At 46.0% G+C, this 288,358-nt stretch overlaps 1 long non-coding RNA gene and 1 other non-coding gene across 2 annotated transcripts; both read right to left on the minus strand.

The window, feature by feature from the left end:
* Positions 1-17,340: 17,340 nt before the first annotated feature.
* Positions 17,341-163,842, minus strand: LOC100847628 (uncharacterized). The gene is made up of 4 exons (XR_009493657.1): positions 163,659-163,842; positions 117,027-117,231; positions 110,899-111,043; positions 17,341-17,701 (listed from the first exon to the last, which is right to left on the minus strand). It is a non-coding gene; the product is annotated as an uncharacterized lncRNA (long non-coding RNA).
* Positions 24,969-25,041, minus strand: TRNAV-CAC (transfer RNA valine (anticodon CAC)). Its single transcript has one exon. It is a non-coding gene; the product is annotated as a tRNA-Gly (tRNA).
* Positions 163,843-288,358: the final 124,516 nt, after the last annotated feature.

Consider the following 288,358-nt stretch of genomic DNA (forward strand, 5'->3'; position numbering starts at 1 on the left):
TGAGATGGCTGGATAGCATCACTGACTCGATGGATGTGGGTCTGGGTGAACTCCGGAAGTTGATGATGGACAGGGAGGCCTGGTGTGCTGTGATTCATGGGGTCGCAAAGAGTCGGACACGACTGAGTGACTGAACTGAACTGAACTGAACTGAATACACTATCCAAAAGGAAAAGAGATTTAGGAAAACAGTTTCATTTAACAACAGGCCACTTCTGTGGTGTTCCAATGGTCAGGAATCTACCTTGCAATGCAGGGAACCAGGGTTTGATCCCTTCCTGGGGAATTAAGATCCCAGGTGCCTTGGGGCAACTGAGCATGAGCACCTCAACTACTGAGCTCACGCACCACTGGTAGAGTCTGTGCTCCCCAAAGAAAGATGACGCATAACGCAGTGAAGATCCTGCATGCTGCAACTAAGACTCAATTCAGCTAAATAAAAAAATAAATAGCAACAAAAACAACAAAATACTCGGGAAGAGATGAACCAAAGAGATGAAAGGTCTGTACACTGGAAATTATACACCACTGAAAGTTATGACCACCCTAGATAGCATATTCAAAAGTAGAGACATTACTTTGCCAGCAAAGGTTCGTCTAGTCAAGGCTATGGTTTTTCCAGTGATCATGTATGGATGTGAGAGTTGGACTTTGAAGAAGGCTGAGTGCCGAAGAACTGATGCTTTTGAACTGTGATGTTGGAGAAGACTCTTAAGAGTCCCTTGGACTGCAAGGAGATCCAACCAGTCCATTCTGAAGGAGATCAGCCTTGGGATTTCTTTGGAAGGAATGATGCTGAAGCTGAAACTCCAGTACTTTGGCCACCTCATGCGAAGAGTTGACTCATTGGAAAAGACTCTGATGCTGGGAGGGATTGGGGGCAGGAGGAGAAGGGGACGCCAGAGGATGAGATGGCTGGATGGCATCACTGACTTGATGGACGTGGGTCTGGGTTAACTCCGGCAGTTGGTGGTGGACAGGGAGGCCTGGTGTGCTGCAATTCATGGGGTCTCAAAGAGTCGGACACGACTGAGCGACTGAACTGAACTGAACTGACGAAGAGAATGTAAGAAGACACAGGTAAATGGAAAGATATTTATGTGCATAAATAGGAAGACGTAACATTGCTAAAACGCCCATACTACCCTCAGTGACCTATCGATTCAATGCAATCTCCATCAAAATTCCAATGCCATTCTTCATACAAAAAAAAAAAAAAAAAATCCTGAAATTCGTATGAAACCACAAAGACCCTATGGGACCAGAGCAATCCTTCTCTCAGGAAAGTGAGAAGGGAGGATACATGCAAATTATGAAGCCCCCTCATCTTTCTAGATACACTCTGAAAACTGGTACAACTTAAATCCTCCCAAAAAGCCCGTTCATGCAATATGTTCTGTTTTCTGATAGTGTGGAGTTATCCTTTAAAAGCCAGGATTTCAAATTTTAAGTAGCTATATCATTTTAGGTAACGTGCGTGCATGCCTGTGTGCTCAGCTGATTGTTTGTGTCCAACTCTCTGCGATCCCACAGATTGTAGCCCGCCGGGCTCCTCTGTCCATGGGATCCTCCTGGCAAGAATACTAGAGTGGGTTGCCATTTCCTCCTCCAGAGGATCTTCCCAAACTCACGTTTTGAACTCACGTCCCCTGTATCTCCTGCATTGGCAGGTGGATTCTTGCCCACTGAGCCACTTGGGAAGCCTCACTCTAGGAAAAATCTAGCAAAAAATACTCATGGACAATAGAAATAATTTCCTTAAAGAAGAAAATAAAGAAATTCAAGCCTTCTTTGAAAATAGAATTTGTTCTCATCCTGCAATAAAGGAGATTACTGGTAGGAATACTGAATTATAATAAATTTTGGCTTCCAAGTATACTGATGGCTTGCAGATGGAAGTATTTCAGATGCTTAGTTTTTTTGTTTTTGCCTGACATTTTCAAATAAATAGTTCTGAATATTTCATAAAATTTCTACAAGATATCATCATGCCTATTATTTCTTCAGATTCACTTGTAATATTTAATGATGTTGGCACATAAACGCCCATTAGTTCAAAATAGACTTGCTGAGTACAAGTGGAGAGAGAATAACATTTTGTGATAATTTTTTCTCATCCCACAAATGGGTAATAATGAGGATTTTGGAATTTTGTTAGGCAGATTTACATTAGTCCCACTTTTTAGTTTAAAAATATGTGTGGAATTAGCACATTGGATTTATTGCCAAGGAACTTGTATAAAACCTTTTCAATGTCAACGATTTCACTTTACACAGATTTACAAAGGGAGTCAGAGAAAAGGGGATTTTACTATTATTTTTGAGTGCTTGCAAAGGTATCATTAACTAGAAAGATAATCAAAGAATATAGTGGTGCAAAAATTTTATGACTATTGCCACAGAAAAATCATATACCTCATTCATCTCCATACTGTATATCCATAAATAGTTACATATTATGTACATATATGACATCATACACTTCTATACATATGATACATGTATGATGTCATATCTATGTATCTATATACTTCTTTATATATTCTCTATACATACATAGTGGAGAAGGCAATGGCACCCCACTCCAGTACTCTTGCCTGGAAAATCCCATGGACGGAGGAGCCTGGTAGGCTGCAGTCCACAGGGTCGCTAAGAGTTGGACACGACTGAGCGACTTCCCTGTCACTTTTCACTTTCATGCATTGGAGAAGGCAATGGCAACCCACTCCAGTGTTCTTGCCTGGAGAATCCCAGGGACGGGGGAGCCTGGTGGGCTGCCGTCTATGGGGTCACGCAGAGTCTGACACGACTGAAGCAACTTAGCAAACAAATATATACATAGAGAGAAAAATAGATGACAGATATAGAAAAGATAGATGGTAGATAAGACAAATGGATCTGTATTTATTAGGGATGATAGATAATTATATTTGTAGATGATAGACATAATGGATAGATGGATGCATGAATAGACAAGATACATGATAGATGTATATACCGTTGTTTACTTACCAACTGGATAGATGGATAGATAGGCAGATAAATAATAGATAAGGTACATGGATACATAAATACATAGATCAGAAAACTAGGTAGGTGGGTAGCAGATCAAAATAGTCAATTCTAAAGGAAATCAACGCTGACTATTCAATGGAAGGACGGATGCTGAAGCTCCAATACTTTGCCCACGTGATACAGAAGGCCTGGAAAAGAGTCTGATGCTGGAAACGATTGAAGGCTGGAGGAGAAGGGGACGACAGAGGATGAGATGGTTGGATGGCATCACCGACTCAATGGACATGAGTTTGAGCAAGCTGTGGGTGATGGTGAAGGACAAGGAAGCCTGGCATGCTGCAGTCCATGGAGTCACAAAGAACTGGACACGACTTACAAACTGAACAATAACAAGGTAGAGAGATAGATGGACAGATGTGACACACAGACAGAGGGTGAGATGGTTGGATGGCATCATCGAATCAATGGACATGAACTTGGGCAAACTCGGGGAGATGGTTAGGGACAGGGAGGCTGGGTCTTTTCCAATGAGTCAGGTCTTTGCATGAGGTGGCCAAAGTATTGGAGTTTCAGCTTCAGCATCAGTCCTTCCAGTGAAGACTCAGGGTTGATTTCCTTTAGGATGGACTGGTTTGATCTCCTTGGAGTCCAAGGGAGATGTGGCTTGAAATAAAGATACTCTACACATCCTGTGTGTGTCGTGCCCGACTCTTTGCGACCCCATGGACTGCAGCCCATCAGGCTCCTCTGTCCGTGGTATTTTCCAGGCAAGGATACTGGAATGGGGTGCCATGTCCTACTTCAACTCTACACGTTACTGTGCAGTAAAGCACACAAGAGCGCTATTACCTGTACGAGGAGGCACACGCAGGACAGTGCATAGCAGACACGGGAACTAACTTCCGCAACTGGACATGTGAGCAAACGCACATTCACCTCCTCTGAAGGTTTGCATATAGGGGGCTCAGCTGGTAAAGAATCTGCCTGCAATGCTGGAGACCTGGGTTCCATCCCTGGGTTGGGAAGATCCCCCTGGAGAAGGGAAAGGCTACCCACTCCAGTATTCTGGCCTGGAGAATCCAATGGACTGTGTAGTCCATATAGGGGACTTACTGTGTAAGGAAATATATTGGGAAATCATTCCCAATAATTACTTTATCCCCTCAAATGAAATAATACTCACTACAGCAATCAGATTTTCTTCCACATATTTATAAGCTGTTGGCACTGAACAGACAACAAGAACAAACAAACAGAAAAAATTTTTTTCTGCCTGTTTAGTTCACAGGAATGATAAATCCATACCAAATGCAACATACTTGAGATAAATTCCGATAATGGATGATAGACTTCCCTGGTGGCTAAGACAGTAAAGAATCTACCTGCAAGGCAGGAGACCTGAGTTCCCTCCCTGGGTCGGGAAGATCCCCTGGAGAAGGGAATGGCAACCCACTCCATTATTTTTGCCTGGAGAATCCCATGGACAGAGGAGTCTGGTGGCTACATTCCATGGGGTCACAAAGAGTAAGACACCACTGAGCGACTAACAGCTTCAAATTTCAGTTTCATAGAGAGACAGATACATAAGAGATACATAGATAGAAATAGATGATAGATAATAAAGAAATCAATCTTAGATAATAGATAGATACAGTTGAGAGATAGACACATTGAAAGGTGGATAGATAGACAGACACAGATGATACACAGAAAATAGGTAAATAAATGATAGGTAGATAATAGATAAACAGATCATGGATAGATAGGTGATGGAACAGATGACAAATGATAGACGATAGACTTAGAGATGTAGATAGAAGATGGACTGCATGATGGACAGATGAAAGATCATAGACACATAGAAGAGAGGAAAGGTAGATAGATGGCCTGGATAGCTCAGTGGGGAAGGAATTCGCTTTTAATGCAGTAGACACAGGAGACACAGGCTTGATCCTTGCATCGGGAAGATCCCCTGGAAGAGGGCATGGCAATCCACTCTAGTAGTCTTGCCTGGGAAATCCCATGGACAGAGGAGCCTGGCGGGCTATAGTTCACATGGTTGAAATGAGTCAGACATGACTGAGCACACACATAAATACAGATAGATGATAGATTATAGACATGAAAGATGGAGAGAGAAACAGATTGGATGGATAGATGGATGGATACACAGACTGGATGGATAGCCAGGCAGACTGGATGAATGGATGGATGAGTAGATACATAGGCTGGATGATAGACGGACTGGAGATAGAATAGACGGATAGATAGACAGGATACAAAGATAGAATGGACGGATAGATAGAATGGACGGATAGATAGAATGGACTGGGTGGATAGACTGAATGGGTGGATAGACTGAATGGGTGGATAGACAGACAGACTGGATATAGAACGGATGGATAGGCCAGATGGATAGGCAGACAGATAGAATGGATGGACAGATAGCCTGGCCGGATAGACAGAAGATAAAACAGACAGATGACAGATAGAGCCTTATTCTCAGTGGAACGGTGATGTGATGGTTCAGTGACCCTAGAGCAAAAACGTACCATCAAAGGAAACATAAAGATGAGCTATAGGATAACATTAGGAAGCGATGCTGGCATTAGCATTCTTTCAGAAGACACTCCTTTTACATTTTTAATCCCGATTTAAGCGCGTCTCAGGCACCACGATACCTGACAGGCGTGACAGCAAGTTTGAGGCCCTGCACACTCCTGACATATCTCCTGCGACGTCAAAGACATAATAAATTATGGATGCACTCTCGATGAAAGGGAGAGGAATTGTCGCTTATAGCCCAGCGCCTCATCAGTATTTATTTGGGAAAAGATCCCGGGGGCTGTCAGCTTTCGTTTGGCTTGGAAAAAGAGAGAGAGGTATCGGGTAACGCGGTGAGAAAAAGAACAATAAACGAGGGAAGGTGATTTGGCTGACTCTTATTTCATCTTTCTGCTTTCGCTTGTTTTTAATTGTAACTGGATTTTTAATTTTAACTTGATTTTTAATTTAAAAGTTATGCACATCCCTGGCAGAAAATGCCTCAGAGGAAAAAAGCAGTAGGCAATGAATAAAACATGGTCATCACTCGGACCAACAATCTGTGTAAAAGTGTGTGTGTTTGTATGCTTATGTATGCATATATGGGCTTACCTGGTACCTCAGCTGGCAAAGAATCTGCCTGCAATGCAGAAGACTCCCGTTCAGTTCCTGGCTCAGGAAGATCCCCTGGAGAAGGGATAGGCTACCCACTCCAGTATTCTTGAGCTTCTCTGGTGGCTCAGCTGGTAAAGAATCTGCTCGCAATTCTCCATTAGTGAAGGATATGATACACAGGCCTCTGTACTTCATTTTCTCTTTTAAGACTGCATCTGGGGAAACTCTCCACTCATCGTATATACATGTACACTGGATCAAAATCATCTCTTTTTGTGACGATAGCATACTTTAGTTTGTGTTGGTGTTGGTGATTTAATCCCTGAGTTGTGTCCAACTCTTTGCAACCCCATAGACTGTGGCCTTCCAGGCTCTTCTGTCCGTGTGATTTCCTAGGCAAAAATACTGGAGTGGGTTGCCATTTCCTTCTCCAGGGGATCTTCCTGACCCGGGGATTGACCATGTCTCCTGCATTGCAGATGGATTCTTTTCCAACAAACCATCAGGGAAGACTGAATTCACTAAATCTCAATTATATCCACCTAGGTGGTTTCAAGTCCTGTGATTGATACATTCTGCCAACATGAGTCTTTTTGCCTGTTGAGCGCTGCTCATATGTGAATATATGGGTTATGTAAACATCTACAGTTGGAATTGCTAGATCACATTTCTTTCCAAAGATATCACACAGTTTTCTGTTCCTACCAATAGCTTCTGTTTCCCCCAACCTCTGCCAATACTATATATAGGTATCTGTATATTTTCAAATATTTTGAGCTTTCTCAAAACTACAAAATCTATCCGTATACCTAAATCTAATTGTTTTCATTTTCCTGTCAATATTATGAATACAGTTGGGCAATTTTTTCCCATGTTGATAAGCAAGGAGTATTTGTCCTTCCATGAAGTATCTGTTCACATTCTTGGTCTGCTCTTTCTGCTGGGATCTTGATCTCTCATTGAACTGTAAAAGCTGCTTTAAAAGCAGGAAGATTTTGGCTGACAGAATTGTGCAGTCATTTCACGACAATGTTAAATCATAACAAATTGGACATCTTTACCTTGCATCCACCGTAACAGGAATTTCTTTGCTGTCTCCGTATGAATTCAAGTGCTGGTTCACAGCTGAAAATACTATTTTGTCATAATAAAATCATCAGTCTCTTCTCATTACCTCTTTTAGCTGGAAACCGTACTGAGTTTTAGCCCATTCCTTCTGGCACGTGCCTATCCCATGACTTATGAGTTTTGTGCTGTATTATCATGATGCAGACATTCATAGACATGGAGCCACTTCTGCATTTTATGAAAAGAACTAGTTTTGAGACTCATGAAACTTTTGAAATTCAACAGTATTCAGTTCAGTCTCTCAGTCGTGTCTCACTCTTTGTGACCCCATGGACCGCAGCACACCAGGCCTCCTTGTCCATCACCAACTCCTGGAGCTTGCTCAAACTCATGTCCATCAAGTCTGTGATGCCATCCAACCATCTCATCCTCTGTTGTCCCCTTCTCCTGCCACCTTTAATCTTTCCCAGCATCAGGGTCTTTTCAAATCAGTCAGCTCTTTGCATTGGATGGCCAAAGTATTGGAGTTTTAGCTTTAGCATCCATCCTTCCAATGAATACTCAGGACTGACCTCCTTTAGGATGGACTGGTTGGATCTCCTTGCAGTCCAAGGGATTCTCAAGAGTCTTCTCCAGCACCACAGTTCAAAAGCATCAATTCTCCAGCACTCAGCTTTCTTTATAGTCCAACTCTCACACCCATACATGACCACTGGAAAAACCCTAGCCTTGACTAGACGGACCTTTGTTGGCAAACTAATCTGAACAGTATTACAAGGCATTTATTCTTTGGTGTAAAGAATATCCCTGTCAGTGTTGGGTAGACACCCAGATGAGAGGATCCAGAGGTTTAGAATGAATGGAATCCCCATCGTATCTGCTAAGTTTATTTATAATCCAGGGCCTCCCTGGTGACTCAGTGGTAAAGAACCTGCTGGGCCATGTAGGAGACATGGGTTCAATTCCTGGGTAGGGAAGATTCCCTGGAGAAGGGAATGGGCACCCACTTCAGGATTCTTGCCTGCACAGTCCCCACGGACAAAAGAGCCTTGGAAGGCTATAGCCCATGAGATCACAAAGAGTTAGATGATGACCTAGTGACTAAACAAAACAACAGTGACATTTATAATCCAACCATCTCTTCGCCTGAATGGCAAGTAGTGGGGAGAAGATGAATGGGATGAAGCCTGTTCCTCACTCTTCTCAGAGTCCAGAGCTTACCTTTAATCTCGCCTTGTTCCTTAATAAAGGCAATGGTTCTTGTTCCTCGTCCTCGAAAACTTTTTTTATTGAGGGCTTTCAAACACCTGGAATTAATTATACCTCATCTGAACGAAAAGGGTGGGGAACCCCCAAACATGCGTTCACCAAATTTATGTGAGCACTTTGAAAATTTCCCATATGCATGTTTGGAGACAAAAGCCTAACTTGTAATCAATCAGAAGTCAACCAAATCGAATCACTGCAGTGATGAGAGTAGGAATTCCATCTGCACATTCCTGCCATGCTCCCTCTCCAACCCCAGAAATGTTTAATCGCATTTCCCTTTAAATATTTTTTGATTAGGCAGACTCTGAAATGTTAAACTGAGCTCATCCTTCAGGAAATGACAAAGAATAGTGATTAATCCCAACAGTCAGCTCGCTTTAACACACTGTAAGAAAAATAGTGAAGAAACATAAAGAATGAATCAAATATAAATAATTGGGAACACATAGTATCGACAAATATGTTTAAGCAATCATAAACAGCACTACCATAGTGCCACGTTATCACTTTTTAACAACATATTAAATTCAGAATTTTTGTTGTTAATATTATTTTTAACATTGAGAAATTTAAAAAAAAGAAAAAAACCTTTATGGAAGTCTCTGATATGAAATACAAACCAATCATAGTGCTTCCGCATTCCACATATGTCTTCCTGGGTTGGCCAGGAAGTTCGTTCTGGTTTTTCTGCACCATCTTAGATAAGGAACACGCCTGAAACAGTCACTGAACTTCTAACCCAGTTGGGAGCCAGCAGTCTTTAAAGACACAGCCACACAAATCAAATAAAACATAATAATGCAGGCAAATATGGTTCAGCAGAATATTTTAAGGGATCACTGCAACTAAGACCCAGAGACCGTTCTTCCTGGGCAGTTGTTTGAATGGCAAAATTTCTGTGATAGTCTTAGAACAGTGGTCTGGAAAACGAGCAACTACAAGTAACTGCAATAAAGCAGAAGTACGGTTGTTTCCAAACAGCTCATTGGCAAAAGAATCCACCTGCCAATGCAGGAGATGCATGTTCCATCCATGGGTCGGGAAGATCCCCTGGAGAAGGAAATGGCAACCCACCCCAGTATTCTTGCCTGGAGAATCCCATGGACAGAGGAGCCTGGCGGGCTACAGTCCACGGGGTCACTAAGAGTCGGACATGCCGGAGCACACAAAGCAGAAATGTGTGTTCTCCCCCAAACTCTACAGTTTTGGTGCTGTATTCTTATGAAATGTACAGAGTTTTTTTCATCCTTTCTTTGCATTTGATCATGCACCATTTTCTCATGAACCTTTCATCTGCTCACAGGTGCAGGGAGAATGAGGAACACTGTCTACTGCCAGGAATACAAGGAACCACATCAGCATTTTCTCTGAGCGCCTAGTCTGAGAACTGGAGTGATAGATTAATCTACTGTTATTCCATGGAACAGAAGAACAGAATGGGCATGTGTAGAAAACACTACGAGAGAAAGAGGGTCCAATCAAGTGTGGGGCCACTGAGGCTTGGCGAATGCATCACAGTGCACCCTCCACGCTCACTCACTGCTGTTTTATTTCGTTTCAACAGCTCCCCAAGGACTTGGCAGTCTTTTGAAGCCACAGAATCGGTGTGTGGAGAAGGTCAAGGACTGGACTCCACACATCCTGATAGGCCCATCCTCCCCTATCAGAGCCATCTGCTTGTGGTTATATGACCTCACATTGATTCAGTCATTCAGTCGTGTCCGACTCCTTGCAAGCCCATGAACAGCAGCATGCCAGGCCTTCCTGTCCATCACCAACTCCCAGAGTTTACCCAAAGTCTTGTCCACTGAGTTGGTGATGCCATCCAACCATCTCATCCTCTGTTGTCTCCTCCTCCTGCCCTCAATCTTTCCCAGCATCAGGGTCTTTTCAAATGAGTCAGCTCTTCGCATCCGGTGGCCAAAGTATTGGACTTTCAGCTTCAGCATCAGTCCTTCCAATGAACACCCAGAACTGATCTCCTTTAGGATGGACTGGTTGGATCTCCTTGCAGTCCAAGGGACTCTCAAGAGTCTTCACCAACACCACAGTTCAAAAGCATCAATTCTTCGGTGCTCAGCTTTCCTCACAGTCCAACTCTCACATCCATACATGACCACAGGAAAAACCATAGCCTTGAATAGACGGACCTTTGTTGGCAAAGTAATGTCTCTGCTTTTTAATATGCTGCCTAGGTTGGTCATAACTTTCCTTCCAAGTAGTAAGTGTCTTTTAATTTTGTGGCTGCAATCACCATCTGCAGTGATTTTGGAGTTCAAAAAAGTAAAGTCAGCCACTGTTTCCCCGTCTATTTGCCATGAAGTGATGGGACCAGATGCCATGATCTTAGTTTTATGAATGTTGAGCTTTAAGCCAACTTTTTCACTCTTCTCTTTCACTTTCATCAAGAGGGTCTTTAGTTCTTCACTTTCTGCCATAAGGGTTGTGTCATCTGCATATCTGAGGTTATTGATATTTCTCCCAGCAATCTTGATTTCAGCTTGTGCTTCTTCTAGCCCAGAGTTCCTCATGACGTACTCTGCATATAAGTTGAATAAGCAGGGTGACAATATACAGCCTTGATGTACTCCTTTTCCTTTTTGGAACCAGTCTGTTGTTCCATGTCCAGTTCTAACTGATTATGCAAATCTAATAAACATGACTCTGGCAAGCCAGTACTGAGAAGTCCATAACGTGTCCTCTAAATGCATTTTCTCCTTTATCTATTACATTAGGGGACCATCTTTGCTCCAGTATGGAATGGATGAGGTTATTAAAGATCTGATAATGTCTCACAATTTTGTGGAGTCAGCCCACAAACGCACGTTTGCATATGGTGTCACTTTATGAAAGAAAAGTCTGAAGACTGCTTCTATCATCATCGGGTTAACTGTAGTCTTGGCTTCTTTCTGAAAACAAAACCAGACAAAGCCAATGGATGATGGTTCTGAACTGGCAGTTACGTGTTTTCTCTAGACTCCAAGTTTGCTGACAGTCACTGATTCCTCATAATAAATGGCAATAACCAATTTTGATAGGAGAATCACACAGCAACAACAGGTAAAGGACACGGAGAGTGAAAAAGTGAAAGTGTTAGTGGCTCAGGCGTGTCCGACTCTTTGCGACCCCATGGACTGTAGCCCACCAGGCTCCTCTGTCCGTGGGGATTGTCTAGGCAAGAATACTGGAGTGGGTTGCCATTCCCTTCTCCAGGGGATCTTCCCCACCCAGGGATGGAACCCATGTCTCCTGCATTGCAGGCGGATTCTTTACCATCTGAGCCACAGACAAGCTCCGAGGACATGGAAACCTTGGATCAATGATGTGGATACTGTGTCCGACACCGTATAGGTCTGGGGTTGTGATCTAGTTTAGCCCTTAACACACCCGAGAATGTCTTCAGTTAAAAATTAAAATGCTCTTCACATTCCTGCGAAAACAGAAATAAACGCTGGGCTACATCCCAAAAGGGTACTATTATGCATTATTCAAGTTTAATCAGGCAATTGTCTGCTTTACATAACTCCGGCTTTAGCTTTTAAAGGTAATTTTGGAAGAGAGATTGTGGTATATTTGTACCTACAAAAGAGTTTACTTTCATGAGAGCAAACAGGTTTCTGGTGTAAAAATTTTGTTTGAAAATAGCTGAAAGAAGATCAAGGGGGGAAAAGAAAACCAATGCGGCTATGCTGTGTACCAACGCCTGTGCTGTTTCTTACTCTATTCTTTGGAAAACATTTTTGAGATTGATCTATATCTTTGGGGATCAGCTCTTCCAAGGATCTCTCTATTGCTATGGCTGTTACTTACCACCAAATTGAGTGATGACCTTCAAGGCTTGAGAGTGAGATGGATGGGTCTTTGGAAAGATTCCTTCCACTGAGTCCCCGAAGTGTTTCTGATCCTTGGGTTTCTAACCTTGGACAGTTCCACGTACTGGCTCCTCCCGTGCACCTACAAGAAAACAGCCAGTCGAGAAACCAAGAGCATCTTCTCAAAATTCACATCAAGACGATCAGAAGGTGCCACCGTAAACCCAACAGAAGGGCCATCATTAACATATCTACAAACAATAAACGCCAGAGAGGGTGTGGAGAAAAGGGAACCCTCTGCTGACCAGGGTGTGAACTGACGCAGCCACTGTGGAAGACGGTATGCTGCTGCTGCTGCTAAGTTGCTTCAGTCGTGTCTGACTCTGTGCGACCCCATAGATGGCAGCCCACCAGGCTCCCTTGTCCCTGGGATTCTCCAGGCAAGAACACTGGAGTGGGTTGCCATTTCCTTCTCCAATGCATGAAAGTGGAAAGTGAAAGTGAAGTCGCTCAGTCGTGTCCGACTCTTCGACCCCATGGACTGCAGCCTATCAGGCTCCTGCATCCATGGGATTTTCCAGGCAAGAGTACTGGAGTGGGGTGCCATCGCCTTCTCCGCTTTCAAAGCTAGGTGGTACTTATTCAAATCTTTCTTCTTGTAATGTACCCAACCACATTTCAACTGGACTAAGTAACAGATTGATGAAAGAAAGAGATATAATGTTCTGCTAATGAGCAATATTATTACCAGTTTTCATTCTAACACTCTGGGGGATCAGACCAAACAGATGATTCTAATGATCACTTTCAACTTACACAGAAATATCTCTGTCTATATTCTGAAGAATTCTCTGTTTTCAGTGACTCAAAGCACATTGCCAGCTTGCCTGGGGTCATTTATCGCTTCTTTCCCCAGTTTCAGGTCCCGTGAAGGAAGTACTAACACAGCGATCAAGGCATCATGACTAATTGGCTAGTATTATTTACCTAAACAGGGAATAGGGTTAGGGTTAGGGTTAGGGTTAGGGTTAGGGCAATGGCACCCCACTCCAGTACTCTTGCCTGGAAGATCCCATGGACGGAGGAGCCTGGTAGGTTGCAGTCCATGGGGTTGCTGGGACTCGGACACGACTGAGTGGCTTCACTTTCACTTTTCACTTTCAGGCATTGGAGAAGGAAATGGCAACCCACTCCAGTGTTCTTGCCTGGAGAATCCCAGGGAAGGCGGAGCCTGGTGGGCTGCCGTCTCTGGGGTCGCACACAGTCAGACACGACTGAAGCGACTTAGCAGCAGCAGCAGCAGCAAACAGGGAATGTCTAACTTCAAGATTGGAGAAATCTATAAAATTCAAGTAACTACTGAAAAAGAATGCATTGATGGAAGTTTTTGATTTCTTATTTTACTCTATTGTTTTACTTGCTAAATCATGTCAGACTCTGTGACCCCATGGACTGTAGCCCGCCAGGCTCCTCTGTCCATGGGATTTCCCAGGCAAGAATCCTGGAGTGGGTTGCCACCTGTTGATGAGACTTTAGAGAAATCTCAGGTCTCCTGCGTTGCAGGCAGACGCTTTACCCTCTGAGCCACCAGGGAAGGCCATCTATGTCTATATCTATATGTCCAGCTTAAAGAAACTCATGTACACGTCCAGATAGCTATAGACAGGATGTAGTAGAACCTCGACTTTTTTGAGATTGTATTAGGTAAATAATTATACAAGTTACAAGAAACACAGACTCTGCTTCCTTCAATCCTCTAATGACTGTTTGGTTCACTTTATAAGTAAGGAAAGCAAGGAGTGAAGAGTCTCGGTAACACCCCCAGAGGAGCAGGGTATAATAAGTCAGGCCAAGACAGGACCTTCATTTCCAAAACTGGGCTGAAGCACAGCCACCCTGGTCGTGTACGATCCTCTTCCCGCTCAGTCTCAGGTTCACACAGGTCTGCTCGGCGTGTTAGCAGCGAGAAAATTCCAAGAGAGCTCGAACCACTGCATCGTCAGGGAACTCCCAGCATTTTCCTAGCTTAAAAACCTAAAACAGCTACTACCAAAATGCAAAAAAAGAAGAATATCTAAATGGCAAAATACACACACACAGATATAAACTTTAAAATATATTTCTATATTACAAATATGTTGATTTATATTTTTATATATATTATATAAGTGTCTGTCAAAATACAAATATTCCTATTATATATATATCTATGTTGCTCACTGTGACTTTCATATTGTATGTCTCGAGCATATAGTTTGTACTACAAAAAAAAATAATAAAGAATATCTGAATGGCCAAATACACATACACACAGACACAGATATTAAAATTTTAAATATATATATTTCTATATTAAAATATGTTGATTTTTATTTATATATATATTATGTAAGTATCCGTTAAGATACAAATGTTCCTATTTTTTATATATATATATATATGTTTATCACTGTGACTCACGTTGTATGTCTCGAATACATATAATACATACTACAAAAAAAAAGGATATCTAAATGGCCAAACACACACAGACACAGATATAAAATTTTAAATATAAATATTTCTATATTAAAAATATGTTGATTTATATTTTTATATATACTATGTAAGTATCTGTTAAGATACAAATGTTTCTATTATATATATATCTTGCTAAGTCACTTCAGTCGTGTCCGACTCTGTGCAACCCCATAGACGGCAGCCCACCAGGCTCCCCCGTCCCTGGGATTCTCCAGGCAAGAACACTGGAGTGGGTTGCCATTGCCTTCTCCATTCTGTAGTATGTATTATATGTATTGAAGACGTACAACCTGAAAGTCACAATGATATCGGAGAAGGCAATGGCAACCCACTCCAGTACTCTTGCCTGGAAAATCCCATGGACCGAGGAGCCTGGTGGGCTGCAGTCCATGGGGTCACTAAGAGTCGGATACGACTGAGCGACTTCACTTTGACTTTTCACTTTCATGCATTGGAGAAGGAAATGGCAACCCACTCCAGTGTTCTTGCCTGGAGAATCCCAGGGACGGGGGAGCCTGGTGGGCTGCCGTCTATGGGGTCGCACAGAGTCTGACACGACTGAAGTGACTTAGCAGCAGCCTAGCATACTGCAGAAAGAAAAAAATCATATCCAAATGGCCAAATACACATATACACACATATACAGATATACAAAATTTTAAACATAAATGTTTATATATGACAAATGTTTATTTATATTTATATATTATATAAATGCCTGTTAAAATACAAATGTTCGTATGCTATATATGTATGCTGCTCACTGTGACTTTTCATGTTTTATGTCTTGAATACATACTATATATACTACGAAAGGAAAGAATACTTAAATGATCAACCACACACATAGACAGACATCCACACATATGTAAAATTTTATATATAAATGCTTATATATTATAAATATATTGATTTATATTTACATATATATTATGTAAATGTTATGGGGCTTCCCAGGTGGCTCAGCTGGTAAAGAATCTGCCTGCAGTGCAGGAGACCTGGGTTTAATCCCTGGGTTGGGAAGATCCCCAGGAGAGGGGAAAGGCTACCCACTAAATGTCATATATTGGCTTATATTTATATATATTATATAGATGTCTGTTAAGATACCACTAAATGTCATACGTTGATTTATATTTTTACATATTATATAAACGTCTGTTAAGATACAATTGTTCATATATATATATATATATCTATGTTGCTCACTGTGACTTTCACGTTGTATGTCTCAAACACATACAATATATCACATATATTATATATATATATATTTAAAGGTACTCAGTCTCAGGGAAATGAAAAGCAAAACAACTTCATATAAGAATGACTAAGTTACTGAAATTTGGGAAGACTGGCCATATCAAATGTGGAGAAAATGTCGAGTAGGTAGACGCCCCCCAATGTCTGCTGACCCTAAAGAGAATTTCTCAAAACGGAGCAGGGCCCACCATCAGGGCCGTGAAAGAATGCAGCTCCCCACCTCTTTACGGAACCGGCTAGGAGAAGCGTCTGAGCAAATATGACATTTCCTGCTTCACGAAAGTAACGGCAGAGCTCAGACCCCGAACTGCGTTTGGATTTAATCACCCCTATCTAAACCCAATCACGGGCTGCAATTTAAACCAATTTGCTCAGCATTAAAGCTTCACGGGGAAGAGAAATTCCCTCCTGATTACCTGTGTCAAGAGATAGTAAGCTAAGCCCGGGGATAAAAGGCGGACACCGTCCATACTGGGCAGGCTCTATCACGCGGGTTCTATTTAATTATATCTGGTAGCTGAGGAGGAAAGAAGGCCTCAGGCCATGTTGGAAATGACCCTCCACCAGCCCCGGTCATCCAGACTCACACATGCAGACAAGAAAAGAGTGGTTACCAGTGGAGACACTGAGGTTGGGGAAAAATAGAGGGGACTGGGAGAAGGCAATGGCAACCCACTTCAGTACTCTTGCCTGGAAAATCCCATGGACGGAGAAGCCTGGTGGGCTGCAGTCCATGGGGTCGCTGACGGTCGGACACGATTGAGCGACTTTACTTTCACTTTTCACTTTGATGCATTGGAGAAGGAAATGGCAACCCACTCCAGTGTTCTTGCCTGGAGAATCCCAGGGACGGAGGAGCCTAGTGGGCTGCCGTCTATGGGGTCGCACAGAGTCGGACACGGCTGAAGTGACTTAGCAGCAGCAGGGAGGTATAAACTTCTGTGTGTAAGACAGGCTACCAGGATGTCTTGTACAACACAGGGAATGAGTCAGCCCTTTTTTTATTTTATTTTAATTGGAGGCTAATTACAGTATTGTAGTGGTTTTTGGCATCCACTGACATGAATCCGCCACGGGTGTACATGTGTTCCCCATCCTGGATCCCCCTCCCACCTCCCTCCCCATCCCATCCCTCTGGGTCATCCCAGTGCACCAGCCCCAAGCACCCTGTCTCATGCATGGAACCTGGACTGGCGATCTGTTTCACATATGGTAATACACATCTTTTAATGCTATTCTCCCAAATCATCCCACCCTCCCCTTCTCCCACAGAGTCCAAAAGTCTGTTCTATACATCTGTGTCTCTTTTGCTGTCTCGCATATAGGGTCATCGTTACCATCTTTCTGAATTCCATATATATGCGTTAGTATACTGTATTGGTGTTTTTCTTTCTGACTTGCTTCACTCTGTATAATTGGCTCCAGTTTAATCCACCTCATTAGAACTGATTCAAATGCATTCTTTTTAATGGCTGAGTAATATTCCATTGTGTATACGCACCACAGCTTTCTCATCCATTCATCTGCCGATGGACATCTAGGTTGCTTCCATGTCCTGAGCCAGCCTTTTGTAATCACCATAAATCCAGTGCAACCTACAAAAATTATATAAAAACTAAAAAATCAGTAAAAAGAAAAACCAAAGAGACAAGAAAACCCATTGAGTCTGATACATAACTATGTTACCATGAATTATCACATAGGTCATGAAATAGAAGTGTTGGATATTATATTAAAAAAAAAAACAGCCATGTGAGAGAGTCCCATTCACCAACACTGGCCGTTGTATACTTTACATTTTTACCAGTTTTCTAGGCAAATATTATGTAGAATTATAGCTCTACTTTATCTACCTTTGACTTCTGAAAGTGAAAGTTGCTCAGTTGTGTCCGACTCTTTGCAACCCCATGGACTATATGGCCCACGGGATTCCCCAGGCCAGAAAATTGGAGTGGGTAGCCTTTACTTTCTCCAGGGGATCTTCCCACCCAGGGATCGAACCCAGGTCTCCTGCACTGCAGGTGGATTTTTTAACCAGCTGAGCCACCAGGGAAGCCATAATGAGGTTAAATATTTTGTACATTCTTAAACTTAGTTTCCTTACTAAACAAACTTCACATATTTAATCTTCTTTGTATTTGAGCATTTTTGTTGCTGCTATTTATCGACTTACTGGAGCAATTGATACATTAAGAATTTTAACCTTTCCTCTCCCATAAATGTTGTGATAATCTCGTTTCTTTGCTTTCTCTGAACAGTTTTATACTCAAAATTCTCTCAAGCACATACTAACTTTATCATAAGTGTAAAAGCATTCTCTAACAGAGGTCAAACTAAGCCTTGATTTACATTCTCTTATAATTCTTTTCTTGTTGTTGTTCAGTCGCTCAGTCGTGTCCGACTCTTTGTGACCCCACGGACTGCAGCACACCAGGCCTCCCTGTCCATCACCAACTCCCGGAGCTTCCTCAAACTCCTGTCCATCGAGTTAGTGATGCCATCCAACCATCTCATCCTCTGTTGTCCCCTTCTCCTCCTGCCCTCCATGTTTCCCAGCATCGGGGTCTTTTCCAGCGAGTCAGCTCTTTGCATCCGGTGGCCAAAGTATTGGAGCTTCAGCTTCACCATCAGTTGTATGATAAACTTCTTACATAAGGCTTGTGCCCTGCCTGGATCATTTGCTGTAAAGTGATGATCCATGTTTTTCCTCTCTTCCTTCCCTCAGCGACTCGAGATGTTGCCTTTATATTTCAAACCTCCACAAACACAGGCACACACCTACACACACCCGGTGGCTCTGAGAAGGCAATGGCAGCCCACTCCAGTATTCCTGCCTGGAGAATCCCCATGGACAGAGGAGCGTGGCGGGCTACAATCCAAGGGGTCGCAAAGAGTCAGACACGACTGAGCCACTCACTACATATAAGCATATTTACAGCAATTCTGATTCACACACTTGCCTTCAGCCCTTTTCCACCCCAATTTCCTTTCCCAGTTCCCTGTCTAAGTTACGATCTTGGCTGTTGGCATTACATCTCTAAGTACATTATCAGTTGGAGAGCGTGGCTTTTCCCTCGAGAAGCTTGTGTTTGGTGCCTCTCTTGTGAGACCACCTGTCCTCGGGGAACCCTGAGGTCCTGAGCTGGCTGCTTCCCCTCAGATTCTAGGAGGCTGTCTCCCCTTTGGTTAGAGTTCTGGGGTGCCCAGCACAGTTAACACTCTTCCTGCCGTGGGACAGGTTTGCAGGATGTTATTTGGCCCGGGGTGGATCTCTTTGATGGGGACCCTAAGGTTCCTTCTTTGATCAAAAGTTTTCTTCTCCTTATCCTTCTTTGGCTTCCGGTTTACAGGGTCTCCTTACATAGGAATGCTCTGTTTCCCATCTCTATTTTTTACTCATCTTTCTGTTTCTTGCTCTGCTCAATTTCCCCACTTTCTGGGCTTGGTGTTACCTCCTCGTAATTGCTTTTTATTTCAACAATTTGGTTTTCTTTAAAAATCACCTGTGGTTGTCTCCACTGTTCTTTTTTATGGGTTTTTTTTTTTTTGGTCTTCATTCTTTAATCTCTAATTTCAATTTGTTTCTCCATGACTTTCATTTCTACTCTATAGATACATGTCCTCTTGAATAGTGCGTGTGTACATTGGTGTGTGTGTGTGTATGGGTTAATGAATGTGAACTTTTCAAAAAATTGCCCTTGAATCGTTCAATCCTTTCTGGCCTAGAGATCACCCTTTGAGTGAGGCAAGTTGTTCCATTTCAATCTTCAGCTGATTATATAGGACAAATCTGAGTGGGCTCATAAGGTGAGATGTTCAAACTCATATTGATACTCTAACCTGAAATCTCCAAATACGTATTTAATGTACTGTGGACCAACGTATGGACAGTCTTTATCCTGCATTTTTACATCATGTTAAATCACAAGCGTTGCTTCCTTTTGTGGCTATACTACGTATATCAGAGCATGATCATATTTTTTAGACAATTTACATTTCCCCTGGAGAAGGGAAAGGCTACCCACTCCAGTCTTCTGGCCTGGAGAATTCCATGGACTGTATTGTCCATGGGGTCACAAAGAGTCGGACACAACTGAGAGACGTCCACTTTCTTGTATTTCTTTGGTATAATAGACAATATGATGAGGACTATGTCATTGTTGAGTTGCTCGGTCAGTCATGTGTGACTCTGTGCAATCCCACAGAGTGCAGCCCTCGTATATCCTCTGTCCGTTGGATTCTCCAGGCAAGAATACTAGAGTGGGATGTCATTTCCTGCTCCAGGGGATCTTCCCGACCCAGGGATCCAACCACCATCTCCTGCATGGGCAAGTGGGTTGTTGGTTTTTATTTATTTATTTTTTACCGCTGAGCCTCCGGGTGCATACAAATCTCTTAACTGCGTTTCTGACGGTTTCTTTAGGAAATACTCCTAAAACTGAAACTAGTTGGTCAAACGTTATGGACACTGTAAACAATGCAGGTGCCTAAGTGGCTTTTCAGGAATATTCTAAAATGTTCCCAGTTCTACTACGAGGTGATGAGAAGTCAGCTTGTTAGGTAAAATGCTTTTCATGTTTTTTTTCTTGCTATAGCGCAGAAAGTTGTTTTTCACGCTAACAACCAACAGCCATCTGCTTTTTTTCCCCTTCCCTTTTCATTTACAATCTGTGTCACTCATGCATTGTTTTATTCTGGCATTAGATAATTCCTACTTTTAAGTGCTCCTGTAAGATAAGAAACTACAGTATCTATTTTTATATCCATTGCAATTGATGTTCATTGTGTGAAATGTTTTTCCTGATAAACTGGGTTGAAAAAAATGTTTGTCATCTGGGGATACTCAAATCAGTTATGCTTGAACTATCATGAGCTGCATGCGTGCTCAGTCGCTCAGTCGTGTCTGACTCCCGGTGACCCCGTGGACTGTAACCCACCAGACTGCTCTGTCAGTGGGATTTCCCAAGCAGGACTACTGGAGTGGGTTGCCATTTCCTCTTCCAGGGGATCTTCCTGACCCAAGGATCGAAACTGTCTCTCTCACATTGGCTCAGAGGATTCTTACTGAGCCACCAGGGAAGCTGGGGTATGTGAGTGTATGCGTGCAAAACACTAACTGATATCATGAAGGGTTATCAGCACCCATGCAACGGTTGGGGAATAATTCTGTACATTGTAGCCAACCAACACCATCAAAATTCCCCTCTACTTTAATGATATATATCCCCCACCCTCCTGAAAACAAGATATGGAAAATATAGATGTTGCAATATATTTTTGCTGCAGTGTCAAAAGCACATCACACTCAGTTCACATGTACTGCTTGGGTGGTTTTTTTTTTTTTTAGACACATATTGCTTCCCTAACATGGCCTGAATTAGAGATTGTTCCCAACTTGTAAAAGACCAGCAAAGAAGGTGATTTTTTTTCCGAGGAATGGTTGGGTCATCTTGCTGCTGCTAAGTTGCTTCAGTCATGTCCAACTCTGTGCGACCCCAGAAACGGCAGCCCACCAGGCTCCCCCATCCCTGGGATTCTCCAGGCAAGAACACTGGAGTGGGTTGCCATTTCCTTCTCTCATGCATGAAAGTGAAAAGTGAAAGTGAAGTCGCTCAGTCGTGTCCGACTCAGCGACCCCATGGACTGCAGCCTACCTTAAGGCTCCTCCACCCATGGGATTTTCCAGGCAAGAGTACTGGAGTGGGGTGCCATTGCCTTCTCCATGGGTCATCTTAACAGGCACTAGCAGTCTGAGGAGATCAGGCTAAGCTTTCTATGGGCTTTTTAGGGGTGGATCATTTCAGCTCATATTCGGCTCAAGTCCATGGGAATTTGGGGCATTTCTGGAGATTTACCTGAATTCAGAGAAAGAGACACTGGCATTGTTCTTGTAGAAACTTCATTCATGTCCAAACCTGCCTGTAGCCAAGTACTATATCATTATATGATGTTTGTTGGGAGTTTCTGGAACAAAAAGCAATTTTCCCTATTTGACATGGTTTGTGTTGATTAATTTTCCACCTGTATGCTTTGCTGTGATTGCATTATTTTATCTTCCACCGGTCATATGGTATTTATATATGTGTGTGTTTGCATGTACATGCTAAGTCACTTCAGTCATGACCAACTCTTTGTGACCCTGTGGACTGTAGCCCACCAGGCTCCTCTATTCGTGGGATTCTCCAGGCCAGAAGACTGGAATGAGATGCGGCTTCATCCTCCAGGTCATCTTCCTGGCCCAGGGACTTGAATCCGTTGTCTCTTATATTTCCTGCAATGGCAGTCAGGTTCTTTACTGTTAGCGCCACCTGGAAAGCCTGTGACCTAATATTAAATATCATCCCTTTGTTGGAATAAACTCCATTTGGAAATGGTGTGTATTTCCTGACCAGTGCATCAAAGTTGCTAATGTTTTATTTTTCTTGTTACCTATGTATGCTTGATGGAAGTTTCAATTTAATTATTCTGTATTTCATTTTTCTTTGCATTTAAAAATATCTGTGTTATAGAAGTCTGGTATTGAGAAAGCATTCTTTACACTCACAGAGAATTCATAACATGGGAGTAATATGTAACTTGGAATTTTCATAGAATGTGTCTTTTGAATGAATCACACATCATGAAATTTGGGGTATGTATTTCTTCACTCCCTTGTAATTTGCACTGTGAAATTGATGAGTTTTCCTCTTTTTTATTGAGCTAATATTAGTAACATATTTTCTAGGAAATAAGTACTTAGTCTAGATAAACAATTTGTGGTAATAAAGCTGATCAGTATTTCCTTTTGTCATTTAGTATCTGTTGTTATTTTTCTGTATCTTAACAAGGAATGATTTCATCAAAAATCCTGTGGTTTCTGGGACTTCCCTGGTGATCCAGTGGCTAAGACTCTGCACACCCAGTGTAGGAGGTCTGGGTTCTATTTCAGGTCAGGAAACTATAACTCACATGCCACAACACAGACCTGGTACAGCCAAAAATTAAAAATGAATATCCTCCAGTTCTTGACAGAAGAGAAAGGCTTCTGTGAGGAGCAGATTTTCTCCCTTCTATCAGGATGCCATCTCTTTGCACCTGAAAATTGACTAATAATGGAACACTACCATGGTTGTCTTTAATATTTCTAGTTTTTGAATATAAATTTAATAGGAAAAATTAGATGGAAGGCTTTTAACTCATGCAGTTGTTACTCATGCTTTTTTTTTTTTTTTTTTGGTAACCTCAAGGCAATTTTCTTAGCAATTTTGTTTCCAGGGCCTCATTAGGGAAATGATCTTATCATAGCTCCGTTCCACTGTGCCTTTACTTCTAGTGACAGATAAGTGTCAGCTGGTGTGCCCGGCAGGGGCATAGATGACCCCAAACTGGTAAACAAAAACTTACAGGAAGACCCAAGGGTTAACAACAGACTCATTCCATCCTAACACTCAGAGTCTGACTCTGCATAGGTACATCAAGGAAGATATTTCATATACGTTTATCTGTAACTGAATCGGGCTCCCAGGTGGCTCAGTGGTAAAGAATCTGCCTGCCAGTGCAGGAGATGTGGCTTTTCCGGTAGTTATATACAGATTTGGGTCACGTGTGGGTTTGGAAGGACTGATGCTGAAGCTGAAGCTCCAGTGCTTTGGCCACCTGATGCAAAGAGCCAACTCACTGGAAAAGAACCCTGATGCTGGGAAAGACTGAAGTCAGGAGGAGAAGGGGATGACAGAGGATGAGATGGTTGGATGAACATGAGTCCGAGCAAACTCTGGGAGATGTTGAAGGACAGGGAGGCCTGGCGTGCTGCGGTCCATGGGGTTGCAAAGAGTCGAACACGACTCGGCATCTGAACAAACCAACAATCCCTCTACAATATGGGGTTGGCTTCCGCCATACAACCACGTGAATCAGCTACAAGTACACACACGTCCCCTCCCTCCTGAACCTTCCCCCCACCCCATCCCACCCCTCTAGGTTGTCACAGAGCACCAGGCTGAGCTCCCTGGGCCCACAGAGCAGCCTCCCACCGACCCACCACCCCACACATGGCAGTGTACACACGTCAGTGCTACCCCCTCGACTCTCCCCACCCTCTCCCTTCCCCACTCTGTCCACAAGTCTGTCCTATATGTCTACATCTCTATTTCTTCCCTGCAAATAGGTTCCTCAGAACCATTTTTCTAGATTCCGTATATATTTCATAGATTCCGTATATATTTCACGAGTTAATATGTGAAATTTGTTTTCCTCTGTCTGACTTACTTCACTCTATATAACATGCTCTAGGTTCATCTACCGCATTAGAATGGACTCAGATGCATTCCTTTTAATGGCTGAGTGATATTCCATGGGACACATCATTACGTACCACTTCTTTATCCATTCATCTGCAGATGGACAGCTAGGTTGCTTCCATATCCTAGCTGTTGTAAACAGTGCTGCTGGCTCATGAATTCTCGGTCACTACCTCTTGGAATAACCCAGCAGGCTGAGTCACTGCTCTTTAGATGCTGATATTTCTATCTTGCAGAAGGAACACTGTATTCTGCTTTTAGGTAATCTGTGTTCTGATAACTGTCTGTCATTAGGCTTGACAGGTCACCTCTGCTGTTGAAATATACAAAATCCTCACAAGGATGGTGAAGAACCCTCTTCCCTGCAACTCTCTCCCTTTCCAGGGCTTTCTGTATGCTTGTAACCAAATGTCAGGCTGTCTCCATTCTGTTTAATGTCCTGATTGCTGAATCATTTTTGTCTTTACCAGTTTGCTGATTCTGGGCTGGCCTCCCTTCATATGAACCTGTCTCTTTGAATATTTTATTTGTTTCTTTAGTTTTTCAGCTGTGCCAGGTTTTACTTGCAGCCTGTGGGATCTAGCTCCCTGACCAGGGATTGAACCTGGGCCCTCTGCATTGGGGGTGCAGAGTCTTAGCCACTGGGCCACCAGGGAAGTCTCTGAACCTGTCTCTTTGAGCAATTGCATTTGAAGATCCCCTTGTAGAGATTCTTATGCATGGTTTACATTTCGGGTCTTTGCTTTTATTTCTTCTCTTTAATGTACCTTAAAGAGATGGGAATATCAGGCCACCTGACCTGCCTCCTGAGAAATCTGTATGCAGGTCAAGAAGCAACAGTTAGAACTGGACATGGAACAACAGACTGGTTCCAAATCAGGAAAAGGAGTACATCAAGGCTGTATATTGTCACGATTATTTAACTTATATGCAGAGTACATCATCAGAAACACTGGGCTGGATGAAGCACAAGCTGGAATCAAGATTGGCAGGAGAAATATCAATAACCTCAGATATGCAGATGATACCACCCTTATGGCAGAAAGTGAAGAGGAACTAAAGAGCCTCTTGATGAAAGTGAAAGTGAAAACCTGGTTTAATACTCAACATTCAGGAAACTAAGATCATGGCATCACTTCATGGCAAGTAGATGGGGAAACAGTGGAAACAGTGGCTGACTTTATTTTTCTGGGCTCAAAAACCACTGCAGATGGTGACTGCAGCCATGAAATTGAAAGATGCTTGCTCCTTGAAGAAAAGTTATGACCAACCTAGACAGCATATTAAAAAGCAGAGACATTACTTTGCCAACAAAGGTCATCTAGTCAAGGCAATGGTTTTTCCAGTAGTCTTGTGTGGATTTGAGAGTTGGACTATAAAGAAAGCTGAGTGCCAAAGAATTGATGCTTTTGAACTGTGGTGTTGGAGAAGACTCCTGAGAGCCCCTTGGACTGCAAGGAGATCCAACCAGTCCATCCTAAAGAAAATCAGTCCTGAGTATTCATTGGAAGGACTGATGCTGAAGCTGAAACTCCAATCCTTTGGCCACCTGGTGCTAAGAAATGAGTAATTTGAAAAGACCCTGATGCTGGGAAAGATTAAAGGCAGGAGGAGAAGGGGACAACAGAAGATAAGATGGTTGGATGGCATCACCAACTCAATGGACATGAGTTTGAGTAAGCTCTGGGAGTTGGTGATGGACAGGGAAGCCCGTGTGCTGCAGTCCATGAGGTTGCAAAGAGTCAGACACAACTGAGCAACTGAAGTCAACTCAATGTACCTTTGGGGCTTCCCTGATAGCTCAGTTGGTAAAGGATCCTCCTGCAAGGCAGGAGAGCCCGGTTCGATTCCTGGGTTGGGAAGATCTGCTGGAGAAGGGATTGGCTACCCACTCCAGTATTCCTGGTTTTCCCTTGTGTCTCAGCTGGTAAAGTATCTGTCTGCAGTGCAACAGATGTGGGTTCAACCCCTGGTTTGGGAAGATCCCCCGGAGAAGGCAAAGGCTACCCACTCCAGTATTCTGGCCTGGAGAATTCCATGGACTGTATAGTCCTTGGGGTCACAAAGAGTCAGACACAACTGAATGACTCACTTTACTTCAGTGTACCTTCACTTTCCAAGCAAGAAAAGCTCATGAACAGCATTGAATCTGAGGCAGTTCAGAACCCACATAAGAGCTCTTCGATTCCCCTTCCAAGAGGCATCAAAACACAAGCTTCCTTTTGATAAGCCTCTACAAACATTAATAATATAGTATAAATCCTTCCATTAATGCGGAAGTTAATAGTTGTGAAGTGTTATTCAGTATTCTTCTCTTAGAACAATGTCAGGAAATCTAGAGTCGATTCGTAATTGACCTTTCTTTTAAATATGAAGCTGATTAAACACCATCATTTTCATGTAATTCAGTGCTTTTATGAAGGGCTTTGTTTTTCCAAGTGGGTTTAGGTTAAATGATTTTGAGTCAAACATAATGACTATTCAAGTAGAAGTCTTCATAAAGAGATCTCTTTGGACGTTTTCATGAGAAACGCCACGAACAACATAATTTCATTAAATTTCCTGGGAACTGTTGGTTCTTTTAGTTGATATCCTAATTGTTTTGTTTTTTAGCACTCTCAGTTTGGCCTGGTTTTCCTTCATATTTCATATTCCATGAAGCCATTCTCTGCTGTACACCAGAAAGCCCTGCCTATTGGAGATCAAGTCCATTCATTTAAGGTTTAATAACCTAGGATAAAAGAGAAAGGGCTTATAGAGCGTGAGATGGTTGGATGGCATCCCTGACTCGATGGACATGAGTTTGAGTAAGCTCCAGGAGTTGGTGATGGACAGGGAAGCCTGGTGTGCTGCAGTCCATGGGGTCACAAAGAGTCAGACACCTGAGTGACTGAACTGAACTGAAGCTATGACCAACCTAGACAGTGTATTAAAAAGCAGAGACATCACTTTGCCAACAAAGGTCCGTATAATCAAAGCTAAGGTTTTTCTAGTAGCTCAGATGGTAAAGCATTCGCCTGGATTGCAGGAGACCTGGGTTCAATCCCTGGGTGGGGAAGAGCTTCTGGACAAGGAAATGGCAACCCACTCCAGTGCTCTTGTCTGGAGAATTTCATGGACAGAGGAGCCTGGCAGGCTACAGTCCATGGGGTCAGACAGAGCCAGACACGACTGAGCAACTAACACAAACATATGGTTTTTCTAGTAGTCATATATGGATGTGAGAGTTGGACCATAAAAAAGGCTGAGCACTGAAGAATTGACGCTTCTGAACTGTGGTGCTGGAGAAGACTCTTGAGAGTCCCTTGGACTGTAAGGAGATCCAACCAGTCCATCCTAAAGGAAATCAGTCTTGAATATTCACCAGAAGGTCTAATGCTGAAGCGGAAGCTCCGATACTTTGGCCACCTGATGTGAAGAGCTGACTCATTAGAAAAGACCCTGATGCTGAGAAAGTTTGAGGACAAGAGGAGAAAGGGATGACAGAGGATGAGATGGTTGGATGCCATCATCAACTCAATGGACATGAGTTTGAGCAAACTCCAGGAGATAGTAGAGGACAGGGAAGCCTGGCGTGCTGCGGTCCATGGGATCACAAAGAGTCGGACATGACTGAGGACTTAATTACAATGACAGAGGATGAGATGGCCGGATGGCATCACTGACTCGATGGACGTGAGTCTGAGTGAACTCCGGGAGTTGGTGATGGACAGGGAGGCCTGGCCTGCTGCGATTCATGGGGTCGCAAAGAGTCGGACACGACTGAGCGACTGAACTGATCTGAACTGAGAATGATATTTAGTGAACTCTCCTGCTCTGCAAAGTGGAGAGGAAATGAGATTATAGAAGACTGTATACCATAAGTTCCCAGATGGGAAGCCCTATACCAAGGTCACGGGACAAAAACCTCCAGAGTTAACCAAGCCCCGTAGCAACTGTTGCTATGAGCCCTCTTGACCTAAACCAGCCTTTCTTCAACTCCATATTGGGTAGGATACCCACCCTATAGCACACTAAGGGTTTCCCAGGCAGTACTAGTGGATTAAGAATCCGCCTGCCAATGCAGGAGACATAAGAGTCAAGGGCCTGATCCCTGGGTCAAGAAGGTCCCCTGGAGAAGGACATGGCAACCCACTCCAGTGTTCTGGCCTGGAGAACCCCATGGACGGAGGAGCCTGGTGGGCTACAGTCCACGAGGTCGCAAAGAGTCAGACACGACTGATCCACATACACACAGCAGCCTAACCAATCATCCAGTACCACCCTTCCAGCACAAATTTTGTTTTTGTCTTGAGGGTCAAAAAATCGGTTATTAACCCACGCAAGGGGATAATGGCTCTCCCTGGTCTGTGAGGAGTTTGACCTTCTGCGCTCACAGTGCCCACATTATCTCTGCTCTTTGCTCTTAATAAAGTCACTCCCTTCTGAAAAAGCTCTGTATTTGGAAAATGTTTCCCAACCCACCCGCGGACCATGACACTTGATTCTGATCATGGCCTTGATGTTGGCTGGCCATAGAAACTTGCGGGCAAAAGGCCAACGAGCTTCACATCCAGTTTCTTCTGCTATCAAATAGCGACAGGAAGACTATTTTCTTGGTCTGCCTAATGATTTTTTTTCCCCCTCTGTAAGGAAGAAATAAGACCATAGCTCTGCAAGAATTCAGTAGACACTAAAATGTCATATTATCACAAGCTGGGTTGTGCAGTTTGCCTGAGGCATGTTCTTATCTATCACAGCTAACACCCTGCTTCTAGTCAGGTCGGAAGAAGAATACAGCAGTGAGGAGACCCACTCATGAATCTCTCTGATGCGTGTGATTTTCATTTCAGTCTCTGTTGGTATTAGGAAATGTTTCTGCTTTTTCCATATGCGTCCACACACACAAAATAAACAACATTTTAAAAACTGCCTTCTTTTGTACTACATGATGAACTCCAAGTGTTGGGACAAACAAGCATTCGTGTAGATATCCAAATGGACTCGTTTATTTACGGGCTTAGGGATGTTCACGGTTATCCTTACGTCCCCAAATAACTGTTTGGGGAAAGCCCATTAAACATTTCAGTACAATCCCAAAACACCCTCCTTGTTTTTTCTAATGACAAATGGAGTATTTCCTGCCATATCAATGATAAGGCAGACACAGCCATCACAGCCAAGCTGGCCCTTCAATTGTGAATTTCTAACCCCAGAGGAGCCTAGCAAGAACAATGCGTGCTATCAGGCCACCCATTGAGCTGCAGCCACTGCTCACAGCAAGCATTGAAGAACTGGGGTGGGGTGGGGGGGTTGGGGTTGGGGTTGAAGGGACAGAGGGAGATGTGAAAAAAAAAAACAAAAACAAAACAGGATACCGGCCCCAGAGAGCTGAGATTCATGCAAAAGGACGGGTTTCAGTGAGCCTAGACTCTTGCATCTTCCTCTACATAGCAAAGCACAAAATTTCTTCATTTGACATACCTGGTTTCCTATAATTAATAATTTTCTGAAGTTCAGGCTACCTGCCTCTTGTTGCAAACTTCTACATAACCTGACTCCTCCCCCGCTCCCTTACACACATACCTCCTCCGACAACTTTTCTCAAGGTCACTTGAGATGCTATCTCCTGGGCTTGACACCCCAAACACTCCCGCCGAATAAAATATAACTCTCATCACCTTCAGCGTTGGGACTATCTTTTTAAGTCGACGCTAAGGCCGACTTGGAGACACAGGATGGGCAGAACAAGTGATGGAATGGGGACGGTTAGGAGCACAGAAAACTCCAGGGATGAGTCGCTGCCAACCTTGTAGTAGCCAGAGATGAAGGAAGGCAAAAATCCATGTGCGCTTACAAGTGATAGAGAGTGTCTGAAGCACTCAGGTGTGCAGACTCAATTATTCTGCAGCTCGGTGATTAATTAGAGATTTAGAAGGGAAAAAAAAAAAAAAAATGAAAGCCCTGAAATCTATCTACGCTGCTTACATGATGTATGAACATATTCACCTGCTTGGTTCTATTAAGAATTTTTGTGTGAAAAATCTTACATTTTCCTCCCATGATAGAGCAATTTCGCAGTCTTGAATTCTCAAAGTCAAACACCTCATTCCTCTTCACTGGCTCATTAAGGCCCCCCTCCCACCCCCAACAGGCCTTGATAAAATATGGTGTTGCCTTACGGTCCTCTCTCATAATGAGTCATTAGAAATGATTTGAGTAGTTCTGCATATGCAAAGTCAACACAGAATGCAGTAAGTCTATTGTGAAGAAAACCAGAATGTATGGGGGCTTCCCTGGTGGCTCAGACAGTAAAGAATCCGCCTGCAATGCGAGAGACCTGGGTTTGATCCCTGGGTCGGGAAGATGCCCTGGAGGAGGACATGGCAACCCACTCCAGTGTTCTTGCCTGGAGAGTCCCATGGACAGAGGAGCCTGGTGGGCTGCAGTCCATGGGGTCACCAAGAGCTGGACATGACTGAGCGACTAACTCTTTCATTTTCAGGGGAGCTGAGATCTTACCCGCCTCGTGGTCAAAAGCCCAGAACATAAACAATAGGAGCAATATTGTAAGAAATTCAGTAAGGACTTTTCAAATGATTCACACACAGACACACACACAAAAATCTGTAAAAAAATTGAAAAAGAAAAGACTCTAATGCAAATCACCCTCTTGGTGGTGGAGGTTTAGTCACTCAGTCATGCCCAAGGCTTGTGACCCCACGGACTGTAGCCCACGAGGCTCCTCTGTCCACGGGATTTCTCAGGAAAGAATACTGGAGTGGGTTGCTATTTTCTTCTCCAGGGGATCTTCCCCATCCAGGGATTGAACCCTAGTCTCCTGCATTGCAGACAGATTCTTTACTGAGTGAGCCACCAAGGAAGTCCTCTGAGAGTTGCATTTAAGCTGAATCGTTAATTATACCGTACTCTGTGCTTCAAAGCCACGATTATACGAACTGTGGTCAGGTTACAAATACGTACTGTATTGCTTTTTTCTTGGTCGCTCTGTACATTCAGTCTCTATATTAAGATTTGTTTTGTCAGCTCATGTGCACTGTTGATTATTATTATTATTTCAACCAGAGAGTGGAGTGAGTCATGATTAACTTCAGAACGCTGGGAATAAAAACGTAATTGTCAGTTGATGCATATGAGCAGTGTACGACGGATCCTATTGGGAATAATTTTTACTCTAATGCAAAAAAAACCACTCAAATAGCTCATGCTTTTCAAGTAAATTCTGTGGCATAATAAAAGGAGCCAAATATGGCTGCTGGCATTGCATTAATATTATGAATATACCCTTAAATGAAAATTGCCCATGGAAGCACAAATGGGTACATTTTGGAAATCTGAGTGTAGGATGCAATTTCAAAAACTGTAATAGACACGCCATTACCGACATATAGACAGGTTTCAATTTACTCATAGTTCAGGCCAGCAAGTATTAGGTTTAGAGAAAGTGCAGTTTGCACTGGAACCCAGGAATTGGAATAATCTGTGGAATTGAACTAAGGGGCTGTTTAACCAGGTAAAACTGTTTCTAATACGGCAGGAATTTCAGAATCAGTTCATAATGGCTCACTTGTGTTCACAGCAGAAAATCAGACCAGTTTTCACTTACTGGTCTACAGAGAGACGGGATCTATACAGTGAAGTAGTGATAAATGATATATCTATTCCTACATGCACCAACTTGAGAATTGGCAGACCTCAACCTGAATAAATTTACTAACACAACATTGTAAATCCATTATACTCCAGTTAAAAAAAATACAATGTACATGGAAGTTTTTCTAAAAAAGAAGAATTTACTGACCATAATGGTGAATTGAAAAGAAAAGAAATTCCTCTTTTGATGGACATCTAGGCTGTGTCCATGTCCTTGCTATTGCGAACAGTACTGCTGTGAGCATTGGGGTGGATGTGTCTTTTTTCATCGTGGTTTTCTCTGGGCATATACCCAGGAGTAGAATAGCTAACTAGTGAGAAGATACTGCATAGCAAAGGAAACTCTACTTTGTGCACTGTGCTGACCTGAAAGGCACGTCCACAAGGGAGGGGTTTTATGTATAAGTATGCAGGTCAGGAAGCAACAGTTAGAACTGGACATGGAACAACAGACTGGTTCCAAATAGGAAAAGGAGTCCATCAAGGCTGTATATTGTCACCCTGCTTATTTAACTTATATGCAGAGGACATCATGAGAAACGCTGGACTGGAAGAAACAGAAGCTGGAATCAAGACTGCCGGGAGAAATATCAATAACCTCAGATATGCAGATGACACCACCCTTATGGCAGAAAGTGAAGAGGAACTAAAGAGCCTCTTGATGAAAGTGAAAGAGGAGAGTGAAAAAGTTGGCTTAAAGCTCAACATTCAGAAAATGAAGATCATGGCATCCGGTCCCATCACTTCATGGGAAATAGATGGGGAAACAGTGGAAACAGTGTCAGACTTTATTTTGGGGGGCTCCAAAATCAATGCAGATGGTGACTGCAGCCATGAAATTAAAAGACGCTTTACTCCTTGGAAGGAAAGTTATGACCAACCTAGATAGCATATTGAAAAGCAGAGACATTACTTTGCCAACAAAAGTCCGTCTAGTCAAGGCTATGGTTTTTCCAGTGGTCATGTATGGATGTGAGAGTTGGACTGTGAAGAAGGCTGAGCGCCGAAGAATTGATGCTTTTGAACTGTGGTGTTGGAGAAGACTCTTGAGAGTCCCTTGGACTGCAAGGAGATCCAACCAGTCCATTCTGAAGGAGATCAGCCCTGGGATTTCTTTGGAAGGAATGATGCTAAAGCTGAAACTCCAGTACTTTGGCCACCTCATGTGAAGAGTTGACTCATTGGAAAAGACTCTGATGCTGGGAGGGATTGGGGGCAGGAGGAGAAGGGGACGACAGAGGATGAAATGGCTGGATGGCATCACTGACTCGATGGACGTGAGTCTCAGTGAACTCCGGGAGCTGGTGATGGACAGGGAGGCCTGGCGTGCTGCGATTCATGGGTGGAAAAGAGTTGGACACGACTGAGCGACTGAACTGAACTGAAGACTGAAGCAACCATCCTCCAATAAAAATTAAGAAAAAGAAATCAGACTCAAAGGAATACATGCTAAAGGATTCCATTTACAGTACTTCATTTCTTGACCTCCATGCTGGTTTTTGGGGATTTTGTTTGCTAGACTCATTTTTTATGTCTTTCTCTTTTTAATATCATCTTTCATGTTTGTGTTACATCTTATAATTGAAAGCTTTTAGAAATGGAATTATTCAGAAGAAAAAAAAGAGCGCGTGCCCAGCTTCAGTCTTTGTGTGTGCAGGTATTAGTCACTCCGGTGTGTCCGACTCTCTGTGACCCCGTGGACTGTAGCCCTCCAGGCTCCTCTGTCCATGGGATTTTGCAGGCACGAATACTGGAGTGGGTTGCTATGTCCTTCTCAAACGATCTACCCAACTCAGGGATCAAACCCAGGTCTCCTGCATTGCAGACAGATTCTTTACCCCTGAGTCCCCTGGGAAGCTACAGAATTACCCTAGGACCCAGCAGTTCCACTTCCTGGAAGATACTCCAGTAAAATAAAGACACACTTCCATGCATAAATGCGTCTGTGCACGTTCACAGCAGCATTTTTATACACCATCCCCAGAAGGTGAAAACATCCCAAATCTCCATTAACAGATGCATGGATAAATAGACGACGGTATATCCACACAATGAAATAGCACTCAGTCTTCAAAAGGAACTCGACGGTGACGCTTGCTACAGTGTCCGCGATTCTTGAAGACATGATGGTCAGTGACGGAAGGACACATGTCTGACCCCATTTACCTGTGGAATGTGCACGTCTGCCTGTGAAATCCACAGAATGGAAAGCTGATTAGAGGTTACCAAGGGCTGGAGGGAAGAGCACAGAAATGAGACATGACTGGTAAACAGGTGTCTTTCGGCGCGTGATTAATATTCTTTGTAACCAGATCCTGGGGATAGTTGCACATGACTATGGACATACTAAATGTCACCAAATTTCACATTTTAAAGTGGTTCATCTACAAAAAAAATTTAATTTATTTGGCTGCATGGGGTCTAAGTTGCAGCATGTGGGATCCAGTTCCCTGAGCAGAGATAAAACCCGGGACTTCTGCAGAGAGAGCTCAGAGTCTTAGCCACTGGACCACCAGAGAAGTCCCACACCGTAAAAAGGTTCTTTTCATTTATGTGAATTTTATCTTCATCTCCTTAAAAAGAAGCTCTTCTGCGCGTGATAGAAATAACATGAACCAAAACCTAATAATGTGAGTAGCATCTAAGGAATAGAGACAAAAAGCTTATACAGTCTTTAAAAAAAAAAAAAAAAAAAGACTTTAAGACAAAGGAAAAATAATACAGATCCTACTTTTAAAATGCTAGAGAATGAGTTCCGGGATTTTTTTTTTCCTTTTAATTTCAGCTTTATGTACATTGTAACTTTTTATTTTGAGATAATTATAGGCTTCTTAGAAATTGCCAGAGTAGTCATGGAAGTCACATACACCCTCAACACTACCTTTACTAATGTGAACGTTATGTCATCCTAAAGGACAGCGGTGAAGCCAGGAAATTATTGATGGGATGCTATTAACTACATCAGAGATCTTACTACGAGTTCTCCAGTTTTCCTGCTGGTGTTCATTTATGGACCAGGATTCCACATTACTATATTTAGTTCTCCACTGCAACCTTTGACAGCTCTTCATTTTTTCTCTGTATATGACTGATTTTGTATGCTGCCTGTGGGGGTGTGTTTATAAGCTGTAAAGATCGCCAAAGAAGACATCAAGTGTGTTAATACCCAGGGATGCATCTGAGAAATGGTTGGCTAGGAAACAGGTCCAAAGAAATAGCAAAAAAAAAAAAAAATGAGACCCACAAACATGGGGGAAAAATACTTGATGTGGTACCAGGTGGAGCTGCAGAAAGGAAAGTGGTCTCCACAACACAGTGGAAGGGTTGAGAAGGTCGGTGAAGGCCGACAGGCAGAGTGGGGAAAATAAAGGTCTGACAGATGGCATCGGTCTAGCAGAGGACTGTGGTACAGGGTTTTCAAGCGTAGTTATGACCCATTGCGGCTTCTCAAGGACAGTTCTGGTACATCTCAGCATCTCATTGTTGCATCATTATGTTGGCATAACAAGACCGCTCATGGGATGACCCCTCTCTGCTCCTTCCCATGTCAAGTGTTGAGCTGTGGGACAAGCTTCTCCGAGCAGTCATGGCCGATCTCAGCATCTCGGCATGTCATCAAGTGGCCGTGACAGAGACCATTCACGATAGAACCCCTCTCCTCTCCTTCCCATGTCAAGTGTTGAGCGGTGGTAAAAAGTTCTCAAGAGGAGTCACGGTCCACCTTAGCATCTCAGCATCTCATCATGATGGCGTGGGACCATTTGTGACAGGACCTCTGTCTGCTCCATCTCAGGTCAACAGTTGAGCCGTGGCACCGCAGTTTTCAGAGCAGGGATGGTCCACCTTAGCATCTCAGCATCTAGCATCTCATCGCACTGGCATGGGAAGGCCATTCATGATGGGACATCTCTCTTCTTCCTCTGCCAGATGTCCAGTTGTGGAATAAGTTTCTCACGAGTGACTCCAGTCCACTTCAGCATCTCAGCATCTCATCACGTTGGCATGACAACATCATTGGTGATACGGCCCCTCTCTGCCTCTTCCCGTGTCAAACACTGAGTTGCGTCACAAGCAGCTGTGGTCCACCTTGCCGTCTCAGCATCTCCGCACGTCATCACGCGGGCATGACAAGACCATGTGAGGTATGGCCCCTCTCGGCGTCTTCCTCTGTCAAGCTGTGGTACAAAGTTTTCAAGAGCATTTTGTCCATCTGAGCATGATCCACTTAGCATCTCAGTGTTTCCGCGTGTCATCACATTGGCCTGACGGGACCGGTCATGATATGGCTCCCCTCTGCTTCTTACTATGTCAGGTATCCCCTAAACTCTGCGGCTTCACAGAGCCCTGCAGGGCTGCCCTCCCAGACCCTGGCTCTCCAACTGCTTCCACTCAGCCAGTTCTTGCCTGTGGATTCCATGTTTCCATCTCTTCCTCCACGACTATCTTTCTTCCATAGATTGTAAGCTTACTGCAGTCTCTAAGGTCTGTAGTGTCATACTCATTATCAATGCTACTTTATCATGGAACTGCATTTCCAGTTCTTCTATGGATATTCTTCATACCTTCTGTATTTTTCTCATAAATCCAATTTATTTCGAAGGAGAGGACTATGTTTTGTTAAAAATAATGAGATCATTCCCTCTTATTTCATTAGATGAGGTGTACCACATCTACACATTCTAAGGCCACATTAAATTAAATCCTAATAGACTGTGGTCCATGCCCAATTACTACACCGTCTAACTGCTGCCTCTATTCTTGACATACTTACTCATGACCAGTTCTTTTCTGAATAAGATATTTGCAGGCAGGGTTTTTTTTTTTTTTTTTCTGCTGCATACTTTTCAGTAGCAAATTCTAGTACCACCTATTGTTAGATAAGGGTGTCTTGAATAGTACCTTCTCTGAAGGATTATCAGTTAAAGACTCATTTTTCTAATTTTTCTAATTTATCCTTTGTGTTGGATAAATCCTTTATCCTGAGTATTCAGTTGCTAAGTCGTGTCCAACTCTCTGTGACCCCATGGATTGCAGCATGTCAGGCTCTTCTGTCCATGGAATTTTCCCAGCAACACTACCGGACTCGGTTGCCATTTCCTTGTCCAATTTATCCTTTGAGCCTTTGGTATAAATTATTCAACCCATTTCAGGAAAGCTTAGAGATCCACGAGATGAAGGTATTTTCTCAGAAGGTCCACGTGTTACCTTGTCCTGGTTACAATCCACTCTTGGGCAGATTCCTAGTAAAGTAAGTGCAAGCAGGAAGTTGAGCCAGGTTTGAGAATCTCCCATGGTCTTCATGTGCATACACTGGGCGCCCCATCCATAACAACTGAAAGATGAATACTAACGTGGCTATGGCTGGTCTGGATGAAGTCTGCCAAGAGAATACATGACCAAATGGTCCACAAGGCTGAGATGTTGCTCTGATGCACCTTTCTGACACCCTGGTATTCTACCTTTGTGCTCTGCCCCCATAGTCAAGGATGCTCCACGATTCTTGCAGCCCAACACAACATGCTCAGCCTCACCAAAGACAGAAGAAATTGTTCCTTAAAAAGTCTTGTGTAAGTGTGTATTTTTATGGCACACAGGGCTCAAATAAGGTAGAACACACTCACTGTGTGTTCATAAAAATATATAATATGAAGAGCTCACCGTCCACTTGAACTTTCTACAGCTTCAAGTGTTTCTACTTGAATCATAAAGAATGTATGAGGCAGAGGGGCAATTGCTTCCCTCCCCTTCCCTGTACACAGCTGAGATTATGTGCCCAACAAGGAAAAGAAATCCAGAGGAGGAAATGGAAACCCACTCCAGTATCCTTGTCTGAAAAAATCCATGGATAGAGGAGCCCATGGGCTACAGTCTACGGGTCGCAAAGGGTAAGACACAAGTGAGCTACTAACACACACACACACACACACACACACACACACACACACACACAGAGGGAAGACAAATTTTAGCACTCCATTGGTGGTCATGTGGTTAAGACCACACTTCCACTGTAAGGGCCGTGAGTACAATTCCTGGTTGCGGAACTAGGATCCCTCATGCAAAGCGGTCAAATAAATAACACACAAAAGTCATTTAAAAAAAAAATCTTTTTTTAATGGAAAGAGAAATCTCACCATATAAAATAAAATCTTTCATCTTCTCCCCCTACTTGGAAAAGAAATTGTTTATATCGTGAGGAAAATCCTTAGGCTTCCCTGGTGGCTCAGAGAGTAAAGCGTCTGCCTGCAATGTGGGAAACCCAGGTTCAATCCCTGGGTTGGGAAGGTCCCCTGGAGAAGGAAACGGCAACCCACTCTCCAGTCCTCTTGCCTGGAAAATCCCATGGACGGAGGAGACTGGTAGGCTAAAGTTCATGGGGTCACAAAGAGTCGGACACGACTGAAAGACTTCACTTTTAAGGAAAACCCTTATGTTTGAATGATTAATAATAGTTAGTTGCCCAATGCTAATTTTTTTTCCATATATCTCTTAGCCCAGAATATTAAAACATTCACACCTGAAATACCAATACCTCATCCATTTAAAGGGAAATAAAACCTTTGGGAGAATATTATAATCTTCCAAGTGTCTGTATGAAGCCGAAAACTCTTTGCCTATGAAGCTGTTCATCATTGGCAGAAATACGATTGAAAATACTGGTCTAGAAATGCAATTACAGAGCACACAGCTTTGGGGTGTAGGATAATGGAAATATACAGATATTGAGGTGAAAAATAGTGTTGCCACGTCTACTGTAAGCACTGAAATATCGCTGGTTCTTTAGTAACAGAAAGAGATCCATTAGAAAAGCATATTGTGGGACTTCCCTGAGGGGTCCAGTGGTTTAGAATTCACCTTATGATGCGTGTGATGTGGGTTCAATCCCTGGCTGGGGAACTAAGATCCCATGTGCCTTGTGGCCAAAAAACCAAAATTTAAAACAGAAGCGATACTGTAACAAATGCAAAAAAAAAAACTTAAAAAAAATGGTCCACATTAAAAAAAAATTTTTTTTAAATAAAAGCAAACAATTAATGCAATTTAGGAAGAAGATAGTTGACAAATAAGGGAATCAAACATCCCTAGCTTGCTGAAGGATATACGCGTGAGGAACCGCCATGGAGTAGCTTCTCAATTGAGCAGATCTTTCAAAATGAGACACTTGCGTGTATAAATGAGAACTTGTCCAGTTTTATTTTTTTTAATTTTTTCTAATTTTATTTTATTTTTAAACTTTACATAATTGTATTAGTTTTGCCAAATATCAAAATGAATCCGCCTACCAACAGTATTCTTCACAGAGCTAGAACAAATAATTTCACAATTTGTATGGAAATACAAAAAACCTCAAATAGCCAAAGCGATCTTGAGAAAGAAGAATGGAACTGGAGGAATCAACCTACCTGACTTCAGGCTCTACTACAAAGCCACAGTTATCAAGACAGTATGGTACTGGCACAAAGACAGAAATATTGATCAATGGAATAAAATAGAAAGCCCAGAGATAAATCCACGCACATATGGACACCTTATCTTTGACAAAGGAGGCAAGAATATACAATGGATTAAAGACAATCTCTTTAACAAGTGGTGCTGGGAAATCTGGTCAACCACTTGTAAAAGAATGAAACTAGACCACTTTCTAACACCATACACAAAAATAAACTCAAAATGGATTAAAGATCTAAACGTAAGACCAGAAACTATAAAACTCCTAGAGGAGAACATAGGCAAAACACTCTCCGACATACATCACAGCAGGATCCTCTATGACCCACCTCCCAGAATATTGGAAATAAAAGCAAAAATAAACAAATGGGACCTAATTAACCTTAAAAGCTTCTGCACATCAAAGGAAACTATTAGCAAGGTGAAAAGACAGTTTTAGAATCTCGTGTGAATATTTTCGTATCCCTGAGACCTATTAGTCATGGATAAGACTACTCATTCACCTCATCACTACTGAGATCCACTAGTCACATACGGGTGTGAGAGCTGGACTATAAAGAAAGCTGAGCGCCAAAGAATTGATGCTTTTGAACTGTGGTGATAGAGAAGACTCTTGAGAGCCCCTTGGACTGCAAAGAGATCCAACCAGTCCATCCTACAGGAAATCAGTCCTGAATGTTCATTGGAACGACTGATGCTGAAGCTGAAACTCCAGTACTTTGGCCACCTGATGCGAAGAACTGACTCACTGGAAAAGACCCTGATGCTGGGAAAGATTGAAGGCAGGAGGAGAAGGGGACAACAGAAGATGAGATGATTGGATGGCATCACCAACTCGATGGACACGAGTTCCAGTAAGGTCTGGGAGTTGATGATGGAAAGGGACGCCTGGTGTGACACAGTCCATGGGCTTGCAAAGAGTCTGACACGACTGAGCGACTGAACTGAACTGAGATCTATTGCGCTTTGAAAGGGTTGGTTAATTTTTCCACCCCATCACAACTTTGGAGAGGGGGGGAAATACTGTTACTTTAAATTTGATACCTTACTTCTCTCACATTGAGAAAGAAATATTTACATGCATTGTAATGCTTTGACATGATTAATTAGGACTGTTGCAGAAAAACGGAGTGCCTGGGTTCCAGCCACGGAGCAGACGGATTACCCTTATGCTGCCTGAGTAACACTTTATAAACCCATTTGTCACACAGAAGACGTGTCACGTGTAATCTGATGCATTGCGGGTAATGGATTGGGTGAAATTTACTTGGATTCTCAGCAAGGCGCGTGAAATAACTACCTTCACCCACGGGCAGACTGTATTTTATCTCTTAAATCTTATTAGGGCTCCCTCGGCCGACAGAGAACAGGTAGCTGTATTTCAGCTGGCATCAGGAGGGGACAATGTCTGATTACCTCTCACAAATCTTCGTCAAGCCAGCTCCATCGAGGCTGTTTGCTTGACAGGAGGAGGCTTGTACGACCACATTCACGGTACAATTATCTACATGTATACTTGTGGTCTTGTGTCAAAGCAAAGCTTCCTTACTTGAGACAGAGATTTTAAGTAGGAAAAAAAATATATCTACACAGGTTGGTCTAAGTGCTTACCCAACATGTATTAATGCTTCTTTCTTTTAAAGCTTAGTTTTTTTTTTTTTTTTTTTTTTTAATAAGGATCATTTTTCTTTAAGTCTTTATGGAATTAGTTACAATATTATTTCTGCTTTATGTCTTGGGTTTTTTTTGAGCCATGAAACTTGGGTCCCAGCTTCCCAACCGGGGATCAAAGCCACTGGAAGAGGCAAAGTCTTTTTTATTATTGTTGTTATTTTGAAAAGACCCTGATGGTGGGAAAGATTGAAGGCAGGAAGAGAAGGGGACGACAGAGTATGAGATGGTTGGATGGCATCACTGACTTGATGGACATGAGTTTGAGCAAACTCCAGGCATTGGTGATGGACAGGGAGGCCTGGCATGCTGCTGTCCATGGGGTCGTGTGTGTATTTCGGTGCTCTTCTCTCTATTCCTCCCACCCTCTTCTTCTCCACTGTGTCCAAAAGTCTGTTCTCTATGTCTGCATCTCCCTTGCTGCCCTGTAGATTGGTACCCTCTTTCTAGATGGAAGGTGGAGTCTCAACCAGTGGACGGCCAGGGTCTCTCTTGATGCTCCCACATGGGTACCACACCATGCAGGGGACGGCTGCCGTGTTCTATTTCCTGGGATCGACTGATCCTGGAGGCTGGAGACCCCGAGGTCAGCGGGTCAGCACGGTTCAGTTCCAGGGTCTGATAATCCTCACACAGCAGACACAGAGAGAGAGAGAGACCAAGTTCTCTCATTGACTTCTCCTCTGAAAGTGAAAGTGAAGTCGCTTGTCATGTCCGACTCTTTGCGACCCCATGGACTGTAGCCCACCAGGCTCTTCCATCCGTGGGATTTTCCAGGCAAGAATACTGGCGTGGGTTGCCATTTCGTTCTCCAGGGGATCTTCCCAACCCAGGGATTGAACTTGAATCTCCTGCACTGTAGGCAGACACTTTACCATCTAAGCCACCCCTCTGAGATGGGTGCTAATTCCATCATGCAAGCTCTTGCCGCCCTGTGACCTAATTACCTCCTAAAGGCGTGCCGTCCAAACCCACCACACTGGGGACCAGGGTCTCAACGGATGACTCTGAGGTGGGGAGACAGACCTTCAGTCCACAGCAGCATCTGAATACCCTTTTGGGGGAGCTTCCTTGCTCCCACTGTGTGTGAGCTGGCTGTGAAGGTGTATTAAGTGGTGGATCATGTCCCTTTTAGGAAACCACATGGGGCAGAAGTACTTGCTCCCTGGTACGGTTTCAGGTCATGAGCTTTGGAGCACATAACAGAGGTGAGATGATGGATGGAAGCACAGTGATGCACAGAATGAGAACCGCAGAGCAGTCTGCCGACCAGAGGCTTCTAGGGGCCTCCAGAGATCTATCAGTCCCCCCTATCCAAGTGTTGACCTCCAACCTCACACGGATTTCATGAACCTTCCCTTGATAATCTTACTGCTGTTGTTCAGTCCCCTAGTCGTGTCCGATCCTTCACGACCCCACGGACTGCAGCACGCCAGGCCTCCCTGTGCCCCCACCATCTCCAGGAGTTTGCCCAACTTGATGGCCATCACCTTGGTAATGCCATCCAGCCATCTCATCCTCCTTGGTAGATTTATCTTTCTACCGAGTTCCACAATGAGCTTCATTTGCTTTTAGTCAAAACCCAAACGGATACAGACTCAGCCAGTTGGAAAAGGTCAAACCCCAGAAACTCTTGCATACAATTCACCTGGTGGATATAAGTCTCATTCGTAAAGCCTGAGTGTAAAGGCAGGGTTGGCAAGGAATTAAGTGTCTCCGTGTCATTTTTAAAATTGGGCACGTTCAATACCAGACTGGATGAAATGCTAAAACTTTTTAAAAGGGCAACTTTGAAGTTGACCCCAAGTAAGTTTCAGTGTGAAGACAGCTGTTGGACGATTTGGATTAAAATTCAGAATCGAGGTGGCGAGTCAATGTGAGTGCTGGTTTTGGCCATCAAATGGATATCGTGTTTCAGTCCTGAAAAACAAGGGATTAAACAGAGGATCTGCTGCTGCTGCTGCTAAGTCAATTCAGTCGTGTCCGACTCCTAGCAACCCCATGTACTGCAGCCTACGAGGCTCCTCTGTCCATGGGATTTTCCAGGCAACAGTACTAGAGTGGATTGCCATTGCCTTCTCTGAAACAGAGAATCTAACCAAGGATTAAAACCATGACAGGAGATGGTACTTGAGGAATAGAATCAGACGCCTGTTCTCTTTGCCAAGTAAGAATACTATGTGTCAGATAACAGCAGGCTTCTCCAATGATTCTTCACTTGAGCCTCCCGTTCCTACGGAGTTTCATGTATCCTCAATCTTAAGCTTTTCCCTTCTGTCCTCCAAAAACGCAGTCAGAGAAATCCTGACAAAGAGAATCTGATCACGACACTCTTGGACGCTGATCGTGACTTCAACAGCGTCCCGAATCGTTTCACATGATCTCTGAAGCTCATACCATGACTTGAAGAATCTGGTCCCTGCGACTGCCCAGCCTCCCTCCCAGGGCCTGTCCAGCCACACAGAATTTATTTCTGGGTCCTGAATGTCCCGTGGCCTCTGAGATTACTGGGCTCCTGCCTGGAGGCTCATGTAGCCTGGAATACACTCAGCGTCATCCCAGTCTCACACACACCTCCAACGCCCACGTTTTGCAAAATTTCTGCTCATTCTTCCTGCCATCAGCATATCCTTTTCTTCTTCCATTTTCCTTCTGGGTCCAGCCCCATCACCGAACACCCAACTGTTTCACTTTCTCAGTTCTCTTCCAGACCATTGAGTCCACTCCGCTGCGTCCCGCAGTGGGAAATACCAGGGCTCTCTCACTGACCACGATATTCCTAGGACCTGGAGTCGCGTCCAGTTTCTAGCAGGAGTCGAGAGATGTGTCAGTGCCCCACCCTTCAGCAGAAAATTGGATTAAAAGATTTGCTGAGCATTGGCCTGCCCACCAGAGCAAGACCTAGCTGTCTCCATAGCCAGTCCTTCCCATCAGGAAGCTTGCACAAGCCTCTTACTCTCATCCATCAGAGGGCAGATGGAAGAAGCAAGAGCTACAATCCCATGGCCTCCAGAACGAACATCACAGTTACAGTAAAGCTAACCAAAATGATCACAGGGATCACAGCATCGTCTAACTCAATTAAACTATAATCGATGCCATGCAGAGCCTCCCAAGATAGACGGGTCATGGTGCAGAGTTCTAACAAAATGTGGTCCATTGGAGAAGGCAATGGCAACCCACTTCACTATTCCTGCGTTGAGAACCCCGTGAACAGCATGCAATCAGACTATTACTCAGCCATAAAACATGAAATGATGCAGTAACATAGATGGATCTAGAGACTGTCACACTGTGTGAAGTTAGGTCTGACAAAGACAAATACCATATGATGTCACTTCTATGGGAAATCTGAACAAAAAAAAAAAAAAAAGGTGCAAATGAACTTATCTACAAAGCAGAAATAGAGCCACAGGTGTAGAAAATAAACTTATGGTTACCAAGGAGTAAGCGAGAAGGAGGGATAAACTGGAAGATTGTGATTGACATATATACACCAGTATGTGGTGGCTCAGATTATAAAGAATCTGCCTGCAATGCAGGAGATCTGGGTTCGATTCTGGGGTTTGCACGATCCCCTGGAGGAGGGCATGGCAACCCACTCCAGTAGTCTTGCCTGGAGAATCCCATGGGCAGAGGAGTCTGGCGGGCTACAGTCCACGGGGTTGCAGAGAGTTGGACACGACTGAACGACTAACACTTTCATCTTACTTTCATATATAAAATAGAAGCTAACAAGGACCTACTGTAAGCACGGGGAACTCTGCTCAGCACTCTGTAATGAAAAGAATCAGAAAGGGGATAGATATATGTATATGTATAATTGAATCACTTTGCCGTACGCCTGAAACTAACACCCCCATTGTAAATCAGCGCTGCTCCAATTAAAAACTTTAAAAAAGAAGACACGTGTTTGTTTTCAGCATCTTGTTGATGGGACACCAAAGGCTGATGTAGTGACCAGCTGCCAGGCAGAGGACCAACCGCTCTCTTCCACCCCCGAATCCTCCATCCCATCCAACTTCCAAGAAGATGACCACTGTTTACCAGACTCTGGAGGGTAGTTCCTCAGGCCAGACGGGCTGTCGGTCGTCACCACAGAAACACTATCCTCACCCGGCATTACAGTGGTGTTGGGTTGGGTACTCCCCACCTCCCCACCTTGCACAAATCCTTCCACAGAAGTGTGAAAATGAGAAACGCTCGCTGCCTGTGAGTCAGCCTAGCAGAGGATGCTGAGAACGTAAACACAAGCAGCTGTAACATGGAGAGAGGTACCGAGGCGGGAGACAGAGATGACAAGCCCTCTCAGTCCCTGGGAGACGGATCCATGTTCTATAGCGATGCTGTTACCTCGAACCTTCCCATAATTGCACGCTGGGAACCACGATCCTCTCTGCACAGTTGTGCTACGGAAACATTTAAAAATCTCTGCTCAAAAAAAAAAGAAAAGAAAAATGGGACCAGACTGACATGTTTTACATGAAATAATTAGGAGAATCTGACAAGTGGTAATTTTGGTAATTGCCAAATAGCGTGATTCTCTCCCAATAAAGTATACGTCAAATTATATATAAAAAAAAAACACCATTAGGTCGTTCTCGCTTGTAAAGATTTTTACACATGTAGCACACAAGTTTAAATACGCTCATGCTTTTTCCCACATTGTACTTAAGCAATTTAAAAAAAATGAGTTTTAGTGCTTCTCAGTTTCGCTCCTTCCTGTGAAATTTCAAGCTCTGAAGGTTTCTTTGGATTTCTCCCTGTGATTTTTCTCAGACAAGAGGTACTTTTTTTTTTTTTTTTTGCAAACAAGTAGTATGGGAGAGGGTACAGGGATTTTTTGCTTTCCCGAGAAAGAAAAGATTTCTCTGCACCTCATGCCACTAGATCAGGGGTTCCCCAACCTATAGGTTCTGGGTTCTGTCCCAAGATTAAACCATCAAGGTCCATGCCAAACACTTTCTTCTCTGTGAGAGCTCAAGGAAGAAGTTTACAGCAAGTGTTTATGGCCCTCCAGCCGAGTCACCAGGCAACCTGTCTTAACAGCTTAGGTTGACTGCAAACCATGGGTGAAAACACCAGCTATGGGGGTCTCCAGAGGACTTCTGGACTGCAGGAGGGTGTCCTAAACCCCACAGCCCTCACCTTGACCAAGGATTTGGAACCACACTGCCAGTTGCCCCCAGCGATCGAGACGGAGTGTTTGCATCCCAGCGGTAAATCCACTCCAAGAGACAGGCCGCCAGCCTCAATACAGGGGACCATGATGCTGGGAAAGACTGAGGGTAGGAGGAGAAGGGGGCGACAGAGGATGAGATGGCTGGATGGTATCACTGACTCGATGGACATGAGTTTGAGCAAAATCTGGGAGATGGGGAAGGACAGGGAAGCCTGGCATGCTGCAGACCTTGGGGTCGCAGAGTCGGATGCAACCGAGTGGCTGAACAACTCTGCATGAAGGGCAGAGGGTTGGAGCTAGGCTGGGGGAATGCTTGCTCTGCAAACCCGGAAAGCAGATACCCTAGACCCCATCCTCACTGGCTGAGGAGATTCAGTCAGCTTCCTCTCCCCTGAAAAGGATGGGAGGGGGCCCCCACGTGGCTACCACAGAGTCTCCTGGGGACTCTGCAGTCCCGCTGAGATCCTGTGGACCCCCAGGGGTAGCCCCTCATGAACACACACACTGGTGTGGGAGGGCTGAGGTCTAAGGTGTACCCCCTGAGATCGCTGTCTCTGGGTTCAGAGTCCTGGCCTCTGGAGAACGGGAGGGACCTGTGAACATGGTCAACGCCACCGTCTTGACTGGGCTCTTCACCGCTTGACGTTTGAGTCGGTCAACAAACCTGGGTGGGCCTGACCTAATCAGAAGAAGGTGGGGTCAGAAAGACAGGCCTGGAAGAGACCAAACAGCCACGAGAAACCCACGCAGCACAACTAAAGAGTCGCCCGTTTAACGAAACCAGAGAAAGCCTGTGACGAACAATAAAGACCCAGCACAGCCAAAAGAAAAAAAAATTTAAAAAACAGCAACAAAAGAAAAAGAAATGTCTGGGGTCATAGGGCAAGGACTGCAGCAGCCTCTGGGAGCTAAGAGTGCTCCCTGGGCAAATTGTTTCTGGTTTTTTAACCTTCTGATGTGTCAGTCTATTCAGTCGTGTCCAACTCTTTGCGACTCCCTGGACTGTAGCCCGACAGGCTCTTCAGTTCATGGGGATTCCTCCAGGCAAGAATAGTTGAGTTGGTTGCCATTCCCTTCTCCAGGGGATCTTGCTGACTCAGGGATGGAACCTAATCTTGACCGTCTGAGCCACCAGGGAAGTGCCTGGTTTTAACCTTGGTTGCGCAATTTACAGGGCTTCCCTGGCGGCTCAGACGGTAAATAATCTGCCTGCAGTGCGGGAGACCTAGGTTGGATGCCCTGGGTCGGGGAGATCCCCCGGAGAAGAGAATGTTCATGCTTTGCAGAAAACGGTTGCCCTGAATGATAGGGAGCTTCTCAGACATCTCTACATGTACGATTGTTGTCTACATTGCTATGGATGGTGTGACTGGGACTGTCAGATACTAGAGGTCATAATCGCCCTCCCCACTGACTGCTGCAATTACCAACTCATCCCCAGGGAGGCTGGTGGTGCAGAAGGCTCCTACTTAGAACCAGGGTCTCCCCAGTCACCACACCCCACACTAAGCGTCAGGCGAGCCCCCTGGCGTGGACAAGTGTGGACCCTGGGAAGGTGAAAGGAAAGAGCAACACAGAGCTGCACCTGTTTCCTCCACAGCGTGCCCTGTGTCCTGGCCCACGCCCCGTGTGCCTGGACCACCTTAATAACAAGAACCTTGATAACCTCACCTCCTAAGAGCATCGATATCAGTAGCAGGAACACTAGAGAGCTTCAGTTGTGTCCGACTCTTTGCAACCCCCATGGACTGTATCGGGTCAGGCTCCTCTGTCCATGGGATTTCTCCAGGCAAAAATACTGGAGTGGTTTGCCACTTCCTTCTCCAAGAACATCAATGCCACTTTGTAAAAAAGCAAGCAGCAAATCCAGGGTGTGGGGCATGGCTGATTTTCGATATATATATATTTTTACCCCCTAAAGCCATCACGTACCTTGAGGTGCAGGGTGTGAAGTCATTAAGCTTGTTTTTGTCAGAATGTGGTTATATGCCAAAAGAATAAATTTGGGAGGGCGGTGTGAGACACGGGCTTATTTTCGACTCTGTGCTGTGAATCACCTGCTCGCACCCCCGGGGTCCCGCCTGGGATCACTTGATTTCTTTCCCGGGTACAGAGAAAAAAGACAAGGAGCAGTTCAGCCTCCCCGGGTTTGCCGCCCCCTAATTCTGTTTCCCCGTCCTTGTGCCGATGGTTGAAGGTTTCAAGGGCCCCGTCTGTGGGGTCCTGGTTATATATGTGATTTTGTAGGAAAAGCGAGTTCGGCAAGGCAGGAAACTGCCTCTGGGGCTCTTGGCGAACCTTGAGTTTGGAAGCCAGCCTGTGGCCAGGACCTGGCAAAGACGTGTTGGCGTCACCTGAGAAGGCAGCATGGAGGTTTTGGGTGCGTTTACTGTGGCTGCCCGTATCTGATTACCACCACCTGGGGGTCTGGACACAAGACGACTGTATCTTCTCCCAGTTCTGGAGGCCAGAAGTTCCAAAACCAAGCTGTCAGGGGGGTTGCTCTCCCTGTGAAGTCTCTAGGGGAGGGTCCCTTTCTTATTTCTGGTGGAGGCTGCAGTTCCCAGGGCTGGCGGGCTGGTGGGCAAGTCCCTCTAACCTCCACTTCCATCTTTTCTTGGCCTTCTTCTCTGCATGTCTCTCTGGCCGAATCTCCCTCTCCTTCCTCGTCATCGATGGAGAGTGTGTGTGTGTTTGTGAGTGTGATGTGCTTACTTGCTGAGTCGTGTCCGACTCTTTGCAACCCCAAGGACGCTAGCTCACCAGGCTCCTCTGTCCATGGTACTTTTCCAGGCGAGGCAGCTGGAGTGGGTTGCCATGGCCTCGCTGGAGGCGGAGCGCACCCTAAACCAAGGATGATTTCCAACGGAGATCCATACCTAAACATCTGCAGACACCCTCTTGGCGACTCAGGTCCCGTTCTGAGATTTCTGGGAGTGATCCATTTGGAGATGGAGAGATTTGTCTTCCATCCAGGACACGAGGCTTCCTTCCATCTGTCACCTCTGCCATGCCACTCACCTTCTTGTCCTGACCTGCAAGGAGCTCCGGGAAGCCATCTCCTCCGGCAGGGGCTGGGTAATGAGGGGACTCTGCTATTCTGGGCTCAGCCTGTTATTTATAGAGTGATGCTGCCCTGGGGGGGATCGCAGGCCCGCCCAGCCGAGCTCCAGGATCCACAATCAGAGCTGGCCAGCTCCAGGATCCACAATCAGAGCTGGCCGGGGTGCTGCAGAAGAGAGGACAGAAATGGAAACCCCTCGGCAAAGGGGACCGGGTGGGGGGGTGGAGCCACCACCACCGTAGGGGCTGGTCCTCCTCTGATTAATTAGGCGACTGCAAGATAGCAGGTCTTTAGTCCCCATCACTGGGCATGGCTCTGCCCTTGCACACTTCAGCAGCTCTGCCGGGAGCTCTGACCCAGTTCCTTCCCTTCTCATTTGTGTTTTTCACCCTCCAGGTTTGGAAGGATCTTCAGCAGCCCCCCTCCCGCCTCCCCCGCCGAGTTCCTTTTTGGGAATGCAGAGCTTGTCCATCACAGGGATGCGGGAGGGCGTGGCTGCCGGCCAAGCCAAAAGCGGGTGCCGTTCTGGTGCTGGGCTCACATTCAGGCTGGATTATCTGCACTTTGGGGGATACTGCTATGCCCCCAAAGAAACGTGTCAAGGATGTCATGAGATCTCACGGCCGGTGGGGAAGGAGGTGACATGCTGGTTGTAGCAAAAGGCAGAGAGGGACCCAGCGTTGGCTGGGGAGGACTGATCCAGACTGATTTGTGTAGAGCTGGGGGAACATCACTGCCTATTTCATCTCCTCACGGGGTACGGATTCCAGCCAAGCGAGACCACACTCAGGCATGCAGGCAGCCATTGCGGTGATGGAGGGAAGGAGGAAAAACACGTGGCACCCACCTGCCTTTTTGGAAATGGACAGGGCTTCCCTGATAGCTCAGCTGGTAAAGAATCCGCCTTCAATGCAGGAGACCCCGGTTGGATTCCTTGTATGGGAAGATCTGCTGGTGAAGGGTTAGGCTACCCACTCCAGTATTCTTGGGCTTCCCTGGTGGCTCAGCTGGTAAAGAATCTGCCTGCAATACGGGAGACCCTGGTTTGATCCCTGGGTTGGGAAAATCCCCTGGAGAAAGGGAAATGCTACCCACTCCAGTATTCTGGCCTGGAGAATTCCACAAACAGTATAGTCCATGGGGTCCCGAAGAGTTGGATACGGCTGAACAACTTTCAGTGAAGAAAAGGTGATAATCACAGTGGCTGTGGTAACACGGTGCTTACGAAGGGGATTTTCTTTATTGGATCAGGCTTCCCTGGTGGTTCAGAGGGTAAAGAATCTGCCTGCCAAGGCAGAGATGATGGTTCCATCCCAGAATCGGAAAGATCCCCTGGAGAAGGCAATGGCAGCCCACTCCAGTATTCTTGCCTGGAGAATCCCATGGACAGAGGAGCCTGGCGGGCCACAGTCCATGGGGTCGCAGAGTCAGACACAACTTAACAGCTACACACCAAGAGAACTAACAGAAGTTCCATGCCCCTGCCTTCTGGGAAGGCAACCTTTGATTTCTCCTCGCTGGGGCCTCCTCCTTCAGAATTCCATACCTGCAGAGGTCCTCCTGTGATCAGGATGGACAGCTGATGTGACCTGGGAGGTGCTGACTGGATGGTGCAGTCTCTAATCTCCACGCTTGGATGTGAGCTGACATGTGCATAGATCATGGAGAGAAGTGAAGTTGCTCAGTCGTATCCCGTTGACTGTAGACTACCAGCCTCTTCTCTGTTCCTCTTGTGCTTAAAGCACTCTTCATGAGGCCCCTTATTGCTTGCTTAATCACTCAGTCATGTCCAGCTCTTTGCGACCCCATGGACTGCAGCACGCCAGGCTTTCCTGTCCATCACCATCTGCTGGTGCTTGCTTAAACTCATGTCCATCAAGTCACTGATGCCATCCAACCATCTCATCCTCTGTCGTCCCCTTCTCCTTCTGTCTTCAATTTTTCCCAACATCAGGGTCTTTTCCAGTGAGTCAACTCTTTGCATCAGGTGGCTGAAGTTTTGGAGCTTCAGCTTCAATAGAAGTCCTTCCAATGAATATTTAGTGTTCCAGCACCCCCATCCACGGGATTTTCCAGGCAAGAGTATTGGAGTGGGTTGACATTTTGTTCTCCAAGGGATCTTTCTGATCACAGAGTCACCGTGTTTTAATCCTCACTCATTCCTGTATCCGTACAACCAGTATCTTCTGTATACATGCCTCTGAGAAACTGAACATTTACAAAGGCTAATTTTACCACCTGTTTCAAAATCACATCACTTCCATGAGTACCAGGGCTTGGGATTTTAACATCTCTTATTGGGTGAGACACAATTCAAACTTAACACTAACACTAAATATTCATTGGAAGGACTGGTGCTGAAGCTGAAGCTCCATAACTTTAGCCACCTGATGTGAAGAGCAGGCTCACTGGAAAAGACCCTGATGCTGGGAAAGATTGAGGGCAGGAGGAGAAGGGGACAACAGAGGATGAGATGGGTGGATGGCATCACCGACTTGATGGACATGAGTTTGAGCAAACTGTTAGTAATAGTGAAGGACACGGGATAACAGAGGATGAGATGGGCGGATGGCATCACTGACTTGATGGATATGAGTTTGAGCAAACTCTTAGTAAGGACAGGGGATAACAGAGGATGAGATGGGTGGATGGCTTCACCGACTTGATGGACATGAGTTTGAGCAAAGTCTGAGCAATAGTGAAGGACAGGGAAGCCTGGCGTGCTGCAGTCCATGGGGTTTCACAGAGTTGGACACGACTGAGTGAGTAAGCAAGCAAGCAAAGGCTATGTGAAGAGTGTTTTAAGAATAAGAGGAACAGGGAGGGGGTGTTCGGGACAGGGGCGGGAGGACACCCATACACCCATGGGTGATTCATGTCAATGTGTGGCAAAACCCACCACAATGTTGTAATCAGCCTCCAATTAAAATTATTAAAAAAAAAAAAAAAGAATAAGAAGATCAGAGAAGAGATGTATGACTTCACATCTCAGAATATGTTGCATCAGCTGAAGACACTGTCTTCATGAGAATGAACAGGTTGGGACTAGTGACCATGGTAACAGAGGAAGGTGGCTGGACTGAAGAACTTTCAGGAGATGGAGAAACGGTCCCAAGACATTGATTCTACCCTGGCGTTGAATCCTGGCGTTGAATCCTTCTCCGGTGAAGACACGAGAGTTAGGGAAACACCCTGACCTTTCTAGCTGGAGCAATCATGGCTGTGCTTTTCTACCAATGCAGGGAACGTGGGTGTGGGACAGCTCGGCTCTCAGACACCAGCCCAGGGAAGGCAGGATGCTAGTGAGAAAAACCCAACACCCAGACCATTGGCGTATCCGCCATCCTCACCGTGTCCATACTGATTGCTGAAAGAAGGGACGAAAGCGATCGTGGAGTTTGACCGAGCACGTTTCTCCACTGTGGGTTGCACTCCTGGTGAGGCTGAGAAGCAAGGAGGAAAGTGCACTCATAAATTAAGTGAATGCATGGACTTGGTATTCAGGAGCTCGTGATTCTGTCTCATTTCTTTCTCTGCTGTTAATTTCTGGTTTCGTGCAGCTGTGTCGCAGAATTTGTCTCTGCACGATACCTGAGTAACCTATTACATGGCACCCAGGCACTGTGTGAGGCTCCAGAACTTTCAAAAAAAAGTTAAAAATAAAAAGTCAGTGGACTTTCTTGGCGGTCCAGTGGTTCAGACTCCATGCTTCCAATGCAGCAGACATGGGGGTCTCCTTGGTTGGGGAGCTACGATCCCACATGCAGGGGGCAGCTAAGCCTCATGCCGTAACTACAGAGCCTGTGCACCATCAATTAGAGAAAAACCTAGGCACTTCCATGAAAAGCCTGTGCATCGCAATGAAAGATCCAACATACGGAACTAAGACTGGATAGCAACCAAAAATAAACAAATAATCAGCAACACAAAAAACAAACAAAAAAACCAGTCAAATCATAGGGCAGCCTTTCCTCGGAATGACTCTGTAGTCTAGGAGTGGAAAGGGACAAATAAATAACAAGTTATCACGTGGTCAGAGGGCTGATAAAATGACAGCAACCAAAAATAAATAAGTAAGGAAATACTAAAAGATGCGGAACAAAAACGGTCAAATCATATGACTACCTTCCCGAGTGACGTCATAGCCTAGAAGTGGAAAGCGTTAGTGGCTCAGTCGTGACCGACTCTTTGTGACCCCATGGACTATAGCCCACCAGGCTCCTCTGTCCATGGGATTCTCCAGGCAAGAATGCTGGAGCGGGTTGCCATTTCCTTCTCCACGGGGATCTTCCCGACCCAGGGCTCGAACCCAAGTCTCCCGCGTTGCAGGCGGATTCTTTATCGACTGAACCAGCAGGAAAGCCCAAGAATACTGCAGTGGGTGGCCTATCCCTCCTCCAGGGGATCTTCCCGACCCAGGAATCGAACCAGGGTCTCCTGCATCGCAGGTGTTTTCTTTACCAGCTGAGCCACCAGGGAAGCCCGAGTTCTACCGAAAAGAAGGACAGAATGCTGAGAAACAAATATTCACTTCCGTAGGGCAAATCTCCTTCCTCCCTACAACGTGTCTGCCTGGACAGCTACAAAGAGACTTCTCCTTAAGTTCAGATATGACCGGTGTGCTCAGGATTTATGTCACCATCCGGACTCCAATTTCTCTCCCCAGTATTTTTCTCAGTGATATGAAGCTAATTAAGCTTAATGCCTTTGCAGTTGTTGGAAAAGAATATTGTTTTAAGCATATCTAACAACAGCTCACGGGCCTTTCGGGCCGGGGGAAAAAAAAAAAAAAATATATATATGAATTCTCATCTGAAAACATTGATAATATATTCTCCTACAGTGTGGCGTTAATTGTCTGATTGTACAGCAGCAATTTAAAGATGTGATTTTTAAATGTGATTCCTCTAAAATGTGATTCTGTGTTTTAACCTGGCCCAGTCCAGCCTTGCGGTGAAAATGGTCTGCTACGAGGCACATGTAGCATTCTGGGGCATGTGCAGCGTGAAAAAGATTTCCATATTGATGGTGGGTCATACCTACAAAATTGGGTGAATTAACAGGCTGCTAATTCGTGAATATCCACTGAATACATTTCTGCAGCGCTTTCTAATTGATACCCATGAGAAGTATATGTTCTGTCAGTCCTGAGAGGTGAATGTCAGCTCACAGAACTTGGGTGATGTCTTTTTTTTTTTTTGCATTCTTTCAGCTCCTGCTTTCTGCATGATAATACCCTTCAATAATGTGAAACGGTACAGTAGCTCTTCTTCAGCGCCAGACTTTAACAACTGTAATCTTTAGCTCCGAATTCAGCCAGAATTACACTTTCAACATATTACAAGGTCACAGAGTTTAATCGTCACGTCCATTTTTCTTCATTTGTCTTGAACGTTCTAACTGTTGTATATTATCGGGCCATCCACATTTTCCTATTAAAATGCATATTAGAATATTTAATATTCAAAGCATAATGGGGTAAATTTTTTCTTTCTCCTATTTCTGGAAAATGGACCATTGGGATTCGTTATTCAATGCTAATGTGAGAAAAGAAAAAAAAAATCCCATTTAGTCAATGAAGAGAAGAAAGCGGTCATTGACAAACTTGCCTGAGGGCTCTGGGATTGGGGTTAAGAGGGGGAAAAGGAACTGGAAGTGTCCACGGGAGACTTCCCAGTGGTCTCCCAGAGGATAAGACTCTGAGCTCCCAACGCAAGGGGCTTGGGCTCCAGCTCTGGTCAGGAAAGTAGCTCCCCATGTTGGAACTAAGAGTTCACGTGCCACAACTAAAACTCCACATGCCACAACCAAGACTCCGCACAATCACATAAATTAACAGATATTTTTTTTAAAAAAAGATATGCTCAAGGTGCCATCAAGCTAAACAGGTTGCAGGAAATAGTTAACACAGACCAGAGATGAGTCTTTTTTAACCCTCCCTGATAGCTCAGCTGGTAAGGAACCTGCCTGAAATGCAGGAGACCCCGGTTCGATTCCTGGGTCAAGAAGATCCCTTGTAGAAGGATATGGCAACCCACTCCAGTATGCCTGGGCTTCCCCTGGTGGCTCAGAGGGTTAAGAATCCGCCTGCAATGCGGGAGACCTGGGTGGGGAAGATCCCCTGGAGGAGGGCATGCCAACCCACCCCAGTATTCTTGCCTGGGGGATCCCCATGGACAGAGGAGCCTGGCGGGCTGCAGTGCACGGGCTCACAAAGACTCAGACAAGACTCAGCGACTAACGCACAGCACAGCCTTAAGCGTATAGACGTGTCCAACCGCTTCCTCACCTAATACAGTTCTCTGCTCTCCCTTGTTCTTTCTCTCAAAAAACAAACTCTTTATGATGAAAAATACAAGATGCAATGAAGGGTGTAGGAAAGAAACTAAAATAAATGAACAAATGCAGCATGTTTCTGGACGAGATGATGCTTCAGTATTCATGTTTCTTTTCCTCCCCCCCAAAGTGAACGTATGTTAGCTACAAAGCGAATGAACATCACTAAGGAATTTTTGTGGTTTTTTGGGGTCACAAGATCATTCTTCTAGCCGTCTGGAAGAATAAAAACAGTCTCAGCGGTTTGAGGAAGAGGAATGGCGGACAAAGGGAGTGGGAGAAGGAAGGATTCCGAGTTTAAGCCTGCAATTATTAACCCAGCGTGATGTCAGAATAGCCTCGCAGAGACTGATTAGCAGAACGAGAGAGGCACAGCAACGCAGGCACACAGAGGCCCGAGTGTTTTAGACGACCTGGCGCAGAGTAATGAGTGTTTGGGTTGGCTACTTAGGGAACTAAAAATTTCATTTCCTCCACAATTAAGCACCAGAATTAAATATCGTTGTGAAGATGCCCGGGAGAAGGCAATGTCACCCCACTCCAGTACTCTTGCCTGGAAAATCCCATGGACGGAGGAGCCTGGTGGGCTGCAGTCCATGGGGTCGAGAAGAGTCGGACATGACTGAGCGACTTCACTTTCACTTTTCACTTTCATGCATTGGAGGAGGAAATGGCAACCCACTCCAGTGTTCTTTCCCGGAGAATCTTTCCCGGACGGTGGGGCCTGGTGGGCTGCCGTCTATGGGGTCACAGGGTCGGACACGACTGAAGCGTCTTAGCAGCAGTAGCAGCAGCAGTGAAGATACCCACTTTTACTGCAGGACACATCATCACTCTCATCCTCCTGATCAAAATCTATAGAAGAAGTGAAGTTGCTCAGTTGTGTACGACTCTTTGTGGTCCCATTGCCTGTAGCCTACCAGGCACCTCCATCCAGGGAATTTTTCCAGGCATCAGTACTGGAGTGGGTTGCCATTTCCTTCTCCAGGGGATCTCCCTGACCCAGGGATCAGACCCAGGTCTCCTGCATTCCAGGCAGATGCTTTACCATCTGAGCCACCAGGGAAGCCTCAAAACCTATGTTGGAAGCATATTTATTTTTTAAATCATAATTAAGGAAAAAAAAAAAGATTCCTGAAAACCGCAGGACACAGAGAAACAGAATCAACTAAATGTAAAAGAGGGGCAAGCTCCTTCTATAACCTCCCCCATACGTGGCTCCCCTCCCCCTGGCTTGAACACTTTCTTTTGTCTTTAGTTGGAGATGGTATTTCAGGTGATAATTAGGTGGTCTTTGAGCTGATGGCTTGGGCCCTTTCAGGGAATTTCTGTTTACTTGGCTATTTCCCACATATACAGAAAGTACACGTGTTACTCAACTTCTGCCTGTTTTTCTTCTCCCACTAATCTGTCTTTTGGACTTTACTCGTGGCTCACGGTAAAGAATCCACCTACCAAATGCAGGAGATGCAGGTTCCATCCCTGGGTCAGGAAGACCCCCCGGAGAAGGGAATGGCAACCCACTCCAGTATTCTTGCCTGGAGAATCCCATGCACAGAGGAGACTGGTGGGCTATACTCCGTGGGGTCACAAAGAGTGGGACATGACCAAATAACTAACCAACATCAACAATGACAGCCCATCTTTTATTACAGTGGGTCTCAACCAAGAAGGTAGAAGAGTAGAGGAAAAATTATTTTTCCTCCCCTACGTAGTGCTACAGTAAAAAAAAAAAAGTGGAGACCAGGAGGCAGTTACCTGATTCTTTAGGCAAAGGAAGATAGAACCTGAAGGAAGACAGCAACACTGTAATATGGACAGAAAGGAGCAGCAGTGTTATTTCTACGGGAAAACAAACAAACAAAAAAAAGAGTAGCAAGCTCCTTTCAGGAAGGAAAAGACTGGTGTCAACTTTGGTCTCTGTGGAAGTGGTCTGGGTGGGAGGACCCTGTTGTAGGTTTAAGGATCAGGAGGAGGACGGAGTGAACTTTTAAAACCCGGGTGGGCCGGTTTTGTTAGAAATATGAGGCAGTCCTACCTAGTCTCTGGTCCCATCACTTCATGGGAAATAGATGGGGAAACAGTGGAAACAGTGTCAGACTTTATTTTTCTGGGCTCCAAAATCACTACAGATGGTGACTGAAGCCATGAAATTAAAAGACGCTTACTCCTTGGAAGGAAAGTTATGACCAACCTAGATAGCATATTCAAAAGCAGAGACATTACTTTGCCAACAAAGGTTCAGGGCTATGGTTTTTCCTGTGGTCATGTATGGATGTGAGAGTTGGACTGTGAAGAAGGCTGAGCACTGAAGAATTGATGCTTTTGAACTGTGGTGTTGGAGAAGACTCTTGAGAGTCCCTTGGACTGCAAGGAGATCCAACCAGTTCATTCTGAAGGAGATCAGCCCTGGGATTTCTTTGGAAGGAATGATGCTGAAGCTGAAACTGCAGTACTTTGGCCACCTCATGCAAAGAGTTGACTCATTGGAAAAGAGTCTGATGCTGGGAGGGATTGGGGGCAAGAGGAGAAGGGGACGACAGAGGATGAGATGGCTGGATGGCATCACTGACTCGATGGACGTGAGTTTGAGTGAACTCCGGGAGTTGGTGATGGGCAGGGAGGCCTGGCGTGCTGCAGTCCATGGGGTCGCAGAGAGTCGGACCCGACTGAGCAACTGAACAACACATAGCTGATTTACTTTGCTGTACAGCAGAAATGAACTCAGTACGCTAAAGCAACTCTCCTCCAATAAAAGTTAGAAAAAAGAAAGAATCTTCACCAAGGAAAGAGATGGCCTGGCCCATGTCAGCAAAGGAAGAAGAGATAAACACCAGGAGCTCCTGCCCACGTTGGAGGCAGCCTCTTCCAGAAGGTAGGGATCAGAGTGGTGGATCTGATGGCAACTGTACACAGATGTCCTTGAGTTTCACGGAGACAACAGTCCTCCAGAAACAAAGGTGGTGTCCTGGGGTGAGGTGACTGCTCTGATGTGACAGACCATAGCAGACAGACACGGGGTATCCAGGTGTGAGGGGAAAGTTCTCATGCTTGAGAGAACCAGGGGCTTCACAGAAAAGGAAGAGAGAGAGAGACGAGGGGCAACTTCCCACTGCCAGGTTCCAAGCCAGGCTACAGTCCGTGGGCTTATAAGAGTCAAACTTACAGCAACTAAACCACCATGTAAATAGACAGCCAGTGGGGATTTGCTGTGTGAGGCAGGGAACTCAAACTGGTTTTCTGTGACAACCTAGAGGGGTGGGATGGAAGAAAAGGTGGCCGGTTGGTGGGGGTGTTGGTTCAAGAGGGAGGGGACATATATATGCCTATGGCTGATTCATGTGGATGTATGCAGAAACCAGCACAATATTGTAAAAGAAATTATCTTCCACCTAAAAATAAATCAATTAGAAAACATTCTGAAGTCCACAGTGATGTGAGTCACAAGGAAGCCGGCGTGGTCTCTCAAAGACCTTGGACAGTCTCTTCCCTGCTTTCCCAAGCTCTCTGCTCGCCCTACTTCAGTTTGCAGGCCTTTTATTGGAGTCAGAAGAGAAAGAACAAAAAAGTAGGGGTGGAGGGAGGATTCAGGGGAGCAAGGGAGTCATAGACTGAGTACAGAGGTTCTCCATTTTTATTTCCTCTCTAATTTTTTTTTTCTTTTCTGTCTGTACCGCACGCAGTATGCAGGACCTTGGTTCCCTGACCAGGCATGGAACCTGGGCCTTGTGCATTGGGAGCAAGCAGTCTTCACCGCTGGACTTCCAGCGAAGTCCCTAAGAGGAAGATTCAAAGGAACTTTCCAGGAACTTTCCAGAACCAATGAACCATACTGATACACAGACCGATGGTGTTCAGCAGACCGCAAACAGGAGAAACATGGAAGGAAAGGACAGCTGACAATTTCACAGATGACCCTGGACACGAAAGACAAGAGAGTGACCCTTGACAGCAGCTGGGGAGCAGAGAGACATTACACATGAGCAGATGACATTCAGAGCTACGGCTCGCGGTTCACCACAAGAAACAGAGAAGGGGTCAGGAAAAATGGAAAGATATCTCTAAGGTGATGAAAGAACAGCGTCAGCTTGGAATTAGAGGTCTACAGAAAATACCCTTCAACTAAAAGTAGAACAGAGAGACATTTTCAGGTATGATGAAAGCCGAGGCCTTCCTTGTCAGGAGACCCACTCCACAAGACACGGCTAAAAAATACAAAAATAAAAGGTCTTCAGGAAGAAGGGGGAAAAAAAATAGCACATAAGAGCCCAGTTACGCAAAAAGAATTGCAAGCAAAGCTGTAACTATCTGGATAAATACATATAAAACACCTTTTTCAAAAAAAAAAAGTATCTACATTGTCTGAGTGTCTTTTAACAGGTATTCACTGTAAAACAAAAATGACAAGAATGTGCTGTGAGATGTAAGCCTGTGAAAGTGGACCGCAAGATGATGAGAAGGAAAAGGAAAGAGAGGTGTTCACTGCAATTATTCTAGTGTAAGGTTCTTATGATGTTTGTGCAGATTTCTGAAGGCAGTATAATTTTGTAAGGTAGACTCTGCTATGTTAAGGATAAGTCTCGAGCTGCCTAGAGAACAGCTTTTCAGTAGAACTTTCTGAGATGATGGGCGTGCTTTCTGTATTATCTAAGATGGTAGCCACATACACATATTGGGTGTTTGAAATGAGACAAGTGTGAGGGAGGAAGTGAATTTTTACCTTTATTGAATTTAAATTTATTTCTGTAGCTAGAGGTAACAAATGATTACTATACAAGACAGTATAGTTCTATTAATAGGGTATCTAGGGAAGACATGGTGACCATTTCTGTCAATGATCAGATAGGATGCAATCTGGCTTTTGTAGACCAAGAGGCAAGAGGGAGGAGGTTATACAGGTGCATTTATAACTAGTATTTAACATGTGACCATTTAAAAATGAAATAACCATTCTTAACGAGTAGATCCTACAAAAACAAGTGATGGGCTAGATCTCTACCATCAGTTCATTTCAGTTGCTCAGTCGTGCCTGACTCTTTGCAACCCCATGGACTGCAGCACGCCAGGCCTCCCTGTCCATCACTAACTCCCAAAGTTCACCCAAACTCATGTCCATTGAGTTGGTGATGCCATCCAACCATCCCATCCTCTGTCACTCCCTTCTTCTCCCACCTTCAATCTTTCCCAGCATCAGGGTCTTTTCAAATGAGTCAGCTCTTCACATCAGGTGGCCAAAGTATTAGAGTTTCAGCTTCAACATCAGTCCTTCCAATGAATATTCAGGATTGATTTCCTTTAGGATGGACTGGTTGGATCTCCTTGCAGTCCAAGGGGCTCTCAAGAGTCTTCTCCAACACCACAGTTCAAGAGCATCAATTCTTAGCCTTCTTCACAGTCCAACTCTCACATCCATACATGACCACAGGAAAAACCATAGCCTTGACTAGACGGACCTTTGTTGGCAAAGTAATGTCTCTGCTTTTGAATATGCTATCTAGGTTGGTCATAACTTTCCTTCCAAGGAGTAAGCGTCTTTTAATTTCATGGCTGCAGTCACCATCTGCAGTGATTTTGGAGCCCAACAAAATAAAGTCTGACACTGTTTCCACTGTTTCCCCATCTATTTCCCATGAAGTCATGGGACCAGATGCCATGATCTTCGTTTTCTGAATGTTGAGCTTTAAGCCAACTTTTTCACTCTCCTCTTTCACTTTCATCAAGAGGCTCTTTAGTTCCTCTTCACTTTCTGCCATAAGGGTGGTGTCATCTGCATATCTGAGGTTATTGATATTTCTCCCGGCAATCTTGATTCCAGCTTGTGCATCTTCCAGCCCAGCGTTTCTCATGATGTACTCTGCATATAAGTTGAATAAACAGGGTGACAATATACAGCCTTGACGTGCTCCATTTCCTCTTTGGAACCAGTCTGTTGTTCCATGTCCAGTTCTAACTGTTGCTTCCTGACCTGCATACAGATTTCTCAAGAGGCAGGTCAGGTGGTCTGGTATTCCCATTCTCTTTCAGAATTTGATCTCTACCATAAAGCAATGAAAGAAAAAAAAAACCTATCCTGCTATTTGCAGGGCAGGAATAGAGACAGAGATGTAGAGACCAGACCTGTGGATTTAGGGAGGGAAGGAGAGGGTGGGATGAAACTGAGAGAGCAATTTTACACACACGACTGTGTGTAAAATAGACAGCGAGTGGGAAGCTACTCTACAGCACAGGGAGCTCAGCGCTGGGCTCTGTGATGACCCAGAGGGGTGGGATGTGGGGAGGAGAGGGAGGCTCAAGAGGGAGGGGATATATATATATATATATATATATATATATATATATATATCTAATTCACTTTGCTGCACTGCAAAAACTAATACAACATTGTAAAGCAATTATCCTCCAATTAAAACAGAGCCATCTGTCTATGTATCTCCCCCTTTATCATCTATCCATATCTATCTATCATCTTCCCATTTATCTTTCTTTCTTCCTGCCTACCATCTATCATCCGTATGTACCTATTTATCTACCTACCTACCTAGCTACCATCTGTAAGGTGAAGTGAAAGTCACTCAGTCACATCCGACTCTTTGTGACCCCATGGATTACATATATAAAGTGAAAGTGAAGTCGCTCAGTCGTGTCCAACTCTTTGCGACCCCATGGACTGTAGCCTGCCAGGCTCCTCCGTCCACGGGATTTTCCAGGCAAGAGTACCGGAGAGGGTTGCCATTTCCTTTTCCAGAGGATATTCCCGACCCAGGGATCGAACCTGGGTCTCCCACATTGTCGGCAGATGCTTTACCATCTGAGCTATCAGGGAGGTTGGTAAAGTCTGTGTATAGACTGTAGCCTACCAGGCTCTTCTGAGCATGGGATTCTCCAGGCAAGAATACCAGAGTGGGTTGCCACGCCCTCCCCCAGGGAATCTTCCCGACCCAGGGATCGAACCCAGGTCTCTCACATTGCAAGCAGACTCTTTACCATTTGAGCTACCAAGGAACCCCTATCTATCTATCTATTTATCATCTATGTTATCAAGACAGGAGATAAGACAGAATACCGAAAAGATCATCTATGTAAAACACAACACCAAAAGGATGCAATTAATCCAAAAGAAGGTTCAAAAAGAGGACACAGCAACCCAAAACTGCAGGGACAGAGGGAGACAACTCTGGTAGAATTCTCCCTAAGTGGAACTCACTAATACATCCCTTGAAGGACAATGACTGGAAGCCTTCCTGGGGAAACTCTGGAGTATTCTTCGCAAGGTCAAACGTACGATGCTGCTACGTGCCAGGAATTCCTCTCCAAGATACTTATGCAAGAGACATGGAAAAGAAGTGCAAATGCACACAATACTTAGGTAAAATATTTTCAGTAGGTTGATTGTCTTCCTGAAGGGCTTTTTGGACCTGATTTTTTTTTCCCCCAGAATTGAAATCCTTCACCAGCTTGCATAGGGTCCCATGTGGCACTAGCAGTAAAGAACCTACCTGCTAATGCCGGATACACAGGAAACGTGTGGGTCGGGAAGATTCCTGGAGAAGGAAATGGCAGCTCACTCCAGTATTCTTGCCTGGAGCATCTGAAGGACAGAGAAGCCTGGCAGGTTACCGTCCATAGGGTTGCAAAGATTTGGACGTGACTGAGCACGTATGCCTGAGAGGGACCAGCTTGTATATAAAATATGACACATTTCAGATAAAATGTGCTCTTTGAAATCATTATCCTGAAACTGGCATTGAAAGCAGTTCAGAATAAAAGTACTATATTCGATTTTCATAAGACGGTTCTAACTGGGCATGTGCTGGAACAAATCGATGTGTGAAAAGTATTCACACATCAATGTTTTTTCCTTACTACTGTGGTCCCCCTGGTTCACACGAATCACCCCCGTCTCCTGCCTGTTACTCGCTTAGCAGCTGACTCATTTCAGCCTGTAATGTACTCTAGTACTTATGTTCAACAAGCCCTCACTTCACATAATAATGGCCCCAAAGCAGAAGACAGCAACGCTGCCAGTTCGAATATTTTTACTGTGCCTAACTTACAACTGAAACTTTATCATAGGTGTGCACATACTGGAAAAAAACATAACGCACAGAGGGTTTGGTATTATACGTGATTTCAGGCATCCACTGCAGGGCTTCGACAATATGTCCTGTGGATAAGGGGGAACTATTTTATAATACACAGATACACTATATATATATGGATTCCTAATACGTATGCAATATATATACACCACATCCACAACGTATGAAAGTGAAAAAGTGAAACTGAAAGCCTCTTAGTTACGTCCGACTCTTTGTAACCCCATGAACTCTATATACAGTCCATGGGATTCTCCAGTCCAGAATCCTGGAGTGGGTAGCCTTTCCCTTATCCAGGGATCTTCCCAATCCAAGGATCGAACCCAGGTCTCCAGCATTGCAGGCAGATTCTTTACCAGCTGAGCCACCAGGGAAGCTCATTATATCCCCAATGTATACATATAATACATATGCTGTATTGTCAATACAGTATGCTGTATTTCTAATATATATACAACATATGTACTGTATCCCCAATGTATACATATAATATATATACTGTATTAAGAACTACTGGAAGATTCACCCAATCCTTCTTGATTTTTGCACCTCTGCAGAGCACATTGATAAGAACAGATTTTCCTGCTATTTTGTCAAAGACTTCCACCTCCCAGCGACACACTAGAAAATCTATTATACGCTAAGCTACCCAGAATGAGAACTCTCACAGAAAGGAAGCTCTCAGTCCCCCCTACCTTCACTTCACAGGAAGCTGATCAAGTACCACGGTTGCTCTTACGTGACCCACTTTTCTGGCGAAGCTCTAACGACCTAAATTCCTCAAGCCCTAGGCTTGCAAGGAACAGGGGAGGGTTTTCCTCTCCATCCTCGTAACCTCAGGCAGAAGAAGGACACCTCCGCTGTGCTGGATTCATCAGTTCTATGCTGACTGTTAACATCCGTGAGGATTGTCCACCGGTAACCTGGGCTTCTCTTTTGGGTTTGAGGAAGGTGTGTGGCTTCTTATGTTTGATAGCATAGGAAGAGTCATAGAAAGATTTATAGCATAGGAACAGTGTCATAGAAAGGAGCATGATGATTTTATCTCATAATGCAATTCGGTTATGGAATTATAGAGGCAAAGAAGGATAAAGCACAGGCAGCTTGGAATTGGAATTGTATCTGTCACACACTCCAACTCTGGGGGTGTGTCATGGTACCCACTGCTAAGCATCATTGTCACCTCGAATGCTATAAAGAAGTATCAGTTCAGTTCAGTCACTCAGTCGCTCCAGACTCTTTGCGACCCTGTGGACTGCAGCACGCCAGGGCTGCCTGTCCATCACCAACTCCCTGAGTCTACTCAAACTCATGTCCCTCAAGTCGGTGATCCCTTCCAGCCATCTCATCCTCTGTCGTCCCCTTCTCCTCCCACCTTCAATCTTTCCCAGCATCAGGGTCTTTTCCAATGAGTCAGTCCTTCACATCAGGTGGCCAAAATATTGCAGCTTCAGCTTCAACATCAGTCCTTCCAATGAATCTTCAGGATTGATTTCCTTTAGGATGGACTGGTTGGATCTCCTAGCAGTCCAAGGGATTTCTCAAGAGTCTTCTCCAACACCACAGTTCAAAAGCATCAATTCTTCGGTGCTCAGGTTTCTTCACAGTCCAACTCTCACATCCATACATGACCACTGGAAAAACCATAGCCGTGACTAGACAGACCTTTGTTGGCAAAGTAATGTCTTTTTAATATGCTGTCTAGGTTGGTCATCACTTTTCTTCCAAGGAGCAAGCATAATTTATAAAGAAGTATAAACAGCCTTTAAAAGGCTACCAGCTGATCTGGGTCATGCGCCACCCTGGAGGATACCCAGGTCCCCAGGTTGTACATCCTTTCCCAAGACGTGTGATGTCCATGTAATTCCTTCCAGTACTTAACCACCCAACTCCTGACTCCTCCCTTCCTCTCAGTCACATCCTGTCCTCAGCCTTCAACTCTCTCCTCAACCCAGATCCATGATTCTCACCTCCAGACTGGGAGGATGAGTCTCCACTCAAGACTTCAGAGAACCAGCCCTGACAACTGAGCACGTGACCTGTGTCTCGTAGGCACTGGAGATGGCTGGAGACTCTGTCATGTTCAGGATGAAAGTGTTTGCTCATCTGCCCAGCATTCCGCTCTCTTTTCATCACCTCTGAGCCACAGTCAGCAAGTTCCATTGAGTGTAATATCCACATTCACCTGTGAGTGTATGCATAGGGGTGTGTGTGTGTGTGTGTGTGTGTGTGTGTGTGTATGTGTATACTTATGCCTTTAAAGGCCCCATCTCCAAATACAGGCATATTCTAATGTTCTGGGGGGCTAAAGCTTCAACACATAAACCTGGGTGCTGCATGCATGCTAAGTCGCTTCAGTCATGCCTGACTGTTTGGGACCCTGTGGACTCTAGCCCTTCAGGCTCCTCTGTCCATGGGGATTCTCCAGGCAAGAATACTGGAGCAGATTGCCATGCCCTCCTCCAGGGGATCCTCCCGACCCAGCGATGGAGTCTGCATCTCTTATGTCTCCTGCACCGGCAGGCAGGTTCTTTAGCACCACAGGGGACAGTTCAGCCCTGAAGAGCCACTTTAAATGTAGGCAGCATTCCCTCACGCTTTCCCCTACACCCTGCCACTTAGCATGAGAGCGTCTGATAAATGACGGTGCCCATGTATTGATCTTTTGATTCATATGGCAAGCTTGGAGGACGAAAGTGAGTGACCCGAATTCCTATGAGTGCGTGGGGATGAGTAATCCTGGCTTCTGAGCGTTCTGAGAGTAACAAGCCGGGCTGGATGCGTGTGTTTTCAGGGTGTTGAATAGAATCTCAATGACTGCTGGGTAGACTGGGTTGACAGTCCTATCTCCTGGGTTGCAGAACGTTGAATGAGAACGCATTACATATGTGAAAACTAGTTTCCCCAAACCCAAGTCTCTGGTCAACATATTAAACAAAACCAAGAAAAAAAAAATCTAACCACGTTTCAAAGGAAAGGTTTTACGTGAGGATCAGAAAAAATATATTTCCTTTAGATGCCTGGACTTTCTCTTGCCCATCTAATAGCCAACCACGGGGGACCAGAGAGACGATTAGCGTGGAGTCACAAGATCAAAATGAAAATCAGGGCCGTGTTATTATTCCCAAGCAGATGACTTTGGGGAGGGCATCTACCTGTTCAGTGTGATTAGAAAAGGAGCTAAATATAGATTTAAATAATCTCTACCCCTCAGAGAAGTCTAGAGACCGTGGCCTTTGTCAGTTTAGAAAAGCCTGACAGAGAAATGCCAGTTTGGGGAATCGTAAAGCCTCTCCACCACCACTTATGAATTTTTATGAGCAAGATCTCGACAAGTCAAAATGACACTTGTTACCTGTCTCAGCAGGTTAGTTACTGCGATTCAAGTTAGTCTCTCTCTGCGAGCCCCGGGAGGACTCAGCTGATGGCTGATGAGAACCATGATAGAACGGATACTTTCAGCAGGATGTCTTTATATTTTAAAGCAAGTACTGCACTTAACCACGACAAAAAAATCTTTATTTTGGGGAAATTTATCTGCTCCACCTGTACCACCTGTTTGTTCCCACTTGATCCCCGCCGTAATCCTCAATTTGTTGAAGCACAGTTGGTTGCCGTGGAGATGATGGCAAGGTCACACACAAGATTATGACTTCAAGTGGGGAATAAACAGCCGGCACCCTCGACTCTTGACAAACAAAATCCTGTTATTATGCAAATAACCTCCAAGTAATCAAGTGCAACCCCAAATGCATAATTTTCTTTGGCGGGATCGTTTTCCCCCTTTGGCATGGAAAAAGACATCATCAAATTGTGAATCTAATTCTAGAATGAAAATCTCTTAGGGCTTCGAAAAGGTCTTTGAGAGTGGAAGACCCTGCCAAGTAACAACAACAACAGAACCCATCGTCAATATGTTGTTAAGAATGCTTAAGGAAAGATAATGATGGTTCAAATTAAGCCAGAGAGGCGTTTCAGAATCAGAAGAGTAATTGCAATCACAGGGAGTAACTGTCAAATTATAGTTTTCAAGGTAAAGAAGTTTCAGTACCTATCGCTACACCCCATGTGACTTCTGGGATGTTAACAGTGGCTGATTGTTAACATGACCTCAGACAAAGATGGATATAGACAGGACGGCTTCTAGGGTACCATGAAAGCCCTGCTCTGATGAGAAATGTCATTCAAAACAATCTGGAACAGCATCTAAATCTGCAGGATGAGTCGACATTTACGATAAACGGAAGGAGAGCGGAAGTAACATTCACTGAACGTCGACCAGCAGGTATGGTGGCACTTATCATACGTAAGTTCATTGAGTTCTCACAATCCTCTTACACACACACACACACACACACAGCAACCCATTATCTTCATTTTTCTGTGATTTTAAGGTTTAAAGAGATTAAGCATCATATTGTGTCTGTGGTTAACAAGTGTTGGAGCCGGTATTTAAATCCACACTTAACAACTCCGTTGCCTGACTCAAGCTACAGCCCAAGGACCCACATCTTTGCGTAAAGCCACAGTCATCGGTCATTATCAGCCCCGGTCCACATAGTTATGACTGTTTGCTTGGTCTTTGCTGAGGAGAGCCTCAAGCTCCTCAACAGGAGAGAAGCAGGGACTACTGAACGCTGGGCTGGACCAGGGAGAGAAGCCAAATGGAGTTATGTGGCTGGTAGACGAGATGACTGCAGGGTCGGTAGCTTTTGGCCACCCTGCTCCAAGTGTCCTGATGTAAAGTCCCAGAACTAATTATTTCAGGGAGTCACAAGTAGTCTTTTCATGGCTCTCTGAATCTTGCAGACTGACTCAGCGGGAAGGAGGAGATTTTTGCAGCAAGAATAACTCCTCTGCCATCAAAGTCCATTTATTGTAAAAATTTACCATGTTAAACACTGTTGGGTTTAACAGCTAACAGGACTTCCCTGGTTGTCCAGGGGTTAAGAGTTCACCTTCTAGTTCAGGGGGTGAGAGTTCAACCCTTTTCAGGGAACTCAGATCCCATATGCCTCACACTCAGAAAACATAAAACAGAGGCAACACATTCAATTAAGACTTTCAAAATGGTCCGCATCAAAAAAAAAAAAAAATTTCCTTATGTAAAATAGATGAACAGGGCAAGTTTGATGCAAGAAGCAGGGCACTCAAGGTTGGTTGTTCTGGGACAACCCAGAGGGATGGGGTGGGATGGGAGGTGGGATGGGGGTTCAGGAAGGGGATTCAGGGGGACACATGTACACCCATGGCTGATTCATGAAGATGTATGGCAAAAAACACCACAATATTGTAAAGTAATTAGTCTCCAATTAAAATAAACTAATTAATTTAAAAAATGGATTTAAAAACAAAAATAAAGTCAACAGCTAAGTGGCATTAGGGACATTCACAATGTTCTGCAACCATCCCCACCAACCATCTCCATAACTTATTTCATCCTGCAAAGCTGAAACTCTGAACCTACTAAATAAAAACTTTATCTTTTCCCCTTGTCACGTATGCTTTTTCAGTGACTGGGATTTTTTTGTCAAAATTCACCCATGGTGATGCATGGTGATGGATTTAAGACTTGGAGTATAAAGAAAGCTGAGCACCGAAGAATTGATGCTTTTGAACTATGGTCTTGAAGACTCTTGAGAGTCCCTTGGACTGCAAGGAGATCCAAACAGTCCATCCTGAAGGAAATCAGTCCTGAATATTCATTGGAAGGACTGATGCTAAAACTGAAACTCCAATCCTTTGGCCACCTGATGCGAAGAACTGACTCATTGGAAACGACCCTGACGCTGGGAAAGATTGAAGGCGGGAGGAGAAGGGGATGACAGAGGATGAGATGGTTGGATGGCATCACCCACTCGATGGACAGGAGTTTGAGCAAGCTCCGGGAGTTGGTGATGCACAGGGAGGCCTGGCGTGCTGCAGTCCATGGGGTCACAGAGTCAGACAGGACTGAGTGACTGAACTGAACTGAGCTAGTTACCTCCGAGGGGAACTGTTGGGTCATATAATCAACTCTGTGTTTAACATGGGGAAAAACTGCCAGCCTGTTCTATCAAAATAACTATACCATTTTACATTCCCAAAGATACATGAGAGTTTCAGTTCATCTACATTTGTTATTGACTGTGGCTTTTCCACTGTAGCCATCCCAGTGGGTGTGATCTGTGCTCTCATTACAGCTTCATTTGAAGGCTAATCAAGTTGAACATTTTAAAATATGAGTATCAGCCTTCTGTGTATCTTTTTTTTAAAGAAATGCTTGTTAAGTTCCTTTGTGTTTTTAACTCGCTTATTTGCTGTTTTGTTACAAAGTTATTTATATATTCTGAATAAAGTCCCTTACCAGATACATGACTTGGCAATATTGTCTCTCCATTTTTAAATTCTTTTCACTTTCTCGATGGTGTCTCTTGAAGAGCAAACATTTTAAATTTTGATGAATTCCAATTCTTCTCTTTATTTTTTTGTGACTGCTGCTTTTAATGTCATATCTAAGACATCATCGCCTAACCCAAGGTCATGAAGAAATATTCATGCTGCCTTCTGAGAGTTTTATAATTTAGCTCTCACATTTAGGTTTATGACCCATTTTGAGTTAAGTTTGTGTCTGGAACACGCAAGATAGGACATACATTTATCTTATATGGGGGAATTTATCTGCAGCACCTAACTCATTGCTACCATAACTAAATACTAGACACAAACTACATAATTTTGGGATAAACAGATGTTTTATATTTGTGGATTCCATAGCTCTGATGAAGAAACTAACACAACATTGTAAAGCAACTCTACTCCAATAAAATTAGAAAAATGTATATAACCTCTAAGGGTGAGTGAAGCCTAGACCATTTTAAAAAAAAGAACTAAAAATGTACCTGCGTATCTCTTTATTTTTAGCATCCTATATGAACTGCATTTCATTTTTCTTTATTAAACCTTTTCCATCAAGTAACAAGGCACATATTCAAATAACAGACTCTCAAGGATGCAAATATACCTACTCAAACACTTGGCTTGAACGGAATCAAAACAAGAGCTTGCCTCTTCAAACAACAGTGAACACGTGTGGAATTAAATCACTAAATGCCTTGTGACACGAGTCCTCCAGCTGATTCTACCCCAGCCAAGTGTGGAAACACAACACTGCTTGGATGGCGTCGAGAAGGAGCCTTGGTGAAGGTGCGCGAGCCAGTTAGGGAATCTGCACAGAAGGCTCAGTGGGTAAAGAACCTGCCTGCCAATGCAGGAGATACAGGAGATCCCTGGGTCGGGAAGATCCCCTGGAGAAGAAATGGCAACCCACTCCAGCATTCGTGCCTGGAGAATCCCATGGACAGAGGAGCCTGGTGGGCTACAGTCCATGGGCTCACAAAGAGTCGGACATGACTGAGCATCTGAGTACACACACACACACACACACACACACACACACACACACACAAATGATGCTAAAGTGATGTCTAGTCCAGGAATCAGGATATGATGAATATATTGAGCAGACATGAAAGGCAGGCATGTGGATCACACACCATCAGACCACTTCTTCATGCTACTGATCATCTAAAGCACACAACTTCTAGGGTAAATCGATAACGCATTATCTGACCTTAAATATCCAAGTGGAATTCTCCTACAGTTACATTACTTCAAACAGCCTACGCAGAGATTAATCATTATGATCTCGATCTGAAAAATATAAATAGAACGGGAATGACCTTCCTAGGAAACCTGTCACGAAGAGCGTGACTATTCTGCTTTCTAAATCTGAGCGCTGGCTTTATTCCAGCCTTCCTACCTGATCAGTTCAGTTCAGTCTCTCAGTCGTGTCCAACCCTTTGCGACGGATCAGAACTCCTTTTGTATACCAGATTGCACAGCTCTGGGCAAAGTCTCCACTGTATACCCTCGAATGCATAATCATGTAAGGGGAGGTGCCCCCTCCCACCAGACTTGTCTGATCGCAGTTCTGCTGAATCGGAATCCACCCAGGGAAGCGCGCCCAGTGCCTCCAAATGCCAACCTTGCAGGCTGACCTGCCGACTGGAAGTACTGACATAATTCTTCTAAGGGGGAGCCCCGCTTGGGACTAACACACACACACACTACTGTGTGCAACCCAGATGACCAACCAGGACCTACTGCATAACACAGGAGACTGTGGTCAGTATTGTGTCATGACTCACGTGGGAAAAGAATCTGAAACAGAATACTATGCATATGTAAAACTGAACCACTTAGCTCTCTGCATATGTATAACTCTGAGTCACTTTGCTCTATCATTGAAAGCAACACAACGGTGTAAGTCAACTCTATTCCAATAATTTATGTTTTAGAAAAAAATAAACAACGTAGTGAAATGTTGAGAAAAACAAGGCAAGGGAGAAACCAGGATCCTAGAATCTGCTGCTTCTCAAGTGTCTCAGAGGCTGGGATTCTCCAGCTCAGTGCACGCGTGCATGCTAATTCACTTCAGTCGTGTCCGTCTCTTTGTAACCCCGTGGACCGCAGCCCTCCAGGCTCCTCTGTGCATCGGATTCTCCAGGCAAGAATCCTGGAGTGGGCTGCCCTGCCCTCCTCCAGGGGATCTTCCCAACCCAGGGATGGAAACCCACATCTCTGAAGTCTCCTGCATTGGCAGGCAAGTTCTTTACCACTGTCCAGCTCAGAGCTATGGACGTTTGGGGCCAGACAACACTCTGCTGTGGGGCCGGCCTCTGAGTTGTAGGGTCTTGAGCAGCCTCCCTCACCTCCACCCTGTGGATATCAGTAGGGCACCTTTCCCACTTCTGAAAATTAAATATGTCTTCAGACACTGCCTTGGAGAGGAGAAAAAGTCAAGCCTGGCTGATAAATCGATAGTGATGCATTAGCATAAGCTCAGGTGTGGTCCAAAGCCTTTGTTATAAATAAGAAAAGACAGTCTGATCACTTGGAAATTCCAAGGGTTTTGGGAGCTCTACGCCAGCAGGAAAGGATCAAGCTTTATGATCATTATTATTATTATACCGCAGGGATACAAACAGTCATGGGATGTGAACCGAGCCCCCTTTGGACACAAACGAGAGAAGTTTCCCCGTCGGCTAATTCCTGCTCCTCCTACCCAGCTGGAAGCAGCCAGATGTGGTGCCTGTCCTGTGTCAACTACACATTGGCTCTTGCCATGGGCCCCTGCCATCCAGCTCGACAAGGATTTAATCCTGAGCTGCTGAAGCGGCTGACCTTCAACGCCCCCTGAAAGGACTTCAGGGTGAAGAGCAGAAATGAGGCCTCTGTGTGCTGAGAAAAACTGACAGGAGAGGGCTTCAGATAGATATTTTCAGGAGCTGATTTTATGAAGCTGATCCCTGTATCTCTTCATGCCTAGAAAAGCACAAACATCCTTCATGGTGATGTCTGCTCCTCGTGATCAGTGAAACCTTCTGCAAAAAATATGTGCTTGATTGCACGAACTCTCCGTTCACCAAAATCACTTATATTGACCTTAACCCTGTCTTTTTGGAGCACTTTCTTGAAGCTATCTGGAGTGTGGCTTGGCTTCCCTGGTAGCTCAGTAGGGAATGAGCTACTTCTGCAATGCAGGAGTTCTATCCCTGCATCGGGAAGATCCCACTCCAGTGTTGTTACCTGGAGCATCCCATGGACAGAGGAGCCTGGTGGGCTACAGCGCGTGGGATCGCAGACAGTCGGACAGGACTGAGCGACTAAACCACTAGTCCTGAGCTGCAGTCCTCTTTTTGCCCCCAAATAAAGTGTAACTGGAGAAGGCAATGGCACCCCACTCCTGTACTCTTGCCTGGAAAATCCCGTGGACAGAGGAGCCTGGAAGGCTGCAGTCCATGGGGTCGGTAAGAGTCAGACACGACTGAGTGACTTCACTTTCCCTTTTCACTTTCATGCATGGGAGAAGGAAATGGAAACCCACTCCAGTGCTCTTGCCTGGAGAATCCCAGGGACGGGGGAGCCTGGTGGGCTGCCATCGATGGGGTCGCACAGAGTCGGACACGACTGAAGCGACTTAGCAGCAAAGTGTAACTGGCAATGCTCACGTTGCGCATTTTTTAAGCTGACATTTGTGTCCCCTTGCCTTGGGTGTCATCATCTCAGTTTAGGGTCCTTTAGAAAACAGACTGGTGATTGCCAAGGGGGAAGGGACTGAGACGGAGGCAAGGAGGGGGAACTCGGGGTTCGTGGCTGTGAGCTCTGATCTGTAGGAGAGAGAAACAACAGGGTCCTCCCGTATGGCGCAGCGAACTATATTCAGTGTCCTATGAAAGCTGAAAATACAGCTACCACATGTCCAGCAATCCCACTCCTGGGCAGATATCCAGAGAAAACCAAACTTCAAAAGGATTCGTGCACCCCAATGTTCATTGCAGCACTGTTTACCATAGTCAAGACATGGAAGCAACCTAGATGTCCATCGATAGATGAACTGATAAAGAAGATGTGGTACGTATACACAATGGGATATTACTGGGTCCCTAAAAAGAATGCGATAATGCCATTTGGATGGGCCTAGAGATTGTCCTACTGAGTAAAGGAAGTTAGATAGAGAAGAAGCACTGTATGACATTCCTCATATGTGGAATCTACAAAGCAAAAGACACGAGGCAAGTGAATTTACTTACTGAACAGCAATAGACTTAGAGAATGAACTTATTGCTGCTGGGAGGAAGCATGGGGAAAGAGAGAGGAAGGAAGTTTGGGACGGACATGGACACACTGCTGTATTTAACGTGGGAGAACCAACAAGGACCTGCTGTCCAGCACAGCACTGGAGTTTCAGCTCAATACTCTGTAATAACCTTATGGTTCCCAGGGGGAAAGGATGGGGAAAGGGATAGTTAGGGAGTTTGGGATGGACATGGACACACTGCTGTATTTAACATGGAGAACCAGCAAGGACCTGCTGGACAGCACAGGGGACTCTGCTCAACGTCATGTGGCAGCCTGGATGGGAGGGGAGTTTAGTGGATACATGTATATGCATAACTGAGTCCCTTTGCTATCAACCTGAAACTTATCATGACCTTGTTAACTGGCTATACCCCAATACAACATAAAAACTTTAAAGAGTTTTGTCCATAAAATTACTTAAATATAACATCTGTGATGAACCAGGAACCATAAAAGGATAGACTCAAATGAGATATATTCTCTGATGCAAGTAAAAATAGATTAAAAAAATATTCTACGATAAACCATTATCAGTTCAGTTCAGTTCAGTCATTCAGTCGTGTCTGACTCTGCGACTCCATGGACCACAGCATACCAGGCCTCCCTGTTCATCACCAACTCCTAGAGTTTACTCAAACTCATGTCCATCAAGTCAGTGATGCCATCCAACCATCTCATCCTCTGTCATCCCCTTCTTCTCCCACCTTCAATCTTTCCCAGCATCAGGGTCTTTTCCAGTGAGTCAGCTCTTCGCATTAGGTGGCCAAAGTATTGGAGTTTCAGCTTCAACATCAGTCCTTCCAATGAACACCCAAGACTGATCTCCTTTAGGGTGGACTGGTTGGATCTCCTTGCAGTCCAAGGACTCTCAAGACACTCTCAAGTCTTCTCCAACACCACAGTTCAAAAGCGTCAATTATAGAACCATAATAGAAAAGAATAATTTTTAAAAGTACATATACGTATAACTTTGCTATACAGCAGAAATTATACAAAACTGTAAACCAAATATATTTGAATAAAATTAATAAGTAAAATAAATGCATCATTCTGCTCTTTTCGAGGCAGGATGAATCTTGGCCTTTGGGAAAAAAAAAAAAAACTGCAGTTCTTTGGACAATCATTTTCAGAGTTGAAGCCCTTAATGAAGTAACACACTGAGGTTTATGGTTGGTTGTGCTTTATCCAAACTTTCCTTCCTTATCATAATGACTGGTTTCAAATGAGCATTACAGACCACTGTCTCCTCCTCGGTACAGTATTAGAAGCCACATAAGATACAATCTGGCATACCATTTCTCATGTACAATAATAGAAGTACAAACAAACAAACCAAATAAATAAAAGCCCATTCAGTGGAAACACCATTCACATAAAAAAAAAAAAAAGTATGGAGGTGAAGTCACAGGAGGTGCGATAAATACAGAGTTTGTGTGGCTTCCAGGGGCTTCATGTACTCAAATAGCTGTCTGTAATCAACGCTCAGAGCTCTTTGTGTTTACAAAGCTCTGGGGAAATCAATGCACGGAAGCCTCTTATCCAGGGATCCTGATCTTATCTTTACCCAAATCTGTCTGAGTGTCAGCAATTTCATTTGCTGCAGGGCATTTTAACTCTCTGTTGCCCGTTTTCCTTTTAAAAAAAAGACAATATCCACCTTCACTTCTGAGCATATATCCACCCAGCTTGGAAGCAGGATCTCAAAGAGGTATGCCTGCACTCCTGTGTTCCCCTGAAGAATTATTCAACGTAGCTGAGAGGTGTAGGTACCTGCTAAGACGCTTCGGTCGTGTCCGACTCTTTGCGATCCTATGAACCATAGCCCGCCAGGCTCCTCTGTCCGAGGGATTCTCCAGGCAAGAATACTAGAGTGGGTTGCTGTTCCCTTCTCCAGGGGATATTCCAGACCCAGGGATCAAATCCCAGATCTCTTATGTCTCCTGCGTTGGCAGGAGGGTTCTCTACCCCCAGTGCCACCTGGAAATCCTAGCCAGGAGGTATAAGCCACGGAAATTTCTGTAAATGAATCAATGGATAATCAAAATACCATATATATACAAAGTAGAATAGTCAGTTCAGTGGCTCAGTCATGTCTGACTCTTTGCGACCCCATGAACTGCAGCACGCCAGGCTTCCCTGTCCATCACCAACTCCCGGAGTTTCCTCAAACTCATGTCCATCAAGTCGGTGATGCCATCCAACCATCTCATCCTCTGTCGTCCCCTTCTCCTCCTGCCTTCAATCTTTCTCAGCGTCAGGGTCTTTTCCAATGAGTCAGCTCTTCGCATCAGGTGGCCAAAGTTTTGGAGTTTCAGCTTCACCATCAGTGCTTGCAATGAATACTCAGGACTGATTTCCTTTAGGATGGACTGGTTGGATCTCCTTGCAGTCCAAGCCACTCTGAAGAGTCTTCTCCAAAGCCACAGTTCAAATCCCATGAGCCTCATGAACAGTATGAAAAGGCAAAAAGTAGAAGAGTGTTCATCCTTAAAAAGGAAGGAGACCATACAGGTGGGCAAGACAGATGAACTCTGAGGCTGGCACGGCCAGCGAAACAGGCCACTCACTGAAGCACAAATACGATGAGACTCCATATACTGTTTACAGCTCTCAAGATTTTCCTGAACGTGAGCTGTTCGAGATGTCCGTGCCGTCTTTTCATGCAACTGCAGTGGACGGTTGCTCTACAGATACAGCGACTGATCTCCCTGCATTGCCTCAAAACCAAAAACAACTGCTGTGTGCTTACATGGCAGTGTGTGGTCTGATGCAGTATGTACCTAACTGCATAGAACTTCCCATTTCCCCAGGCACTGATAGGAGCTGAAATGTCTTCTTGTAAGATTATACACCTGGGACTTCCCTTCTAGTGGCTGGGACTCCATTATGCCACTGCAGGATCCCTGGTCAGGGAACGAAGATCCCTAGTCCCATGGGACCAAAACATTAAACAAAATTTAAGAAATTAAAAAAATAACATCACATATCTGATATTTGAGACCATGATGCTCTGAGGGATTGAGGGCAGGAGGAGAAGCGGTCCACAGAGGATGAGATGGTGGGATGGCATTACCGACTCGATGGACATGAGTTTGAGCAAACTTGGGGAGACGGTGAAGGACAGGGAAGCCTGGCGTGCTGCAGTCCACGAGGTTGCAAAGACTCGGAGACAACTTAGCAACTAAACAACAACAATTTGGGGTAAAAGCTCCCCCTCAAATGACTTCTGTCTGTGTCTCTGTGAAGGCTTCTTCTTCTCCCTGTATCCCTCCCCTGGTAATGCTGGTCTCTGGGGATGTTTCCACATCCCCACGGGATCTACGGTCTCATCCCTTAGAGTCACAAGGTCAGGTGAGGCAGGACCCAAGGTGGGAGGGGCTTTTCTGGAAGCCAGACCACCACACAGCAGGAGAGCAAGCTGAACAGAACGTGTGACCGTGGACACAGACATCCACGTGACGTGTGTTCCTAACTCCCTTCTCCATTTTCTGGGTCCCCTAAATGATGTGCCCTCTGTGATATCTCCTGGACCCAGGTCTAGTATTAAGGCAATACAGACAGTCAAGTGCAAAGAGAAAGTGTCCTGACCACAGTGGATAAACTATCCCGCTAGGGCGACATTTCAGGCCAGTCACTAGCCTCCGCCCCCAGCCGATAAGCTTAAAGGGGAATGTGTCATTCTTCCCAACAGGAGACACTACACTAATCTCAAAACCTCAGCTAGGAAGGATATAAGGTATAAGGGGGGAACCAAAATCAGAGGGAAGTGTGGTTTAGGAGCCAAGCAGTTGAAATGGGGAAAGAAAGTTCATAAGGAACAGGAAGTGGAAGGACTTTGCTGGGAGTTCAGCAGGTTAGAGTCTGCAGACCTTGTAATGCAGGGGACCTGGTTTGCATCCCTGGCTGGCGAGCTAAGATTCCACATACTTCACAGCAACCGTGCCCTCAAGCCACAACTAGAGTTCATGGTGTATGATTCAACTAAGACCAGATGCAGCCAAATTAAAAATATATATATTTAAAAGCAGAAGAAACGGAAAGGAGAGGAGAAAATATCAACTCCCCACACCACCCTGTGGAAGATTCCTTTTCAGCCCAAGAAGGGGACCTCTGTGTTACATCCTCAGCACGTTTCAGAACTCCTGGACGCTGGGCAATTGTGTGTGTGTGTGTGTGTGTGTGTGTGTGTGTGTGTTTAGGTCAGGGTGTGGGTACTGCTTGCTGGAGGGATGACGCCTAGAAAAATATTTCCCGCTGGAGGTTAATGGGCAGCCATCGGCTCCAAACCCATCTGGAGCTCCAAACTCCAATATTGGCCATATTGATGGCCAATATCAACTATGATCTTATTAACAATCACCAATGTGGAGTCCTTGTCCAAGGAAATGACTGCACTTGAAGTAGTTAAGCTCACAGAAGGTGAAATCATCAGGCTCACGTGCAAATTTGTACAAATTAACACATTTTGGTTGCTGTTGCTGTTCAGTCACTGTGTCATGCCCAACTCTTTGCGACCACGTGGACTGCGGCACACCAGGCTTCCCTGTCCCTCACCATCTCCCAGAGTTTGCTCAAATTCATGACCACAGAGGCGGTGATGCTATCTAACCATTCCATCAACATTTGAACAATTTTGTTTAACTCAGTGACTGAGGGAAACAAAAGCTGATGTTATCACTGGTCCTGAGGAAGGATGTTAAAAAAAACCCCACAAAATTCCTAGGAAACAGACTCACAGACCTAGAGAAAAGATTTGTGGTTGTCAAGGGGGTGGGAGCGTGGGAGATACAGAGTGGGAGTCTGGGACTGGCAGATGCAAACTCTTGTTCAGAGAATGGATCAACTACAAGGTCCTACTGTAGAGCACAGGGAACTTGTATCCAGTATCCTCTGATAAAACCAGAATGGAAAAGAATACAGAAAAGAATGTACAGATATGGCTTCCCAGGTGGCTCAGGGGTAAAGAATCCACCTGCCAATGCAGGGGATTCAGGTTTCATCCCTGCGTCAGGAAGATCCCCTGGAGGAGGGCATGGCAACCCACTCCAGGATTCTTGCCTGGAGAATCCCATGGACAGAGGAGCCTGGCGGGGCTGTAGTCCATGGGGGTCACAGAATCAGGCATCACTGCGTGACTAACACAATAACATATATACGTGTGTGTATATGTCGATACATGCATATACACACAAACATGTTTACATAGTATGCATCATATGTGTATATCTAGTGGGATTGCATTAAAGAATCCACCGACAATGCAGAAGATGCAGATTTTCAATCCCTGGGTCTGGAAGATCACCTGCAGGAGAGAATGGCAACCCACTCCAGTATTCTTGTCCGGGAAATCCCATGGACGAGGAGCCTGGCGGGCTACAGTTCTTGGGGTCGCAAAGAGTCAGATGTGACTGAGCCACTGAGTAAGGTATATATTATATAGATTGCAGATGGAAAGTCACCTGGTTTGTCCTCAGGGCATAGGGCACAGCTAACCAACCTGATTAAGCCCAAAGGGCAAAAGAGAGAATTTTCCGATCTCTAAGATTTACTTTCAGTTGCTATCTGTCATCTACAATTTCACGAGTTTGTAAAATAGTTCAGGGAACTCAGGAAACTGACTCATTTGAAAAGACCCTGATGCTGGAAAAGATTGAGGGCCGGAGGAGAAGGGGATGACAGAGGGGGAGATGGTTGGATGAAATCACAGACTCCATGGACATGAGTTTGAAAACTCCAGGAGTTGGTGATGGACAGGGAGGCCTGGTGTGTTGCAGTCCATGGGGTCGCATAGAGTCAGACACAACTGAGCAACTGAACTGAACTGAACTGATTCTATATCCCTAAACAGACTTCCCTGGGAACCTCATTGCTTCAGATTTGATTTGTGTTAAGTCTCAAGCTATTTTCCATCTGAACGCCGTGTGACTCTCAAGTTAAACTCCCATATTTTTAGTAAATGACACAGACCATAAATACACAAATGTACATTATCACCTCAAAAAAAAAAAAAAAAGGCAATCGGCCTTTGCAGCTCTTAAGAGCATTGTGAACGCTCAAGATAGGTTTTAAAGTCTTTGTTCAGGAATCTCCTTAGAACTCACCCCACAAAGTACTTTGAAATAACCTCATCGACGGCAAATTCACTTCCCTCATGTTCTGTTTTATTTTCGGGAACAATCAGAAGCCATTGAAGGGTAAGTTTAAAAAAAACAGGTGGCATGGATGGAACTTGAGACCATCATAGTGAGTTAAGGAAGTGAGACACGGAAAGAAATATGTATCAGATGATATCACTTATATGTGAAATCTAAAAAAAAAAAATGATAAAAATGAACCTATTTACAAAATAGAAATAGGCTTGCAGACACAGAATACAAACTAATGGTTATCAAAGGGGAAAACCAGGCAAGGGATAAATTAGGACTTTGGGATAAAACAGATACACACACTCTCTCTCTCTCAAAGTCGCTCAGTCGTGTCCTACTCTTTGCGACTCTATGGACTGTAGCCCGCCAGGCTCCTCTGTCCGTGGTCTTCTCCAGGCAAGAATAGTGGCGTGGGTTGCCATGCCCTCCTCCAGGGCATCTTCCGGACCCAGAGATCGAACCCAGGTCTCTGCATTGCAGACGGATTGTTTACCACTGAGTGACTAGGGAAGCCCATCAGATACACACTGCTAGATATAAAATAAAGAGCAAAGACCTACTGTCTAGCACAGGGAAGTCTACTCAATAACTTGTCTATATTACATCAAATATATATATGTGTGTGTGTGTGTTTGCATAACTGAAGCACTTTGCTATATACCTGAAAGATTGTAAACCAACTAATTAAACTTTATCAACTATACTTCATTAAAAAACAGCAACGACAACAACAAAAAAAAGGAGGACTCCCAGGTGAAGAGTAACACACTGAATTTAAAAGCAAGGAAAACTGGCTGTGTACCTTACACTGGGCTGATGCCTTCTGAACCACGCCCACCAGTAATATTTCCCCTCAAACTGAAGGCTTACACAGGACTGCCAGTAAACTAAAAAAATTACACTCGCTGAAGTCTGAGCACCACAGTCTGTAAATTAAAGTATGCATGGGGCAAGACAGGGCTTCCCAGGTGGGGCTGGTGGAAAAGAACCCACCTACCAATGCAGAGATGTAAGAGATGTGGGTTGCATCCCTGGGTTGGGAAGATCCCCTGGAGGAGGAAGCAGCAACCCACTCCAGTATTCTTGCCTAGAGAACCCCATGGACAGAGGAGCCTGGCAGGTCACAGGGGGTCACAAAGAGATGAACAGGTCTGAAGTGACTTAGCATGCATGGGTCGACGTGTGTTTCCACAGTAAACGATGCCGTGTTCTGACCACGCTGTTGCTGCCAAACCATCCTGGTTCCCTTCGTTGCTTGCCTTGCCTTTGAGTGATTTTACAACTCAGGAGGTGCTTGATGCCCGAGAGGAATGCAAAACAGTTGTCAGCAACAGAGATGAATATTCTTCATCCGGAAAGTCGATTGACTTCTCTGTCCGCCAGAAAAGGAAGTCAGTCTTAGCCACGGGACCACGAGGGAAATCCCAATATCCGTATTGTTATTAATCTACACATAGAAGTCTGTTTTGTTCTAGGATGGAGCTTTCACAGCCCACCATTGTTTCATTCAGCAATGATGTGTTAAATACCATCTGGAACATTTGTTCACTTAATATCTGCCTGAGAGTCATGGTTTTACCTCTCTTTGCAAACTGTCCTTTAAAAGAGCTTTTTCATTCCCCTTCATAGAACAGACTTATTTTGGAGTGGGGGGGCGAAGAAAAAAAAAAAAAAGCAGAGCAAAACCTTCCCAAGGAAGATTTATTGACAAAGTTCCACCTACCTAGTTCCGCCTAGAGACGTATTTCAAATTTCCACTGAGAAAACAATTATGAGATAAAACTCCGTCTTATGATGCGTCCCTCTCCATCTTGGAAGAAGTTAGCCGGCTTCCTGACCTTTTCTGTCTCCTTACGATGCCAGCTCCAGATGGAGCTTCAATATTGTCAAGCTTGTGGTATATCCTTCTTTAAAAAAACGGATAATGCTTGTCAAGCCAGACGGTTTTCATTCTGTGTGGGGCTGTGAGCCCTGTCTCTCTGTTGATGGGGTTCAGGGCGTGCTACTCTGCACCAGGATAGCTTGGTGTCCTGAGAATTTGGAGATGAATGAGTCGGAAGGAAGGACAGACACAAACAGGAAGGACACACGGATGCCTCGTCCTAGCCCACCCCACGAGCTTACCCTTGGTCCTTACAATCAGTCATGAAACTGCCATGTGGGGCACACCCCCCCAGCATCAGGAGGAGATAGCATCTCTTCTTATCACCAGAGGTGGGGGTTTGGGGGGGTGCTGAGAAATCTCTAGACGATATACCTTGTTAAACTTGGCATCACTGACTCCATGGACATGAGTTTGGGTGGACTCCGGGAGTTGGTGATGGATAAGGCCTGGTGTGCTGCGGTCCATGGGGTTGCAGAGTCAGACAGGACTGAGCGACTGAACTGAAGTGAAACTTGCCCTCACCCATTCACTGCCTGAAGCCCCAAACCCTTACAGTCTTGTCATTTCTGTACAGATTCACTGTCTGTCTGAAAAGTACTAAAGTTCCCTGCTGGGGTCCCTTTCTTCGATTTCCATCCCCTTGTTAAGGATCCCAGGTGAACTTTCAATAAAATGTGTACGCTTCTTTTCCTGTTGATTTCTTGCATCTCCTTCCTTGTTAGACTCAGTTCCAGATTAAAAAAAAAAAGGTGGAGGAGAATTTTTGCCCCCCTGGCGTCATAATAGAAACATTCTGAGAAGTCAGAACTCTGGCCATCATGAGGTCATTCTCCTGTCTTGCCCTCGAAAGGATCGGTAAAAAATCTGGCCATGAATGGCCACGGACAACGGGCCAGGGGGGTGGCTGAATGCACACCCAGACTGTTTATAGGGGACCAGCTTGGAATTGATTTAAGGAGGTGCCAAGCCCTGGAGTTGGGAAGGTGTCTCCAGTCTGGAAGATCCCCTGGAGAAAGAAAAGGCATCCCACTCCTGTATCCTTGCCTGGAAAATCCCATAGACAGAGGAGACTGGCGGGCTGCAGTCCATGGGGTCACAAAGAGCCGGGCACAGCTGAACGATTAACACAAGCTCTGGAGAGGACTGTCAGATATTAACACCCGTGGGTCCTGGCTCTTGGGAGCCCTTTTCTTGCTCTAAAATTTACCAGACGAAGAGCCAGAGGCTGAGTCCTCATCTACAGAAGTGAATTGTCCTCCGAGCTCTCTGGCTGTTGGAAGCATTCATTTCTTCGGGGCTGTCAAACTCAGAATGGGTGGCTTCAGAGAGATGCTGCTGTGTTGAGAGTCTTGTCTGTGAACCTTGTTTGGAAAGGCTCATGGAGGTGGTCAGATCCGTCAACAACAATTTCTTCCTGAGTGACAGCTTAAAGTCTGCGCTTGGGTTAGGGAACCCTAATCCTGCATTAAAAAGTGTCATCTTTCCTAAAAACCCTTCAAAACTTCTGCTAGGCCTGGGTGCGTGCTCAGTCACTCAGTCGTGTCTGACTCTTTGTGACCCCATGGACTGTAGCCCACCAGGCTCCTCTGTCCGTGGGATTCTCCAGGCTAGAATACTAGAGTGGGTTGCCATTTCAGGGGATCTTCCTGGACCAGGGATGGAACCCAGGGCTCCTGCATTGGCAGCTGGATTCTTTACCACTGAGCCACCAGGGAAGCTCATCTCTGCAACCTCATCACTGGACTGACATCCATGCAATGCAAGGACCAGATGGACCTTGAAAGGCAGTAATTTTATGGGATGCACAGACCAGGGGTGGTGGGGATCTTGGGGGCATCTGTATAATTCCACTCCCTGCAGTTATAAAATAAAATCAGATCCTCTCCCACAGATATAACTGTAACAAGGCTGAGAAAACTCATTTGTCTACAACTTAGGCAATACCAATTCAGTTTTAAAGGTCATCTTTCTTTTTCCCTTCACCCCAAAGACTTAATTAAGCTGTGGATACCTCTAATGAGAGATTTTGCTGGCTACTGAGAAATGAGGAGCATGGAATAACCGTGTTCCTCGGTTCATTTTTTTTTTAATTATGCCAAGGGCCCTCTTTGCTTGATTCCCTGTATAGTTAAGTCAGGCATTCAGGGCAACAGAGAGAATGCCTGTGCCCACCCTTCAAATTCATATGTGGGGTCCTGACTCACATGAAATAGAATGAAGGGGTGGGGTCTCTAGGAGGTGATCAGGTCGTGAGCCCCTTGAATGGGATTGGACTTTATAAAGGATACTCCAGAGAGCTCTGTGGGTTTCCCAGATGATGCCAGTGGTAAAGAATATGCCTGCTAATGTAGGAGATGTAAGAGATGTGGGTTCGATCCCTGGGGCAGGAAGATCCCTTGGAGGAGGGCATAGCAACCCACTCCAGTATCCTTGCCTGGAGAATCCCCATGGACAGAGGAGCCTGGAGGGCTACAGCCCACAGGGTCACAGAGAATCGGACACGACTGAGCGACTGAGCACAACACAGATATCTGCGTCACCCCAGGACACCCCACCATTCCCGGGAGAAGATGGCCATCTATGAACCAGCAAGCCTGACCTCACGACACAGTGAGTCTGCTGGCGCCATGATCTTGGACTTCCCAGACTCCAGAAATATGAGGGAAAAAAACATCTGATGTGCAAGCCGGCCCATCTGTCGAAATTTTGTTATAGTAGTCTGAACTGAGACGTCGAATCTCAGGAGGGGACTCTTGGAGGGTGGGACACAGCACTTGTCCAAAATAGCTAAATAAAAGAGCATCATGCACTGTTTGGATTTATAGCTGAGATGTTTAGCCTTCCTTTGAGAACTTTCAAAATTTTTTTGGCTGTGACATGTGGCTTGTGGGATTTGTCCCCCCCCCCCCACCACCAGGGAGTTGAACCCCAGCCCCTCAGCAGGGACAGTGAGTAGTCCTAACCACTGGACTGCCAGAGAACTCTCTCATCTGAGATTCAGAGTGAAGCTTTGGTACTAGGGATGACTCAGGAAGGGGAACTGACAGAATAGATGGTGGGATCGGAGATCTGAAGAGGAATGTGTACATTTCAACTCCAGGGCCTGCATTCAGTGATGAAGGACTTGAAGCTCTTTTTGTTGCTGTTTAGCTGCTCAGTCATGTCTGACTCTTGGCAGCCCCATGGACTGCAGCACGCCAGTCTTCCCTGTCCATCACCAACTATGCGGAGCTTACTCAAACTCACGTCCATGAAGTGGGTGGTGCCATCGAACCATCTCATCCTCTGTCATCCCCTTCTCCTCCCGCCTTCAATCTTTCCCAGCATTGGGGTCTTTTCCAATGAGTCCTTTCTTAGCATCAGGTGGCCAAAGGATTAGAGCTTCAGCATCAGTCCTTCCAATGGATGTTCAGGGTTGATTTCCTTTAGGATGGACAGGGTGGGGATTTTCCCAGTGATCACAGAAGGAGTGGGTTTGCAACGGGTCAAGACCCTGGGTCTCAGAATCCTAGCCCCATCTGCATCTGTCCTCTGTCACTTACTGAAGATGACCCCATACAGCAGAAGGTCTGCACAGACAGGAAGCATTGGGTGTCAGTGCTGGAAACTAACAGAATCCAATCTTCCCATGAAAATACAGCACTACTGTCCTTGGAGTTCTCTGAGTGCAGTTCTAGCCCTTGGACCTCAAGAGAGACAGGCTGTCAACACCTGAACATCAACCCCAGGTCATGACAAACAACACTGATGACCGTAACAACTTTATAAGGAGATCCAAGTCAAACTATACCAGTGCAGCTAAAGCAGAAGGAAGGTGGGCAGACAGAGGTACTGAATGATGCTACCATCCCAGAAGGAAGGCGGGCAGACAGAGCCACTGAATGATGCTACCATCCCAGAAGGAAGGCGGGCAGACAGAGCCACCGAATGATGCTGCCATCCCAGAAGGAAGGTGGGCAGACAGAGCCACCGAATGATGCTACCATCCCAGAAGGAAGGCGGGCAGACAGAGGTACCGAATGATGCTACCATCCCAGAAGGAAGGCGGGCAGACAGAGCCACCGAATGATGCTACCATCTCAGTCCAGGGCATAAACCGGAAGAAAACTGTCATTTAAAAACATACACGCACCCCTCCATTCACAGCAGCACTCTCTGAAATAGCTGAGACACAGAAACATCCTAAGTGTCCTCCAAGAGAGCAATGGATAACGAAAATGTGGTACAAAGAGGCGATGGAGTATTACTCAGTCATTAAAAAGGAACAGAATTGTGCCATTTTCAGAGGATGTGGATGGACCCTGAAACTGTCAAAACAGACTGAGGTAGGTCAGAAAGAGACAAACATACATTAACACATAGATAGAGAATCTTGAAAATGGTACAGACGAACCCATGTGCAAAGCAGAAATCCAGACACAGACATACAGGACACACATATGGACATCAAGGATTGAAGGGGGTGTGGGAGGAACCGGGAGACTCAGGCTGACATATTTACAGTACAGATATTATGCATAAAATAGATAACCAAGCTGAACCTACTGTATAGCACAGGGAACTCTGCTCGATTCTCTATAATGACCTAATTGGAAAGCAAATCCAAAAAAAGAGGGGATACGTGTATATGCATGACTTATTCACTTTGCCGTACAGCAGAAACTAACGCAGCAAAGCAACTACTATCCAATACAATAATACATAAAACGAAGGTGCCTGAGGGTATCACATAAAATGAAAGTGAAAGTCACGTCCGACTCTTTGCGACCCCATGGACTATACAGTCCCTGGAATTCTCCAGGCCAGAATACTGCAGTGGGTAGCCTTTCCCTTCTCTGGGGGATCTTCCCAACCCAGGGATCGAACCCAAGTCTCCCACATTGCAGGCGGATTCTTTACCAACTGAGCCACAAGGGAAGCCCAAGAATACTGGAGTGGGTAGCCTATCCCTTCTCCAGCGGATCTTCCTGACCCAGGAATCGAACCTGGGTCTCATGCATTGCAGGTGGATTCTTTACCAACCGAGCTCCGCTGGAAGCCTGGGTCTCACATAGGGACATACTGATAAGGTTGGGTTCTTCTGGTCTAGATGGATGGAGAATGCAGACAGGGTTGTCGTGGCCATCCCAGCAGCTGGAACCACACAAGGTTCCCTCCTGTCCGTTCAGTCCAGCCCTAGCAAGGGTTCGAGGAGGAACATCAAGTCCTTTCCCTGGACCAGGGCAGCCTTCCACCCAGCTCTACTGGAAGCGTGTTTCAGAGCCGTCATGGGGACCCTGCCTTGTTTGTGAACCCAGTTCCCTGTTCTACACCATCTCACACACTTGTGTTATCAATGGTAGCTCTGTCTCCTTCCTCATGCCTCAAACACTGTCTTGCAGATCCGCTTACTCCCCAAATTCCTCCAAACTTGGCCTGTGCTTGTCTTGCTAATTGAAAAAAAAAAGATAAGAAAAATGCTCCTTCTAAGCCATGGTAATTAGACTTGACCATGTATTTATCCCCTCGGAGCACTTGTTAAGAAAACCAACCAAACTGCTTTGCAGTGGCGTGGATGGACTTGGAAGGTATTACGCTGAGTGAAATTAGACAGAGAAAGACAGTGACACTGTGATATCACTTCTACGTGGCATCTAAAAAAAGCCACAAACGTGTGAATGTGAGTTACAAGAAGCAGGCTCACAGATACGGAGAGCAAAACGGTGGTCACCAGTGGAGAGAGGAAAAGTAGAGAGGGTCAATATGGCGGAGGGAGTAAGAGTGAGAAGCTCTCGGGTATAAACTAAGCTGCAAGGAAGCATTGCCCAGCTCAAGAGGAGATGGCCGCTATTTTACAATAACTGCAAATGCAATATAACCTTGAAACACCGAGTCGCTCTGTGGAATACCTGTAACTTACATGAGGGCATCCAGATGGTGCAGTGGTAAAGAATCTGCCTGCAATGCAAGAGACACTGGTTTGATCCCTGGGTCAGGAAGATCCCCTGGAGGAGGAAATGGCGACCACACTCCAGCATCCTTGCCTGGAAAATCCCATATCTAGGCTTCGCTGGTGGCTCAGACGGTAAAGCGTCTGTCTGCAACGCAGGAGACCCAGGTTCCATCCCAAGGTCGGGAAGACCCCCTGGAGAAGGAAATGGCAACCCCACTCCAGTACTCTTGCCTGGAAAATCCCATGGAGCCTGGTGGGCTACAGTCCCATGGTGTCACAAAGAGTAGGACATGACTGAGCGACTTCACTTCACTACACGATATCAGTAGAGCAACTGCACTTCAACACAAAGACTTTTTTTTTAAATTAAAAAAATAATAATTAAAATGCTCCTCGATGAATCCGTTTCCTCCGCCCGACCTACCCCACCCCGAGTACCTGTCTGAGGACGTTCAGCTTGGTCCTGAGGGTCTGAAGGTCTAAGGGGGTCCCAGGAGGTTGGTGGGGCAGATGCTCAGGAACTTCGAGGTGGGGGGTGGACAGGAGGTGATCAGGCAACGTGACATCACAGGTTATCATTTCTGCTGTCTGATCTCTGTGGTTTCAATCTCCTGTTTTTTTTTTTTTTTTTTTTTTTTTGCCAGCATCCCCTTTGCCAGCATCAACTGAAAGAGCTAACCTCCAAGTGGTCCCAGTAGGTAAGCACATGCCTTTCCCCCGCCTCCACCCAGACCCCTGCCTCTGGTGCTGTTAATGCCAGAATTAGTTCTGTCAGCAAAGAGGAAGCCAGCCGAGTCTCTTCTACCTTCCTCTTCTACCTTCTTCCTCTGGTGGCTCAGTAAAGTGAAAGTGAAATCGCTCAGTCGTGCCCGACGCTTTGTGACCCCATGGACTCTTTGTGACCTCTTTGGGAGCCCACCAGCCTCCTCTGTTCATGGGATTTCCAATCAAGAATACTGGAGTGGGTTGCCATTTCCTTCTCCAGGGCATCTTCCCAACCCAGGGATCAAACCCAGGTCTCCCGCACTGCAGGAAGACGCTTTCCCATCTGAGCCACCAGGGAAGCGTCCTACAAGGTAAATGAATCTGCCTACAAAGCAGGAGACGCGGGTTCCACACCTGGGTCGGGAAGATTCCCCTGGAGGAGGAGGTGGCAACCCACTCTAGTATTCTTGCCTGCAGAATTCCATGGAGAGAGGAGGCTGGCGGGCTGCAGTCCATGGGGGTCTCAGAGAGTCGGACACGACAGAGTGACTAACACTTTGGTATTCTCATGCCAAACAGAGGTCAACTCTCTCAGAATCCGGCTTCTGACAACTGTCCGTTCCGTTTCTTCTTCCCATCTGTTCCCGACACTCCTAACAGCAGTGGCTCTGGGGGCGGTGCACCAGAATCGAGATCAGGACCGAGGGATCAGCAGTTTTGAAAGCACGGACTTCAGCACATCCTCATGAGACCACCTTCCATCCATCAGCCAGCGTCTGTCTGCCCTGGCGAGGTGCAGAGCCGCCATTTGGAGCAGGACCCAGTTTCTTTAGCAGCTTTCACTGATTGGCTGGAGTGGGACCCAGTCTCTTTAGCAGCTTTCACTGATTGGCTGGAGCGGGACCCAGTTTCTTTAGCAGCTTTCACTGATTGGCTGGAGTGGGACCCAGTCTCTTTAGCAGCTTTCACTGATGGGCTGGAGCGGGACCCAGTTTCTTTAGCAGCTTTCACTGATTGGCAGGTGGAGCTATGTAGAGCTTAATCACCTACCTCATCTCCCCACGTGGCCGTGGGCCTGAAAGCTGCGGGGCAGGGTGAGTCACGTGTGGTTTCCGACTGTGCTGGCTGCCAAACTGTCCTTTATGGAAGCTGTCATAACTGGGATTTTCTGGGCCACCCTTCAACTCGTGGCCATTGTATGTTAAAACGGACCCTACGCACTCATCATCGGCGTTGCTAAAAGTATTTACACAGGTAAATACAACAGGTGAAACACCTCGAGTTAATTACGTCAATGGCACTTTAGAACTTTGTGCTGAAAGCAGCATTGTTTCAGTTCAGTTGCTCAGTTGTGTTTGACTCTTTGTGACCCCATGGACTGCAGCACGCCAGGCTTCCCTGCCCCTCACCATCTCCCGGAGTTGCTCAAACTCATGCCCATTGAGTCGTGATGCCATCCAGCTGTCTCATCCTCTGTCTCTCCTTCTCTTCTTCCCTTCAGTCTTTCCCAGCATCAGGGTCTTCTCCAATGAGTTGGCTCTTTGCATCAGTTGGCCAAAGGATTGGAGTTTCAGCTTCAGCATCAGTCCTTCCAATGAATATTCAGGACTGATTTCCTTTAGGATGGACTGGTTGGATCTCCTTGCAGTCCAAGGGACTCTCAAGAGTCTTCTCCAACACCACAGTTCAAAGCATCAATTCTTCAGTGCTCAGCCCTTTTTATGGCCCAACCCTCACATCCGTACATGACTACTGGAAAAACCATAGCTTTGAGTGTACGGGCCTTTGTCAGCAAAGAAGGATACAGCAGGGAGAAAGGATGCTCCCGTCACGAGAAAGGCATTCAGTGACTGAATGAGGGAACGTGCGGGCTGGTGTGTCAACACCTATGCAATCGGCCCTCCACCCAAAGAGCAGAGACATTCGGACTGGCTGACTCTCCTCTCAAATGATACAGGAACAAGTGACGAAACAGAACCGGAAAACGCTACTTCTTAACCTAATTTTGTCCCTCTAGAAACTGGATGAAGCCATTAAAAGTCTCACAAACTGCATCTCTTACTCAGCAAAACTTCACCTTCCCAATGCCGTGCTGTGGGGTTTTCTTTCCCTTCTGCCACCCCGAATGAACCCAATAAGTCATCAGTGCAAAATGTCCTGTTTAAGGATGCGAGCACAACTGTTTCAACTTCCTACTTTTGATCTCTTTTCATAGTACCCTCATTGTGTCATAAGAGCCCACGGAGTGATCCAAGACAAATAAGGATATCACCCAACCATCTTGCATGAAAAACAAACAGACAGACTTGAAGCTATTTTTTTTAAGTTTATCATAAGTTCTCTCTGTGTATGAATATTATGATATATATATATATATAGTTGTCAGTTCAGTTCACTTCAATCACTCAATCGTGTACAACACTTTGCAACCCTGTGGACTGCAGCACACCAGGCCTCTCTGTCCATCACCAACTCCTGGAGTTTACTCAAACTCATGTCCATTGAGTCAGTGATTCCATCCAGCCATCTCATCCTCTATCGTCCTCTTCTCCTCCCGCCTTCAATCTTTCCCAGCATCAGGGTCTTTTCTAATGAGTCAGCTCTTTGCATCAGGTGGCCAAAGGATTGGAGTTTCAGCTTCAACATCAGTCCTTCCAATGAATATTCTAGACTGATTTCCTTTAGGATGGACTAGCTGGATCTCCTTGCAGTCCAAGGGACTCTCAGGAGTCTTCTCCAACACCACAGTTCAAAAGCATCAACTCTTCAGCACTCAGCTTTCTTTATAGAAAGAATATATATATACATTACATATATATGTATGATGATTATATGATATATGTTCCCTGGATCAGGAAGATCCCCTAGAGAAGGCTATGGCAACCCACTCCAGTATTTGTCTTTCTCTTCCTGACTTATTCACTTAGTATGAATATTAGTAATTGCTAAGTATTCAAGTATTCAATTACTATTGAATACTAACTTAGTAATCTCCAGTTGCATCCATGTTGCTGCAAATGTCGTGGTTTACTTCTTTTTCGTGGCTGCATAATATTCCATTGAATATAGGTATCACATCTTCTTCATCCATTCTTCTGTAGATGGACATTTAGGGTACTTCCTTGTTTTGGCCATCGTAAATAGTGCTGCAGTGAACACTGGGGTGTTCCTCTCTTTCTGAATGAGACTTTTATCTGGATATGTGACCAGGAGTTGGATGGCTAGATCATATGGTAACTCTGTTTTTTTAATTTCTTAAGGAACCTCCAGACTGTTTTCTGTGCTGGCTGTACCAGTTTACTTTCCTCACCAAGAGTGCACGAGGGTTTGCTTTTCTTCACATCCTTGCCAGCGCTTGTTATCTCTTATCTTTTTGATAAAAGGCTCTCTGATCTCTCTAAGCCTGTGATGAGAGATGTTACCATGGTTTTGACTTGCATTCTCCCGGTGATTGGTGATGCTGAACACCTTTTCAATGTATCTCTTGGGCATCTGTATGTCTTCTTTGGAAAAGTGTCTTTTCAGATTGTGCTATGATGCTCATTTTTAACTGATTCCTTAGTTCTTCAAACTATGGCACGGGAAGATGGAAGTCATTTTGTTATTGGTCTAAATGTCTCATCTTGCCGAACAAATGCTAAAAGAAGCATCTGCTGCTGCTGCTAAGTCACTTCAGTCGTGTCCGACTCTGTGCGACCCCATGGACTGCAGCCTACCAGGCTTCTCTGTCCATGGGATTCTCCAGGCAAGAACACTGGAGTGGGTTGCCATTTCCTCGTCCAATGCATGAAAGTGGAAAGTGAAAGTGAAGTCGCTCAGTCGTGTCCAACTCTTAGCGACCCCATGGACTTCAGCCCACCAGGCTCCTCCATCCATGGGATTTTCCAGGCAACAGTACTGGAGTGGGGTGCCATTGTCTTCTCCTAAAAGAAGCATCTACCAGTGACCAAAGTTTTATCCCTTAATCAGAAGAGTGCATTCCCAAACTGAACATTTTAGCTTTTTAGTGGATCTTTACTTGGCTGTTTTCCCAAGGTGAGATGGTATTTATATATCCCAGATTCATCTGAAACTACTTACTCTGCTGTCATTAAAGAAAAAAGTCCCAAATATCAGCAGAAGAATGAAAATATAGCATGCTGCAGATACTCAGCTGTTTCTTACTTACAAAAAAAAAATATCAATTTCATGTGGTCCAACCTAGAAATAATTTACTTACTGAGAACTCGCTTTTTACACTGTCCTTCCTTTTTAAGAATGGACATTGTAAGAGATGAATAATGGATATTTTGGTCTCATTGTATGAAGTGGTTTGTACTGAATTTAGGTAGTATTGATTCATTGATTTACTCATTCTTTCTAAAGAGATCTATGAATATTCATTGTGTGTCCACGAATGGGCTATACTGTGTCGGTTCAAAACTGGATACAACACAGTCTCTGCCCTAAAGAAAATTTTCAGTGTGGTCTGATTCTGGCATGTTCTAGAAGAGGTGATAGTCTTGAGAAAATGAGCACCTTTCTAGATACCAGTGCCGTGGTCTCAGAGGATTTTAAGAACCCTAGAAGACACGGTTGCTGCTGTTTAGTTTTAAAGTCATGTCCGACTCTTCATGACCCCATGGACTGTAGCCCGCCAGGCTCCTCTGTCCATGGGATTCTCCAGGACATTGCCATTTCCTTCTCCAGGGGGTCTCCCTGACTCAGGGATCAAACCCATGCCTCCTGCGATGGCAGGCAGATTCTTTACCACTGAGCCACCAGGGAAGTCCTAGAAGATATTACCCAGTTTCTAAGTTTCAGTTGAGGATACAAAAATTAGTACAGCATGAAGAAGTTGGGCTGAACAGAAAAAAAAAAAAGAACTTTCTAACAACAAAAGCAGCTCTTCTCCAAGAACACTTAAGATGTGCATTTTTCCAGGACAGGGTTAATTTCAGAGTGGGTCGTTTGTGAGCAGAGACAGGAGACAATAACATCTCAAGGTTTCTTGGCCGACTTGTGTGATTCTCCGACGCATCACGGTTTTACCTCCCCATGCCCGCGGGGAAAAATAAAGATATGGAATAAAGCACTTTTACAACTTTGATTAACTTTACACAGAAGGACGAGATCGTGTATCTGGAAGGTGAACTTGGGATTTGTAAAGTGATGAGTGTATTTAGGAGCGTCATAAAGAATAATGACCCCTCCACGGAAAATGGTAAAGGGACGACATAATGTCTCCAATTCTTCATTTTCTAGGGGAAAAAAAGGCTTAATAATGATTATGATAGTTTATAATGGGATTTTAGCGTCTGCCTAACTGTGTTTTGATTTTCCAGGGTTTGTGCTGGGCGCTGTAATTGTTAATTCCTCCTGATTGCACACTGCACTGCAGTTCCCCTGCCACTCCGTGCACTCTGAGCACCAGCCTCTGCATTCTTTTCAGGCTGATTTGAAGGTAATGAAGCAATCTATATTTAGGTATTTTGCAGAGGTGTTTTTTTTTTTTTTTTTTGGCTAAATGTTAAGTGTATTTTTTTTTTCCCCTGTAGAAAATGCTGCTAACAGCAAAGGAGTGAAATGAATTTTCAGGAGAAAGTATCTGAAACCTGACTGGATTTTAATCAGTTTCATCTCATCTCCGATCCCCAACTCACTTTAGATGCTGATGAAGGATAAATGGAGAGACGGACTGTATTTGTCAACGTCTATTCAAATGCCATCAATACTTGATGGAGACCTCAGTAAACACTTTAGGAGAGATCCCCATTTAGACTGCAGGGAAACAGAAGTTCCTGTACAGACAGGGGCCAACTTGGGAGCACGAGTAACCCAACATGTTAAGATGTGCCCTGTGAGACCCTCACGTGGCAGGTATGGTCACAGGAAGGCACGCTTGGATAAATGGAATCCCCGGTTCTACTTTATGTCCCTGTCTGAGTCCTGTCCTTTTCATTCTCAGCTGACTTCCATCTGGTTTGTTCATCATTCTCTTGCTTTGTTTGTTTTGCTTATATACTTTACGTGTCTTTCTAAGCCACCTGAAAACATATGTGGAAAATGAGAGATAATGTGGAAACAAGTGCGGAAAACATTTCTGTAAAATGAGAGATAATGAATGGATGTATGCATGGGTGGATGGTTAGATGGAGAGGAGGGGAGGATGGGTAAATAAATGGATGCATGGATTTGTGGGTGGATTTGTGAATGGATAAACAGGTGGGTGGAAGGATAAACAGATGGAGTGGATGAATGGATGGAAGATTTTTGAATGCGTGGATGGATGGATGGATGGGGAGACAGATGGGTCCATAGGTAAGTGGATGAATGGGTGAGTAGGTGAATGGGTGTATGGATGGATGTATGAACAGAAGGATGGGATGAGTGGATGGATGAATAAATGGAAAGATGGACTTCTGGATGGGTGAAGGGATGGACAGATGGATAGATGGATGGATGGATGGATTGATGTAGAGATGGATGGGTCAATAGATAAGTGGATGGATGTATGAACAGAGGTTGAGATGGATGGATGGGTGGATGAATTAATGAATAGAAATGTGGATTCGTGGATGGATATATAGATGTAGAGATGGACGGGTCAATAAAGTAGGTGGATGCATGGTGAGTACATAAATGTGTGAATGGGTAGACTTGTGGGTGGATGAAAAGGAGGGTGTGATGGATGGATGAACAAAAAGGAAAGATGGATTTTGGGATGGATGTAAAGATGAGGTGGAGGAATGCACAGATAAACAGGGGAGTAGACAGATGAATGGATAGATGGATGGAAAAAACTCAGATGCATATATCGAACAATACGTGGGTAGATGGATTCACAGTGTGTGGATAAATGGGTAGATGAAAGAATGCATGAATGAACAAAAAGAAAGCTGAAGGAACACACTTATGTCAGCGACCCTCCTGGGTAAACATCCCTCTATACCACACGGTGGTCTGTCCCATTCTTTTCTTCCTCTCCATCATTAACAGTGCCATGGCTTTAGTTTAGCTCTTCATCACCTCTCAAATCAATTCTCCTTCTTCAACTCTCTTTCCTCTGAGAGAGTCCTCCTTTGTTCCCCTCACTCTTTCAAGAAACGAGGCAGCCCTTTCTATGCCCAAATCCCCCTGAATGTAGCTTCCTCACAGCACACAGCATACCCTTTCCCGTCTTTCTGTCTCCTGTGACAGTGAGACCTCCTCGAGACTCTTGTTTCCATCTCGTCTTGGTATCCACAAGTGCTGCACGTGGTGTTCTGAGTGTGGCGATAACAGACGCTAGCATTTACTATGTCCCCCCGGCCACTCTGTCACGGGTATTTCCTATGTACATTTCACCCAAACAACAATCGCGAGGGGTCGGTATTGCTGTGATTCTCATTCACAATCAACAAAGTTCAAAGAGAGAGTTGAAGAATTATCACAAACTTAGGCCCTCTGACTCTAGAGCATGCATTCTTTCATGGTCAGTATCGTCCCAAGTGGGTGAAAATTCTTTCTTGGGACGTGAAAATAATCACGCTCATTTTATGCAGAGTTCACAAATACAGAACGGAGAAGCAGTGCATCCGTGAAAACTTCATGGAGGGGTGAATTAGGAACACGTGTGTGAAAAAGTACCTTAGTGTCCAATCATGAAAAAAGACTGGGAGCTATTCACAGCAGCTAAGACAGACATACGCAAAGACATACACCAATGTCCCAAAGAAAGGCAAAGCCAGAGAATGCTTTAACTACCACCCAGTTGCACTCATCTCACACGCTAGTAAAGGAATGCTCAAAATTCTCCAAGCCAGGCTTCAGCACTACGTGAACCATGAACTTCCAGATGTTCAAACTGGTTTTAGAAAAGGCAGAGGAACCAGAGATCAAATTGCCAACATCCGATGGATCAACAGAAAAGCAAGAGAGTTCCAGAAAAACATCTATTTCTGCTTTATTGACTATGCCAAAGCCTTTGACTGTGTGGATCACAATAAACTGTGGAAAATTCTGAAAGAGATGGGAATACCAAACCACCTGACCTGCCTCTTGAGAGACCTATATGCAGGTCAGGAAGCAACAGTTAGAACTGGACATGGAACAACAGACTGGTTCCAAATAGGAAAAGGAGTGTGTCAAGGCTGTATATTGTCACCCTGCTTATTTAACTTGTATGCAGAGTACATCATGAGAAACGCTGGGCTGGAAGAAGCACAAGCTGGAATCAAGATTGCTGGGAGAAATATCAATAACCTCAGATATGCAGATGACACCACGCTTATGGCAGAAAGTGAAGAGGAACTAAAAAGCCTCCTGATGAAAGTGAAACAGGAGAGTGAAAAAGTTGGCTTAAAGCTCAACATTTAGAAAATGAAGATCATGGCATCTTGTCCCATGACTTCATGGGAAATAGATGGGGAAACAGTGGAAACAGTGTCAGACTTTATTTTGCGGGCTCCCAAATCACTACAGATGGTGACTGCAGCCATGAAATTAAAAGATGCTCACTCCTTGGAAGGAAACTTATGACCAACCTAGACAGCATATTGAAAAGCAGAGACATTACTTTGCCAACAAAGGTCCATCTAGTCAAGGCTATGGTTTTCCCAGTGGTCATGTATGGATGTGAGAGTTGGACTGTGAAGAAAGCTGAGCACTGAAGAATTGATGCTTTTGAACTGTGGTGTTGGAGAAGACTCTTGAGAGGAGTCCCTTGAACTGCAGGGAGATCCAACCAGTCCATCCTAAAGGAGGCCAGTCCTGGGTGTTCATTGGAAGGACTGATGCTGAGGCTGAAACTCCAATACTTTGGCCACCTGATGCAAAGAGATGACTCATTGGAAAAGACCCTGATGCTGGGAGGGATTGAGGGCAGGAGGAGAAGGGGACGACAGAGGGTGAGATGGCTGGATGGCATCACCGACTCAATGGACATGAGTTTGGGTGAACTCTGGGAGTTGGTGATGGACAGGGAAGACTGGCATGCTGTGATTCAATGGGGTCTCAAAGAGTCAGACACGACTGAGTGACTGAACTGAACTCAACTGAGAAGAATGGATAAAGGAGATGTGGTACATATATATAAGTGGAATACTACTCAGCCATAAAAGAGAATGAAATGACACCATTTGGAATGACATGGATGGAACTAGAGATTATCGTAGTAAGTGAGGTCAGACAGAAAGGCAAATGTCACATGGTATCATGTACACGTGGAATCTAAAATACAACACAAGTGAACTTTTACAAAGCGGAAACAGACTAGCAGACATGGAGAACAGACTTGACAAAGGGGAAGAGGGTGGGGAAGGGATGGAATGGGACTCTGGGATTACCAGATGCAAGCTAGTGTATACAGGATGGATGAAGAACAAGGCTGTACTGCAGAGCACAGGGAACTCTATTCAACATCTTGAGATAAACCACAATAAAAAATAATATATTAAGAAGAATGCACATAGGTGTATAACGGAATCACTTTTATGTCACAGCAGAAATTAACAGCATTTTAAATCAACTGTACTTCAACAAATTAGAAGGGCTTACCTGATAGCTCAGTTGGTAAAGAATCTGCCTGCAATGCAGGAGACCCCAGTTCAATTCCTGGGTCGGGAAGATCCCCTAGAGAAGGGATAGGCTACCACTCCAGGATTCTTGGAGATTCTTGTGGAAGGTCCATCTAGTCAAAGCTATGGTTTTTCCAGTAATCATGTATGGATGTGAGAGTTGGATTATAAAGAAAGCTGAGTACCAAAGAATTGATGCTTTTGGGCTATGGTGTTGGGGAAAACTCATAAAAGTTTCTTGGATGGCAAGGTGATCCAACCAGTCCATCCTAAACGAAATCAGTCCTGAATATTCATCGGAAGGACTGATGCTGAGACTGAAACTCCGATACTTTGGATACCGGATTCGAAGAACTGACTCATTGGAAAAAACCCTGATGCTGGGAAAGATTGAAGGCAAGAGGAGAAGGGGATGACAAAGGATGAGATGGTTGGATGGATGAGATGGATCACCCACTTGATGCACATGAGTTTGATTAAGTTCTGGGAGGTGATGATGGACAGGGAGGCCTGGCATGCTGCAGTCCATGGGGTCACAAAGAGTCGGACACAACTGAGTGAGCTGAACTGTGAGTCAGACAGTAAAGAATCTGCCTGCAATTCTGGAGACCTGGGTTCGATCCCTGGATTGGAAAGATCCCCTGGAGAAAGGAAAGGCTACCCACTGCAGTATTCTGGCCTGCAGAATTCCATGGACTGTATAGTCCTTGGGGTCCCAAAGAGGCGGACAGGACTGAGTGACATTCACTTTCCTGACTTATCTCCCATCTTTAATCTGTTCTTTTGAAGGTAGGGTCCCTGATGACTTGCTTCTAACCAACAGAGTCCAGCAAAAAACGATGGGATGAGCTTTCATGATCAGGTTACATAACTTGGGTCTTTCTAGCAGATCCTTTCTCTCTTGCTGGCTTGTGATGACGTAAGCAAGGACAGGGAGATGTCAAGGCAAGACATGCAGGGACAGCTCCAGGTAGCAGCCAGCAAGGTCTCTCTCTCTGTTTTTCCCTGTCTCTGTCTCTCTCCTTCCCTGTCTAGTCACGTGCAAGGAGCTGAATCCTGCCAACAGTCACAGGAGTTCAGAAGCAAATCCTTCTCCATCCAAGCTTTCACGGGAGACTCCGGTCCTGGCTGACACATTCAGTGCAACCTTGAGAGTCTCAGCTTGGCCTCACCTGGAGCCCCGACCCTGATGGACAGGAACGCACGAGATGATGAAAGTGTGTTCTTCAAAGCTGAGAGTTGTCTGGTAGATCACTGAGACGAGGAGTTCAAACACCTTGATCTGAAACCACGAGACAGATCCAAGATATCGACACACATGAAGAGCAGAGCCTGTGGGTTTGTTCTTGCATCACTTGAAAACACTTCCATGCATCTGAAGCAGATTTGAAAGTTACATTTGCAAGTGGTTGTGTGTGACTAATTGTGTAGGGAGATCACAGGGTTTATTGGTTGGGAAGCTGCAGCTGAGTCCTTTAAAACCATCTTCCACAGCACTTGAGTGGCATTCTGTGTGCTGATCTATTTACGACTCCATGTTAAATTTCTTCAGAGAAGACAATGGCATCCCGATCTAGCACTCTTGCCTGGAAAATCCCATGGATGGAGGAGCCTGGTAGGCTGCAGTCCATGGGGTCGCTGAGTCGGACACGACTGAGAGACTTCACTTTCACTTTTCACTTTCAGGCATTGGAGAAGGAAATGGCAACCCACTCCAGTGTTCTTGCCTGGAGAATCCCAGGGATGGCGGAGCCTGGTGGGCTGCCGTCTATGGGGTCGCACAGAGTCAGACACAACTGAAGCGACTTAGCAGTAGCAGCAGCAGCACTTAAATTTCTTTTTTTAAAAAAATTGTGTCTGTTTATTTACTTTTGCCTGCGTTGGGTCTTCACTGCCGCATTTGGGTTTTCTCGAGTTCTGGTGAGTTGGGGCTACTCTCAACTGTGCAAAGGCATCTCATTGCACTTGCTTCTCTTCTTGTTGAGCATGGGCTCCAGGGTGCATGGGGTTTAGAAGTTGGGATGCACAGGCTGAGCTGCTCTGTGGGACGTGGAATCTTCCCGGACCAGGGATTGAACTTGTGTCCCACTGCATTGGCAGTCGAATTCTTAACCACTGCGCCACTCGGGAACTCTGCACACTTTCTTATTTAATGATGGTCATTTAGTGGGCTAGCTAGGATGGTTCAGGAGACCAGCAACCTCTGATAGACGCCACTCAGCCACCTGCCAAGGGATTGATGGATGGAAGGATCAATGACATGCAGGCACATGTGACTATGAAACAGTTTGTTATGCATATAGAAAACAGAGCATTTCCTGAGTAGAAAACCTCAGGTTTGATTCAGAGTGAAATGAGAAGAAGGGGGCGAGAAGGTCTGATTTTACAGTATCAGGGGCTTTGACCATATAGATGGTTTCTGCATGCTCAAGAGTTGGGATTTTCCTGGTTTGAATTTCCCTACCACCTTCTAGGCAACTAGCTCCTGACTTTTATATATATATATATAATATATGTTGATTTATTTTTTATATTTTTAGCCATGCTGCCTGGCGTGTGGGATCTTAGTTTCCCGACCAGGGATCAAATAGGTACCTCCTGCATTGGAAGCACTGAGTCTGAATCACTGGACAGGTCGAGGAGCCCCACTGCTGATCTTTTCCTGGAAAACTCCTACTCACCCTTCAAAACCCAATTCAAATATTCCCTTCTATGATGAACCAAGGTGGAGTCATTCTCTCTCCCACCCCTGAAATCTTAACAAAAATATTTTCATGTTGTTCTATATTTTTTTAATATAGAGTCAAACTTTGATTACAGTGACCACCTAGTGACAACATCTATAAAAACAGTTAAATGTGAAACATTACACATGATCTGACTGATCAGGAGAGGGTGAGGTTATCAAGTGCTAATCCAGACTCGGCAGAGGAAGCCAGGCGTCACCCACATGCAAAGACTCATACGATCACTTTCTTTGAAAGCACCCTAGTCAACCCCAGAAGTGTAAGGGGTTTGGAAGCAGTGGGTCTCTCTCTGCCATGACTGAGCTCCCCAGCTAAGGCAAAGCAGTTCAACGTTCATCGTGACTAATATCAAAGGATACTGTAGATGCCACGAGCAGGAAGAGCTGTTTTACTTGTGAGACCACCTGGGCACAAAGTCCCAGGGGTCCTCAAAAACAATATCGGCTCACTGGTGTCAGAGCTCTGCGGTTCATAAAGCACTTTCATCTACTTTTCTCCGTTACTCTGAGTACGTATGCACTTTGGTCTCTTTGTCTCCGTTAATCCAGAAAAGACTGCCTGTGAGGCAGAATGGCTATTATCATACTTAATTTAGAGGTAAGACAGTGGAGGCTCAGAGGGGCAGGCAGAAGGGTTGTTCGCCAAATGTGAATGATGGAGACTTGATTCTGGAGGGTCGGAGTTCCTACCAGATGGACGTTTCCGGGCTCACCCATCTCAGATCCACCTGCCCTTGTTGCTAGAGTGTCTTCTCTGTCTTGAGAGCAGAAGGATTCACAGTACACACGGGATTCAGGACACGCGTGCCGTGCTCGGGTTGAGAAATAGCCTGCATCGTTTAGACCTCCAAACTTTTGGAGACCTCCAGCAGTCTCCAAGCTTTTGGGCACCAGGGACCTGTGACACAGAAGAAGATTCTTCCATAGATGGTGTGGTGGAGGGAAGGTTTTGAGATGATTCTTAAAATGGGGGCAGGGGTGCACCTTAGCTCCCTCGAGTGCAACGTTCACAGTAGAGTTCGAGTCCCCATGAGAATCAAATGCCGTCACTGATCTGATGGAGGCGGAGTTGAGGTGTGAATTCGAACACTGGGGAGCAGCTGTAAATACACATGAAGTTTCTTCTTCTCCAGCTTGCCCACCACTCACATCCTGCTGTGTGACCCAGTTCCTAACAGGCCATGGAGTGGTACCGGCCCACGGCCTGGGGGTCTGGGGAACCCCCCGATTTAGACAACGCACATGAGGATTCATTACAGCTTCTAATAACAGAAACTCCACAGCTGTGATCTCTTGCTTCCGTTACCCAGAAAAGACACTCCAGGAAGAAGAAGAGATGCGTTAGTCTCTGTTTGACGGTCCTCATTCTCCATTGCCCTAAATCGTTGCTCTGCAGTGTCCCTATGACTTTCTCGAAGCACAGCAAGTTCTGGTGGTTTTCGCACAGTGATTTGAACTTGCTTCTCCAATCTCAAGGCTTGTCCATGAGAGCAGCAGCCACCGCTGCACCGTCCAAGAAGAAGACAGCCCCATCCAGGAGGAGCTCAGACGTTTCTCCCACCCCACTTGTGTGGCTTTGCATAGAAAGGGCAGGGTGCAGGGAGGTGAAACGGGTAGACCCTCCAGGGGTTCCTCATAATTCGTGGACTTATGTGGGGGACAGGAGATTTCCGAAAAGCCCTCTCTCCTGCGTGCACCTCAGAAAGGACATGGCTTGTGTTTCCGTGGCCTTTGGGTCCAACAGAGCCCTCTAAGATTCCGTCAGACAAATGGTCTTTCTTTCCACTTTATTTCCCCGTCTTGACTGTGACACCCAGATCCTGGAGAGGTCCACGACCACCGAAAGGGGGAGAGAGGCACAGATCTTTGCAAGCCACGAGCGACTTGGAGATGCTACGTCGTTGAATCGAATGATCACAGCCTCTTTTGCTTCATTTGCTTGTTTCTGGGCCGTGCTGGGTCTTTGGTGCTGTTTGCATGCTTTTCTCTAGTTGTGGACAGCGGGGGCTGCTCTTGCGTGAGGTGTGTGGGCTTCTCATTGAAGTGGCTTCTCTTGTCGCAGAACTCAAGCTCTACCCAGGAGGGCTCGGTAATTGCAGTTCCTGGGCTTCGTAGTTATGGCACACGGGCTTAGTTGGCCGAGGCATGTGGGATCATCCTGGATCAGGGATCAAACCTGTGTCTCCTGCATTGGCAGGTGGGTTCTTTACCACTGAGCTGCTGGAAAAACCCTCACTACTTCTTTTTCTCTGACCTCTTCTGACCTTGGGTGGGTATAAATAAATATTTGACCCAAGCATACTCAAAGTTGGGCTTGCCTGGTGGCTCGGTGGTAAAGAACCCACCTGCAATGTTGGAGATGTGGGTTTGATCCCTGGGTCAAGAAGATACCCTGGAGGAGGAAATGGTAACCCACTCTAGTATTCTTCTCTAGACAGTCCCATGGATGGATGAACCTGTCGGGCTACAGTCCATGGAGTTCACATGGAGTCAGACATGATTGAAGTAACTTAGCACGCATGCTCGCACACTCAAAGTTCTCCCTGGAACATGAACTCCAAGAAAAACCCAGTAGGCAACAGAGAGGAAGAAGAGAGACAAGCACGTTTATTGGAGGCTAAACGCTCGATTTACTGGAGGGCTGGCCAGCTGCAGAAGTCAGTGAGGCAGCGTTGACAGCATTTGCTGCGCTTTCATCTTGACTGAAGGAAACCCCAGGACGCCCTGGGATGCTGGCCTCTGTAAAGACTGTGACATATGTTCCATTTGCAGACATATGTCTGAGTTCTGAGCCCTCTGGCAAAACTTTCCCAAATTCTTCTGTTGCTCCTCTTTCAACGTCCAGCACACAGCAGTACACGGGAAAGCTCGTCCCCCTTTGTCCTGGGCCTCTCATGGTGGGATGTACACGCTGCTGTGCAGACTTTTCTGTCTGATCATCTGTTCCCATCCGAGAGCAGAAGGAAAGAGACTTGGTCAAGGGGCTTCACTCGTATGACCAAGGGCATTTGTTGTTGTTGTTGTTGTTGTTTTATCTGTAAAGTAAAAGAACAACTTCCGCCTTTCGCCCTAGAAACTCAACCATCTGTTGTACAAGGTCGTAAGCGTAGAGCAGAGTCAGTGTGCTTCCGGCAGAATCATGAGCTTACGTGGGCTTTGGTGAGAAAGCGACCCAGGGTCCCACGTGGCCAACTGGAACATCCAGCCCCCAGTTGGCTCCATGTCTCCCATCAAACCAGAGGAATGAGTCTCCTGGCCTCCTGCCAGGGCAGGGCATTTTTGGCTATCTCTCTTGAGCCTCCAAACCCACCAGGAGCAGAGGTTGCCTGGGAGTCATGAAGACAACTCAGAGAAGAGAGGTCTCCTGAGCCGGTGGGGTGGTGTCCTCAGAGTTTATGAACCAACAGGTCAACTGGGAGGGAGGCAAAGGTGCGTGTGGAAGCCCTGTTGGTCAACTGCCATCGGAGGAGAAGGCAGTCACCCTGAACCGCCCAAAATGTTCCACCTTCCATGACATCTTCTGCAGAGCAGGATGCCTTTCTGCTGTGTGCACGCATGCTAAGTCACTTCAGTTATGTCAAGCTCTTTGAGACACCATGGACTGTAGCACCCCAGGCTCCTCTGTTAATGGGATTCTCTGGACAAGAATACTGGAGTAGGTTGCCATGCCCTCCTCCAAGGGATCTTCCCAACCTAGGGATCAAACCCATGTCTTATGTCACCTGCATTGCCAGGCAATTCTTTACCACTAGGGCCACCTGGGAAGCCTGCCATGCTGCTTCCTCATCCTAATTAGAGGATGTCACCAATGGACATCCAAAAAGGAGCCAAGGATATACTTAAAACATCAGTTCAGTTCAGTAGCTCAGTCATATTTGACTCTTTGCAACCCCATGGACTGCAGCACGCCAGGCCTCCCTGTCCATCACCAACTCCCAGAGCTTGCTCACACTCACGTCCATCAAGTCAGTGATGCCATCAAACCATCTCATCCTCTGTTGTCCCCTTCTCCTCCTACCTTCAATCTTTCCCAGCATCAGGGTCTTTTCAAATGAATCACTTCTTCAAATCAGGTGGCCAAAGTATTGGAGTATCAGCTTCAGCATCACTCCTTCCAATGAATATTCAGGACTGATCTCCTTTAGGATGGACTGGTTGGATCTCCTTGCAGTCCAGGGGACTCTCAAGAGTCTTCTCCAACACCACAGTTCAAAAGCATCAATTCTTCAGCGCTCAGCTTTCTTTATAGTCCAACTCTCACATCCAAACATGACTACTGGAAAAACCATAACTTTGACAAGACAGACCTTTGTCGGCAGCATTATCTGAAACACATATAGCCCTGGTGGTCCAGTGGCTAAGACTCCATGCTCCCAATTCAGGGGGCCCGGCTTCAACCCCTGGTCAGGGAACTAGATCCCACATGCCACAACTAAAGATCCTAGAACTGACACATGACACAGACAGCCAAATAAAAACAAACACACACACAAAAACACATATCAGCTATCCTAGCCTTGATTTCTTGCTTGATACCGAAAATATCTATATAGCATCCACCATGAGAGTTAGATGCTAGAGAAGTGACAGCCAACAGCACAGACATGGGTCCTAGCTCAGGGTAAGAAAATGCGGATGGGCTGTATACAGAATTAGCAGCCTCACCAAAGGAAAACTAGGGGATGATACAGGGGCATGTAGAAAGGAAATGTTACCAAGGGCTTGGCTTTCAGGAGAAATGGGTCTTCTGTAGGGTGCAGCCCACTGCAAACACGTGAACCTTTTAACCCACTTCCATGCTGTGTGGGGTCCTGAAGTAGTGTTTCCATGAAACCTTACAGATGAAAGTGAATTTGTGCCCCACGCATGGCTACCTTCTGAAGGCAACCCTGAATCTCCATCTTGCTTCCTGGGGTAGAGTGAGCAGCAAAATAACCTCAGATATGAAGATACCACCCTTATGGCAGAAAGGGAAGAAGAACTAAAGAGCCTCTTGATGAAAGTGAAAGACGAGAGGAAAAAAGTTGGCTTAAAGCCCAACATTCAGAAATCTAAGATCATGGCATCTTGTCCCATCACTTCACTGCAAATAGATGGGGAAACAGTGGAAACAGTGACAGACTTTTTTTAGGGAGGGCTCCAAAATCACTGCAAATGGTGATTGCAGCCATAAAATTAAAAGACAGTTGCTCCTTGAAAGAAAAGTTACGACCAACCTAGACAGCATATTAAAAAGCAGAGACATTACTTTGTCAACAAATGTCCATCTAGTCAAAGCTATGGTTTTTCCGGTAGTCACATATGGATGTGAGAGTTGGACCATAAAGAAAGCTGAGCACTGAAGAATTGATGCTTTTGAACTGTGGTGTTGGAGAAGACTCTGTAGAGTCCCTTGGGCTACAAGGAGATGCAACCAGTCCATGTTAAGGGAAGTCAGTCCTGAATACTCATTGGGAGGACTGATGCTGAAGCTGAAGCTCCAATATTTTGGCCACCTGATGCAAAGAACCGACATTAGAAAAGACCCTGATGCTGGAAAACACTGAAGGCAGGAGGAGAAGGGGATGACAGAGGATATGATTGGTGACATCACCAACTCCATGGACATGAATTTGAGTGAACTCCAGGAGATGGTGACAGACAGGAGAGCTTGGTGTGCTACAGTCCATGGGGTCACAAAGAATCAGATACGTTGAGAGACTGAACTGATTGTCTGAGCAGCAGAAGGCAGGCTTTTGCCACAGGCTGGGTTTAAGGCAGTAAGACAGGTGAGCACAGACCCTGACAGAGAGCCCTGGGGACCCCAGGCAGGACAGGGAGCAGCACCACTGAGCCACAGACCAGACCTTCCTGCCCTTCCCAGAGCAGGGTCCTGGCTTGTGCACATGTGCAACCCATGCCTTCTGCACAAATCCCCAGCTGGAGACTAGCACAAGCCGTTCTCCTGGCTTCCTTCTTTCCATGGAATGACAGCTTCTACTTTTCAACCCGGTAAACAAGAGTCTCATGAAGACATCTATCTCACGTCAAAGCCTGTCTCATGTCAATGTCTCAATTCGTTATCTTTCACAGGAACGCCATGGCAAATCCACCCACGGACAGAATGGATGGGCACAGAGAGCAAGCAGATGGCCACAGAGAAAGAAATTAAGAGAACAAAACAGGTCACCGAGAACATGACGGCGAGGCATTGGAAATGATGTTCGAGCTAGAGTTAGAAATACTGACGTGAGGAAGTGAGCCTGGAAAGAGAATCATGTTGTATCAGAGACCTGTCTGTGTGTCTGTGAGGAAAGGGATAGTGCAGTCGCTCAGTCGTGTCCGACTCTTTGTGAGTCTGTAGCCCACCAGGCTGGAGAAGGCAATGGCATCCCACTCCAGTACTCTTGCCTGGAAAATCCCATGGACGGAGGAGCCTGGTAGGCTGCAGTCCATGGGGCCGCTAAGAGTTGGACACGACTGAGCAACTTTACTTTCACTTTTCACTTTCATGCATTGGAGAAGGAAATGGCAACCCACTCCAGTGTTCTTGCCTGGAGAATCCCAGGGACGGGATTCTCCCACCAGGCTGCCCCGTCTATGGGGTCACACAGAGTTGGACACAACTGAGGTGACTTAGCAGCAGCAGCAGCCCACCAGGCTCCTCTGTCCACGGGATTCTGCAGGCAAGAATACTGGAGTGGGTTGCCATTTCCTTCTCCAGGGGGATCTTCCCGACCCAGGGATCGAACCCTGGTCTCCTGCATTGCAGGCAGACGCTTTACCTCTGAGCCACCAGACAGAAAGGAAGTAAACAGAAATGTGAGTGTGATAGGAATGGAAAGACAGTAAACGGAGCCGTCAGTGTGAAAGACAGCCCTGCAGTCTCTTCGCAGGCCGTGGTATCTACACATTTTCTACATTGTTCTTGTCATTTTCGTGGCCACAAAGCCTTGCTTTCTAGAACAAGTTACCTCCCCTCTACTGCAATTCCCTGAGTGCAGACCTTTTTTTTTTCCCCCTGCTGGAAAACTCTCTTTTGGCAAGTTCCTTGCTTTATTCCTGTGACACCACTGCCAGCAGCAGCTGCCTACAGCTCTCGCAAATCCCTGGATAAAAATCATTTACTATGCTCAGCCTGGCCGCACTCTTGGTAACCACTCTCATTGGCTCACTTTCCTGTTTTCCCAAAGTGCCCTCTGGTGTGTAGGGAAGTGTTTGATGCCAGCGACAAGGATGCTGCTTGTCATTCTGGGTAAACGACTTCAGGTGGCAAATGATGGAGATGACAAACCATCATCGTTTTGGGGTCTCTGCCTGTTGGGGTGAAGAGGAGAAGCTATGCAGACTTCCCAAGTGGCTCAGTGGTAAAGAACCAGCCTGCCAATGCAAGAGACAAGGATTCGATCCCCGGGTAGGGAAGATCCCCTGGAGGAGGGCATGGTAACCCACTGCAGTCTTCTTGCCTGGAGAATCACATGGACAGAAGAGCCTCACAGACTACAGTCCGTGGGGTCCCAAAGAGTCAGGCATGACCAAGTGACTGTGGACAGAGTTGGGGAGACGGTGGCAGGCCTAAGAGAAAGCCCTGTCTTCTTGTAACCACTGGAGAAAGCCAAGCCACTTGAACAATAAAGATGATGCTTTCATTTATCTGTATTAATTTTGATCACAGTCTTACAGGTACAAGTACTGCAACCCCTATTTTAAAGACAAGGAAATTGAACCCGAAAAAAACGTTTGGCTTTCTCCAGAATATGTAGTTGTGTGCATTTTTATTTGTAACTGAAGTCAGAAGAGGTGTGTTATTTCCTACAGATGGCTGAGTTTCCCAGTTGAAAATGGTGACCCATTTTTTTTTTTTTTTATGATTCTCAGCACTTGGATTTAACAACACCTGTGGCTTAGACAGTTAAAGAAACTGCCTGCCAATGCAGGAGATGCAGGTTTGATCCCTGGGTCGGGAAGATCCCCTGCAGAAGGAAATGTCAACCCACTCCAGTATTCTTGCCTGGAGAATCCCATGGAGAGAGGAGCCTGGTAGGCTATAGTCCATGGAGCCACCAAGAGTCAGACATGAATGAGCAACTAATACTTATAATTGATAAACCAGTTTCAAGAGCTTTTAGAAAATACAGCCATTCAGTAGCCATGAAAACGCCATTGTCTCTCACGTCCCTGGCAACGTATCATAAGAAAAACCTCCATTTCTCAAGTCTTTGCTGGCTATTTCTAGCGGAATGGCTGTTTCTGGGGCAATCTCTATCTTTTACAAAATTATCTCTAATATCTTTCCGCTACCATTTTAGAAAGTATGCAAAGTCACTTCAGTCGTGTCCGACTCTGTGCAACCCCATAGACAGCAGCCCACCAGGCTCCCCCATCCCTGGGATTCTCCAGGCAAGAACATTGGAGTGGATTTCCATTTCCTTCTCCAATGCATGAAAGTGAAAAGTGAAAGTGAAGTCGCTCAGTCGTGTCCGACCCTCAGCGACCCCATGGACTGCAGCCTTCCAGGCTCCTCCATCCATGGGATTTTCCAGGCAAGAGTACTGGAGTGGGGTGCCATTGCCTTCTCCGTGAGAAATTATAAACACTTACTATTGATCTCCTTATTGAAAAATAACGTATGTGGCTTCAGAAGCCTGACTACCTCAGAGAAAAGCACAGACAGAGTTTAAGATGCAGAAAACCAAAGGTGGCTGGCTGATTAGATTTTTAGTCTATTTAAGAAAAATAAATATATTCATTCACATAGCTTTTCAAAGTGTTTTGTCCTACGTGGTCTCGAATCCATGCCGAAATGTGGGGTTAATTGTAAGACTCACTGGGGAAGGAATAAACAGAATGGGGTGTGTGGTGGAGTGGTTCACAAACAACCATTTCAATCAGAAATAACCTGATGAGTGAGGAGAGTAAGCGTGCAGAAGGCAGTCTCAGAGAGGCCTGAGTGAGTCCATTCAGTGGCAACTTTTCAACATCAGGACTCCCCAGAGGGAATTGATTGCATCAGACACTGTGAAAAGAGCTTAAATACTAGCCCTATTTTTTTTCCCCCTTTAGTATTCATACCAAGGAAAGAGTCAGTGAGTTTCAGACACCCTTCTTGATTAAGAGTAAAAATTTTTAAAAAGTACCGAATTATGAAAAAACATCTCCGTTACTGAAGCCAGCCAAGGGAGAACAGAGTGTATGTACACATCTCAAGTCTTCTACGCACATTAGTTGAAAATCTCTCTGCACACCAAGTGTCACCCATTTTCATGAGGACAGAAATGAGCTGAAAATCAGGTGACATGGCAAACAGCCTCTGGAAAATGGTACATTCTACCCTCGTAATGCTGGCTGCTGCTAAAAGGGAAGAGAAAACCCCAGTGGGCAGGAAAGAAAGAGATGGGGGTGGGGGTGGAAAATGAAGAGAAAATAAATCTCATAGAGATTTCGGTTTACCTTTGTTTCACGACAGACTAGAGTTGATTTAATTCAAAGCCAGTCCTTTGATCGAAGATGTAGATGTCTTCATCAAGGGGTTTTGAGAAGTCAATAAACTTCTGGCTGACGGATGATGTATTGAAGAAAGCTGCACAGATCATGACTGTGTGGGCGAATGAATGATGTCAATGTGAACACAGACATGTCATCACCATCGATGCTAAAAAACCAAACATGACCTACATCTGAGGAGCATCTTCCAAAGACCTCCCGATAATTACCACTCCCCAGGCCAAAAACAACTGCTCCCTACATTTGAATACCATAGATTCCCTTTGCCTGTTTCTAAACTCTGCATAAATGGAATCGTACAACATTTATTTCCATGGATACTCTGCCTGTTCAGTCGCTTAGTGGTGTCCGACTCTTTGTGACCCCATGAACTGTCGCCCACAAAGCTCCTCTGCCCATGGAATTTTTCAGGCAAGAATACTGGAGTAGGTTTCCATTTCCATCTCCAGAGGATATTCCCCATCCAGGGATCAAATCCATGCCTCCTGCAGCCATGAAATTAAAACACACTTGCTCCTTGAAGAAAAGCTATGATAAACCTAGACAGCATATTAAAAAGCAGAGACATTACATTGCCAATAAAGGTGAATATAGTCAAAGCTATGGTTTTTTCAGTAGTCATGTATCAATTTGAGAGTTAGACCATAAAGAAAACTGAGCACTGAAGAATTGATGCTTTTGAACTGTGGTGTTGGAGAAGACTCTTGAGAGTCCCTTGAACTGCAAAGAGATCCAACCAGTCCATCCTAAAGGAAATCAGTCCTGAATATTCACTGGAAGGACTGATGCTGAAGCTGAAACTCCAATACTTTGGCCACTGATGCGAAGAACTGACTCACTGGAAAAAACCCTGATGCTGGGGAAGATTGAAGGCGGAAGAAGGAGGCCGACAGAGGATGAGATGGTTGGATGGCATCACTGACTCAATGGACATGAGTTTGAGTAGACTCTGGGAATTGGTGATGGACAGGGAGGCCTGGCCTGCCGCAGTCCATGGGGTCACAAAGGGTCAGACATGATTGAGCAACTGAAGTGACTGATGCTTTACCTGCCACGCCATCAGGGAAGCCCATTTATTACCCCATCTAGCTTATTTCATGTAATATTATAAGATCTGTTAATGTTGTTGCATGGAGTGGCTCATTCATGGTGCAGTTCCATGCAATATTCTCTTACATGAATATATGTCAATGTATTCATTCATTCTCCTGGAGGAAGGCATGGCAACCCACTCCAGGATTCTTGCCTGGAGAATCCCATGGACAGAGGAGCCTGGCGGGCTACAGTCCATGGGATCACAAAGAGTCGGACACGACTGAACGACTAAGTACGGTTCAGAACATTCATTCATTCGACTGTTGACACTATTTGGCTTCTTTCCTCGTGTTGGCTTTAATGAACAGTGATACTATGAACATTCTGGAATCAATCTTTTAAAGTGATTAAGTACACATTGATGTCAAGAACGGGGTCACGTATATACCTACCTACAGTCAGTTTTCACAGATAAGACCAGTTTCCCCAAAGCTTGCACTGATTCAGAACTCCTCCTAAAAGTGTTACCAGTGAGTTCTACTTGCTCTGTATTTTCGCCGGCACTTTCTGACGTCAGCCTGTCTATGCTAGCCGTTGTGGTGCCTAGGTGGATGTCTCTCATTATAGCTTTAAGGTAAGTTTTCCTGATGTTGATTGAGCCTGAGTATCATTTTCATGGCTGCATTAGGCATTTGGATGTCCAAAGTGTGAGTTGCTAGTTCAAACCTCTTGTCCACTTTTCAACTGCCTTGTTAGTCCTTATTTATTGATTTTTTTAGGAATATTTTCTATATTGAGGATACAACACATTTACGACTTCAAAATGCTGTAAATATCATCTCCTAGTCCGTGGCTTGCCTTTTTACTCTCTTGATGGTGTCTTTTGTGATCAGAACACCTTACTGGTTTACCAGTCTTTTCCTTTATCAGCAGAGTTTTGCATCCCATTAAGACAGCTTTGAAAATTCTGACACTCCTGATGGTTTTCTGATGTATTTGATCTCTTTGCTTGTCTCTGTTGTCAACAGGATTGATTGTCTGAAGACAGCTAGGCAGATGTTGCTGCAAGTATAACTTCAATCACATAGTATTTTGATTAAACTACAATGACCCTCAACTCTTTTATTTTAAATTAAATCAGTCTTGCTTTTGCTTCGCATTTAAACTAAACAAATTTAATTCCTTTTTCTCAAGGCTCTGCCCTATAATAAAATTAAAATCTACTTTACAAGTGGAACCAATATCTATCCTTGTTAATTTAGTACAATCGACTTGTGAAATTCACCTCATTTTAAAATTTTATTAGGAATAAAATACTACTTCAAAGGAACAAATATTTTACTATGTACCTATTAAGGTAGGGAAAAAAAGAAGGCATCAAAAAGAGAAGTTGGAGAAAAGGAGAGATAATTTTAGGTTACTTCTAAAATGGGCAGATTGTGAAATCCTGCAACACAGTGCTATGTGGGAAGGACGGAATCATTCATCCTATAAGAGCCTGAATAATATGAATAAGAGCTATTACAGTAGTGAACACAGCTGCAACCCAATAAACTCTGTAGTTTGTTATCGCTGGCAGGCAATTCATGAATTGCTTTCCAATTCCTTGATTACTGCTTAGTAACTCTGCCTCCAAAGGTGAACAAGCCTCCCATAAAGAGTTTGACAGCAGCCCACTTTGTTCACACAAATGAAGAAAGACTTTGTAAAGAACGGCATTACAAATGTTAAATTAGTTGAATTTATTTTAAGCTGAAGATATGTCTTCTTCATAGGTTTATATCCGGCAAATGTAAAACGAATCATGATTCTACATTCTACATATTCAATTTGGGCATCTCTTGCACCACGTTCTTTTCAGAGCCTGATAATTTCCATAGGTTTTTGTTGCAATGCAATATGGCTTTTTAATGAAGACAAGACGAAGAGAAGCATTATATTCTTTATGTAATAAAAAGGGATAAAACAGGGCAAAGAAAACGTTAATTATTAATTCAAGATTACCACTGCTTTTCAACATCAGTCCTGGGTTCCATCCACGAAAGCATTAAGTCTTGCGAAATGTGTTTTTTTTAAATTGGGCAGCAAAACAATCTTCAGTTCAGTTCAGTCGTTCAGTCGTCTCCGACTCTTTGCGACCCCATGAACAATCTTAGGTTTTTGAAAATAGTTTTCCCATCATAAAGAAACTGACCGACTTTCTGCTCTGACTAATAATAAAAGTCTCTATTAAGGCTTGAGAACTGATGTGTGGTGACTCAGAAAACGATAAATGAGGAAGTGGGATAAGAGATTTTTCTTCCTTTATGTATATTCAGACCTACCCTCTAAGTGACAGTTTAACAAGGTTGGTTACTGTTATGTTTATCTGCTCTGTGCTCAGCCGCTCACTTGTACCCAACTCTTTGGAACCCCACAGACTGTAGCCCGCCAGGCTCCTCTGTCCATGAGGCTCTCCAGGCAAGAACACTGGAGTGAGTTGCCATTTCCTCCTCAGAGGGATCTTCCAGACTCAGGGATCGAACCCACAACCCCTGTGGCTCCTGAATTGGCAGGCGGATTCTTTACCACTGAGCCACCTGGAATCCTATTGTGTTTATAGATGTGCTGAACACATAGGACTGATACATGCCTCCCACGTAAGGCTGCGTTTGCACCTGCAAGCCAGACTCTTCAGAATATGACGAAAAGGTTGACAGAGAAGTGCTGGAGTGTGTCTTATCTGTCACACCCTACTCTGGAGAAATTCCTCTGGTATATGTATAGCTTTCAAAGAATCATACACATTTAAATCTCAAGGGCTTTTTGTGCATCAACCCAATTTAAAATCTGTTTCAAGGCTGCTGGCCGACAGAGGTGATTTTTCAGGCAGTTGGCTGGAATTTCCCACTTTTATCTGACGGAGAGAATAAAAAACACTTGGAATACGGGATATCCTGTTCCAGTGTGTTCTCAATGGATCCCTCAGTTACAAGGTTTTCTCTGTGGAAATTCTGGCTTTTCCAGGTTCTTTTCACTTTGGGAATTTATATAACCCACTGGATTGGAAATAGAGAAAGAAACATATGTGTTTCGGGAAGGAAGCAGTCAGGAAGTAAAGCCATTGTTTAAAAAATGGAGAGCTGGGTGTTATAAATATGAGCTTTAGCAGTATCAAGTAGAAGTGACAGATTTTCCACTTCCAGTTTTGTTGTTGTTTCCTGGCCTTATCAAATATTTCAATGCAATATTCTGTTACAATTACAAAAAAAAATATGATTCTTCTGATTTTATCTGTTTTCCCTGCCATTTAAAAACAGAAGATCCATTTTTAGTTTATGGCTGTGAAGAGGGAGACGGTGGTTCAGATCTGGCCCACTGGGCTTAGGTTATAGATTTTGACCTACAGGGTTTGTTAAAAATTTATTTTTTTGATTTATGTTTTTTTTAATATTTTGGCCGCACTGCCCAGCATGTGGCATCCTAGCTCCCTGACCAGATACTGAAGCCACACTCCCTGCATTGGCAGTGAGGTCTTCGGGTTGTTAAAAGGCCAATGCTGTGCCTCAACCCCAGGGTTCCCCGTTCCGTGGGACAAGGGGGTGTTCTGAGAAGTGCCCTTCTAACAAGCTCCGTGGTGGGTTCCACCCCCATCCGAATGGTGGAGGAAGATTAACAATCAAAACCAAGTAGCTTGTGAGCCATCTCTTGCTCAAAGGAATGGTGTTTCTGCTGCAATTCCCCGTGTGCTGGTATCACATACAAATGCTCTCCTTTAACCGAGTCAGTTGCCAACATTTGCAAATTGGGACATTTACGGAAAAAATGTGACTATGCCGAAAAATGCAGAAAACGGATGACGTGGGCCGTCATTTTCCACGTGGTGAGCCCTGATGTCAAGTCAAGATGGCCCCGTTAATCGGCCTTTAGAGTGTCTCCATGGTCTTCACCTCGTCTGTCACTCACATCCTTAACTCCTCTGGCCCCGTGACCATTTGTCCTTCCAGTTCCTAGAAGACAGAGGATGAGATGGGTGGACGGCATCACCGACTTCATGGGCCTGAGTGAGCAAGCTCCAGGAGTTGGTGATGGACAGGGAGGCCTGGCGTGCTGCCGTCCATGGGGTCGCAAAGGGTCAGACGCGATTGAGCAACTAAACTGGCTGACTAACTGCTTTACCTGCTGAGTGGATGACTCTAACTTATAGCAGAGAAACTAAATTTAAATGACACCGAATTTGTGTTGCCCACTTAGCCATACACCCACTATGTATAGTATATCACACACACACACAAAATGTACATATATATATAACATGTGTGTATTTTATATGTATGTGCATATATATATTTTCAGTCGTGTCCAACTCTTTGCAACCCCATAGACTGTAGCCTACCAGGCTCCTCTGTCCATGGGATTTTCCAGGCAATAGTACTGGAGTGGATTGCCATTTCCTTCTCCAGGGGATCTTCCCAACTCAGGGCTCGAACCCGGGTCTCCCGCATTGTAGACAGATGCTTTACTGTCTGAGCCACCAGGGAAGTTCGTATATGTATACATATAGCTAATGCATATGCAGTGCTACGTATGAAGATATACGAAGGTGGTGCCAGGAATTTGTACCTTGACCAGGAGGGTTTATATGCCTGTCTCCATTTTTGAGGTACACAAGGGGATTACAAAGGTAAATAAATCACCTAAGATCACCCAGGCAATGAGGAAGAAAGAGAACTGAATACCAAATCTGCCTGCCCCTAAGTTGTATGGCGTCTTCTCTACATACTAAACCTCTCTGTCTTCAAGCACAGAGGGGGAAAAAAGAAAAATTTCCAACAGCAACTGCTCCATACAAATATGAGGTTGGCCTTTCACCTCTTAAGCATATTCACGCGAAAAACAGAGCAGTAGATTATTTACCAGAAATAAGTATCACATTTTATAAATTCCATATCATGACAGCCTCACGGTTTTTTAAAATGCAGCGAGCACGCGTCTAGAAAAACACCATGCTTTGCAAATCTACTGTAATATATTTTATTCCCTGACACGTAATTGCATACCAATCAATTTCTGATTCTCTGTTCTTCAACAGGCAATATTTGTTTGAAGCATCTCTGATTTGGTGCTGCAGAGAACAGGTTGTGTGTTGAATAGGAGAATCAGGACTGTGTGGAGACTCTGCCACGCTATTTTGAATTGCTCCGGGAGACAGGTTCAAAGGTGAGATGTCAGAATCATTTCAGAGATTCATTCGTTTCAGCAGAACTAGCAAAAAAAAAAAAAACAAGTTACAGAAACAACTCACGAAATAGAACTATAAACCTACAGAAAAATCATGATCGGTGATGGTTTTAATCCCTATGATATTATGAAACTGTATGATATATGCTGCTGATATATGCTGCTCTGTAATACACATATAAATTACAAAGCAGTTTATGTTAGCTACACTTTATGTGTGGGGCAGGGTATGTATACATATATATAAATTCATGTATAAGAGTTACATATTTTGTTGTTGTTCAGTCCCTAACGTTTTCCCTACTCTTTTGTGACCCTATGGACTGTAGCCCACCAGGCTCCTCTGTCCATGGGATTCTCCAGGCCAGAATACTGGAGTGGGTTGCCATTTCCTCCTCCAGGGGATCTTTCTGACCCAGGGATCAAATCCACGTCCCCTGCATTGGCAGGTAGATTCTTTTTCTGCTGAGCCATCTGGGAAGCCCTATTCTCATATATATGTATAAGTAAAACGAAGAGCGTATTTTAGATGTACTTATTTATAACATATGAATTAAGCAATGGTGATGTATATATCAATGCATATGTAATGCATTATATACATATAATGTATATGTAATATACACGGGTATAATGTATATCACCATTGTTTTAATCCATATAATGTTTCAAAAGTACATCAAAAATATTCTCTTTAATAAAAACAAAAAATTATCTTTGTAATGTATATATGTAGCATATATGTACAGAGTATATATGCCATAAGCATTGCATATTTTTCATATGTATTCGGTTGGCCAAAAGGTTTGTGTTTTTCTACTAACAGTCCATGGGGTCACAAAGAGTCGGACATGACTGAGCGACTAACATGCCACGTTTCATTCCATTTCGCTGCCTTCAAGGAGACAGCATACTTAGACCCCATAGTGGGGGCTCAGTTTCTTTCTGGACTTGATAGGTCAAAAGGCACAGGGATTTTTTCCCCCCAGGAATCCTGGCATCTTGTACTGTTCACAAGACTCCGGACTGTCATGTTGGTCTGTGAAAGGACAGGCAAATGCCTTGAGGATGTTTGGAAGGAGGGGCATGTGGTTGATAGTGCTAACACTTGGAATGAAGGGAATAGCCATATTTCAGAGTCCACATGCAAAGAATATCATATGGCAGCTTTGTCTCTTTCTGACTTCCTTGACTTCAGTTCAGTCGCTCAGTCGTGTCCGACTCTTTGCGACCCCATGAATCACAGCACACCAGGCCTCCCTGTCCATCACCAACTCCCAGAGTCTACCCAAACCCATGTCCTTTGAGTTGATGATGCCATCCAGCCATTTCTTCCTCTGTCGTCACCTTCTCCTGCCCTCAATCTTTCCCAGCATCAGGGTCTTTTCCAATGAGTCAGCTCTTCACATCAGGTGGCCTAAGTATTGGAGTTTCAGCTTCAGCATCAGTCCTTCCAATGAACACCCAGGACTGGCCTCCTTTAGGATGGACTGGTTGAATGTCCTTCCAGTCCAAGGGACTCTCAAGAGTCTTCTCCAACATCACAGTTCAAAATCATGAGTTCTTCTGCACTCAGCTTTCTTCACAGTCCAACACTGACATCCATACATGACCACTGGAAAAACCATAGCCTTGACTAGATGGACCTTTGTTGGCAAAGTAATGTCTCTGTTTTTTAATATGCTGTCTAAGTTGGTCATAACTTTCCTTCTAAGGAGTAAGCGTCTTTTAATTTCATAGCTGCAATCACCATCTGCAGTGATTTTGGAGCCAAAAAAAAAATAAAGTCTGACACTGTTTCCCCATCTATTTCCCATGAAGTGATGGGACCGGATGCCATGATCTTAGTTTTCTGAATGTTGAGCTTTAAGCCAACTTTTTCACTCTCCTCTTTCACTTCCATCAAGAGGCTCTTTAGTTCTTCTTCCCTTTCTGCCATAAGGGTGGTGTCATCTGCATATCTGAGGTCCTTGACTTAGGCTGATGATTTGATTCAATATTAAAAAAAAAAAAGAAACAGGATCTACTGTATAGCACAGGGCACTCAACACTTTGTCATGACCTATATGGGAAAGCAATCTTAAAAAAGAGTGAATGTATGTATGTGTATAAACTGATTCACTTGGCCACACCCCTGAAACCAACACAGCACTATAAATCAACTGCACTCCCACCCAAAACAAAAATTTTAAGAAAGGAATGACGGGAAGACAGTGGAGACGTCACACATTTCCTTTCTCTAGCCTGCTTCAGTTAAGAACACCCTGCAAAGAGCTTCTGTGGTTTAATGCAATTTCTCTTTTATCTAATCTTGAAGGCATTTCTGGCGCGTGTATGTGTGGAAAGTATAAATTCTCTCTTTCGCTTTCAAGGCAGTAGATGTGCTTACGGTGCCCAGATAAATAACTGTAAATGGATTCTTCATCGGGAGAAAATTGTCAAAGTGATGGCCCAGAATTCTGAACAAAGATTCTGAACGCTCAAATAGGCCGTCATCAAATTCACCATGTCTAAGTGATGTATAATTAGGCTATATTTTCCCAGGACAAAAGCAATGGGTTCTGAAAAGGAAATTTTAAACTTTTGCTTTAAACACATAAACACTGAAAATGACTATGTTTTCATTTAAACCTTGGTGAGGTTTTACTGACAGACATTTTTGTGCCCTATAAGCCCAAAGACCTTCAGGGAAAATGCTATTTTTTTTTTTCTCTGCATGCTTTTAACCATTCTTGACAATTTTCACTTTGCTTGCAAATCTACCCTCAAGAATTCCACCAGCTCACTCCATCTAAGTGTTGACAGTTTGGATAAGTCTTATGAGAAAGTGAGCAAAAGTCTCAATTCAGCATACAAATCATCACCTTGCTTACTTGACCCTGAGATGCAAAGAACAAAGCCCATGGTTCAACTGAATTTGTTGCTGCTGTTCAGTCGCTCAGTTGTGTCTGACTCTTTGTGACCCCATGGACTTCAAGGTTTCCCTGTCCTTCACCATCTTCCGGAGTTTGCTCAAACTCATGTCCATTAAGTCGGTGATGCCATCCAACCATCTCATCCTCTGTTGCTGCCTTCTCCTCCTGCCCTCAATCTTTCCCAGCATCAGAGTCTTTTCCAATGAGTCAGTTCTTTGCATCAGGTGGCCAAAGGATTGGAGTTTCAGCTTCAGCATCAGTCCTTCCAATGAATATTCAGGATTGATTTCCTGCAAGACTGACTGGTTTGATATCCTTGTTGTTCAAGGAACTCTCAAGAGTCCTGAATTGATCACATTTAAATGGCTCAGATAGTAAAGAATCTTCCTGCAATGTGGGAAACCCTGGTTCAATTGCTGGGTAGGGAAGGTCCCCTGGAGAAGGGACTGGCAACCCACTCCAGTAATCTTGCATGGAGAATGATGGCAAGCAAGTTCATAGGCTTCATAAGATTCCCAAGGGCTCCCATCTGGGCTTCCCTGGTGGCTCAGCTGGTAAAGAATCTGCCTGCAATGCGGGAGACCTGGGTTTGATCACTGGGTTGGGAAGATCCCCTGGGGAAGGGAATGCCAACCCACTCTAGTATTCTTGTCTGGAGAAGCCCATGGACAGAGGAGCCTGGTGAGCTACAGTCCATGGGGTTGCAAAGAGTTGGACACGACTGAGTGACTAATACACATACGCACACCCCGAAAAAGGCTGAGTGCCTGGGGAAGTGATAACGCTTTTAAACACTTTCTGTGTCCTCTCAACACCCAGGAAATATCCTCACGGTCAGCACCACGTGCAGGCAAGGGAGGAATTCATTCCGTGGAGACAGTGTGTTCTGGGCTTCTCAAACTCTCCTGTGCCTTGAGTCCCTGGAGATGTCACTGCAAGGAGCATTTGGATTCAGCAGCTTTCGGGCAGAACCTGAGAGCATCTCCAGTGCTCTCTCTCCAGGGATGCTAGAAGCTTGTCCATGTTTGGACCATACTTTCTGTGGCAAGACTCTCCTGAATAGACTTCAACCGTGGAGTGTGGTATTCATTCATGCTCCTGCTGAGCTGCTGAGTCTTGTCTGACACTTTTCCACCTGGACAGTAGCCCACCAGGCTCCTCTGTCCATGGGATTCTTCACTGGAGTGGGTTGCCATGCCCTTCTCCAGGAGATCTTTCTGACTCTGGGATCGAAGCCGAGCCTCTCACATTGCAGTCGGATTCTTTACCAACTGAGCCACCAGGGAAACCCCTGTGGAGTGTGGCGGGATGTCTGAACAGACTGACGTTCAAACGCTAAGATGCCTGAGGGCTTTCCACTTAACCCCGCGCATCAAGTGTCAATAATATGAGTCAATGTGGTTTTGAACCATGGGAAAACGGTTTCACACCCAATGCTCTTTTCAAGCTCAAACTGTCTTTGTGAAATCAGTAAAGACGAACATTATTTCCACCTCTTCTTTTCTTTTTTTTTTTAAAACATTTATTTATGTGGCTTGTGCCAGATCTTACTTGTGGCCTGCAGAATCTTTGATCTCTGTGGTGAGGTCTTTAGTTACAGCATGGAAACTCTTAGCTGTGGCATGTGGGATCCAGTTTCCTGACCAAGGATGCAATGCAGGCCCTCTGCGCTGGCAGCATTCAAGGAACAGGAGATTATAAGGCAGTGGCCCACCAGGGAAGTCCCTACTTAGTAAAAAAAAAAATAATTCACTCAAAACCAACAAGAGGGTTTTAGCCAGAAATTTCCCTTAGCGGGGAAAAATAGTTCTTACCACAAAGAGGGATGATGACATTTGTCTCAGGACATGAGCAAGTCATGCTCACCATAAAGGAGCATCAGCACTGTGTCTCACAGAGACAGCAATAATGTGCTACGTATGTTGAGTACAAAGTTGATGTTCCACTCACGTGACCCAGGACACCACTGCTAGGTGGATGGAGAAAGAAGTGGAACATACATCTTATTGCATAAGCGTTGTCCTCTTCTCCAGAGCGCCTAGCACGCCTTTCTTCTGCATCAAATGGGGCAGAGCTATTTTCAACCTCAGGGCCGAGAAGTGGGTCAAGACAGCGGAGTTGGCAAGGCAGAAAAGGTTGGACGAGCCGCTGTGCCCTGGTGACTTGCATGATCTGCTCACAGGGAGCCGAGCAGGAGCCACAGAGTAAAAGCTGAGCTGAGAAAGTAGGTTTCCAGGAATGGGGGGTTTAAAACACAACGGGCACTCACAGCTTCTTCTTAGAGCTACACGCTATTTGTCAAGGGCATGGCTGAGCGACTCTGTGGTTCCATTGGTCCACACTTTGGTACAATATATATCATGCGTCATGCACTCCTTCTCCTTCTGAGTATCTCTGTGTTCCTCTCTCTTTGGGAGAAGGGGAAACTGTGGCCCAGGAACAAGTGAAAGATGAGAAGTTGATCTTGATGCGTTCATGTCACTGTGGGCTTCCCAGATAGCTCAGCTGGTAAAGAATCCACCTGCAGTGCAGGAGACCCCAGTCTGATTCCTGGGTCAGGGAGATCCACTGAAGAAGGGAATGGATACCCACTCCAGTATTCTTGGGCTCTCCGTGTGGCTCAGCTGGTAAAGAGTCTGCCTGCAATTTGGGAGACCTGGGTTCAATCCTTGGGTTGGGAAGATGCCCTGGAGAAGGGAAAGGCTACCCACTCCAGGATTCTGGCGGGGAGAATTCCATGGACTGTGCAGTCCATGGGGTTGCAAAGAGTCACGACTGAGCGGTTCTTGTCACCATATCCCTAAAGCCCGAGGAAGCAAACCTTTCTTAATTCTAAAAATTCAAAATAACAGGGAAAAGTGATGTACCAAAGACGCACTGCACAGGAGACAGGAAACAAGATTTACTTTTCAAGTTCTTTTACCTAATCGCTATTGGGTTAAGTTCTCAGTTCTGCAGACACTTGTGATAGAAATAAGTCTCGCTATATCCGGTGAGAGTCAGGATCCAAGCATCCCCATAGTAATTTTGCATCTGTAAGCATATACCTATTTTGTAGGAGCCAAAGCTTTTGAATTCACTGATAGATGGATACGTAAATGCACAGACAGACGATAGAGTAAAGTAGGTGAATGGACGGATAGATATATAGATATGATGGACGGACAGACAGATGGATGAGTGGATAGATGGATGGATGGATGGATGGATGGATGGATAGAGAGATATATGGATGCATGGGTAGATGGATGAATGGATGGATGGATGAATGGGCAGACAGATCAGACTATATGCACCCCCAAACGTGCTGCTTTGGCATAAGGATAAATTTGAGATGAAAGAAACAGAGCATCAAGCATCAGAAGCTGGAAGAAGTCTCTGCCTGACCCCTTTCTGCCTGAGAGCAGGGCATGAACGTGAAAGTGAAGTCGCTCAGTCATGTCCGACTCTTTGCGACCCCATGGACTGTAGCTTACCAGGCTCCTCTGTCCATGGGATTTTCCAGGCAATAGTACTAGAGTGGATTGCCATTTCCTTCTCCAGGGGGTCTTCCCAACCCGGGGATTGAACCCGGGTCTCCCGCATTGTGGACAGATGCTTTACCATCTGAGCCACCAAGAGAGCAGGGCATAAATTTCCCTTTGGGAAGGTGACATAAATTCCCATCTGTAAAGGCATTCTCCTCTCCCATACCAGAAGAGGCCAACAACTCTTAGCTTGCATAACAAGCTTCCTAAAGAGCCCTTCACTAGCACTCACTAGCACTGGCTACTAAGAACCACCACTGCAAGGTCTCTGCCTACAGTTTACCAGCCCTGGGAGGGAGCCTACAGTTCACCAGCCCTGTGAGGGAGCCCAGAGTTCTCCAGCCCTGGGAGGGAGCCCACAGTTCACCAGCCCTGGGAGGGAGCCCACAGTTCACCAGCCCTGGGAGGGAGCCCACAGTTCTCCAGCCCTGTGAGGGAGCCCACAGTTCACCAGCCCTGGGAGGGAGCCCACAGTTCTCCAGCCCTGGGAGGGAGCCTACAGTTCACCAGCCCTGGGAGGGAGCCCAAGTATCTCTTTCTTTGTCCAGTCCTGCATGCCTGCCTGGGCACTCAGTCATATCCGACTCTTTGCGACCTTGTACACTGTAGCCCGCCAGGCTCCTCTGTCCGTGGGATTCTCCAGGCAAGAATACTGGAGTGGCTTGCTATATCCTTCTCCAGAGGAATCTTCCTGACCCACTGATTGAATCCACGTCTCTTGTGTCTCGGGTTTGTTTGTTTGTTTGTTTGTTTGTTTTTTACCAGCTGAGCCACTAATTCATCATCTTCCATTAAGGTCGTATATAAATCATACCCCAGACCCCCGTATAATCACGTCTTTGGGTTTTCCCTTCTTTCTGTGACACCCTCATGCACATAAAAACATTAGCATCAGTAAAGAAACCTGCCTATCTCCTGTTAATCCATCTTCTGTCAGTTTAATTCACAAGCCTCTATAAACAGATTGTAAGACAGTGGAGGGGAAACGCGTTTTCCCTCTCACATGATTGGGAAGGGGGCGGGGGGAGGGGGCACAGAAAAAGAGAAACACATTTAGGTGGATGGATGACAGAGAGGAGCAGATGCATACGGACAGATGAATGATAAACAGAAACACGCCAAGTTCTGTTTTCTACAAAGGGTTACGTTAAGGACTAAATAAGGGGATGTATCTCAACATCCGTTATGATCTACTGCATACAATTTACTATGATTTTTCATATTATATGTATTTTCAATTCTGAATAAAGATCTCCACTTACGAAAATTTTTTATTTTTAGGCAAAAATGTTTTGAGTAAGTAATGATTAAACCACTGGGAAGTAAAGGCGTTTTTCTAGTGTTTTTAATCTTCAGCTAGAAAGGGTAATGGAGGAGAAACTCTGAATTCCTGTTAACTGTTATAAATGAAGGCTGTCTTTGGGGCTTTTAACCCCAAAGTCTGCTTCCTACATATTTTGGATTCCAGGGCCTCTCATCTTTAAGAATAGTCTCTGTTCAGTCGACTGAGCATCTCCAAGAATCTGCATTTCAAGCACAAGACCAGGAACTAAGTTTATCTGAAATGATTGACATCTGAAAGAAACTCAACAAGGACACATCTCTGGACCAGCCATGAAAACTATCTGGCCCTCTCGGTATGTACCATGAATTCAGATTCCATGTAGGTGTGTTAATACACATCCTTTGTTTTTCTCTTTTGGACTTAATTCACCCTCTTTGACACCCACATCTCTGTGAGTGACCCAATTTAACTCTTTTTTTTGTGGCTCAGAAATATTCCATCATATGTATGTACATCCTAAAGGAGATCAGTCCTGACTAGTCATTGGAAGCACTGATGCTGAAACTGGAGCTCTAATCCTTTGGCCACCTGATGCAAACAGCTGACTCATTGGAAAAGACCCTGATGCTGGGAAAGATTGAAGGTGGGAGGAGAAGGAGACGACAGAGGATGAGATGGTTGGATGGCATCACCGACTTGATGGACATGAGTTTGAGCAAGCTCCGGAAGTTGGTGACGGACAGGGAGGCCTGGCATGCTGCAGTCCATGGGGTCGCAAAGAGTCGGACACGACTGAGCGACGGAACTGAACTGGACATCTGCTTTGTGCTCTCATCTGTTGATGGACACTGAGGTTGGTTCCAGGTCCTGGCTATTAGAGATAGCACTGCAATGAACACGTGGATGCGGTGGGAGAAGGGCAGGGTGGGATGAACTGAGAAAGCAGCCCTGACATATATACAGGACCGTGTGTAAAATAGACGGCGAGTAGGAAGCTGCTCTATAGCACAGGGCTCAGTGCAGGGCTCTGTGATGACCCAGAGGGGTGGATCGGGGGTGGGAGGGAGACTCAAGAGGAAGGGGATATATGTATATGTTCAGCCAATCTACTTCATTGGACAGCAGAGACCAACACAACATTGCAAAGCAACGATCCTTAAATAAAAAATTACAATTAATTAAAAAAAAAAAAAACTGGCCCTAGTTCTCTTTTGGGACCACCATGAACGAACAGTCACTTTCAGAAAACCTCTCTACATTCTTGTATCTGCAAACTTCCTTACACCCCCGTCTGTTACACGACCACTAACCCCAAATGCTGCTGCTGCTGCTAACTTGCTTCAATTGTGTGCAACTCTGTGCGACCCCATAGACGGCAGCCCACCAGGCTCCCCGGTCCCTGGGATTCTCCAGGCAAGAACACTGGAGTCGGTTGCCATTTCCTTCTCCAATGCATGAAAGCGAAAAGGGAAAGTGAAGTCGCTCAGTCATGTCCGACTCTTTGTGACCCCATGGACTGCAGCCTACCAGGCTCCTCCATCCATGGGATTTTCTAGGCAAAAGTACTGGAGTGGGGTGCCATTGCCTTCTCCAACCCCCAAATGAGACATTGTGAATCTAACGAGTTATGTTTTTGGTTTTTTTTTTCTCCTATAAGAAAGAGCCCAGCAGAGTCAGCCTGGGGGCAAGCGGCGCGACCTCTATTCCATCCTAGAGCACCATGTCTGATCATCTCACAACCCTTGCTCCAAGGATGATAGATGCAGGTGGGGCCAGTGAGTCACAGAAAGAGATTTTCAGGATGGAATGCCATCGGCATGTGGATTGGGAAGCTCTGGTTGCCATTGGCAACTGCCTAAGGCTGTGATGAAGGAGACGCTGCAAAAGAAGCCGATAGCCTGCTGCTCCGTGGACTCAGAGGAGACAGCGATCCTGCTTCTTTACACAAGGTTGCCTCGGTATGCTTGCCCTTGGTAGCTTGCAGCTTCCGCATGGACGTTTACTATTAAAGTACCTTCACTTCCTGAGCTGACGCTTCCCGAGTGCCTACTACACGACTGGACCTCAAGGCTGGTAAGATGCCCAAGGCCAAGTCACTCCTACACGCTTACTGTGTTACTCATCCCAAGCTGGCTTGCGGGGAGGAAAACGGTTCTTTATCAGAGCTGCTCCTTGGGGCTTTCCTGGTGGTCCAGTGGTTAAGGATCCACCTCCCAAAGCAACGGACATGGGTTCCATCCCTGGTCCAGGAAGATCCCAGAGGCCAGAGAGCAGCTAAGCCTGGGAGCCACAGCTCCTGAGCCCGCAGGCTCCAGAGACCACGCTCTGCAACGAGAGAAGCCGCAACAGTGGCAAACCTGCACACCCCAATTTAGGGGGAAGTCCTCCTGCTTGCCAGAACTGGACAAAGGCCATGTGCAGCCAGGAAGGCCCAGCACCATCAAAATAAAATAAATAACTAAATGTATATATATATATATATATATATATATATATTGAACTTAAAAAAACATGCTGTTTTGCAATTCAAGCATCTTCCCAAAGACGCAAAGTATTTTCCTCATTAATTTAGCTGAAAATGTACATGTTATATTATGCCCCAAAGAGTTACTCTTCAGTTATCCAAGGTGGTCTTCTATGTATCTTTTTTTTTTTCAAAGATTTTTCACTGCTACATTCTTTCTTCCATTTCAGGATGGACTCAGAAAGAATAAGGGCTAATGTATCAGTATGTATAGATATCTGTGCTGAATTCTCAGTGAGATGTTATAATAATCTTGGGATGATCCCATCTTTTTTGACACATGTATCACATATACAAAGATGAATCTGTTATGTGTATGCTACCTGTGTGCTAAGTTACTCAGCCATGTCTGACTCTTTGCGACCCCGTGGACTGTAACCCGCCAGGCTCCTCTGTCCACGGGATTCTCTAGGCAAGAATACTGGAGTGGGTTGCCATGTCCTCTTCCATGGGATCTTCCCAACCGAGGGATCGAACCCAGGTCTCCCGCTTTGCAGGCGGATTCTTTACCATCTGAACCTCCAGGGAATCCCGTGAATACTAGAGTGGGTAGCCTATCCCTTCTCCAAAGGGTTGTGTGTGTGTGTGCATACATATACAGCTGTGCCTTTTTCCATTAGCTCTTATCTTCACAGTAACAGTTTGCAGAATAATCTGTTAATTAAATCTGGGGGCTTTAAACAAAGCTATATTACTTGAACTTTATTATTTTTTTCCCACAGAAGCATATTTAGCATGTGAAATGGTGGCCCCAAATTCTTAGGTGGTATCCTAAAAATACTTAAAGTGTATTCAAAGCACACAATTAGTTTTTATTGGACACAGTTAACCAGATACAAAACACAATTAGCCAGATAAATATCATGCCAAATTAATGGAACCCACAGAGATTGCATTTTGCCTGCTTCTTAAGAGAAGCACTCCATCATACTGAAAATAAGCTATGGTAACATAATTCTCTATCATACTGTGTATTTTTTTTTTTTTTTTACCTTGCCAATTTCTGAGGTATCCTTTAAAGCCAACCACATATCAAAAACCTTTGGTAAAGAAGCAAAGACTCATTAAAAACACATTGGTTTGCTAGCTCTGATCGTGATGCCTTTAAATCTACAGACTTTCCAAGTTCCATATAGTTATTACAGTTGAGTGGAAAGAGGTATGCCATTTTATAGATAAAGACAACTTTTATCACTGATTTATGCTGAGAACATTTCTGGAGCAACCATACCAGAATGAAGCAAATTCCATAGTCAATTGACTTTAGGTCAAGAAGTGGAAACTGTTTTTCTCACTGGTTCCACCCCCCTCCCCATTAAAAACTATTTTGTAAAACTGATCCTTTATATATCACACAGGAAGTTTCTATGAATACTTAACAAGCAGTCACATTTATAAACACATTCTTTGTTCTGTTTGGGTTCACAGATTTCCTTTAGTTTCCCCTAGCATTCATCTGGAGAAGGCAATGGCACCCCACTCCAGTACTCTTGCCTGGAAAATCCCATGGACAGAGGAGCCTGGTGGGATGCAGTCCATGGGGTCGCTAAGAGTCGGACACGACTGAGTGACTTCAGTTTCACTTTTCACTTTCATGCATTGGAGAAGGAAATGGCAACCCACTCCAGTGTTCTTGCCTGGAGAATCCCAGGGACAGGGGAGCCTGGTGGGCTGCCATCTATGGGGTCGCACAGAGTTGGACACGACTGGAGTGACTTAGCAGCAGGAGCAGCATTCATCTTTCTCTTGGCGGATGCTGAGAAATTCAATGTGGTTTTTTTTTTCTTTACCTTTTCTACAATCAGAATTCAAAAGACCTGTGTTTATAGTCTTTGTTTAGCCAGAGATTCTCGACCTAGAAGACATCAGAGTCGCAAGGGAGTTTTTAAAACGATGACCTGGATCACTCACACCATCTCTGAAAAGCTACCAGTGATGCTATGCATGTTGGGGTCATTTTTGAGTTTACTTTTCCACTTTCGATACTGTAGACATTCTGCCGGGAAATTCACTGCGTGGGCTGTGTCCGCTTGTTCACACAGCAAGGATTAACTACAGCGCTCTCATTTCTAAACATATAGAGTCAGCTCTCTTGTTTAACCAGCCCTCCAATAATTCTGTTTTCTGCTTCAATTTCCCCCAGGGTCCTTCATTGAGCAATGCATACTGAACCACTGCAAAACTATTGATAATCTCCACATGGGGACCTGCAGATATTCCCGCTGGACCTTTTCAAAGGGAAATGACTTGACCTTGTAGAGAGAGGTATACTCTAACCTACATTATGTCCACACATGTACATGTGATGATCTTTCAAACCACAAGCATACAACAGCTGAGTTATAATACTCTGAAGGTAAAAATGGAAGGCTTTTGGTTTTTTCTGTGCTGTCCTTAAATCCCATTAAATAAACTTTTGCCCCTGCAAAGGAAACATATTCCTGTAGATATCACCACTTACGAGGTTGGCAAAAAAATTTGTTTGAGTTTTTCCAAAAGATGTTACAGAAAAACCCAAATGAACCTTTTTGGCCAACCCAACGCATACCATTTGTCAGATAATTGTAACTCCATGTATCTGTATATGACAAATTTTGTGTGTGTGTCCGACTCTTTGCAACCATATGGACTGTAGACCACCAGGCTCCTATGTCCTTGGGATTCTCCAGGGAAGGGGAGTGGGTGGCTATGTCCTGATCCAGGGGATCTCCCCAACCCAGGGACTGAACCCACATCTCTTGCATCTCTTGCGTTGGCAGGTGGAATCTTTACCACTAGTACCACCTGGGAAGTCCTCTATCTCCAAACACACTGGTTAGATAGGATGTGTGTTTTTCTCATCCCATGACATTAAATGTTGGAGGCATAAAATATTGCCATTTAGAATAAACTCATAAAATGGTTCCAGATGAGTTAAGGACTCACTAATATGTGGTTTATCCATATGATGGGATCTTACTCAGCCTTAAAAAGGAATGAAACTGTAACTCATTCCACACCTGGGCTGAATCTTGAGGACACTGTAGGGAAGGAAAATGAATTTTGCCTCTATACCTCTGAATTCTTGGCTGAGATCCCTGTAATAAAAGACAGATGAACAAGAGAAAAACAAGCAAGTTTATTAATATGGGTGCCTCCTGTATATACCTGGGAGATAGCAAGGAAAAATGAGTACCTCCTAGAGATGACTTAGAACTGTGGCTCCCAAAGGTCTTCAGCAAAGAAGAAAAGCTTCAGAAGAAATAGCGGGACAAAGGAGACTGGTTTCAGGCACCCAAGGTCAAACTGTGGAAAGTTTGACTCATGGCAGATAAAGTCCAGTTGGGAAAGTGTTAGGTAGATTCCTGGCTCATGGGGTCCAAAGTTATCTCTGATGAATAACTTTTGTCTTTCCTGCTAGAGAAGGGAGGAGGAATATCGCTATTCCTCCAAGGCTATGTCCTGCTTTTAGGCAAATCAAGGCATATAGGGAGCTTTGCTTTTCTCCTATCCATTTGTTCTCAATGGCCTTCAGATCAACGGTAGTATATTTGGGAGTTGGCATATTCTGGCTACTCTTCAACACTGTGCTCAGTGAAATAAAACAGACGCCAAAGGATCCACATGGCGTGAGTCGATGTATATGTGGTTCCTGGAACAGTCTGAATCCATAGCTACAGAAAGTGTGGCTTCCAGGGGCTGGGGGAGGGGAGGGGCTGGGAGGAAGGGAGCGTGAAGAGTGACTGTTTAATGAGGAGAGAGTTTCCACAGCTTAGTAGAAAACAGACTTGTAGTCGCCAAAAGGAAGCGAGGCGGATGCATTGCAAGCCTGGAATTAGCAGATTGTAAGCTATTATATATAGGATGGATGAACAAAGTCCTTACTGTATAGCACGGGGAATTACATTCAATACCCTGGGATACAGCATAGGGGAAAAGACTTAAAAAAGAAGGTACATGTATGTATAACAGAGTCACTCTGCTGTACAGCAGAAATGAACACACGATACGTTAACTGTACTTCAATAAAATTAATTTTAAAAATCACTATGGGGTTTCAGATTGGGAAGATGAAAATAGTTCTAGACATGAGCAACAGTGATGCTTGCAAAACAATGTGAATGTATTTCATAGCACTGGCCTGGCGACATATACATAACACACATGCTAGTATATGTATATATTCATATATATATATGAATAACTGAACCACTGTGCTGGATACCAGAAACTAACACAGTACTGGAAATCTCCTATACCCCAACATAAGATAAAGGCTGTAGTCAGAAACAGAGAAGGCAATGGCACCCCACTCCAGTACTCTTGCCTGGAAAATCCCATGGATGGAGGAGCCTGGTGGGCTGCAGTCCATGGAGTCACTGAGGGTCGGATATGACTGAGCAATTTCACTTTCCCTTTTCACTTTCCTGCATTGGAGAAGGAAACGGCAACCCACTCCAGTGTTCTTGCCTGGAGAATCCCAGGGACGGGGGAGCCTGGTGGGCTGCCGTCTATGGGGTCGCACAGAGTCGGACACGACTGAAGCGACTTAGCAGCAGCAGCAGTAGTCAGAAAAATGCCACTGATCTATACACTTAAAAAAAGATTAAATTGGTAACATTCTGTCACGTATGTTGCTGCTGTTTTCTCACTAATTTGTGTCCTATTCTTTTGCGACCCCACCGTGGGATTTCCCTGGCAAGAATACTGGAGTGGGCTGCTATTTCCTTCTCCAGGAGATCTTCCCAACCCAGCACTCTGCTTCCTTAGAGACATAGATTCTCAGCCAAATGCTACACAAACAGAATGACAGCAAACAGCCCATTTCACACACACACACACACACACACACACATATGTGTGTGTGTGTCCAATTATATATATATAAATTGTGTCCAAGTCTGCAACCCCATGGACTATAGCCCACTAGGCTCCTCTGTCTATGGGATTTCCCAGGCAAGAATACTAGAGTGGGTTGCCATTTCCTCCTCCAGGGGATCTTCTCAACCCAGCAATCAAACCAGGACCTCCTGCATTGGCCGGTGAGTTCTCTGCCACTGAGTCACCTGGGAAGCCCATGTTACATGTATTTTACCATAATTTTTAAAGGATGGCCTAAATAAACGTCAGGAATAGTGTATAATGATCTTTTCGGGGAGAGGGGGGTGGAATACAGTAAGAAAGGGAAAGTGAGGTGGTAGAATCGATTCTGGAGGGTTCTGTGCCGTTGAGAAATGGAAACTTTCCTGCCATCTCAGTAAACAAAGGACGTCACAGTCACCAGCTCCTGAAGCCACCATGGATGGTGAGCCCCGAGGGAACTCAAGGAGGAAGGGACACCTGCTTTCTAGCAGCCGTCAGACTGCGGCCACTTCCCATGGTAAACCCTGAGGAAACTCAGGGTGTGTTCACATCCTGGTACCCAATCGCTAAGGTGCAGATTAAAGGAATGACTTCATTGCACCCAGACTCTTGCATTTCCCCATACACAGAGAAGTGCTAAATTCCTTAACTTGGGATATCTGATCTTATTTAATTAACAATGAGCTTCCCTGATAGCTCAGTTGGTAAAGAATGAGCCTGCAATGCAGGAGACCCTGGTTCGATTCCTGGGTTGGGAAGATCCGCCGGAGAAGGGATGGGCTACCCACTCCAGGACTCTTGGGCTTCCCATGTGGCTCAGACAGCAAAGAATCCACCTGCAATGCAGGAGACCTGGGTTAGATACCTGGATTGGGAAGATCCCTTGGAGAAGGGAAAGGCTACCCACTCCAGGATTCTGGCCTGGAGAATTCCATGGACTGTATAGTCCATGGGGTCGCAAAGAGTCGGACACGACTGAGCGACTTTCACTTCCACTTTCAATTAACAACAATTTTTCGACGTTCAGACTACGTGCTCTTTGTTGCTAAACTATATAACCCGTCTCCTCCCCCACCTCCTCAAAGCAGTTTCTCAGAGCTATCTGAGGTGCTGTCTCCCAGACTGCAGTCCTCACTTTACCTCAAATGAAACATAATTCACAACTCTTTGTGCATATCTTTCAACTCCATGCACACTCTGGAACCATGATGGGCTGAGTCTCTGTCACCCACAGGATGGACTGTAGCAGAGCAGCGAGAACCATGGTTAGACACATGGCTGATGCAAGCCTGTGAACTTGGCACTTTGCTGTATAACTGGAGAAACATTTATCACCATTTTCCTAATCTATATCATCTTCTACATTTGACTCCAACTTCACCAGTTCACTATTCATTTTTGGCCGTGTCTATTCTTTGCCGACAAAGGTCTATACAAGCAAAGTATGGTTTTCCCAGAAGTCACATACAGATGTGAGAGTTGAATGATAAAGAAGGCTGAGTGCCAAAGAACTGATGCTTTTGAATTGTGGTGTTGGAGAAGACTCTTGAGAGTCCCTTGGACTGCAAGGAGATCCAACTAGTCCATCCTTAAGGAAATCAGTCCTGACGATTCATTAGGCCTGATGCTGAAGCTGAAGCTCCAATACTTGGACCACCTCATGAGAAGAGTCGACTCAATGGAAAAGACCCTGATACTGGGAAAGACTGAAGGCAAAAGGAGAAGAGGGTGGCAGAGGATGAGATGGTTGGATGGTATCACCAACTCAATGGACATGAGTTTGAGCAAACTCGAGGAGATGGTGAAGGACAGGGAAGGAAGCCTGGCTTGCTTTGGTCCATGGGATCTCAATGAGTCAGATACAACTTAGTGACTGAACAACAAGAGGAAACCCTAAGGCAAGAGACTCCCGTGGGATTTACAGCAGTCGTGGCTGAAAGACCCAGAAAATGCATTCCTCCCACCAAAACAAGTTGAATTCCTCAAATACTTTAGCAGCTCAAACAGCTACCAAGCATGCAGAGATGCCTTGAGGAAACAAAGAGCTATCTGTTTCCACATTCCTGAATTGAGTCATCTTTTTTTCTTTTTTCTTTTTTGTCAGCCTCATAGAAAGAATTCTTCTGAAATGCCAACTGTCTATGGTAGCCTTCCGGGAGCCGTTGTCCCCCTCTCCCCCCAAGCAGTGTGAGAATGACTGTGTGGAGAGCGTTTTCCAAAATAAGACTTGTCTCTCTGCCAGGACACAAATAGACTCCGCAGCCCGAGGGAAGACCCTCTCTGTCTCCCACCCGTTTCCTTAATCTGTAAACCGCAGCTCCAAAGCTGTCAGACAGCTCCTGAAAGTGCTGAGGAAATGAGTAGGATGACCTCCGGGCAGTCCTCGGGGTTTTGAGAAAAAGTCTTGCACGTGTGGAAACGAGAGGCGTGCGGATAGCAGCCTCCATGGTACCAGGGTTCGGGCTAAATGGATGACTTAACCCGGGGCAGGAAACCGTTAAGTCCTTCTGGGATGCTTTCTCCTTCCAGGAAATGATCTTTGCAGATGAACACATCATCGGTCCTTCAGCTGCCTTTGTTCTGGTTACTCTCAGTTCGTAGCCATCGCCTCTACGACCCAGGTTCCTGTATGAGAGCCACGTGAGGATAAACAGCCGCGCCAGGAGTCAGCTGGGGTCAGGCACCCAGGGGGTTCTTAACCTGAGTCAAGGTGCCCCCTGACGGTGTTGGCTTCCTGTTCCATCATGTAAACTACTCGGGAAAGAGGGATCAGGGTCAGCGACTGCACTTCCAAAGGAGACAACACAGACCCGGAGACACAGGGTGGTTCAAATGCGGCCCGTCTTCCTCCTCCCTGCCAGGCACAGGAAAACCCTGGCAGACACGGCCCTGGACAGTAGAGTCCATTCTCCCCAGACACTGAAACAGGAGAAGGGCTCAAGGGACCTGGAGCTTGGAATAGAAGCTCATCCCCCAAAGTGTTTCCCCAGGATCATCCTCTTAAGAGATTAGGATTAGGGAATGCCACTTCCCTCCTCACATGCCCGAGGGGCCCTACAGAGCCAAGGAAATGAAACCCAAGTGCTCAGCACTCAGCCTCTCCCAGCCTCTGCCTCTCAGAGCTGTCCCTCCTCACTGGAACTGACCAAGTCCCATGGCAACTGTTGCATTGAGCCTCTGGATAGAAACCGGCCAGTTCCCAAACCCCATATTAGGTCAAATATCCACCCTGTGACCCACCCTACAGCATCCTAACCAAACACCTAATGCCACCCTTCCAGTAGGAAATTTTTTATCTTGTGCTCAGTCTTATCCGAGGCTTTGCAACTCGGTGGTGACCCACGCCATTTCCTACTCCTGGGGATCTTCCTGACCCAGGGATCGAACCTGTGTCCCTGTGTCTCCTTACACTGGCAGGTAGATCCTTTTACCACTAGCGCCAACTGGGGAGCCCTTCTCTGTCTTGAGGCTATTGAGCATGCTGTGTGCTCAGTCGTGTCCAGCTCTGTGCGACCCCATGGACTGTAGCCTGGGAAGCTCCTCTGTCCATGGGATTTCTCAGCAAGAAGACTGGAGTGGGTTGCCATTTCCTCCTCCAGGGGATCTTCCCAACCCAGGGATTGAACCTGGCTCTCCTCCACTGCAGGCAGATTCTTTATGACTGACTCACCGGGGGACACTCGAGGCTATAAGAACTGGCTATGAGCTTGCAAAAGGTGTCGTCTCTCCCCTGAGCCCACTTGCTGCCCCCCAGCACCTCCCACTCTAATAAACTCTATTCTCCACTCATTTCGTCTCATGTCTAGAACTCCTGTTCCACCTTGCTCACGGACCACTACAATCTTCTTTGGAAAGGTTCTCGATGCCCGAGACAAAAGGAACCCTTTACTCCACCGTGTTTGCTTCACTCAAGGTGAGGTATGGTGTTTCCCTCACTGGTCCAGTAGGCCACCCACTGACACCCTCTCAAATATTAGTTCCATCCAGCAGAGGTATCAGCTTCCACTCCCTGGGATCAGCACAGAGCCTGGCTTATGAGTGGCCCTCAACAAAGGCTGCTTGGGTGGAGTGGGTTATGTATGAATAGAGTCCTAAACATGATGGATTCCAGGGCTCAAATCACAGGGCAGGACTTTCCTGGCAATCCAGTGATTAAGACTCTATGCTTCTTATGCGGGGGGCACAGGTTCTATCCCATCTACCCATCTGTCTATCTACCCATATACACATCTCCATATTATCTGTCTATATCTCCCCATCAGTACATCTATTCATGTATCCATCTCCCCATTGTCCATCTGTTTATCTCCCCATCTATCCATCTCCCCATCTATCTATCTATCCATCTGCCCATCTATCCATCTCCCAATTATCCAGTCATTCATCTCCCCATCTACCCATCTCAGATCTCCCCATCTACTCATCTCCCCATCTATCCATCTATTCATTTATCCACCTCCCCACCTATCCATCTCACCATCTATTCATCTATCCATTTCCCCACCTATGCATCCCTCATCTATCCATCTCCCCTTCCCCCATCTCTCCATCTTCCCATCCCCCCATCTATCCATCTTCCCATCCCCCCTGTATCTATCTCCCCATCTATCCATCACCCCAAGTATTTACTCCCCCATCACCCCATCTATCCACAGCCCCATGTCTCCGTGGCCCACCCATTTCCCCACCCATCATCCATTTCTCCATCACCCCCATACACCCGTGGCACCATCAACGATCAGGAGTTTATAACTGCACAAAGTTCCTGTTTCCCTGTTTTTCTTACAATTCCTTTAGCGATCTGATTTCATCTCAAGCACATAAGTGTCAAGGCATGTTTGCAGCCTTTCCCCCATCCTTGTGGTCATTGCTGTGTGTTGCTCAAACACTGGAAGCCACCTTGCTCAAAAGATCTTAAGACCAGCACAGATCTTGTCATTTATATGCCAGCTCACTATAAATGACAGAGAGAAAAAGTTTGCTATGCGTGGGGCTGCCTGGTTGAAAGGAACGGATTACTTTGCTTTTTTTATGCCTCTGCTGCCTAGAAACATCACTTGTAGGCTGGAGGAAAAGAGTTAAGGCTTCTCTGTGTATTAAAGGCTGGGTCGTTTTGCAGACTGCACACAACTATTTGTCCAACCCCTCGATGTTCTACCAAGGCCAGGAAATACCCTTCCAGTTCAAGCCCTGCTTGTGGGGTCTGGCTGACTCAGACTGACCCAGCACATGTTCTGCCCACCCATCTGACCACCGGTTGTCAGAGCCCCCAGTGATTAACCCACAATGTGTGCAGCCCTGATTCAGCACTCTGGCCCTCTGGCTCATCTCTAAGCTGCTCCCAGGCTCATAAAAATAATTGTGCCCTGTCTATAAATGCAGGGTGGGCAGCCCAACTCAGGATGCTATCAAGCTAGTGAGCCAAGAGTTCTTGGTGATGATATTAGACATATTTCTTTGAGATTGTCTGAGTTTGCATTCAACTATGATGAGGAGGTCAACTCTCTCTGCCACAGGCAGTAGGCTGGACAAGGAGCGTGGTTTTCACCAGAGGAACAGGGCATGATGACCCGCAATTCCACTGTACCATACAGGGCATTAGGGATGCTTTCAGGAGGAGTCTCAGAGGGTTGGGACCCCCAAGCTTCAGAAGAGTACGATGCCCCACATTGGAAAGTCTTTATCGGATCTTTGCAAGAAACACCAAAGGGTGGTTGGGTTTTCCAAGAATGCAAGCTGTTGTTCACCAGAAATCATGCTTTTTCAGCTATGTGTTACAGGCAACGAGCACAATGGTAGTCACCGATAAGCTGAAGTTACTTGTTTAGCTTTGTCTTTTCCACTCAAGCACAGCATCCCAGAACAGGGCAGCATTTCAAATAGCTTGTCAGAGACACAGTATGAGGCAGACTCTAGCGGGATGATAGCCTTTGTGGTGCAGGAGGAAGCCAGCCGTGGGAGGCAGCCAGGTGCAGGAAGGGCTATGTGTCAGGGAGGCTGGGACCAAAGAGATGGGCATAAAGGAGCCCCCCAGAGGGGAAAGAGAAGAACAAGGTCCCACAGGGATCAACTCTTACTTCAAACCCATAAGGCAGGTGACCAGAGCCTGCAACAGCTTATCGTTTTATGGAAACCTTACTATATCTTGATTACAGAGAAATGCGAAAGTCTAGATAGTCAATAATTCAACCGTGTAGTGATAACCATGGACAAATTTATAGACAGACAAGCGACAGGCATATAGTAAACGGGCAGATACCCAGAGGCAGTGACAAAGAGACAGACACAGATGTTTAGGCAGACCGATACAGAGATAGAAACACAGACAGATGAGCTTGCTAGCTAGAGATGCTAATATAGACAGATGCTGGGAAAGAGTGAAGGCAGGAGGAGAAGGGGATGACAGAGGATGAGATGGTTGGATGACATCACTGACTCGGTGGACATGAGTTTGAGCAAGCTCCAGGAGTTGGTGATGGACAGGGAGGCCTGGTGTGCTGCAGTCCATGGGGTCGCAAAGAGTCAGACACGACTGAGCGACTGAACTGAACTGATACACAGATGCTAGAGATAGAAAGATAGGTATAGATAGATGGATAATAAATATAGGTGTATATAGATATATCCTATCTAAATATATAAATATGACTTCATATGATGTAGAAATATAAGCCAAATTTGGGATATATGTTGCTCAACCTTGCATGGAAAACCATATAAAAGTAAAGCTAAAAATCTCCAAAAAGAAAATATAACTGAGTCTTCAAAACAAACTTCATCCATTCTTCTTTTAACATATGATTGTCACATCGCCAATGTCCTAAATAGGCTACCTGTTCCAGTTACATATATACTATATTCAAAAACCAATATGTGTGTATATGTGTGTATGTGTGTGTGTGCATACAAATATAAATTTATATGTACTATATTCACATGTACATTATAATACGCATGAAAGTGAAAGTGAATTCTCCAGGCCAGAATACTGAGGTGAGTTGCCTTTCCCTTCTCCAGGGCATCTTTCCAACCCAGGGATTGAACCCCGGTCTCCTGCATTGCCGGTGGATTCTTTATCAGCCCAGGGAAGCCCAAATATGCATATAATATGCATTTAATATATATGCATACACAATTTGCTTTCCAAAAAGGAATTGATACTGATCATTTTCTTCTAATTTAACAGTGGATCGTAATCATTTTCCCATCTCAAAAAATAATTTTGCATCATTTTGATTAACCTCATAGCAATCCACTGGATGGCTATTGTAAGAGAAGAAAGCGTCTGTCCTTTTTGGTTCTGAAATGGGAGCCTGTGAATTAAACTGACATGAGGCAGATTAACAGGGCAACAGCACGTGCATGTTAATTAATATTTTGCATGCACAGAGGAGCTTTCATAGGAAAAATCAAGACGTAAAGAAGTGCTTAGGACTTACACGCATTTTTCTTAAAAGAAGGATGAATTTGTGGAGAAATGACTAAAGGAAGGTGGTGTAAATGACCAGGGGCAGTGAGCTGTGGGAAGGTGGCTACCACATACACAGGAGAACTAACACAAGGTCACGGTTGTTTCAGGGCGTTGGCACTGCCTCCCGGCTTGAATTCTGGAGGACAGAACGGACCACAAACAGACATGCCGAAACACAGATAAGTGAAGTGCTACCAGGAGATGACTTGTGAGACGTGGAAATTCAAACAGTGACGTAGTCCGGGCTGGTTTGGGCTGAGGGCCCTTGAACTTGGCCTCGATGATGCAGAACCAGAGAGGAAGACCCACCCCGGGGAAGTAGGATCTTTAGACCAGAGGGAAGGGTTTTGATGGCCAGATGGAAGCTCATTAAATTTACTAATGTGGACAAAGAAATCCAGAATGCACCTCCAGTGCAATAAAGTTATTTTGAGCTGAAGACATTCCACAATGAACAGATGCAGGAAAGAGGTCCTGTTGGAACCCTCCTTTGCTGCACCGAAAAGAGTCTCCTAAAAGATGTCAACTTTGGTAAATTCCCCTTCAAGGAAGGCTTCCTGCACCCTGGAAAATGAACTCCCATCAGCAAGGCAGCAAGAAGGGAAACCGCCTGAGCAGACATGGTCACAAATCTATCCAACCTGCGATGAATGCTCTTGAAGAGCCATTAATTCCTCCTAAATGTTATTTATACCTCCATAAATACCTTTCTCCCTGCTTCCCCTTCCCCTGCAAAGATGATCTATCAGCTCTAAATGCTAGCATCTCGAGCCGCCTGGCTGTGTGAGTTCCCAGGAGTGTATGTGTGTGAATAAACACTGTTTTTCCTCTCGTTTCTCTGTCTCTTGTTAATGAACTCTGCACCGTCTTAGTGATGGAACACACAGGGTGGAGGAAAAGCTTTTTCCTCCTTGATGTGATTAACCACAGAAGAGTATAAAGTACAATTTTTCATGCCGGGCAAGAATACTGGGATGGGGTTGCCATTTCCTACTCCAGGGCATCTTCCCGACCCAGGGATCAAACCGGAGTCTCTTGCATCTCCTGCAGTGGCAGGTGGGTTCTTCACCACTGAGACACCTGGGAAGCCCCCAGTGCGTGAGTGAACCAATTCCAAAGTCACATTGCACACAAAATATCATCTCATACAATTGAAGACACACCATCCACTCAGAATTTCATGGGAAGGGAGAGCTGGGCAATTAGGCAAAAATGTTCAAAGCAGTAAGAACGTAGAAGAGGAAAGAAATAGCACGATGTACAGAGAACGTGATCATCTCCACGGAAATTCAAGAGAATATTTGGGGAATCTACGAAGAAGAGTGTTCCGCAAAGCTGCAGAAGACAAGAATAATACACAAAACAATATGCACTCCATTACACCAGCAACACAGCATTAGAAAACACCCCTTAGCAAGCATTATATTACAAATACAAACAATTTATAATGAAGCTATCAATTCCTAAAGTACACCTATCATAAGACATGAGAGCCCATTAGAAAGAGAGACGAACAAGACCATGTTTATGAAGACCATAAAAGATGTCACAGATGACTAGATAGACTTTGAGCTCAGTTGGTAAAGAATCTGCCTGCAATGCCGGAGACCTGGGTTTGATTCCTGGGTTGTTGGGAAGATCCCCTGGGGAAGGGCAAGGATACCCACTCCAGTATTCTGGCCTGAAGAATTCCATGGACAGTCCATGGTGTCGCAAAGAGTTGGACAACTTTCACTTCCCACTAAAGGGAAGACGCAATGATCTTTAAAGATGTTTATTATCCTTGGAGTAAGCCATCAGTTCAATGCAAATCAGCTAGCATAACCACGATAGCGTATTTCTTTACACTGCAAACGATGGTGATTTTTTTCACATGGACAGTGAGTGTATAAGAACTGCCAACACTATTTGGAAGGATAATAAAAGTTGGGGGCAATTCTCCTACTAAACAGCATTACAACAGGATACATCACATTAGAAGGTTTATAGTAATTAAAACAATGCGATGTGGGCAGCCAGCTTGACTAAAGGAACAGACAAGAGGGATGAGAAGTCGATGGAGGTGTTAATAGGAACATAACGTGAGGGTTTCCTGGTTGGTGGTCCAGTGGTTAGGAATCCACATGCCAATGCAGGATATCTGAGTCTGATCCCTGCTCCATGAAGATCCCGCATGCCACAGAGCAACTAAACCCATGTCCCACAAATACTGAGCCTGTGCTCTAGAACCAGGAGCCGAAACTACAGAACCCACAGTCAGCTATGATTGAAGCCCACGGGTCTAGGGCCCCGTGCTCTGCGACAAGGGAAGCCAGCAGACCACACACCCACAGGCAGGGAGCAGTCCCCACTCTCTGCGATCAGAAAAAGCCCACGCACGTCAATGGACGTGACTTTGGGTAAACCCTGGGAGTTGGTGATGGACAGGGAGGCCTGGCGTGCTGTAGTTCATGGGGTGGCAAAGAGTCAGACATGACTGAGCTACTGAACTGAAACAATGAATACCCAGAGCAGCCCCAAATAAACAAATATTAAGAAAAAAAAAAAAAGAAACATAATATGAAAAAAATTCAGGGCCAACAACAAGAGAGAGAATCTCTAATACTGAAAAAACAAAACAAAACAAACAAACAAAAAAATTCAGGGCCAACTAATGGGGTGGGGTATAGACAGGCCGCTCAATAAATGGTGTTGGAAAACTTCCGTCAGGTAGATGGGACAGGAAGAGAGGAGAGCTTCCTGCACTGCAGTACTAAAAACAAATACGCTGAATAACTAAAATAAATAAATAAATAAAGTATATCTAACTTGAAAATAGAAGTGTCCCAACAATTAGAAGAAAGTAATGAAAATACGTGTAAGACCTTGAACTAAGAAAATCTCCCAAAGGCACTCGACATACAAACCCTATGTAAAGGAAATATTATCATTTTCCTGCTGTTTAGTTGCTAAGTTGAGTCCAACTCTTCTGTGAGCCAGTAGACTGGGGCCCACCAGGCTCCTCTGTCCATGGGATTCTCCAAGCAAGAGTACTGGAGTGGGTTGCCATTGCCTTCTCCAGGGGATCTTCCCAGCCCAGGGATGGAACCCTAGTCTCCTATCTGTCCTGCATTGGCAGGCAGATTCTTCATCACTGAACTACCTGGTAAGCTCAGATATTGGCATGTCAAGTCACATTCAATCCAGAATCTGTGCTCTGTAGAAGACATTGTAAACCAGTTTAAGAGACAAGCCATGGACTGAGGGACAGACTTTCAAGGGATGGACTGGTTGGATCTCCTTGCAGTCCAAGGGACTCTCAAGAGTCTTCTCCAACAGCACAGTTCAAAAGCATCAATTCTGCAGTGTTCAGCTTTCTTTACGGTCCAACTCTCACATCCAAACTCAAAGTGGATTACTTCCTGCCTCAGCAAAGAGGTCCTACACCTCAGAAAGAGAACACTCAAGGAGAAAGCTATCAATTAGGTGATTTATAGTCCAAGGGGCTGAATAACAAAAAGCATTATAAAAATGTGTTCAAACTCTGAAAAAACCATTCCATCCTAAAGGAGATCAGTCCTGAATATTCATTGGAAGGACTGATGCTGAAGCGGAAACTCCAATACTTTGGCCACCTGAAGTGAAGAGCTGACTCATTTGAAAAGACCCTGATGCTGGGAAAGATTGAGGGCAGAAGGAGAAGGGGACGACAGAGAATGAGACGGTTGGATGGCATCACCGACTCAATGAACATGAGTTTGGGTAAACTCCAGGAGTTGGTGATGGACAGGGAGGCCTGGTGTGCTTTGGTCCAAGGGGTCACAAAGAGTTGGACATGACTGAGCAGCTGAACTGAACTGAGCTGAATTCGGAAATATTTCACTTTTTTAAATTTATTTTTTAATTGGTGAAAAAATGGTTTACAATGTTGTGTTGGTTTTTGCAATACAATGCAAATCAGTCATAATTATATTTTATATATATATATATATATCCCCTCCCTCTTAAGCCCCCTCCTCTCCCCGTATCTCACCCCTCTGGGTTATCACAGAGCACCAGCTCCCTGTATTATATACAGCAACTTTCCACTATCCTTTTTTTTTTTTTTTTAATGTAAGAAGCCATGCTGATTGGATTTAAGAAAACACACTGATGGCAGATTTAACTCCAAATGAGAAAGAAATCTGTTGCTCCCCCCGCCTCATAGTAGCATTATTTTTTTCTTTCATTTTCATCCTTTTCCCTTATATCTTTACTTGCATTATGCCAAATGACCTAAAACATAACAGCCTCAAATAAAAGTACCTTCACATGTAATTTAATCTGTAATAACATCAAAAGTCACAGCCCATGGCAAAGACTTTTCAAAAAGGACCATTTTGGCCTTCTCGCCAAAAAGGCATTTCCTGAGTTACAATATCCTATAGAAGAAAGTGGATATATTCAAACTTTGAAAGGTCAAGGAATAATCAAACCATCTCATTATGCACTTACTACAAAGAAATGAATGTGTGTTCCAGAAAACTGAAGAGTATCAGCTGTTTGCAAACGTATGCTCCACAATTTTGTTTCCCTTTTCTATTTTTCATGACATTTTCACGATATTTGAAAAGACAAACACAAAGTCATGAATAAGAAACGATCCATCTGCAGAAAAAAATAAAACAATAACTAAAGGCTTGAATGAACGAATGCATGCGTGCTCAGTCGTGTCCGACTGTTTGCAGCTCCCTGGACTGTAGCCCCGTCAGGCTCCTCTGTCCATGGGATTCTCCAGGCAAGAATATTGGAGTGGGTTGTCCTTTTCTGCTCCAGGGGATCTTCCCGACCCAAGGCTTGAACCCACGTCTTTTGCATCTCCTGCACTGGCAGGCAGATTCTTCACCACTGGGAAGATTCCTTACCTGGGAAGCCCAGATATTGGCATAAGCCCACCTGTTAGACAAGAAATATCCTGCCAGAAAGGCGCTCATTGCAAGAGGAAGCAAAGCTGTGATTTCAGGACTTAAAGGAATTCAGTTTGATCTTCCAGTTGTTACACTGAAATAAGTCATTAATTAAACAGGGTTCAAAATGCAACAAAGAATCCGTCCATTATGCAGAAGTGGTTAACCGGATCCCCCAGTCAATTAGAGCCTGGGGAAATATTTGTAACAGTAACGATTCCAGCCTCACCCACCAGGGCAAACAGAGCTCCAAGGAACTTCAAGAAGTCTGTTTTAAACACCCGACTCTGCGATCTAACAAAAGCGGAGCATTCTGAACATGCATCAGGCACTCGAGAAGGGAAAATATTTCTTTTTAAATGAATGGATGAGGGAAGGGATGGCAGAGCTTGTCCTGGCGCCTGATCGTCACTGCTCATCATGGTCTGCAGGTATTTCTTCCTGGGTTCAGAGTGGCTGGTCCCCAGAGACCTGGCCATGGGCTGTTAGGGAAACCACACAGCACAGGTGTGTTGTCTCAAGAATAATGCCATCGAGGCTCAGCTGAGAGAATAGGGAGCTTTCTCCGGGTGTATGTGATGTGCCCCAAGTTCTGATGGTGCTCAGGTAGTTTCCATCTTCCTTTAGCTTCTGAGGCTTCCATGGTGGCTCAGCTGGTAAAGAATCCACCTGCAATGCTGGAGACCCCGGTTCGATTCCTGGGTCGGGAAGATCCCCTGGAGAAGGGAGAGGCTACCCACTCCAGCATTCTTGGGCTTCCCTGGTGGCTCAGCTGGTAAAGAATCCACCTGCGATGCAGGAGACCTGGGTTCGATCCCTGGGTTGGGAAGATGCCCTGGAGAAGGGAAAGGGTACCCACTCCAGCATTCTGGCCTGGAGAATTCCATGGACTACAGTCCATGGGGTTGCAAAGAGTGAGACACGACTGAGTGACTTTCACTGGGAGGTAAGGGCTTCCCAAGTCGCACTTGTGGGAAAGAACCCACCTGTCAATGCAGGAGAAGCGAGAGATGCAGGTTCGATCCCTGGACTGGGGAGTTCCCCTGGAGAAGGGCATGGCAATCCACTCCAGTGGTTCTGGCCTGGAGAATCGCATGGACAGAAGAGCCTGGTGGGCTACAGTCTATGTGGTCACCAAGTATCAGGCATGACTGAGTCACTGAGCACGAGCGTCTGAACCCAGCAAGCAAGCATGCCATCTTTTGCCCATTTTCTCAATACTGCAGCTGAGTCCTTCTGCCCCTCTGGCTTATCCCTGCATCCAACTTCAGAGAGGTAGGAGACATGGGCATCATCAGTGTTTGTTCCTGATCATGTTTCAGATGACAAATCTTAACAGCTCTTAGGAATCAAGATATCTATGGCCCTGTGTCACAACGTCATCTCTGGTACACATGTTAAAAAATAGATTCTAAACCAAATCCTAATGTGATTTACACGTCCCTTTCTTCTTGAGTGGAGATGGTCATAAAACACACACTCCAGGAAATGTCACCCATGTAAAAACTAGCTGAAAAGGTGTTTTTTTTTTTTTTTTAGTGTGCAAAGACTCGGAAAATATATCACCCATAAGTCTTCCTGGAAATAAATAAACATTTGCAGACGAACTCCAGTGAAAGGCGAGATCAATCAAAACTGAAATTTACAACTGACCATTATAGGCGTGGTAAGAGAGGCAGCAAACAGGAAGCTAACTATAGAATTAAGTATAAGTAATGGTGACAAATAGGACTTCCCTGGTGGTTCAGATGGTAAAGAGTTTGCCTCCCAATGCAGGAGACCTGGGTTCGATCCCTGGGTTGGGAAGATCCCCTGGAGGAGGAAATGACATCCGACTCCAGTATCCCTCCCGGGAGAATCCCATGGACAGAGGAGCCTGGTGGGCTACAGTCCATGGGCTTTGCAGAGAGTTGGACATGACTGATTGAGCACGCATACACACGGCTAAGTCGGAGCAAGCACATATGGTTTCTCAACGGATGAGGTAGTGATAGTTAGGTTGTAAAAATAAGCAGGGAATGTTCTCCAAGCCCCTCTGTCTGGCTTCCTATTTTAGTGGTGGGAAAGCATTTTGGGAATCTTCTAGAAAGGTTTCCTACATGCACAGCATGCTATTTATTCAAAATAAGGAGTTGCCTCCACAGATAATTGCTCCTGCAGTCTCAAAGTTGTCAGAAAAAAAAAAAAAGATTTATTACTCAGTATTTATGAATAAACATCATCATTTTTTGCCAGATGCCATGAAAATTTTAATTGACTCATTTTTGATAACCCGTGGCCACGAGCTAATTCATTTGCTTGCCATTTAGCTGATAATTTATTCTGGGAAGTTTAGAGACACGATTTATTGCTTGGAAATCATATTACTGTCATCCCATTATCTGGAGAGTTTTGCTAGAGCCAGGATTGTCACTGACAAAGCCTGCCTTAAGGATGTTCCAAATTATCTTGATCGGGCTTCTGCAATGAGGAAATTGTGTCGCAAAATTGCTTCTCTCTCCTGTAAAGCATCTTCGAGGGGGTGTTTTGTTTTCCTAGGTTTTTTTTGTTGTTGTTGTTGCTTTTTGATGGTAAATCATCTAGCATTCTTGTGATCTCCATCCCTGAAGATCCTGGTCTGTTCTTGCATTTAATCCACCCATTTATCCATTAAAGGATGTTACTAAACCTTGCTCCAGTCCTATCATTTTATGGCAAACAGATGGGGAAAAAGTGGGAACAGTGGCAGATTTTATTTTCTTGGGCTCTAAAATCACTGCAGACGGTGACTGCAGCCATGAAATTAAGAGACGCTTGCTCCTTGGAAGGAAAGCTATGACCAACTTAGACAGCATATTCAAAAGCAGAGACATTACTCTGCCGACAAAGGTCCATCTAGTCAAGGCTGTGGTTTTCCCAGTACTCGTGTATGGATGTGAGAGTTGGACTATAAAGAAAGCTGAGCTTTGAAGAATTGATGCTTTTAAACTGTGGTGTTGGAGAAGACTCTTGAAATCCCTTAGACTGCAAGGAGATCCAACCAGTCCGTCCTAAAGGAGATCAGTCCTGATGATTCATTGGAAGGACTGATACTGAGACTGAAAGTGCAATAATTTGGCCATATTTTTCGAAGAGCAGACTCATTTGAAAAGACCCTGATGCTGGGAAAGATTGAAGGCAGGAGGAGAAGGGGACAACAGAGGATGAGATGGTTGGATGGCATCACGGACTCAATAGACATGAATTAGAGCAAATTCCGGGAGACGGTGAAGGACAGGGGAGCCTGGCATCTTGCAGGCCATGGGGTCACAAAGAATAAGACATGACTTAGTGATTGAACAAGAACAGATCTTTACTATAAATGAATCTGAGTGTTAGGATCTAATAAACATGCCATTAAAATCACAGATACATTAGAATCACACAATCCTAATATATAAAGTAATGACATCATTCCAAAACATGTTGGGTTTTTTATCTTATAAAGTCCCAGAAACAGTTCTAAGGTCTTTAATCCCAGACACCAATGCTGGCTCTATTTTACAGATGAGAAACCTGAGCCAGAGAGAGGTTAGGTGTCTTGTGGAAGGTCACACAGCTGGTAAAATGAGCAGCTTGAGTCTTTAATTCCAACACGCGTTTTCGCCATTACAGAAAATTGGACAAGCTACCACAAAGCATCGCCACCTATCTCACTCCACTTTCCCCTAATGTTTACATCGTACACTTCCAAATGTGATAGCAACAGTCACTTGCCAAAGTGGCAAAGATTAAAACATAAAAAATACTGTTAAAATATCACGCTTGGTTGTTCCTGATTGACATTCAAAATGCATCAGTTCAGTTCAGTCGCTCAGTCGTGTCCAACTCTTTGTGACCCCATGAATCGCAGCACGCCAGGTCTCCCTGTCCATCACCAACTCCCGGAGTTCACTGAGACTCACGTCCATTGAGTCGGTGATGCCATCCAGCCATCTCATCCTCTGTCGTCCCCTTCTCCTCCTCTGTTGTCCCCTTCTCCTCCTGCCCCCAATCCCTCCTAGCATCAGAGTCTTTTCCAATGAGTCAACTCTTCACATGAGGTGGCCAAAGTACTGGAAATTTCAGCTTTAGCATTATTCCTTCCAAAGAACACCCAGGACTGATCTCCTTTAGGATGGACTGGTTGGATCTCCTTGCAATCAAAGGGACTCTCAAGAGTCTTCTCCAACACCACAGTTCAAAAGCATCAATTCTTCAGCGCTCAGCCTTCTTCACAGTCCAACTCTCACATCCATACATGACCACTGGAAAAACTATAGCCTTGACTAGACAGACCTTTGTTGGAAAAGTAATGTCTCTGCTTTTCAATATGCTCTCTAGGTTGGTCATAACTTTTCTTCCAAGGAGCAAGCATCTTTTAATTTCATGGCTGCCATCACCATCTGCAGTGATTTTGGAGCCCAGAAAAATAAAGTCTGACACTGTTTCCAGTGTTTCCCCATCTATTTGCCATGAAGTGATGGGACCAGATGCCATGATCTTAGTTTTCTGAATGTTGAGCTTTAAGCCAAGTTTTTCACTCTCCTCTTTCACTTTCATCAAGAGGTTCTGTAGTTTGAAATAATAATGTCATTATCGTAGCATAGCCTATTGAAAAAGCCACATCCATACTCACCCAAGTATTCAAAAAGATTTATACCATGGTTTTTTTATGGGGGTCCTTGCTGACAGTAGCAAAAAAACAGAAACGATGTCATGCCCATCAGTACCATTATCCAGGCAAAGCCTAGCGTGCCTGACACTCTCTGGGTTTCTGAGTGTCTCAGTGGAATGACAGTGAAAAATGCCCAAGATAGATTGCTAGATGAAAGAGACGTCGCAAAGTAACACTGAGAGATTCCCGTGTGCGTCACATCACATTTTGTGTATTTTTGAAAAGGCACAAAAACACACAATACATAAGGGAAGACACACTGCTAATTGTTGGAAGTTGTTCCTTCTGCAAAGTAGGAGGGCGTGGGTGAGTTACTCTACAGGAACTGGGGAGGATGGAGACGGGAGGATGGAGAACTTTCTAGATACAATGGCTGGGAATACAACTGAAGTCGTGAATGAATAAAGCTGCAATTTGAGCACTCTGATCAATCTGTTCCATATTGTTTGCATTAATCATATACATATATATACATATATTTATAAAACACGTCTAATTTATAAAAGGAGTCTGGTGGAGCACCATTTTTCTTTCATGCACTGCACCCTGCCTGCAAAGATGCATGAGTGGTCCAGCTCCAGGGAAGGAGGCAGATAGCAGTGGCGGGCATGACCATAAATGCCCATCTCAGGGAGGGTGATGGCCTCCGACTTTCCGACTCTATTTCAGAAGGCATGCCGAGCACGAGAGGGGAGAGACGGCCTGGGCAGAGAGGAGGGCTAGGGACTCAACTGCCTGTTGAGTGCTGGACTGTTCTCCCAGTCTCTTATTTTGATTTCTTCTTCCGCATCTCCAGTGAATCCTATACAAAGTCCTGCTTTTATCCTCTAAGGGCTCTTCCTTCCTGTCTCCTATTTGACAACTCTTTTTTTTTCCTGCTGGTGTTACACTCTGGGTCATCTTGTCAGAAGTATCATTCAATGCTCAGTGATATATAATCCCTTTGGAGGTTTCCCTTTGATTAATATCTACTCCATGAAGGTACTTTTAAGTCAGTAATACTATTTTTCACACACACACAAATCTGTTTATCCCTTCGTCTAAAAAAAAAAAAGATTTAAAAATGTATTGAATTTCTGTATTTTAGATGGGGTGTACAATGGGGTTATTACAATACTGTGTGATGCAATACGGTAGGGAAACACAGTGGAATAAGAAATTTTGAAAAGACTTTGTCCCTAATGAATTTTAAATCGTAGCAGAGGAAATCTAATATACAAATAAACATGAAAAATGAAGCAGTGGAGCAGTAGGTAGAATAACCGGAACCCTTCAAGAAATCAGCTCCAGCTGATGAAAACCTACTGGATACCAGAGGGAACTCTAGTCAGCACTCTGTAATGACTCATACAGCAAAAGAAACTAAAAAGAGCGGATGTATGTATGTGTATAAGGGATTCAGTTTGCTGTATGCCTGAAACTATCGTGACACTGTAAATCAAGTCTACCCCAATAAAATTTATTTTAAAAAAAAAAGAAAAATATTCTTAAGCCCTGGAACCTACAAATTCTATATGGAAACAGGGTCTTTGAAAATGTGATCTGGGGTCTTGAGATGGAGAGATTATTGTGGACTAAGCCGGTGGGCTCTGAACATGTCACATGCATCAAGAAGGCGGAGACCGATTTACACACACGGGCCAAGACACGGTGAAGGCAGAGGGGCCAGGGGTTTGAAGCAGCTGATCTCGAAGACTCGACAGATATGACCACAAGAACAAGGGCACCTGGAGCCTCCCAGAAGCTAGAAGAGGGAGGAAAGGAACCTCCTTTGGGGTCTCCAGTGAGAGCTCAGCCCTGGGACACCTTGATTTCTGACTTTTAGCCTTCTGAAATGTCAGAGAATAAATTTCTGTTGGTTTTAAGGCACCCACCCCAAGCTTGTGGTAATTTGACTGCATCGCCATTTAGTTACTAAGTCATGCCCGACTCTTTGAGACCACATGGACTACCCCACCAGGCTCCTCTGTCCATGGGACTCTCCAGGCAAGAAGAGTGGAGTGGGTTGCCATGCCCTCCTCCAGGGGATCTTGCCAACTCAGGGATCAAACCCGCGTCTCCTATATTTGCAGGCAGATGCTTTACCATTAAGCCACCTGGGAACCCCTGTAGTGATGCTAGTGGTAATCAAATAAGAAAAAAAGAAAGAGGAGACAGAGGAGAAGTAACTGTGTAAATATACTTTAATTGTGTACAAATAACGTATTAATATAATAATACATATAACAATGTATTATATGAAGAAAAGCTATGACCAACCTAGATAGCATATTAAAAAGCAGAGACATTACTTTGCCAACAAAGGTCTGTCTAGTCAAGGCTATGGTTTTTCCAGTAGTCATGTATGGATGCGAGAGTTGGACCATAAAGAAAGCTGAGCGCTGAAGAATTGATGCTTTTGAACTGTGGTGTTGGAGAAGACTCTTGAGAGTTCCTTGGACTTCAAGGAGATCCAACCAGTCCATCCTAAAGGAAATCAGTCCTGATTATTCACTGGAAGGACTGATGCAGAAGCTGAAACTCCAATCCTTTGGCCACCTGATGAGAAGAGCTGACTCGTTTGAAAAGACCCTGATGCTGGGAAAGATTGAAGGCAGGAGGAGAAGGGGACGGCAGAGGATGAGATGGTTGGATGGCATCACCGACTCGATGGACATGAGTATGAGCAAGCTCCAGGAGTTGGTAATGGACAGGGAGGCCTGGTGTGCTGTAGTCCATGGGGTCACAAAGAGTCGGACATGACTGAGCAACTGAGCTGAACTGAACATATAACAATTAGTAGCAATGATTTTTATTATCCTGAGGGAGATAATGGTGGAAGTTTCTAGAAGAACAGTGGAGGTCATCATGAGAAGAGGTCATCTTCTGGGTAGATTGTGAAAGTTCAATAGATGGGACATGCGATGGAGAGTGGATGAACATTCCATCATGACAGCCTGGGAAACCAGGGCAAGTTCTAGAAAGTGGACTCTCAAAGGGTGGCTGATGCATTTTCATCTGCCAGCCCACCATGTCTTCTTCAACCTGTGGACAAAACAGTACTAAGGACTGGCGTCTGTCCCCAGACTAACACGGGTTCTGTGTGTGTGCTCAGTGGTGTCCGACTCTTTGCAACCCCATGGAGTGGGGCCCACTAGGCTCCTCTGTCCATGGGATTCTCCAGGCAAGAATACTAGAGTGGGTTGCCATGCCCTCCTCCAGGGGCTCTTCCCCACCCAAGGATGGAACCCACCTCTCTTATGTCTCCTGAACTGGAAGGTGGGTTCTTTACCAACTGTACCACAAGAGTTCTACAGGTTATCAAACCATGATGCAACGTGGTCAACCATCCAGTGGGATCAGGTGGTGTACTGACTTATGAGAGCGTTGGTGAAGCTTCCTTTGAAATCAGGTCATGATTATCTTTTCCCAGATCTGGAGACTCTCAGGCCTGTCTGTGTATTACAATCAAACCAGAAGTTTTGAAAAACCCTGTACTCAAGCTTAACCCCAGACAATTATTTCCAAAGTCCCAAGGGTGAGACCCAGGCGGAAGTCTTTTTGAAAGTTCCAATCAGGTCCTTCCCCAAATGTTTCATGTCAGTGTCCTTCCTTTTCAGTAAGAATTTATCTCATAAACCAGTGATCCCCAACGTTTTTTGCACCAGGGACAAGTTTTGTGGAAGACAATTTTTCCACGGACTGGGGCAGGGTGGGGAGGGGATGGTTTCTGAATATTCAGGTGCATCCCATTCCCTCATAGTTCAGTCAGTAAAGAATCTGCCTGCAATGCAGGAGACCTGGGTTCGACTGCTGGGTCAGGAAGATCCTCTGGAGAAGGAAATGGCAACCCACTCCAGTATTCTTGCCTGGAGAATCCCATGAACAGAAGAGCCTGGCAGTCCATGGGGTCACAAGAGTCAGACACGACTTAGTGACTTAACTACTACTAACTACTACTTATTTCTATTATTATGACATCAGCTCCACCTCACGTCATCAGGCATGAGATCTGGGAGGCTGGGGACCCCTGCCACAAGCCATTATACTCAGCTGGGGGGATTCCCCTTTCCAGGGATACTATGCAATGTCAGGAGATATTCATGGTTCAGTTCAGTCACATGCGACTGTTTCCAACCCCATGGACTGCAGCACGCCAGGCTTCCCTGTCCATCACCAACTCCTGGAGCTTCGTCAAACTCATTTCGATGGAGTCAATGATGCCTTCCAACCATCTCATCCTCTGTCGTCCCCTTCACCTCCCGCCTTCAATCTTTCCCAACATCAGGGTCTTTTCAAATGAGTCAATACTTCACATCAGGTGGCTAAAGTATTGGAGCTTCAGCATCAGTCCTTCCAGTGAATATGCAGGACTGATTTCCTTTAGGATGGACTTGTTGGATCTCCTTGCCGAGATGGCAATTCATGGTTGCCATAACCTAATTAGCATCCTACTATATCCTAGAGTCTGAGCTTCCTGGGTGGCTCCTGGGTTGGGAAGATCCCCTGGAGAAGCAGACAGCAACCCACTCCAGTATTCTTGCCTGGAGAACCCCATGGACAGAGGAGCCTGGAGGGCTACAGTTCGTGGAGTCGCAAAGAGTCAGAGGCAACTGAGCACACACATACCCTAGAGTCCAGGGACGACGTTTGATGCCCTACAGACCACAGGGCGGTCCCCGGCACAGAGAACTACCCAACCCCAAGCATCAACAATGCAGAAGCTGACGTACTTTGTCCCAAACTCTGGGAATTTGGTTACTGCCTTCATGAGTCCCTGAGTAACTGCCAGACTCTCGCACATTCTTTTTTTTTTTTTTTTTTGCCACTTTGGACTGTAACTGACAGTCTGAAGGTGGTGTGTGGAAGGAAGGAAGAGAGTGCTGAGTAGTGGAAACACCTGGGCTGAATCACCACCTCTCGCACACACACAAGTGCCTTTAGGAGGTTCGTGGGGGGAGCAATTAGCAGTTTTTGAGAACAAGGGGAAGCACCTATTTGCATATTCCTTTCCTTCCTGAATTGTGTCTGTGAGAGCTGAGTTAGTGATCTGATAAGTTTTAAGGACATGCTCGGTGTTGAGGTCGGGTCCAAGGTCTTTGCTCCTTAAGGGTTTGGAACTAAACTTCATCAGTACCGAAGGGTGGGTTCGTCAGTGAAATCACGCGTGTGGGCCGACAGGGCATCTCCACGTGCCAAGATGCCACGTCATCTTCTGGAAACGGCAGACGACTGGCTGGGGGCCCAAGAGGAGGTCCTCACGTGGCTGTGCCTGTCTGACCAGGGACCTCCCGACTCAGCTTTTGTGTTTGTGGACAGTCCACTGTCTGTAGAGGTCCCAAGGGGTTGTCAGCGGGAGGCGACAGAGCCCCTCTGGGTACCTTTCTGATCCTTACAAACTGAGGGGTGGGAGTACTAGTGTTCTGCGGTGGGGGGACAGCAGGGACCCTGCCCAATGTCCCACCGCGCACAGGACAGCCCCTCAAGATGAAGACGCTGCACACGAAACTGGGTATTAGATCGTATTACGGAAGTATGGATACTAGATCACATTATGAATTATTACATGATTATCTTAGCTATAACAAGGCTATTGTCATTATGTAGGCGTGTCAAAGATACATATTAAAGTCTGATTATGTAGGAATATGTCCTTATCTGGGCTTCCCAAATGAGGGAATGATTGGATGGCATCATGGACCTGATGGACGTGAGTTTGAGCAAGCTCCGGGAGATGGTGATGGACGGGGAAGCCTGGCACGCTGGAGTCCATGGGGTGGCAAAGAGTCGGACACGACTGAGCAACTGAACTGGGCTTCCCAGACGGCGCCAGTGGTAAAGAACCTGCCTGCCAATTCAGGAGGCTTAAGAGATGCTAGTTCCATCCCTGGATGTGGAAGATCCCCTGGAGGACGGCATGGCAACCCACTCCAGTATTCTTGCCTGGAGAATCCCATGGACAGAGGGCAGTCCACAGGGTCACAAAAAGTTGGACATGACTGAAGTGACTGAGCACATACGCACGCACACGTGCATGTCGTTGTCTGTAGGAGAAACCTATTAAAGTACTGGGTGTCTATAACTTGATTGCAAATAGCAGAGCTAAAACCAAGAGCACATGGGATACCTACACCAAAGGAACGCAAACATTAACAATTTTGAATTTAAGTTGTGTGCATATGGTGTTCATTTCGGAATTCTTTCACATTGTTTTGTATTTGGCTTCTTTTCCCATAGTAAAGAGCTGTAAAACATAAAAAAATAAATAAAGAATCCAGCCTAAATGTCAGTGATGCTGAGAAACCCCAGAAAAAGCAGGTAGGATAAAGAAAAAATATGAGCAGCCCTATTAATAATCTTTATGTATACCTATGGCTGATTCATGTTGAGGTTTGGCAGAAAACAACAAAGTTCAGTAAAGCAATTCGGTTCAATTCAGTCGCTCGGTCGTGTCTGACTCTTTGTGACCCCATGGACTGCAGCACGCCAGGCCTCCCTGTCCATCACCAACTCCCGGAGTTTACTCACACTCATGTCCATCGAGTCAGTGATGCCATCCAACCATCTCATCCTTATCATTCAATAAAAATATAATAAATTTTAAAAATAATATTTAATGTGATTTATGTACATACTGACATCCTCTCTCCTCCAAATACTTGTGGCTTAGTTATCTGCTGTGCTTACAGTCATGCTCTACCAGTGGGTTTCGCAACATGTGAAGCCGGGCTGCAATGGAATACTCAGCCACCCTCTGGGGAGTGTTTTAGTGTCCGGTACTCACTAGTGGGGCGTCCGCTAGGTGGCTTGGGCAGGAAAGAATCCACCTGCAGTGCAGGAGACACAGGTTCATTCCCTGGGTGGGGAAGATCCCCTGGAGGAGGGCATGGCAACCCAGTCCAGTCTTCTTGCCTGGAGAATTCCATGAACAGAGGAGCCTGGTGGGCTACAGTCCAAGGGTTTGCAAAGAGCCGGGCACGACTGAGCGACTAAGCACAGCACAGCACAGTCTAGGTAGATATTATACATACATGCATTTTTTATTCCTGTTTAGCCACTCAGTCGCGTCCAACTCCTGCAACCCCAGGGACTGTAGCCCCCCAGGCTCCACTGCCCAAGGGATTTTCCAGGCAAGAATACTGGAGTGGGCTGCCATTTCCTCCTCCAGGGGATCTTCCCAACCCAGGGATGGAATTTGTGTCTCCTGTGTATTGACAGATGGGATTTTTTACTGCTAAGCCACCAGGGAAGCCCCACATATATACATACACACATGCATATATACATACACACATGCATATATACATACATTCCATGATACATCTTGAAGTTTTTAAAAACCAGTAGACCCCTGACATCAACTTGCTTTCATGCCTGTTTTTCCCCCTCTTCAAAATGGAATTCTGCATGCTAATAGACATATTTCTGTCTTGTATTTTTCAGGTTGATGTATGGTAGACTCTAGATAAGTATCAGGGAGATGATATAAGTGGATTTATTGAATTAACTAGCAAATCTCTCTTCTGATTCGGATATTAGGTAAGTTAATTTAAAGCAGGCTCAGCAAACTGCAGTCCCAGGCTGCACTCTCTGTTTTTTTTTTTAATAAATAAAGTTTTATTAGCATTTGATCATACCTGTTCACATAGATACTGTCTGGAACAGAAGTATATGTGACATGGACTGTGTGGGTCAGAAAGGCAAAATATTTATTATTTGCCCCTGTACAGGAAAGTTTTTCCTACCTCTAACACAGACTCAAGAGAACCAAGTTCTGCTAACCCTAACTCTAAGTTTCTTAGGAACCAAGTTCCTAAGAAATAAGGGCTAATAAGGAAACGTTTAAAGAAATAAGGAAGCTGAAACACAAGAGCTTTCACTCAGGAGCAAAGTCAGATATCCTTAAATTGGCTGCTTTCAAAAATCGGGAAAAGACGAGTCGAGTCCTGCACCTCCGTGGAGATGACGCAGAGGGCTCTCTTCCTGAAAACGACCAGGGGATTTATTTTTTAGACACATTGGTGACAACCGTCTCCCGGATATCATGGGCTGCTGCTTTCGTGGGTCCCTAAGAGCTGAGTTGAATCCCGACAGCTTAGCCTTCAGGATTAAGGAGAAACAGATCTACAGATGGTTACTGTGATGGTTGCGTTTTCATGGGACCATTTTCCAAGCTCTGTGTGTGTGTGTGTGTGTGTGTGTGTGTGTCTTGGGGTGGGTGTTTCACTCTTTCAGCACATGTGTGTACATGTCCACACTATGCATAACTTAGAATACGAATCTTACTGCTTTGACTTTGTGCTCCTGAGGGATGCACTGATTTTTGATGATAAAATGTCATTCAGTGTTAAGGAGGCCAAGCCTTTCAGTTTACCCAGAAGAGGATGTGAAGGGCTGAGGGATTTGGGGATGGGGACCTCTGAGGCATTTAGCCTTGGTGATGCTTTTGCTAGCCACGTAAGCATGCATTCCTGCAAACATCCTACATGTGTGAGCGATGTCCTCTTGGTCTAAATGGACTATGTTGTGGGTGCAGCGCAAAGGGAAAGTGTTAGTCGCTCAGTCGTCTCCGACTCTGTGACCCCAGGGACTGTAGCCCGCCAGGCTCCTCTGAACACGGGATTCTCCAGGCAAGAATACTGGAGTGGGTGGCCATTTCCTCCTCCAGGGGAATCTTCCCGACCCAGGGATGGAATCCGGGTCTCTTGCATTGCAGGTGGATTCTTTACTGTCTGAGCCCCCCGCAAGTCATCTCCTTACACCAAACCTGGACTTCCTTTTGCTGTTCCATGCCCTCTGGCCAAAGACCACTATGAACTGAGCACTTGGATGTATCACTTGTTGCAAAAAGAAAACAAAAACAGGGATGGCTTCTCAGGGCAGCCAACCCTGCGGATAACAGAAGCCCAGTAAACTATCTGAAAGACACACTCCAGCCTCATCCCACCTGATGGATGGAGAAGGAGGCAGGGTATGTATTCACCTCATATGTCATGGTCTGAGGGATGCCGACAAGGCCAGCATCTCTCTAGAACATCATGCTATCCTGTACTTGGTCCCGGCATGCCTCCCATGGCGAGAAAGACACTCCAAGAAGACAAGCAGGGGTATTGACAGCGAGCAACGTGTGGCATGAAATGAATGACTGAGTGAAACGCATTCAGGCGTGTCTGACCCTTTGCGACCCCATGGACTGTAGCCCCACAGGCTCCTCTGTCCTCTCCTCTGCATTCTCCAGGCAAGAATCCTGGAGTCGGTTACCGTTCCCTTCTCCAGGGGATCTCCCCGACCCAGGGATTGAACCTGGACCTCCTGCATTGCAAGCAGATTCTTTACCATCTGAGCGAGCACTGAACAGCTTGTGGCATGTAGAAGCGGGTGCAGAGACGATGGGAATGGCCCACGGGCTGTCTCCACTCCAATCATCAAATCTGTTCATACGCAGGTTGAGTCTGCCCCTCCAGGTGTAACAGACGGTATTCAAGAGGGTCCAGGTAACCAGAAGACAATGGTATCACTGGCCAACACACAAAACTGTTCTGGGAATATTCTACTCTGTCTTGTTTATCCCTCCCTCCACGGTTGGAGGTGGTCACTGCCTACACACCGATTCTTCTTTTGCTCCTGGCAAGGTTACTGCCACACCTCCCTAACTCCATCCTGGCTTTCCTACTCAGATCTTCACTCATGTGTCCACCCAAGCGAGCTTCCTAAAATGTTCATTCTCGATAATAGACTTACTTCCCTGCTTTCCATGTCTTTCAATCGGCAGATAATAAAATCCAATTTCCTGGTCTCCCTGCAAGACTCTGCACCATCTGGGGCTCACCTTTATGGCTCACCTCTGCCCACTCGCATGGATGTGATCCCTGCAAGTCCAGGGATCAGCAAATTTTTTTTCTGTCCGGGGACAGACAGGACCACATGGTCACTATTACTACCAATCAACTCTGTTGCTGTAGCGTGAACATAGTCCTTGACATCACAAATGAGATAAGACCATGCAGATGGCTGCCTCCCAATAAAGTGTCACTGACGGACACTGAAATTTGAGTTTTGTATAATCTTCATGTGTCACAAAAACGCTCGTCTTCTTCTGACTTTTTCAACCACTTATAAACGTGAGCACCATTCTTAGCTCTCTGGTCTGTAGCTTGGTGACTCCTACGTGGCCACACACCAGTAAGTGGCTCCCTCTAGACCCTATGCTGGACACTGCTGGTCCCTGTGCCAGGGACGACATTGCCAACCTCATACATCGGGAAGGACTCTCACTTATCCTTCAGGAATCAGCAGAGATACTCAGGACATAGGAGCTTAATGGCCCTGAGGTACCCCAGTTGGCACAGTTGGTAAAGAATCCACCTGCCCATGCAGGAGACACGGAAGATGGAGGTTCTGTCCCTGTGTCTGGAAGATCCCCCGGAGAACGAAATGGAAACCCACTCCGGTGTTCTTGCCTGGGAAATCCCATGGACAGAGGAGCCTGGTGGGCCATTACAGTCCATGGGGTCACAAAGAGCTGGACATGACTGAGCGGGCACCCATACAGATCTTGAAAGAACAGGGTTGCACTCCACTCCTTTAAACTCTATTATAAATGGAAAGTATTGACCTCAGACAACAAATTCAATCCCCGTGCCTGCATTTAAGTTCTCCATTGCTTTCCTGAGGATGGTAAGTGGCTTGAGACTGGGATTGTCTCCTTTCTCACTCCTCAGTACCTCACCTTCATTGACACATAAAAAGTGAAAGTGTTAGTTGCTGAGTCATGTCCGAGTCTTTGCGACCCCATGGACTGTAGCCCATCAGGCTCCTCTGTCCATGAAATTCTCCTGGCAAATACTGGAGTGGGTTGCCATTCCCTTCTCCAAGGAATCTTCCTGACCCAGGGATCAAACCTGGGTCTCCTGTATTGCAGGCTTTTTTGTAATGCATGAATGAATAAATGATTTAAGGGTGCCCCAAGCTGGGTGACTCCCCTGGTGGCTCAGACGGTTAAGCGTCTGTCTACAATGTGGGAGACCCGGGTTTGATCCCTGGTTTGGGAAGGTCCCTGGAGAAGGAAATGGCAATCCACTCCAGTACTATTGCCTGGAAAATCCCATGGACGGAGGAGCCTGGTAGGCTACAGTCCATGGGGTCGCAAAGAGTCAGACACAACTGAGCGACTTCACCGTTCACCAGGTTGGATGTTAGGTTTCCTACTGGATCCGGTACGGAGTCACTGCATGTGGTTTCACTGGTGTGTCTGACCTGTGGACTGGAGAAGTGCATTGCATGTATTTTTTTCAACTTCATTCTCAAGTAGTAAGCTGCCATCTTCTGAGTCATCTTGACCTTTTCGGGTACATACATATGCATGAGACATTTGTCAATATTTAAATACTCTTTAGATGATACAAACAGACATTACGGAGTTGCTGTCCAATTAACTGCATGAATCATTTTGGAGGATTATCCAATTAGTGACGAGCATACTGATCATTGGCTCATGTTAATTAGACAGCCATAATCGTTTTAAAATACATAGGAAACAATATCCGCTTTAGAAAGGTATGTTTAAGTATAAGTTTAATCTCTGAGGTACTTAGGAAACTGCCCTTATGGGAATAATTTTACAGGGTCATAATACTCGGTAAAAATCCTAACAATTCTCTGACTCATTATTAAAATTCAAGATCGCAGTGCACCATATACCAAATGATGTATTGTACATAATGACTTTCTTATTCAATTTTTCTAATCTCTATTTTTCATCCCTTGGGTTTTTTTTTTTTTTCCTCAGTAATTGTCCAGAGCTTTAAATAAAAGAACAGTGGTGATTGAATCTTCACACGTCTTTATTTTTAGACTCACATCTTAAAATCTGCAGAACGAGTGGCAGAGAGTGTAAGAGAAAAATGTGTGTGGAGACGGTGCATGAAAATCATGGTAGGTTGTCCCGTGTCCTTCAGCCCAGCAGACTGACAAGGAAGGGGAAAACCGTGGAGGGAAGCTCAGCTCTGCCGTCTGTTTTGGAAGAGGCTGCCTGTAGATATCAGGATATGTGCCTGGGAGGATGGCTCTGGGGAACTCCTCTGTAAAAAAGCTGTGCACAAACAAGAACCCCGGTCTTGTCAACTGGACACCCAGGTCAAAGGTCAGGACCAAGCAGACACTCTGTGGAGTGTAAGTTGGATTTGGGGACCCAAACTGAAGTGGAGTTTGTCCCCCATATCCTCCACCTGTCTCTTGTCTCTGGAAAAACTTCAGCCAAAGAGTAAGTTTCAACTTGAGAGAAGTGAAAAAAAAAAAAAAAAGGCAGAAACAGGAAAACATTTCAGCAAGACTAAAGCATTTAGGCATGAAGCACAGACGAGCACGTCTAGCTCTTCCTCCAGGGCTACGGACGATATTCTGAGCCATGTCCTGCAAGCTGTCTCGTAGATACTGAAGGATATTCTCTAGACAGGAAACACAAAAATGGTGTATAAACTCGAACCCAAAACAATAAAGTAAATGGCAACGGGATCATACTTATTAGTAATTACCTTAAACGTAAATGGGTTGAATGCCCCAACCAAAAGACAAAGACTGGCTGAATGGATACAAAAACAAGACCCCTACATATGTTGTCTACAAGAGACCCATCTCAAAACAGGGGACACATACAGACTGAAAGTGAAGGGCTGGAAAAAGATTTTCCATGCAAATAGGGACCAAAAGAAAGCAGGAGTCACAATACTCGTATCAGATAAATTAGACTTTAAAACAAAGGCTGTGAAAAGAGACAAAGAAGGTCACTACATAATGATCAAAGGATCAATCCAAGAAGAAGATATAACAATTATAAATATATATGCACCCAACATGGGAGCACCGCAGTATGTAAGACAAATGCTAACAAGTATGAAAGGAGAAATTAACAATAACACAATAATAGTGGGAGACTTTAATACCCCACTCACACCTATGGATAGATCAACTAAACAGAAAATTAACAAGGAAACACAAACTTTAAACGATACAATAGACCAGTTAGACCTAATTGATAGCTATAGGACATTTCATCCCCCCCCCCAAAAAAAAAGACTGCTCACTATGGCAATTACTGAAGCTGACTTAGGGTGACATAGAGGCTTATTTCCCTTTACCCTTCTGAGTTCTTAGCTGAGGATCTCTGTAAGAAATGACAGAATAGCAGGACAAAATCAAACAGAAGTTTATTAACATAAAAAAATAAAATAAATACATAAATAAATTGTCTTGGAGCAGTCCCCCGAAAAAAAAAAAAAAGAATCAGGCTACCAATGCAGGAGACACAAGATATGTGGGTTTGATCCCTGGGTCAGGAAGATGCCCTGGAGAAGGAAATGGCAACCCACTCCAGCATTCTTGCTGGGAGGGTCCCAGGGACAGAGGAGCCTGGTGGGCTACAGTCCATGGGGTCGCTCCTAAGTCTAATAGACGGTGTTGATGAAGATGCTTAGAAACTACTGCCCACAAAGAAGAGAGAAGAGGATATTGCCATTGTCTTCCCTAACATGGGAGAATTCAGCCTGCTAAGCACACTGCTCAAGGCCCTGAGGTTCTCTCTGCCAGCCCTTCCCTAGCCCCATCTTTTTTCCCCATCCAGTCTCCTCATCTCCTCTTAGGTATCCAAACCCTAAGCAATTGTAGCAGACACTTCCTTCAAGCCCTCTTAGGTATCCAAACCCTAAGCAATTGTAGCAGACACTTCCTTCAAGCCCAGGTATAATGAAATCCTTTACTCCCAGAGCCATAATAGACTCTAAGCATAATGTATTTCATAATCATTCTCCACACACATTCCAAGTAGCCCCTAATAATTTATTATTATTGACCGATGGGATGGAAGTTACCAATTTGTGACTGTCACTCTGGTCCAATCTAGTGTCATGCCAACATCCATTGCCCATACTCTCTAGTGGTAAAGACTGAAAATTATACTATCATAGGAATGGGTTATAATTTAGCTAATGACTTCTCTAAAAAAAAAAAAAAAAAAGAAAGAATCAAGATGACACTGATCAGACCACGGGTGGCCTCCTTCAACATGACCGCCAGAGCTGACTGCAGTATTTCTGCATGTACCCCTCTCTCTTCTGCCTATAAAATCTCTTGCCCCATGACTAGCGGTGACGGGGAACTTGGTCTCTCAACAGCAGTATCCCCTTATCCCTTTCCCCTGTGGTTGCCAGCATCCAAAATACACTTTCCTTTCTACCAACCTGTCCTCTCTAATGGCTTCTGAGACAAGAGCAGAGGGACCCCACTTCCAGTTACACGAGAAGCATCTCCTTACCAGAGACATGCTTCCGTCATCTTCAGCGTGAGATCAGAAGCTTGCTTGGGTTTCCTGCAAGCTTCTTTTTATGTTGAACCCTCACGCGTTCATGCAGAGCCTTACTGCACAACCGTGGCTCTGTTACTGTCGCCAGAATGATTCTTCAGTCTTGAATATTCACATCCTGGGTACCCACTGCTCATGTAACAGTGCAGACGGGACTCTGGTAAACACCCCTGAATGGACTCATTGTTCTGTGTCCCTCAGGGCTCCACACTGCCTCTCCAGGCAGTGCTTGGACAAAAATACACACACACACACACAAGAAATTCTAGAAGAGCTTGTTGCTTGAACCAGAAAGAGTGCTAACTCCTGTCCTAAAGAGAAAGACACTTTAAAAAAAAAAGAAAAACAAGTGTCCACTCTGTGATCAGGTATAATCACATAACCTGTGCACTGAGACCAGGTAGCAATATGCCCTTGTAGTTGTTTTAATCACTCAGTTGTGTCCGACTCTTTGCAACCCCACGGACCGTAGCCCACCAGGCTTCTCTGTCCGTGGGATTCTCCAGGCAAGAATACTGCGGTGGGTTGCTGTTTTCTTCTCCAGGGGCTCTTCCCGAACCAGGGATTGAACCCATGTCTCCTCCATTGGCAGGCGAATTCTTTACCAGGGAGCCACCAGGGAAGCCCAGAAATATGCCCTAAGAGAGGTCATTATGCTTGTGTGTAGAAGGTCACTGATGACTGACCTTTCCAATATCTGAGACTGAACGGTAACAACAGACGTAGGGTAAGTTCAGAAATAAGCAGGAGGTGAGAGTTGTGAACATGAGTGCAGAAGATGCTAAAACTGGATAACACTGACAGATGGTGTTTGTCAACCACATTGGGACACATGGGGAACTCGTTCATTTATACACACTCTTGTTCTTCTTTAAAAGGTTGGTGGTGAGAGAGAGGGGGGAAAGGATGGATTTGGTCCATCCTGGTTCCCTGGAGACTTGAGAGAAGAACGGAGGCAGGTATCTATCATTCTGCAGGGGATACGAAAAGCCAAGGAAGGTTACTGCTTGCTAATAATGCTTTTCCCCTTTCATCAGAAGATTGAGCTGGGACTGGGCATTGGTGAGATGGAGCTGATTTGATGAAAGAACAAGGGGCAAGGGGGAAGGGTGTGGGGGTTAGACCTCGACAGTCTAGAGAGGTGATGGTAGCAATTGAAGTCAGATGGAAAGGGGACTGCTAGGGAAATCTGCAGAGAGGAAGAACTTTAGTGTCTCATTCATGGTGGACGATTAATAAAGGGGTGAGCGTTGAGGTCCCTGAAACAGCAGACAAACCATGATGAGTTTCCTTTGAGGGTTGAGTGTTAGGTCCATCCATGTTCCATATTTTGTTTGCACGATGGCTTTGCTTATGACGAGGGAAGTGATCCTTTTCACGGACTATTTCTGCAAGTACACATCTCCTCCAACGAGCCACGTAAGAATCAGCTTGCATGAGACCTCCCTGCTGGCCCAGCGGCTAAGCCTCTATGCCCCCAAGGCAGGGAGCCCAGGGTTTGATGCCTGGTCAGGGAACTGGATCCCACATGCCACAGCTAAGAGTTTTCATGAAGACCCAGAGCAACCAAAGAAAGAAAGAAATATTAAAAAAACAAAAAAAAAGAATCACCTTCCTACATCTTGGAAGGAAATGAACAAGAGGAGTTACTAGCATCATCCCTTACACTGGAACCTCTCACCACACTGTGAAAATTGCCCTGTCAGTCTGGCTGGGGACCACAGAGATGACACGCATAATTTTTTTCTTCTCCTTTTCTTGCAGCAATAATTTTGGCCTCGAGGCATGAGATTTGATCATGAAACGAGCTACAGACTAAAGCACAGGCAGATGGCAGAAGCCTGAGTCCGGTATAAGTCATGACCAATAAGTCCTGACATTAAACAGCCCCGGAGGAGGGCATGGCATCCCACTCCAGCATTCCTGCCTGGAGAATCCCCATGGACAGAGGAGCCTGGTGGGCTTCAGTCGGACACGACTGAAGTGATTTAACATATGCACGACATTACAAGGGCACAGCTCGAACCAGTGAGATTGGGTGAAGCGATTGGGAGGCATGCCTCTTGATGTTTGTGGCTCCTTTCATCAGGGTGCTTAACAAGGTCAAGGCGACATGCAGGGAATGAGTGCGTGTACTGTTGGAGCCCAGAACCCTCCGTGAGCACAGGGCTTGGTCCCAGCTTCCCAAACATAACACGTGTAAAAGGGAGGGAACCTGGAAAGAAAGTGATCATCACGTTGGAGGTGTTCTGAGTGATTGCATCTCCTGGGGAGCCTTGGTCACCAAAGGCACTGTGCGTGTGTCTGTGGGTGTGCGCGTGTGTGTGGGTGGGTGTGCATACAAGCAGGTGTGCTATTTACAATCAAAGACGACACACATTGTCTCTTCCCTGATTGGCTCCCACATATGGTACGGATGTGGTATTTTCCACACATGGGGTACCAGGTGAGGGTTGCTGACTTGGCTGACTGCAGGCAGCTGGATTTCTCTGTTGGAATCCGTGACTGCTGCTTGCCCTGCTGGGAAGGGGTGGGCTTTTGCGTTTCCTTCAAAGCGACAATTAAATTTAAACTGTCAAGGACGTCACGGGGAGGTCTCCGTGCCAACTGTGAGATGAGCCACGGACCTTCCAGGCACACTCACTCACATCGGTTGAGGTTTTGTAATTAACCCAGTAGCTACTTCAACCGAGAGGCCCGCAGGGGACATGGAGATCCTGTCTCCGCGACATCCTGGGGAGTTTCCAGGTTAGTGACACAACAGCAAGGCTACCACTGGAGCGCAAAAACCTCAAGAAAGCGTGCTGTGTCCTTCACACATGGGAAGAAGAGGAGGAAAATGGAATCCATACCTGCTGTTCTTCATGATTTCTCTTCCTGACTCACTTTGCAAACCCCTTTACAAGCTCTCTGGATTCCCATAAAGAAGTCACAGAAGCTGGTGATGGAGGAATATTTTGGTCCCTCGTCATGTTTTCCTAATTACCTCCTCCAGCTCTCCATTCTACGAGTTTATTTAGTAAACAGCTTGCTCATCAATACTTTAGCAATGAAAACACAGAATGCTTCCTTTAAAGAGAAAAAAGAAGTAACGCAGCATGAAGCCAAAATTCTTACTAGGTAAGGAGAAGCTTTTTGAGGGTCCATCATTTTTCAAGATAGAAGGGCGACCTTTCATCTCACTTTAAGAGGCATCAGACACAGAAAGCTCATTATCAGAGATGCTTAGATGGGTACTTCTTGTTGCTTCTTACCCCAGAAATCCCCATGTTTGTGTGAGTCATATTTTACCGGTGAAAACTTATAAATTATGCAAGATATTTTTACAGGAGGAGGAATTTAGTAAGCACTTAAGCAGAAACAGAGTTGGTGTTTCTGAAGCCTCGAGAGAGGTTTAGAGAAGAAGAATTATGGCCAAGCATCAACTCCGGTGGCTCAGACGATAAAGAATCCATCTGCCAATGCAGAAGACTTGGGATGGATTCTTCAGTTGGGAAGATCTCCTGGAGGAGGAAATGGCAAGCCACTCCACTATTCTTGCCTGGAGAATCCCATGGACAGAGGAGCCTCGTGGGCTACAGTCCATGAGGTCACAAAGAGTCCGACATGAATGAAGTGACTTCACTTTGAAAGTGTTGATGCTTTTGAACTGAGGTGCTGGAGAAGACTCTTGAGAGTCCCTTGGACTGCAAGGAGACCAAGTCAGTCAATCCTAAAGGAAATCAACCCTGAATATTCATTGGAAAGATGGATGCTGAAGTTGAAGCTCCAATACTTTGGCCACCTGATGTGAAGAGCTGACTCATTGGAAAAGACCCTGATGCTGGGGAAGGTTGAGGGCAGGTGGAGAAGAGGGTGATAGAGGAGGATTTGGTTGGATGGCATCACCAACTCAATGGACATGAACTTCAGCAAACTCCTTCCCTCTTCTCATATCTTCTTCCCTCTCCAGATGGTACATTTTTTCTCTCTCATCCATAGTTCCAACAGGGTAATCTGCGATTCTTTTGCTCATTTCCTGACCTTCCCTGCTTCACCAGCAGGCATGCAGGTTTGTCTTTATCCCTCTACTCAAACTATTTCACTGGAGGGAATTCATCCATGAGATCAGAGGGGATAAGTTCACATGGAAACAGTTGCAGGTTACTGGACAAGGGTCAGACATAGCAGCAAAGTGTGGAGCAAGCTCATCCTGAGGCATCCCACGTTCTTTTCAGAGGCAAGGAGTGCACTCAACTTAGAGGAAGGCAAAGGAACTGCAAAGGAAGCAAGGTGATGAAGATCTGGGATACCTGAAAGGCCATGGGTGTGTGAGGATTGCTGATGGCCTGGGGGTCCTTCTGAGTCAGAAGTAAAAGAAATGAGTGAAGGTCGCTCAGTCATGTCCCACTCTTTTCGACCCCATGGACTATACAGTCCATGGGATTCTCTAGGCCAGAATCCTGGAGTGGGTAGCCTTTCCCTTCTCCAGAGGACCTTCCCAGCCCAGGGATCAAACCCAGGTCTCCCGCATTGTAGGTGGATTCTTTAGCAGCTGAGCCACCAGGGAAGCCCAAGAATGCTGGAGTGGGTAGCTTATCCCTTCTTCATCGGATCTTCCCAACCAGGGAATCGAATCAGGGTCTCCTGCATTGCAGGCAGATTCTTTACCAACTGAGCTATGAGGGAAACCCAAAGGAAGTGGCAGGATACAAATTCCCCCCTGACCTTGGGTGGTTAGAGGTGGAGAAGCAGGATGGTGGTTTCTGCCATGGCTCAAGAAATTACAGGGCAGAGGAATGAGATAAGAATGGATTACAGCAATTGGTAAACCTGGGCTCAGAACTGAAGGAAAGAACCTTTTCATTGGAAATAGGAGGTTGGGAAGGGCAGCAAGGCTAACATGAACCAGTCAGAGAGTAGAAAACACAGATGAGGCCCAAACTCATCAGCAACAGAGATAAACTGTTTTTCCGGGAAGAAAACTCAAGGAGAAATGACAAATGTGATAAATGCCTTCACAAGAGATACAATAAAGTGAAGTCACTCAGTCGTGTCTGACTCTTTGTGACCCCATGGACTGTAGCACACCAGGCTCTTGTGTTCCTGGAATCTTCCAGGCAAGAATACTCAGTGGGCTGCCATGCTCTCCTCCAGGGGATATTCCCAACCCAGGGATTGAACCCGGATCTCCTGCATTGCAGGGTCAGACTCTTTACTGTCTGAGCCACCAGGGAATCCCAAGAGATGCAATGGATTATAGCTATTTTATGTAATTTTAAACTTTTTTTCAATGTGGACCATTTTTAAAAACTCTTTAATGATTTGTTAAAATATTTATTCTGTCTTTGTGTGTGTGTGTCTCATTTCTTTCTTTTTTTGGGGGGAGGGGGTGGACAAGTCATGTTGCACTTCCCTAGTGGTAAAGGACTTCCCTCAGACCGTAAAGTGTCTGCCTACAATGCGGGAGACCCAGGTTCAATCCCTGGGTCGGGAAGATCCTCTGGAGAAGGAAATGCCAACCCACTCCAGTCTTCTTGCCTGGAGAATCCCTTGGACAGAGGAGCCTGGTGGGCTACAGTCCATGGGGTCGCAAAGAGTTGGACACGACTGAGGGACTTCACTTTCACTTTCATGTTGGGCTTTCCTGATGGCTCAGTGGTAAAGAATCTGTCTGCAAAGCAGGAGTCACAGGAGACCCAAGTTCAATCCCTGGGTTGGGAAGATCCCCCGGAGGAGGGCATGGTAACCCACTCCAGTCTTCTTGCCCACAGAATCCTATGGACAGAGGAGCCTGGTGGGCCCCCGTCCATAGAGTCACAGAGTCAGACACGACTGCAGCAACTTAGCACATGGGGGATCTTAGTTCCCTGATCAGGAATCCAACTCATGCCTCCTGCGTTGAAAGGTAAAGTCTTAACCACTGGACTGCCAGGGAAGTCCCAGGCTATTTTATTTGGATGTATGAATTATAAAATCTGAACAAGCTGATACAGGAAATTGCAGATCCTCAAAATGAGACATGGACTTTTCGATAAATAACAGGGACTGACGGTGCTTGACAGCTGATGGGCACATGTGTATGAATCCCCAAAGTATAAATTTTAAGTTTCAAAAAGTGGTTAGTTCTCAGCTGATGACAGGCAGGACCTGTTCTGAACAAGTGAGCCCGTAGGACTGTCTTTTCTGAGCTCCACCAGCCCTCAACTCAATTTACTCGGTCTCTGAGGACATCCGACACTTCTGCCACTGAGTTGTCTCAGTTAAACGAGATGCTGTCAGTTCTCAAGATGGATACCTTTTTTACGTTCTGGGAGAAACTCTTTGTGGATAATCAAGAGCTATTTTTCTCTACCGCTGAGAGGGATTTTCTGAGAGGCACGTTCTCACATGAACGGCTTTGGGCAAATAATTGTGTCGATTTAAAGATGGCCAAGACCACACACTAAGCTCTCAGATAAATATCTATCCTTAAAAACAAAAAAATCACAGCGTCAAGCCATCTCGGTTAAGCAGTCACCGGACGAGAGCAGACGCCGCACACAAGCTCATCGTCTGCTTGGCCGGCATCCAAAGCTAAGTGTCCTTTATAGGATCAAGGTGAAATGAAATGAGGGGCCATGTGAGCATGACACAGACGTGCCGTGGGTTTTCTACCATGCTTCAAATCGATCCTCGTAGAGCAAGAGGAGACTCACAAACAAAATGCGAGAGGAGCATCCATCTACCTGGGTGAAAGGTGAGCCCCCGGGGGCCTACCAGCTCCAAGTCAGACAAAGGATGGATGAGACAGCAGTCAGGTGATTACGGGGGCTCTGGGCAAGGGCACTGGGAAGCCGCACCATCAGGGTGACTGGGAGACGTGGCAGTGAGCAGGATGAAATTGCATGTGCTGCGTGACATGGACATGTCCCCCTGAGGACACAGCTGCGGCGGAGTCAAGCTGTGCAGCTGCCATCCTAGCTTAAGTGGCTGGTCCCAAAGACAAGCACCCCACAGCACTTGCAAGGAGAGAGTTCTGTCCAGAGAAAGGTGTTCACAGCTGCCACGCAGGACAGATGACGTGGATGTGAAAAGTGCTCTCCTCTGCAAGCATCCTGCCCAGACAGCAGCTCTGACTCTGGAGGGTAACTGTGAAAGTGAAAAGTCGCTCAGTCGTGTCTGAATCTTTGCTTCCCCATGGAGTATACAGTGCTTGGAATTCTTCAGGCCAGAATACTGAAGTGGGTAGCCTTTCCCTTCTCCAGGGGGCATCTTCCCAACCCAGGGCTCGAACCCAGGTCTCTGTCGTTGTGGGTGGATTCTTTACCAGCTGAGCCATAAGGGAAGCCCAAGAATCCTGGAGTGGGATAGCCTATCCCTTCTCCAGGGGATCTTCCCAACTCAGGAATCAAATAGGGGTCTCCTGCACTGCAAGCAGATCCTTTACCAACTGAGCTACGAGGGAAGTCCATGACTTTAGAGATGCTCGTATGTTTTCAGTTGATCAGAGCCTAAGACTTGCTTGTCCTCTCATGAGCTGGGTCAGTGCACTGATCCCTTCTTTTGGGGTTTCCCATATCACCGATGTGTCAGTCGTTCAGTAGTGCCTGACTCTTTGCGGCCCTGTGGACTATAGCCCAGCAGGCTACTGTGTCCACAGGATTTTCCCAGGCAAGAATACTGGAGTGGGCTGCCATTTCCTCCTCCAGGGGATTTATAATTGGTTTTCACAAAGAGCTCTTCTCTGTTCAGAACATGGTTAATCAATTTCAGAACTATTGACATTTGGGACCAGATCACTCCTTTTTCATCAGGAGAGGCAAGTTTGATCCCTGGATGGGGAAGATCCCCTGGAGGAGGGTGTGGCAACCTGTTCCAGTCGTCTTGCCTAGAGAATCCCATGGACAGAGGAGCTTGGTGGGCTACAGTCCATGGGGTCACAGTCGGGCACGACTGAAGCGACTGAGCATGCACAGATGCACGCACAATCCCTTTTTTGTAGACAGCTGTCTTAAGAGGTTTAGCAACACTGACCCATGGGAAACAGAGACCAGCAACTCCACTGCCCTCTCCCCAGCTGTGACGATCAAAATGAATCCAGACATTTCCAGATGGCCACTGAGGAAACAATTGCTCCTTGCTGCGACCCACCAGCATGGGGTATCAGTTGAGCTCAGTTGCTCAGTTGTGTCCGACTCTTCACAACCCCATGGCCCGCAGCATGCCATGATTCCCTGTCCATCATCAACTCCCAGAGTTTGCTCAAACTCATATCCATCGAGTCGGTGATGCCACCCAACCATCTCATCCTCTGTCGTCCCCTTCTCCTCCTGCCTTCAATCTTTCCCAGCATCATGGTCTTTTCCAGTGAGTCGGCTCTTTGCATCAGGTGGGCAAATTATTGCAGCTTCAGCTTCAGCGTCAGTCCTTCCAATGAACAGTCAGGAACTGATTTCCTGGATGGAGTATGCTGGAGGCATGGAGTGTGCTGACATTTCAATCCACGGGTAATTTCCTCCTTTGCTTTCATCCTTTTCTGATGAATTCCTTTCATAGGTTTCAGACACTTCCCCCCAAGAGCGTTCAATGTGCAACCTGCAGATGCATGACTACTGCTCACATAACTACTGACCTTCACCAGCCTATGGACAGCAGTGCTGCCGGCAAGGTCGGTGATGGTGCGCACGCCTCCTGGGTTGCCACGGCAACACTGGCATCTCTCGTCCAAGGGCCTGGGAGCTCTCAGTGTCCAGTAGCCCCCTGACATCCATTCAGAAGAAACACAGTAAGGTGTCGACAGAAGCTCCTGTCTCAGTGATCCTTCCGTATTGCTCCACTTTGTTGAATCATCTATTATTCCTTTATGTTCCCTAGGTGAATTACTGGATGCTGGTGGATCTGACTGCCAGGCGACTGGACATTTCTGCAAAGGGAATTCAATTCAGAGCACCAGCAAGACAGGTTCCACATTCAGGAACTATTCTCTCCTGGTGGAGAGAGCAGGTCTACCATGTTCATTGGAGTCTAACATGTTCATCGGTCCTGCCTGCTACCCCTGGGAGTAAATGCATTCCACTCCCCAGTCCTTGGGTTGACTGTGATGAAGCAGTTGTATTCCTTCTGAGTCCCGGAGGCTCTGCCCCAAACCATCCCACTGTGGTTTTTAATCATCTTGAAGAGCATAAGCGTTGGGATGGAATATAAGAAAGGTGATATCCCTGTGGGTTGATGGAGACTTGAAGGAGCGTTCTCAACCCAGGAATGAGGTAGATCCAACATGACCAGTCTGTCAGGACTCTGGTGGACACATTCCGCCTATCCAACTGTTTAGTTCAATTCAGTCGCTCAGTCATGTCCAACTCTTTGGGACTCCATGGACTGCAGCACACCAGGTCTCCCTGTCCATTGCCAACTCCTGGAGTTTGCTCAAACTCATGTCCTTTGAGTTGGTGATGCCATCCAACCATCTCATCCTCTGTCGTCCCCTTCTCTTCACGCCTTCAATCTTTCCCAGCATCAGGGTCTTTTCCAATGAGTCAGTTCTTCGCATCAGGTGGCCAAAGGATTGGAATTTCAGCTTCAGCATTAGTCCTTCCAATGACTATTCAGGACTGATCTCCTTTAGGATTGACTGGTTAGATCTCCTTGCAGTCCAAGGGACTCTCAAGAGTCTTCTCCAACACCACAGTGCAAAAGCATCAATTATTCAGTGGTCAGCTTTCTTTATAGTCCAACTCTCACATCCATACATGACAACTGGAAAAACCCTAGCTTTGACTAGATGGACTAATTCTTGAGTGTAAGAGCTGTTTCTGTAAGGGTTTCTGGAAGCAGATGCCTCCTCCAATGTGAGTGAGCTTCATCCAGTCCCCTGATGACAAGGACAGAAGAGGAGGCTACGGGAGGGGAACTTCCCTCTCTCTGCTTTAGCCTGGCCACCCCCTACTCCTGCCCTTAGCAACTGTCCAATCTGTTTCCTAGGCCTCTGGACTGGAACAAGGGAAACACTGGTTTTCCTGGGAATCTCAGCTTGTTCCAGCAGTGGAAGCGAATTGCTGCAAACTGGGGAGGTTAGAACGATAGAAATTGCTCTCTCTTAGTTCTGGGAAGTTCAAGATGATGGCACATGGGTGAGAGCCGATGAGGGCTCTCTTCCTAGTTTAGAACCTGTATCTTCTGGCTGTGTCATCCCAAGGTGGGGGGAGCTCTCTGGGGTCCCTTTATAAAGATGCTAAACGCATTCATGGGGCTCCACCCTCATGACCAAAGCACCTGCCAAGGGCCTCACCTCTTGATACCATCACACTGGGCTTAGGATGTCAATGTATGGATTTTGTTCAAATCCCAAAAGATGATGCTGTGAAAGTCCTGCACTCAATATGCCAGCAAATTTGGAAAACTCAGCAGGGGCCACAGGACTGGAAAAGGTCAGTTTTCATTCCAATCCCAAAGAAAGGCAATGCCAAAGAATGCTCAAACTACCACACAAGTGCTCTCATCTCACACGCTAGTAAAGTAATGCTCAAAATTCTCCAAGCCAGGCTTCAGCAATATGTGAACCGTGAACTTCCTGATGTTCAAGCTGGTTTTAGAAAAGGCAGAGGAACCAGAGATCAAATTGCCAACATCCACTGGATCATGGAAAAAGCAAGAGAGTTCCAGAAAAACACCTTTCTGCTTTATTGACTATGCCAAAGCCTTTGACTGTGTGGATCACAATAAACTGTGGAAAATTCTGAAAGACATGGGAATACCAGACCACATGACCTGCCTCTTGAGAAATCTGTATGCAGGACAGGAAGCAATAGTTAGAACTGTACATGGAACAACAGACTGGTTCCAAATAGGAAAAGGAGTCCGTCAAGGCTGTATATTGTCATCCTGCTTATTTAACTTATATGCAGACTACATCATGAGAAACGCTGGACTGGAAGAAACAAGCTGGAATCAAGATTGCCAGGAGAAATATCAATAACCTCAGATATGCAGATGACACCACCCTTATGGCAGAAAGTGAAGAGGAACTCAAAAGCCTCTTGATGAAAGTGAAAGTGGAGAGTGAAAAACTTGACTAAAGCTCAACATTCAGAAAACGAAGATCATGGCATCCGGTCCCACCACTTCATGGGAAATAGATGGGGAAACAGTGGAAACAGTGTTAGACTTTGTTTTTTGGGGCTCCAAAATCACTACAGATGGTGACTGCAGCCATGAAATTAAAAGACGCTTGCTCCTTGGAAGGAAAGTTATGACCAACCTAGATAGCATATTGAAAGCAGAGACATTACTTTGCCAACAAAGGTCCGTCTAGTCAAGGCTATGGTTTTTCCTGTGGTCATGTATGGATGTGAGAGTTGGACTGTGAAGAAAGCTGAGAGCCAAAGAATTGATGCTTTTGAACTGTGGTGTTGGAGAAGACTCTTGAGAGTCCCTTGGACTGCAAGGAGATTCAACCAGTCCATTCTGAAGGAGATCAGCCCTGGGATTTCTTTGGAAGGAATGATGCTAAAGCTGAAACTCCAGTAGTTTGGCCACCTCATGTGAAGAGTTGACTCACTGGAAAAGACTCTGATGCTGGGAGGGATTGGGGGCAAGAGGAGAAGGGGACGACAGAGGATGAGATGGCTGGATGGCATCACTGGCTCGATGGACGTGAGTCTGAGTGAACTCTGGGAGTTGGTGATGGACAGGGAGGCCTGGTGTGCTGCGATTCATGGGGTCACAAAGAGCCGGACACGACTGAGCGAGTGAACTGAACTGACAGTCTCAAGCCATGACAGAGAGCAGAGAGCTGGCAGAGAGCGGACCATAGGAGTTTTTGTTTGCCATTACTGCACATTGAAGTGATATCATATGGTATTTATCTCTTTCTGACTTACTTCACTTACTGTGATGATCTCTAGGTCCATGTTGCTGCCAATGGCACAATTCTGTTCCTTTGTATGACTGAGTCATATTCGGCGGTACCTATGCACCAATTCTTCTGTATCCCTTTCTCTGCTGATGAATATCTAGGTGACTCCCATGTCCTGGCTACTGTAAATAGTGCTGTAAGAACACAGAGGTGCACGCGTCTTTTCGAGTTAGTGCCTTGTCCCGATATATGCCCAGGAGTGCAGCCACGAATTTCTCGTCCTTGGGACAGTGTCTGTTCCCAAGCAGGTCCTCAGAAACCACTGGCCATGGAAACCACCAGCTCTGCGTCTTGACTAGGAAACTTGTGAATGTCCCGGGTACACCTGCCTGGACTGTGAGTCTATATTCTAATTGGTTATGAAGCATATTCTAAGAAGACTTTCCCTGGGGAGCAAGATTGAGGGGCACATGGGTTTGCAGTAGAGGAAGACCACACAGCAAGAGAAGGGGGACCCACTTAAAGCCAGTCATCTTCCACCTTGAATAAGGGAACCATGGCCCGATGGACTTTGTGGGGGTCAGTGCACATTCAGGAGAAATCCATTTTTAATCATTTAATTAAATCTCTAAATTCATATTTAATTTTCTGTTGAAAACATCACGGTCACAACATTGAGCAATCTCTTGATCCCCTAAACGTTAAAATTAAATCAGTGGTGTTTGAAAGCGTAGTTCCAATATCATGAATATGCTTAATATTTTCCCCCTTTGGGCTCAGAATGACTTTGAAAAATGTCACACATGAGAAAGATCATTGAGAAGAGAGAGAGGGGGAAAACAGGAAAAGAGTGAGTAAGGAAACATTTGAAGGAAGTTCTCAAAACAGAAGACAAACATCCCCGAAAGAAGAGAACAAGTGACAGGGTGGGAATAAATACAGAGTATGGAAAATGAATCCTTAAAATGCCAGGAGAAAGAACCAGCTTGAGAACAATTGTTTAGAAGAGCATTTCTCAAAGTAATGTTACTTTTTATAAGGATAACACGCACTCACTGTGAAGCACTTAGCAAATACGGAAAAGCATACAAAGGGAATAAAAATCACGCAAAGTCCACCCTAACAAGAAAAGCATTTTAATGTTTTGTGGGTATTTCTTTCCAGTCCTTTTTGTATGCCTTAAATTTTACAAAATGGGGGGCATATTCTAAAAGCAATTTTACGCTGTATTTTTTTTCAAATCCATATTTTGTTGTGAGTGTTTTCTCATGTAAAGTAACATTCAAAAGCATGACTTTTATTAGCTGTAACAGGAAAGAACAAACAGAAACCCATGGGAATACTGACCAGAACCTTTTTTGGGTGCAGTTTTCAAGCTAAGAGTGAATGCTTGAAAAAAAAAAAAGGTATTTTAGGACGCATCAAAAAAATATGAAATTCAGATTTCAGTGTCTCTACATGAATTTTATTGGAACACAGTCACTCATATTCCTTTCACACTGACTGTGATTGCTTTTGACCCCATAAGGGCAGTTGGAAAATTGTGATGGAGACTCTATGATCCTCAAAGCCTGAAGTATTTATTCATACTATCTGGCTTCTTACAGAAAAAGTTTGCTGACCGCTGAGCTACATAATTGTGTAACCTCTGCAAATATCATAATTCATACATTTTATCAGATTTTCATCTTTTATAATTAATGTTTCCTTATTATTGAGCACTGCGGAGTTTTCCCTTGCTATTCTAGATAACAGTGTTGTGACTTATCTTGACCTGAACTGTGGGTGACGTCTCTGAATCTCGTTCTGGGTAATTCATCATGGATCAAAGGTCACGGGTATTTTTAAACCGCCTCATCTCCTGTTCTCCAGAAAGGCAGAGAGTACCTCCTGCTTTACACCAAGGAAGCTTACAAGAAATGGGAGTTGTGCATCAGTGTCGTTGAGTTTCCTCGTGGTGGTGGTGATTTAGTCCCTCGGTTGTATCCAAAACTTGTGACTCCATGGGGGTGGTTTAGTCCTTCAGTCGTGTCTAACTCTTGTGATCCCATGGACTACATTCCACCAGGCTTCTCTGCCCATGGCATTTCCCAGGCAAGAGTCCTGGAGTGGGTTGCCATTCCCTCCTCCAGTGAATCTTCCTGACTCGGGGATCAAATTCATGTCTCTTGCATTGGCAGGAGGGCTTTTAAAGGACCGAGTCACTAGGGAAGCCCCACGGGTTTATCATCCCCAGACACCACGGAACTAAGAAATGATTAGTTGGTCTCTTTCTCTGTCTTGCATCCTTCCCACTCTTTCTCAGAGTGTTGGTAGCTAGGAAATGGCCTACATCCACCTGTCCCATGCACAGGGACTGCGGCTGAACCTTCACTTTACACCCAGCAGACACTCTGGCTGGTGAGATCAGTGGTCAATCCAGACAGGCATCAGGAGTTAGAATAAGAACACCGGAGAGATCGCTGAGAAGGCAGCAGAGCAGACGGACTGATGCTCACAGAGCAGAATGCAAGGCAGATGGCTCCCTGTCCTGGGACGGGCGGCCAGGACGACAAGCAATTATATAGAACTTCCTGGTGGCTCAGACGGTAAAGCGTTTGTCTGCAATGCAGGAGACCCGGGTTCCAACCCTGGGTTGGGAAGATCCCCTGGAGAAGGGAATGGAAACCCACTCCAGGACTCTTGCATGGAAAATCCCATGGACAGAGGAGCCTCGTAGGCTACATTCCATGGTGTCGCAAAGAACTGGACATGGCTGAGCAACTTCACTTTCACTTTCACTTTAAATTTCAGTGCAAGGCGAGTCTCTCCACTATATCCACAGAGCATGTGAAAGAGAGGCAACGCTGGATACCATCACGGTCTGCTTTGTTAATCTGACTGAGGAAAATGGTATATCGGTCATTGGTGCTACTCCTGTTAGCTGCCCATTTTTCTCTAGCAGGGAGTTCATAGTTTTTTGAATGACTTTGAAAGACCTCTGTATATTTTAAGATTAATAACTGCCTTTTTCCTCTTAAATCCAATTTATGCGGGATTTCCATCGGTTTTTGATGTGTATGACTTGCAAATGGAGAATATCGGATTAGGCAAGGTTAAACAAGACTGTTTAAAGCCAGACATCTCAAGGCCAATTTGATGTGGTGAATTGTGAATCAGCAAGTGGGGAATTAAGATGTGACATTTCCCAAAATTATTGAGGATGGGAAACTGTATTTATTAGCCATCTTTCAGAATATGCTTTAACTTTTTCATAGCAAAATATGGGAACCTGTGGTAGGAAGCATAAAATATATGAGAAACATTCTAAAAGAGACAAAATCCTACTGAAAAAGCTAGCATAAATTAGAAGTTTCATAAAATGGTAAATACAATATAAATATGTATAAAAAACAATTAATTTCATGGTATCACCTGATAAGGTCAAATCCCAATAGCAAAACAAAAAAAAAATCAAGAAATAACTTTAAAGAGAAATATGTAAAAGCTAGAAATAAGATCATAAAACTTTACCAAGCAATATACTCTAAAATTACACTTGTAGCAGTGAACAGCGGAGAAGGCACTGGCACCGCACTCCAGTCCTCTTGCCTGGAAAATCCCATGGACGGAGGAGCCTGATAGGCTGTAGTCCATGGGGTCGCACAGAGTTGGACACGACTGAAGTGACATAGCAGCAGCACCAGCAATGAACAAAAAAGCATGTTCCAGGATGTAAAATATTAATATTTTAACTATTCCCATTTTCCCAAGCAAACTGAAGGTTTGTATGACAATATAAATTCTTAATGGATATTTTTAGAATCTTGTAAGTTTTTTGTTCCCCAAAAGTAATCTGAAATAATTAGTAAGTGATCCTATCTATGAAAGCTTTAAAATTATTAAGAGAAGACTAAGGTGAGATAGGAAACTATTTTATCTATAAGGACCATAGAAAATTCACCCCGATGAAGCCAGGAAGAGATTTCAGAATCCCTCTTTGTGCAGACTCAGTGAGCTGTATCTTCCAATTAGAGACCACACGATGGACAAAGTCCCAGATGGGGGAGGCTGAAAGAGTCCTTGAAGAAACAGTGGTTGAAAGCTGCTGAAGTTTGACGAGAGATATAATCCTACAGTTCAAGAAGCTGTATGAATACCAAAGAGGATAAACCCCAAGCAATCTATGCCAAGATACATCTTCATAACCCCTGAAAGCCAAACCAAAGAAAAGTCTTGAAAGAAGCCACAGGAGAAAAACATCTTACCTCTAAGGGGGAAAAAAAAAGAAAAGAGCAGATTTCTCAGCAGAAACCAAGGGTATTACCTGGAAATGGCACAATATTTTTTTGCATGCTGGAAAACCATTTCTAAATGAAAGGGAAATGAAGACATTCTCAGATGAAGAATATCTAAGAGAGCATTTCAATGGCAAATTTGCACAAAAAGGCTACAAGAAATTCTCTACCTAGAAGGGAAGTGATAAAAGAAGAAATACTGGAACATCACAGAGGGAAAAAGAAACATGATATGCAAAAATATGGATGATTATGCTTTTCTTAACTCCTTAGTGCCTCAGCAGTAAAGAATTTGCCTGCCAACACAAAACGCGCAGGTTTGATCCCTGGGCCAGGAAGATCCCCTGGAGAAAGAAATGGCAACCCACTCCAGAATTCTTGCCTGGAAAATTCCACAGACAGAGGAGTCTGGTGGGCTATAGTCCAGGGGCTTGCAAAGAGTCAGACATGACTTAGCTACTAAAACAGCAGCATGAAGGTGATTCGGATATTTGCTCAGGTGTGATTCAAGATTGGGTGGGACCTAAAATATCTCGGAGAAGTGATAGCAGCAGTAAACTAAAATTTCTTCTCCTTTTGAGTTTTCTAAAAATCACATTTGAGGGTTGAAGCAAAACCTAGACCATTGTCTCATGTGGTTCTAAGTGTCCGATGAAAAAACACTTAAGATAATTGTAATACAAGTGGGTGAAGGAAAAGAGGTAAGACTTCTACAGTGCACTAATATAGGTAAAGGTGTCGTCAGTAGACAGATAGTTACAAACTTATAATATATCATCTGGAGAAACCACGGTAAATTCATATAGAGAGATCCTCTAAAAACAGTATAAATAAACTAAAAAGGGGATTCTGAATAATGTTTAAGTAACCCACAGGAAGCCAGAAAAAGAAAATAGAGAAGTGAAAAACGGAGGTAATAAAAAGCACATAATTGAGCCCTAACTTATAAAAATCATATTAAATGTAAATGGTCTAAATATTCCAATTAAAAGACCCACTGATATCCATTCATGTTAAATACTCGCAGAAATGTAGAAACAGAAGGAAATATCCTCACGTGTATAAAGAGCAGATATAAACTACTTGTAGCCGGTGTTATAGGTGGAAAGCTGAATGCTTTCACCTAAAACAGGGAACAAGGCAAAGATGCCCACTTTCACAACCCTTATCCAACATGGAACTCGAAGTTCTAGTCAAAGAAGAAAGTAAAAGGCATATAGGTCGGAAAGGAAGAAATAAACACTATTCTTAGACCTAACACCAGAAGCAGGATTTATATAACAAATAATTTGTTTCTCATCAAAATTGAAAACTTTGGCTCTGTTAAAGAGAATTAAAAACCAAACTATACAGGGGTAGAAAATATTTGCAAACTATATAGCTGACAAAAAAAAAATCTTGTGTCTAGAATATACAAAGAACCTTCAAGACACAGCAGTGAAAATGCACAGTCCAAGTAGAATATGGAGAAAAGTCATAAGCAGACATTGCACTGAAGAAGACGTGCACATGGCAAATAAGAACACGGAAAGATGTTCAACACTGTTAGCCATTCAGTTCAGTTTAGTTCAGTTCAGTTCAGTCGTTCAGTCGTGTCTGACTCTTTGCGACCACATGAATCGCAGCACACCAGGCCTCCCTGTCCATCACCATCCCCCGGAGTTCACTCAAACTCATGTCCATTGAGTCGGTGATGCCATCCAGCCATCTCATCCTCTGTCGTCCCCTTCTCCTCCTGCCCTCAATCCCTCCCAGCATCAGAGTCTTTTCCAATGAGTCAACTCTTCACATCAGGTGGCCAAACTACTGGAGTTTCAGCTTTAGCATCATTCCTTCCAAAGAAATCCCAGGGCTGATCTCCTTCAGAATGGACTGGTTGGATCTCCTTGCAGTCCAAGGGACTCTCAAGAGTGTTCTCCAACACCACAGTTCAAAAGCATCAGTTCTGTGGCGCTCAGCTTTCTTAGCCATTCAGTTCAGTTCAGTTGCTCAGTTGTGTCTGACTCTTTGTGACCCCATGAATCGCAGCACGCCAGGCCTCCCTGTCCATCACTGACTCCTGGAGTTCACTCAGACTCAGGTCCATCGAGTCAGTGATGCCATCCAGCCATCTTATACTCTGTCGTCCCCTTCTCCTCCTGCCCCCAGTACCTGCCAGCATCAGAGTCTTTTCCAATGAGTCAATTCTTTTCATGAGGTGGCCAAAGTATTGGAGTTTCAGCTTTACCATCAGCCCTTCCAATGTCTGACTCTGTGCAACCCCATAGATGGCAGCCCACCAGGCTCCTCTGTCCATGGGATTCTCCAGGCCAGAACACTGGAGTGGGTTGCCATTTCCTCCTCCGATGCATGAAAGTGAAAAGTCAAAGTGAAGTCGCTCAGTCGTCTCCGACTCTTAGCGACCCCATGGACTGCAGCCTACCAGGCTCCTCCGTCCATGGGATTTTCCAGGCAAGAGTACTGGAGTGGGGTGCCATTGCCTTCTCCATTAGAGAAATGCAAATTAAAACTACAATAAGCTATCACTATATACCCATTAAAATGGCTGAAATAAAATACTGACCATAGTAAATGCTGGCAAGGATGCAGTGAATAAGAATCCTGCATACATTATCATTGGCAATATAAAAATATAAAGCCTCAAAACTCTGAAAAATGTAAAAAAATATAAAGCATTGAAATTCTGAAAAACGAATCAATAGTTTTTTTAAATAACTGACGATGCAACTAACCTAGAAACCAGCAATTTCACTCCTGGGCATTCATCCCAGAGAAATGAAGACTTATGGTCATATAAAAACATATGTACAAATGTTTAAAGCAGCTTTATTTGTAATAGTCAAAATGTGAAACAAGTCAGTTTTCCTTCAGTGGGTTGAAAGTGAAAGTGAAGTCACTCAGTCGTCTCCGACTCTTTGCGACTCCGTGGACTGTAGCCTACCAGAATCCTCCCTCCATGGGATTCTCCAGGCAAGAGTACTGGAGTGGGTTGCCATTTCCTTCTCCAGGGGATCTTCCAGACCCAGGGATCGAACCCAGGTCAGAGATCGAACCAGGGTCTCCCACATTCCAGGCAGACGCTTTAACCTCTGAGCCACCAGGGTTCAGTGGGTTAATGGCTTTTAAAAATGTGGAATAGTATCCAGAAATAAGAAGGAGCAAATTATTGATACACAGGACAATCTCATGAACCGCCAGAGAAGTATGCTGAATGCAAAAAAAACCAGTCCCGAAGGTCACGATTCCATGTGCTTAATGTTCCTGAAATAACAGTGCTATGGAAATGGAGGATAAACTGGTGGTTTCCAGGGTTTAAGGACAATGGCACCCCACTCCAGTACTCTTGGCTGGAAAATCCCATGGACGGAGGGGCCTGGTGGGCTGCAGTCCATGGGGTCGCTAGGAGTCGGACACGACTGAGCGACTTCACTTTCACTTTTCACTTTCATGCATTGGAGAAGGAAATGGCAACCCACTCCAGTGTTCTTGCCTGGAGAATCCCAGGGACGGGGGAGCCTGGTGGGCTGCCGTCTATGGGGTCGCACAGAGTCGGACACGACTGAAGTGACTTAGCAGCAGCAGCAGCAGGGGTTAAGGAGAGGGTGGGAGCAGGAAGGAAGCAGGTGTTGGTACTGATATCAGAGGATAACATGAGGGACTCCTTTAGTGGTGGAAATACTCAACATGTTGATTCTATGGATAGCCTGGTATACTACAGCTTTGCAAAATAATGCTATTGCGGGAAACTGGATACATAGCACATGTCATGTCTCTTTCATTTCTTATAACACTAGTTCTATCATGGTGTCGATATAAAATATTTAATTCAATAAATAGGATAAAGTTACTGTCCACATTATAGTAGCAACAAAAGAGCTTTTAATAAGATGGAGGAACATGCATATCATGTTGATTTAAATGGTATATAAGACTTTAAAAACTGTAAGAATACATCTGCTGCTAAGTCGCTTCAGTCGTGTCCGACTCTGTGCAACCCCATAGACGGCAGCCCATCAGGCAGCCGTGATGTGGGCCCTTTAAAAACTACAAGCAGAACTAAAAACCATATGACCCAACAATCCCACTATTGGACACATACCCCGAGAAAATGATAATTCAAGGAAACACATGCACCCCCAAATGTTCACAGCCACACTAGTCACAATAGCTAAGCTACTTAAAGGAAATTAGTCCTGAGTGTTCAGGGGAAGGACTGATGTTGAAGCTGCAACTCCACTACTTTGGCCACCTGATGCGAAGAGCTGACTCATTTGAAGAGACCCTGATGCTGGGAAAGATTGAGGGCAGGAGGAGAAGGGGATAAGAGAGGATGAGATGGCTGGATGGCACCACCAACTAGATGGACATGAGTTTGGGTAAACTCCGGGAGTTGGTGATAGACAGGGAGGCCTGGCATACTGCAGTCCATGGGGTCACAAAGAATAGGACACGAGTGAGTGATTGAACTGAACTTAACTGAACTGAAGCTACTTAAATGTCCATCAACAGAAGAGTGGATAAAGAAGATGAGGTACATACATACAATGGAATAATATTCAGCCATAGAAACTCACAACACTGGGTCATTTGCAGAGATGTGGTTGGACCTAGACACTGATACACAGAGTGAAGTAAGTCAGCAAGAGAAAAATAAATATAGTCTACAAATGCATATATGTGGAATCTAGAAACACGGTACAGATGAACATATGTGCAAAGCAGAAATAGTGATGCAGACGTGGAGAACAAACGTATGGATAGCAAGCAGGGAAGGGGTGGGATGGATTGGGAGATTGAGACTGACATATACAAAGTGTTGATACTACCCATAAAATAAATAACTAATGAGAACCTACTATATAGCTCACAGAACTCTACTCAATGCTCCGTGGTGACCGAAACAGGAAGGAAATCCAAAAAGGGGGAATATATGTGTATGTGCAAGATGACTCACTCTGCTGTACAGCAGAAAGTAATAAAACACTGCAAAGCAACTATACTCCAATAAAAATTATTTTAATTAATTTATTTGTTTTAGTTCAATTCAGTTCAGTCTCTCAGTCGTGTCCGACTCTGTGATGCCATGGACTGCAGCACGCCGGGCTTCCCTGTCCATCACCAACTCCTGGAGTTTGCTCAAACTCACATCCATCGAGTTGGTGATGCCATCCAACCATCTCATCCCCTGTCTTCCCCTTCTCCTCCCACCTTCAATCTTTCCCAGCATCAGGGTCTTTTCCAGTGAGTCAGTTCTTCACATCAGGTGGCCAAAGGATTGGAGCTTCAGCGTCAGCAACAGTCCTTCCAATGAATATTCAGGAATCTCCTCTAGGATGGACTGGTTGGATCTCCTTGCAGTCCCAGGGACTCTCAAGAATCTTCTCCAACACCACAGTTCAAAAGCATCCGTTCTTCGGCACTCAGCTTTCTTTATAGTCCAACTGTCATTGGAGGCTAATTACTTAACAATATTGTAGTGGTTTTTGCAATACATTGACAAGAATCAGCCATGGGTGTACATGTGTCCCCCAATCCCAAACCCCCTCCCACCTCCCTCCCCACCTCATCCCTCTGGGTTGTCCCAGAGCACCGGCTTTGAGCACCCTGCTTCATGCATCGAACTTGCCTTGGTGATCTATTTCACATATGGTAATATACATGTTTCAATGCTATTCTCCTACATCATCCTACCCTCGCCTTCTCCCACAGAGTCCAAAACTCTGTTCTTTTTATCTGTGTCTCTTTTGCTACCTTGCATATAGGGTCGTCACTAGCATCTTTCTAAATTCCATATATACGTAATATACTGTATTGGTATTTTTCTTTCTGACTTACTTCACTCTGTGGAATAGGCTTCAGTTTCATCAACGGAAAAATAAAATTAGAAGATAGTACTTCCTCTGGAACTCTGGGGAACTGTTATTTAGAACAGGCAGGCTACCGTGACATGAAGAATGGGGTCAACAGCAACACACGTGGGGTCTGCAGTTAACATACTCGACCCGGGGGCCGTCGCCGTGGGACGAGTGGGCAGGTGCTGAGCCCTGCCATCCATCCAAGCTCTCGCTCTATGACAGAGCGAGCTCACTAATGAGGCCCTGCATTGCCCCCACGGAAGACCTCCCAGGAGGGGAGCCGCTTTCTCTTCTGCTTCCCTCATTAGTTGCCGGCGGCCGGACGGGAACAGCGGTGCCTTTTAATGGGCTCGCCTTGTCCTAACGAGGACTCGGGACGGCGCCTCTTCACCCTGAGTCACAGGCGTCCTTTGACCACGTGGGTCACTTCACAGCCAGCCACGTGGCACAGGTGGGACTCAAAGCCAGCGTCCACGGCCCGACCTGGAGGTTCGTCAGGGATGCAAAAGAGTCTATTGCGATCGAAGGTCTCTTTCGTGCTGAACTTGGATGCCATGGTGGGCAAGGAACAAGCTGGTTCAAGTCTATTGTTGGTTTTAGCCTTTAAGAAACTGCTTGCGGGCTGCGTCAAGGTCCAGCTTCAGCCTTCCTGGTGGACACTTCATCTCTATGTGTGCTTCGAAACACTGTGATCTCAAAGTCCGTAAACCACGCGGTTCTTTTTGTCTGTCCAGAATGGGGGTGTCTTCGAAACTATTTCGCAGACAGGATTCCCGGGTCTCAACAGGCTTCTGTGTCTCCACTTTTCCTTATATGTGACCTACCTCTATTCTGTCCCACCTGAAAAGCTGACCTGTCAGGCAAGCTGGGGGCTCCCTGCAAACACAGGTTGGACCATATGCAATCACCCTGTCAGCAGTTCAGAAATAACCAAGGGTTGGTAGTTTCGTGTGGTTCATCTCAGGGCTTTCTCTGTCCTCTCTGGGGACACTAGGCAACATTTGGACCCATTTTGTGTTCTCAGAACTGGGACGGGTTTGGGGAGTAAGACTGAAATTTGGTGGATAGAGACCATCTCTGCTGCTCAAGAGTTTACAATGCGCAGAACGGCATCCCTCCTCCAATGATGCAAAGATTCACCCAGACTCACAGTTCAGTACGCCAAGCTGAAGAAACCCTGCTTTAGTTCATGGAATCACAAAAAGGCAACCCGCGGGCCAAAGGCAATTCCTACAAGTTGTTTTGTTCGCCCTCTCTATTGCTCTAAGGAGAAGCGGAAGGAAATTCTCCACTCCAGTATTCTTGCCTGGAGAATCCCAGGGACACAGGAGCCTGGAGGGCTACAGTCCCTGAGGTCAGAAAGAGTCAGGCGAGACTGAGCATGCATGCAATAATTGCTCTCAACTGTACACTAACTAGACAGATCATCGTACAGCCAACCAAAACTCTGGTTACTAGGAACCTCTTCCCTTGTTCATGCGATCTGCTTGGTCCCTGCACACAGCTCAGTTGACAATTCTGATTCTGAAGAATACCCTGATTTGGGGCTTCCTGGGTAGTGCTGGTGGCAAAGAAACTGCCTGTCAATGCAGGAGACATAAGAGATGTGGGTTTGAGCCTTCCTGGGTCAAGAAGATCCCTTGGAGGAGGGCATGACAGTCTACTCCAGTATTCTTGCCTGGAGAATCCCAAGGACAGAGGAGCCTGGCGGGCTACAGTCCATGGGATTGCAAAGAGTCCGACACGACTGAAGTGACTTAGCGCGTGTGCACGCGTGCACACACATACATATGCGTCTTAACTTCAGTGTTTTGAAAACATGGGCCATTCTGCATTCCTGTTTCCCCTTCCCCCTTCAGTAGACAACTGGCTGGTCCAGAGTTATTCTCTGGTGTCACAAGTGGGGAGGAAGGAGCTGTTATCAAGGAGGGGGCACTGCTTTACACCCAACAGGGCACAGGATGCCCGCTGGCAGAGGACACCCCGCAGCAGAGAGTCACCAGCCCCAGAAGTCGTCGGGGCTGAGCTGAAGACAGCTGGGTCATCCTGAATACAAAGAGGGTTTAAGAACAGGGCCTCGAAGCCACTCTGCCTGCTTGCAGCCTCCTCTCCACTTACAGCTTGTGTCTGCTTGAGTGCCTTCCCTAAAATGCTAATGGTGATGATTCCTGCCTCAGGGTTGCAGGGAAGACTGAGTAAGTAAATACAGGTAACTTACTGACATTGAGAACACTGGTCACTCAGTCGTGTCCCACTCTTGGCAATCCCGTGGACTGTAGCCCCCCAGGCTCCTCTGTCCGTGGGATTCTCCAGGCAAGAAGACTGGAGTGGGTTGCCGTGCCCTTCTCCAAGGAATCTTCCCGACTCAGGGATTGAACCCAGGTCTCCTCCATTGGCAGGCAGATTCTTTACCGCTAAGACACCTGGGGAGCTAGTGTCTATTATTACCTATAGGATTATTTTTGAAATAAAAACAGCAAGAACCAGAATTCACAGAAAATTCATCAAACATACCCAGATTGTGGACACTGACCTCAGGTTCCCGTTTGTGTTTGTTTGTGATGCCCCCAATAGATGTCATTCCCTTTAACCAGCATACCTGCATATTCAAAAGGTAAATAATTTTTCAACAGGAAGTTCTCAAGGGCAGAACATCAGTGTACACGTTTTACACATGGAAAGCTAGCTGGTCACAGGAAAGCTGTGAGTTTTATTTTCCTTCTTTACTATTGCTCCAGATTGATGGCCACCCTGTGGGAAGTGCTACAGGCTGTAGTTGAGTAGTCCAGCTTCCCAGGTGGGGCTAGTGGTAAAGAACCCTTCTGCCCATGCAGGAGACATAAGAGACATGGGTTCGATCCCTGGGTCTGGAAGATCCCCTGGAGGAGGAAGTGACAGCCCACTCCAGTATTCTTGCCTGGGGGAATCCCATGGACAGAGGAGCCTGGCAGGCTACAGTCCATGCATGCTGAGTTGCTCAGTCGTTATCCGACTCTCTGTGACCCCATGGACTATAGTCCCCCAGGCTCCTCTATCCGTGGGATTCTCCAGGCAAGAATACTAGAGTGGATTGCCATGCCGTCCTCCAGGGGATCTTCCCTACTCAGGGATCGAAGCTGCGTCTCCTGTAGCTCCTGTGTTGCAGCTGCTTCTTTACTGCTGAGCCACCAGGGAAGCCCAGAGGAGCCTGGTGGGCTACCGTCCCTATGTTGCCAAGAGTCAGAGACAACTGAAGCGACTTAGCACACATGTAGTTGAGGATGAGCAAAACACAGAAGGCTGAAGTACCACAAGTGAGTGTGCAGGGGGGTGGTGAAACGTGCACAGGGCTTCGGGTGTGGGATAAATCACGCTCACAGTCCTCAGAGTGGGTCTTGAACCTGGGGTGTAAAAGCCTGCTGGTGTCCCAGTCGATCTATTACTCCTCCAGCCTGATTCCACGCCATCTGCCTGAGACCTGCCGTCCTCGGGCCTTCGGCCTGATTTCAACGTGTGAGCAGAGGACAAGCTTTGCAGAAACGGCCTGGATCAGACACAGCAGAGACAGCTGGAGACCCGATTGGGTCAATTTTTCTCAATAAGGTGCAGGGAAAACAATGGGCTGCCCGCTGCACGCCCTTCCTCACCCTCATCAGGGAAGGCAGGACGAGCTTATTAGGCAAGCTCCCTCTGCCTGATGGTTCTGCATCTCCTGTCTGGTCCTTCATCAGTCCCTGGGGGCAGGCGGCAGGCAGGTAATTCTTCACCAAGACACCCCCGGCAATGAGGCGGGATTGTCAGGGGCCTCAATTTCAACCCCGTGATGAGAAAGAAAAGAAACATCAGGAAGAGGTTTCCCCCTTCTTGCTGGCTTCCTCGCTCGTTGATGTTGTCAGGAAGGCTTTGGTCTGATGGCTCACACGGGGAGTATGTCTTTCCGGCTGCTTGGGAGGGAATGACAGACGTGGGTAACCACTGTCACACCTTCCTGGCGCTTGGAGAGCTGCTTTGTCCAACAATCAGGGGCTCATTGAGGCTGTTGGACAGGAAGCCTGGCAGCCGCATTCTCAGACACTCTCAGCTAAACGGCGAGAGTGATGGCAAGGAAACTCTGCCGGGGAGCGGCAGTTTTCAGTCGCTTTCTGGGGTCCGTGCGCACCCGTGGAGCCCAGGCGGTGATACAAAAGGCAGGGATGCTGGAAGCACGGTCTGCTCTGAGATGGTGCCTGAAGCCCTTCCAAAGTCGGCGTGGGGCACGGCCAGCTTGACGCGCAGGTGGATGGGGGTGGTTCCATCTGATTCCATCCCAGTGGATGCGTCCTCCTGCATGGAGTGCAGGCAGAAACCACCTCACGTGCACAAGTATTCTGTAAAGGGCCAGACGCTGGCTGCTTCAGGATTTGCTGGTCTCTGTCACAGGTACACAACTGCTTTGTGCCATGGAAGGAGCCACAGACAGTCAGCAAATGAGCAAGTGGGGCTGTAAACCCACCCAGTCGTGTCCGACTCATTGCGACCCCATGGGCTGCAGCATGCCAGGCTTCCTTGTCCTTCACTATCTCCCGAAGCTTGCCCAAGTTCATGTCCATTGCAGCAACGATGCCATCCAGCCATCTCATCTTCTGATGCCCTCTTATCCTCCTGCCTTCAATCTTTCCCAGCATCAGGGTCTTTTCCAATGATTTTGTTCTTTGCATTAAGTGGCCAAAGTACTGGAGCTTCATCTTCAGCATCAGTCTTTCCAATGAGCATTCAGGGTCGATTTCCCTTAAGATTGACTGGTTTTGTCTCCTTGCTGTCCAAGGGACTCTCAGGAGTCTTCTCCAGCACCGCAGGCATCAATTTTGGGGTGTTCTGCCTTCTTGACCATCCAGCTCTCACAACCGTATGTGACCACTGGGAAGACCATAGCCTTGACTATATGGACCCTTGTTGACGGAGTAACATCTCTGGCTTTTCAACACACTATCGAGATTTATCATAGCTATCCTGCCAAGAAGCCATCATCTTCTGCTTCCATGGCTGCAGTCACCATCCGCAGAGATTTTAGACCCCAGGAAGAGGAAATCTGGCAATACTGACCCGATAGAACCCAACAAAACCAGGTGATGGCTGCATCGGGGCCACAGGCTAGAGCTCTCAGGTCCTTCCAAAAAGTCAACTGGGGAACGGTGCGTGTTTCCAGGAACGCGGCACCAAACACACATTGAACAGAAAGACACCCTAACATATGTTCTCTATCCAGGAAATAAATAAATAAGCAGATGTTAATTTTCTCACAATAAAGGCTTAAAGAAATTTTTTTCCCTCGATGCCTTGGAGGCTCATGGCTATGAACATCATTTCTTCTCATTTTATTTGCTTCTGCTCAGTTTGTTAGTACTGCTCGTTTGCAAATAACTTGTTTCACAGAACCGTTGAACCTGTGGCAATTAACTGAGTTCAAAAATGAGGGCTCGGGTTGGAAATTCTTCTTTTCAGTGTATTAAAATAGAAAAAAAACCACCCCCCCCCTTTTTTTTACTGTGGTTATTGTCATCGACTCATGAAATGTTGAGCAGAAGTGAAAGCTTTGGTTTAAGAAGGGTCTACGAATCTAGTCCTCATCCCATCCATAAGCTAATATTAAAAGATTGATGCAAAGAACAGGAAAATCATTTTTCATCAGCTCCTTACTGGAACCAGGCTCATCTCTGGCCTCTGAGTTCCCCGTCCACACAATTGCTTGAATGAAATCGCATTGGGTTAAAACATACATCGCTATTTCAAGCCATTTCCAGAAAAGCAAATTTGAGTATGATTTATCAGATATTCAGAGAAATACAGAGGGGAGGGGAAAGTCTATCACTAGGGCAAACAGGGCAGTTGACATTCCCCACCGCACCGCCCCCCCCCACACACACACAAGTTTATGAGTTTTCTTTCTTGTCTGGGGAGTTTTATTCTTTATAGAAATTGAGTTCATCTCAGGATGGATTTCAAAACCACATATTAAATTTTTTCTTAGACATTATTCGTTGGGACAAATGTCAGCTGGAGGAGTTTGATAGAAACAAGTCAGGGTGCTGGGAGATGAGTGAGGAGTTGAGACTTTTGTCAGGAACGTGCCCAGTAAGGATAGAAAACCTGACCTTTCTGGTTTAGCCTCACTGAGGGCTGACATTTGAGTTTTCCTGACTTGGGATGACAAAGGGTCATCTTTGGTGAGGAACCCTGTCCGCCTCCAACATCTCTTCTTGTATTTTTGTTTTAAATTTTTTTGATGTGGACCAAGAAGAAGGCAATGGTACCCCACTCCAGTACTCTTGCCTGGACAATCCCATGGATGGAGGAGCCTGGTAGGCAGCAGTCCATGGGGTCGCTAAGAGTCAGACACGATTGAGCGACTTCACTTTCACTTTTCACTTTTCATGCATTGGAGAAGGAAATGGCAACCCACTCCAGTGTTCTTGCCTGGAGAATCCCAGGGACGGGGGAGCCTGGTGGGCTGCCGTCTGTGGGGTCACACAGAGTCGGACATGACTGAAGTGACTTAGCAGCAGCAGCAAGCTTTTAAAATCTTTATTGAATCTGTCACAATATTCCTTCTGTTTTGTGTTTGGGGTTGTTTTGGCTGTTCTGGAGTATGGGATCTTAAGTCCCCGACCAGGGGTTGAACCCACACCCCCTGCTTTAGAAGCTGATGTCTTAACCACTGGGCTGCCACGGAAGTCCCCTCCTCTTGTCTTAAACAGTCATGTTTCAGTGAAGTCTGTGGCTTGCCTATGACTGCTGCTTCTCGGTTTCTCTGGATGCTGAAATGTAGAGTTACTCTAGAAGCCTCACAACATTCAAGGCGGTGTCTGAAGGTTTACGGGATGGAGCAGGTCCACAAGATTCAAAACTGTCCTGGAGCAGCAGTTCCCAGATCACCCTTGCATAAGACAAGCATCCATCAGCGTCATGAGGGGGACTTTTCAAAGGAGTTCCATTTTCCAAAGAGACTTTCATGGTGGCTCAGACGATAAAGAATCTGCCTACAATTTGGGAGACCCTGGTTTGATCCCTGGGCCGGGAAGATCTCCTGGAGGAGGACATGGCAACCCACACCAGTACTCTTGCCTGAAAAATCCCATAGATGGAGGAGGCTGGTAGGCAGCAGTCCATGGGGTTGCAAAGAGTCAGATACAACTGAGCAACTTCCCTTTCACTTTGGGATTTGGGGGTGGCTCAGAGGGTAAAGAGTTCTGCCTGCAATGTGGGAGACCTGAGTTAGATCCCTGGGTCAGGAAATACCCTGGAAAAGAAAATGGCAACCCACTCCAGCGTTCTTGCCTAGAGAATCCCATGGATGGAGGAGCCTGGTGAGCTACAGTTCGTAGGGTCGCCAACAGTCGGACACGACTGAGCAGCTTCACTTTCACTTTAATTTTTCAAAGAATTTGAGACAGGAATGTGTATGAAACCCTTTGAGAATCACGGAGAGCTGTGAGATGCAGGAGGTTCTCAGAGAGAAGGATAGGCAAGTGATCAACTTTCTTCCCACCAGCAATTCTGAAACCAGATGGATGGTAGAAACCCTTCATCTCCGTGGAAGGAACAGTAACTCACTGGATGACAGCTGATGTTGGAGAGGCCATGCGGTTGCTCCCACGCTTCTGGGACTCAGTGAGTGGCAAACCACGGGGCTCTTGTTGCAAGTCAGGTAACAGATCGGAAGGTCTGGGGTGGGGCTTCAAGGGGGACAACATTTCTGACAAGCTCCCAGGTGGACGGATGCTGCTGGAACCTGGAGGCTGAAGAGCAAAGGCACAGTGTGCACCCACTACAGCTGCCCCTTCTCCTTCGCAAGCTCCATTCCCCTCGCTCAGGGCTGCCAACCCTCAGTCACTGCTGTTGTAATCCCCAACCGGTCAGTGGTCTTCAGTCAGTCCCAGCTGCACGTTGGAATCACCTGGGAAGCTTTGCAAGAAGCCTCATCCCAGAACTGTCAATCAGAAGCTCCCGGATGCTGCCTGGACATGCTTTGCAAAGTGAGATACGATTAGCAAAGCATAAAGGAGATCAACCCCGAATATTCATTGGAAGGACTGATGCTGAAGCTTAAACTCCAATACTTTGGCCACCTCATGCAAAGAGCCGACTCATTGGAAAAGACCATGATGCTGGGAAAGATTGAGGGCAGGAGGAGAAGGCAGCAACAGAGGATGAGATGGTTGGATGGCATCACCGACCCAATGGACATGAGTTTGAGTAACCTCCAGGAGTTGGTGATGGACAGGGAGGCCTGGCGTGCTGCAGTCCATGGGGTCGCAAAGAATCGGACATGACTGAGCGACTGAATGGAACTGAACTGAACTGAGGGCCTCTCGACAGTTTCAGCACCAATGCCCTATTTTCACCCAGCTCTACATCTTGGGCCTTTCCCTGCACTGTGGATGTTGATTTGAAAATATAAATTCAGGGAAGAAGAGAGTGGGACGAATTGAGAGAGTAGCCCTGACACATACCCATTACCAAATGCAGAACAGACAGCCAGAGAGAATTTGCTGTGTGACTGAGGAGGCTCAGCTAGTGCTCTGTGAGTACCTAGAGGGTGGGGGGAGGGGGGAGGGGAGGCTCACGAGGGAGGGGACCTCCCTCGGCTGACTCCTATGCACACCCACGGCTGACTCATCTTGATGTATGGCAGAGACCAACACAATGTTGTAAGGCAGTTATCGTCCGATTAAAAAGAAAACAAAAAAAGAAAATGTAACGTCATTATTCACGATATTGTAACACAAAACAAGACCGTGACTCCCTTAACCATGTAGGGGGGAGGGTGTTGGCCTTTTCTGGTTTTTCCCAAATACAAACAAGCGCTCAACGCATGCTCCAGACAATAACTCCTTTGCCGACCTCTCCCAATTGTGCCTTTGGTTCCCTTTAGAATTCTACTGGGCAGATGGTAGAGTTTTCACATTGTCCTCTTGATCCTGAGGTGGGATGGGTACGAGCTCTTCCTGCGGATGGAAATCACACACATCACGAGCTAGGAAGAAGTGAATTACTGGTTACGTTGCGTGTGTTGCAAATATGGAAATCCACACATCACCCACGAGGAGGAAGAGATGAATTACTGGTTACACTGTGTATGTTGCAAATACTGTGGTGTCACGAATGATGAGTTGATTCTCCTCCCAAACTAGGGGGGTGGAGGGGGGTAAATACAGAGTCATATTTGCTGTGCAGGACTTTTCCAGTCTCCCTCTGTTTGCTGAGTATCAATGCAGAGTCAGGTTTATTCTCCAGGGTTTTTCCAGCATGCCTCCACTTCTTGAGTATCAATACAGTCATCTTTATTCGCCAGGGTTTCCCCCATCTTCCTCTACTACTTGAGTATCAGTACAGAGTCAGATTTACTCTCCAGGATTTTTTCCAGCATCACTCTGCTTCCTGAGTACCAATACAGAGTCAGATTTACTCTCCAGGATTTTTTTCAGTCTTCCTCTGTTTCCTGAGTATCAATGCAGAGTCATATTCATTCTCCAGGATTTTTCCACGATTGCTCTGTTACTTGAATATCAACACAGAGCCATATTTATCTCCAGGATTCTTCCAGCCTCCCTCTGCTATTTGAGTATCAGTGCAGTCAGATTTATTCTACAGGAATTTTTGCATCACTCTGTTTCTTGAATACCAATACAGAGTCAGATTTACTCTCCAGGACTTTCCCAGTGTCCCTCTGTTTCCTGTGTATCAATTCAGAGTCAGATTTATTCTCCAGGATTTTCCCAGTCTTCCTCTGTTTCCTGAGTATGAATACAGAGTCAGATTTATTCTGCAGGATTTTTCCAGCCTCCCTCTGCTATTTGAGCATCAATGCAGAGTCAGATTTATTCCACAGGAATTTTTGCATCTCTCTTTTTCTTGAGTACCAATACAGAGTCATACTTACTCTGCAGGATTTTTCCAGCCTCCCTCTGTTACCTGAGTATCAGTGCAGAGTCAGATTTATTCTCCAGGATTCTCCCAGCATCCCTCTGTTTCTTGAGTATCTAAGATGGTTGAGGTAGTCGTTAAAATTCTCCATCCTGTCTCTCTATCCACAGTGGGGGGAGGCGGGGCGCGAATGCACCTGCCTGCTTCACAGGCTCTACTCAGAACCCACGGAGGAGGGAAGCTACGTGTGGGGAAAGCACGTTGCAATCCCAGAGCAGGGCTCACATGTGAGGTGGGTTTGTAACTACACTCACTGCTTCCAAAGTCTCCCTCCTGGAGGTGCCCCAGTGGAAATGTCCTCATTCGTTTCGAGCTGACACTGCCATGAGCCTGACCCGTGTTGTCTCATTTGCTCTGAATTCTTAAGAGGCCAGCTCTTGCCGTGTGCACGTTGTGGGGACTGTTTGAACACTCTCCTGAAAGAGCTGGGCGTCGGTGCACCTTGGTTAGATTTTGTAAATAGTGGATTTCTGGCTTTTATTTCCATTTCTCAAAAAAAAAAAAAAAAAAGAGCCATAGATAAGGACATGAATTATCCTTCTGTGAAGGGACCTGGAGTGACTGCAGAAGTGTGCAACTTGAGTATTATTGTTGCGTATCCCATTCGAATACAATTTTACTGTCTCATTGGTTTGTACGATGGACAAGCACAAATAAGAAAATGTAGGGAAAAAAGCAGTTGAGTGCTAAGCTGGACAACCTCGGGAGCCTAACATGGGTTGTGTGAACTCTAGGGAGGTGAGTCAAGCCCCTCTCTTTTGATGAAAAGTGAAAGTGAAGTCACTCAGTCATATCCGACTGTTAGCGACCCCATGGACCGTAGTATCGCACCAGGCTCCTCTGCCATGGGATTCTCCAGGCAAGAATACTGGAGTGGGTTGCCATTTCCTTCTCCAGGGGATCTTTTGATGGTGTCTCACAAAATGGAGAAATATGGATGGTGTTGGGTCTGACACAAAACGGAGAAACATGCTAGGAACTTCCCTGGTGGCCTGGGGGCTCAGACTACGTGCTCCCAAAGCAGGGGGCCGGCTTCTCTCCCGGGTCACGGAACTAGCTTTCACAGGCCACAAGAGCCCACAGGCCACACTTAAGAGTTTGCATGCCGCACCTAAGACCCAGCTCAGCCAGATAAACACACAAACAAGTGAATAAATGCAATTTTTTAAAATGTAGGAATACCCTAAAAGTAAACATCCTTCCCAGTTTGCAAAATCAAAAACCCTGATCAAGTTCCAGGCACAATGAGCATTAAAAGATATCCCAGGTATGAAAAGGAACTCCCAGTTCTGTTGCAAATTTCTCTGATATCAAGGATAGGAGTAACTCTGCCCTCTCTTTTTATCGCCTGACTCACAGTTAAGAGGAAGCGCTGGTATTGATGGGATAAGACCTCACATTGTTCACACTCACTGGTTTTCTGTCCTGACACACTGTTTCACCATATTCGTCTTGAGGGTGTGTGCGTGCAAAGTCACTTCAGTTGCATCTGGCTCTTTCTGACCCTATGGACCAGAGTCGGCCAGGCTCCTCTGTCCATGGGATTCTCCAGGCAAGAAATACTGGAGGGGGTTTGCCATTTCCTTCTCCAGGGGAATCTTCCTGACCCGGGGGTCCAACCCATGTTTCTTACATCTACTGCTTTGGCAGGTGGGTTAGCCCTCAAATCATTTGGGGGAAAAGGCAATAAAGAAACATCAAAAGATACAGTAATGTGCTAGGTAATAAACTTGATACTGACGTTTCCTTTCTAAACCTTCAGTGCTAACAGGTTGGCTACGTAGTGGAAGCTCTCACATCAAAGTAGAAAGAGTTAACAGTGTCTGTTGTCAGCAGTGGCTGTAAAAAGCCTTGGTCTTCTTTCTCAATAGGAATATTTCTAGAACTTGAGGGGTACAGTGAGTAATACCTGGCTTTAGCTTTGAGAGATACCCGTCTCCCTCCAACCACAAATAACACTTCTCCCAATAAAGATGCATTCTGAAGAATCTGTCCTGAAGCAGAGAGAGAAAAGAAGGTTTCTGCGTGTTGTAATGAGCCCCAATGAGACGGCAGGAGGCCATGAGGAACAGACAGAGCTGTTTGCTGGAGCAGAGCAAGCATCTGTCTGTCCGTTTGCCCCTCTTTCTCCCTGAAATACTAGCTCTCTCCCAAGCATCCAAGCTGGGATTTGCTAGGGGTGAGGGCAGTCCTGAGCATGCTCCTTCCTCAGGCGTGTCTGGTTCTGTGACCTCACAGGCTGCAGCCCACCAGGCTCCTCTGTCTGTGGGATTCTCCAGGCAAGAACACTGGAGTGGGTAGCCATTTCCTCCCAGGGGATCTTCCCGACCCAAGGATCGAACCCGAGTCTCCTGCATCGCAGGGAGATTCTTTCCTGTCTGAGCCACTGCGGAAGCCTGGGTAAGACTGCAGATGCCCTTTACCTGCAGTAGGAGGACAGACACGTGCCTCTCGAGGAGAATGGAGATGAGTCACCGGGAGGAAGACGGATGCAGGGCCACCTGCGACCTTGTCCAGCGCTCACGGCCCAGCCTGCTGCATGGATATGAGGACGTGACGCCTAGCCCCTGTTACCCTGTGCATCTCCTCCAGCCCGGAAGAACCAGGGGGACTCCTGGGGGTGGGGGGGTGGCGTTGGCCATGGGGAGCTGTGATGAACGACGCAGAGGAAGAGATTCAATCCTTGGCATCTTACCTCCCTCAGCTCAGGACACTCATTATTTTTTAAATAAATAATTTTTTTATTGAAGGATAATTGCTTGACAGAGCTTTGTTGTTATCTGTCAGACCTCACCATGAATCGGCCATCAGTTCAGTTCAGTCACTCAGTCATGTCCTACTCTTTGCAACCCCATGAACCGCAGCACGCCAGGCCTCCCTGTCCTTCACCAACTCCCGGAGTTTACCCAAACTCATGTCCATCGAGTGGGTGATGCCATCCAACCATCTCATCCTCTGTCATCCCTTTCTCCCCCTGCCTTCAATCTTTCCCAGCATCAGGGTCTTTTCCAATGAGTCAGCTCTTCGAATCAGCCGTAGGTATACACATGTCCCCTCCCTCTTGAACCTCCCTCCCATCTCCCGCCCCATCCCACTCCTCTCGGTTGATACAGAGCCCCTGTTTGAGTTTCCTGAGCCAAAGAGCAAATTCACATCAGCTGGGGTGGAAGAAAGGCAACGTTCTTACACTGTTGGTGGGAATGTAAATCCATACAGCCACTATGGAAGACGGTATGGTGATTCCTTAAAAAAATAGGAATAAAACCACCATATGACCCAGCCATCCCACCCCTAGGCATAGACCCTCAGGATGCTTTTGAAGTGACTGGGGAACCCTTCCTCTGGTTTCACACTCGGAGGGGCAGAGGGAGAGAAATAGCACTAATAATAATAATAAAGCCAATTTGCAACACAGTTGCAAAGCTTTGTCAAGGAGCTGACAAAGGCAGGGTCACGTGGAGAGAGTGGTGTCAGTTACAAGTAGGGGGAGCACGAAGGCTGAGGTCACGTTCCTCGGTTCTCCCTGGAGCCTGGGTACCAAGTTGTCAGTCGGGACGCAGGATGTTGGGGCGTGGGGAAGGGGAGACGAATTAGCTCTCAGCATGCCAACCTGGAATCCCTGCTGCAGGTGGAGGAGGAGGAGGAGCCAGGAGCTCGGAAGGGCTACTGGTGTCCTAAACACGAGCATGATGGAGACTGAGGGCAGGTACAGGTCTGCCTCCCACTCCAGCGACCCGGGGTCTGTTGGGCAGGTGGATTCCAGCACCCTCCCTGGGATCACTCAGCTCCCATCTTCACGCTTCCCACCAGAACTCAAGCTCAGGTCTCGAGCATTTCAGTGGCCCCTGGACCAGTCTGGGTGACCCTCTCTCCCCACCCAGCAGAACCGAGGCATCTTCTTCACTGCAACGTTGCCCTGGCACTCAGGGAAGGACGGCTCATTCATGTGTTTGTGGGGTTCAGTTCATTAAGGATGACACATGAATCCCAGCAACTGTCTCATCTTAGAGGCAATGGTGGTTGTTGTTCAGGCGCTCAGTCCCATCCTACTCTTTGCAACCCCACCAAACTGTAGCCCGCCAGGCTCCTCTGTCCGTGGGATTCTCCAGGCAAGAACACTGGAGTGGGTTGCCATGCCCTCCTCTAGGGGACCTTCCCCAACCAGGATTGAATGCACTGTCCAAACCCCCAAAATGGAATCAGGTCTGCCTCACCTAGGACAAAACTGAGGTTCTCCAGAGTGTTAGAGACGGACGCGTGATTCCTGGGGATGCAGCTTTACTGGGAGTTCCTGGTCTGTGCCTGGCAGGGAAGTTCAGATGCCTGATTCCTTTCCCCTTTTCCTCTGCAGGAAACACGTCCTGCCTGGAACACTACAAGCCCATCCCTGAGCACCACGCACATCTGGAAACACACGAAGATTTCTGAGCACACATGCTGGCCTCTGTCCCAGGACTGGCCTCTTCCTGGTGCCCCATCTTGCAAAACATGAGAACCAGACTAAAAGACAGCAAACAGCAGCCTGGTCATCTTTGAAAGCATCGTATGAGAGAACCATAATTAATAAATCTCTCAGTGTTAGCCAGCCTAGGAGACCGCAAATAGCAGCCTGGTCATCTCTGAAAGCATCATATGAGAGAACCTTAATTAATAAAAGCTCTTGGTGTAACTGTGACTGACCAGGACCCAATGGGACCTTCCCAGGACAGATGTCCCCCGCCGACCCCCACCACATCCTCCTCCTGTCTCTCATCTGCAGAAAAACATCAGTCGAAGAATAAATTTAATCAGAAAAGTGGGAAGACGCAGAAGCAAAGGAAAACAGTCAAAAATGACAATAATACTGTATTTGTTAAGCAAAGTCAAGGACCTGAATTTCCTCCTCAAGTGCTATAGAGGGCTCAGTGGTCAAGAATCTACCTGCCAATGCAGACCTGGGTTCAATCCCTGGGTGGGGAAGATCCCCTGGAGGAGGAAATGGCAACCCTCTCCAGTATTCTTGAGAATCCCATGGACGGAGGAGCCTGGCGGGCTAAAGTCCATGGGGTCGCAAGAGTCAGACACGAATGAACACAGACACACACACACACACACACACACACACAAGAACATTTAATCCCCCTCTCGTGGATACAAAGCTACAGCCATTCCTCATTCCACCAATTTGAACATTTTATCAGAGAGCAATTCATTCTTTCTGTTGTGAGCTGATTCAACCAGTGATAACTCAAGAGGGTTTTTCCTCTTTACAGCCACTATTAGCCAATTTTAGAGGCAGGCTTCTCTCTATAGTCACGTGCTTAAATTAGTAACTCAAAGGATGTTGCATTACCCATGGTTTTATTTTGCCTTTAACATTCCTTCACTCGGCAAATGGGTAAGAAAATTCATTAGCTAATTTCCTTACTACCCAGGGACGTGTTTCCAAGCGATTTTCCATTTTGGTATTTGAACCTGCCTCTTCAAATTATATTTCCTTTCTTAATGGTTTTCATTTTCATAGAAAATTTTGGGCTTCCCTGGTGGCCCAGACAGTAAAGACTCTGCCTGCAGTGCAGGAGACCTGGGTTCGATCCCTGGGTTGGGAAGATCCACTGGAGAAGGAAATGTCAGCCCCCTCCAGTACTCTTGCCTGGAGAATCCCATGGATGGAGGAGCCTGGTGAGCTACAGTCCATGGGGTCGCAAAGAGTCAGGCACCACTGAGCAGCTAACACATACTCATGCGTTATCTCCCAGGATGGAGCTCCCATCTTCCACACATATCCCTGGAAGATCTCACACATATGTGGAAGATCTCCAGGGGATCTTCCCGACCCAGGGATCAAACCTGGGTCTCCTGCATTGCAGGCGGATTCTTTAACCAGCTGAGCCACCAGGGAAGCTGTGTGTTAAGTTAGCTTGCCCTCAGTTTGTTGACAGAGAAGGCAATGGCACCCCACTCCAGTACTCTTGCCTGGAAAATCCCATGGATGGAGGAGCCTGGTGGGCTGCAGTCCACGGGTTCGCTAAGAGTCGGACACGAATGAGCGACTTCACTTTCACTTTTCACTTTCATGCATTGGAGAAGGAAATGGCAACCCACTCCAGTGTTCCTGCCTGGAGAATCCCAGGGGCGGGGGAGCCTGGTGGGCTGCCATCTATGGGGTCGGGCAGAGTCGGACACGACTGAAGTGACTTAGCAGCAGCAGTTTGTTGGGAAAAGAAATGATCGATGTGTCAAATGTTCGTGTCTTTCTCTGCTTCCATCACTCGATCGACTGCGCACCCCTCCCAACAAGTGAAACGCCACAGTGACTTTGTTAGCAGGGCAACACAGTAACATAGAGCAATGACATATAGGCATTGATTTATTGAGAGCCTGAGTCCCATGTCAAGAAGGTGAACATATAGCAACACAATGACAGTGCTGTCTACAGTGAACAGACGTGGGTTTATCGCAGGCGTTTTTGTATGGTTCTGCTCTCGTACACCTCACAGGCCCTTTGATCTCTGATCCTCTCTTTCAAGTGAAAGAGCAGTATGTTCTGGTTCTGTGTGATGGGGGAGCTTTCCTCTGGCCCTGTCCAGGTTCTTTCTCTAGAAATCTCACCCCTCCTTCCAGGCCTGCACCAGATCCAACCAACTCCACGAATACACAGCCGCCTGCCCCCTGCTGTTGCAAAGCCCCCTGACGCTTGTAACACAGGCTCCGTGGTGAGTCAAATCAAGGCCGTTTCACCTTTCACTGCCTTCCACATTAACTGTTTATTAATCATCTACTATAAGCAGAGACATTACTTTGCCAACACAGGTCCGTCTAGTCAAGGCTATGGTTTTTCCTGTGGTCATGTATGGATGTGAGAGTTGGACTGTGAAGAAGGCTGAGTGCCTAAGAATTGATGCTCTTGAACTGTGGTGTTGGAGAAGACTCTTGAGAGTCCCTTGGACTGCAAGGAGATCCAACCAGTCCATTCTGAAGGAGATCAGCCCTGGGATTTCTTTGGAAGGAATGATGGTAAAGCTGAAACTCCAGTACTTTGGCCACCTCATGCGAAGAGTTGACTCATTGGAAAAGACTCTGATGCTGGGAGGGACTGGGGGCAAGAGGAGAAAGGGACGACATAGGATGAGATGGCTGGATGGCATCACTGACTCGATGGACGTGAGTCTGAGTAAATTCCGGGAGTTGGTGATAGACAGGGAGGCCTGGCATGCTGGGATTCATGGGGTCGCAAAGAGTCAGACACAACTGAGCGACTGATCTGATCTGATCTGATCTGATGAGCCCAACAAATGCGTGGCCCAAGGGGCAGAGGAGTGCAGGAGAATTGCTCAGTGCCTGGGTCGTAGAGTTTAAAACTCTGGATGCGAAACAGACACTCAGCAGAGAAACGCAGGAGGCATTAATTTATTAACAGCCTGAGTCCCATGTCAAGAATCTGACACCCATGATTTAAAGGTGGATGTGTAATTTCCAAATGCATGGGGTTTTTTAAATATAAAGTATCTTTGATATGAATCTCTCATTTTGATATTAACTTCTCATTTTGGTATTAACTTCTCATTTTGATATTAATTTCTCATTTACATGCTCTCTTCTCTGCCATCGCGCTCTGTACTTTTTAAGTCCTCTAACTTTACTGAGGCTTTCAATGACAAGGTCAAAGAGCTCTCTTGGTAAAAGTCACATTGCCCTTGAAAATACGTGGGTTATTTTTTTGAAATTTCTTGTGATAGTGATTTCTAACATAATTCCACAGTGATACAAGAACAGATACTCTTAAGATTTCAATACGGTTAGACCGTGAAATTTTTGTGCATTGTTTTATATCCACGGATATGCTCCAACGTCTCCTAGTTTACAATCTATGGAAACTTGAATGGAATTTGTAGCCTGCTGTTGTGTGAAAATTATATAAATCTTCATTATGTTGAATTGGTTCATGGTGCTTCCCAGGTCTATTATATCCTTCTACTTTTCTATATATGCATTCTATTAATTTTTGAGGATTTGATATTGAAAAGTGAAAGTGAAAAGTGAAAGACGCTCAGTCGTGTCCGACCCTTTTTGCGACCCCAATATGCACCACTATATAGTCCACGGAATTCTCCAGGCCAGAATACTGGAGTGGGTAGCCTTTCCCTTCTCCAGGGGACCTTCCCAACCCAGGGATCGAACCCAGGTCTCCGGCATTGCAGGTGGATTCTTTACCAGCTGAGCCACAAGGGAAGTCCATGATATTGAAACTCCAACTAAAAATCGTAGTTTATCTACTTAAAAAGATAATTGTACTCTATAGTGGAACTACATGCAACTTTGTTTTGTATTTTCCAAGCCTCCCGTAAATGTGTTATGATACTTTCATAATTTTAAAAATAAAGAGAAAATACAGAATTGACAATAAAGAATATGGTATCTGTATAAGTGACACTCTGTGAAGCGGTCATGGCTTCCCTGAGTGAAATTCCCTGCAGCTGCTCAAAGGGAAACAGAGAAAGAAGCCAAGAATCAAAGAAAGGAAACAAAAGGAAAGATAAGACCAAGACACGCTGTGCACGAATCCTTTCTGTTAGTGTGTACAGACCCTGATTCCTTTTCTCTGTAACATCACACGCCTTCCTGGGGAGTCCTGCTATCAAAAGACGTGGCTCAGATTTTCTATATTTCAGGCATCCTTTGCCACCTCGAGTCTCTGCACACAGCGTCTTCCGAGCAGGACAGGAGTGTGTCCTGCACTCGTGTGGACGCTGAAATTAAGGTGCCTGATCCACTAAGAATCGGATGTCCCTCACATGTCCACCCATGTAACCATCACTGCCGATTTTTTTTTTCTGGAGCCTGCATTCAATTATATCCTTCTTATCGCTGGGACTTGTTCGTCATCATCTTAGAAAAAACACTCCACCACCACTTTCCACATCTTCTTAAGTCCAGAGAAACCTGTTGTATTCCTTTCAAAACTGATGCGTTTCTCCACTTCCTCCTCTGTCCTGCGATGCAGGGATTTCCAACATAACTACTTCCATCCCATCCCTCTCTTTCTCTCTTCCTCTCTTGCTCTCTGCCTCTCTTTCTCTCTCTGTCCCTCTTTCTTGGATTCACTCTGGAAGGTGACGACAATGGTCTGCCAGCAAGTCGCTGGTCCATTTTCACAGTTTACCTGGTTGAGGTGACTTCCTCGCAGGAGACAGAGCTCAGAAATGATCCGACGGCTGCTCCAGTATCCGTGCAGGAATCCGCCCACATGTCGCAAGAGTCCTGAACAACCTAGAAGGAACTGCAAGGTGACTTACGACAAGACACCACGTGCAGGTCCTCATGGTGGCCTTAGACGAACGTGTGCCCTTTCGACCTTGGGCCGGGGTCTAGATAGAAGCTGAAGAATCTCTGGGTCTCTTGTTGGTACCTACGAGCTTCAGCACAGATCAGCTAGCAAAACCCACGGAAGGCAGTCTATACTTCTGTAGAGAGCCGTACTGTACGTCTCCTGGTTGGAGAGAAGGTTCTCATGCCATAGTCTCTTATTGTCATACTGCGTTTTGCTTTTTGTGCTGTGGACGATTATTTTCTAAGATGCTGTAGCATTTGCACTGAATAGTCCAAAGGATGCAACTGAAGTGGAGCAGAAGGTGTCACCCCAAACATGACTTAGGGGGCTCAGGACGTGTAATCCCAGGATGTGACTGTAGGGATTCAGGACGTGTCACCCCAAAGATGTGACTTAGGGGTCTCAGGACGTGTGAGCCCAAAGATGAGACAGTGAGCTCAGGACATGCCACCCTAAAGATGTGACTTAGGGAGCTTGGAATGAGTCACTCCAAGATTTGACTTAGGGGGCTCAGGACATGTCACCCCAAATGTGACTTAGGGGTCTCAGGACATGTCACCTCAAGTGTGAGTTAGGGGGTTCAGGACATGTCACCTCAAATGTGACTCCTAAGTCACAGGATGAGTCACCCCAAGATGTGTCTTAGTGGGCTCAGGATGAGTCACCCCAAGATGTGACTGGAGGGGTTCAGGATATGTCACCCCAAACGTGACTGTAGGGGGCTCAGGGCATGTCACCCCAATGTGACTTAGGGGCCTCAGGACGTGTCACCCCAAATATATGACTGTACAGCTTCAGGAAATATTACCCCAGAGATGTGACTCAAGGGTCCAGAACATGTCACCCCAAATGTGACTCAGGTATTCACAGCCCCAAAGATGTGACCGTAGGGGTTCAAAATATGTCGCCCCAAAATACACACTTTGGTGTAGTGATGATTTTGAGCTGTAGGCATGTGGAAATCAGCAAATACAGGGTGAGGCTCCCTGTAATCTCCTTTCATCTCCTAAAGACACGGCCTCTCAGAGGAGCCCAGGGGTCACCCATCCCCGCACTGGGGGTGTCGTCAGCCAGGCAGGCTTGACGCCCATCACAGGAGAGGCGCCTAGCGATGGGATCCCCTACATCTGCAGCGCAGAGGAGAGACATGAAGACTGAGATGTGGTCCTCATCACACCCAGACACGCTTCATCATCCCTTAAGGCCTGGTCATCTCTGCTGAAAACCATTTCATCTCCCCAGAGAGGGCCACGTCCCCCCATGCCTCCCCCCAGAGCTGCCTTGGGGAGCTGTTCAGTCGCCCCTGGGTGACCCCCCTATGTAGACACGAGGCAGGCAGGCAATGAACTTCTGTGCATCTCTCTATTATCACAAGCGTATCAGAAGGTGCAGGGTAAAAGTCATTTTTCCTCTGCTACACAATCCTTCATGCAACTGCAGGTGAATATTTTCCCCTGAAACCCCTTTACACAATTTTTCTAGTGTTTATAGCATAATTACCGGAGACCAAGATTTGGAACATCATTTATTTGCTGAGAATGGAACAGTGCAGTCATTAATGACTTTCTTCTCAAGACGAATTGTGTTTGACACTTGAGCTTGTTATATACGTATGGGTAAATTGTTGTTATTTTAATCACTGGACTCAAGCAGATTATCTTTGTAGTTTTTATCAAAAGCTTGGGGAAAGTTGCTTTTGTAAATCTTGAAGGAGACTAATGCCTGTTATACTTTGACCACTAGGGTTTTGTTCCTGAAACTTGTGCTAAGGAAAAAAAATTAATAGTAGTTTACACATAGTTTGTGGTTTGTTTGTTTGTTTTACATCTTTTTACTCTATCTTACTTCATAGGAAAATAATCAAACCTTCATTCAATAAATACTCAATTTCTGCTGAACCTATTTGCAGGGCAGGGATAGAGATGCAGACACAGAGAACAGACTTGTGGACACAGCAGGGGAAGGAGAGGGTGGGATGAATTAAAAGAGCGGGACTGACATATATACACGCCCGTGTGTAAAACAGACGGCTAGTGGGAAGCTGCTCTACAGCACAGGGAGCTCAGCGCAAGGCTCTGTGATGACCCAGAGGGGTGGCATGGGGTTGGCAGGGGGGCTCAAAAGGGAGGGGATATATATATGCATACGTGTGGCTGATTCACGCTGTTGGACAGCAGATACTAACAGAACACGGTAAAGCAATCACCATCCCAATCTTTTAATTCATTCATTCATTTAAAAAATCTTTTGGAAAATCAAATAATAAATATTGAATGAGCAGCAAATACGTATTCTAAGTGCTGGGGAGGTACCACAGCAAACCCAAGTCAATGTCTTCCTGTTGGGTGGGTGCCAGCCTTGTGGGCCATAAGGAGCCCTGAAGGGAAGGCCGTTATCAAACGTGACGATTTTTATCTCACTAGACAGGCCCGAGGGATGGAAACTGATGGCAGTTTAGGTTCAAAGAGCATGCGCTTTGCATGTGTATTGATGAGCAGTCTTTAACAGCAGGTCCCTTTATTACGACTGATACTTTGGACTACAGTTACTTCTTGTAAGCGTCAAGATGTGTCTGACTCTTTGTGACCCCATGGACTGCAGCCCACCAGGCTCCTCTGTCCATGGGATTTCCCAGGTAAGAATACTGGAGTGGGTTGCCATTTCCTACTCCAGGGGATCTTCCCGACCCAGGGATCCAACTCACATCTCCTGCATTGGCAGACAGGTTCTGTACCACCGAGCCACCAGGGAAGCCCCAAAAGTACTGCTTAAAAGCAATCAAAGCGTGACTGGAGAAGAATGAATAAAAAGAAAGACCCAAAGTTTCCTGGGCAATACAGTAAATCACCCCAAAGTGCTTCCTCTGTCTCACTGTTTTTAATTTTTCTCCTCAGTTACTTCTTCCACCAATTCATTATCTCAAGGATCCTACCTAGGGCACGCAGAATAGAGTAAAGAATTTGCTTTAAAACCCGTGTTTTGTAGTTTATCTCTGACGGAATCAGTAGAACATTCGAGTCTTTCTAGATTATATACGGATGTGTGTATATTTGTAATCTAAGACCAAATAACACACACGCAGAGAGATGAAAAAGCACAAGAAGTCATATCCCTCAGTCGTTCCAAAGTGATTTCCCTCGTCCGAGTTTTCTGGAACCAAGCAGAGATCTGGTAAATGGGTGAGATGTGCCCAGTAAAAAGGACATTTCCTCCAGATTGATGCGAATATTCACTGTGCAGCCCTGTTGGGTGTACAACAGATGGTACACGCTCTGGTACCCTGCATGCAAACAATTGGAACGCTGCTGGTTTCGGGAAATAATTTTCAACCCAAATGAGGAATTCACTACGGAGGAGGAAAACAGTAAGCTGATAAATTCTTTAAAGGGTTATGCCAAAATAAAAGGAAGGAGATAAATGAAGAGACCGCTGTTAGAGTCACCGTAAACGGTACTGGAGTGCCCACCTTCGTAGTTGTGGTCATCGAACATACTAAATCGCACATATTGGTGATGGGACCAAATTAGAAAATGAATTTACTGGACTAAATGCAGTGGAAATTTAAATGAAAAATCATCTTTTCTCCAATGAGTCTTTTCCAACGAGTCTCACTGGAAAAGACCCTGATGCTGGGAAAGATTGAGGGCAGGAGGAGAAGGGGACCACAGAGGAGGAGATGGTTGGATGGCATCATCGACTCAATGGACATGAGTTTGAGCAAGCTCCGGGAGAAAGTAGAGGACAGAGGAGCCTGGAGTGTTGCACTGCATAGGGTTGCAAAGAGTCGGATACAACACAGCGACTGAACAACAGCATCTTTGGCTGCAGAGTGAGAACTCAAAGTATCAGCTATTCAAATAGCTCTAAGTGGCCTGCAACCATCCCTGCGGGCTGCTATTCACACCCTTATATAGACCTTCCCTACCCTGTATCAGAGGACGCTTGCGTAACCAGTAGAGAACTGCTCTTTATATGACGATGGAGCAGGACTCCCCAGGTCAGGTCGTACAGTGCATTATGGCTTCTGTCTTGGTTCTCCCACGCTGAAGATACCCAGGGGCCATCACGGAAGGACACACAAGCAGCCCCGTGGAGATGACTGAATGGCGAGGTTCTGAGACCTCCCTCTAGCAGACAGTTCGAAACCGTCACCCCCAGCCCAACAGCCACACAGGTGAGGCGTCTTGCAAGCTGACCATCCAGTCCCAGTCAAGCCTTGATATGAGTGCAGTCCTAGCTGATGGCACGAGATACCCTGACCTGGAAACCCCCAGCCCAGCCCCCTGAAGTTCACCACGCCACCGAGACCGAGCCACGTAAGCCACTGCGCTTTGCATTGCTGTGTTACACCTCAGCAGATAACCGAGGGATATAAGCACCGACACCATCTTCTACACTTGAAACAAGACAAAAATGCTGAGATTGAAACCAAGGAGGACCTTTCAGGGAGGTCTTGTGGACAGACGGCCCCCGCTGTGTCCGCCACCTCTGGTTTGTAGGAAACCTGGAGCCTCCTAGACCTTCTCCAAGTTCTAAAGAGGAAATAAAGTCAGAGAAGTGAGAGAAGGAAAAAGCAAAGGAGAACAGTGAAGCAAGAGGAAACACTTAATAGTTTATCCATTGAACAAAGTCAAGGACCTTTACTTCCTCCTCAAGGGCTGTAGATAATATTCTGAGCAATGTCCCTTTGAGCTATTTTGCAGGATCTAAAGCCCCCACCACACAGAAGGAGCCAACTATAATGCTGACTATCGGCACACAGCCCCCAGACCTTGGAATCAGAAGGTTACTGATGCTGACCCCCCGATTCCCTCACCACCAGCCAGTCAGAAGGGTGTCCACAAGCTGACCACACATTCCACAACTCCTTTCCCTTCAAATCTTTGGGGCATTTAGGTCTTTGAAGCACCAGCTTTCTGGACTTCTTGCTTGGCACCTGAAGGAAACATTGGACTTTCCTTCACCGCAGTCTGGTGTGAGTAGAGTGGCTGTGCTGTGTGGGGTAAGAGGACCTGACTTTGATTCAGCAACAAGACTGTGGCTGAGATGAGAAGGATTTTCATTACCCCACACGTTGCCTGATACTGGTGTTCAATGAAATTGGTGTCAATGACATTGATGGTGAGATTACTGTGATAATCTCACATGCCTAAGTCATCAGTTGGCGTGAACACACTCTCACAGATATTATAGCCAGTGGACTACAGTGCAGAATCTCTCAAACTGGGGGTATCAGAGGATAAAAGATTTTATCTTTTCATCATTCTCGCAGGTCCACGTTTGCGCTTGAGAAAAGGATAATCAGATTGTGTTTGAATGACACAAGCTGATTCCAAGAGAGGGAGAAAAACATGCCCAGAAGAGCCAGTAAAATTCAGGAAAAGAAAGTTAACTAAGGGTGAAAATGATGGCTCACGGATAAGCATTGCTTTAAAACATGATTTCATAACAGTGTGTTTCTGGTTCATAAAATATGACAAGAACACTTACTGTGTGAGTATTGATAGCAGTTAAAAGTTTGGAGGGGAGTCCGTAGTGGCTCAGCTGGTAAAGAATCCACCTGCCAATGCAGGAGACACAGGTTCAATCCTTGGGTCTGGAAGATCCTCTGGAGAAGGAAATTGCAACCCACTACAGTGAGAATCCCATGGACGGAGAAGCCTGGTAGGCTACAGTCCACAGGGTCGAAAAGAGTCGGACACGGCTGAGCGACTTCACTTTCACTTTCCTTTCACAGTATTCTTGCCTGGAGAACCCCATGGAGAGGAGCCTGATGGGCTACAGTCCATGGGGTGGCAGAGTTGGACATGACTTGGCAAGTAAAACAACAAAAAGCTTGGAAATAATTTAAGTGTCCACCAATAGAATAATGGTGAGGAAACGGCAGTACACTCAGATCCAACCAGCCCATCCTAAAGGAAATCAACCCTGAATATTCACTGGAAGGACTGCTGCTGAAGCTCCAATACTATGGCTACCTGATGCGAAGAGCTGGCTCATTAGAAAAGACCCTGATGCTGGGAAAGATTGAAGGCGGGAGGAGAAGGGGACGACAGAGGATGAGATGGTTGGATGGCATCACCGACTCAATGGACATGAGTTTGAGCAAACTCTGGGAGTTGGTGATGGACAGGGAGGCCTGGTGTGCTGCAGTCCATGGGGTCACAAAGAGTCAGACTCGACTTAGTGACTAAACAACAGCATTTGATAAAATGCCATTGAAACATTTAAAAAATAAAGCTTCTCGGTATAACTACAGTGTAATCTCCAAGTGGTCACTTTTTGTGGCTACAATCAGATGTAAAATAGATGACCCACAGACATACTATCTGGTTAACTGCTAAACTTTACTCTTACTTCTATAAGAACACATTTTTAGTTGACATTGAAGATTCTTTACTACATTTTAATTTTATTTACCTAAACAACTTAGAGGAAGTACAGATTCCTGAGGTGACAAGTTTTAGTGGTTCAAATAGACCTCAGTCTTTAAAAGTTCAAAACACACCTGGATAAACTTGCAAAATAAATACATACAAATTTTAAGATTTAATGACCTCTAGATATTTAAGACATCATCTGAAGTTTTTTTAAGGTCTTTATTTCTAGATGTTCAAACACATTACTAAATCACAAGATGAATACCATATTTGGGCATCAAACAAGCCTTGGAATAAACATGGTAATACTCTGTGTGGTTCATTTCTAAAAATGTCTTGAGAAGAAAGACAAATTATACATACACTGATTTTTTTTTAAAAAATGGTATCCTTGTTCCATGAAAGATTTTTAAGAAATGGGCTTTAAAACTAAGATTCACAAATTATAGTACATCCATTAATATCATTTTAGGAATGATATTTAAGGAATGATTAAGGAATGATCATTTAAGAAATTGTTATTTCTTAATTAGTTGCTCAAGAAAAATGAAACAGAAACCTATTTGAACTGTGCTATACAGAAGATCAAGGATTCTTTTTTTCTTTTTGGTAAAGTCTCTGAAATCTTAACAGAGGGGAGTTAATTAAAACCTTTTATCATTGAAAAGGGGCTTCCTTCATAACTCAGTTTTAAAGAACATGCCTGCAGTTCAGGAGACCCTGGTTCCATTCCTGGGTTGGGAAGATCCACTGGAGAAGGGATAGGCTACCTACTCCAGTATTCTTGGCCTTGCCTTGTGGCTCATCTGGTAAAGAATCTGCCTGCAATACAGAAGACCCTGGTTCGATTCCTGAGTCAGGAAGATCCGCTGGAGAAGGGAAAGGCTACCCACTCCAGTATTCTGGCCTGGAGAATTCCATGGACTCTATAGTCCACGGGGTCGTAAAGAGTTGGACACGACTGACTGACTTTCACATCATTGAAAAACTGGAATTTAGTGGGAGAGAGTGTATTCTATACACATTGCAGATGCTGAAGCAAGACTGGCATCTGAAACAGTGAGATAGTTTATTAAACTTTCTTCTTTCAGATTCTAATCGAAGCCAACACTTAGAAACAACCCTCCCCATCCAGCCTCTCTAAGGTTTAAATGCTGAACTTCCATGTCTTAGAGTCTTCTTTCCCAGGGCTACCAAGCTGTGGTCCATCAGTATTCTCAATGAGGGAGACCTGGGTTTGATCCCTGGTTGGGAAAGATCCCCTGGAGAAGGGAAAGGCAGCCCAATCCAGTATGCTTGCCTGGAGAATCCCTGGACAGAGGAGCCTGGCGGGCTACAGTCCTTGGGGTCTCAAAGAGTTGGACACAACTAAGCAACTAACACTTTCACTTTTTATCCAATGGGAAAAAAATCCTAAACCTCAATGGAGGAAAATAAAATAGCCACCATAACTATTTAGCTGTCAGATCACATTTTGTTGTTCAGTCGCTCAGTTGTGTCTAACTCTTTGAGACTCCCACGGACTGCAGCACGCCAGGCTTCCTTGTCCTTCACCATCACCCAGAGCTTGCTCAAACTCCTGTCCATCGAGTGGGTGATGCCATCCAACCGTCTCATCCTCTGTCGTCCCCTTCTCCTCCCGCCTCAAATCTTCCCCGGCATCAGGGTCACATTCAGTAGTTACATTTAAAAATTGGCTCTGAGCCATCAGGAGAGACACATAACGTTTGTTCATCTGACTCATCGCCACAGACTCTTTTAAACCATCCTCTTCTTTTCTCCTCTGAAATGTTTCAGCTCTCAACAGGAGTCCTATTTCCTACCACGTAAACTTGATTTTGTGTTATCAGGTGAAGGATGCTCAGACAGCAGCGCATTAATTTTGGCAGCACTAAATTTTATCTCATTCAGCAAGCCAGCCTCTATTAACAAAGCCTCCCAGGACAGCAACCGCAAACCCTCCTGTAAGTGCATCTGATCGATGCTCACGCCTCAGGCAGCTCTGCCTGGCAATCAGGCGGGCTTCTGATCAGGACCAGGGTGCCCTTCTCCTTAACAGCCCAGACTTGCCCAAACTCACAGTGTGTGCTTGCCTTGCCCAATGAGTCCACTGGTTGCCCACCCATGGCTGGGATGGGCAGAGGGTGTCGGGGGATTTTAGGGGAAGTGGAGGTGGGGGAGTGGGCTCCATGCCGTCACCTCCACACCACCCCTGCCTTTCAAGCTGGGAATTGATGGATGGGAGGTCACGTGGCAGACAGTACCAGCACAGACCTGCTATCGGATCCCAGGACGCAAGCCTTGTTGGATGAGGCCCCAGGAGAAGGAGGTCTTCCCTGGTGGCTCAGACGGTAAAGAAGCCACCTGCAATGCAGGAGACCTGGGTTTGATCCCTGGGTCAGGAAGATTCCCTGGAGGAGGGAAAGGCTACCCACTCCAGTATTCTGCCCATGGGGTTGCAAAGAGTTGGACATGACTGAGGGACTAACCACAACATAGGAGAATGAAGACACAGAGCCTAATTTAATGTAACCCCACTCCACACTTATTGAGAAAGAAAAGGATACACAATGTTCTTATGTCCTTTCTTTTCCTGGTCGCCATTCTCACAAAGAACCCCGCCCCCTACCGCCACACACACACACACACACACACACACACACACTGCCTTTATGGCTGGATACCACCTAAGCCAAGGGAGTTAAAAAGTCAGCCCTCTGTTACAAGGCTGACACTGGCATCTCCCAGAAGTCACGATGGCCCAGCCCACCAGGACCCATTTCTCTATGGGAGCCCATGCAAAGAAACATCGTCATGAGTTCAGTTCAGTCACTCAGTCGTATCCAACTCTTTGCGACCCCATGGACTGCAGCACACCAGGCCTCCCTGTCCATCACCAACTCCCAGAGTTTATTGAAACTCATGTCCATTGAGTCGGTGATGCCATCCAACCATCTCGTCCTCTGTCATCCCCTTCTCCTCCTGCCTTCAATCTTTCCAAGCATCGGGGTCTTTTCACATGAGTCAGCTCTTTGCATCAGGGGGCCAAAGTGTTAGAGTTTCAGCCTCAGAATCAGTCCTTCCAAGGAATATTCAGGACTGATCTCTAGGATGGACTGGTTGGATCTCCTTGCAGTCCAAGGGACTCTGAAGAGTCTTCCCCAACACCACAGTTCAAAAGCATCCATTCTTCGGTGCTCAGCTTCCTTTATGGTCCAGCTCTCACATCCATACATGACCACTGGAAAAAGAAACACGGAGCTCCCCCATACATGCACAAGTAATCACTGCTGGCAGGAATCTCAGGAAGGGTGGCATTTGTGGGGAGAGGAAAAGAGGACCTCACGGTCCCAAACTCATCACCACTTCTTTTTTTTTTAATTAAAGAATTTGTAGCTGTGCTGGGTATTCATTGCTGCCTGCAGGCTTTTCTCTAGTTGGGCTGAGACGGGGGCTACTCTTTCGTTGTGCTGTGAAGGCTTCTCACTGCGGTGGTGTCTTGTTGCGAAGCCAGGGCTCAAGGGTGCGCTGGCTTCAGTATCTGTGGCCCTCGGGCTCAGTGGGTGAGGCTCCTGGGCTCCAGAGCACAAGCTCAGTACTTGTGGCGAGAGGGCTTAGTTGCCCCGAGGCACGTGGGGTCTTCCTGGACCAGGCACTGAAACCCGTGCTCCCTGCATTGGCTCTTTACGTAACTGCACCAGCAGGGAAGTCCTCCTCACCACTCCAGAGCAGCTGCTCTGCCCATCAGCCAGGTTTAAGTGGGAGAAGGCAGGCAGGTGAAGGCCCACACAAGGGCAAGCGTGGTCCTGTCCTGAAGACTGCGTCATGGGAAGCCACCCTTATCTTGACCTCCTCTCTTAGGAACGGGATGACTGCTAAAATTTTAATCAGAGATGTACGTGTCTCCGAGTCTGATGCATCTCTTCCTTGGGCAAGAAAAGGGCACAATCCTGTTTTACATGGCTGAGGGATTTACGTAAGAGGACGTCAGTCAAAATCAGCTGGTGGTGGGCGTGGTCTGAGATCTTCAGATGAACGTCTGCAGCGATCAATGGAGGAGATTACTGCACAGACCTACACACCGTCTCACAGAGCCGTGGCTCTGAAGTGAGTAGGCTCATATTCTTCCCCATGTGATGCCTTAACGATACTTGCGAGGACTCATTCAGGGGGACTGCCTTTGTGAGTTCGGCACGGGATGCCATATTTCTTCGATGATGATTTTGGCTTTAGAGATGATGTGATTCCAGAGGCTCCAGAACTAACAACGCGTAAAGGAGGGTCAAGGGATGCAGTGAGCTGCAGGAAGCGTTCGAGCACGCCCACCAGCGAGGATGTATACACGTGTGTCTACAGACCATGGCTGGTAATCGGGGGGCTGAGGAGAGTGGGCATTCAGACAACCTGATGTGTGCTCACAATACAAGAGCCTTCTCGCTCTTAATTTATCCGTAGGACGGAAGTTCTCTCTCTGCTGGAAGGTTCCCAGGGAAGAGCCTTCTCCATCTTAATTTATCCATCGGACTGGTTCTCTCTATGCTGGGAGGTTCCCAGGGAAGAGAGTGCAAAGCTGGAATCAGGGCTTCCTGCTGGTTTTAGTAGTTAAGAATCCACCTGCCAGTGTAGGGGACACGGGTTTGAATCCCCGTCCACGAAGATCCCCCCATGTCTTGCAGGGCAGCTAAGCCTGTGTTCTGCCACAGCTCCCAACCCTGTGCTCCAGAGTCCTCAAGCTGCCACGACTCTGCAGCTACTGCAACAGTCAGGCATCATCGTCACCCTTCGTGAACACTCCCTGAGCGCTTACCACCCGGTATGAAGGGCATGGCAAGCGGGCTACTCCAGTATTCTTGCCTGGAGAATCCCATGGACAGAGACGAGCCTGAAGGGCTGCAGCCCATGGGGTCACAAAGAGTCAGACATGACTGAGCGATTAAAACAGCAACAAAAATATATACATACACACAAATACACATATATATAAATATATACATATACACACCCACACACATATATATATACATACACACAGTCTGTGGGATTGCAAAGAGTCAGACAAGACTGAGCAACTCACACACACATTGCACAGACAGAGGAGAAACAGACTGATTCTTCTTCCTGCCTGCCTCACTGCCCAAGGGAAAGGAGTGGGAAGAGAAACCTGTGACCCTGATTAATCATCACCCAAGTCTCTGTGCTGCTTCTGTTGAAGGTGCATCTCCCTCTCCAAGCTTCTTGCACCCACGCCTTCGCCCCCAAATAGGGGCATCTAGAGAGTCAGCCAGGCAGGATTTTACTGGAGACTTCAGGCTGGGAGGGGAGCGATGAGAGAGAGGGAAGCATGTGTAAGTTGAACCCCAGGTAACATGAGGGCTAGTTCTATGAGTGCATCTTTCTTCAGGGAGACCAAAAGGAAGGAGGGTGGGCCTGGAGCAATGGATGGGTAGAAAGGAGAGGTCCATGAACCCTACTGGCGACCTCCTTGAAGCTGAAGTTCATCCAAGGCATGCAAGTGGGTGATGCTAGTCAGGCAGGACCATGTGCAGTGTGGGAGTAGTCCACAGAGACTGCGTGGGACATGTGCAGGGAGAGTTCTGTTGACAGGCAGAGGGTAGGCGGACATGCACCCTCAACCAGCAGACACAGAGCCAGGCTCTGACAATGACTGGGGTTACTGGGCATGCAGACGAGGCAGGACAGGCAACTGAGGCTGAGAAGGAGCTGTCGGAAAGCGGACCACAGGCAAGTTTCTGCATCTGTTTTATTTTGAACAGCTTCAGTTCAGTTCAGTTCAGTCGCTCAGTCGTGTCTGACTCTTTGCGACCCCATGAATCGCAGCACGCCAGGCCTCCCTGTCCATCACCAACTCCCGGAGTTCACCCAGACTCACATCCATCGAGTCAGTGACGCCATCCAGCCATCTCATCCTCTGTCGTCCCCTTCTCCTCCTGCCCCCAATCCCTCCCAGCATCAGAGTCTTTTCCAGTGAGTCAACTTAGGTCATCTTAAAGCAGAGACATGACTTTGCCGACAAAGGTCCGTCTAGTCAAGGCTATGGTTTTTCCAGCAGTCATGTATGAATGTGACAGTTGGACTATAAAGAAAGCTGAGGGACAAAAAAAATGGATGCTTTTGAACTGTGGTGTTGGAGAAGACTCTTGAGAGTCCCTTGGACTGCAGGGAGATCCAACCAGTCCATCCTAAAGGACATCAGTCCTGAATATTCATTGGAAGGACTGATTCTGAGGCTGAAACTCCAATACTTTGGTCACCTGCTTGTGAAGAACTGACTCATTGGAAATGACCCTGATGCTGGCAAAGATTGTGGGTAGGAGGAGAAGGGGATGACAGAGGATGAGATGGTTGAATGGCATCACCAACTCAGGGGACATGAATTTGAGTAGACTCCAGGAGTTGGTGATGGACAAGGAGGCCTGGTGTGCTGCAGTCCATGGGGTCGCAAAGAGTCGGACACGACTGAGCAACTGAATTGAACTGAAGTAGGTCGTCTTTGTAGGTGTGCTCCAGTCCCACTTCTACTCAGGAATCTGGAAAGGCCGTTGCCTTTGTGTGTGTGTGTTTCTGGTGTGCCTTCAAGTGTTTTGTGGTCCTGCTAATTCCTCACCGGTGTCATCCCACGAATGGGTCAAGGTGGCCAGGCACAGTAACCCATAGGAAGAGCTGTGTGACCCCTTCTTTGGGGCTCTGTGCTTGCTTTCTTAGGAGTTGTTGTGTGTTAGTCACTCAGGCGTGTCCAACTCTTTGTGACCCCATGGATTGTAGCCCACCAGGCTCCTCTGTCCATGAGATTCTCAAGGCAAGAATACTGGAGTGGGTTGCCGTTCCCTTCCCCAGGGGATCTTTCTGACCAGGGATGGAACCCAGGTCTCCTCCTTCACGGGTAGATTCTTTACAGTCTGAGCCACCAGGGAAGGCCTTTTTAGGTGTGGTGGAGATAAAAAGGCCAGACAGAAGGAAAAACCAGGTATATGCTCACACAAAGGCAAAGGGCAAAGCTGAGAACTTGGGTGTCCTGGCTCCGGGCATTTCTACTCAGCGGATGTTTAATGCATACAACACTGGAAGGAAAGCGTGGTGTGTAAGGGCTTCTTGGGGCTGACACGTGCGTTTCCCCTTCAGGACGACAAGAACAGGGGAGTCATGTCTGAGAGGGAGGGCAGCAGCCAGCTCGAAGGTCAGAGTGGGGACTTCCGAGGCTGGCCGTCACTGGCCGGCACTCAGCGTCTGTCCTCATCTCGATGCGTGAGGGCAGATTATTCGAAGCGACCCTCTGCCTGGCTGGAGTCTCCCTTCTCCGTATGCAGATAGATGGAAATATATGCGTCTCTATAATAGGTACTGGGAAGCATTTGTTACCCACGGCAGACAAGTACAAGTGGCTGAATTGGACCGTGGAAAAACAGGTTCATGACGAGAATAAGCCAAAAAGATGGTATCAGGTGCGTTTAGGAAAAGGAAGTCAGGTTAAAATGTGTGTGTGTGTGTGTGTGCTGATGTGCTCAGTCGTGTCTGACTCTTTGCGATCCCATGGACTGTAGCCTGCCAGGTTTCTCTGTCTATGGAAATTTCCAGGCAAGAATACTGGAGTGGGTTGCCATTTCCTTCATATATATATATATATATATGAAGGAAATGTCTATATATACATATATAGACAAAAGAAGGATACTCCACAAGTGAGGGGATGAGCCTGGCAGAGACACGTTCTCAGTGTCAGGGAAACCAGACTCCAACACACTCCTTACTTACAAGCACTGCAACCACAGTTCTGGGCCCTGTTCGGTCCCATTGTGTATGAAAAAGTCGTTGAGTTCTACCTTGTGAAAGCCTTAGTGACTCAGTCTCACCCAACACTTTGCAACCCCATGGACTGTAGCCCTTCAGGCTCCTGTGTCCACGGGGGTTCTCCAGGCAAGCATACTGAAGTGGGTAGCCATTCCCTTCTGCAGCGGAACTTCCCCACCCAGGGATCAAACCCGGGTCTCCAGCATTGTAGGCAGATTTGTTACTATCTGAGCCACCAGGGTAGCCCGAGTCCTACCTTAGTGGGTTTTATAAGCATTAAATAGGATAATATATATCAAAATGCCTAATAGCACAGCACGGCATGGGGTTCACCCCTCCATGAGAGTTCAGGCTTTCATCAGAAAATGTCTCCAATATTTATATTTGTACTCTCATGTCTGAAGGACACTGGTGGGTACATCCACCTGCTACCAACTATTTTTCACACCTTGGCAAAAAACTCGAGGCATCGTCTCTATTAGAGAGCCTATAAAAATTTCATAAATACGAAATTAAAGCCTGCAGGGATGTAAATTCTATTCCGTGCTTATGATGTGTGCCTGCAGGAAATGACCCTTTATGTGCAGAGAGCTGCATCATGCTTACACTCTGATGCTGTCACCCAGAGATCAGAAACAGAGCTTGCCTTGGCCTAAGTCCCTCCCCGTTTTCCTTCTCTTTCACATAAAATCACCAAAAGAAAGGAGCATTGTAATAACTGCCGTGGTACCAAAGCGGGTTTGTGTTCATTTTTTTAAGTTAAGCACAACATGGCTCCTAAGAATTAGTCCAGTTGAAGGCAAGGAAAATAGAGACGCCAACTTACCTACCCCTTGGGATACGAGTATGATTTGAATAGTGCATTGAGTCTGCAAGCGTGTCTGAAGCACCTTGGAGCTTTCAGAGCTCAAGTCCAAGGTCACGAAGGTGAATGAGAGCTGTTCCCCACCTACAAGGAGAATATGGCTGCAGAGCTACCCCTGCAGACAAATCACTGCCAAGCATCGGGGAAAGAACCAACCTGCCCAGAGGTGGCCCCCTAAGAACAAGTCGTCGGTGGCTGAGTGGATGGACACTTGCTGGACACGGGTGTTTGGAACTAGGGACATGAAGAGACGTTGAGGCTACAAGACACGTGATGACCCCATAACTTGGGGCCATGCTAGACCCTACAGGGACTACCCTGCCTCCCCCAGTCCCAGGCTAGACTCCCCTCTCAGCCAGGGTGCTGGTGAGTCTCCCTGATGCTCTTCCAGCAAAATTATGAGCCTCCTTGTCTTACTCCCAGGTCAAATAATCAGTCACCTTTACCTTCAGAAAAATAAGTCTCTACCTGTGTATGGATGACATAACACTTGCATGGATGAAGTTACTTCTGTGTCTTCAGCGTCTGGGGAGGATGGACTGACCATTGTGAGTAGATACACATAGACCTGAAAACAGGGAACTTCTCCCATGAGAACCATTCTCTCTGCCTGTCATTTTCATCTTTTACCACTTCCAGCTCAGACAAAGGAGGAGGCTGGTGATGCTCAGTCATGTCTGACTCTTTGTGACCCCAGGGACTGCAGCACACCAGGCTTCCCTGTCCATCACCATCTCCCGGAGTTTGCTCAAACTCATCTCCATTGAGTCGGTTATGCCGTCCGACCATCTCATCCTCTGTCATCCCCTTCTCTTCTTGCCTTCCATCTTTCCCAGCATTACGATCTTTTCCAATGAATCAGCTCTTTGCATCAGGTGGCCCAAGTATTGGAGCTTCAGTTTTAGCATCAGTACTTCCAATGAATATTCAGGACCGATTTCCTTCAGGACAGTTTCATATGAGAACAATGCAAATTAAATTTGGAGTGTGGGGCAGATACACGTTTTCATCAGTGGTGTCCTTTTCCCCTTCATGGATCACAGCCTTATCGTGGCAAATGTGTTTGCATAACTTAATGACGCTATGACCTGAAGGGTCACAACAGAGACTTCTGACAGAACATGATCCACTGGACGAGTCAATGGCAAACCACTCCAGTATTCTTGCTGTGAAAACCCCATGAACAGCATGAGAAGGCAAAAAGGAGGAGAAGGCGTATCTAAAACTGAGGGTCCATGGACGCCCTCCATGGGAATGTGCAGGGGGAGTGGGCTGGAGCCCCTCAGCTGCCGTGACCGAGGAGCAGTCAGAATTAAAACAGAGGAGACGGGGGTTCCAGGAAAAGAGGTCATGCGGAGAGACAGAGCACAGAACAGAACATGGGAGTGGGGAGAAAAGGAGACTAAAGGTGTGAAGCGTAACCCTGAGAGGTTCCAGGGCTTGGCCGCCCTGCCGGGAGACAGCATCTGTGACCTCCCAGGGCTCCTCCAAGGAGACGGATTTGCATCCCTGGGTGAGCATCACGGCTGTAAACGATGGTGAGAGAGGCATTCACAGACACTTTAATCTCCCGCCCTGAGACTCAGAGACTCAGACGTTGCACGTGTCGCTTTGAAGGGCTCTGCTTCCAGAGCTGAGGCTGGGGAGTTCTGACAACTCTGTCAAACCCTTCGAGGCTTAAGCGCAGGTGCCTGGAAGCCCCTCTTTAAAACAAGGGGAGCCGTGTTTTTCCATCAAGTTACCATCCCCAAAGTGTCTGATAATTCTAGGGTGGTGGGGTGGGGGTGAATTCACAGCTTATGGACGACCCCTTCACTGGGAGTACTTAGAATGATATTCCTTCAAGGGATGACTTGAACGGAATATTTTATGCATCTCCATATATGTGGGAACTACACAAGGAGTTGGCTCAGCAGGTAAAGAATCTGCTTGCCAATGCAGGAGACCCAGGAGACCTGGGTTCGACCCCTGGGTCGGGAAGATCCCCTGGAGGAGGGAATGACAACCCACTCCAGTATTCTTGCCATCCCCGCCTCCAGATCGAGGCTCTGCTGGGTCCTCTACTTTGGATGCAGGGATGGCTCTCTCACAAGATAAAATGGAAACTTTGAGTCAGGGCTGTGGTCCTCTCCCAGAAACCATGTGGGAAGGACTCATCCCCAAGCTCCCTGATGCTGTTGGAAGGATCCAACTCCTCCTGAATTGATGGACAGAGACCCTTGTGGCTTCCACGCCCTGTTGGCCGAAGGCTTTGCTTGGTTCCCTGACCCGTGGGCTCCTCCAATATGGCAGTCTGACTCATCAAGCCAGGGTGGCAACAGAGAGAATCCAGAGTCTCTTAACAGCAGAGAGTCCCAGTCTTTGATACCTGTTAGGACCTGAATGTTTGCATCCCCCCAACCCACAAGTTCACACACTGAAGTCCCAAGTCCTCATGGGATCGTATTCAGAGGTGGAGGCTTTGTGAGGTCATTACGTTCAGATGAAGTCATAAGGGTCGGGGGGCACATGATGGGGTAGATGATGTAATGAGGGTGGGGCCCTCCATAATGGGATTAGTGCCCTTACATGAAGAAGAGGAGACGGCATGGTCTGCTTTCCCTCCCTCATCTGAGGACACAGCAAGAAGGTGTGTCCAGGACCTTGGTGGAGGACTTCCCAGCCTCCACCACCTTGACAAATATATTTCTGTCCACTACGTCATCTAGTCCATGGCATTCAGTTACAGCAGCCCAAGCACGTAAGACCAAAAAAAAACCTCATCTCTGTACCTTTTCTCTGCACTCTGTCCATTGAGAAGCAGTCCCTAGGAGGCCTTTGCACACAGAGACAGAGGGATTTAAACAAGGCTGTGATTATCAGGAAGCAAGACTCATTGGGGTCCCTTTGGTTGGGCTGCTTCCACACACACAGTTCTGGGTTTTCGCTTCTGCAGGTCCCCGTTTCACTTAATCTCTCATAAAAGCCACGTTCGCATGTCTTCATCCCATGGACTGGTCTTTGCTTGCACTCGAATCTTTGGTCATGGCTAGTCATCATTTCAAAATGAAAACAAAGGCTTCCGTGATGGTCCAGTGGTTAAGCATCTGCCTTACAATGAAGGAGGGCTTCCAAGGTGGTGCTAGTGGTCAAGAATCTGCCTGCAATGCAGCAGACGTGGGTTTGACCCCTGTGTCAGGAAGATCCCCTGGAGGACGGCTTGGCGACCCACTCCAGTCTTCTTGCCTGGAGAATCCCCATGGACAGAGGAGCCTGGTGGGCTATAGTCTGCAGCACTGCAAAGAGTCAGACACGACTGAAGCACCTTGGCCCATTACAGTGCAGGAGACGTGGGTTCTATTCCTGGTCTGGGAAGACCTCACATGCCATGGAGCAACTAAGCCCAAGCACCCTAGAGCTCACGACCCCCAACCACTGAAGCCCTTGTGGCTAGAGACCGTGGCTCAAAGCAAGAGAAGCCACCGCAATGAAGAAGCCCACTCAGCAACAAAGACCCAGCACAGACAAAAAATAATAATGAAATGCACAAATCAATCTCTTACAAAACAAAAACAAGAACAATCTCTCTCTGTCTCTTCTTTCCCCTCAAGTCCCAGTTGTTTTATTTTAGGAACGTGTATTTCAATCTGCCCACAACCATCAAGATCTTTTCTGCATAAGCCAGTGAGCAGCTACCCAGAAGAGACGAATAGGTGTGTGAACGCGTGTGTTCTGACACCCACTGTGCTAGGGTGCTTCTTGGTCTGCCGGGTCCGGCTTGATGTCTCAAAACCTGTGTTATATATGGACTGTCTCCGCTCAGGCCGAGAAGGCTTTGTTCTCCAGTAGCCTTGAAGTTTCAGAGGCAGACAGAAGCCCCGTGGTACCCCACAGCCACCCTCCGGAGCATCCTTCAGACTGTTTGGAACGCTTCGAAATCCCAGCTCTTCGGAAGGCACCCGCTGAGTAATTCTCCAAAGAACCGATGGAGATTATCTTAACGGGGACCCTGGGCTAGAGGATTTTATTTTTAGTTTCCTTTGCTCTGTTTCGAGTCGCAGACAGACTCCCGCTGTACGGATACAGCCAAAACATTTAAGATTCGATAGATGTGTTTATCTGCCAGACGTAGGTTCCCGACTCCTGGAAGAGAATGGATTTATAACCATGCTGGGCTCCTGGGACACGGAACGAAATCTCCACTTTTCCAATTTCCTCCACACCACACGGGAGTTCGTGTATTAAAAACCAACGACACCAAATTTGTCAATGTCCACCGACTGCCTTCCCCGCCAAAACAGGAATACAAAGCACTGTTATTAGCATTTTTATTGGTAAATCCACACAAGACTTAACTTTGGGTGTTTAGACAACGAATGTGCCTTGGGAATAAACCGGAATGCAGCTGGCATGTGTGAGACTTGAAGATGCCCGCTTGCTTTCTTTCTTTCCTTGTTTCCCCTGACACAGGTAAAACATAGAATCCAGATAGTATGGTTAAAAAAATTTTTTTTAAAATAAGGCAATGGCACCCCACTCCAGTACTTTTGCCTGGAAAATCCCATGGATGGAGGAGCCTGGAAGGCTGCAGTCCATGGGGTCGCTAAGTGTCAGACACGACTGAGCGACTTCACTTTCACTTTTCACTTTCCTGCATTGGAGGAGGAAATGGCAACCCACTCCAGTGTTCGTGCCTGGAGAATCCCAGGGGAGCCTGGTGGGCTGCCGTCTATGGGGTCACACAGAGTCGGACAGGACTGAAGTGACTTAGGAGCAGCAGCAGCAGCTTTAGAGTTACACAGTTTTGGGTGTGTAGGTGAGCTTAAATAAAGCACTTGTGAAGTATGTGCAAATAGTTCATTCTTTCTAACTCTGTCTTGTTATCAGTTAAGAAATGTGAGTAATACTTTTTCTGATGGCGGTGGTGACAGTTCAAAAGTTCAATTAAACCAAGAACAGAATGTATCCAAGCATCGTCTCTTGTCTTTCTCTCTGCTGTTTCTAGAGTTTGCTAAGGAATTCCTGCCAAGTAACAAGGAATGACTGTACAGCCCCAGGAAATTCTACTCAATGTTTTATAATAACCTATGCTGCTGCTGCTAAGTCGATTCAGCCGTGTCCGACTCTGTGCGACCCCATAGACGGCAGCCCACCAGGCTCCCCTGTCCCTGGGATTAATTATTTACAGTAATAGGAATGTCTTTCTGGGAGAAATTTCTTTTTTTTTTTTCTTTTTCTTTTCTTTTTTCAGTCTCCAGGCAAGAACACTGGAGTGGGTTGCCATTTCCTTCTCCAGTGCATGAAAGTGAAAACTGAAAGTGAAGTCGCTGAGTCGTGTCCGACTCTTCGAGATCCCATGGACCGCAGCCCACCAGGCCCCTCCGTCCATGGGATTTTCCAGGCAAGAGCACTGGAGTGGGGTGCCATTGCCTTCTCTGATAATAACCTATAATGGAAAAGAATTAACAGTGTGTACGTGTGTGTCTGCATATATGTGTGTGCGTCTGTGTGTGAGTATAACTGAATCACTTTTATGTATACTTTAAACTAACACAAAACACACCGACAGAGTAGCACTGAAATACACATATAGTGAGAGTGAAAGTCGCTCAGTCGTGTTCAAGTCTTTGCAACCCCATGGACTATACAGTCTGTGGAATTCTCCAGGCCAGAATACTGGAGTGGGTAGCCTTTCCCTTCTCCAGGGGAGTCTTTCCAACCCAGGGATCGAACCCGGGTCTCCTGCACTGCGGGCGGATTCTTTACCAGCTGAGCCACCAAGGAGGCCCTAATATAGATGATACCATGTGTAAAATAGATGGCTAGTGGGAAGCTTATGCATAGCACAGGGCAGTCAGCTCGGTGCTCTGTGATGACCTAGAGGGGTGGGCGGGGCAGGGAGCCTCAAGACGGAGGGGATTCACACTGGTGTACGGCGGAAACCAACGCAACACTGTAAATTAACTATAGTACAAATTAAAAGAAAAAAAAAAGAAATTTCTCCCCGAAAGACATTCCTATTACTGTAAATAATTGATCCAATGTGCTCAGATCCCCAAGAGTTCAACACTTAAAGGGCATCACCTCAGTATGAACAGAGAATGAAAATCTCAGCATACTTTGGAGAAAAAGGAAGGATTCCTATGCCGTTCTAAGGTCGGTTAAGACCATGAAGATGGGTCTCCTATGCAAGAGGAAAACAGGATTCCAAAAAGCTCTCACCGCTTGCCACGAAAGCTCAATTCCCACGGCTGTGTGTTTCCTCAACCTGAATCGTACCATCACCTCTCTCTGTCTGTCTTTCTTTCTCCCATACTGCCCCTCCTTGTCTCACTCTGCCCCAAACGCCGGTCCAGGGAGAAGCAGCCCGGAACCATTCACAGCATCCCTAAGTGCAAAGATTTTGCTGCTGATTGACATCTGTCTTTTCTCTCTTTCTATCTCCATAGAATGAGTGAAGCAAAGGAACAGTGAATTTGCTCAAAACCATGGTTGGGAAAAAAAAAAAAGCCTTCTTGCATTCACTGATTTCCCTAGATTGACTTGTTTTCTAAAACCAAGCCCTCGGGGACAATCATCTGTGTCTGGGCCCTGATAGGGGATTGTGTGGTCTCCTCGCTTTTAGAAGAGAGTTTTCTTCTTTCCGCCGGTTTCCATGTTTAGTCCCAGACAAGGCGCACTTGTCACCACGTTTGATGCCTCTGCGATCCGCATCATACTTGGAGAGGGGGAACACAGAACACACAGGAAATGATATGTTAAAGAACAAGAGTGGGCTGCCGTGGGTGAAAGAGCCTTGCCTAAACCAGTAGGACAGCTTGAGGTCAGTCTGACAGGTCTGCATCATGAGGAAGTCTGGGTCAGCATCACCAGTGGTCTGAGCAGAGAGGGAGTTGGGGACACACCCACGGGGTTGCAGGTGGGCTTCAGTCACAGGCAGACGACCTCCCCAAGGTGGCCGAGGCTGGCGGGAGCCCAGGGGGGTGTCAGCGTCGTGTAAAAATGAAGAATAAAAGGATGCTATGGAAAGCGTGTCTGCAGTCACGTTCATACTCTTTTCAATAAAGCAGTGTGTGCTGTGGGCATACACGTTACGAGACTAAATCTTAATGTGAAATGGTAAACGTTAACATGAATTCTAAACACGTTTGAAAAACCCACAGTTCTGTAGGTTCAAGAGATATTCCGTGGGTGGGGAGCTGGTTACTCGAAAGGGGACCCTGGATACTCTGAGGGTGGGAGATGGTTACTGCAAAGGGGACCCTGGATACTCTGAGGGTGGAGATGGTTACTGGAAAGGGGACTCTGGATATTCTGAGGGTGGGAGATGGTTACTGCAAAGGGGACCCTGGAGCGGGGGCTTCAGGGGGTTCAAGCAGGCCCTGGTAAGGGGATGCAGGCAGAACTCACAATCCCTAGTACACAGAACGTCTATGGACCCCAGAAGGCGAGAGTGGAAAACCTGGGCAGTTGACCTCACGAGATGCTTCAGAGCTGCTGCAGAGCACCCTGGGAAACTCCCATCAGGCTTCGCTGACCCCAGATGTATAAAAACCACACATGACCCCTGGGGGACAGCGGCTTCCAGGTGGCCAGGGAGAATCGGGGCAGAAAGAGACAGCTCCGTGGTCCCATCATATTGACCATGCAGTGGGCTCTCACAGGAGGGCGGTGGGTTACATGCTGAGAAGGAAGGCAGTGCCGCAGGAGTGACATACCAAAGGCCACTGCTTCTTCTCCCGGGGGACTCTGCGGGTGGGGGATGGATGCATTTCTGGCTCCTGCTGGACCGAGACTCTTCTAGAGGGGAGAGGAGTTGGGGGTTGGGGCAGAGTGGTGACTTCTCAGCATCACCCATGTGGGGGGCATCTAGGGGAGGAACACCCAGGCTGAGACTGCAGATGTTCTGGAATTTCCGACAGGATCCCCTCTCTTCCCACCCCTTCACACAGGACGGATTTTTGAGACATCTGTCTGCAGTGTGTATGTCTGCTCAGTTTCGTCCGACTCTTTGCTACCCCGTGGACGGTAGCCCAGCAGGCTCCTCCGTCCGTGGGATCAGCTGGAGAAGGGATAGGCTACCCACCCAAGTATTCTTGGGCTTCCCTGGTGGCTCAGCTGGTAAAGAATCAGCCTGCTATATGGGAGCCCTGGATTCAATCCCTGGGTTTCGAAGATCCCCTGGAGAAGGGACAGGCTACCCACTCCAGTATTCTGGCCTGGAGAGTATCTTGGGCTTCGCTGGTGGCTCGGATGGTAAAGAATCCGCCTGCGATGTGGGAGACCTGGGTTCGATCCCTGGGTTGGGAAGATCCCCTGGAGAAGGGAAAGGCTACCCACTCCAGTATTCTGGCCTGGAGAATTCCATGGACTGTATAGCCCATGGGGCCGCAAAGAGTTGGACACAACTGACCGACTTTTAGTTTCACCTCCACTAAATTTCAAAGGGAAGATGATCATAGTTGGACCCTTAAGAAATTTCCTGTAAACTTTTAAATGGACAGTCTAAACTTGACTTTATAACATACCTTAAAAGATGATCTTTATTGCAAAGTTGAAATGAAAATAATAATACCTATAAGAACCTGATGCAGGACTGTTACAAATATGCAAGCTATATCAGACAGGAAGGACGCTCACTTCATTCCTGTCTTTACTGGAGAGCTACGGGAATCCCTGCAGAGGGATTTAACGTCGTATTCAAGAAGATGGTTCTCAACCCGCTCACTCTCCGGACTCCCTTCTCTGCAACCAGACCACCAGGGAGGGCCAACTGGAAAGCAAGGAGGTATAAAGGAGACTCTAAGTGAATAGCCAGTGAAGACTTACAGGGGTACCATGTGCATATATGTAAGTATACTGATAAACTTTGTGGATACGCAGAGTAGCAAAAACTCAAGTGCACATACAGGGCAGCTAATCTTACACAGTTATGCACAGTAGCAGCTCAGAGGGTCCCAGGAAGGGTAAGTCTGGGATACAGGATGCTGCATGGGTGGGGCTAGGGAGAGCTCTGACACCAGTACCCTTAGGGAGCAGAAAAAAAATTAATTCAGAGAATAAAAAAGAAATCGAGTCATGGGGTAAAGACAATGATCACAGGATTATCAACTGTGTGAGATAACGCCTCTTGGTGCCAGGAAACACACCTCTGTCGTGTCAACCCAAAATAGTGTTAAACTTCTTCCCCCAGAAGAAGAGGGCAGACAGCAGGGCCAAGAAAAAGCCACAGATCCGGTGTGTGGGCACAAATCAGGTCTAGATAAATCTCTCTTCATTCAAAGACTTAAGAAAAGAAGTCAAAATCTGCGGATGTATGGAAGGAAAAAAAGAGTCACGAGGAACCACAATGTCAACGTGAAGATTAAGAAGGTTCACGGGGACCAAGATGTAATCTGGCATGGGGATAAACGGAAAACATTCATCAAGAATTCAGGCAGAAAAAAATAAAATAAGAGGCTATCTCAAAGAGGCCAATATCATGGGGTGCTCTGATATTTCATGCAGAAGACTGGATTCAAAATATCTTTTTTCTCTTAGAGTAGAAAAATGGATATCCAAAGACGTTTCTGTCCAACCAAGAAGTCTTGTCCTAAAGAAAGGCAAAGAAGAAAAGACTTCTACAAATTCAAGAAGCTTTCTAATAGCCCAAATATGTTTCCCAAAAATAAAATCCACTCTAGTTCACCAGAGATGAAACCCAAACAACAACTCAGGAATGTATAAATTATGAGATGTGCTGCTGAGCTCAGTGGCTCAGTCGTGTCTGACTGGGATCCCATGGGCCGTAACCCACCAGGCTCCCTGTCCATGGGATTCTCCAGGCAAGAATACTGGAGTGGGTTGCCATTTCCTCCTCCAGGGGATCTTCCTGACCCAGGTATCAATCCCGAGTTTCCATCACTGGCAGGCAGATTCTTTACATGCTGAGTCATCAGGGGAGCCCAAATTATGGGATACAAGGTCCCAAACTATTAATGCCAGAGAAGCATCGTGTTTTATACCAAAAAAAAAAAAAAAAGTGTCAAAATGGTTACCCAAAGGAATTAAATGCTATGATTAAGTTTCTGCAAATGGATATATTTGTTTTAACATAATTAGTACCAAAAATGATAATAATTTGGGCTTAAAATCCCATCTTCTAGAATCTTTTAAAATCCCATCTTTTCATTGAAAAGAATATGAAAGTATGAGTCTATAAAATATAAATTGCCCTCACTGGATACAGTTTGAGGTAAAAGACAACCATGGCATTTGAGGTCTTGAATAATGTCAGTATCGACCATAATGAAAACAGCTAATATGTCTGAGACACATGTTAGGAGCCAGGCATTCTTCCCAGCACGGCTCATGTAGGTTTGTAATAGGGGGTTGATGACTGTCTCAGGCAGTCTGGGCGGCTATAATAAAAGGCCACAGAGCAGGTGGATTATAAACAACAGACATCTCCTTCTCACAGGTAAGAGAGCTGGGAAGTCCAAGATGAAGATCCTGGCAGGTTCCGTGAGGACAAGCTTCCTGGTTCATAGACAGACACCTCCTTGCTGTGTTGGAAGGGGTCGGAGGGCTCTCTGGGTGTCATTTATAAAGGCAGGAAATCCATTCACGCAAGCTCCACCCTGTGACTTCATCACCTCCCAAAGGCCCTACTTCCTAATATCCTACGGGGTGGCGGGGGCGGTGAGAATCTCAACATGTGAATTTGGGAGGTGGGGGGAGAGCCATCTACAGCAATTATATTCTTGAAAAACTAGAATGACTTGTTTACAAAACAGAAACATACTCACAGACTTACAGAATGAACTTACCAGACGGGAAGGGTGGGGGAAGGGATAGTTAGGGAGTTTGGGATGGACATGGACACTCTGCTGTGTTTAACATGGAGAACCCACAAGGACCCGCTGGACAGCACAGGAAACTCTGCTCAATACTCTGTAATAACCTCATGGTTACCAGGGGTAAGGATGGGGGAAGGGATAGTTAGGGAATTTGGGATGGACATGGACACTCTGCTGTATTTAACATGGAGAACCAGCAAGGACCTGCTGGACAGCACAGGGAACTCTGCTGGATATTATGTAATAACCTAAATGGGAAAATAATCTGAATAGATACATGTATATGTATAAACTGAAACAGTTTGCTGAATGCCTGAAAGTATCACCACATTGTTAATCAAGTATTCCGCAATATAAAATAAAAATATATATTAAAAAAATGAAAACAGAACCACAATCATATTTTTTAAAGGAGGATCTGCTTTCCAATCTGTAAGATACACGCATATAAGACATCATTATATGACAAAAGACAGAAAGCAAAGGAAACAGCGAGAGATGCTCACAACGCCTCGTTAGCAAGGAGACAGAAGCAGAGCCAATCACACAGGTTATCGTGTCGGAAGGGAGACAAGGTTCCCCTCCCACCTCTCTCCAATTGGGCTAAAAAAAACAAGTCCAAACGTTTGGAGGAATAGAAAAGCTTCAGAGGAGAACTCAGCCCTCTAGTCATATTTAACAAAACCTCTAGAACATGATGAAAATTACCAAAGGGAACAGGCCACAGAGAGAAGAGAAATAGTGGTGATGTTCAGACCAGCAAAGGGTAGCAAAAGAAAATGCCAGCTAGTTCAAAGAAAGTGTGCCCTGTTGAGAGCAATGGGGCCCCAATGCACGAGGCCACCAGGAGCGGTTCAACACTCTCCCTCCAGAGAAGCAGGTGTAATTCCCTGAGAAACACATGGAAGACGGTCTGGGAAGGAGAATGGCATTGAAACATGTAAAATATCATGTATGAAACGAGATGCCAGTCCAGGTTCAATGCACGATACTGGATGCTTGGGGCTGGTGCACTGGGACGACCCAGAGGGATGGTATGGGGAGGGAGGAGGGAGGAGGGTTCAGGATGGGGAGCACATGTATACCTGTGATGGATTCATTTTGATATTTGGCAAAACTAATACAATTATGTAAAGTTTAAAAATAAAATAAAATTTAAAAAAAAAAAGAAAGAAAATGCCAGCTAGTTCAAAGAAAGTGTGCCCTGTTGAGAGCAATGGGGCCCCAATGCACGAGGCCACCAGGAGTGGTTCAACACTCTCCCTCCCGAGAAGCAGGTGTAATTCCCTGAGAAACACACGGAAGACGGTCTGGGAAACCCCCACAGCCTCCTCTCTGCTGGACCTACAGAGGGCAGCTCTCAAGAGTTGAATAAAGCCCCGATCGTTGGGCTAGCAGGCCAAAGGGTCAAACAGGGAATGGGAAATCGGTGACGGCTTCCAATGTTTCTATGTCGGGGTCCCACATTTAGGGGAGAAGAGGGGCACTGGGGGATGGGAGGTGATGGGAATCCTGGATGTCAAAGCAAGCGCCCACTGTGCAAGATGCGAACCGTGTCTCTTGGGGCCATTTCCAGAGGTACAGAGAGACAGCCGCAGGGAGAGTGCAGCGGGAGGTGCTCCCATAAATGCGGGTCTGTCCCGGAGCAGCAGCCGCCCCGGCGTCTCCAGGCGGGGCCCACAGTGGTGAGTGCTGGGGCGGGGCTGGACCAGCCTGGAGCACTCAGGGGCTGACCGCCCCAGGCTACCCTGGGGGCAGCTTTCCGGGTGCCCACGGCCCGCTGTTCCTGGGTCACTGGACCAGCACACACCCGAGCGGAACCGGTGTCCCACTGACAACAGATGTGGACGGGCTCAGCTGGGAGCTCCTTCTCCTGTCTCTAACACACACACACACACACAAACACACAGACACACAGAGAGACACACACACGGACACACACATACACAGACACACAGACACACACACACAGGTGTATTTAGATCACAAACTGTTAAGGGGGCCTTTACAACCACATAAAGATGGGAGGGCAATACAGAACCACATTTTCACAAGACCAGTTCTGTAAGAAGCACATCTCTAGTGGACAGATATAATTACAGTGTTGATGGATAGCTGTATGGGTGATACACAGAGATGGACAGATAAACCCAGAGAGAGAGATGGACAGACAGAGAGGGTGGGAGAGAGAGGGGATCTATGGATACAGACTGACGGACAGACGTTCAGGTACCTATGTCTCTTTGGAGTCACTTATGAATATAGTTCTAACATACAGCTCAGTGACCTAGAGAAAAGGACCTAACTGAATCTCTCAAGTCTCTTCACCTGTAAGGTAGAAATATTAATTGTATACTCAGCAAAGTTCTTATAAAGATCAGATGCTATCACCTGTCACAAACCTGACCCATCAAAGATTTTCAATAAATAATAGTTTCTGCCTCATCCAATATAGAGTTACACGTACCCAGAAAGACGTTGGGGGGAAAAAAGTAGCATTGAATCATGGACCATTTTGGAGCCCAGGAAAATCTAATCCCAAATTGTAAATATACCCATCCTATAATTATGCATTATATTTTAAGAACGTTGTCTGAGATAGCCAGAAGTATTACATAAGGGTATATATTCACAGAAAAGAAAAAACTGGAATACGCAAAAAATTAGACCATAAACAGATTGAGATGACCTTTCTAAGGCTGCACAGGAAGCAAAAGAAGAGAAAAATGGAGGGCTCACCCTTCATTTGCCGCCATGACCCAATGCAGTCAGTAACAGGTGTTCCCTCTGAGGGGGAGCAGGGTCCCACCATCTGCTGCATGAAATGCTGCAAGCATCCTCTTATTAGAGCTGAATTTAGAGCTTCCTTCTGGTTCTGCAGCCAACCAGACCCTTTTACTAACAGCCCTGAGGACCTGCTTTCTAAAATAACCCGGCAGGGAAAGGTTGAAGATGAAGCTGCCTTTGCGACCTATGGCTTGGCTCTTCGGGGTCTCCAGACTGTGTTTCATGCTTGATATTGATAAAACCGCAGTCCCCAAGGAGAGTCCATGCCTCGATCCCCCAGAGTGAGACCATGGGACCTCACGTGGCAAGACGGACCTGCAGACAGCTGCAACCTTAAGATGGCATTAACCCGAAGATGCTAATTGCATGGTGAATTTGCTGTGTGTCTTCATGCGGTTACAAGCAATTCATTTCCATTCAGTCGCTCAGTCGGGTCTGACTCTTTGCGACCCCATGGACGGCAGCACGTCAGGCCTCCCTGTCCATCACCAACTCCCGGAATCTACCCAAACTCATGTCCATCCAGTCGGTGATGCCATCCAACCATCTCATCCTCTGTCATCCCCTTCTCTTTCCCAGCATCAGGGTCTTTTCCAATGAGTCGGCTCTTCGCATCAGGTGGCCAAAGGATTGGACTTTTAGCTTCAGCATCAGTCCTTCCGATGCAGGACTGATTTCCTTTAGAATGGACCGGCTGGATCTCTTTGCAGTCCAAGGGACTCTCAAGAATCTTCTCCAACACCACAGTTCAAAAGCATCCCTTCTTCGGCACTCGCCTTTCTTTACAGTCCATCTCTCACATCCATACATGACTACTGGGAAAAGGTTACACGCAGAGGATGAAGCTAAAGAAAGGCATGAGACAACTGGCAGTCTGAGAAACTGGAAGTGTGAAAGGCAGTCTACCTGTGGTGGCCGACTTGGAAGGCCAGAAAGAAAACCCCCAGGCCAAGAATTCTGGGCTCTCCAGAAACGGGGAACAACCTCAGCTGACAGTCAGCATGCACCGAGAGAGCTGGCTCTCCCCTGGTACGTGGAACTGAATCCAGACTTAAGCTGAAGGAGTTAAGAAGCTGATTCTCCAGCAGAATCTTTGTATGAGAGGCCAGCTGGCTGGCAAAGACCTTGATTTAGGCTCGTGACACCATGAGCAGAGAACCCACCTGTGTCACTGCTAACCTGGAGAACTCTAAATAGTAAACTCACGTTGGTTCAAGTTCCAAAGTTTGTGGCTCCTTGTTAAGGCAGCAAAGGAAAATGAATAGGATAATATTACACATTGTAGCAGGGGATATTTCTAAGTAGAGATGTATGATAAATCTCGTTGAAATGTCATCAACAACAATGAAGCAGCTATTTCCTGAGAAATATGACTCTTGTCCACGAGAAACAAAGATGTTGACTCTTCTAAGGTAGAAAGAAAAATTCTCTGTCTCTTTCCCCATGATACTGACTAATTCCACCAGTCATAAATTGTAACAATAACTAGTTAACAATCATACTAGGGATTCCCTGGTCACTCGGATGGTAAAGAACGTTCCTGTAACCCAGGACGCCCTGGTCTGATCCCTGGGGTGGGAAGATCCCCTGGAGAAGGGAATGGCGACCCACTGCAGTGTTCTTGCCTGGAAAATCCCATGAACAGAGGAGCCTGGTGGGCTACAGTCCACGGAGTCACAAAGAGTCAGATACAGTGAGTGACTAAGACGGTAACTAACACCAATGTAACTGCATAATATCTATAACAGTATATAACAAAATAACTTGCACATTCTAGGAATACAAGTTTAAATGTTGCATTTTATGTAGGTATCGTTTTGCATCTGTTTGTATTTATACCTCACACGCACATATACTTTGAATATCCAATAATAACCTCTAAATACGTTACAGATTTATAATATGCTTTTTAACTTCTTCCTCAACGCACCTCTATCGTTCTGCTGCCTGTATCAATTTTCTGTTGCTGCTGTAACAAATGACCACAAACCTGGGGGCTGAAAAATGCAGACTTGCTACTTTACTGCTCTGTAGGTCAGAACGCTGATGTGGGTCTCGGGGGCACTAAAAGTAAGATGTTGGCAGGGCTTCGGTTCTTGCTAATGCCTCGGAAAGGGTTTGTTTCCTGCCTTTCCCAGCTTTGAGAGGACATCCGCCTTCCCTGGCTTGCAGCCCCCTCCTCACTTTCGCCATCACCAGAGCCACGAACGCCACTTCTTTCAGATCATTTTCCATAATCTCCTCTCCTTCTGCCCACGGGCGAGAAGGCTTCTCCAGTCTGAGGACTCATGTGATTGGTTTGGACTTGCCTAGATAACCCAGTATAATATCCCCGACTTCAAAATTCGTGATTCACTCCCATCAAGAAAGCACCGCTTTCTAGACAGGGGAGCACACTCACAAGTCCTGGGCATGAAGTCATGGACTTGTGCCCTGTTGTCTACCCCGGGCAGAAAGCCAGGATGGAATGGTGACCTGCTCATAGATTTATCCATGATTGGTCCTGATCAAAAACTTTCACTCATCACGCACTTAGGGGAAGAGAGTCAGTCAGAGAAAGACAAGTATGGATGATACCACTTATATGCAGAATCTAAAAAGAAATGATACAAATGAAATTATTTCAAAACAAAACAAACTTAGAGAACATTTTCACAGGGGTAGGGGAGAGAGATTGGGACTTTGGGATGGACATCTCCACACTGCTGTATTTAAAATAGATAACCAGTAAGGACCTGCTGGACAGCACAGTGACCTCTGCTCAATATTCTGTAATAACCCTATGGTCACCAGGGGGAAGGATGGGGGAAGGGACAGTTAGGGAGTCTGGGATGGACATGGACACACTGCTGTATTTCACATGGAGAACCAGCAAGGACCTGCTGGACAGCACAGGGAACTCTGCTCAATACTCTGTAATAACCTTATGGTCACCAGGGGAAGGATGGGGGAAGGGATAGTCAGGGAGTTTGGGATGGACATGGACACACTGCTGCATTTAAAACAGAAAACCAACAGGGATCTACTGTAAAATAAACAAATAAAAACTTGTACCAGGCAGCGTATCCCCCAGTTCCTATTTTCCATCCTCACCACCTGTGACCAGACCAAGGTAAAGAAAGAAAAGAAATGCATGGTGCAGAAACCCTTTGCACCAGCAATCTCAATATCCAAACCCAGCTGGTCCATATATATATCCTGGCGCCACTAAGCTCATACGATGTTATAACTGTAGCTTCCATGTCCTTGTCTCAACATGACTGTGGATGGTGAGAGGTGAACTGAGTTAAGCAAGTACTCTGTGACACTCAAACAGTGAGCTTAGAAATGTTGCCAAGGGGATAGATTATCAGCCTGGAGATCCTCCCAACCTCTGGGTACATCTCTCACCTCTAGTCAAGAGCAAATAACACACTCTGCAGACTGATGGGGCAAAAGAAATCTCTGCCACCCCAACAGGGTTGCCAACACAGCTGTCTAAGTTGTGACAGGGACGCTCTGATGGAAGGAAGACGGCAGCCACCGCGGTGGAGACACATGAATATGAATCTATGTTTTACGGGAGAAGAGTCACAGCTCCACCGTGGGGCTCCTCCTCCTTGCGAGAGGCTAGTTTTATCACACTGGAAAAAACTCAGTCGTCTCCTTTCAGCAGATCGGGTTCCTGAGCACACACACATGTACACACACACACACACACACACACACACACACACACACGGAAGGCAGTTTCCTAATCCCGGCTGCACCATTCACCTTCTGGACGCCTCACAATTTATCTTCTCCTCTGCCTTCAAATCCCGCACTTTCAGAGTGGAACTCACGGTGGCTCAGACCCTTGACGCGTGCAGCTCTAGAATCTGCAGTTCTGTAAACACGCGGTATATGGACTGTGTATTGACAGTACTGTTAAACCCATCTGAGGCTCTAGATGGAAATCAACCCTGGCGTCTACCACTCTCAGCCGACTCTCCCAAGGGAGGTTATGTGGGCTAATCTCTCCCCGGGAGGGGACCGCCCAACCCACAAAACTCACCCTGCTTCATAAGACGGCAGGTACGAATAACATCTATGCATCCATCTGGACAGCAAATGCCATCTATCTATCCATCTATGTACCCATCTCACCTACGTACCTATGTCTCTTATTCAGCTCATTGGAAAAGACCCTGATGCTGGGAGAGATTGAAGGCAGGACGAGAAGGGGGTGACAGAGGATGAGATGGTTGGTTGGCATCACCAACTCCATGGATGTGAGTCTGAGCAAACTGTGGGAGACAGTGAAGGACAGGGAAGCCTGGCGTGCTGCAGTCCATGGGGTCGCAAAGAGTCAGATCCAACTTGGTGACTCAACAACAACAGCAGTCTATGTATCTTTCCATCTCAACTACCTACTTGCTGCTGCTGCTAAGTCGCTTCAGTCGTGTCCGACTCTGTACGACCCCATAGATGGCAGCCCACCAGGCTCCCCCATCCCTGGGATTCTCCAGGCAAGAACACTGGAGTGGGTTGCCATTTCCTCCTCCAATGCATGAAAGTGAAAAGTGAAAGTGAAGTCGCTCAGTCGTGTATGTATATAGACATACACTACAAAAGTGACCTTTGACTCCTATTAGATTTTTCTTTCAAGTTCAAGCACAAAAAGACTGTTTGTATATATATCAACTTCTCACCCAGGCAGGCAGAACAACCTGAGAGATGTAAATAGCGATGGCTAAAGACCTTCTGGATATTTCTTTATTAAGACTCGATATACCTCATATATCTATATGTGCTCTACAAGTATCTCAACACAATAGAAATGTAAATGCATAATCAAAATTTAGATACATGCATACATGCTCGGGTTCTTATTAAACCACGCTTTTGTATACAAATAAAGACAGGAGTGTTTCGTCCACCCTTTTCCTGCCAGAGTTACACGTGAAGCCATGATCCCAAGGATGAAAATGAGCTGTGAGGTTAGTTCTTTACCCTTTGTCCAGGAGGAATTGTTCACCAAAATGGTATCTGCAGAGGCTCTTCAATTATTTGGAAAGAAAATAAAATGGAATTGTAGGGAAGGAGAAAATCCTCCAAGAATGTTTACCGTCCTTCTTTAGAGTAACCGTTGAAGATCCAGGCAGCTTAACCCATTTAACGCCGCAGTTTCAAGCGTGGACAAGTGCTCAAAATAAGGCAAGCAGATGAAAGCTTCCAGCCACTGCCATCTGTTTCCCAGAATTAAAACAGTCACATGGACAACTCACACCAACAACCTCTGAGAAGCTTAGGGGAGAATGAGGTAGAAGGAGTCTGCGTTGATGACATCTCTAGCTGCCCGGGCTGGATGGGTGTAGGTTAAGATAAGTATATTTCAAGAGTTTCCAAATGCTTCTGACACGTTCAGCTTCTTCATCCAGACTTTCTGGTTTCACTCAACCCTCGTGATAGTCTATTTGGTGATTGACCACCACTAAATCAGTACAGCACATTCGAGATTGAATAATTCTTTGGAAGGACTGGCCGAAGCTCCAGTCCTTTGGCCACCTGATGTGAAGAGCCGACTCATTAGAAAAGACCCTGATGCTGGGGAAGATTGAAGGTGGGAGGAGAAGGGGGTGACAGAGGATGAGATGGTTGGATGGCATCACCGACTCAATGGATATGAACTTGGGCAAACTCCGGAAGACGGTGAGGGACAGGGAAGCCTGGTGTGCTGCAGTCCACAGGGTCACAAAGAGTTGGACACAAACTTGACAACTGAACAACAGCAACATCCGAGATAAATAATAATGAGTCTGTTGGGGAAGGGTGAAATCTTCTAGTAGGTGAAGCATGAGAATGGGGATCTCGCTGTTTGGGGATTGTTTGTGAGCTGGTTGTTATTTCGCCAGCCAAATGTGCTTGTCAAACCTTCTACCTTGTCTGGGCCTGAGTATTTCTTGGTCGGGAGAGTGAAGAAGTTGAAGTCCAAGCTGTGCATGGTTCATCACGGTGTGCCCCTTGGAGGTGGGCAACGAGGGGCTCCCATTAGGAGAGTTTCTCCCCTAAGTGTCTAGTTCCCTTTCTGTCAGTCACATCCATGCTGCATCCTGTGCATCAAGCCTTCCTGGCAGATGAGGGCGGAGGATTACTGCGTGATTCCCCGGGGATGTCCCCCGAACACGTGGAACTGTCCTTCTCATCATGATGAAACTAAGCTACTGCATCCTTCAGCCCTTCGGTTTATGGAAGGCTTTCTTCACTGCCTCTTTCTCAGTGGTGCACATTCTAGCTTTTGAATACTAAGGCACATGGGAACATATATATTACTGTTTGAAAAACAGCCAGCCAGTGGGAATTTGCCGTATGACGCAGGGACCTCAGTCTGGGGCTCTGTGACAACCTAGACGGGTGGGATGGGGTGGGAGGTGGGAAGGGGGTTCAGGAGGGAGGGGATGTATGTATCCCTACAGCTGATTCATGTTTGTGTATGGCAGAAACCAACACAGCATTGTAAAGCAATTAATAAATAAAATTTTAAAAAATACAAAGTAGCATGTTTCGTTTCCGAAGCTCTCCCCCACCAGAGGACTTCCCATCAGTCACTGAATCCATGCATCCAGCAATGGTCTGGGGACTCTCGTGGTGAAAATGCAAGCTGATGTTCTGTAGTTTCATCTTTCTCATAATCCACTTGGTTCACAAGTGCTGGTCCATGAAACACTGGAACTTCTTATTTTTTTCAAGTGTTTTTTTTTTAACAAAACACTTAAGTTTTTTTAACAGCTCCAGTGCTGTTTCTATCTCCCCAAGGCTGTGGGTGAGGAAGACTCAGGTACACCGTTCTGAGATCCCTCAAACACCTGCTCCCTCTGACGCCCCCCTTTGTCAGGGAATTCTCCCCCAACACCATCCCATCTTCCATTGCCGCCGTCTTCACTCGCTGACCTTTGCCTTGAAATTCTGTATTACGCTACAAAATTCCAGACAATAAAAGCGCGTGGTGAAGGCTCCTACCTCCTGCCTGTCTAAGAGGTTCCCAACACTACAGAGTACTCTATATACATTATTTTTTTTTACCCTTTAATGGACAGAGGAGCCTGGTGTGCTGCAGTCCATGGGGTCGATAGGACTTGGATACAACTGAGTGACTTCACTTCCACTTTTCACTTTCATGCATTGGAGAAGGAAATGGCAACCCACTCCAGTGTTCTTGCTTGGAGAATCCCAGGGATGGGGGAGCCTGATGGGCTGCCGTCTATGGGGTCGCACAGAGTCGGACACGACTGAAGTGACTTGGCAGCAGCAGCAGCAGCAACCACCAGGGAAGTGAGCCATCTTACGGATGAGGAAATGGAATCCAAAGACATTATAACTGTCCCCAGCTGGCTTGGGGACCAGCTCCCACTCTTTCCACTCTGCCACTCGTAACTTACACCCAAATGTCTGGTTTCACCCAATAATGACAATTGAATCTGTCCCTAGTTGAAGGTCATCGTCCATCTTGAGGCCCCTTGTGCGAACCTGAAACGATAAAGACGCTTTATAGGAAGCTTGGTGGCCACTTTTCCTGAAGCCCTTGGAGATCTGAATTCTAAGTACCTATCTGCAGAGGCTCTTTGCTAAATAGGAAAATGAATGATTTCAGAGGCATCATTGAATAGCATATAAATTCTGATAAGAGCTCAATGTATTCAGCAGAAATCATGAAAATGTCCCCGAAATACCCTCAACGTTCTCAAAGGCAGGTTGTCGGGAGCTGACATTTGATGATGCAAGTCTCTTTTTCAAGACCAAGGAACGGTACTGGAAAGGTCTGAAACAGAAATCCTTTTCAAGCTGTGCCTGGCCACACACCCCCCCACCAAAAAAGAATAAAACAACAACAGTGTTTTGCTTAAATCCAAAGTGTTTTCAAAGAATTACCACAATATCTAAAATTCAAGTACACTGTGGCTGAGGAGAAGATAAGAATTCTTGTCGCATGTTAAAAAATATCTGCTCTGTTTTTGGATTTGTGGTTGCCAAGGAGGAGGGAGTTGGAGTAGGGGGGCGGGGGAAGGACTGAGAATTTTCCACTTAGGAGATGAACAACAGTATATATGGCAACGTCCTACTCCAGAGCACGGAGAACTCTATTCACTATCGTGTGATAAAGTGTAATGGACAAGAGTATAAAAGCATATTACACACATATGTAAATACAGACTTTATTTTGGCGGGGGTGGGGCGCCAGAATCACTACAGATGGTGACTGCAGCCATGAGATTAAAAGACGCTCGCTCCTTGGAAGAAAAGCAATCACCAACCTAGACAGCATATTAAAAAGCAAAGACGTTACTTTGCCAACAAAGGTTCATCTCGTCAAAGCTGTGGTTTACCCAGTAGTCATGTACGGATGTGAGAGTTGGACCATAAAGAAAGCTGAGCACTAAAGAATGGTTGCTTTTGAACCATGGTGTTAGAGAAGACTCTTGAGAGTCCCTTGGGCTGCAAGGAGATCCAACCAGTCCATCCTAAAGGAAATCAGTCCTGAATATTCATTGGAAGGACTGATGTTGAAGCTGAAGCTCCAATCCTTTGGCCACCTGATGCGAAGAGCTGTCTCATTGGAAAAGACCCGGATGCTGTGAAAGATTGAAGGCGGGAGGAGAAGCGGATGACAGAGGATAGGATGGCTGGATGGCATCAGTGACTCGATGGACATGAGTTTGAGCAAGCTCCGGGAGCTGGTGATGGACAGGGAGGCCTGGCGTGCTGAAGTCCATAGGTTTGCGAAGAGTCGGACTCTTCGAGTGACTGAATGTAACTGAACACAGATGTACATATATATATATATATATATGTATGTGTATAGAATCACTTTGCTGTACAGCAGAAATTAAACACATTAAAATCAACTATTAGTTCAAAAAAATTAAAAAAAAAATGGACAGCATACAAGGTTGAAGCCTGTGGTTTCAGCTATTTTACAGACAACGTCTCAGGGTAAAGGATTACTGTCTTCAGACTGAAAATTGAAATTCAGGCCAACACCAATTTGTCACCAATCCTAAAGGAAACCATGGAATCAAACTATTTAATTAATCTAAATGATAAATTACCTGTGATCTCAGACCGATCTCAGCACCTCGCAGCAGGAGGCCCACGTGAGCGAGAGAAATAAATGAGAACGCTGGTTTCAGGAATTTACCTTATAAACAACATTATTCTAAATTTACAGCCTAACCCTTTGGAGTCTCAGAATGTATTTGCTTCACCGTCCCTGAAGGAGAGATTAAAAATTAGAGGAGTGTCCTTCGGGGCCTCTCCAAAGATGCCTTGTCCTGTATGTTAGCTCTGACCAAACAACCCCATTAAAATGAAGTAGCTGACACCACCGTCACCCTCTGGAGGTGTAGATAAAAACAGTAAAATCAGGTTAACCCAGCAACCCCATGCCTGCACACAAGACGTATATATAGAAAAAATAAAATGAACAAGCCTGTGAATATGCATCTGACAAAAACGCGGAAGCCTCTTTAGGGAAAAAGATAAAAGGGGGGGAAAAATGCAATCAACTGTTCTCACTCATTTTTAATAAAATCTTGTTAGGCATCTAACTTCTGTGTGTGGCTCAGCTGGTAAAGAACCTGCCTGCAATGTGGGTGACCTGGGTTCAATTCTTGGGTGTGGAAGATCCCCTGGAGAAGGGAAAGGCTACCCACTCCAGTATTCTTGGGCTTCCCTGGTGGCTCAGCTGGTAAAGAATCCATCTGCAATGCAGGAGACCTGGGTTCCATCCCTAGGTTGGGAAGATCCCCTGGAGAAGGGAAAGGCTACCCACTCCAGTATTCTGGCCTGGAGAATCCCATGGGCTGGATAGTCCCTAGGGTCACAAAGAGTCGGAGACGACTAAGCGACTTTAACGTTCAGTTTCTGTAATCATACAGATAGGTACATATCTGAAACCCTTTCCCCTAGAAAATGAGCATTCTTTAAGGAAACATACTTCCTAGGACCTACACCCTCACACACCCCTATCCATTAAAAAAAAAAAAAAATCACATTCATGTGAAAAGATGATCACTTCTTGTCTTGAATTCCAAAGCATCTCTGAAGAGGGTGGAGGGATTGCAATATCAGGAAAGAGGAGCTGCTCTCAGAAAACCCAAGTGCCTTTCGAGCAAGGATACAATGCCAGATGTTAACACTGCTTTGAGCATCTCCAGAGAAGCAAAAGCAATTAGGCGTTATCCTTGCTTCTCTCTCGGTTTCAGAATCTCATTCCCAAAGACGGCAGACGTGTTGGTGAGGGTGCGCGCGGAGCAGGGGGCATCTTGTCGACGCGAAAATAAGGTGTGGGCAGAATTTTACTATAAGTTTCCTTGAGGGAGGGAGGGGAGGAGGGGAGAGAGAGCATATAAAATAAACCTGCTTGATTACATTATCTGGAAATGTTATTTCATAGTCGCTACAACCCTGGAGCGCTTGAAAGCCTGTTCCAGGTAAAATGAAAAGCTCTGCTTTACCAACCTCTCATGGTGTGGTTACAGGTCCGGACAGTGAGGACATCAGATGGGAGCTGGCCTGTCGACACTGGGAAACAAGAAATGTCACGGGCGTGTGTCACCCACGGCATCACCAAGCCCAAAGCTGGGCCCGCGGGCGGCAGTTCTGCTTTTTCCTAAACCGCAAAACACCTTGGCCGAGCCGCGAGCGAGTCCCTCCTCAACTGCCTTCATAAATGAATGAGTGGCAGATGCTGGCAATGCCAACCAATGATATCTGAAATTTCATACCTTAAGTCTGATCACGGGAAGGGCCCTCTCTCTAAAATAACCATACTACTGGGTGTAGATATGGAACGTGGCATCTCTCAGCAATTTGTAGATTTAAGACCTGTCTGCAAAATGGAGTAATTTCAAAAAGATGAGTCAGGGGTCTCATGAAACACAACAGATGTTATTTATACCCAGTAAGGGGCTTCCCTGGTGGCTCAGACAGTAAGGAATCTGCCCGCAATGTGAGAGATCAGGGTTTGATCGCTGGGTCAGGAAGATCCCCTGGAGAAGGGAATGGATACCCACTCCAGTATTCTTGGGCTTCCTTGTGGCTCAGCTGGTAAAGAACATGCCTGCGATGGGAGAGACCTGGGTTCAGTCCCTGGGTTGGGAAGATCCCCTGGAGAAGGGAAAGGCTACCCACTCCAGTATCCTTGCCTGGAGAATCCCATGGACAGAGGGCCTGGCAGATGACAGCCCAGGTGGTCGCAAGGAGTCTGACATGACTGAGCGACTGGCACACACACATCACCACTGTGGGCCCCATGTTTCCGTTTCAGCTTTGATTTTCTACCCGCTTCCTGACGTTGTGATTTAAAGAAGCCAATTAAGAAGTCAGACGTTCCGACACAGACACATATTCAAATTAAATGGAAATCTGTTTGCATTTCGTAGTAAACAATGGGAGGAAGGAAGCCTTGCCTAGTCACCAGGAAAGTGAGATGATGTTCCGCTGGCTGCTTTACAGATAAAGACATTTGAAATGATCACACGTGCACGTCTATTCTGTACAGGTCTGCTCAGGGTGAAAGGAAAAGGTTAAAACCTAGAGAAATGCAACAACCGTTGATTCAGTTGTTCAAACAAACAAACAAACAAACCACCAGTCATTCACTGTCGTGCACAGAAAGTCTTCTTGAGCGGGGAGAGTGATGAATAAAAATGTCCCCCAAAGAATGGGTGTGTGTGCGGGCGGGGGGACAGAGTGAACATAAATGACATGTTGAATTGGAGAAAACTCAAGAGAGGCACGGTGAAGAATCTGCCTACAGTGCAGAAGACCTGGGTTCGATTCCTGGGTGGGGGAGATCCCCTGGAGGAGGGCATGGCAACCCACTCCAGTATCCCTGCCTGGAGAATCCCATGGACAGAGGAGCCTGGCAGGCTGCAGTCCACGGGGTCGCCAAGACTGGGACACGACTGAGCGACGGACACTTCCACTTTGTTTCAGAGGCAAGTGTGTGCAGGAGCACAGGAAGGGCTGAAGTCACTCTCCTGGAATTTCTTCTGATGGGAGAGAAAAGCGGGAATGAAAAAGCTTAAGGGCACGCTTCAAATTCAGGAGGCTTAGGAACGAGAGGCAAAGTGTCACTTGACACCTGTCCCCCTCGTCACCTCTAACCCTGGCGGCCATATATTCCTCACGTGGCCTGTGCTGGCCTTTATTCTTGACACACACCGGCTATAAATCATCTGGCCTGGCCTTAGTCCCAGGTTCCTGAGCCAGAAAACCCCCCGGAACTTCCTGAGTGATACGGACGTCTTTGTTATGCTGATGAGGTGACTCTGCAGAGCCTCCAATGTGGATTCCAAAAGGAGGCAGCTCACCAGAAAGTTCAACTATTGACATGATAAAGAGGCTGAGACTTCCAGCCGCTCCACCACCAGGCACTGAGAAGGGGGTGGAGGCTGAATTCAATCCAGTATCCAGTCACGGACCACTGCCCACCACATAAAAAACCTCAGTGAGTAGTGACTCTGGGTTGGGGGAACTCAAACCGGGGCTCGGTGACAACCTAGAGGGGTGGGATGGGGTGGGAGGCAGGCCCAAGAGGGAGGGGACATATGTATGTATGGCTGATTCATGTTGACGGATGGCAGAAATGAAGCCAATATTGCAAAGCAACTGCACTTCAATTAGAAATAAATAACACACACACATACCTCAGGGAGGGTTCTGGACACGGGGCCTCAGGGGAGCCCCCTGCCTTGTGGTCACTTTGCAGGATGGGGGCTCTGATTCCACAGGGAGAGGCTCAGAAGCGCTGGGTTCACGCCCAACCTCAGCCTGCATGCATCTTTTGTAAGAAAACTCTACGTATGGTTCTTTCCTGAGTGCTACCAGTCTTTCCAGAACCAGGGGTTCTGAGTGTCAGAACCAGGGGTTCGGGAGAAGCTCTGAATTTACAGCAGATTGGTCCAAAGTACAGGTGGTCTGTGGACTCAGATGGTGTGGCTAGCGTCTGAAATAAGTGTCGTGTCCGGGTACGGGCTGGAACAGAATTTCCAGACATGAGGCGGAATGAGAGGAGAATAAAGGTTATTAGAGCAGGAGATGCTGTTAGAACGCGGGCCTGCTCAAAGCAGAGCCGACCCCCTTCACGGGCCAGCAGCCGATTTTTATAGCCTCAACACGGAGAAAATTCCTGCTGCAATGGCAGCGTTAGGTGACCGGTTAGGATGCTATACAGCGGAAGGTACACTCGGTATTTTACCTAATATGGGGTCAAGGCACGGGCCGGTTTAGATCCAGAAGCTCATGCCAGCACGTGCTGTGGGGCTTGGTCCATTCCAGGGATTTTTATCCTGTGACCTTGTTTACAGGGCTCCACACCTATGACTGCGCTGCGGGGCCCCACAGTAAGGACAGTCTCCTTGGGGTCCTGCGGGGGTCTGCCCTAATTCCTGTGGTTAGAGCCAGTGGTGGACGGCTGTACACACGGCCGGGGTTGAACACAAGAACACACATTAACACAGCTCTCTCTTCACCGTCTCAGCAGCGGCTGTGAATGCCATTTGCACAGTCAAGGAGCCGAGGCACAAGGTCACGCCATCAGCTCAAGGTCGACCCTGGAGTTGGAACCCAGGCAGTGCCTTTTCTTCTTCTTGTTTTTAATCTTTAGGCCGTGTCACACAGCGTGTGGGATCTTAGTTCCCTGAGCAGGGCTCAAACCCACGACCCTCTGCATTGGTAGCATAGAGTCTAAACCGCTGGACCATTGGGGCAATCCCAGGCAGGTATCACTGTTCCCCAACATGCCTTCTAACCACATGCTTCTGCTTCAGCCGATATAGGGGCATATATTTATCCCGCTATCCCCACACCTTCGCATAGAGGGAATAATGTTGTTACTTCAACAGCATGCGGTCTATTGTGACAAAGCGTTCAACCCTCAGGAGAGAAAAGCAAGCAGATAAAAATACGGTGACGCTCAATTACAAGGAATGCACGTGGCCATCTTTCTCACTGACACAACCAAAGTGCTTCTCCCGGGATCTTATACAGAGAGAATCACAGCTGACTTGAACCCTGCAGTCCTGTGTCCGCGCATCATACACTTTGCAACGGGGCCGGAGCCCTGAGGACCCCATCTGTGTTGGTTTTAGTATCGAGATGATGAGAGAGATTCGTCAGGGTACGGCCTCCACTTCTTCCGCAGCTGGTGCATAACTGATCACCTCTGTGCCGCAGCCAAGAGTGGTAAAGACTTGCAAAGTGTCGGACACAACTGAAGACGCGTGCCCACACACACACACACACACAGACACACACACAGAGGAGCCAAGTCTGCGACCTTCACCCTAGAGTTGTGGGGGGAGTCCAAATTCCCCAGACTGTCCCTTCCCTAGTGACTGTGACATTTGAAAAGTTCAAAGTGTTAGTCGCTGTCACGTCTGACTCTTGGCGGCCCCTATGGACTGTAGCCCTCCAAGTCCCTCTGTCCATGGGATTCTCCAGACATGAATGCTGGAGTGGGTTGCCATGCCCTCCTCCTCCACGGCATCTTCCCGACCCGGGGATCGAACCCGAGTCTCATGTCTCCTACATTGGCAGCCGGGTTCTAGCGCCACCTGGGAAGCCCCTTCCAGACCACAGGGATACTTGCAATAGACTGGGAACTAATACTTATTATTTCTTTTTTCATTCTCATCACAGTTTTATAGCTATTGTCATGAACTAGTATGATTTTTTACAAGTCTAAAATATTTCTAAAGTAAAACAGCTAGCTTTCTGCTGATAGCAACCATCTATATACTACCATCGTCAACCTTCCCATGAACATCCTTTTCAGCGTGTTTTTATACATTCTTTCTCATTCACAGGCAGGCAAATGTTGCATCTGATGATTCTTCCCACAGACATATGGGAGAAGAGATGCCAAGAAAGATTGTCACAATTTTGTTCACTTGGTAAATGTGTCAATTTGGGGAACAGAACAGTACACTCAACACTTAATGTTCTTACCAGTAGAGACACATTCTCTGAAGCTTCCGCTATCAGAAAGGCACATAATTTTTTTTTTAAAGATTATGTGAATGGGTCACTGAATTTTAACTAAGAGTGTAACATGTCTTATAGGGAAAAGAATTAATTGCCATTCGATTGGGAATTCCCTTAGCTACTTCAATCATGCCAGAAATGCAAAGAATGGAACAAATTTACACATATCTCAGAAGTAAAAACAGATATATATATATATGCAATGAAGTTGATTTAGCTCAAAAAGAATTCCACAATTTTCTCCCATGAGGGCTTAGAGGTAAACTAGTAACTAGAAATCAAATTCGGTGGTGGTGGTGGTTCAGTCGCTTAGTCGTGTCTGACTCCTCGTGACCCCCTAGACAGTAGCCCACCCGGCTCCTCTGTCCATGGGATTCTCCAGGCCAGAATACTGGAGTGGGTTGCCATTCCCTTTTCCAGGGAATCTTACTGACCCAGGGATTGAACCCAGGTCTTCTGTATTGCAGGTGGATTCTTTACCAGCTGAGCTACAAGGAAGACCCTCTTTCAAAACAAATATCCACGGTGATGGGAAGAAAAGTCCATTTTTTCAAAGGAACATTTACACATTTGCTTTTTCATCCTAGTCACGCTATACCACAGAATATGAAGTAGTACATAATTAATAAACTTAAAAAAAATTCAGAAAACTAAATTCAAACATTCCTAAGTGTTGCATTAAAAAATAAAAGTCAATGTGCCATAAGGACAGTACCCTTGCAAAAGTGTATTTTTTAAAAATCTTTTGGCCACGCCTTGCAGGAATGTGGCATCTTAGTTCCTGGACCAGGCATCGAACTGGAATCCCCTGCAGCCAAAGTACACAGTGTTAACCACTGGACTGCCAGGGAAGTCTCACAAAAGTGTGTTTTAAACATTGAAGAAGGAAATTTCATTCCCTGTAGATACTTAGTTCCACTGGGGTTCAGAGAGCCGGGGAAGCTATTACTTACCAAAAAAAAAAAGCTCAAAAAAAAATTGCCGAGTGACAAGGTGTGGAGGGCAGGATGAAAGGGAGCCCACGTTGGCCTGCAGGGCGCAAGGAAGGGCCGCCGTGCTTTGGATTTCCGCTGGAGGTGGCAGACGAGAGCATGGTGGTGGTGGTGGAGGTGGGGTTAGAGGCGGTGTCAGAGGTGATGGAGATGAAGCGGGAGGTAAGGATTGGTGAAGGTGAAGTCAGTGGAGATGGAGGAGGTGCTGAGGGTCGCTGCACAGCAAGTTGCCACACTTACGCTCTGATGCCCCGGACCCTGGTACCTACTCTGGACAGACACTCAGGAGAGACCTCTTAGAAGCAGTGACGTGTACCCGGATCTCAAAGCCAAGGGGCCTGGCAAAGGGCACCCCATGCTGCATATTCATGAGTGAGGTTTCACTGGACATGTGCAGAGGCCCAGGCATATCAGCAGCAGAGCAGAGACATTCAGAAACAACATTTATCGTCAGAATATGAATGGGCTTTCGAGGACTTGCCTGGGGGTCCAGTGGTTAAGAATCTGCCTTGCAAAGGGTTCAATCCCTGGTCAGTGAAGTAAGATCTCGCATGCTGTGAAGCAGTTAAGCCTGAGAGCTACAACTACCAAGCCTGTATGCCACAACAAAGATTCTGGGGATTCAACTAAGACTCGTGGCACACAAATAAATAGATAAATATATATATATATATGATTTTAAATGAATGGGCTGTCTATTCTATCCTCTTATTCTGATATTCTACCAACATCAGGCTTCCCCGGTGGCTCAGACGGTAAAGAATCTGCTGGCAATATGAGAGAGCCAGGTTTGATCCCCGGTTGGGAAGATCCCCTGTAGAAGGGAATAGCAGCCTACTCTAGTATTCTTGCCTGGAGCATCCCATGGACAGAGGAGCCTGGGGCCTGGTGGGCTAACAGTCCATGGGGTCGCAAAGAGTCAGACACGACTGAGAGACTAACACAAATGCACCCATTAGAGGATTTCTCATGACAGTTTTTGTCCCATTATACATATCACTGAAACTCTAAGGAAGGGAAGAAACTCAGACCAGCGTTTAGACTTCTGTTAGGGCTCGCTCTATGTCTCTGTACTCCAAAGTCTTTTCTCAGGCGTCTAGAAAGCGTTTTTGTTCCTATCAGCTTGCTTTCAATAGGAAGCCTACTTCATGTCTTCTGGTGTGTTTGTAGTCTTAAGAATATCTCTGTAAAGATCTATGGCGTCTGCAAAAATAAGTGTTTTTCTAGCAATTTTTGAACTACTGATTTGGCTGTCCTCATGTTTAAATGAGGAACTAAAACTTCGTCCTGGAGAAAACTGACAAATGGGGGAAAAAAAAAAATACAGTCTTAGCATCTCACTCGGAGAAGGGCATGGCAACCCGCTCCAGTATTCTCGCCTGGAGAATCTCATGGACAGAAGAGCCTGGCGGGCTATTGTCCATGGGGTCACACAGAGTCGGACGTGACTGAAGCATCTTAGCACAGCATCGCAAACACTTATTTTTTCTGTCTTAGTCCTCGGTCACTTTTCCCATGTTTTTTCAAGTCGACACTAATTTTCTGGCCAAATACTATTCCCTAACCCAGGGAAGAGGAGTCACTAATGTGTTCCACAGTAGATACTGTTGGTGACACCCACGTACCCTCTCTGCCACTTTGGGGTCTGCACTCCCCAGTTGAGAACACTGGATACTAGCAGCTATCAGCTACACCAACCGCTCTCTGCCAAGTGGGACTTACACGGGAGTTTACACTCCTCTCCAGGGATGGCTCAAACCAACAACTGATGTGAGTTCCAGCTATGTGCTGCTGCTGCTGCTGCTAAGTCACTTCAGGCGTGTCTGACTCTGTGCAACCCCATAGACGGCAGCTCACCAGGCTCCCCCGTGCCTGGGATTCTCCAGGCAAGAACACTGGAGTGGGTTGCCATTTCCTTCTCCAATGCATGAAAGTGAAAAGTGAAAGTGAACTCACTCAGTCGTGTCCGACTCTTAGCTACCCCATGGACTGCAGCCCACCAGCCTCCTCCATCCATGGGATTCTCCAGGCAAGGGTACTGGAGTGGGGTGCCATCGCCTTCTCCAGCTATGTGTTATCACATAGCAAACCACCCCAGGGTCACAAACCTAAAACAAAAACCATCATGCAAAGCTCATGACCTGTGCGGGTGGGAGTTTGGACTTGGCATAGCGAGCATCCATTGGAATATTGGCACAGTGACTGTTCACTGGAAGGACTGATGCTGAAGTTCCAATAGTCTGGCCCCCTGATGCAGAGAGCCGACTCACACAAGCAAAAGTGTGGTCTGTACATACATCAGAGTATTATGCAGGCACAGAAAGAAATTCTGACACAGGCTTGAATGTGCCGAGCCCTCAAGACACTGTGCTCAGTGAAATGAGCCAGGCATACAGGGCAAAAACATACTGTACGTTTCCACTTATATGAGACACTCGGAGCAGTCTCGTTTGTAAAGTCAGAAAGCAGAATGGTGGATGCCAGGGACTTGGGTAGGGGGCTGCTGAGTTAATGCTGAATGGACAGAGAGTTTCAGTTTTGTGAGATGGAGATAGGTCTGTAGAAAGATGGTGATCCAATAAGAATGTACTTGAAGTCACTGAACTGCATACTTAAAATCTGTTAAGACGGTAAATGTTCTGTTCTGTGTACATGACCACAAATAAAAATGTTTTAAAGTCCTATACTGTCCTTTTCAGCACAGTCTATTTGCTGGAACAACCAGCGTTCTGCCGATATTCAACGGGACGGGAGGCAGACCCCCGTCTTGATAAGGAGGGTGTTACCATGACTCTTGATGAAAGTGAAAGTGGAGAGTGAAAAAGGTGGCTTAAAGCTCAACATTCAGAAAACAAAGATCATGGAATCTGGTCCCATCATTTCATGGCAAATAGATGGGGAAACAGTGGAAACAGTGTCAGACTTGATTTTTTGGGGCTCCAAAATCACTGCAGATGGTGACTGCAGCCATGCAATTAAAGACGCTTACTCCTCGGAAGGACAGTTATGACCGACCTAGATAGCATGTTCAAAAGCAGAGACATTACTTTGCCAATAAAGGTCCGTCTAGTCAAGGCTATGGTTTTTCCAGTAGTCACGTATGGATGTGACAGTTGGACTGTGAAGAAGGCTGAGCACCAAAGAATTGATGCTTTTGAACTGTGGTGTTGGAGAAGACTCTTGAGAGTCCCTTGGACTGCAAGGAGATCCAACCAGTCCATTCTGAAGGAGATCAGCCCTGGGATTTCTTTGGAACGAATGGTGCTAAAGCTGAAACTCCAGTACTTTGGCCACATCATGCGAAGAGTTGACTCACTGGAAAAGACTCTGATGCTGGGATGGATTGGGGGCAGGAGGAGAAGGGGACATCAGAGGATGAGATGGCTGGATGGCATCACTGACTCGATGGACGTGAGTCTGAGTGAACTCCAGCAGTTGGTGATGGACAGGGAGGCCTGGCGTGCTGCGATTCATGGGTCACAAAGAGTCGGACACGACTGAGCGACTGAACTGAACTGAATTGAACCATGACTCTGGGTCCACTGGTAAAGAATCTGCCTGCAGCATGGGAGACCTGGGTTCTATCCTTGAGTTGGGAAGATCCCTTGGAGAAAGGAAAGGTTACCCACGCCAGTATTCTGGCCTGGAGAATTCCATGGACTGTATAGTCCATGGGGTCGCAAAGAGTTGAACATGACTGAGCGACTTTCACTTTCCCCACGACCATACAACTGTTTGAAAGGATGCATGCACCCCAGCGTTCACTGCAGCCCTGTTCACAATAGCCAAGACAGGGAAGCAACCTAAATGTCCATTAACAGAGGAATGGATACAGAAGATGTGGTACATACATACAATGCAATATTACCGGGCCATAAGAGAAGATTAAAGTAATGCCATTTTGCAGCAACTTGGATGGACCTAGAGATTATCACACTAAGTGAAGTCAGAGAGAGAGAGAGACAGGTATCATATGATAGAACTTACATGTGAAATCTAAAAAAAAAGGGGGGGGGGATAAAGGAACTTCTCTACAAAACAGAAATTGAGTCAGAGATGTAGAAAATGAGCATGAATATCAGGGGCATAGGATGGGAGGGATAAATTAGGAGCTTGAGATTGACATACGCACACTGCTATATACAAAATAAGTAACTAATAAGGACGTACTCTATAGCACAGGGAGCTCTACTCAACACTCTTATCATGCCCTGTAGGGAAAGGAATCTAAAAGAGAGTCCACGCGTGTGTATGTGTAACTGAATTACTTTGCTGAAAACCTGAAACTCATGCAACATTGTTAAGGTAACCAGGCGAGCATACTAAGTCGCTCAGTCGTGTCTGACTCTCTGTGACCCCATGGACTGTAGCCCACCAGGCTCCTCTGTCCACGGGACTCCCCAGGCAAGAATACTGGAGCAGGTTGCCATGCCCTCCTCCAGGGAAGTCAACTATACTCCAATTAAAAAAGCAATATCATTTTGTCCTAGGGTCTACCCTATGGAATAAGGTGGGCAAGTCCATAGAAACGTGTGTAGCAGAGCTCCACAAAGGATCAAGCAGAGGCGACTTTAGCGGCAATCACCCCCCTCCACCTTGTCCCCCTGCGCCTCTGGCTCCCCTCATTTCCCGGGAAGTTTCTCCTCAGAGACATCCATCAATAAATCACTTGTGCCTGACTCCTCAGACCAGGCTCTGCTCCTAGAGAATCGGAGCTAAAACGGTCTCTGAGATGGAAAATCTATGAAAGCTCAGAAGAGCAGTGGAAACTTAAGGTTCCCCCTGGGCCAGGGGGAACATATTTTTGAAACAGGAAGTCTTTTTAGCACCTCTTTGGAGTAAGCCCTGAAGGATGCCAGCTACTCACAGGACCTGTCCAGATCACTTAGCAGCATTTCGCCAAAGGCCATGTCAGCCGCTCTCCCTTTTGAAGAGCCGCTGAGGACTTAGGGGGCTTCCCTGGTGGCTCAGATGGTAAAGAACCCACCTGCCAATGCAAAAGACGTAGGTCGGTCCCCAAGTTGGGAAGATTCCCTGGAGGAGGGCATGGCAACCCACTCCAGTATTCTTGCCTGGAGAATCCCATGGACAGAGGAGCCTGGCGGGGCTACACTCCATGGAGTCACAGAGAGCCAGACATGACTGAGCGATTAACGCTTTCGCTTTCAGAGGACTTAGCAGCTTGCTCACAGTTGGTGAATCGCCGAGGGAAGTTTATGTGCCAGCTCAGACTGACCAACTGTCTTTGTTATCTCAGGAGTAAGAGCTTTCCCTGGACACGAGATTTGCAACATCAATCCCAGGAAAGTTAGACACAAAGCAGGCTGTGCTGGGTGACTGATTGACGGCCCCCCTGCACTCAGCCCTCCAGGACGCCTAAGATTTTGTAACCCTCACATTAACACAGTTCTGTAGCCATGACCTCGCTGCTTCGCCAATTTTATATACAGTAGCATGAAAAAGTGAGAAGTGAAGTGAAAGTGAAGTCGCTCAGTCGTGTCCGACTCTTTGCAACCTCCATGGACTGTAGCTCTCGAGGCTCCTCCATCCATGGAACTTTCTAGGCAACGGTACTGGAGTGGGTTGCCATTTCCTTCTCCAGGGGATCTTCCCGACCCAGGGATTGAATCCTGGTCTCCTGCACTGCAAGTAGACGCTTTACTGTCTGAGCCACCAGGGAATCCCTAAGATATAATATTAAATAGGTTTCATCATGCCATCTTCTCTTGCGTTTTCCTCATTGAAAAATAGATAGCAAGGGGATCAGCCTTCTTCTTTAGTTCGAGGATAATGTGGCAAAATCGCAAATGCCAATAGTGTTTAAGGAAAATTAATCCTTTCAGCTTAGCAGACTGCAATCAAGTAAACATTTGCTTCAATAAATGTTGACATGCTGGTGGCCTAAAACCATGTATTTGTCATCAAAAATATGAGTAGTCCACCTCCAGTTGCATTAAGTCTACATTCCAGTGGCTCATAGGTTGTTTTTTGGTCTTTTTTTTTTTTTTTTTACAAAGCCCATTAAAGGAATCAAATAATGAATTGGCAATTATATAATGCCATATCCTATGTATGTTAAAAGGGTGCTGAGAGCTGAAAAATTCATGCATCTATTACACTTACCCTGTACTAGAAGTCTGTCAACACCCATGGGCAACAGGCAATTACGGACTTTGTAGTGGCACAGCAAAAGCTGCCTGTCACCCAGATGGATGGAGCAACCAATTTGTTCTTGTACCTTGCCATTACATCAAATCCCATTAAATCCTGACATCACCTAAGAATACACGGCTGTTTTTGCATTAAGTGAAACACTAATCAGAAGAAAATCAACGTTTAAACATCTTGGGCTCAAGGACGTTTCGAATGTTTTATGGTTAGAATTCTTCCCCCTAGCGCTGAGCACTTTTTTCATCACAAAAAAATCACCATTGCTTTCTCCTTCAATTTTCTTTTTTTTTTTTTTGGTGGGGGGTCCATTCTATTAAAGGTTTTAAAAATATCTTATGTACTTGAGATGGAAGCCAGTTGTGTTAACTACCTGATGTGTCTAGCAGAAATAGAAACCAAGAACTTAATCTGATAGTATTAATAGCATTCACTGATCATTGGTTGTTAAATTCCCCATAAATTGTTTCAGGCTAAGTATAGAGGAAACAGACCATCCATAGATAGGTAAATATTTTGAGAAGATGAGAGGTTGTCTGGCAGAGATTTGTTATCAGTATAGATGTCCATCAGATGACTGTGGGAGGGTAAAAGCTAGCTGCCCAGGAGGGATGCTCAAAGCAGGAAACTCGAGGCTGTGTCTACATGCGGCCAACGAAGTGTGAAGTTGTACCAACCCGGTGACGCATCCAGATGCCAATCAAATATTCTGAACGGGAAGACAAGCACCATCATCTCTTTCTACCACAGTAAAGTGCCTTTTACGCGGCTGCTTTCCCCTAGGGTGTCTCCTCACTTGGTACGCTGGTACCAGTGACTAAACTCCTTCCAGGAAGCTGAAATAATCATCACGTTTCTGTCCGGGAGATTCTATAGCATCCTTTCCTCTGAGAAACCACACGGGAATGTCAACACCAAAACTAAAATCTCCAAATCTGAGAATACCTTCTCTTGTCAATATCTGTTATGACTCAAAGACTTGGAGGAAAATAACAAAACATACATTGTTGGAGTTTAAATTTTTTTTTCTTTCTTTACTTCCTAGCAGTTACTCTTCATGGAACTAGAGTTTGAGCACTGCAAATTCAAATTCAACATAAAAATGAGGCAAGAAATGACGTTCACCAATTGTAACCGCCCCCCCCCCCCCACCGCCAAACTCCATCCCCTACACATCAGTTAATATTCATGCAATCTTGACTTTGAGTAAGTGTGTCAGCTGGACTTAGTTGCAGATAATAGGCAGCATTCTTGGTCTTTTGTGCTGCAAACAATTAATACAGAACAAGTGTTTACAAATCACCAGTCAGGCCACCAGGAAGGCCTCCCAGGCAAAAATAACAAAAGCAGTCCCTGTACCTGGAACTGTGGGCTCTGCCACAGCTGGGGGACCAGGCGTCTGTCTGCCTGTGTGACTGAACCCAGGACCCCACTTCACCTGCTGGACCACCCTGACACGACCATTTTTCTCCCCATCTGTCTCAGTTCCTGTCTTTAAGAGAATGCCTCTGATTGGTGGATCGAAGTCACGTGCCCCAAAACAAGCTGCAGGGGAGTCTGGGAAATGTAGTTTTTGACAGTTCAGGCTTTGCAGTATCAGTTCAGTGACTCAGTCGTGTGTGACTCTTGGCGACCCCATGGACTGCAGCACGCCAGGCTTCCCTGTCCATCACCAACTCCCGGACTTTACTCAAACTCATGTCCATTGAGTCAATGATGCAATTCAACCATGTCATCCTCTGTCATCCCCTTCTCCTCCTGCCTCCCATCATTCCCAGCAACAGGGTCTTTTCAAATGAGTCAGTTCTTCGCATCAGGTGGCCAAAGGATTGGAGTTTCAGTTTCAGCATCAGTCCTTCCAATGAATATTCAGGACTGACCTCCTTTAAGATGGACTGGTTGGATCTCCTTGCAGGCCAAGGGACTCTCAAGAGTCTTCTCCAACACCACAGTTCAAAAGCATCAATTCTTCAGCACTCAGCTTTCTTTATGGTCCAACTCTCACATCCATTCATGACTACTGGGTAAACCATAGCCTTGACTAGACGGACCTTTGTTGGCAAAGTAATGTCTCTGCTTTTTAATATGCTGTCTAGGTTGGCCATAAGTTTGCAGTATGGGAAGGCGTACAGTGAAATACCTTAGTCATGTCAGACTCTCTTCAACCCCATGGACTGTAGACTGCCAGGATCCTCCAATCGTGGGATTCTCCAGGCAAGAATACTGGAGTGGGTTGCCATTTCCTTCTCCAGGGGATCTTCCTGACCCAGGGATCAAACCCAGGTCTCCTGCATTGCAGGCATACTCTTTACCTTCTGAGCCACCAGGGAAGCCCTTGGGAAGGCATACTTGAAGGATGTGAATAGATGCTGAGAATCCCGTGGACAGAGGAGCCTGGCAGGCTACATGGTACATGGGGTTGTGGAGAGTCATGATGGAGTGACTAACACTTTCACTGCTGGTTAACTTCAGCCTTCCATGTACCTACGTGTTCTGGCCTACTCTCTACAAAAATGTGCATGTCTTCTCCACAGCATGTGGCTAAGTGAGGCGTTTATTCTGCTGTGTGTGTGCCTTTGTATGGTGTTCAGCTGCATCCTTGCAGCCCCATGGACTGTAGCCCGCCAGGCTTCTCTGTCCATGGGGTTCTCCAACTAAGAATCCCAGAGTGAGTTGCCATGCCCTTCTCCATTTGTTCTGAAATCTGTGATCATTCTAATCGGTGGGCCCTCTAAGCTGAGTTGTGCTTAAGAGGGCGGAGTTGTGCAGTGAAGTCCCGACATAATCATATATTTACTTGAACTCCCGTCCCCTTGGGTACTCTTTCAGAGGACAAGACGCTAAGTGATTCACTCTCTCTCTCACACACACACACACACACACACAAAAGAACATGAAGCTATTTCGTTATGAAAAGCCTAGAGCTCCAAAAATGGTCTCTGAAGCACATCTTAGGGTTCCCAGCGTGGGAGGGCTGTTTGCAATGCCACGATGGAGGAGGGCCCAGGACCTGAAGAGCTTTCCTGTGAGGTCACTGGGGAAGGAGAAGATGGCCCTGAAAGCAGGCTTTGAGACCAAAGGGTATGAGGTCTCCTCGGGCAACTGATGAGGGTCATTGATGTGCGGGTGCAATAAGCCGGATCCACGGGCATCCATCACAAAGTCCCTAACAGACAGACCCCTCCCAGGGCCTGAAAGGTGCTGAATGAATTCCTCAGCCCAGCCTTCAGGGTGAAGCCAAAGCTCCTTGATAAAAGATGCTTGTTAAAAGTAAGGGTTTTTAAGCCCCGCCGCCCCAAAATCCTGGGCTTCCACTCAAAGACCCGCCCCCCGGCTTCCAAGTGATGCTGAGGAAAATGGTCTGAGCTTCTATGCCAGGGAAATCAAACAACATCATGAGGGAAGGGATGGGGGGAAAAGCAATTAAACTCCTTGCAAAGGGAACAAGAGACCCCTCTTCTCTGGTTTCAGACTTTTTCTCTAGGAGAGAAACCACAGTTGAATCGACTGTGGTGAAAAAACACATTACCTGCCCCTGGGTTAGAGTGTTAACTCTAACTGAGATAACTTAGAGTGTTATCTGCCCCTGGCTTAAAGCTATGGTTTTTCCAGCAGTCATGTATGGATGTGAGAGTTGGATCATAAAGAAGGCTGAGCACCAAAGAATTGATGCTTTTGAACTGATGGTGTTGGAGAAGACTCTTGAGCGTCCCTTAGACTGCAAGGAGATCCAACCAGTCCATCCAAAAGGAAGTGAGTCCTGAATATTCACTGGAAGGACTGATGCTGAAGTTGAAACTCCAATACTTTGGCCACCTGATGCGAAGATCCAACTCATTGGAACAGACCTTGATGCTGGGAAAGATTGAAGGCGGGAGGAGAAGGAAATGACAGAGGATGGGATGGTTGCATGGCGTCACCAACTCAATGGACATGAGTTTGAGCAAGCTTTGGGAGTTGGTGATGGACAGGGAGGCCTGGTGTGCTACAGTCCAGGGGGTCACAAAGAGTCAGACGCAAATGAGGGACTGAACTGAACTAGAGCATTAGATTTCAAACTTAAAAGTTACTGCATGGAGTAACTGATAAACCACCGCTTCCTCTACAGTCTTAAACAACCTAACCACAATAGGATTTCCCGTTATTGTTTTGCCTTGATTCTGCCATATCCTTCCCCAGGCATATATTATTTTGCATGGCTCCAGTTTCAACAAAAGAGCGGTGTTGTTGTGTAAATGACAGAACACATTAGTGCCTCCCTGAGTCTGTCCATCTTCCATTACCATGAAGAGTGTGGAATTTCCACCCCTCAAGTACCATCTAAGCCATCTGTTGTAGGTTTACCCGACTTTCACAGCTTGTCTTGATGGAGGAGGCTAGAAATCTTTTCAGCAGGATGAGCTGCCTGGGTTTTAATTAAGCTTCCATCAGATATAATTTAAATCAGCTATCACAAGTAGCAGCCCAGGCCTGCTTCCAAGAGTGCAAAGAGCTGGCGGGTAGAGACAGGAGAGCCTGTTTTACCTCCAGGGTGTTGAAGCTTACGCTTTTCATTAAAGATCAAGGGGTTCTTTGCATTAAATCACTCAATAAGTGAGAGTCACTCAGCCGTGTCCGACTCTTTGTTACCCATGGGATTCTCCAGGCCAGAATCCTAGAGTGGGTAGCCTTTCCCTTCTCCAGGGCATCTTCCCTACCCAGGGATTGAACCCAAGTCTCCCACATTGCAGGCAGATTCTTTACCAGCTGAGCTATCAGGGAAGCCCAAGAACACTGGAGTGGGTAGCCTGTCCCTTCTCCAGTGGATCTTCCTGACCCAGGAATCAAACGGGGGTCTCCTGAATTGCAGGCAGATTCTTTACCAACTGAGCTATCAGGGAAGCCCAAGGCAATGTCCAAACGCTCACAGCTATCTCTCAAACATCTGATCCTTTGTTCAATCACAGCCCTCTCTCTTGTCAGGGCGTCTCAAGAACTGGAAGCGATGGTAATGAATGGCGAGGCGTAAGGATCTTGAAAATAATTTTCCACGGTCAGTTTCACGGTGCAGAGTGCCTATTGAATATCTGACTAGGTGGAAAAGGCCTTTTCTAAATGAAAACCTAAGGGTGTGTCACACTTACCCTCAATCACAGAGAACAGTCTAAATCCATTCTGCACGGCCAGGGATCACGTCACCCCCACGGCCCCCGTTCTGCATGTGATAAAGTAAGAAAGCGGTGAGCAGACAGGACCACAGCTCACAGAGAACTCCGCATGGTAGCGTTCTGGGAGAGAGAGAGCCGTGAGCCACCTCCCTGGGCCAAGACTAGGCAGGGGCATATCCCAGGGTGATCATGCGTGTTGGCCTGAGAAGGTGACTGACTTTTCTTGTGGCACTTGCCTTCTTTTCCATGAAGCTTGGCTTCTGGAACTGAGTGTGTGACAGAAAAATAATAACCACACACACACACACACACACACACGTGTAAAGGGCATCTTCCGGGACTGAGAAGATGGGTTTCTGTTTAACTCAACTTCTCGCTGTGTCATTTCAGGCCCCTGGGTCTCAGCCTTCTCCCGGGAGACGGATGAATCAGAATTCATTTTGAATGATTAAGGTGTGTGTGTGTTGTTTTTTTTTTAATGTCTCCATCATTTAAAATACTGCCCAGCTCAGAATTTAAGACTGTTCAAACAGCTTCCCTTCATATCTTATTGGCTTCGGGTTTTTTTTTTTTTTTTAACAGAACAGTAAAATATACTTTTACAGGACAGTTTCTTGTTTATTTTTCAGTTCCCAAGTAGCCTGGGATGGTTAGGCGATCTTATCATTTAAGTCTGCTACAGAGCATCCTGCAACTCCACAAACTCTATTGATGAGAGATTTCCAGATGAACCAGAACCTTTAAGAAGTCAATTGAAAACAGAAGCTCATTTGAAATAATGGACATAAAGAGAGAATTTGCAAATAACACGGGCTAATGTCACGTGACTAGAGATACACAGTCTCAGCTCTCCCACTTACTGTATGGACTTCATTCATTCACTGAGCAGATTAAAATTAACTGGTCCTAGGTATTTATAGGAGAAGACAATGGCACCCCACTCCAGTACTCTTGCCTGGAAAATCCCATGGAGGGAGGAGCCTGGTGGGCTGCAGTCCATGGGATTGCGAAGAGTCGGACACGAGTGAGGGACTTCACTTTCACTTTTCACTTTCCTGCATTGGAGAAGGAAATGGCAACCCACTCCAGTGTCCTTGCCTGGAGAATCTCAGGGACAGGGGAGCCTGGTGGGCTGCCGTCTATGGGGTCGCACAGAGTCGGACGTGACTGAAGCGACTTAGCAGCAGGTATTTATAAGCTTCCCAGGTGGCGCTAGTGGTAAAGAATCCGCCTGCCAATTCGGGAGGTGCTAGTCCTATCCCTGGGTCGGGAATATCCCCTAGATAAGGAAATGACAACCCACTTCAGTTTTCTTGCCTGGGAAATCCCGTGGACAGAGGAGTGTGGCAGGTTACAGTCCATGGGGTCGCACAGAGTCGGACACGACCGAGCGACTAAACAGCACAAGAACAATGTATTTAAGCTTCTGTGTCATAAACATCCCTGGCCCAAGCCTCTTGGCTGCATACATCTCTGCCGCAAACATCTTTACCACGTGACTAAGTGGCCGTGAGGCAATTCTGCTGTAAGTTGACAGTTTCCTTTCATTCCCACACTGGCAAGCACACCCGAGTTTATATCCCATCGTCTGCAAGGAGGCCCAGAGCCCGAGCCACGTTTCCCATGGAACCCCGGAACATCTGTTGAGAGACATGACGATAAACCAAGGAACACGCGGCAGTGCACAGCCGTGCAGAGGGCAGTGCAAAGCTCAGGTACAAGTCTGCACGCCTCATGCTCGTAAACTGTGCTCAGTCGTGCGACCCCATGGACTGCAGCCCGCCAGCTCCTCTGTCCGTGGGATTCTCCAGACAAGGATACTGGAGTGGGATGCCATGCCCTCCTCCAGGGGACCTTCCCGACCCAGATATCGAACCTCTGTCTCCTATATTGGCAGGTGGGTTCTTTACCATCTGAGCGACCTGGGTAGCACTGACACCTCTTGTAATAAAGGAAGGAACTTTTAGCAAAAAAAAAAAAAAAAATTTGATGCCCATCGTAGAGATGCATCAATAGGCAGAAAAATTATATGCGTGAATGAAGGACTCGGAAGACCAGTGCGTACCTCCAACCCAGAAAATAAAATCCATTATTTGTGCAATAGCCATGAGTCTACACACATTTCAGTTCAGTTCAGCTCAGTTCAGTTGCTCAGTCATGTCTGACTCTTTGCGACCCCATGAATCGCAGGACGCCAGGCCTCCCTGTCCATCACCAACTCCGGGAGTTCACTCAGACTCACGTCCATCGAGTCAGTGATGCCATCCAGCCATCTCATCCTCAGCTCTGTTCAAATATTTTGTACTTTGCCATAAAGTCTTTGTAATTTTGTTATTCGTACAAAGTTAACAAGTAACAGAGCAGAACCCATTGCTACAGAACAAGATTTCGCTTGTTGGGTTTCGATCTGCCTGAGACATGGCTTGCTTGGAGCTGGCCAGTCTGTCCAGACACTGGGCCTCAACTTTCTCTAGACACCAGGCCCTTCTCAGGCCCTTCTCAGGACACCATCCGGAGTCATGTGGGCCACGAAGCCAGGCTCGGCAGTCTCCTTCAGAGCTCATGTAAATAAACTCTACATCCTATCACTGACGCTCCATGATTTAAGACAGCACATGCAAGTCTCTGTAAGGGACAGCTTTCAAGCTGAAGTGGTTAAAAGGATGCCCACGCGCACGTCTGCTCATCAGGAACCCGGGAATGTAGCATCTCGCAAGCAGACGGGGGTGTGTTGGTTCAGTCCTGACACTCTGCTCCCACGAGATGCTCTGTTTATGATACTTCCGTCGTCACTTGAGTTATAAATAAATATGCTCTGATCCAGGGGCTCTCTGAGTGTTCCCAGCGCAGGGTGTCTGCAAAGCTATTCCCGGATGAATGAGAAGAAATGGTAGCATTTCCATTTTGTATCTAACGAGTAGGTTCTAAGCGGAGCTTAGAAAGTGAAAAGTGTTAGCTGCCCCAGGGATTGAACCCAGGTCTCCTGCATGTATGTATGTGAGAGCTAGACCATAAAGAAACCTGAGCACTAAAGAATTGATGCTTTTGAATTGTGGTGTTGGAGAAGACTCTTGAAAGTCCCTTGGACTGCAAGGAGAGCCAACCAGTCCATTCTGAAGGAGATCAGTCCTGACTATTCATTGGAAGGCCTGATTCTGAAGCTGAAACTCTAATCATTTGGCCACCTGATGCAAAGAACTGACTCATTGGAAAAGACCCTGATGCTGGGAAAGATTGAAGGTGGGAGTAGAAAGGGAAGACAGAGGATGAGATGGTTGGATGGCATCACCAACTCAATGGACCTGAGTTTTGAGCAAGCTCCAGGAGTTGGTGAAGGACAAGGAGGCCTGGCGTGCTGCGGTCCATGGGGTCATAAAGAGTCGGACATGACTGAGCAACTGGACTAAAGTGAAGTGAACTCCTGCACTGCAGGCAGATTTAGCCACCTGAACCATCAGGGAAGTCAGGTAAATGGAGCTTACGGTCAGTTTAAATCCAGATTATGCATCCACTGTCCTGAAGTTCCACAGATGATCTGGGGACACCCCTGTGTCAGGGACGGCAGTGCGGCTCATTTGTCTTTATTTCCAGCCCTTTGCCAGCTTCCGGCGCCCAGATGAGAGAATTCAGTGATGATGCTACCTGCTGTTCGTGAAGCCAGCCCTCACCAAATGCGTGAGGGCCATAAAGATCGCTGCGGAGATGGCAGGACTGGCCTTGATTAACAAAGAACACCAAGCTCGAGCCGACCACAGGAAGTGTAGCCGCAGACACGTTGCCCCGCTCAGCTCAGCACACTCTCAAATTAAAGGCAAAGGCTAATGAAGTCTGACAAAATCTGAGCTCCCCCTCTGGATGAGACTCTGAATTTTCAAGAAGGCTACTTAAAAGCCTCATCTGCATGCACAGTAGTGAATGGTTCTCCCCATGAAGGTACACGGCATCTGGAGAGGAGGGCAGGGGCTGATGTGTATTGTCGTTCAGCTGCTCAGTCGTGTCCGACTCTTTGCCACCCCATGAACCGCAGCACGCCAGGCCTCCCTGTCCATCACCAACTCCCACAGTTTACTCAAACTCATGTCCATCGAGTCAGTGATGCCATCCAACCATCTCATCCTCCGTCATCCCTTTCTCTTCCCGTCTTAAAATTTTCCCAGCATCGGTGTCTTTTCAAATGAGTCAGTTCTTCACATCAGGTGGCCAAAGTATTGGAGTTTCAGCCTCAGCATCAGTCCTTCCAATGAACATTCTGGACTGATCTCCTTTAGGGTGAAGTGGTTGGATCTCCTTGCAGTCCAAGGGACTCGCAAGAGTCTTCTCCAACACCACAGTTTAAACACATCAATTATGCAGTGCTCAGCTTTCTTTATAGTCCAACTCTCACACCCATACATGGCCACTGGAGAAACCATAGACTTGACTAGATGGACCTTTGTTGGCAAAGTAATGTCTCTGCTTTTTAATATGCTGTCTAGATTGGTCATAGCTTTTCTTCCAAGGAGCAAGCATCTTTTACTTTCACGGGTGCAATCACCATCTGCGGTGATTCTGGAGCCCAAGAAAACAAAGCCTATCCCTGTTTCCATTGTTTCCCCATCTATTTGCCATGAAGTGATATACATTATATCCGATGTGTATATACATTATTTAAAAAAACAACAACAACAGGTAAACTCCTGGGGCTTTTCTTGCTTCTCCATGGTGGCGTGTGAGCACAAAAGTTTGGAGAACAGGACTTCCCTGTTGGTCTGGTGGCTAAGACTCCAGGCTTCCAATGTCAGGGGCCTGGGTTTGATCCCTGTCCAGGGATTTAGATCCCACACGCTGCAACTAAAGATCACTCATGCCACACCAAAGTCCCGGTGCAGCCAAATAAATAAACAAAAGAAGGGACTTAAAAATGTTAAGTTTGGAGAACACTGTTCTAACCATTTCCTGACATCTCTAGGATGAACGTCACGATTAGCTGTCATTTTCTTAATTTCAAAACTGTCTTTGATTTTGGCTTGAATCCTAGGAAAGTAATGGTGTAGAAGCATTTTCAGTCTGCAAAAACAGCAGTTCAGATTAATAAACACAATGCCGGAGTCAAGGTCGATAAGTATTCAAAGGTCTTCTTTACAGAGTCCCTGAGCTTGGGCTTGGGTATGCAGAGGTTAACGGAACAGCCTGTCCTCATCCTCACAGAGGCTTGACTCTCCTCAGGAAGACATGCAACAAAGATTATGACTTTTTAACATCACCACCTGTCACAACGCATCAGGAGGAAGTGGACCAAATACTTCCACTCTGGCAGTGGGCATTTTTGCATCTAAGGAGGAACAATTTGAGGTAGGGGCAGATTTTAGCACCTTCAGTACCTACTGGAGCAAGGCTGCTTTCTATTTTAACTGTAAAAGAGTGTCATCAAAATAAAGCCACTCACCACTCTCCTCCCACACAGCATAAAACTGAAGAGGGATGACAGAGATGCTCAGTATTTAGATCAGCCTGGAGGCCAGTTCCAGCGCGTAAATGAAGTTTTACTATAGGATAACATGGTCGTGCCCACTTGATTGGTAGGTGAAGAGTAAAGCTCCCTCTACCCTTGTATGTGCTGTACCCGGGGCATGTGAATTAAACTGATAAAAGCCAGTTTAACAGTAGAAAGATTCACGTATGCAGGTGGAGGCCTTCATAGAAAAGGAATGAACAGGAAAAGGAGTTACACTTTGGGACTTAATGTTCCATTTTGACAAAAGGGTGATAAACTATGGCAAGTGAGTAGGAAATATGCTGAGCAAACTCACAGAATGTGAGGGTTATTTTTAGCAAGGGCTGTTAGTGCAGACTTTTCTCAGTATCTTATCTCCAGTGATGAGAGTCATTCTCCTCTTCGTGGACCAAGAAAGGCACATCTCTCACAGGAAATCTGGTCCCTGTCAGTTTCCATATTCTCGGTATTGCTTTCACACTTCATCACAAGTAGCTAAGACAGAGCTCAGATTTAGCCTTTGCTAAATCACTCCTTGGAAGGAAAGTTATGACCAACCTAGATAGCATATTCAAAAGCAGAGACATTACTTTGCCAACAAAGGTCCGTCTAGTCAAGGCTATGGTTTTTTCAGTGGTCATGTATGGATGTGAGAGTTGGACTGTGAAGAAGGCTGAGAACCGAAGAATTGATGCTTTTGAACTGTGGTGTTGGAGAAGACTCTTGAGAGTCCCCTGGACTGCAAGGAGATCCAACCAGTCCATTCTGAAGGAGATCAGCCCTGGGATTTCTTTGGAAGGAATGATGCTAAAGCTGAAACTCCAGGACTTTGGCCACCTCATGCAAAGAGTTGACTCATTGGAAAAGACTGATGCTGGGAGGGATTGGGGGCAGGAAGAGAAGGGGACGACAGAGGATGAGATGGCTGGATGGCATCACTGACTCGATGGACGTGAGTCTGGGTGAACTCCGGGAGTTGGTGATGGACAGGGAGGCCTGGTGTGCTGTGATTCATGGGGTCGCACAGAGTCAGACATGACTGAGCAACTGAACTGAACTGAACTGAAATCACTCATCACTCAGTCATGTCTGACTCTTTATGACACCGTGGCGTGTAGCCCACCAGGCTCCTCTGTCCATGGGATGCTCCAGGCAAGAATACTCGAGTGGGTTACCATTCCCTTCTCAAGGGGATCTTCCCGACCCAGGGATCAAACCGACGTCTTCTGCAGTAGCGGGTGGGTTTTTTAATCTTCTGAGCCACCAGGGAAGCCCTTCAGATAGCCTGCAAAACACAAAATGTCAACTCTCTGGCCCTGCCCTGAAGAAAGGCTTGCCAGCTCCTATTTATATGTCAGAGTACACTTCAGGGTGAAAAGAAAAAAAAATTAAAGGCAGATGGATTACAAGCAAGGTGCTGATCCAAAACAGAACAAATTGAGCTCGATAAAACATAATTGACACTTTCCTTGAAGTTTTCTCTCACCTTTCTAGGAATGTACAAAATGACTTTTCATAATGCATAAATGATCATGTAACATTTTCCAAGATGTGAAGTTCCAAACATCTTTCTGTTGTTGAAAAAGAAAAAAAAATTTTATTAAAAAAAAAAAAACGAAAGTGTCTTGGCCTTCCCGTAAAGCAGAGAAACAAACAGGCATATGGTCCGTGTTAATTATTTCTATCAGGCCTCTCTGGCTATCAGCATCTAACTGTAAAATGAACAGCTCTTCCAAAATACCTATGCAAATATGAACTCATTCTCCTAATGTAATCTGCATTAAGCTGAATCATTTCCCAGAATAAATTCAAAGAGTATTTCTCATTGCAGTTGTTCCAGAAATAGGTCTTTACATACAGAGGCAGGTCTTTTATTCATTTATACAAAATTTTTTTCTACAGGCTGGTAATTGAAGTTCCGAAAGCAATGGTTTCAAGTCTTGGGTCGCCTGCCTTGATCACGGAGGAACTTATTTAGTTTGAAAGGAAGAGTAGGAAAACATAAACTTTATTTTTTCAGAGAAATTCTCAAAAGCATGATGGAAGTACAGATATAAACCATTTTCCTCAGAACTCCAATAGGTACTCCTGACCCTAGAAATTCTTGTAACTGGCAGGCTTCTTCCATGCATAAGCTTTATTCCTTACCTTTATTTTTGAAGGGATGGGGTTAGACTTTCTTAACTCATTACAAAGGCTTTCTCACGTGCGAGCAATTACTAACTCGAGGGCTCCAGCTCCAAAATCACTGCAGACGGTGACTGCAGCCACGAAATTAAAAGACGCTTGCTCCTTGGAAGAAAAGCTATGACCAACCTAGATAGCATATTAAAAAGTAGAGACAACACTTTGCCGACAAAGGTCCGTCTAGTCAAAGCTATGGTTTTTTCCAGTAGTCATGTATGGATGTGAGAGTTGGACCATAGAGAAAGCTGAGAAGAATTGATGCTTTTGAACTGTGGTGTTGGAGAAGACTCTTGCAAGTCCCTTGGACTGCAAGGAGATCCAACCAGTCCATCCTAAAGGAAATCAACCTGAATATTCATTGGAAGGACTGATGCTCAAGCTGAAGCTCCAATACTTTGGCCACCTGATGCAAAGAGCTGACTCACTGGAAAAGACCCTGATGCTGGGAAAGAGTGAGGGCAGGAGGAGAAGGGGATGACAGAGGATGAGATGGTTGGATGGCATCACCAACTCTATGGACGTGAGTCTGGGTAAACTCCAGGAGTTGGTGGTGGACAGGGAAGCCTGGCGTGCTGCAGTCCATGGGGTTACAAAGAGTCGGACATGACTGAGCGACTGACCACCACCAACAAAGACACAAAGAGTTAAACAGGGCTGTTGCTTTTGAGAGGGGGCACAATCATTCCAAAATATTAATTGCTGTTATTTGACAAAAGTTTGAAAAAATTCATTCCTGAAGGAGGAATTTCTCCTTGGAGCGAGCACACTGCTAATGTGGAAAGCAGTGCAGTACCAGCTGGCCACGTCTCTTTGGTTCCATGTGGCGCAGGGAGATCACTCTGAATGTGATGGCAATGGCCTCAGAAAAGGCAATTTAGCACGTGTGGGTGAGCATTTTGTTACCAAGAGCAAGTCCATCTCACGGGCACAATCCACAGCAAGAGGGATCCGGGTTGGTAGAATCTGGCGTCGTCATTAAGGACACCTGGATGGCGACCAGGTCAGAGTGATGGCTCGGGCTTTGGCTGAACGGGATGAGAAATGGCATGGTCTTCCCAGAGATGGCGCTTCCCAACACCGTTCCAAGATGCCTTGCCCTTTTTCAGGTCAGAGCTCAGCCCACCAGAGCCAGCCGCATCCTTGGGAGAATGCCCTGGAACACACTCTGGACAGAGGATGGGTCTGGAACTTGGTACTGATTCTGGGAATTCAGCCAGCTGGTAAAGCATCTGCCTGCCAATACAGGAGGCCCCAGGTTCGATCCCTGGGTCAGGAAGATCGCCTGGAGGAGGAAATGGCAACCCACTCCAGTATTCCTGCCTGGAGAATCCCATGGACAGAGGAGCCTGGTGGGACTACAGTCCATGGGGTCGCAAAGAGTTGGACATGACTGAAGTGACTAACGCTTCCGCTCATGCTGGCAAGGAGGGGAGAGCCCAAGGTAGCTTTCGTCTCAGGAAACAGAGCTTTGGAACCACGGGGAAGGACTCAGACGTGACTCACCGGGCTGATGACCCCAGGACGCACACTGCGAGTCGTTCGTTACACGAGACGCACTCAGGGCGCGGCGAAAAGACCCAGACTTGCCTGGTGGAAAAGTGACTGCGGCTCAGGACACTCTCGCCTTCTGACTCAGAGCACCTGCACGCAGAGCCGAGGTGTCTCCTTTCTGCCCGGGTGTGACGGGGAGATCCAAGTATGTCCTGACTTTCTGTGTGTCTAGGATGTGATCTGGTTCTCCGGCTGGCTGTCTCTCTGTCTTTCCTGCTTCCTGGATTCACAGTTACCTTCCTGCGGAGTTTGACATGATTGAGAGTGGCGTCTGTGTTCTTCTCTCTGTCTTGGCGTGAGTGACATCTTCTCCCTACACTTTAACTCTGTACCCTGTGTGCTCAACAGATTATTTGCAGCACGGACGCATGAATAACGCTGTTAACTTTTTTTTTTTTCCTTCTCCCTGCTATCTTTCCAATCTGGTCTACCTTTACTGACCTCATCACCTTATCTTTTATGTGATTTCTGGACCTTCTTCAACGCTCACGGTGGGCTTCCCTGGTGGCCCAGTGGTTAAGAGTGCTACCTGCCCATGCAGGGGACACGGGTTTGATGCCTGGTCTGGGAAGATCCCAGGAAGCTGAGATTCCCTGGTGGCTCAGCTGGTTAAAAATCTGCCTGCGATGCAGGAGACCCCAGTTTGATTCCTGGGTCGGGAGAATCCTCTGGAGAAGGGAAAAGCTACCCACTCCAGGATGGTGGCCCGTAGAATTCCATGGAGTTGCAAGTCCATAGGGTTGCAAAGAGTCGGACACCAGTGAGCAACTTTCACTTCACTTCTGGGAAGATCCCACAGGCCACGGGGCAACTAAACCCTTGCTCCACAGCTACTGAGCCTGTTCTCTGCAGCAAGAGAAGCCAGCACAATGAGAAGCTTGCCAGTTGGGAGTCTGGGGCACGAGACCCCTGTCTCCTTGCGCAGCCGTATAATAGGCCTTTCTCTACTCCAGACTCTGCCGTTTCAGTGTGCTCAGCCTCACCGTGCATCGGGCACACAAGCTTGTGTTCGAGTCCCACAGGGGCACTGAACACAGAGGCCCTGGGGAAGTGAGAGCCAAGGGGAGCGGAGACAGGACTCCCTGAGCTCCGAGGGGATTGCTCAGTAGCCCCGGGAGGTGGCTGGGTGTGAACTGCTGGGGAGCAGGGTTAAGCAGGGAGAAGAACCACCGGGAAGGTGAGGCAAGGCTGGAGACGCAAAAGAGAGACATGCCATCTGGATCAGGGGTGGGCTCAGCGTGTGCCAGAGCTCAGTGGCGTAGCTCTGCCCGGGGGTGACTCTGCCCCTGACCACAGATGTGCTGGTCTCAAGAAACTGAAAGGAACTCAGTCGTGTCCGATGCTTTGCAAATCCAGGGACTGTAGCCCACCAGGCTCCTATGTCCATGGGATTCTCAAGGCAAGAATTCTAGAGTGGGTTGTCATTCCCTTCTCCAGGGGTCCTTCCTGACCCCAGGGATTGAAGCTGGGTCTCCTGCTTTGGCAGGCAATTCTTTACCATCTGAGCCACCAGGGAAGCTCGTACCTAAAGAAACATACACGGCAAAATCATACGCTGCGATTTTCCAGCCTGTGATTCTGTTTACACAGGCAGCATGACCGACCGCCAAACAGTCAGGGCTTCTGGAATTTCATCTTCATCCATCCCCTCACGTGAGCTGGGTGTAAAAGCAAAACCCAGCTGGTCCTCATGAGTTTCTGGAGTCTGCATTGCCAAACGCTCTCATCCTTGGTAACACTGATCTGTGACCCCAACGTCAAGACAGTGTCACTTTCACAGTCACATACAGGCGTGAGTACGGTGGTGAAAAGTTCGAGAGGCCTGACACACACACACTCATGTTTCTAGCTGAAGTCCAACGAGACAAAGCTGGGCCTTTTCGTTTCAGATCTCACGCTATAAACAGGTGTCTTTTTCGAAGTACTCAGAAACATGGTTTGGTTTTTTTTTTTTTTTGCTTTTAGTAGTTTCTTTTTCTTTTGCAATCCTGTGCTTTTTTGCAGTGATTTCACTCTTCACGATGGTCCCCAACTATAGTCGCTAAGCTGTTGTCTGAGGTTTCCAAGCACGAGGCAGCTGTGATGTGCCTTCTGGTGAAAATACGTGCGTTAGGAAAGCATCATTCGTGCAGGGAGCTCAAACCCAGAGCTCTGTGACAACCTAGCGGGGTGGCGTGGGGGTGGGAGGTGGGAGTGAGGTTCAAGAGCGAGGGGACATATGCCCACCTACGGCTGATTCATGCTGATGAACTGCAGCACAGTCTTGTAAAGCAAGAAGCCTCCAATGAGAAATAAATTAATTAAAAAAAAAAAGAAAGGTGTCCTTCAGGCACGAGCGTTGGCCGTGATTCCAATGTCAAGGAATCAAGCACATATTAAATGAGGTGTCTTTAGACCCAAGTGAAGTTATGGGTTGATTGGGCGATGACGGTGTTGGGACCACGGGCTCTGAGAGCCCAGCCCTGCGTTTGATCTGGGAGTAGGGTCAGTACAGCAAGTCCCGTACACACAGACCTTCAAGTTCGGAACTTTGAAAAGATGCGAACGTCTGTTTGCATGTCCAATGCTGGAACTTAGTTCATGTATCTAGCACATATTGTCGCATGCATCGTCTACAAGTGCTGGGCTTCTGCGTGCTTTTCTGCACAGTCCTGTCCAGGGGACGGTAGTTCAGTATCTGTATTTCAAAGCACAGGGTGTCTGGTAGGGACTGTAAAAGCATGCGGTGAGGTATCTGGTGAAAGTGAAAGTCGCTCAGTCCTGTCTGACTCTTTCCGACCCCATGGACTGTAGCCCACCAGTCTCCCCTGTCAATGGAATTCTCCAGGCAAGAATACTGGAGTGGGTTGCCACTCCCAGGGGATCTTCCCAACCCAGAGATCAAACCACATTTCTTATATCTCCTGCATTAGCAGGTGGGTTCTTTACCACTAGCGTCGCTTTGGAAACCTCATTTCATAAGATATATAGCACTAAAAAAAACAAAAGTGACTGCTTATTTATGTAAAACTCAAAGTGGGCATTCTGCATTCTTCTTTACTGAATCCGGTAACACGCCCACTAACCCACCTCGCTACATTTTTGGAATGAACTACTTTCTAAGGAATCACAAAAGCAGCAGTTGTCCTGCCTTCTAGCTGTGAAGAGGGGAGTGATAGGGAATGAGAAGATTTAACTCATAGAGAGAAGAGTTTGTTAGTCACTCAGTCGTGTCTGACTCTCTGCAACCCCACAGACTATTCAGTCCATGGAAATCTCCAGGCCTGAATACTGGATTGGGTAGCCTTTCCCTTCTCCAGGGGATCTTCCCCACCCAGGGATTGAACCCTGGTCTCCAGCATTGCAGGCGGATTCTTTACTGTCTGAGCCACCAGGGAAGCCGTAGGGAGGAAGCCACACTCCAAGGCAAAAGCATACAAACCCTCCTGTGAAGCTAAGGGCTGACAAAGCACAAGTTGTAATTCAACTCAGGCTGGATTACTCCTGTCGGTTTCAAGGACGTGTCCTTAAGGCTGACTGGTGAGAAGAGGTGGGTTTTCAGAGAACTGGGGAAGCCGGGTGAATTAAGTCACCGCCAGCTGCTGTTGTGGCAGAAGTGGGGGCACCTCCGAGGTCCCAGAGTGGGCGCTCGTCTAACACGCAGGAAATGAACTGTCCAAGGAGACTCGCAAGCTGACAAAGCAAGAGACTTTATTGGGAAGCGGAGCCTGGGTGGAGAGCGGGAGGGTGAGGAGACGCAGGAGAACGGCTCTGCCTCGGGGCTGGCAGTCTCGGGTTTTAGGCTGATGGGCTAAGTGTCCGCCAATCCTTCTGACTAGAGTCCTTCCTGGTGGCGCGCGCATCGCTCAGCCAAGATGGATGCCAGCGAAGAGGATTCTGGGAGGTGGAAGGACCGTGGCGTCTCCCTTTGACCTTTCCCGAACTCTTCCGGTGGGTGGTGGGTTCTGAGTCTTGTCTTTGTCCCCAGGACTTCCTGTCCTGAAACAACCCACGCAGATGCTTCCTGTGCTGTCTGGCCAGGGCGGGCGGTTTCCGTCAGGGTGCCTCCGCTAACACTATCACGAGGACCGCGGATGGTGGGGGAGCTTAAGCCACAGACATTCATCTTTCCGGTCCTGGAGGCTGGAGTCTGAGACCCAGGTGTGGGGCGGCCTGGTTCCTCCCGAGACCGCTCTCCTGGGCATGTCGACGGCCGTCTCCACCCTGAGTCCTCACTGCTCCTCCCTGTGTGTGTGGGTCTGAGTCCTGACCTCCTCTTCTTATAAGGAGCCCAGTCCTGTGGGGTCAGGGTCCACCTTAGTGACCTCCTTTTACCTTAACCGCTTCTTTAAAGACCTCACCTCCAAATGCAATCACATTATGAGGTCCTGGGAGTTAGGACTCCAACATGATGAACAGGGGTGTGGGCATCAGTTAGTCCATAAAAACCAGGTGGGTGTCTCCAGGAAAGACACTGTTTTAAAAGCAATCATGCAAGTTCATTCATCTCTTACTTTTCAACTTCAGTTCATCCAGTCGTTAATTTTTACCAATTTTTCCAGAACAGTGAGAATCTTGTTCCCAGATTATCAGTGACAGAGCATAACTATAGTCAGAAATGACTATTAAAATGCCCTGTTGCACAGGTGGGGGGAATTAAAAAAAAATACTACCTCTCAGAGGAGGTGCTGGAGAAGACTCTTGAGAGTCCCTTGGACTGCAAGGAGATCCAACCAGTCCATCCTAAAGGAGATCAGTCCTGAAAATTCATTGGAAAGACTATGCTGAAGCTGAAACTCCTGATGCAAAGAGCCCACTCATTAGAAAAGACCCTGATGCTGGTTAAGATTAAAGGCAGGAGGAGAAGGGGACAACAGAATATGAGATGGTTGGATGGCATCACCGACTCGATGGACATGAGTTTGAGCAAGCTCCAGGAGTTTGTGATGGACAGGGAAGCCTGGCGTGCTGAGGTCCATGGGGTCACAAACAGTCGGACATAACTGGACAACTGAAAAACAACAACAGCCTCTCAGAGAAGGAGCTTTCCTGGTGGCTCAGCTGGTAAAGAATCCGCCTGCAGTGCAGGAGACCCTGGTTCGATCCCTGGTTTGAGAAGATCCCCTGGAGGAGGAAATGGTAACCCACTCTAGTGTTATTGTCTGGAAAATCCCATGGTCAGATGAACCTGGAAGGTTACAGTCCATGAGGGTCGCAAAAAGTCAGACAGGACTGACTGATTAACACTTTCTCAGAAAAAAGTGTCAACACAATTACTTCATCACAGTTACTTAAGGCAGTAGTTAAGCAGGTTATGAAGACGCTTTGTTCCTCTGGAAATTCCTATCAGTAATACCATTGTACGCAATCAGCATCAACTTAGAAAAACAAACGTAAAAACATTGAAGCCTTAAGGTTACATCTCAACTCCCAGTAAGGGAATGTAGGTATTGTCACAGATGCAAAATATTGGTGGGTATAAAAGTTTTCTGTGAACTTTATTCATAACAAGCACCTCACCACTGGAAGTAAGACATAGAAACTACTGTGTGAGGTTTTTTGTGGGGTTTTTTTTTGTCTTTTTTTGTTTGTTTTTGGGCAGTGCCTCGTACTTATAGGGGCTTCCCAGGTGGGGCTAGTGGGAAAGAATCCTCCTGCCAATGCAGGAGATGCAAGAGATACACATTCGATCCCTGGGTTGAGAAGATCCGCTGAAGTAGGAAATGGCCACCCACTCCAGTATTCTTGCCTGGAGAACCCCATGGACAGAGGATCCTGGTGGGCTACAGGCCAGGGGGTCACAGTCAAACACGATTGAGCGACTGAGCATATAATTGATTTACTATGTTGTGTTAGTAACATAACACATGAGTCTGGGGGACTTCCAGATTTAATTTATCCACGGTGGAGGATAACTTATCACAAGTGGGGAAGGGCATGGCAACCCACTCCAGGATTCTTGCCTGGAGAATCCCACGGACAGAGGAGCCTGGTGGGCTACAGTCCATGGGAGTCGCAGAGTCGGACACGACTGAGCGTCTGCATGCGAAGCTTACAGGATCTTAGCTGCCCCACCAGGGATTGAACCTGGCCTCCCAGCAGTGACAGCGCCAAGTCCTAGCCACTGGCCCACCAGGGATGTCCCCAGAGAAGCTGTTCTAACTCGGTTTCATTTATTCATTTTATGACCAGAGCTCGCAAGGCCTCGGCTCTCAATTAGTGACATTTCTGTCCTCGATACTTGCAAAGTTAATCTTCCCCGGCCCTCGATAGAGTAAGTTTTGTGAAACAACGCTTCATATCCTGAGAACAGACGGAAATGATTTGGGAACGCAACCATGTCATTTGCGCAGAGCAGGCCTCCTGGCCTGTTTCAGAACTCACGGACAGAGGACACCAAGATTGCCCTGGTCTCTGGAAAAGCCTCCCGTCCCTTGAAGACACCTGGAGCGACTCATTCTCCTCCAGAACGAACCCTCAGCCGCTGTCTCCCCGTTTGTTTCTGACTCGATTTACAAGAAGGAAACAGAAGTCGCATGAGAGATGAAACGACACGTTTTCAGAGGTTGCTTTTCAGAAGGCTGCCTTGGAAGGGAGGTTCGTCTTGGTGTTCAGGAGGACACGGACGTTGAAACACACTTTCCGGAGGGGACTTCTTGTTTAAGAGACACCGGCCACCAGAAGAGGGGGTAGAGAGAGTGCGAGGACTCCGCAGGAGGATGTTTGTCCTCCCCAAGGACTTGGGCTTTGTTAGCTTAGATATGCAGATGACGCCGCCCTTATGGCAGAAACAGAAGAAGAACTAAAGAGCCTCTTGGTGAAACTGAAAGAGGAGAGTGAAAAAGTTGGCTTAAAACTCAACATTCAGAAAACTAAGATCAAGGCATCCGGTCCCATCACTTCACAGCAAAAAGATGGAAAAACAGTGGAAACAGTGGCTGACTTTATTTTTCTGGGCTCCAAAATCACTTCAGATGGTGACTGCGGCCATGAAATTAAAAGACGCCTGCTCCTTGGAAGAAAAGCTATGACCAACCTAGACAGCATATTAAAAAGCAGAGACACTACTTTGCCGACAAAGGTCCATCTAGTCAAGGCTATGGTTTTTCCAGTAGTCATGTATGGATGTGAGAGTTGGACCATAAAGAAAGCTGAGCGCCACAGAATTGATGCTTTTGAACTGTGGTGTTGGAGAAGACTCTTCAGAATCCCTTAGACTGCAAGATTATCTAACCAGTCAATCTTTAAGCAATCAGCCCTGAATATTCATTGGAAGGACTGATGTTGAAGCTGAAACTCCAATACTTTGGCCACCTGATGCGAAGAGCTGACTCATTTGAAAAGACCCTGGTGCTGGGAGGGATTGGGGGCAGGAGAAGAAGGGGACGACAGAGGATGAGATGGTTGGATGGCATCATCGACTTGATGGACATGAGTTTGAGCAAACTCCGGGAGTTGGTGATGGACAGGAAGGCCTGGCATGCTGCAGTTCATGGGGTCACAAAGAGTTGGACACGACTGAGTGACTGAACTAAACTAAGCTGTGAAATTGACTAAAAATATTTCATATTCACAAGACGGAAGACAAAACAAAACTGCAGACCATTGAATTCTCTCTCTACCACCACCAAATATTGTGCAGCCGTGCACATTGGATATAGCATTTACATATGACTTCTCTGGAGAAGTAAACCCAGTTGTCATTTTCTAACTGATTTTATGTATTTATTTTAAATTTATTTTTCATTGGAGGATAATTGCTTTATAGAATTGTGTTGGTTTCTGCCAAACATCAACACGAATCAGCCATGGGTATACATACATCCCCTCCCTCTTGAACCCACCTTCCATCCCATCCCATCCCTCTAGGTTGTCACAGAGCCCCAGGTTGGAGCTCCCTGTGTCACACAGCAAATTCCCACTTGCTCTCTATTTTACATATGGGAGCGTTTATGTTTCAATGCTGTCAATTCCTCCCACCCTCTCCTTCTCTCATTCTGTCCACAAGTATGTTCTGTACGTCTGCATCTCTATTCACTTCAGTTCAGCTGCTCAGTCGTGTCCAACTCTTTGCGACCCCGTGAATCACAGCACGCCAGGCCTCCCTGTCCATCACCAACTCCCGGAGTTCACTCAGACTCATGTCCATCTCTATTAAAGCCGTACAAATAGGTTCATCAGTAACGTCTTTCTAGATTCCATAAACATGTGCTAATGTACGATATCTGTCTTTCTCTTTCTGACTCAGTTCGCCCTGGATAACAGGCTCTAGGGTCGTCCACCTCATTAGGACTGACTCGAGTGCGTTCCTGTTTATGGCTGAGTACTATTCCATTGTATTTATGTACCACAGCTTCTTTATCCATTCACCCAGAAACAGCGTTCAGCCAAATCTCTGTGTACTCCACGGTCCAGTTCAGTTGACAAGGAAAATTAACCATCACCGTCACGTCTACACATTTCTACCCAGTCATCAATGTGTCATGCCGTGTCTTGGCTTACACGTGTGTGCACACACACCAATAATCATGGACAACCAGATCAACAAATATGGGGCCTTCCCCGGTGGTCCAGTGGCTAAGATTCTGCATTCCCACTGCAGGCGGCCCAGGTTCAATCCATGGTCAGGGAACTAGACCCTGCAAGCCACAACAAAGACCAGGTGTAGCTAAATAAATAAATATTAAAAAAAAAAAAAAGAGGAAGAAACAAGTCTGTGTAAGTGGTGCTGAGCCTAAACGTGGTACATTTGGTATCCTGCTTCCTCAGACCATTCACTCCACCTTTTTTAAATTCCCTTCTTCTCACACATCCCCAGGCTGCAACTAAGTCATAAGAACCAATCTATATGAGGACATTAAAAAAAAAACATAATAATAGGTGGATTCTCCATCTTACCATGTACCAAGAGGATCAGACTCAGCATATTTCTCCCAGCTCTTGACACTTGACCCCTTTCTTCCTTCTTGGAATGTGTATGTGATGCCTGGAAGTGCAGCAGCCATCATGTGGCCGTGAGGCCAAGAGCCACATGATAAAGATGGCAGAGCAGGATGACAGACAAAACTTGCCCTGGTGATGCCATGTGCAGGCTGTTGAACCAACCCTGCAAATCCATAACTTTTTTCCATGATGCAGCTAGTATCCTGATTTGATTTTGACACCTTTTACTCAAAAGCTAGTCTCCTTTGAAGAAACTTTAATGTATAAAAGTGAAGTCGCTCAGTTGTGTCTGACTCTTTTTGACCCCATGGACTGTAGTCCTACCAGGCTCTTTTGTCCATGGGAATCTCCAGGCAAGTGTATTGGAGTGGGTTGCCATTTCCTTAGTTCATGTTAATATTATCCATTGCTTTCATTCACTGTTAACTGAAAACCATTTATAAAATAAGATTGCAATTAATCAAAGTATTATTTCTGTGTCTGTGCAGACTTTCTCCAGGAAAAATGAAAGGAAAAATATTCAGGATCCACAAAAAAAAAAAAAGAAAACCTTAGCATTTTGTTCTTTCTATGTTTATGGAAAACATGTATTAAAATACCTTAAAAACATGCAAGAGGCAAACAAAAATGCTAAGTTTTTTTTTTCTCTTTACATTTTATTTACAGCACTTCAACTTTAAATTAAAAATTTCCTCCACTGTGCTAACAAATTAGCAAGTTTGAAAATACTGTTAGTAAACAAATAGCAAAAACAAAACAAAAAACAATGAAAATCACAGAAAAAATTCTCTAAAGATAAAGATGGTATAAGATACATCAAGCTATGGATTCTGACTTATAATCTGCGTTCACTCACAGCTGACTCGGTGTTGCTTCAAAGGTCAACGTGCGATGGCTTTATCATGATTTCAGTGAGTAGCTAAAAGTGAATTAACAGGGCTTGCCTGGTGGTCCAGCAGTTAAGAATCTCCGTTGCAATGCAGGAGACACAGGTTCCATTCCTGGTCTGGGAAGACCCCACAGGCCTTGGGGAAACTAAGCCCGTGTTCCACAACTACTGAGCCTGAGGTCTAGAACCCAGGAGCCACAAGAGATGCCATCGCAATGAGAAGTCCGTGTACCCCAATTAGGAAGTAACCCCTGCTCGCCACCACTCGAGAAAGCCTGCACGCAGCAATGAAGACCCACCACGGCCAAAAAGAAATAAAAGTTACTTTTTTTTTAAGTTAAAAAAATAATCAAAGACTGCTAGACATATTGTGACCCCTTAATTTTCAGCAAAAGCCATGGACCTTCCAGTGACATGAGCATTTGTCCGGGAAACCAAATGCCATTCCCTCCAATTCCGTGGATATTTGGGTTTCGCTGTGCGCCGGCTGCAGGCAATGTGGCCTCCCGGTGCAAGTCACCGTTTATCTGAGCTTTTGTTCGAAAGGCTGAGACGTACGCGACAAGCCATCAGAAAAAATCTGCTTCTTCTTCTCCCTGCCCGACGTGAGCACAAAACCTTAATGCAAGCGTACACTTCTCATTCAAAATCAGAAGCGAATGGGGACTTGTCCTAAGTCATGTTGCCTTGCCACCTGTTTGGTTCATCGTGGTGCCTTTGTGGATTCGGCAACAGGATTAGAAGACAAAAACAAAAAAACTTTGAAACCCCAATGAAAAATTTAAAAGGGAAGACTTGACACTTCCCTTGGTAGTCCAATGGTGAAGACTTCATCTTCCAAGGCAGGGGATGGGGATTTGATCCCTGGTGGGGGGCGGGGTCTACGATCCCACGTGCCTGGTGACCAAAAACCAGAAATATAAGCAACGGAGGTGATGTGGTAACAAATTCAATTGAAGACGTTAAAAATGGCCCACGTCAAAAAAAAATCTTTAAAAGAATAAAATTTAAAATAAAAAAGAGAGAACACTCGTGAAAAACGGAGGCTTCTGTCTGCATCTTTTGAGTCTCAAATGTCTTCACACCAGCTCTGGGGTTCTGAGTAGGTCACCATCATTTTTCCCCCTGACACCGATGGTCTTACCCTGCACAGGTCAGCCACCGCCTCCTACGGCCCATCATCAATTAGTCCTCCACGGTGCCTCGTCTTCATAAAATAAATTTCACACATCTCGCCCCACTCCATGTCCTCCTGTTTTCCTGGCGTCTTTGTCTGCAATCTCACAGTTCACGATCACCCAACCCAAGCAGCACCTTCCAGCCGCTGACCCCCACCTCCTTTGATGGTTCCTCGAACGCCAATGTATTCTTGCCAGGAGAATCCCAGGGACGGGGAGCCTGGTGGGCTGCCGTCTATGGGGTCGCACAGAGTCGGACACGACTGAAGTGACTTAGCAGCAGCGAACGCCAATGTGATCAGAACACGGAAACCCAGATGGTGCTGTGGGGGGTTTCGCAGAAAGGCAGCTCCCAGATTCCAGCCGAGGCTTCCCCCAGGCCGGCGAGCGTGTCTCCCCCTTGCTCTCTGCATCTTTGCTTCCCACTCCCAGTCTCCCACGGGCGCCTGCGCGTAGCTCCTTGCAGTTCCGCTCGCGTGCGCATGCCTGATCTGGTTTCCGGTCCCACTTTCTCCTGCCCTGAGAAACACGGAAGGACGCAGAAGAGGACGCCCCACGCCCTGCGTCTGCCCACCCCGCAGAGTGGAACGTCTTCTTATCAACGCGCAGGCAGCAACCACTCTCCCTAGGCGGGCGGGGGGAGGTCCCGGAGTGCTGGGGGAGCTTACTACTTACTACTGCAAGCCTCTCCCGGGTGGTCCCTCGGTGTCTTGTCTTCGCCATGGGGCCGCCCCTCCTGATGGCACCAGCGCCTTGAGAGGTGAGGCTCACACCTGTGCATTGCACAGCCTCACGCTGACTCTCGGGGGCTGGGCAAGCCTCTGGGCCCTGGTGACTTGAAGGATGTTCATCTCGGAAACCAGGGTGCTCCTAGAGGGCTTCAGCCACCCTGTACTACTCTGCTGGCCCCAAACTCACCCCATCTCTGTACACCCCTTGGACCTGCTCCAGCCAGACCTGCTCTCACACCCCAGCAACCACAGGATCTGCTCCCACCCTTCCGTCAAGTCAAAGTGTTCAGTCATCTTCGACTGACTCTGTGAGACCCCCTGGACTGTAGCTGGCCAGGCTCCTCTGTCGATGGGACTCTCCAGGCGAGAATACTGGAGTGGGTTGCCATGCCCTTCTCCAGGGAATCTTCCCCAACCAGGGATCAAACCCTGGTCTCCCGCATTGCAGGCAGATTCCTTAATGCCTGAGCCACCAGGGAAGCCTCACCCTTGTCAGCCTCGTGCCAATTAATTCTCCAGCTAAGGGTTCCTCCCAGACACGTTGTGAAAAATTTCACCCAAGACCTTGACACTATATGTTACCCCCACCCCAGCCCCACCCCACCACCATGCATCTGTCCTCGGAACTCACCTCCTGCTCACATATTGGATGTTTTATGTATGGATCATGCCTACTGGGCTTCCCTGGTGGCTCAGATGGTAAAGAGTCTGCCAGCAATGCAGGAGACCCGGGTTTGATCCCTGGGGTCGGGAAGATTCCCCTGGAGAAGGCGATGGCAACCCACTCCAGTATTCTTGCCTGGAGAATCCCATGGACAGAGGAGCCTGGTATATTTATTGAGTGAATGCCAGGTACCAGTGGAAAGAGCTGGAAGGGGTGAAGGTAGGTGCATAGAAGGGTTAAAATGGGGAGACAAGAAGAACTTCCCGGGTGGTCCAGTGGTTAAGATTTTGCCTTCCACTGCAGGGGGGGTGTGGGTTTGTTTCCTGGTTGGGGAGCTAAGCTCCCACCTGCCCTGTGGCCAAAAAAAAAAAAAGCATAAGACAAGCAGTGTTGTAACAAATACAAAAACGACTTAAAATGGTGCACACCAAAAAAAAAAAAAAGGAAAAGAAAAAAGAAAAAACCTGGGGAGACGAAACACTACCCTGGCTTTTCAGAGCTACTTGCCTTTTTCTTTAAAATGTGTAATTTAGATATAAACTACAGCTATCGAACGAGCTCTAATAGATCTGTTCTTCTCTGTCAGCACTCGGGTATTAGAACCATCTGCCCCCGTGACTACAATTAGGATGACGCACTTCTCAGACACCGGAGTGTTCCAGGGAAGAGGTGCTCTGCTGTGTTTGAGACTGAAATCTGTTGGCAAATATTATGATCTCCAGGTAGAAATACGATGCACCACATGTCTTAGAAAAACAAAATGAACAAATACAGAGTAAAAAAAAAAAAGTCTCTTTTACTTTCTATTTCCATGTCCCCTTTATGCTGCTTTTAAGTGAGACATTTCTGGGACTTGCCTGGAGGTCCTTTGGATAAGACTCTGAGCTCCCAGTGCAGGGGGATCTGGGTTTGATCCCTGGCCAGGGAAACTAGATACCATATGCCACAATCAAGACCTGGCACAGCCAAATAAATTTTTTTTTTTTTAATTTATTTTAAGAAGTGAGACATTTCTGCCTACAATGGGATGATGAAAAGTTATCCTTTTCATCAGGAGACATTGAGTCAGTCCTCTAGTGTCCGTGTGTGCGTGCTAAGTCACCTTGGTTGTGTCTGACTCTCTGCAACATGACCAGGCTCCTCTGTCCATGGGATTCTCCAGGCAAGAATACTGGAGTGGGTTGCCACTCCCTTTTCCAGGGGATCTTCTCAACCCAGGGATGGAACCCGTGTCTCCTGCATTGGCAGGCGGTTTCTTTACCACTAGGGCCGCCTGGGAAGCCCCTGAGCCCTCTCGATTCATCAGCTAAGTAACGTGAGCCAAAGACTTGGCTGTCAGTAGCCTGGTAGCCAGGTGGTGAATTTGTCTCATCTTTCCCGCCTCTCTTTTTTGCTGTTTCTCTTTCTCTCGTATGTCGATCTGCCAGAAGCCAAGGATTACATTTCTGATTTTGTGCTTCTCTTCCTCAAAGTCTGGTGGTGGTAGTGGTTTAGTCGCTAAGTCGTGTCCGACTCTTGCAACCCCATGGACCATAGCCTGCCGGGCTCCTCTGTCCATGGGATTCTGAGCGCTGGGTAAATTCCAGTGCCCCAAGCAGTCGTGTGGCTCTTGAACAGGGTTTGATCTCTGAGTAACAGGTGTGTACGGCAGAATGAGGAGGGTGAAGGAGAGAGAAGGCTGCATCCTGCTTGCTTAGGGAGATTCCACTGTTGACTGCCATGCTCCTTTCCGACACGGTGTTCCCTTCCGAGATGCAGAAGGTAGACAGCTTAGCCAGACACATCGCTCAAACCGGTCCTCTGCCTGCGTCTGCCCCCCAGCCTTCTGCTCACACTCAGAACAGGAGCCTGCGATGGAATTAGCGTGTCTAAAAATACCACTGAATAAACACACACAATCAGAAACACAAAAGGAGCCAGAATTATGGGCACACTTAAATGGCAACGGCAGAGCTTAAATTACAGGTCTGAAAAGCATGATCTTTTCTTTGAAGGCTCTGTTCTCCTTTTTAAAAAAAAAAATAAAATCATTCCCATTCCACGAAAAGAGAAAGCAACACACAGCCTTTGAAAGGGAAAATGGGAGGCAGCCGGCACTAATTCGGTTTAATTAATGCCATCCTGTTCTTTGGTCTGCAGACAGTTATTGAAAATGCAAGATGCCCATACATGCGCTTCCTCCCATGTTCTCTGCTCTTTTGCAAAACCATTTCATCACGCATCCGTTGCTACCAAGAATGGAAGCCTAAATTAGGCCAACGGCACTTACGTGCTTCCTATAGAATAACTTCATTTATACTACTAGTCTGGACATCGTGGGGCACCCTCCCCTTTGGCTCGGCTAGAACTAGGACAAGTCTGATAAAACTGTCCCCCAACATCTCTAAAATCACCCTTTAAAAAAAAAAAAGTTACTGGCACCATTTTTGTCCAACAAATGGTTTAGCCATGGACACCTATGGATACTAAGAAAATGATCCTTTACACTGCCTCTAAAATGAACTAAAATTACCATGCTCTGGGTAGTAGGAGGACTCAATAGGAAAAGCTACCTTATTTTTGTTTCTTTTTATTATTTTTATAAAAATAAAATTATGTAATTTTGGACCACAAAGAAGACTGAGTGCTGAAGAATGGATGTTTTTGAACTGTGATGTTGGAGAAGACTCTTGAGAGTACCTTGGACTGCAAGAGATCAAACCAGTCCATCCTAAAGGAAATCAGTCCCAAATATTCATAGGAAGGACTGATGCTGAAGCTGAACTCCAATCCTTTGGCCACCTGATGCAAAGAACTGATTCACTGCAAAGACCCTGATGCTGGGAAAGACTGAAGGCAGGAGGAGAAGGAGATGACAGAGGATGAGATGGTTGGATGCCATCACCGACTCGATGGACATGGGTTTGAGTAAACTGGGAGTTGGTGATGGACGGGGAGGCCTGGCCATGGGGTTGCGAAGAGTCAAACACGACTGAGCGACTGAACAACCCACCTGTGTCCAAGGGGAATCCCAGTATAAGGCCCTCCTCCTCGGGATCCTACAGAGGATTAGGTGAGTCGAGCGTCTGCAACAAACACCCTGTAACCGTTTCCTGACCAGTCCTCCATGGCTGCCTTCCCCCTGGAGCTCAGATGGCTCAACCAGAGGCCACAGAGGAGAGGAGGGGAGGGCCCGGGACAAAGACCTGCTCGTCTCTTAACACAGGAAGGTCTGCAAAGGAGGAGGGACCTCCACAAGGGAAGGCCCAGCCAGTAAGGAAGGATGAGCCAGGAGGCCGGCGGGCCCCGGGGAAGCAGCCAGGTTGCTGAGAAACCCTTAGAAGAACAAAACCCTGAGATGTAGCCCCGGGGCCCAGGTGGTTCAGAATTACCGCTGTCCTCATTGTGAACTGAGAGGGTGTGGGTGGAGAGGCTGGAAGGCAAACTGCCGTGAGCTTGGGAGGGAACCAGGGGTCAGAAAATGGAGAGAGGGCTTCCCTGCTGGTCCAGAGGTTAACAAATTAGCCTTGCATTGCCGGGGGCGTGGGTTCGATCCCGGGTCCTGGGAGATCGCACATTCCCCAGAGCAACTAACCCCGTGCGTTGCAACTATTAAAGCCCACATGGCCAAGAGCCTGTGCTCCACAGGAAAAGAAGCCACCTCAATGAGAAACCTGAGCACTGAAATTACAGAGGAGCCGGCCAGAAATACAGTAATTAATGTTGTTGTTCTGTCACTCGGCGTCCGACTCTGCGACCCCACGGACTGCGGCACACCAGGCTTCCCTGTCCATCACCAGCTCCCAAATCCTACTCAAAACTCACGTCCATCACGTCGGTGATGCCATCCAAGAAAAGGAAATATAAAAAAGCAGGCATGGACCACTCTCCTGAAAAGCCTGCTCCCAGAAAAGCAGAGAGAGAAACGCTAAGGACGTGACGGCTCGAGACTGGGTTATATTTAAAAGCAGAAACGTCTACCGGTAAGGGAATAATTAGGGAGGCTTGTTATACACCCTGGGATGAAAGTGTATGGAGCTAATAAAACCCAGGGTGCTTGCTATTTCTGTTTCTGTTCCTAATTGCTACCGAGAAAGCCGGCGTTCATCACAAGATTGAACGGAGGCTGGCTCTCGGGTGTGTGTAATCTTGCCATGCAGAGACGCTCCGCTGGGAGGGGTCGGAAGCTGGGCCAGACCTTTCCAATGGTGGCCAGACCCCCACCTGCAGTGCCCGGAACACTGGGCCCGAGATAAACAAGATACATCATTTTGTTCCACGCTTCTTTCCTTATCAGCTGCAGCAAGAAAGTTTAAAATCTCCCTGGCTATTTAAAAATATATATATATTATTTCCTGTTTAACATGTGAGCTTAATGATATTTTAACTCATACCGCTTCATGCAAAAAAAGCTCTTAGATTAGTGAAAATTAATTCCGTGAACACCCTCCGCAAGCAACTTCTTAAATATGCGTTCATTAATCAACTGTGTGTGCGTGTGCTCCTGTGTGAGCTGTGTGGAAACACTTCTTAAAGCCGAGTTCCAAAGCCCCGCTTGGGGACTTTGTACAAACTCAGCCTGGTGACAGACAAGTGTCTGAGCTGTGATGGATGGTTCTTGCACAGAGGACCTTTCCCAGGGGATGACGCAACAGAAGCAGAAGTTTCTGCAGGTTCTGATCATGCAAGTTGGCACGCACAGGGTTTTCTCGGCCACCTTCTTGGAAATTCACATCGCATCCTTCGTACTTGCTAAGTAAGGTTCATCCTTGCATCTCTGCAGAGCCGAGCGTTTGTTCTGCCGAAAGGACCAGACGTGGGAGCCAACCTCGCCAAGGGGAGGGACCTTTTCAGGTCAAGGGTCCCATGAATTATGTCAACTTAAGAACGACCTTCATGAAGCAGTTTTTTTTTCCCCTTGCGTACTGACCCCATCAAAGCTCAGAGGGGCAAAGGGTGAACACAGAACCTTTATGCAAATGTCACATTTTACTTTCAAATTCCTAAGCCCAGTTATCCACGATGTCCCAGAAAATCTAAAAAAAAGCAGATAAGGGATAATGGTCTCCGGCAGACCAATTACAATATAGGCTTAAAATTATCTTTTTGCGAACTTGTTCTCAACTCTTCCATTCTTTTGATTTATTCGAACCATGACTTTTTATCTCAGAGTCCGTTCCCTCGTTTTAGGTGACCTGGTGATAACTTTATATTGAAGGAAGTGGAGGAAACGCAATTTCTCTTCCACGGAGAGGAGAGAGATTTTTATCCTTACAGACAGTCTGCCGACATGGCAGGGGTTGAGAGGTGAAAGTTCCGCTATCTGTGAGAGATTTCCTTAGAGATGTCACAAAAGCCATAGCGTTAGAAAAAAAAAAAAAATTTCATTCTCGTATGAATTTCCCAGTGCCTAAAACACATGTGTTTTTATGACTTAGAGATGCTATTCTATGGAAAAAAAAAACAAAAAACTCAAGAGTTCTAGAAACTGTTATAGAAGGAATCCCACAAAGATTTTTCCAACAGATAAAGAAGATTTGTGTAACATCATTGCCATGGATTGCATCATTGACATTGAATTAGCTCTTCCTGTTATATGGTGGTGTTCACTGAATTCATAAAGGCCATTCTGGTGAAGAGGTCTGAAAACATGGAGATGAAATAATCATGCGTCTATAACATTCAGCCTTTTTTTTAATCTCTGAAACAACGCTTTTGAACTGTGGTGCTGGAGACTCTTGAGAGTCCCTTGGACTGCAAGGAGATCCAACCAGTCCATCCTAAAGGAAATCAGTCCTGAAATATTCATTGGAAGGACTGATGCTGAAGCTGAAACTCTAATCCTTTGGCCACCTGATGCGAAGAGCTGACTCATTGGAAAAGACCCTGATGCTGGGAAAGATTGAAG

Source organism: Bos taurus, chromosome Y (assembly GCF_002263795.3).
Source record: "Bos taurus isolate L1 Dominette 01449 registration number 42190680 breed Hereford chromosome Y, ARS-UCD2.0, whole genome shotgun sequence".
In the NCBI taxonomy this organism is placed as follows: domain Eukaryota; kingdom Metazoa; phylum Chordata; class Mammalia; order Artiodactyla; family Bovidae; genus Bos; species Bos taurus.